Source organism: Schistocerca nitens, chromosome 4 (assembly GCF_023898315.1).
Source record: "Schistocerca nitens isolate TAMUIC-IGC-003100 chromosome 4, iqSchNite1.1, whole genome shotgun sequence".
NCBI lineage: Eukaryota > Metazoa > Arthropoda > Insecta > Orthoptera > Acrididae > Schistocerca > Schistocerca nitens.
Window position 1 is genome coordinate 153,490,440 of NC_064617.1, and position 288,358 is coordinate 153,778,797.

Consider the following 288,358-nt stretch of genomic DNA (forward strand, 5'->3'; position numbering starts at 1 on the left):
CTACTGCTTCACTTCCACGTCCTTCGATTATTTAACTGCAGCCTTGTTTCTGAAGAAGTTGTGAATAATGTTTTGCTCCCCGTGTTCATTCTTGCTACCTTCAAATTGTCAAAGTAGTGTTATTAATCGCGACCTCCTGATCACTCCACTTGCGAAACACGACATACAAGCCTACAAGCCGAAGCGATTGTAATACCTTAGAGTGCACAGCAGATTCAGTTCCATGTTGTGCTCGACCGTCGCCAGTCGTTTCTCATTCCGTCCTCTGCAGATGGGAGAGACCCGACTTGCTGGCTTCCGCGTGCCTCGCTTTGAGAAGAGCCGTCCAATTACATGGGAGAGCGCCACCACGGAAACGAGCTGCTAGGCCCAGCCTATCGTGAGGACCTCCACTACGGACTCGGGGCTCTAAGAGCTAAGCAGTTTGGATTGCCAGCCGTCTCTGCTCTGCTGCTGCTGCCTAATAAGAGCTCATTAAGTTTTCAGTTATCCAATTCCTACAGTGATGCTTCATCCTAGAGACAGGTAACTTACAAGATACACTACTGGCCATTAAAATTGATACACCACGAAGATGACGTGCTACAGACGCGAAATTTAACCGACAGGAAGAAGATGCTGTGATATGCAAATGATTAGCTTTTCAGAGCATTCACACAAGGTTGGCGCCGGTGGCCACACCTACAACGTGCTGACATCAGGAAAGTTACCAACCCATTTCTCATACACAAACAGTAGTTGACCGGCATTGCCTGGTGAAACGTTGTTGTGATGCCTCGTGTAAGGAGGAGAAATACGTACGATCACGTTTCCGACTTTGATAAAGGTCGGATTGTAGCCTATCGCGATTGCGGTTTATCGTATCGCGACATTGCTGCTCGCGTTGGTCGAAATCCAATGACTGTTAGCAGAATATGCAATCGGTGGGTTCAGGAGGGTAATACGGAACGCCATGCTGGATCCCAAGGGCCTCGTATCACTGGCAGTCGAGATGACAGGCATCCTCATGGCTGTAATGGATCGTGCAGGCACATCTCGATCCCTCAGTCAACAGATTGGGAAGTCTGCAAGACAACAACCATCTGCACGAACTGTTCGACGACGTTTGCAGCAGCATGGACTACCAGCTCGGAGACCATAGCTGCGGTTACCCTTGACGCTGCATCACAGACAGGAGCGCTTGCGATGGTGTACTCAACGACGAACCTGGGTGCACGAATGGCAAAACGTCATTTTTTCAGATGAATCCAGGTTCTGTATAGAGCATCATGATGGTCGCCTCCCTGTTTGGCGACATCGCAGTGAACGCACATTGGAAGCGTGTATTCGTCATCGCCATACTGGCGTATCTTCCATCGTGATGGTATGGGGTGCCATTGGTTACACGGCCCGGTCACCTCTTGTTCGCTCTAACGGCACTTTGAACAGTTTTTGGATGAATCCAGGTTCTGTTTACGACATCATGATCGTCGCATCCGTATTTGACGACATCGCGGTGAACGCACATTGGAAGCGTGTATTCGTCATTGCAATACTGGCGTATCACCCGGCGTGATGGTATGGGGTGCCATTGGTTACACGTCTCGGTCACCTCTTGTTCGCATTGACGGCACTTTGAACATTTCAGATAATGTTCGACTGCTGCCCTGGCTAGCACATTCACCAGACCTCTCACCAATTGAAAACATCTGGTCAATGGTGGCCGAGCAACTGGCTCGTCACAATACGCCAGTCTCTCCTCTCGATGAACTGTGGTATCTTGTTGAAGCTGCATGGGAAGCTATACCTGTACACGCCATCCAAGCTCTGTTTGACTCAATGCCCAGGCGTATCAAGGCCGTTATTACGGCCAGAGGTGGTTGTTCTGGGTACTGATTTCTCAGGATCTATGCAGCCAAATTGCGTGAAAATGTAATCACGTGTCAGTTCTAGTATAATATATTTGTCCATACCCGGTTATCATCTGCATTTCTTCTTAGTGTAGCAATTTTAATGGCCAGTAGTGTAGATAAATTTCACCGAGGAAGATAGTAATATGGTTTGTTGTTACAGTATACATATACATGATTGCTCTGTAGTTCACGCTAACCTGTTTGGCAGAGTTTCATAGAAAACTTTAAGGTTCTCTACCGCTCCACTCCCGAATAACGCGAGGGAAAAACGAGCACCTAAATCTTCTCGTGGGAGCGCTGCTTCTCTTACCATGATGATAATTTCTCATTGTGTAGACGGAACTAAACAAATATTTTGCCACTCAGAGAAGAAGGCTGGCGATTGTAATTCTGAGAAAATAACCTTTTGTTTTAGTGATTGCCATCAAATTCGTTTATTATATCCGTAACGCTCACGAAAATACAAAACGAGCTTCCCTTTTTTGAACTTTTTCGCTGTCGACCGTCAGTCTTATCTGATGAGATTCCACGCTGTCCAGCAATATTCCAGAAAGGGACGGGCGAGCGTACTCTCTTTAGCAGATTTGGTGCATTTTCTAATACTGCCAATAAAACTCAGTGTTTGGTGCGTTACCCTATCAACATTTTCGTTGCGATAGTTCTATTTGAAGTTGTTCGTAACCGTAATCGCTAGGTACTTAGTTTGATGGAGAAATTTTAAATTTGTATGATTTACCGTGTAACACAAATTTAACACAATTTTTTGCACTCGTGTCGAAGATCTCACACTTTTTGTTGTTCAAGGTCAACTGTTACTTTTACTACTACATGGATATATTTTTCAAATCGTTCCACAATGCATTTTGATCTTCTGATGACTTTAACAGACAGTAAACGACAGGATAATCTACAAACATTCTACGAGAACTGCTCAGATAGTCTTCTACATCATTTATGTAGATTAAGAACAACAAAGTGCCTGTAAGGCCTCTTTGGGAAGCCCGAGATATATCTTCGATTTCGTTAGCCGACTTCATATCAGTTTTGTTAGGTACGCATGCATTATCGCGGAATAGGTTGGTTCAAATGGCTCTGAGCACTATGGGACTTAACTTCTGAGGTCATCAGTCTCCTAGAACTTAGAACTACTTAAACCTAACTAACCTAAGGACATCACACACATACGTGCCCGAGGCAGGATTCGAACCTGCGACCGTAGCAGTCGCGCGGTTCCAGACTGAAGCGCCTAGAACCGCTCGGCCACAACGGCCGCCCCGAAGGGAGGACTCGAACCTCCGCCGGGACCAGCCGCACAGTCCATGATTGCAGCGCCTAGGACCGCTCGGCTAATCCCGCGCGGCTTGCATTTTCTCCTCGGTGTTATCTATCAGTTTCTCTTTATAATGCCAGCCTTTCGTTGCTCCATTATGATTCTCGTTTGAACTAGGCGTCTTTATAGTTATGATCTTAAGCAATCCTCAGCGGTACGTTAATTTCTACTTTGAACAGCGCCAAACTGCAGCCGCGTTTACCTTGGAGAGCTTTATAATACGCAAATAAACTTTATGGTGGCCACATGGCTTGCCGTAGATGGTGTTTACATTTTAGTATCAAACCTATGAGCCCACGAACTACGGATACGGAATTTAGTCTCGAACTGAAATCGATTGTTCAAGCGATCATCCAGCGCGGCGGAGGAATATTTTCGGATTGCAGGTACATCGTGACTAAGGTGCACGAGGACTACCGGAGTGCAGGCACGTCATGACTTAGTGGACAGGTAGTTTTCAGGAATACTGGACACAAATTTCACAGATTTTTGTATGGGCACAAATTTCGCTCGTTGCAGTCCTCACGTATCCTTCCAGAACATTACATTCTTTTGAACCTTTGCTCTATGATCTTACTCCTGTTCGTCTTTGACATACCGTACGATATAAATATTGTAAGTATAAAGTCAGTTAGGCTGTAAATACTTCTCACGGTATTTGAAAGAACACTAAGCAACGTGTTTTTTATATTAGAAATGTAGCACGTTACCTTCATAAAGCCGCCATGTCACGGACTGCGCGACCCCTCCCGCCGGGCATGGGTGTGTACGTTGTTCTTAGCACAAGGTAGTTTAAGTATTGTGTAAGTCTAGGGACCGATGACCTCAGCAGTTTTGTCCCTTAGGAATTCACACAAATTTGAACTTTTTTTGTTAACTTTATAAAACCTCCTCAATCCTGAGCTTAGACTTTATGAATGAAAATTTTATATTTCTGGTCAATCTATGGTTCTGCGACAGCATAAGACTCAAATATTAAATTTAAAAAAATTGTTCATTCATCAAAAGTATAGGAAATATTCAAAGTGAATACTATTTACTTTAGAAATTAAATATGTGGAACACTCAGAAATCTCAGCGTCAAAAACCCAAAAATTATCAAAATGATGCCATTGTAATGTAAAAGTGTAAGTCGTTGCCGAATGTAGATACTGTGCTACATCGACAGAAATATTTGACTTTATCGTTGCAATGAAACAAACAATCACTTATTCCATAGACTGGAGTACATTAACATATTATAGCGTATACTAAACAACCTGCAGTCCCAAATTACTAAAACCAAGTAGAAATTAATTTTATTTCTCACTTCGATAAAAAGCTTCCTTTAAGCAGACATTTCCACCTAATGGGAACTTGCATAAACCAGAATAAATGATGCATGGAAAGCATATGGTGTAAAGCATGTGCCATAATCGGATACACGGAGTTTAGTTTATTCCCTGCGATAGAACAAATTAAAAGTGGGATGGAGCATACAAGCTATTAAGGACAGAGGAGAAAAATGTTATGGTGAATTAACGTGCATTTGATAAATGAACTGCATTTGACAGTATGCAATATGTGGCGACCAATTGTAACGATTTTATTTTATTCCGCTATGTTTTGGAAATATTCCACAGAAAAATTCACAAAATTACGACGTTAAACCGCAACATATGGAACGTATCAAGAATATGACAAGCTATGTTGCATTAGAATGTGGCCATGGTTAGCTTCTACGCTCTTAACCAGTGGAATGTAATTTTCAAAGTCCGACTTAAGCAGAGGAAAATTCACGACAAGCGTACCATCATAGTTCCGGCGTACCAAAGGGGTTAAAATAGTTTACAAAATTTCGGTATTCGCAGCTACGGATAAAAAACCTTGGGATGCGAATGCTGTCAGAGATAAGTGATTTGCAGATGCTGTGCGGATAGAATTTCTCCTACGTGTGCGAACCTAAATTCGTAGGGCGTTGTGAGTGTGACGGACGGAATGGTGCTGCCAGTGTGCGACAAACTGTGTCCCGGTGCCTCCCTCCTCCTATCTCTGCGAGACTACCTGGCGGTCATTCCGCCGGAAATGGGACCCGCCCCCGCGGGACCATTATCAGCGACACAGCAAAAAGTAAACAAAAAAGGATCCCCGTGTGGCATGTTCGCCCGTGCCGGCGCTGATTGTGCTACCGTGTCGCTGGAGGCATCCCTCACGTCGTGTAGGAACCCCAGAGTTCTGCGAACCACTGTGACACAAAGGCCACAGCGCGTTGTGAACTTAAAGCACAATTGTTACTGTAGCGGGGCACGTAGATGCGTGGATCTCTGCAGGCAGTTGGTGATCAGGCTATGATTTCAAGAATGATCTCAATTCTGAAAGGAAGATACTCCACAAGTTTCGTCAGCTGTAATAGTCAAGAGGGGCAACAGATCAAATCCCGAAAATTATGAAGGGTTTTCGGAGCTCGGCGTATGAGAAGTGTGCTGGAATAATAACTGAAAGACTGAAGGCCGGAAACGGAATGCGTTCTATGAGACTGATAAAATGGGCTCAGACTACAACAAATTGTAGAGAAACGCAAGGAATACAATAATGAAGCACACATCATGTTAACAAGTTTTATAAAGGCCTTGTACAAAGTAAATAGACAATTATTAGGGGTGATATTAAGAAGAAGATGCATGTGTTTCTGTTGTAGCTTTCAGTCTGAAGACTCTATCCTGTGCAAGACTCTTCACCTACTAGTAACTACTGCACCCACATCCTTCTAAATCTGCTAACTATATTCTCATGGTTTCTCAGGACAATTTTTACCCCCACACTTCTATCCAGTTCTAAACTGGTGATTCCATGATGTCTCAGAAGGTGTTCTATCAACCGATCAATTCTTCTAGTCAGATTTCCCAAAAATTTCTTTTCTCCTCAATTCTGTTCAGTACCTTCCCATTAGTTACATGATCTACCCACCTAATCTTCAGCATTCTTCTGTAGCACCATATTTCAAAAGCTTCTGTAAACTCTTCTTGTCTAAACTGTTTACCATCGATGTTTCACTTCCATACATGACTACCCTCCATACAAATACTTTCAGAAAAAGCCGTCTGACACTTCAGAAACGCTTTTCATGGCATTCCCAGTCTACATTTTATATCCTCTCTGTTTCGGCCATCATCAGTTATTTTGATGCCCAAATAGCAAACTTCATCTACTGATTTAAGTCTCTCGTTTCCTAATCTAATTCTCCTGGCATCATCTGATTTAATTCGATTGTATTCCATTATCGTTGTTTTGCTTTTATTGATGTTTAAATTACGTCCTGTTTTCAAGGCACTGTCCATTCAGTTCATCTTTCGTTGTGTCTGACAGAATTACATCTTCGACGAAGCTCAAATTTTTATTTCATCTCCGTGGACATTAAGTCCTAGTCCAAATTTTTCTTGGGTTTGCTTTATTGCTTGCTGAGTGCACAGATGGAATAACATCAGGAATGGCCTACAAACCTGTCTCACTCCCTTTTCAACCACTGCTTCCCTTACATGGACCTCGATTCTTATAACCGCCGTCTGGTTTTTGTACGCGTTTTAAACGGCCAACAATGTCAAAAGCTCTTTCTCAGTCTACAAATGCTATAGACGTAGGATTATCTTTCCTTAACCTATCTTCTAGAAGAAATTGTAGGGTCAATATTGCCTCACATGCTCCCACATTTCTTGCGAATCCAAACTGATCTTCCTCGAGGTCTGTAAAGTATTCATGTTAGTATTTTGCAATCATGACTTGTTAAACTAATAGTTTGGTAATATTTGACCTGTGAGCGTCTGATTATTTATTTTTTTAACGGGAATTACGCGTATTACAAGCTTCTTGAGTCTGAGGGTATATTGCTTGCCCCATACATCTTGCATAGCAGATGGTAGAGTTTCGTCATGTCTGGCTCTCCCAAGCGTATCAGAATTTATGACGGACGTCTTGTATTCCCGGGGCCTTATTTCGACTTATGTCTTTCAGTACTCTGTCAAATTCGCCTTAAAGCATCGTATTTACCATCTCGTCTTCGTCCATGTCCTCTTTAATTTCTATAATCATTCTGTCATGTACATCTTCCTTGTATAGACCCTCGGTATACGCCTTCCACCTTCCAACTTTCCCTTCTTTGCTTAAAACTGTTTTCGATCTAAGCTCTTGATATTCACACAGCTATTTCTCTTTGCTCCAAAGGCCTCTTTAATTTCCCTGTAGGTGTTATCTATTGTCTTCCTAGCGATATGTGCTTCCAAATCCTTGTATTTGTCCTCCAGCCTTTCCTGCTTAGCCACTTTGCGCTTTCTTTCAATCTCGTTTTTTAGATGTTTGTATTCTCTTTTAGCTGCTTCATTTACTGCATTTTTTAAATTTCCTCCTTATATCAGTCAAACTAACTATCTTCCCTGTTATCCAAGGGTTTCTACTAGGCCTTGTCTTTCTACCTATTTGATTCCTTGCTGCCTTCGTTATTCTGTCTCTCAATGCGACCCACTGGTCTTCTATTGCATTGCTATCCCATGTTTTTGTGAATCGTTCCATAATACTTCCACTGGAACACTGAACAACCTCTGGTTCTTTCAACTTATCAAGGTCCTACCATTTTGCAGTTTCGTAAGTTTTAGTCTACAGCTCATAACCAATAAATTGTGGTCAGAGTCCACATCTTTCCCTGGAAACGTCTTGCAATATAAAATCTGGTTCCGAAATCTCTGTCTTACTGTTATATAATGAATTTGAAAGCTTCCGGTGTCTCCAGGTCTGTTCAACAAAAACATCTTATAGAGGCAATTCAGAAAATCTAGAATAGTACAAGGATCCAAATGCTTTGGGACACCGAAAGAAGAACATCGGATATTAGAATGTCGACAAGGTTGTACCCTTTCGCCACTGTTCTGCAATATGTACACTGACGAAGTGCTATAGCAATGGAAAACGAAAGCACGCAATTACACATACGATTTTTACCAATAATATTATATAATGATAATGCTGTTTGTAGATGACGAAGTTTTAGTATCTAACAGTGAAGATGAAATACAGAGAACTGCTTATGGACTGCACAGAATGTCTCAGTATCAATACAAAAAAACAAAAGTTATGAGTTTCTGTGAGAACAACATAATAAGGATGAAAATAGTAGTATAAAACGGGATCATAGAGCAAAAATATATATTTAAACTTTAAGGAGCTATGCTAACGTGCAGAGGAGATCTAGGTCAAAAAGAAGGAACTGAGTAGTTCAGGTACGTAAACAGCACCATTAAAAGATCTCTCGAAAATAAAGTAAGAACAGAAAATTGTCTTAAATTTTATAAAATTTTGACAGTTGTGTGGGAGTGAATCTTGGGCAACGGAGAAACGTTGATATAAGGTTACAGGTAAATAAAATGAAATTCCTCAGAAATACAAAAGGACACACAAATTTATATTATAAAAGAAATGTAGCAATTAGGAAGAGTCAAGTTTACCACTGCTCTGTAATATAATCTGCAAGGTAAAGGTACTGGAAAACCAGCAAAAAGTGGAAGAACCAACTGTGGCTACAACAGGCCACGCACGACCTAATACATGTCAGAAGAAGAAGAAGGTTGAAATGATGGACCAGTATATACGCAATAGGATGCCAGAAAGTTCCTCAAAGCAATAATGTGTGCTTTCAACCCTGTAAGCATGATTAATATCGTCTTTTTGTCAATAGAATGAGGAGACAAATGTAGTTACAGTAACTTCGACGAATGGGCCCAAGTCCTGATCTCCAGCCTAAACAACATCCTCCACAGACACTGCATTAAACTCCTCAATGGAAACGACGTGGCTGACTCTCTCGCTGAGAAAGCAGTGATCTAATGTGCAGAAGACTATACACGTATTTCTACAGAAGATTTACAGGAAGAGGTTAAGAATGTGTGGTGTCACATACCGGTACCGGTACGTTTCACACTTGGCAATGAAATCGCAAGTTTCCGTCTGACGCCAACAGCAGCCGCGCAGGATCTGACGGATCCAATGGTGTGTGCCCACCGAGCCATGCTACCCGCGGCTTTGGACTATGTGCGCTCTCTCCCGCCGCAGGATGGGATGGCTGGCAGCAGAAACTCAGCCCCACTTACCCTTGGAGGCGCTTCGCTACGGCACCATCATTAAAATTCTACTAGCTCGACTCTGTTTCTTGCCGTATTGTCTGTAATGAGCCTTCGTTCTCTAGGAGAAATAAAGGGTGTCCCAAAAAGAGTGGCCCGATTTTAAATAGAATTATTTATTAGGAAGAGGGTCTTAACATCAACAAATTGCATACTAAATTACTCAGAAAATATAGAAGTTTATAAAAATCCATCATAAATGTTCAATATATCCTCCATTGGCTGCACAGACGACATCTAGCCGATAGCTCAATTCATCCCAAACTGAGCGTGTCTTCTGTCACTGAAGCTACAGCAGCTGATATTCTGGTTTTTAGTTCATCAACGTCACGAGGTAAGAGAGGAATGTAAACACGTTGCTTAACATATCCCCACAGGAAGAAATCACATGGTGTTGAGTCAGGGGACCCAGAAAGCCAAGAAAGTAAAGCCTGGTCTCACAGTCCTGTACATCCTACCCAACGTTGAGGCACGTTGGCATTGAGGAAACTGTGCACGTTGTTGAGCCACAGCGGTGGTGCTCCATCTTGCTGATAGATGAAATTGTCAGAAGCAAGTTGTGGGGATAACCAGTTCCGTAGCATTGTAAGATATGATTGTCCTGTTACGGTTTCTCCCTCAAAAAAGTAGGGTCCATAAACGTTGCTTTGCAAAACAGCACAAAAACCATTCACTTTTGGTGAATCACGTTCGTGTTCAATTGTTTCATGAGGATTTTCGAGCCCCCATATACGCACATTATGAAGGTGTTAATATGGAAAGTTGCCTCATCGCTGAATATCAACCGTGACATAAAAGTGTCACCTTCCATGTCCTCTAGAATAGCATTGCTAAAGTCCACTCGCTTCAATTTGTCAGTATCTCGAAGAGCTTGTACCAGATGTAATCGGTATGTTTTGAGGGCTAAGCGATGCCGTAACACACGCCACGCTGTCATGCGCGGTAACAAAAGTTCCCGACTAGCACGACGCGTAGGCTTGCGAGAGCTCCGCTCAAATGTTCGTCGTATTTGTTCCACTGTTTGTTCAGGAACGCGTGGCCGGCCAGGACTTTTGCCTTTACAGAGGCACCCTGTTTCTTCAAACTGTTTATACCACCGTCGAATGTTTTTTGGCGATGATGCTTGAGCACAAAATCGATAATGAAACGACCGCTGAACTGCGATCACTGATTCAATTCTGTTGCGCGTACGCCATATTGCGTGAGACTGACTGCACACGCCAGGTCAGCCTTCGTAGCGACATATAAAGCATTTTTTCTGAAACTCTAGACCATGCCGATTACGTCTAGTGCTGTTTCAGTTACCTAGTGACATTTGTCTCAATATTATTACAAGTTAAAATCGGGTCATTCACTTTGGGACACCCTGTACAAGATAAGTAAATCTCCTATTTATTGTATTATCTTATTCATTAATCTGCTCCTATCCAACTTTCCTACGATGAGAGGTGATGCACCACTCTATAGAACAGAATGAATTAGACAAAGAAAAAGGAAAAAACGGTTAGCGCAATGAATTTTCTTTCGGCTGGACGACGTTTCTAACCCGCGTCTGGGCACCCAGATTTAGGTATTCTGTGACTTCCCTAAATGTATCCAGGCAAACGCTGGGATGGTTCCCTTTTAAAGGGCACAGCCGATGTTCCCTCCTTCTGTGGACAAAGAATAGCAAGCTTTTCAGAGAATCAAAGAAAAATACTATATGCAACTAACATTGGTATTGCCAAACGTGCCTTGGTTTCACAGACTCCAGTTTACACGGGAATTTGCAGTTACTACGGTGTGGTGACGTTCAACCAGTGCCGGTTTGCACAGCTCTTAGAATGCATAAGCATAACACTGTCTCCACTTTACGATTGAGGTGAAGTACAAGAAACAAAACACAATTATTTTGGATGTATCAACTAGTTGGGTCTCACGTCATAGTTGCTACGGAAATTGTAACAAATACCAATTACTAACGTCTGCGTCTACATAATTAGCAATCACAAACCTTCCTGTGTATAATGAACTCTAGTCCTTCCTAACTTAAGTGAAAAGAGAGATACGAATTAACTGACTTGAACTAAATAGCTTTGTGTGATCTTAGTACGGTATGTTATTTCAAGTTTCTTTGCCTTTGTTTTATATTATCATTATTGTCCGATTCTGAAATTTGGTTTATTATCTATACTAAAAATTAAACTCCATCCGAACAGGCCTTGGAAGGCCCAATGGTCCGACCGACCGCCATGCCGCCCTCAGCCCACAGGCGTCACTGGATGCGGATATGGAGGAACATGTGGTCAGCACACCGTTCTCCCTGCCGTATGTCAGTTACTTCTGGATCAAGTAGTGTGGTGTCACCGCTAGACACCACACTTGCTAGGTGGTAGCTTTAAATCGGCCGCGGTCCATTAGTACATGTCGGACCCGCGTGTCGCCACTGTCAGGATCGCAGACCGAGCGCCACCACAAGGCGGGTCTCGAGAGACGTACTAGCAGTCGCCCCAGTTGTACGACGACGTTGCTAGCGACTACACTGACGAAGCCTTTCTCTCATTTGCCGAGAGGCAGTTAGAATAGCCTTCAGCTAAGTTAATGGCTACGACCTAGCAAGGAGACCATTAACCATTTGTAACGTTGCATGTATCTCAAGATAGTCTCACTTGTCTCATCAAGATTGCTGTATACCAAAGGACGATATAAAAGTTAAGTGTTCTAGTAGCTACGTTCTTTTCTTTATCACATTCATCACGTATCCTGTTCCAGACTTCGCGCCAGTCGGCGTGTGAGTTGACGCGTGCCCTTTCGGCTACTTCACTGTGGACTGGCTGCCTTAACAGTCCACCACAAGTAGCTCCTTAGGTTGCCTCACAAGGGGTGAGTGCAGCCCGCTTCCCAACAGCAAGCGGCAGACCGGATGGTCCCCATCCAAGTGCTATCCCAGCCCGACAGCGCCTAACTTCGGTGTTCTGAAGGGAACCGCTGTTACCACTGCGGTAAGGCCTTTGGTTTATTATCTATGCTAGTTGTAAATAATTGTGATTTATTGAGTGGCTGTACTGAGTAAACTCGAAGTCCATTATATAGATAAAGGCCTTGCTGCACTCGCCACTTTGCCTTATTTGAAAAGAGACAAAGTCATTACTCGTCGGATCACACTAGAGCCTCCAGTTCCCTACAGTTCAGTTTCTGCGTTTGCTGGCCCATTGGAAACGTGACGCTTCGTGTACCTCTGTGAAAAATTTCCTGTCGCTAGGTACCCTGCTCCAAATGCCGATTCCATTGAGTTTCCTTCGTAAAGGGTTCACCAACAATTCCTGCCGGTTTTGAAACAGACAGCCTTTGATGAGGCGTGACTCGTCTATAGCCAGTGTCGGTTGGTATCTTTTTACGAATGTTGTTATTGCACCGTGTTACATGGCTGTGAGTAATACACTATTAATCCGCGTTGATATACCGACAAATCGGGCAACTTCACTCACGGTATGTTGTCATGGGCACTGAGCCGTAGTAGACATTGCTGTTTTGAAGAGCGCGCCGCAGCGCGTAGTGTAAAGCTGTCGCCTTCCGTTTCTGGCGGTGGCGCCGCTGTGGCAATCGCAGATTTGCTGTCTCCCTCTGGTATGAAAGGGGAAAGGTTGCCTGTTCACGTGCATTTAAGGGGCGCTATGAACTCTTCAGGGGATCCTCCTTAATGACCGTCCCTTTCCTGACAACCTCAGTAAGGCCAACCACTTTGCCTCTCATCTCTCCGATGTTTTTTTCCATCCCAGATGATCCCCACTTTGATTATTCCCTCTTCCCTGACGTCATGGGCCGTACGAATACCTCTGTTCCTCCCGTTGCTCCTAGCTTCCAGTACTTGGACCACACACCACCATCTGAACTTAACACTCCCATCACTACACAGGACATCAGCCTCACACTCCGCACTAAACGCAACACCGCTCCCGGCCACGACTGCGTTACCTACCGCCACCTCAAACACTGCCCTCCCTCCTTCCTTTCCCTCCTTGCCACCCTCTACAATGTCATCCACTGGCTTCTATCCCGACCTGTGGAAAACCTCCCGTATCCTGGTGTTCTCCAAACCCAACAAGCCTCCATCTGATGCCTCTTCCTAGCGTCCTATCTGTCTCACATCGGTGTTCAGCAAGCTCTTGGAATCCATCCTTTCCCGGCGCATCCATCACCACCTCCGCCAAAACCACCTCCTCCCAAACACCCAATGTGGCTTTCGACCTTCCTACTCTGCTGATGACCAACTCCTCCGCCTCACTCATCTCCTCTCCCTCCAGCTTAACTCCCGTCGCTCCGCCATTTTTGTCTCCCTTGACCTTGAAAAGACCTACGACCGTGTCTGGCATCCCGGTCTCCTGTTTAAACTCCAAACCTACGCCCTTCCTATCAACTACATCCATCTGGTGGCCTCCTTCCTCTCCCACCGCCCCTTCTATGTTACCATCCATAATGCCAATTCCCACACCTTCTACCCCTCCGCAGGTGTGCCCCAGGGCTCTGTCCTCTCCCCTTTCCTCTACCTCCTGTACACGGCAGATATGCCCCAACCCCCCCTCCAGTACACCTCTTGCAATATGCTGATGACACCGCATTCCTCGCCCTTGCTCCTACCCTCCAACGGTCCCAACGCCTTCTCCAGAATCACCTTGACCTTTTTGCTGCATGGTGTAACCAGTGGCTCCTGAAACTCAACCCTTCCAAGACCCAGGCAATCATCGTAGGTCGTACCACTCGCTCCTTCCGGCTCCTGGATTTCTCCCTTACTGTCTGCGCCCATCCTGTCCGCCTCACCCCCACCCTCACCTACCTTGGCCTCACCATTGACCGTCACCTCACCTGGATCCCTCATCTCCGCTCCATCCAATCCAAAGCCCACAACTGCCTCTGACTCCTCAAACTCCTCTCTGGCCGGACATGGGGGTTGCACCCCTGTACCATCCTCCACACCTACAAATCCTTAATCCGTCCCATCCTCCGTTATGCCAGTCCTGCCTGGATATCTGTCCCCCCCAAATTCTATAGGTCCCTCCAGATCCTTGAGCGTCATACACTCCGCCTCGCCTTCTGTATACGCCTCCCGTCCCCCATGCGGATCCTCTATGATCTCATTCCTTTCCCCCATCAGCTCCTATTCCTCGAACATATCCGCATCCTCTACACCTCCCGCCGTCTTGAACCCCCTCACCCCCTGGTTGCTCCTCTCCTCTCCCATCCCTGCCCCCTGCCACGTCTTCACCGTTGTGTCCCCCCTACCCTCCATCTCTACACCCTACATCTCCTTTCCCAAGGTGGCTTCCATCAACACCCCCTCCCGGATGATGCCCTCTCTCCCTCCATTTATCCCTCCTATCAACTCTGATCCCCACTCCCCCTCCTTTCCTCTGTCCTTTCCCTGGGCTCCCCCCCTTCCATCCTGTTTTCTCCCCACTAAACCTCTCCCTACCTCCCTTCTCCCCCCCCCCCGAGTCCTTTTGTATTCCCCTCCTCTGCCTACCCCACTACCTGTCGCGTCTGCCCAGCGCCCCCCACCCCTCTTATGGGTCCTCATCCTCCATCCGCTCCTTTCCTGGCTCCCCCCTTTTTTATTTTCCCATCATCTGTCCAGTTTCCCCCCACCTGCTCTCGGCTGTGGTATGTCACATTTGCCAACTTTTAGTGCAGTGTTCCAGTGACTGTTCAGTGTTGTTCGTCTTTCTCGTGTTGCGAACAGAAACCATGCTGTCGCTGGGTGTGAATTTTATGTCTTTTGCGAACAGAAATAGACTGTCGCCGTGTTTCTTTAATTGTCTGTCTATTGTTTTACCTGTCTGCTTTGTATGTATTTTCTTAGCGTCGTCATCCCTCTGTTCTTTGTTTTAAGTTCCACGCTTTCTTTTCGCCATGTTACTCTCTAAGTCTCCGATTTTATCGCCTGTTTTTATTTATTCTCTTCATCTTTCTAACAAAGTCTGTAGGCTGAAGAGCGGCATACTAAGCTGCTGCCGACCGTGGTGGCCGTGCGGTTCTAGGCGCTCCAGTCCGGAGCCGCGCTGTTGCTACAGTCGCAGGTTCGAATCCTGCCTCGGGCATGGGTGTATGTGATGTCCTTAGGTTAGTTAGGTTTAAGTAGTTCTAAGTTCTAGGGGACTGATGACCACAGCAGTTGAGTCCCATAGTGCTCAGAGCCATTTGAACCATTTTTTGAACTAAGCTGCTGCCCGCCCGCCCCCTTCGGGGGGATTGAAATTCAATAAAGGAAAAAAAAAACTCTTCAGGGGGTCAGTCAGTTTGAGTCAGTCAGTCGGAGGCAGTTGGTCAGCCAGGTCAGTCAGTCTGGGTCAGTCTGTCAGTCGGAGGCAGTGAGTCTGTGGCAGTCGCGGCGAGTCTGGTCAGTTGGTCAGGCGGAGTGAGTCTGGGTCAGTCACTCGCCACCGGTTGCTGGTCTGTCTCTCCTTCGCATTTGTGCGGCAGTCAGTGTCTGTCGTCCGGAGTGTTAGTATGTGTTATGCCGCCAGTCTGCTCGAGTTTGCTCAGGCAATGGGCATTGGCGGTTGGATCCATCGGCTGGTCGGTCGCGCACTGGGACACGAGATGACTCGTCCGCCTGGAGCGTCGGCGCATGTGAGGTCGCCACGTCAGTCCAGTGGGTCGCGCCGTATAGCGAGGGGTAGTGGCTTCGCGGCCGATACGAGAGCAACAGGAGTCAACCCACGGCATCGGTCTGGCCGGGGCGAGCTGCGACGCCGTGAGACGGCAGATCGGCGCGCCTTCCTGCGTCCGTTGAAGCGGCTGGCAGCGGACGGTTCGGGAGAGCGTTGGGGTTGCTTCGCCAGGTCTTCGCCAGACATTGCAGTTTTAAAAGTTAATAGGTGATATGTTGTTTCATTTACTTGTTAAATTCTACTTGTTTTCTTGGTCAGTCTCCCGTCTCCAGCTTGCTCGTCTGTCTGCCGTCCGCATGTGTTAGGCAGTTAGTGTCTGTTTGTCTGTCTGTCGGTCTGCCGTACGTTAATAGCTGCCTCTGTTATGTTTGTCGGATTCGGTGTTAACGAATTTATACACTCCTGGAAATTGAAATAAGAACACCGTGAATTCATTGTCCCAGGAAGGGGAAACTTTATTGACACATTCCTGGGGTCAGATACATCACATGATCACACTGACAGAACCACAGGCACATAGACACAGGCAACAGAGCATGCACAATGTCGGCACTAGTACAGTGTATATCCACCTTTCGCAGCAATGCAGGCTGCTATTCTCCCATGGAGACGATCGTAGAGATGCTGGATGTAGTCCTGTGGAACGGCTTGCCATGCCATTTCCACCTGGCGCCTCAGTTGGACCAGCGTTCGTGCTGGACGTGCAGACCGCGTGAGACGACGCTTCATCCAGTCCCAAACATGCTCAATGGGGGACAGATCCGGAGATCTTGCTGGCCAGGGTAGTTGACTTACACCTTCTAGAGCACGTTGGGTGGCACGGGATACATGCGGACGTGCATTGTCCTGTTGGAACAGCAAGTTCCCGTGCCGGTCTAGGAATGGTAGAACGATGGGTTCGATGACGGTTTGGATGTACCGTGCACTATTCAGTGTCCCCTCGACGATCACCAGTGGTGTACGGCCAGTGTAGGAGATCGCTCCCCACACCATGATGCCGGGTGTCGGCCCTGTGTGCCTCGGTCGTATGCAGTCCTGATTGTGGCGCTCACCTGCACGGCGCCAAACACGCATACGACCATCATTGGCACCAAGGCAGAAGCGACTCTCATCGCTGAAGACGACACGTCTCCATTCGTCCCTCCATTCACGCCTGTCGCGACACCACTGGAGGCGGGCTGCACGATGTTGGGGCGTGAGCGGAAGACGGCCTAACGGTGTGCGGGACCGTAGCCCAGCTTCATGGAGACGGTTGCGAATGGTCCTCGCCGATACCCCAGGAGCAACAGTGTCCCTAATTTGCTGGGAAGTGGCGGTGCGGTCCCCTACAGCACTGCGTAGGATCCTACGGTCTTGGCGTGCATCCGTGCGTCGCTGCGGTCCGGTCCCAGGTCAACGGGCACGTGCACCTTCCGCCGACCACTGGCGACAACATCGATGTACTGTGGAGACCTCACGCCCCACGTGTTGAGCAATTCGGCGGTACGTCCACCCGGCCTCCCGCATGCCCACTATACGCCCTCGCTCAAAGTCCGTCAACTGCACATACGGTTCACGTCCACGCTGTCGCGGCATGCTACCAGTGTTAAAGACTGCGATGGAGCTCCGTATGCCACGGCAAACTGGCTGACACTGACGGCGGCGGTGCACAAATGCTGCGCAGCTAGCGCCATTCGACGGCCAACACCGCGGTTCCTGGTGTGTCCGCTGTGCCGTGCGTGTGATCATTGCTTGTACAGCCCTCTCGCAGTGTCCGGAACAAGTATGGTGGGTCTGACACACCGGTGTCAATGTGTTCTTTTTTCCATTTCCTGGAGTGTAGAATTAAGGTAAACGCCGAATTCCTGAAATATGTTTTTATGTTGTCTATCATCTTGCGAGGCGATATATCCGTAATGTAGAGCATGTTGTACACTTTAGGTAATTCTGAATTTTATGGGTTTTATTTAAACAGTCACTTTTATAAAGTTGCCACTCTTCCACCGTAAGAGCCCTTTTAAAAACAAAGTGCACTTTTGGTGGCAGATAATCTTTTAGTGTGAGAGTTTGTACCATTTCCATCCCTCTTACGGGGTGCATAGTTAATGTGTTTGTGTGAGTTGTTAAAATTTTTAGTTTAAAGTAATCTGGTGTGTTGCATTTTTGCACCAGTGTAGTTTTTCAGAGGTCGTTGTGAGTGATCGTGACTACGGCCGTGGTGAAAGGGAGCGGAAGCTTCTCAACCCGAAGGCTCCTACTGTAAAAAAAAAGTTATTCTTCCTCTGAATAATTGTAACTTGATATTTAGAGGGTGCTTTCTTATTGTAATCTTAAATCTGTTTTTGAAAAGGCTTTTAGAAATAAAATTCACATTTGTTAAACGCAATTTTATTTTCCATCGGTTACTTCCTGGCAACTACTTCCACGCTCACCTAGTGTGATTAAATGTGTTAGTGCTCTTGGTGAATCGCTAGTAAATAAAGTAAATTCTTAAGAATAAAGTTATGAAAGTAAATTTCCACGGTTCAGGCACGTTCACATAAAATAGATCCTTTCTGCCATTGCTTCGTCGAACCATCTTACTGCGCTAATCCCATACATCCACTGGCAAAAACACACCACTTCACACTCACCACTTACGTCAGTTGGTTGGTTGGTTTGTGGGATTAAAGGGACCAGACTGCTACGGTCATCGGTCCCTTTACGTCAGTTCTGGGTGGTTACTGTATGACTTGGTAACCGTCCTACACTACAAGTGTTGAGAGGTAGCTCATAATAGAGATGCGCCAATAAGGAAAGAAGGAGAACCGAAGGCATTAGACGTATGTAGATTTCCAGCCAAGTAACTTCTTATAAATGATAATTTCATATAGTAATCCCTCCCAAAGTACGAGGGCGTTTTTTTTTTTAGCCGGCCCTCACGTCAGCGAAGAGATAAAATGCATGGTAGATGATCAAACACTTCCCATCAAGAACGCTGTAGAACGTCGTTGTTCTACTGCCATGTACGGCCAACGATTGTCATGAAGAAGAAATGCATGACAGTTACGTTATGTGGGCTCCTCACTCTTGACGTGATATTCTATTGTTGCAAGCATCTTTATATGGTTACTGTGCACTCAGAACTGTCCGACGTGAAACAATCGACGGGAATACTTTGCACACTTTATAACCTTCTACGAAAATCTTTCCATCAGATTTTCACTGTGGTTTAAATTTCGTGATCGATCGGAGGTTGAACGAAAACAAGCCCTCGTATGTACTGGTCCTGTAACAGAATTACAGGCACTTGCCTAATAGCTGCGCCTTGTAGTGGATTAGTGTGAAGACTGTCATGTCACAGACAAGAAAAAATTGGCGTAAATAATAAATGGTTGTTGTTAGCTCCATAAGAATATCTGTTACGTAAGATAGCAGAACTGAAAGTCACCTGTTTCTGCAGGTCAAAATAGCAAATCATATACTGTTTACACTTGCGGAAAACAATATAGGTCAACATGTTAACTTCCTCTGAGAACTGCTTATCATCGTAAGCTGTGTGTAGCTGCAATCATGAAACACACATGCGGAAGCATCAGAATTTGACCAGCTTCTGTCCATCCCGTGGCGCAACTTTTGCAGGTGGGAGTAGGGTAGGGTGGGGTTAAATGAATGATTTCAACTTTTTGGTCCCCGAAGGGGTACTAAATATCTTACTAGGCATGTTAAATTGTAATGTTGAACAGAACATAGTTATAAGTTTTGTATGTTGAAGATAAGTTGCTGCAACATTTATTCTCCTTCGTTGTAAATAGCAAAATTTAAAATGTTGAGACAACAGAAATATTAAAAATGTGTGGGGCTATTTGAATCGTAAATGGGTCAACGTGCATCATTGTAACACGCCATACAATTACATACGATATGGAGGATTACACGTTTTAGCTGTTCCACTTGCTCTTACATGCATTTCCACAGCGGAATTGGTCACGACCAGCAGTCCCCAAACAAATTTCGTGAAACCGTTAATTACATTCATCACACCTTATCCATTCCTCTTTCTTCACAGATGGCTAATGTAAAATCTGATAGAGCAGAGATCACAAGGTGTGTTTTATTTCTTCAGGCGAAGATGAATGCTCTTCTGGATTTTAATGTTTCTCTTGAACATCCAGCGCATTTCTGCACCGTTTGACCTTCTTTCTTTCGTAGTTTTCAAAATGCAGTTTTCTCGTCCCTCTTGTAGAATTGAGATGATCTGGTGAAGTCAGATGACAAGCTGAATTTTTCTCCTTTCTCGCACATGTGGTACCGGTGGTTTTCGATGGAACTGGAAAAACAGGAGCAAGTGGTGATTATGATGATGAAGATGATGCTGTGAGCTATTACTTGTCGAATTTCTTGGAGGATTAGAAGTTCCAGAGCCTAGGTTTAATTGTGATTCTGTGGTAAAAGAGCAGGACTCAGCATCCAGCAATGTGAACTAAGGAAGGAATCAGTGTGATGGTGTTTTTTTTTTTCCGGCTCGAAGAGGACGACGTCGAAAATCTGGCCAAACACAGATCTTGTAACGGAGACTGAGTGGTTGTTGTGTATAATTAGACTACATAAATAATTTAATAAAGAAGAAATAATATATATTCTGATTCAGATAGCCCCACCAAGGCAGATTCACATAGACCCATTTGCTTATTATTTGTTTAATGTCAGCGGTAGCTCAAATTTATAACAGCGGTCGCTAGTTATTCCGTTCACCGAACTGGTAGATGCTATACAACTGGAAAGTGGAAAGATTTATAACTAGCATTTATGTATTTCAACAACGGTCCTTATTTTAAACAGACTTAATACTGCTTGGCGGATTGTCATAAGCAGTACTGCCTTAGCTCTTCTATTTCCTTCTGGATGATTACTGTTTGGATTAATGTATTTGGAAAAAGCTTCTTATCGCTTGTACACGAGTTGTCTAGCAACGAATCTGTAACCAATGACGTCTGAGCTGAACACATGGGCTGAGCAGCAGAATATTTTCTTATTTCTGTCCAAATATCCTCACTATTTGGAAGCCAAGCCGCACCCCATCCTATAGTATCGGTATATTGCATTTATGTTTCACAGTAACATGTTTTACGAAAACTGAATACTGAATAGGGCACATATTTAGCATGCTTACTTCTGGTGTTTTATTTTCGTCCGACATCGAACAACTATTGTCACAATGTTGTCCTACAAAAGAAGGTATGCCACACGTAGCAGTTGTCAGTCACGACGCACAGAAGTCGATGAAATGTTGTCACGCTTCAGTATGTAGTTCCTCGTGTGTAAATACCGAGCGAGGTGGCGCAGTGGTTAGCACACTGGACTCGCATTTGGGAGGACGACGGTTCAATCCCGCGTCCGGCCATCCTGATTTAGGTTTTCCGTGATTTCCCTAGATCACTTCAGGCAAATGCCGGGATGGTTCCTTCGAAAGGGCACGGCCGATTTCCTTCCCCATCCATCCCTAATCCGAGCTTGTGCTCCGTCTCTAATGACCTCGTTGTCGACGGGACGTTAAACGCTAATCTCCTCCTCGTGTGTAAATGACCATGTAACTTATCTGATGCTACTCAAAACCTGTAACGGCGTACATAAATGATGTTGAAATGGTTAATTATTGCAATACTTCCTGAATATTTCTTTATTACAGTACAGTTTCATCTAAAACCCATAGGGAAAAACTCGACAGCTTTACAAACTATGTGTTGCCCTTCTGGTCCATAACAGTATGTGAGGTCTTTTGCATTCATGTCATAGCTCGAGTTCACACAGCTTGTTATGCATACTGAGAAAATATTTAACAAGTGAAGATCTGTGTGATGCTGAAAGGTATTAATTTTTGTTCTCACCTGTTAATTTAAATCGTGACAGAAATTATAAAGTTAAATGTACATATTTTAGTATCCAACTTAACAACTGAACTGTCGTAGGATTTGTTGTCAACTGAAAGTTACTTGTAATTCTAACTATCAATAGACACCATTCACAGAATTCTGACGTAGTCCTTAATGATTAGATACATTTCGATTATTTACCCTAGCTAAAGTAGCACCAGCCGTTTAACATTTTTTCACCATGAAATGGAAAAAAGAACACATTGACACCGGTGTGTCAGACCCACCATACTTGCTCCGGACACTGCGAGAGGGCTGTACAAGCAATGATCACACGCACGGCACAGCGGACACACCAGGACCCGCGGCGTTGGTCGTCGAATGGCGCTAGCTGCGCAGCATTTGTGCACCGCCGCCGTCAGTGTCAGCCAGTTTGCCGTGGCATACGGAGCTCCATCGCAGTCTTTAACACTGGTAGCATGCCGCGACAGCGTGGACGTGAACCGTATGTGCAGTTGACGGACTTTGAGCGAGGGCGTATACTGGGCATGCGGGAGGCCGGGTGGACGTGCCGCCGAATTGCTCAACACGTGGGGCGTGAGGTCTCCACAGTACATCGATGTTGTCGCCAGTGGTCGGCGGAAGGTGCACGTGCCCGTCGACCTGGGACCGGACCGCAGCGACGCACGGATGCACGCCAAGACCGTAGGATCCTACGCAGTGCCGTAGGGGACCGCACCGCCACTTCCCAGCAAATTAGGGACACTGTTGCTCCTGGGGTATCGGCGAGGACCATTCGCAACCGTCTCCATGAAGCTGGGCTACGGTCCCGCACACCGTTAGGCCGTCTTCCGCTCACGCCCCAACATCGTGCAGCCCGCCTCCAGTGGTGTCGCGACAGGCGTGAGTGGAGGGACGAATGGAGACGTGTCGTCTTCAGCGATGAGAGTCGCTTCTGCCTTGGTGCCAATGACGGTCGTATGCGTGTTTGGCGCCGTGCAGGTGAGCGCCACAATCAGGACTGCATACGACCGAGGCACACAGGGCCAACACCCGGCATCATGGTGTGGGGAGCGATCTCCTACACTGGCCGTACACCACTGGTGATCGTCGAGGGGACACTGAATAGTGCACTGTACATCCAAACCGTCATCGAACCCATCGTTCTACCATTCCTAGACCGGCAAGGGAACTTGCTGTTCCAACAGGACAATGCACGTCCGCATGTATCCCGTGCCACCCAACGTGCTCTAGAAGGTGTAAGTCAACTACCCTGGCCAGCAAGATCTCCGGATCTGTCCCCCATTGAGCATGTTTGGGACTGGATGAAGCGTCGTCTCACGCGGTCTGCACGTCCAGCACGAACGATGGTCCAACTGAGGCGCCAGGTGGAAATGACATGGCAAGCCGTTCCACAGGAATACATCCAGCATCTCTACGATCGTCTCCATGGGAGAATAGCAGCCTGCATTGCTGCGAAAGGTGGATATACACTGTACTAGTGCCGACATTGTGCATGCTCTGTTGCCTGTGTCTATGTGCCTGTGGTTCTGTCAGTGTGATCATGTGATGTATCTGACCCCAGGAATGTGTCAATAAAGTTTCCCCTTCCTGGGACAATGAATTCACGGTGTTCTTATTTCAATTTCCAGGAGTATATATATATATATATATATATATATATATATATATATATATATATATATATATATATATATATATAAAATCATGCTGTAACTAGTAATGCGGAAAGGGAACATGTGCTGAACTTTCAGAATTCGTGTTGTCGCATCAGAGAAGTCTAACTGGGTAAGCACACCGTGGAACTTCTCCACAGTCAATAAAGCACCTATAAGGACAGGTATAATTTGCCGCTTCGCAGAAGAAGGACAAATTTAGTGCTAATCTCAAGAAAGCAAAAGACTTTACGGATTTTTACGGACTACGGTGCTTGGTGCTCAAAATTTTACAAAAAAAAAACTTGCTACACAGAATCATTAATTCAGTTTCTGCAGAGATGCACCACAGGCAGCCCAGTGTGAGATAATTATCAATGGTCTGCGAGCTGATAGCTGTTATTTAAGTAATAAGCAGATGATTATAGAACTTCCAAAGGAACCTCCCCACAAAGCCAAGTTACCCTTAAAGATCTAAAGATGCATAATATTAAAATAAGTTTAATTTACATTCCAGAAGAAAAGATGCAATTTCTAAATGAAATTTTGACATATCTGAAAACTTATAGTGGTGAAACTGAAGAGTGTTTAACTTATTGTGAAGTAGTAATGCTTAAAATGTATTTAGTTTGAGGGCACATGTAAAATAAATATTTATCCTCCCCATATAAAATTTTAACATGCATTCCACATTGTTTACGGCAAAAAGGACATATCCAGTTGCAAAAAAAAAAAAAAGTTAAGTTACTGGTAACAAAGAGTTGTACAAAAATTACATAATCTAAATCTAAATTGTTTAAGTTGCTGGTAACAGAGAGTTGTAGAAAAATGGTATAATGTAAAGAAATGAATAACAACATATTTCTAGAAACAATATTGAATAATTTTGCATTAGAGTTTTTGTATAAAGCAGTTTTCTGTGCCCCAGTAAAATTCGTGAAAGTGGACTTGTTCCCTTTCCGAAATTAGCAGTGCCGGCCGGTGTGGCCGAGCGGTTCTAGGCGCTTCAGTCTGGAATCGCGGGACCACTACGGTCGCAGGTTCGAATCCTGCCTCGGGCGTGGATGTGTGTGGTGTCCTTAGGTTAGTTAGGTTTAAGTAGTTCTAAGTTCTAGGGGACTGATGACCTCAGATGTTAAGCCCCATAGTGCTCAGATCCATTTGAACCAAATTAGCAGTTCTATAGTAGCCCCCTCCCCCCCTCTCCCCACACCCGCCAACCATTCGACTGATTCCTTCTTCCCCTCTCCCCCTTTCCCTTTTTTTTTTTTTTTCTCCTGTTCATCACATCCAAAAGTTATTCAGTTATTTTGTCCGTATAACACCGTAGGCTGCAACAGTACACAGTTGTGTTGTTCTGGACTGTACATTCTTATCTCTTAATCTTTGAGCATATTGTAATATAAGGTTTATTAGTTCATAGCTTTACGACAAGAGCGAGTATACAAAGTAAAAGGCATATTACTATATACATAATTAGGTCTAGACTGGGACTTGACATATATTCCACAATGCCAGGTCTTATAAGCGATGACGTCTCGGTCGGCGAAAGATTCAAGCCCAGGTAGAGAGGCATTGCCACATCGAACAATAGCAAGGGTGAACCATCCACTTCCAGTATTCCCTGTGCCAGCATGACATCCACCGTGCCAAGCACCAGAGCCCTCTGCTATCTAAGCACAGTGCAGCAGGTACCCACCTTCAGACTGTATTCTTATTGTCTACTTGTGTCAGCTTATATGTACTTGCTGAAAATGTAACTCCAACTGGTGATGTAACTTTGTACAATAATTATTAATAAAGTGTGATCTGTAGCGTCAGCCATTAACCGGACAAGGGTACATCTCGTACCGGGTGCTCAAGGATGCAACAGATTGAAAAAATTTACAAACCATAGTGCCGCACTGCCCGCTTGGCGCCTAACATGCCTGTCTACAAACACATATTAAGCCTCGAAAATAAACTTGGCACAAATGGAACCGCACAAAGTGTTATATTGAATGGACCCATATTTTTCCGTGGATGTCGAGTTAATTTTAGTCTCTATGCTGGCACAGGGAATACTGGAAGTGGATGGTTCACCCTTGCTATTGTTCGATGTGAGAATGCCGCTCTACCTGGACTCGAATCTTTCGCCGACCGAGACGTCATCGCTTATAAGACCTGGCATTGTGGAATATATGTCAAGTCCCAGTCTAGACCTAGTTATGTATATAGTAATATGCCTTTTACTTTGTATACTCGCTCTTGTCGTAAAGTGAGTAATGATGAAAAAATACATGTATGGATGAAAGGACTTGGTGTATTTGCTGAAAATGTAACCCTAACTGGTATATATATATATATATATATATATATATATATATATATATATATATATATATATATAGAGTTTAAGAATATACAGTCCAGAGCAACACAACTGTGTACTGTTGCAGCCTACGGATATATATATAGGGTGGAGTAATGTTGGATAGTTGATGCCAGTAGGAATCAAAATTACTAATGTTGAGTAGGTAGACAACGCACCATTTTTAAACTACGGAAACTTGGCACCACGCTCTCCGATTAGCCGTGGGATTGCCCTGCTGCCTTCCGTTGGTTGAAGGGCAGCGCTATGGTTGTCGGTTCACACATACAAACGCCCCTCGCCTCGTCACTGCCCGAACGTGATACGCACACGTGTCGAATAGGTCTTGCTGTGCGTCTCCACCTCACGTTAGAGGCATTCACACGTAAGCTTCGCTTCGTTGTACACACGCATCACCTGCGATTTAGTCATATAGTAAGCATGGCATCACAGTAATCGTTTGAAGAACGAGATATGGTTTTTATTTATTTATTTATTTATTTATGCATTTATTTTACCTGGCAAGCCGACAGTAATGCGCATGAAGCTTGGCGATTGTATGAGGAACGGTAACCAGAAAGACGCCACCCACACACGCAAAATTTTACAGCAATTCACCGGCGACTTTGCGAAACAGGCTCTTAGCGGGATATCATGGTGATGCTGGAAGACCTCGAACACGACGGGATGCGGCATTTGAAGAGACTGCCCTCTAGCGCTTCGAGGAAGCACCTATGACAAGTACTCGAGCGGCTGGACACGACATGGGGGTCACTCATCGGTTAGTCTGGGAGGTTTTAAGGGACGACGGCCAGCAGTCTCTTAGTTTCCACCCGGTCCAAGACCTATGGCGGAATATGAACACAGGCTAGGGTTTTGCCGGTGGTTTCTGCGACGTGTTGCACGATATCCTGACTTGCCCGCCATTGTGGTGTTTACCGACGGGTGCGCCTTCCATCGGGATGGCCTTTACAACACTCGAAAAGTTCATTACTGCGCAAGAGGAAATCCTCACGTCATGTACGTCCACGTGTAACACCACAGCTCTTATGCTGTATGGATTTTTTTTTTTTTTGCCTTATTTAATGTTACATTGTTGATCGTCTGTAAATGTGTTTGAATCGATAACATAAAATTGTATATTCTTTTCTTTGTTAAAACTTTGATGTCGTAGTTTGTTTCAATGCAAAGTAGTGTATCTGTACTGTAAATACTTTGTCCCATTTGGAGGGAACAAAACTTACTGTATACAATTGTAATTCTGTGTAAACAATTTTTTGTAGAAGTGTCAATATGTGAAAATGTTCTGTTTTATTTAATGTGTTTGTTTGCTGTTATGTAAACTGCTGACCTTCACTTAGGGCTCTTAGTTATTCTGTATGTAAAAGGTGTAGTGGTTCCCCTCGGGAACGGAACTGTGTAGCGCGCGCAAATTGTGGTTGGCCTAGGTGGAAAAGGTGGAACTGATAGTCAGTCGGGGACGAGCAGTCAGTCAGAGATGAGCTACGAGTCCGTGCACTGCCGTGTAAAAGTTGCATAGTGCTGGTTTCGAGGAGGCTTTTCTGTTATTTCCCAATGCCTCGGATGGATGGATAAATAGCTGGGCTATTCTGGAATTTGTATCTATCTTCGCCACCAAGGAATGACAAGAGTCCAGCAATTCTGCCTGCAATTCCACCTACCAACATGCTGTGGCCACCACATTGCGCAATCATTGCAACATAACACTATAATGATGTACAGTGAAGGATCAGCGTAATGGATGTGTTATTGTGCTGAAATATAAGGTAATTCATATCTGAATTTATGTACCTACCTTGACTTTTCTCCTCATCATAACACCTATCAGGGTCCTTTCCGTTTGAACTAAAGTGATTACCGAGTGTCCTTACTGAAAGAACTTTTATGACCAATGTTATGCTAATTAATGCCTCTTGAACTTAGTAAAAAGAAAGTTAAAGTTAATGTGGCAAGAGAGTGAGTTAGAGTTAATGATGCTTGCTGAAATAATTTTCCTAGTAAAACTGATTATTAATGTGTTGTTGCCAAATTCAAATTAATATTTCTCAAGACTGAGGCTTATAAAGTTTTGCTTAGTAAATGAACACATTACTACCTGTTGTTAATCGCAGGAAGTGAGATAGTATCTTACATAAATGTTAATTTTATGTCTCATGGTAGTAAAAGTGGAAAATTGCATAGTAGGAAATTATATGTTCATGATTACTAAATGTTTGTCTCTCTTGTGTGCATATTAACAGTATAAAGACCACTCACTTTGAGTAAGCCCTGAAAGTAATAGTGTGTTTCGGTAGCTGTTATAATTTTGCAAATAGTTTGTGCTGTTTCAACTGTTAGTTTCACTCTTACCGTAAACATATGAGTGTGTCAGAGTTCATTGCACTCACTTGTGGTCAAGTATAGGTTGTGTTTACCCATTAGAGTTACTAATAACTACTTTCTTGAACGAGAATGTTAATCATTCTCTTGCCTAGTTAGGCTGGCGGCCGTTTTCTTTATCCGTTGATCAGTGCAGATAGGCAAAATTTTGTTTGGTACTGTTCAAATATTTGCGTAATTCTGATTTTTATTTCCGATAAGCCACTTCCGTTAGGTACAACACGGTCAACTTAACAAAATTCCTCCCAGAGGGTAACACTGCTATGCTGCTTTGTACCATAATTGCTTTTACAAAACAGTTTTATGTCACAATCTGTTTCTAGCATTGAGGTTATGGTGCAGTAGTAACAGCAGGACGATAGTGTTATACGTGGCTTTTCCGTGACAGTTCTGTTGGGACATCGTATGTACTAAGCCAAACTTGGTATTTGATTGAATAAGCTACGTAAATACGCTGTTGTAGTGTTATACACGGACAGCAGGAACGATTTTCGCTCAACAGTTGGGCAGGCATTGTGGGTGACCACATGATTGGGCCGGTCCGTCTACCTCCTCGATATACTGCGGCAAATTACCTTCACTTTTTGCAAGAAACTCTACCCAGCCTGCTGGAAGATGTTCGCCTGGACATACAGCTAAGCATGTGGTTGCAGATGATGGGGCGCCCGCACGTACCAGTCGTGCTGTGCGCGGATATTTAAATGAACTCTTCGACGGCCGGGTAATTGGCAGAGGTGCTCATAATACATAGCCCCCGCGATCACCAGACTGCATGCCACCCGAATTTTTCCTGTAGAGATTCTTCAAGGTTCTAGTTCACACTCACCAGGGCGCGAACCGCCTAGAAACGAAGAGGAATTAATGGATAGCAGTCAACATGCCGCCAATCACATCAGGGAAATGCCAGGAATCTTTGAAAGAGTTCGGAAAAACACCATTCGACGTCACCAAGCTTGTGTCGCGTCAGGGGGTCGCGAGTTCGAGCACCTGCTTTAAGTAAACAATGTCCTACTTTCAAAAAAGGCCCTTTTCAGGGCCGACCCAATTTGTCAAAGACTCTCTGTACGCGAACTAACAGCTGTTGACGGGTTCGTTCCCCGTACGTCTTACCATGTCCGCTCACCAAGCAAATATTCATAAAATTTAAAATTTTATGCTGTAGTTAATCAGACGCATGTTTAATCAACTACGTGTTTATATTACAAGTGCGCGGGGACTGTTCGTTTTTTATTTCTTGGAGCACTTTTTGCAGTTCTCCCAGTTTTATAATATCTACAGAGTCGTTGCATTTATTATATCAGGCTATAAATATGTAAACTACTTCATCCACTTCTTCTCGGATATTATATTTAGTTGTAAAGTCTCTCTTTCTTGTTTATTCAAGTGCTTCGTAATTTTGTATACTTTGTTTTACTTTGCATGAATATCATGTTCTACTTCACTCACGTATCGATCCCGGCATTCCCGTTTAATTTACGCATTTTTTCTTTACTTGAACATATTTACGTTTATAATCATGTCTGTAATTTATATAATACTGTTAATTATGCTGTTTGTTAAGATCAGTAGAACCGTTACAGGTTTGAAACCGACGGATACACCTTCAGACGCCTGTTCATGGTTCAAATGGTTCAAATGGCTCTGAGCACTATGGGACTCAACTGCTGAGGTCATTAGTCCCCTAGAACTTAGAACTAGTTAAACCTAACTAACCTAAGGACATCACAAACATCCATGCCCGAGGCAGGATTCGAACCTGCGACCGTAGCGGTCTTGCGGTTCCAGACTGCAGCGCCTTTAACCGCACGGCCACTTCGGCCGGCGGCTGTTCATATTTGAAATTACGTTTTGCTGTGTATGAGATGTGCGCTGTTTGTAGCTAAGGCTGCTTGGAGTGGTGGTGCTCTACACAGAAAACGACGTGAGAAAAAGGAGTATTTTATTGTAAATGGAGCTGTCAATGAATTATAATAACTTAAACAACTTCCTAAGATAAAAAACGAATTAGTATTGCGTTACTTACATCGAAAATCCTGCGTCATTTGATTGTACTGCTGATTTCGAAGAAGTCCAATTTTCGCCGATTTCCGAGCGAGTTTTAACAGTTTTTTGAGCTTTGAACACGAAGACAATGTAGATCATCACACACACCATTACCTGTTTCGGCCACACTTATGTTTATCCATGAAGATGGCGATATATAAACGCAACACTGTGTCAAAGACTGTGTCTGTTATAGAACTTACAGTACCCATATATCTGGGTACGTTGGGACAGAAAATTCAAAGGGCACATATGTTACAGCGAATGCGATATACATTGAACGAATATTAATTGTAAGTCATAAACACAAATAAATATAACAGGTTCACAGTAATACTGTTTTCTGAAAGATTGAAAATTTGAAATACCTGTAAAAGCAATGGAGGTACATATTACTACAGCTTGTTAACAAAATGCGTTATGATAATTCTTGTACATTCTGCTGGGTGTTCAAAAAGTCTCTCCGCAGTGCCTTATGATTGTTAGCCACCGAAATGAAATTCACTGCAATATCGTTGTGCGTTCATTGTTTCGTTGAAAAATATTGGACTCACAATCCGACGTCTAGAAATTGAAATCCAAACTCCTGTTTTCACAGAATGAAGTGGTTCCTCATGAATACACAAAGGATTTGCAGTACTCCACATACGAGAATTTTGCTAGTTCATGTACCCGGATGAATGAAACCACGCCTCATCAGTGAAAAACGTTTCATTAAGAACATCCCTTCAGTTTTGTTGAACGAAATTTTTGAACCATTGACAATAATGCAGTCTCTTGCTATGATCAGTATTTTTCAGTTCTTGCACGACTGTCACTTTGTATGGGAAAAGTTCTAATTTTTTCCTTACAGCTGTGTGGGCAGTTCCGAGGCGAGTTTTCTTACTGACTTGTTCGGACTCGTGGACATTTTATTGGAAATATCGAGTAGTTTATCCTCAGACAACACGCTAGAACGACCACTTCTCGGTGCATATGTCACTGAACCCGTACTTCAAAATTTGTTAGTCAAATCTCTTACATTATCGCGTTGTGGGAGTGTTGTCTCCGGGAAATCTGAATTACATTTTTGACGAACTGAAACTGAGTATTTACCGCCAGTTTTGAACACTTGCTCGACTAAAAACACACTTTACTCAATGGTTAGCATTTTAACAGTGACAAAAACGTAACAAACTAACAAAGGAACTAAACTTAGACGTTCACGTCAGCACGTAACGACACACACCAACGACACTACTGACGCTGGCTGGGATAAACGAAACAGTGGAATGTTGGGAGAGTCCACTTGAAGGGAAGTAAGCCAGGCAGGCGAACAATCATACGGCACGTGCGGCTAACAATCATACGACACTGTGGAGGGACTTCTCAGCACCCCGTATAGCAGCCTCGAAAAAAATGGTTCAAATGGCTCTGAGTACTATGGGACTTAACTTCTGAGGTCATCAGTCCCCTAGAACTTAGAACTACCTAAACCTAACTAACCTAAGGACATCACACACATCCATGCCCGAGGCAGGATTCGAATCTGCGACCGTAGCAGTCACGCGGTTCCAGACTGAAGCGACTAGAACCGCTCGGCTCCCACGGCCGGCGGTATCCTAGAGACGAGAAACAATTTTACATACATAGCTGTTACGACAGTAGGTATTGTATCAGCAAATGAGTTCACATGCACTAAATTTAACATCCAGGAATTAAACACGAAGTAGGAACAAATAAAACAGGTCAGACACTTGAGATATCTCGGTGGGATCATAAAACCAATTGGGTCAGAGAAGGAAACACAAATAGTTCGAATACAGAAACTCATGAGAGCGTACAGAAGACAGAATGGGATCTACAACAAAAACTGCATATCCACTCCCCAAAGATTACAAATAACAACACGGTGACCAAACCTGATGTTCAGCACGCGGGCGAAACGATAGTTCTCTATAGGAAAGGTGATCTGGAAAATATTCTGAAGATTGGACCAAGGATTACGAGCACAATCGTTGCCACAGAAACATCAGGGATGGATCCAGAATGAGGCGCTGCAGTCTGGAACCGCGAGACCGCTACGGTCGCAGGTTCGAATCCTGCCTCGGGCATGGATGTGTGTGATGTCCTTAGGTTAGTTAGGTTTAACTAGTTCTAAGTTCGAGGGGACTAATGACCTCAGAAGTTGAGTCCCATTGTGCTCAGAGCCATTTGAACCATTTGGATCCAGAATGAAATTTTGCAAAATAGCAACGAAGTTATGAAGCAGACATAAAAAAAGATGATTAAAATTTTATGGATATTTGCAAAGACTTCCAACGATGAGGCTTCCACGTCAAGCACTTTTCTTACTACAGCACACATTGCAGGACATATTCCTCAAACGCAGACGAAGAATTTATATTATATGAACATGGGTCTGGAAACGCTTTTCTCCAACTCATTAATCATGAGAAACGCACACGAACGGAACGCACCATCATACCACAGGCAACTCTTTCTCACACGAGATGTTCAGCGTGCATCCACCCGCCGCCGTAGTCACTCTCGGATGCGTTGGTGTATCCCTGGAGTGTTGTGTATGGTTTCGCAGCCTTCCATAATACGGTCAGGGTGCCTCTGAACACCTTCTACTGGGGTTCCATACACAAGAGCCTTCAAACGCAATACAAATAAAAGTCCAATGGATTCAGGTCTGGAGAGAGCGGACGCCAGACAAGTGGTCCGTTCTATCCTTCCATCTGTCACCGAATCTGTTATTTAGAAGCCGACCGACATTAACACTAAAATGAGGAGGTGCTAGAAGTACACGTTTTTTGCACAGCTAAAGGCACATTTACTATCAGATCAGATAGAAAACCCTCTATGAAATTGTGATAACTTTGTCCGTTGAGCCTTGGTGGAAGCAGGCGAGGCCCTGCCAAACAGTCACCAACAGTTCAAAATGGTTCAAATGGCTCTGAGCACTATGGGACTTAACATCTGTGGTCATCAGTCCCCTAGAACTTAGAACTACTTAAACCTAACTAACCTAAGGACATCACACACATCCATGCCCGAGGCAGGATTCGAACCTGCGACCGTAGCAGTCGCGCGGTTCCGGACTGAGCGCCTAGAACCGCTAGACCACAGCAGCCGGCTCACCAACAGTGCCAGCCCGAGCACTGACAGAACATTTTTGTTGATGACTTGCTTCAACAGTTACCTGAGGATTGACGTCTGCCTACACATGCTGATTGTGAAAAGTTACAATCTGATCTGGCTGAAACGACGCCTCACCTGTGAACAGCTTCGTTGCACTAAGATTAAGGTTGACTCTTTGTTGAATAAATTAATCGCAGAAGAGAACCCGCGGAAGAAAATCAGTTGATGACAGTCCCTGGACACGCTATAAATAGTGTGGATACAGCCGGTCCTCGTGTAACGTACTCGCCTGACTGTCATTTGATCAACATTCAGTTTTGCAACTAGATGTCTTGTATTGGGACTAGGGTCGTTGTCACCTGCATGAAGAACTGCCGCCGCCCTTTGCGGTGTCCTCGTCCTTCTAGGCCTCCCCCCGTTGCGAGTACCAGGCTTAAATGCCACCTGTTCCCTAAGTCTACGATCAATGGTTTCAAACGTTTTCCTGTCGTGGCAAGGCCGGGCGCGAGCGCCATTGCCGCCACCTAATCCAAACATCAAATGGGCATCTGCCGTCTCTGCATCTGTGTATGCAGCCATTACACGAGCCAAGTCTGTGATTAACTCTATGTAGTAACCCGTGTCCTTGCAACAGTCGTACTGATCGCTGCAACAGTTGGTGTTAGCTGTAAACAATCAATGACGAACGTCGCATGGCAACAGGGACATTAAAACAAAACACTGGCGCTACACTTTGTAATCAGAAGTTTTGATGTGAACAATTTATAAGGAAGGAGATAAATCGCAAGACTAACTCCAATAGCAGAGGCACATATGTTAGAGATACAACATGGTTTTAGAAATGGTATATCATGTTCTTGTGATACTTTCATTTTGGCACAAGTAAATGAAAAAAGAACAGAATTCAGATTGTCAACTTATTATGTTTTAATCGATTATGAAAAGGCGCTTGACAAATTTAAAACAAAAAAATTATGGGAATGATCAAAGGAAACGGGAGTTTCAGGACATCTGATTACGGCAACTCAGTCGTTTTAAAAAATAATCAATAACGATCCATATATTTTGGAATGGGATAGGATCTGCTGATGTCAATCAAGAAACTAGACAAGGGTACTTGTCTCCAACCCTCTTCAATGTTTACGTTGACGATATAACTAACAAATGACTGATTGTATTAAACCATACGCTGAGAAGTGATAATTTTAATTTCATGACGCTGCTGTTTTCTGACGATCAGCTTATGAAAGGAAAATCTGAAAAAAGCTTAAATTAGAGTACATAAGTTGAGTGAAATTGCTGCTAAATATGGAATGACATTATTAACAAGTAAAACAAAAATGCTTTTCAAGGATTGCTATCCATAAGAACCATTAGTTGTTGTAGACCGATAAATAATTGAACATCTAAGATAATTCGAATATTTGGGCTGCAATTTTAAATTTTTCAAGTCAGATAATATAGAGGTAAAATTGACCACATTCGGGCATTTCTGTGGAGCTATACGACGTACACCATAATGTACGGACAGAGACATTAGTTAAACTCTGCAAAGTAATAGCCTTGCGTCTGTTGCTGTATAGTAGCGAATGTTGGTCCGTAATACAAGAACAGTTATGAAAAAACCAATCGTCAGAAATGAAGTTCCACCGCGATGCAGTGGTATATTCATTACTGAACCATAAATAAATGGCGATATTGGACAAGAACTAAATCGACAAATCATTACAACTATAACTGAAGAAGTCAGACTAAACTGGGAAGACCACGTCCAATGTATCTACACTACTAAATGTTTGTCCCGTTTCGTGGTTCATTATGCTCAGAGCCACTTGCAGATAACCTACCTAACGCCTTCTGGGGGCTATAAAAATTCGATTTTCAGTGTTTCGTATGATTATTGACCGAATTTAAAAAAAACTATCGTAATATTCTCATGAAGAGATACAATGTTATGTTAAAGGTTTAACACAGTAAGACAAGTATTATAGAGCGTCGCGCAGATTACCACACTAAATTCATCCATTATTTGAGAATGAAAGTACTTAGCGACATCCAAGAAACTTAACACATAAGTTCAAATCTTTACGAAACTGTTTCTCGCTTATATCCCCTACAAAATGTTGAAGAAACTTAATAACCTACTACATATTCGCTGTTCGTCCGTAGGACATGACGTTTTAATTTGTTAGTTCTTTTCTATCTATTCGATTGGCAACACATTTTACAGACAATATCCACTTGTATCACAGAATGTACTAACAAAATTACACCACTGTAAGGCACATTTTTAGGGATTATGATGTCATAAATATGCAGATACGTGAAAAACTAGCTTGCTCTTAGAACGGAACTCGAGCTACCCAAATTATTCTCATCCAATGTTTAACACTGAGAGCACTTGGCGACTTTTAGAGAACTTTAAGTATAATTTCAAACCAATTCTAAATTTTGTATCGCTTACCTGCTTAACGTCAAATATTTAACACATTAACTCATTTGTAATCATACGTTTGAAGCTGTTTTATACAGGGTACCCTAGGAGGAAGGGTCAGTATTCAGGAACGTCACATGAACGCCCACTTGAAACATTTTCCGTGGTGGAACACCCTTGTACATTTGATTTTCGGCTACTGCCGCGCACGTATGTGTCTTGCCCCCCAAACTCCGACGTTAGTCTAGCCCAGCCGACCTCGTTACTTTCAACCTCTCTCCTAGGGATGTCTTTCTCCCATAAGAAAAGGAGTGGACCCAAAACTGAAGCATGTGGAACTTCTTTTGCGATTTCTCCCCAGTCACTAACATTTTCTACCATTCCAACAATGTCTGAATTATTTATCACAACGTTTTGCGTTCTGTTTCTTAAGTATGGTTCAAACCAGTTATGTATAAAGCTATCATTTCTGTAACTAACGATGTGCATTAAGTGTGTTCTATCTCGTAAACCTTTCAGAATAAGCCATACGTCTGTAAGATGTCTTCTGCTTCAAATTAGTGTTCCCGTCATATTTATGAATATCGACCGCTCCTCCTGGGATACCCTGTATAGGGAGTTCCATTCTTGAAAGAAACTGAGACGAGAGGTTTACAGGTGTCTAATTATGGGATAACTATTGCTGCAGCACTAAATTAAGGACGAAAGTAACTTTCGCTGATGTGTCACTGCCAAGTAATATAGGTCTATGAAACTTGATTCATACATAGTAGGACCTGCTACTGTTAGTACAAAAGATAACTGAAAGAAATACGTAATAAGACAAACAAAAATGACACTTTTATTCAAAGACGATACTTACACTCAGGTCAGTGCGAATTATAATGGTCCCCTGCACATTAAAGAAGCCCGGACATAGTTCTTAATAGGGTGTATGATCACCATATGCTCTGCAAAGTGGCCATAAGATTGATAAGGAGTTCTTGTGGTAGGGCGTTCCATTCCTCCGTCACCGCGCTTGACAGTTGCCGGATGGTCCCTGGACGTGCTGCAGTACGCCTCCCCAAAGCATCACAGACGTGCTCGACGAGGTTTAAACCGGAAAACCGTCCAGGCGAGTCCATTCGCAGAATACCGTCTCGTTCTATGCGTTCCCTCATTGTCATCCGTAAAACTGAAGTCAGGATCGAATTCAAACCTGAGAAGCGCTTGGGGAAGGAGTACAGTGTCAGAGTAAGGTTGACCGTCAAGTGTACAGTGTCCAAAGATACGGAGGTCAGTATGCCCATGGAACATTATGCTTCCCCCACACCATAACACCTGGACCACAAAACGACAGTGTTCCTGGATACCTTACGTGTTCCCACTTATCAGTATATGGGATGACATCCAGAATTATGAGTATGGTGGTTTTGGTGGTCCAGGTGTTATGGTGTGGGGAGGCATAATGCTGCATAGCCGTGCTGATCTACACTCACTGGTCAACCTTATTCTGACACTATGCACCTTCCTCATGCGTGTCTTTTCAACCATCCATCAGTTTTCAGCCGCACTGCTTGGAGGACGATACGCCCTACAGCTCAAACTCTTACTTGTATTCTGGGTCATCAGCAAGTCGCAGAGCATGCACTACCATTCCTTACATTAATTACTACGAGCCATGTTCCGTTCATTGTATTATATTTACATTATATTACATTGACTACTACACATCACAATAGTTACAGCGTTACACTATTATTTAATAACCTGAATTATTGGTTTCGCCTGCGAGAGCGCAGCATTGTAAATAACATCGTTGGCTTGTTAGCGTTCCGCGATTTTTTACACACTTGGGCATTCCGTGACTTCACTAATGTTTTTTCTTCTGATAGCAGACTTGAATAGGAAAGGACCTATTTTCAGAGGAGGTGTACTTCTATTGTAAAAAAGAAAACGACTGCCGCCATTGGTGCGAGATATAAGAAAATATTAATATTTGTCTGTATACGCTCTTGTAAGAAGATGAATGTATACTATAATGGTTGAGCACTGAGAAGAAAGTTTTATGAAATAATAATTGTTATCTTAAAAGGTAAACTTTTTCTCATTTTTGAAGCGGATATTATGCTCATCTTTCCTCTCCTAGTAATTACGATACAAAGAGCTAGCAAGAAGAAGAGCCGGCCGGAGTGGCCGAGCGGTTCTAGGCGCTGCAGTCTGAAACCGCGTGACCGCTACGGCCGCTGGTTCGAATCCTGCCACGGGCATGGGTGTGTGTGATGTCCTTAGGTTAGTTACATTTAAGTAGTTCTAAATTCTAGGGGACTGATGACCTCAGAAGTTAAGTCCCATAGTGCTTAGAACCATTTGAACCAAGAAGAAGACTTAGGACTTTGAATGCTAGGTAGTACTATTCGATCCCTGTTTAATATCACGGTCTTTTGGAATAAACAGATTCTCTTTTGTTAAAAACGAAAATATGTGGGACTTGCCCTACCGACACGACTATCCTAGTTGTTCAGAATCGTATCCGTCTGACTTGCTCTTCAATAACAACGTCAAGAATTTTTCAGAGCTACATTACGACGCAGATCTTGAAAAGCTGTTTCTTCCGCTGGCTGCTAAGAACTTCAACCTTGAGTGCGCTCGATTGCACTCCGGAGACGCTACACGTTACTGAAAAATTAATAATTTCCTCTTTTTCAGCCAAGAAGACTAATCAAGGTCAACAGCACTAAATATTTTATTTTTGATGAAAAGGCCAATTTAAATTTTCTCATTAAAAAGTAACGTCAAAGGACAGAATTATTTAAATAATTTAATACTGGCAAGGAAAGAGTACATGGTAAGAGGGGAACAGTAGTTACAATTAATTTTGTAGCGGAAAGTTTCGAATCTCCCTGTCAGTTTGTTCATTTTACCCTTGTCAGGAAAACATAATAATTTTACTAGTGGCCAATGGAGGGCCATTAGAGCGTAATTATTGTCTTTGAATTAAAGTGTCATTTGCGTTTGTCTCATTCGTAGTACTTCCAGTTATCTTGTGTGCTATACTGTAGCAGATCTTTCTATGTGTGGACCAAGTTTCATAGAGCTACGTTTTTTGGCAGTGACACCTTACATGGAAGTTACCTTTGCACCCATGTGGACCAGGGTATACAGGGTGATTCAAAAAGAATACCACAACTTTAAAAATGTGTATTTAATGAAAGAAACATAATATAACCTTCTTTTATACATCATTACAAAGAGTATTTAAAAAGGTTTTTTTTTTCACTCAAAAACGAGTTCAGAGATGTTCAATATGGCCCCCTCCAGACACTCGAGCAATATCAACCCGATACTCCAACTCGTTCCACACTCTCTGTAGCATATCAGGCGTAACAGTTTGGATAGCTGCTGTTATTTCTCGTTTCAAATCATCAATGGTGGCTGGGAGAGGTGGCCGAAACACCATATCCTTAACATACCCCCATAAGAAAAAATCGCAGGGGGTAAGATCAGGGCTTCTTGGAGGCCAGTGATGAAGTGCTCTGTCACGGGCTGCCTGGCGGCCGATCCATCGCCTCGGGTAGTTGACGTTCAGGTAGTTACAGACAGATAAGTGCCAATGTGGTGGCGCTCCATCCTGCTGAAATATGAATTGTTGTGCTTCTTGTTCGAGCTGAGGGAACAGCCAATTCTCTAACATCTCCAGATACTGTAGTCCAGTTACAGTAGCACCTTCGAAGAAAAAGGGACCAAAAACATTATTGGCTGAAATGGCACAGAAAACGTTCACCTTAGGCGAGTCACGTTCATACTGAGTTGTTTCCCGCGGATTCTCAGTGCCCCATATACAGACATTGTGACGGTTGACTTTCCCGTTAGTGTGGAAAGCTTTCTGTTGAGCGGTCGCCATCTTAGCATCAACTGACGCTGACGCCTAGTCAACAGCGCCTCAAGCGAACAAATGTACAACTAAATGAAACTTTATAGCTCCCTTAATTTGCCGACAGATAGTGCTTAGCTCTGCCTTTTGTCGTTGCAGAGTTTTAAATTCCTAAAGTTGTGGTATTATTTTTGAATCACCCTGTATAACAGGTGTACTGGTATGAAACGAGCGTTAAGATACAAATGTGTCGATAGGGAACATTTGTTGTGAACGAGCCTTAATTTTTTGTTTGTTTGGTTGGTAGACTTCTGTCAAAGATATTTAGTATACATCAAGTCATGGAACAAACAACATCATATGTTTTCATCGTGTTAACAATGTCGAATTTTGTACCAGAAAGTGATGATTTGCGGAAAGCATTAATTTTTTGTTTTCATTTGAAAAAAAGTGCTGCAGTGTCGCATCGAATGCTTGTCGAGGCATATGGTGATCATGCTCTATCAGAAGCAACATGCAAAAGGTGGTTTCAACGATTCAGAAATAATGATTTTGATGTAAGAAATGTAGAACGTGGAAGACCACCAAAAAAGTTCGAAGACGCCGATTTGCAAGCAATATTGGATGAAGCAAATGGCAACAATGCTAAATGTTGAACAACAAACAATTTCTGGCCGTTTGAAAGCTATGGGAAAGATCCAAAAGTGTGGAAAATGGTTGCCACATGAATTGAATGAAAGACATGAAAGACAGATGGAAAACCGAAAAACCATTTGTCAAATTTTGCTTCAAAGACATGAAAGAAAATCGATTTTGCATCGAATTGTTACTGGCGATGAAAAATGGATTTATTTTAAGAATCCTAAACGGGAAAAATCGTGGGTTAATCCGGGACAACCGTCGACATCGACTGCAAAACCAGATCGATTCGGCAAGAAGACAATGCTCTGTGTTTGGTGGGATCAGAAAGGTGTGGTGTATCATGAGCTTCTAAAACCCGGTGAAACTGTGAATACTAATCGCTACAAACAACAAATGATCAATTTGAACTATGCGTTGATCGAAAAAAAGACCAGAATGGGCCAGAAGTCATGGCAAAGTAATTTTTTTACACGACAATACACTTGCACACAAAGCAAAACTGTTTCTGGATACAATCAAAACACTTGGCTGGGAGCTGCTACCCCACCCGCCGTATTCACCAGACTTGGCCCCTTTCGACTACCATTTGTTTTGATCAACGGGACGCGCATTGGCTGAGGAACACTTAGATCCCTACGAAGAAGTCGAAAATTGGATGTCTAATTGGTTTGCTTCTAAAGGCGAACATTTCTATTGACGTGGTGTCCACACATTGCCAGAAAGGTGGTCAAAATGTATAGAAAGCAATGGACAGTACTTTGAGTAAAACGTTTTTGCTTTTCAATTCAAAATTAGCGTTTCATTTTCACAACAACAACAAAATTCATTTCATACCGGTACACCTGGTAGTCCAACAGGAAAGAAAAACTTGGACGACCATCAAAAGAGATGACCTGAACGTTTATGACGTGGACCAGCCCAAAAAGCCTAATTCTTGAGGACCTAATTTTTAAGGACGATGATCAAAACTCTCTCATTGCTCCCAGAATGAGTTTTTCACTCTGCAGCGGAGTGTGCGCTGATATGAAACTTCTTGGCAGATTAAAACTGTGTGACGGACCGAGACTCGAACTCGGGACCTTTGCCTTTCGCGGGCAAGTGCTCTACCAACTGAGCTACCCAAGCACGACTCACGCCCCATCCTCACAGCTTTACTTCTGCCAGTACCTCGTCTCCTACCTTCCAAGCTTTACAGAAGCTCTCCTGCGGATCTTGCAGAACTAGCACTCCTGAAAGAAAGGAGTCGTGCTTGGGTAGCTCAGTTGGTAGAGCATTTGCCCGCGAAAGGCAAAGGTCTCGAGTTCGAGTCTCGGTCCGGCACACAGTTTTAATCTGCCAGTAAGTTTCTCTCTCATTGCTGTTTCTCAATTTATTATATGAATTACCCGTGTTTTCCTGCATAATTTGGTATGTAACGCTGCACTGAGTAGCTACCTCGTTCATTTACGTTGAAATTGTTGGCGGACGAAGGACGAGCATCACCACCTCATCGCTGGTTAACTAAATTAGCACCACAGCGGCGCACTGGTGGCGTTATAAGCCGTCTGACAGGGGCAGGCCGGCCTTAGCAGCAGGTTGTGATTTAAGGCCGGGTCGCCGGTCAGCTCTGCAGCGGAGGGGCGGAGAATTAGGGCGAAGGGCAGCACGAAGGGCGCGGCACCTGCGGCGGACGTGCGGCCCGCCCACGCAACGCGAGTACAATAACTCCACACACACACACACACAGCACTGTACTGCGTGCGCGGAACGGCTATTGGCGTGCGTGCAGCGCCGGTGCGTTGGCACGGACAATGCTAATGCTGACACGTCAGGTCCAAACGGTGGAGCGGTAGATCTACACTGAAAACTGGTTAGTGACGATCTGCAATACATCTCAAAAGGAAAGGTAGAGACGTCTGGACTGGATAGAACACGGGTGTCCCAACTGTATTGACCACTATATCATTCCTCTCTCCTTTATTCTAGTTTGTCGATAAAGTTTCGCACGTTCATACGAACGGCTAGTTTTATATGCTGGCAGCAACGGCAAGCTCTTACGTAAGAAAAAATTAATGATTTGCTAAAGTTCGCTTCTTAATACAAATGAGCTCCCACCATATACCATAAACGTAGCTTGCAAGGAAATATATAAATATTGCCCAGTAACAATGCTACGGAGACAGACGATACAGCCACATACGTAGCAGTAAAAACAGCAGTATCCTTTTCTAACATAATTCTTTTGAATAACTTAAAAAATTGATCTCACATTTGAAATGAAAGCTATTATTTCAATATTGTTGAGCAAGGATGTTAACGCTGATACAGGCTGGAGCTGTGAAACTTATTCTTATTTAAATTCAAATTGTAATCAGACTGGCCTAAATTTAATGATTTTAAAATATTAAGCAAAACTGTTTAAAGTTAATTTCTCTGATTATATTGTCGGGTGAAGCCCTTAAATAATCAAAGTTTACACCTTTAACGTAATGGCTGCGTTCGCATCGTTACGACAGACGAAAGGCAGATGACCGAAAGAATCTCCATATCATATTTCTTATATTATTATGTTCTTAATTATTTCCACTTGGAGGGAGATGAAATGAAGGAACACATAATTACGTTTGATACATAAGTTGTGAAAAGACACAGACATCCAGCTCTACATCACGATACGTCCGTAGCTTTTCGCTTCCAGTACAAAAGGAAAGGCATTAACCATTTGCATTTAGCATGAGAGGCATAGTTCACTGTCACAGATTTTATAGAACACGGCCTCCCTGGGCTATTGCGTTACGTAGCTAACACATATTTACATTTGTTTTTCCATAAACAGTATTAACTAAACTTCAACGTTCTTTCACTTTTTGCAGTTTCATATTTATTTACAACTGTGGGTAATCGGTTTTTTTAATTAACACGCAATTTTTGTTTCTCTTTCGTTCTTAGACTTCGTTCATAGGACACTCTTTTAACAGAATCTCTCCAGGTGACAGTACACCGCCAGAAACAAATTTTTGTTCACTTCGTTCTTTACGAAGATAGGAACAGCAGTACGTGGTTCTTTTTTTTTTTAAACAGAACCCTATATTTTTCAGTTCGGTAACCCATTTCCTCTCCTGAACACCGTTCAGGAAAGCATCGCAGTGCGCCATTTACGTCAACATGATGCTATTAAAAGCTTCAGAGGAAAGACATGGAAGACCAGTTGAACTGAATGGACACTGTCTTGAAAGGAGGGTATAAGATGAACACCAACAAAACCAAAACAAAGATAATGGAATGTAGTCGAATTAAATCAGGTGATGCTGAGACAATTATATTAGGAAACGGGACACTAAACGTAGTAGATACATTTTGTTATTTGCGCAGCAAGAAAACTGATGATGGTCATTGTAGGGAGAGTGGAAAAGTGCAGACTGGCAAGGACGTGAAAAGCATTTCTTAGGAAAAGTATTTTACTAACACCGAATATTGATTTAACTTTGCAAAGTCTTTCTGAAAGTTTTTGTCTGGAGCACCGCCCTATGTGGAAGTAAGACAATATACAGTTTAGGAAGGAGGAGAATAGAGAAGCTTTTCAAATGTGATACTACAGAAAAATGCTGAAGATTAGGTGGGTAAGGGGTCGGTTGGCAGGACACATTACAAGATATCTAGGGATCAACAAATGGGACTTAACTTCTGAGGTCATCACTCTCCTAGGACTTAGAACTACTTAAACGAAACCTATGGACATCACACACATCCATGCCCGAGGCAGGATTCGAACCTGCGACCGTAGCGGTCGCGCGGTTCCAGACTGTAGCGCCTAGAACCGCTCGGTCACCGCGGACGGCAAGGGATCAACAGTTTAGTATTGCAGGGAAGTGCAGTGGGTAAAATTTGTAGAGGGAGACCAAGAGATGAATAGAGTCAGGAGATTCAGAAGAATGTAAGTTGTAGTTGTTATTACGAGATGGAGAGGCTTGCAGCCGAAAAAGTTGCACGAAGAGCTGCATAAAACCGGCCTTCGTACTGAAGACCACCATAACAGAACTACACAAAATTGGCTTTGAGACTCCTGCGTTAGTGCACAGTTTAAGTACCCCGGGTAACGTAACTCTACCACTTGCTGGAAACGACAGTAAACAAGTGGAAACACAAGAAAAATGAACGCCAGCGATTCAGTCAGCCGTTTTCACTTGAATGTCTGTGTGCGTACATTGTACACAAACTTGAATGTCTGTGTGTGTACATTGTACACAAACGAAGAGAAGGTAGACAGGCTACTGATCTATGAAGAATGTAGCTAGCACAACAGTAACTCCAATAATGTTTTTCACTTACAATACGGTTACGTGTAGTACAGTACTGTAGTAGATTTAAACGATATGTTGTGTACAGTAGCGTGTTACCAAAGCTTGAACTCAGTAAGAAAGTTCCGATTCCTGTAGCATGCAGTAGTTCCACAAATAGGGAAAGCTGTCAGTAAATAATGTGGAGAGTGCCTCTTCGGTCTAACAACAGCAACAATAACAACAACAACATACAAGCAACTGCAATGTAGTCAAGCAAAACGAAGTTATTTTTCCGTATCCGTTGCAGTTTCCTTTATACGATTTGAGGTAAGCAGTGTGTTTCACACTATGTCAGCCCGCCCGGTTGGCCGGGCGGTCTAACGCACGACTTTCCGGGTGGGAAGGAGCGCCTGGTCCCCGTCACGAATCCGCCCAGCGCATTTGTGTAGAAGTACGGTGAGCCGGCCAGTCTGTGGATGGTTTTTAGGCGGTTTTCCATCTGCCTCGGCGAATGCGGGCTGGTTCCCCTTATTCCGCCTCAGCTACACTATGTAGGCGATTGCTGCGCAAACAAGTTCTCCACGTACGTGTACACCACCATTACTCTACCAAGCAAACACAGGGGTTACACTCGTCTGGTGTGAGACGTTCCCGGTGGGTCCACCGGGGGTCGAACTGCACAATAACCCTGGGTTAGGTGTGGGGTGGCGGAGGGCTGAAGTGGACTGCGGTAGTCGTCGTGGGGTTGTGGACCACTGCGGCTGCGGCGGGGACGGAGCCTCTCCATCGTTTCTAGGTCCCCGGTTAACATAACATAACATACCATGTCGGAGTTACTTTGGGTTAAGTATACAAAGAAACAGTGGCCAGAAGTCGATATCCACTTAGTTGTGAGGAAAATATTGTCTTCCCAGCGCTGTATTTTTAAAATTATATTCATCTTTCATAATTTTTAATTTTTATTTTATTTACTTAATTATTTACTTTGGCTAGGCGGGCTGACATTCACTGGAAAAGCAGCAAATATCTGGTCGTAGCATAGTTTCGGGCTTAGACAGGATCTCTTATTTCTCATCTCGAGTTAATCCATGCATGTGCTTTTAATGTCTTCCACCGCTTTCCCCCTCCCCCCCCCCCCCCTCCGCCCCCTCCAACGACTGGTGTAAGTGCCTCGTTTCGTGAGGCCCTGTCAGATAATGTTGCTCCCATTTCTGTAAGTGAGAGGTAAATGTTACGCACACGGTGATTTGCGTTTCGGTAGGTTCTTCTCGTCGTTACTGTTGCCGTGAGTCCAGAGCATGGTTTATCTTCAGAGACAGTCTTCCTCTTCTAAACACATGAATCACTTTTCAGTTTCGCCCTAAAATCTGACACACTGTTCGTAAACATATGTCACTATTAACTCACGCCCACATTCAAGCGTTCTTAGGATTCCGTACCTCAGTCGGTAAAAACGGATCCCTCGCAGTATCATTTTGTTGCCCATTTGTCTGCCTGTCTGACTGTTAAGAATCATTTTTCTCAGGAACGGGTAGATGTGTCAAGTTGAAATTTATGTCACGTACTAACGTCTACGGGTCCCTGGGCGGTATAAAAAATGTTTCTCTACATGTGTACTGCCTTGGGCCAGCTGAATCTGATACGGTTCCATTTTTAAGCTCTTCCTCAGCACTCTACAAACAGCTGGCTGTGGAATTCCTTGACGTTGACTTTTGTGGACTTATGAGGAACGTTTCCTTGGTCCGTTCAAACTGTTCTTTTGATGCAGAATCAGATTTTCACTCTGCAGCGGAGTGTGCGGTGATATGAAACTTCCTGGCAGATTAAAGCTTTGTGTCGGACCGAGACTCGAACTCGGAACCTTTGACTTTCGCTGCCAAGAGCTGTACTGACTGAGCTACCCAAGCACGACTCACAACCCCTCCCCACAGCTTCAGTTCTGCTAGTACCTCGTTTCCTACCTTCCAAACTTCACAGAAGCTCTTCTGCAAACCTTGCAGACCTTCACCAAATGTTCTGCAAGGTTCGCAGAGGAAAAATGTTTGAAATGGCTTTGAGCACTATGGGACTTAACATCTGAGGTCATCAGTCCCCTAGAACTTAGAACTACTTAAACCTAACTAACCTAACGACATCACACACATCCATGCCAGAGGCAGGATTCGAACCTGCGACCGTAGCGGTTGCGCGGTTCCAGACTGAAGCGCCTAGAACCGCTCGGCCACTCCGGCCGGCTTCGCAGAAGAGCTTTGGAAGGTAGGAGACGAGGTACTGGCAGAATTGAAGCTGTCAGGAGGGGTCGTGAGTCGTGCCTGGATATCCCAGTCGGGCCGGCACGGTCAGTCAGCGTGTTCTTTCAGAGAGCTGGCTGTTCTCTGTAATAATAATAATAATAATAATAATAATAATAATAATAAATCTGAGTGAAGGGATCAACAATGAACATCAGCGGATGTCATGTGACCAAATACAATGAACAATAACGAACAAAATGCAAAAAAAGAATCGGTAGCGCACTTGCCAGCGAAAGGAAAGTCAAAAGTACCGAGTTCGAGTCTCGGTCTGGAACACAGTTTTAATCTACCGGTAAGTTTCAGTTCTTTAGATGTTGTTTGCTACCCTCCGATTTGTCTTTACCAAGAGTTTCTATTTTCTTAAACTTCTCTTCCCACTCCAAAGTGGACTGCCTGGTAGGTAGAGGCTTGTTAAATGATGTCCAGAATTTGCAACGCACTGCAGTGGTAGATTCGCTCTAGCAGAACTCCATCACGCAAAATGCATCTACGACCGCTCTAGCAGCCATGTTGATGAAAGCCACTGTAACAAAAGAAAGCTTGTTGAGTTTCTGTTCCCATACACTTACCCACACAGTACCTTACCTCAATACAATCACTTAAATGTGTATGGATCATGTTCAGTGACCCTGTATTTTGAAACTTGCAACCTCAGGCATCAAAACTTATAAGTGCTTCCCGTTGACTTACAATCATGAAATTTGGCAAGCAGCAAGGTTTCACAGCACGTAGCAGTAAAGCAAAAAAATCCCAAAATTGTCAATTTATAATTATATCCAACAAAAAGAAAATACTTTTTGTCAGTCGTATACCATCAGCCTGTCTGTTTGTTGAGACCTCATTTTCTCACAAAAGAGGTAGATGTATCAGGTTCAAACTAATGTCACATATTAACGTCTACGGACTCTTGTCGATGTAAAATATTTAAGCTCCTAAGTCAGTGTGATCAAAAGATATGGTCATTTATGTCACATGTATTTTGGTACTCGCATACACTCATCAAAACCTGTAGAGCTCTTTTCGTTGACCGCGCGCCATGGGTTTCGAATCCACGCCAGACGGCATGATCCTCCGTTACCACTAGAGGTCTTTGCAGCCGTAAGCCGTGGATGCGCGTGTTCCTGGCCCGCGTATAACGTGAGGGCGCCACGTTGGAGCACGTGGTCCCATCAGCCAACAGTGACGCACCCTATCCTGTATTTAAGCACCTGCCTCTCGCTCAGCGAGGAAGCTCCAAACCTTCGCCCTGCCTATCAATTACGTCAGTCTGATCGCCTCCTTCCTCTCTCATCGCCATTCCTATGTTACTGTCCACAACACCGATTCGTATACTTTCTACCCCTCTGCCGGCGAGCCCCAAGGTTCCATTCCCTCCCCTCTTCTCTACCTTCTCTATACGGCGGACATGAAGTCGCCCAGGCCCCAATCCATCTCCTCCAATATGCCAATGACACTGCCTTCCTTGCCCTCGCCCCCACCCTTCAATGCTGCCAACGCCTTCTGCAATCCCATCTTGACCTGTTCACCACTTGGTGCAATCAGTGGCTGCTCAAGATCAAGCCTTCCAAAACCCAGGAAATCATTGTAGGCGACATCACCCATTCCACCTCCTGGATTTTTACATCACCATCTACGGCCATCCCATTGCCTTCAACCCCACCCTCAAGTACACTGGCGTTAATCTCGACAGCTGTCTTTCCTGGACCCCCCCCCCATCTGCGGATAGTCCAAGCCAAGGCCTTCTCGAACTCTCAGCCCAACATGGGGTTTGGACTCCTCCACTATCCCCCATCCGCCCCATCCTTTGTCATGCCCATCCCACCTGGATATCCGCCCCTCCCTTCAAATCCTTGAATGCCATGTGCTCCACCTCGCCTATCACATCCATCTCCTATCCCCCACAAGGATCCTTGACGACTTGATTCCTTTCCCACACCTCCTCCTTTTCCTCATACGGATACGGATCCTTTACACCTCCCGCAAGCTTGATCCTCCCCACTCGCTTGTCTCTCCCATCCTCTCCCACCTCAACCCACTGCCACGCTTGCACTCTTGCATCCCACCTGATCTCCACACACTCTTGCCCAAGGTGGCTTCCGCCAACTCCCCCTTCCTGATGATGTCCTCGTTCCCTACATATACCCTACCTATCAGATCCAATCCTCCTCTTCCTTCCCACTTTTCCTCCAGGGCTCCTACATCACCTTCCTTTCTCCCTCCCCCCCCCTCCCTCCCTGGGCTCCCACACCCAACCCTACCCTCTCCCCTCACCATCCCTTTTTCCCACTGGCTTCCTCCACACCTCCTTCCCCCCTGCCTGTCCCCTCCCCCTGGTGGCATCCCCCCCCCTCCCCCCTTGGGTTCTGTGTTCTTAGCGCTGAAGATCGTCGCCAGTGTTTTGTGCAACAGTGTTTTTCGTCGTTACTGTGCATCAGCGTTCTCTTTGGTGTGCTCCTTCGTTCGGTGGACAACTGAATGCCTTCGTTTGTGTGCTCTGTCGACCATGCTTATGTGTCATGTGTCCTCCACCGAACGCTGTATTTATGTCTTCCTGTACGATTTCTGTTATACTATTGGCCGAAGAGCGGGGTCTGTAAACCGCTGTCCCCCCCCCCCCCCTTTGTATCAAAGGAATCTACAATACAGGAAAAAAAATCAGCGAGGCAATGTTCGCGTGAGTCTATCGACATCTCGCGTACAGACAGCGTGTTTACTTTACGTTGTTTCCGTGTACGAGTGGACGTTGTGGATTCGTTAGGTTGTCGCTTGTGACCTCGTTGCTTCTTGCGTGTTGTTGTTTGTAAGGTCTTGCTCAGTCGTCGGTCGCTGTTCGTGTCCATTCTTTCCCGTTCGTTTCTTTGTTCGCGAGCCGCTCCCGTTTGGTCCCGCCGCGCTTCGTTCTCGGCAGCTTCCGCCCCCCCCCCCCCCCCCGACCGTTCCGGTCGCGATTACAACAGCAAGGAGCAAGATTTCACAATATAAATTGAGGAACAAGTCCGAAAATTGTTAATTTCTAATGATATGACACGAAACAATATTTTATCATTTGTTATCCGACTGTCTGTTCCTCTCTTAAGATATCGATTTCTCATAAATTACAATACCAAACGCGAAATTTGTAAACTTAATGTTGTGGCGTAACAAGACAGCCACGCCACTCGGAAGTAGCCGAAAGGCACGCGTTAACTCACGCAGGCTAGTAGATAGGTCTGAAACAGGATACGTAATGAATGCTATAAAGAAAAATACGTAGCTCCTGGAATACTTAACTTTAATCCATCCTTGTGGTACATCGCTCTTGACGATACAAGTGAGACTCTTTAGATACAAGCTATGTAATGCTAATGGCGCCTTCCTAGGTCGTAGCCATTGACTTAGCTGAAGGCTATTCTATCTGCTCTGCAAATGAGCGAGGCTTCGTCAGTGTGCATCGCTAGCTACGTCGTCCGTACAACTGGGGCGAGTGCTAGTCCGTCTCTCGAGACCTGCCGTGTGGTGGCGCTCGGTCTGCGATCACTGACAGTGGCGACACGCGGGTCCGACATGTACTAATGGACCGCGGCCGATTTAAAGCTACCACCTAGCAAGTGTGGTGTCTGGCGGTGACACCACACTTAAAACTGGAAATTAAAACATTTTCGAAAGTCTTGGAATTCGCGGGATCGATGTCTTGCCAGCATGAATGTTGTCGATAAGAGTGAAAAATCGTCGTGGTTCTCGTTTCCTGGGGTAGATGAACTAACTGTATCCACAGATAAGACTGTACGGAGCCCCCAGAGCACGAATCCAACTCGCACTTCGCCAGTCATTTTTTGTAACAGGACACAGTCACCGCTGGAAGGCCACGTTACGAAAGGTCCGTCTGGGTACGTGATTTGTTCACAAAAGACCCTTTTTTAGATTTCCCCTTGTTTTTTACACCGTACCCATTGCCTTGTACTGGTCAACAGTAGCGCTGTCTCGTGTTCCAAATAGTCTACGTTTCCAGGGTTCCAGCTTTTACGCCATTGGAAATTTTTTGTTCGATTTGCGACTGATGCAGTAAAGAAAACCTTTTCGTATAGATCAGTTCTGATATTCGTTGAAGTAAAACTAAACTGCGTCCGAACAGGCATGGGAAGGCCCAACGCTACAGACCGGCTTCCGTGTCATCCTCAGCCTACAGGCGTCACTGGATGGGTATGGAGGGGCACGTGGTCAGCAAACCGCTCTCCCGGCCGTATGTCAGTGTACGATACCGGAGCTGCTACTTCTCACTCACGTAGCTCCTCAGTTTGCCTCACAAGCGCCGAGTGCACCTCACTTGCCGACAACGCTAGGCAGACCGGATGGTGACCCATCCAAGTGCTAGGGCAGCCCGACAGCGCTTAACTTCGGTGATCTGACGGGAACCGGTGTTACCTGCGGCAAGGCCGATGGCTTTCGTAGAAGTAGGTATATTTAATCGAGAAATGCTATTTTGTGTCTCTCATTGTATTGAAGAAACGGCAGCATGTTGTAAGATGTACAGTCCTTGAGGTTTATTTTCTGCCGCGCGAGGTAGCCGTGCGGTTTATGGCGCCTTGTCACGGTCCGAGCGGCTCCCGCAGTCGGAGGTTCGAGTCCTCCCTCGGGCATGGGTGTGTGTGTGTGTGTGTTGTCCTTAGATTAAGTAGTGCGTAAGCTTACGGACCGATGCCCTCAGCAATTTGATCCCATAAGAACTTACCACCAATTTCCAGTTTCCAAATTTATTTTCTGTCAATAATGATTAAACAGAGGAACTGTACGTCTTGCAACATTACAGACTCTAATGAGACTACATCTCCTGTTGGGTGGTGAGTTTGGAAATTTAATCCTCTTTCCTGTGCCTCGCGGCCATGCACTTAAGGCACGAGCGTGTTCAGTTTCCAAACAGTGGCCGTGTTCAGCTTGCCTGGAGGACAGTTTTATCTGTGGCAGACACCACCACCTTGGCAATCACGGTTCCTTGTCTCAAGTTGAAAGATTGTAACTGTAATTTGCTTTGCTGAATAGCGTAAGATTGTGACTTGAATTTGGTATGCTGAAATCGGGTGCTAATTAGACCATGAAAGCGGGTTACAAGCCGTTGAGCTGTCTGGGGAGAGGTTAACCGTGCGTTTACTGGGCCACTGTTTCACGACTGGGTAACTAGTCTAGGTTTACCACATTACCAATCAGACTATCATTGATTATAATCTTTTTACAGTCATACAACAACCGGTAATATATCTATATAAAAGGAGAATTTAAATAAAAAGAAGGAAATCAGTTTATATTTGCAAATTTATTTTAAAGATTGTTCATTGAAATTTCAGCATATTATACGTGAGTTATACTTGAGCTGGTGCCTTATTTACGATTGTGAAACTGTGAAATTGGAATATTACGGAACACATAAAATATGGAGTCAAGATTGGGAGACTGGATACAACACTGCATTCATAAAACAACACACAAAGAACATTGAAACACATGCAACAGAAAGTTAACCACAACCAATAGATTCAAATTTTCAGTTAAAGAAATTATTTTCGTAGCACAATCCTGTCCGTCTTGTAATTACCCTTCACGTGGTCAACTTGGTTTACAGAAAGCGTATAACTCCGCAATAATTTTGATAATAAAAATAAATTAGATCAAAAAGCAAATTACAAAACAAAAACCTCGAACTGGTTACTAACGTCTTACTATTAACCTGATGGGTCAAACAGTTATATAAGCACGTGGTACTGGTCTCACAAAGTACACGCCACGTGGGTTGAACATAAAGAAAAGTTGGTATATTCAAAATCTTTTCAAGACGATACGTTATAATCACACAAGCATTTGCATTTAAGATTGATCTTACTTAGAGTTACTGACCAACACGTGGTTCCACTTTACTCACAAAGTAGTAACAAAGCAACTACCGCAAATTAATCTGAACTGGACACGAGAATTACACTCCGCTGCAATTAAAGATAACCTTAGCTATTTTAAAGCTAACCCGAAATAAAATGATTAAATTCTCAGTTAAGCTGAACTTAACAAATCCATTGTCCTATGGACTTAACAGACACGCGCTTAGCCGGAGATCTTACCACTTCAGACGCTCGCTACCGCCAGACTGCTACTGCTGGACTGCCCTGCGCTACCACTGGACTCCAACTGCCGACTACCACTGAACTACCCAGCGTGCTCCTGAGAGTCGCTCACAAAGACCAACGGAAGGCGCCAGAGGGGCAGCTTCCTATACCAACATGACAGGGGACGGACCGGACCATACTAAGAATGGAAACCTCTCTGCTTTTAGGAACCGTAGCTACCTGTTCCGACGTTGGTCCTACTGTTCTCTAGCAGACAGCCTTGTCTGCTACCCTCAAGCATGCAGCTACAAACACATTTGATCATTCATCCTCTCACACAGAAGGGAAGGGGGATGACAGTATCTTATCATACACAGTATATAAAAGAAAGCGGATGTAGGTTCCGTATGAGACTGTGTGACATGAATTACATATAAGAATTACATATAAACTGTGCTTTAAAGTGTAGTAGTGTGAGAGATCGTTCTTGTTTACGTGTAAAAGTAACACGTTCCACTACTCAGTCTCCTCCCAGATAGTCAGAAACGCCACAGTAAATTTAGAAGAGGAATTTATTCCTTAAAAGACAACAAATTTGAGAAATTAAACATGAAAGGAATCCAACAGAGACCTTTCATAACCCCAACGCTCCGGGAAAAGACTGTGCAGGGAATTTTCTGGCCATGCTAGGACATTCCCAAGCAGGCTTCTCACACCCTACTTAAACCAAAAGTGTAAAGAAAAAGGCAAAAGGTCACCAGCTACTTGCTAAAACACAATAATTTCAAACATCTTTACAATCTACCAATTTCAAAGAGAGGAAAAAAAAACACACAATCTGTGACACCTATTTAAAAAGTCGTGTAGACCTAAATCGGTCAGCAAGTAAAACAATGGTTCCTGTGTCATTGATATGAAAACAATTTCTGGTTGTTACCCTTATGGAGTTCACCAGTATTTGCTCATTGCAAGAGCCAACTGATCACAGGCAAATTTATGACTGTTTATTAACAGGCAAAATTTATGAAAATAGCAAAGGTGCCACAGCAATTAAAAAAGAACATCAAATAACATCAGTATCATAAAGTAGAACATTACAATGCACAATTCGCAAAAGCAAAAAAATCGACAAAAAAAAAACATGTTTTACTAAGTGGTTATCGCAAAAAAATTCTATATCTTATAAAACTAATAATCTGTAGGATTAACGTAACTATGTGGCACTAATTTAATCACTCTACAATATTTCAGTTGGTTAGCAAACAATGAGCACTGTGTCATTATACTGAAACTACAATAATTGTGTGATTGTTACCCTTAAGGGGTTCCTCACAATAAATATGCCCCATGCAAAGGCTAATCGATCACAGTCCAATGAGAATGAATAGCTATCTGACTCATAAAGGAAGCAGTGCCACAGCAATGAATTTTCGAAACAAAATATCACAGATCCAATACCTAACACAAGAACAAACATTGATCAATAAAACAGTACAATAGTCAACATCTAAAACAAAACACCAATAAATAAAACACCTGCAAAATACAATAGTCAAAGTTTAAAAAAATATAGAACACCTGCAAAATACAAGAGTCAGAGTTTAATAAACACCAATAAATCGAGTCCCTGCAAAACACACGAGTCAAAGTTTCTGTGACAGAAACACACGTATATGCATTGAACTAAGAACCGTATAATCACTGTTCACTTATACACTCACTAGTTCCACTGTTCCGTGGCACAATATAAGGGGAGGGGGAGGGGGTTCGTCGCCGCAGCTGTCAGTAGGGATTTTTGTCCATCTGTTGCGTGCGATCCCGCCGTCTCTGCCCTCTCATGAAGTTTCTCTTGTGTCACGTACATCTCGATTTTGTTCCATGTTTGTATTGTCAAATTCGTGTGGTGTCCTCTATTGACATGCCAGGTTGATATTCTTGGGCAAGGATGACACTTAATGGCTCTTCTTTGTGTCACCCTTAGCGACCAGAGAACATCTAACCATGAATTACTGTCGCTTGACAGTAGGCATCCGTCAGGAAATGTCGATAGGCGTCGTTGACGTCTGCAAGTTTCTTTGGACAGTACCTGTCAAAAGGTTCCACGCCCCTTGTTTTGTTTCACCGCGGCCGTCTCGTCACGGTCGCGTGCGTGTGGTGCGTTGCCAGGAGATGGATTTCCGCGCGGTGGACCGCTCGCCCATCTCAGGTCATTCCCTTCAGCTAGGGTCGCGCGGGCGGCCGCCCATTAGCTGCAGGTATTAGGGAAAGTGTTTGCGGCGTAGGGTCTTTTGTTGTCGGCCGCGCTCCCGAAGTGGCCTGGCTGACAGCGTGTCCCGCTGGGAAACCCGCCAGTTTACAACTACCTGGCTGCTCCCGCTGTCTCTTAAGAGTTTTGCCGGTTCGCTTTCACGTTCTCATCTGCATTCACAGAAATTTTTCATCATCCTTATGTGATTACACAATGTCATACATAATATCACTTAGTATTGTCTTTCACAATTTTTAAGAACAAAGTTAGATGAATCGACAATATAAAATTAAAAGTTAAATGACTTGACAATATAAAAAATAAAAGTGAAATGACTTTACAATGTAAAAATAAAAATTAAATGAACTGACAATACAATATTTAAATCCACATCACTAATGTGGTTCACTTGTGTTTTAATAAATCAAATGCCACTTATTAATTCACTAAAATGAATAGGGTTATGCCTTGCGCAAGTATAGGTTAGGAGAGCATGGGGTTCACATGTTATTTACACACACACATGCACACCTGTTGTCTATTCTACAAACTAACTACCCATAAACATGCATTACTCAAAATTCTACTTCTATCCACTACTAATTAATCCCACAAGCCACTTCAATGCTACTTCAACAAAGTGTTTACACCACTACAGAAATGTTCTAATTCGCCCTCTTCTTGACGCTCGCGGCATACGTCTTGTCACATGATAAATGGAGAACTTTCCTTAAACATACACAGTAAAAAGAACAATGGTTATTTACACGCAAAAACATTTATACCAGTTCACACACCTGAAAAGAGACTCGCAATTATACATTTATCATACTCATATATTCACACATAACACAGTAAGAAAATTTCATCTAAAATTACGTTATTACAAGAATTAATCACACAGATGGCTCTGAGAAGGTAAAATATTTTAATTATACAGGTTATATTACCTTTTCTTACCCATTTTGCTTCGATTTCGTTCCTTCTTTACGTTACCTTTCGCCTTCAAATCAGTTATTTCGCCTGTGGTGGTTATTCTGGATTCATTTCTCATGAATGGCAAAATTGTGGTGACCTCTATTCTGTAAAACAGTTTCATCTTTACATATTTGAACTTACAACAGACACAAAAGATTCGAATCCTCTTGTAGTTTAAATGACAAATGTTTTGCTTCATCCTTATTACCTTAAACCAAGCTTTCCTTCGTTCCCATAATCAAAATTATTTAATCATCCTCTACCTTCAAGAGGGAAACTTCCTCAGTACAAACCATATAAGCTGCAGTGCATCCCGCACCAGCGAAAACAGTAAGCTGTAATGCTCACAGCATCAGCAAAACACATAAACGTCGCTTTTCTAGGACAAGTATTAACGCAGAATAATTTTTCAGGCTTTGGCTCAACATCAATCAAGACTACAAAAAGGATCCATGTTTCCGTTCCATTCTCCATATGCTGAAAAACTGCTCGTATTTGACTACCACAATAATATTTCAGAGCCACGTAAATTACACAAACCACAATTCTTCTTTCACCTTGAACGGAATCAATATACTTACGAAATCCACAGACAGCACTCTACGTACTCAGCTATAAAGAACAAAAAAGACATATATCATCAATATTAACATATCATCGCATATTGGGAAGCCAATGGTTAAACAATCGTATTATTGCATCCTGTTTTCAAGATTCCAAACTTCCTCATTCCTTTCTCAGAGTTCTCCTATCTTAAAATATTCATACAGCACGCATACTATAGTAAGAGATCCTCATTTATACCGACAGATATAGAATAGTAATAGATAGATAGTAGCACTGAAAACAGAAAATCGGAAACACGGCTACTAACAGCTGGGGACCTGGGTTTGCCAGACCCATAATATCCACAGATCGGATATTCCCCTGAGTTCTTGCAATTTCAGCAACGATCTTGCTTCTCTCAGGAGCGACTCTTTTCAATTGACACAAAAAAAAGCATTTCACTTGTTCACAAGGAAACCTTTTATCTTTACGTTTGAATCAAACTAAATCCTAATTGCACAAGGAAAGAAAACAAATTAACAACATCACTTCAATCAATCACATAAAAATATCTTTATCATTATTTTTACTAACATATTATTCAAAATTCATACGCCACAAATTTAAACTAATCAATTCATTCTCCTCTCTATAAATCCTATGTACTCATTTGCCATGTCGCTCATTTGTTCCGATTGGCGCCTTCTGGGCTGATCATTTGTCATTGCCGGTTTCGTTCATTCCCATTTGTTGGATTATGTCTGGGGTTGGCCGGCCGAATTGCGACATCATGTGGGGCTCCGCCTACAATTCTACTCCCACCGTGTTCATCGTAGTAACGATGCTGGTTGCCGTACCTGTTGCGTTCACGATCTTGTCCCCATCCTCTATCATTTCTGTTGCTCCATCTGTGTTCGCGACTGTTACCCCAGTTTCTATACGGCCTGTCTCGATTATTGTTTCGTTCGCGTCGCGACGACCAGTCACGCCGTTGATTAGTAATACGGCCACGACTGCGATCGCGCTGCTGAGCCCCGTAATAACTTTGTGCCTGATTAGGCGGGCATTCTGGTGTATTGTATTCCAACTCTTGGAGAAGCGTTTTAAACGTTTCCACGTCCTCTTTGCATCGTCCCGCAAGAATGACGTGCCGCAAGTGCATCGGCAATTTGGTGATGCATATCCTAATTAGTTCCGCAGGTCCGTATGGGTCGTATAAAAATTGATTTGCCTGCAGCATGTGGTCGAATAGGCGTGCAGGGCTGCCGAAACCAGACTGGTTCAAATTTGGCAGCATAATTATGCCATGTTTGACCCTATCTTGTGCCGCTTCCGACCAATAGGCGGAGAGAAAGGCTTGTCGAAACTCCCGAGTGGAGTTGCAGTGACGCGCTGCCGACCTCATACGACTCGCCGGTTCGCCTTCCAAATAGCCACACATATACTCTATTTTATGTGAACTTGCCCAGTCGGGAGGAAGACAGAACTCAAATTGCTCGAGCCATGCTCGTGGATGTATGCCTTTTTGAGAATTACGGAATATCTCAAATTTTCTTACCGTAAGGAAATGTTTGAAATCAAATCCCCGCATTTCCTCCTGGCGAGGCCCTTGAATGTTTCTATTTGTCTCATGTCTGCCCCTTAAATTACATTCTTCCCTGTCGTCAAAATCTCCCTCGTGGCCGGAGTCCCTCTCTGCACTGTTCGTACGGCTATTTTTATTGCTATTGGCGAGTTCGGAATCACACGCCATGCGGTTTTCCAGATGCGCCACGCGTTCTTGTAAATCGCCTGTTACAGCTTTGTGCTGTCTGTTCACTTCAAACTGTCCCTTCTGGAATTTAAGAAGCGAACGCACTTCTTCGGTCTCTGCGGCCGCTACCTGTGTGATATTGTTCTCGCTTTCCGTCAGCTTCATCGTGCCTACAATGTCCGCTAATGCCGCGATCTTCTCATCTATTTGTCTCTTGTCCTCCGCCCCAGTCTGTTTCAATTGTTCGACCTGCTGTTCCAACGCGTGGATCGCTAAACTGTTGTCCGCTATTGTGTTGCTAACGGCCGTGGGACAATGCGTTTCAGCCTCTTGGACCCTCGACAGTACCTGCTGACGATCTCTTTGGCATTGTTCTCTCAGCTCTTGGAAATTCCTAAGTAGCCGTTCTTCGCTTTCTTTAGATTCGGCCTCGCCACACCGCTTGCTCTGTTCTAGGGCTTGCAGACGGTCATCGATTTGTTCAAATGTACGGCCTAATTCTTTCATAATGTCACTTTTTATTTCACTTGCCAGATTGTTTATTCTTTGTGAGATATCATCGGACACTCTCTGCATCGACTTGTCAACTTTATTTGTCTGCTGGATTAATTTTTCGTCTATTTGTTCGCCTAGCTCGCGGATCGATTTTTCGGATTCTTTTTGTTCTCGGAACAATTTTTCTGATAATTCTTTTTGTTCTCGGAACGATTTTTTATTTTGTTGTAATAAGGCTTTCACGAGTTCTGCCAAATCAATTTGGTTAGTTGGAGGCACATTAATTTGTGGCTCTGATGTGAGGCCGTTCGTGCTGTTTTGCATTTCGTCTGAAGTATTCCCCATTGCATTTTCGGAACCGCCCGACGCGTTAATATTGGAAATCAAATTATCCCCTTGGTCCATGTTGCTTAAGTTGTCGGACCGCTTACTTTTAGCTTGGTTACGTGTCAGCATTAGTGCAATTCACACCCAGTACGCAACACACTAATCACAATAAATGTGTCCCCCAAAAATTACGACAGTCACACGAAAGATACCCAACCTAGTACGCACTTTTTCATACGCAAAACAAATTTTTATCTTTGTTCGAAACAGTGGAATTTACAAGCGAGAAAAAAAACACACACACACATATAAAACACACAAATATAGAAAACAAAACAAGACAGACAACGCAACGCCGATCAACAACGCCGTTAATCTTTTGAACGTCTGCTCGGAAACAACGCAAAAGTTGTTTGAGCGCTGTAGGGAAAAAAATTAAGATTATACAACGCTTGCAATCTAACGTCTCAGAGATTCCAGAGTCTAGCGGAATCATAGAACAGGGTCGCCATGTGAAAGATTGTAACTGTAATTTGCTTTGCTGAATTGGGTAAGATTGTGACTTGAATTTGGTATGCTGAAATCGGGTGCTAATTAGACCATGAAAGCGGGTTACAAGCCGTTGAGCTGTCTGGGGAGAGGTTAACCGTGCGTTTACTGGGCCACTGTTTCACGACTGGGTAACTAGTCTAGGTTTACCACATTACCAATCAGACTATCATTGATTATAATCTTTTTACAGTCATACAACAACCGGTAATATATCTATATAAAAGGAGAATTTAAATAAAAAGAAGGAAATCAGTTTATATTTGCAAATTTATTTTAAAGATTGTTCATTGAAATTTCAGCATATTATACGTGAGTTATACTTGAGCTGGTGCCTTATTTACGATTGTGAAACTGTGAAATTGGAATATTACGGAACACATAAAATATGGAGTCAAGATTGGGAGACTGGATACAACACTGCATTCATAAAACAACACACAAAGAACATTGAAACACATGCAACAGAAAGTTAACCACAACCAATAGATTCAAATTTTCAGTTAAAGAAATTATTTTCGTAGCACAATCCTGTCCGTCTTGTAATTACCCTTCACGTGGTCAACTTGGTTTACAGAAAGCGTATAACTCCGCAATAATTTTGATAATAAAAATAAATTAGATCAAAAAGCAAATTACAAAACAAAAACCTCGAACTGGTTACTAACGTCTTACTATTAACCTGATGGGTCAAACAGTTATATAAGCACGTGGTACTGGTCTCACAAAGTACACGCCACGTGGGTTGAACATAAAGAAAAGTTGGTATATTCAAAATCTTTTCAAGACGATACGTTATAATCACACAAGCATTTGCATTTAAGATTGATCTTACTTAGAGTTACTGACCAACACGTGGTTCCACTTTACTCACAAAGTAGTAACAAAGCAACTACCGCAAATTAATCTGAACTGGACACGAGAATTACACTCCGCTGCAATTAAAGATAACCTTAGCTATTTTAAAGCTAACCCGAAATAAAATGATTAAATTCTCAGTTAAGCTGAACTTAACAAATCCATTGTCCTATGGACTTAACAGACACGCGCTTAGCCGGAGATCTTACCACTTCAGACGCTCGCTACCGCCAGACTGCTACTGCTGGACTGCCCTGCGCTACCACTGGACTCCAACTGCCGACTACCACTGAACTACCCAGCGTGCTCCTGAGAGTCGCTCACAAAGACCAACGGAAGGCGCCAGAGGGGCAGCTTCCTATACCAACATGACAGGGGACGGACCGGACCATACTAAGAATGGAAACCTCTCTGCTTTTAGGAACCGTAGCTACCTGTTCCGACGTTGGTCCTACTGTTCTCTAGCAGACAGCCTTGTCTGCTACCCTCAAGCATGCAGCTACAAACACATTTGATCATTCATCCTCTCACACAGAAGGGAAGGGGGATGACAGTATCTTATCATACACAGTATATAAAAGAAAGCGGATGTAGGTTCCGTATGAGACTGTGTGACATGAATTACATATAAGAATTACATATAAACTGTGCTTTAAAGTGTAGTAGTGTGAGAGATCGTTCTTGTTTACGTGTAAAAGTAACACGTTCCACTACTCAGTCTCCTCCCAGATAGTCAGAAACGCCACAGTAAATTTAGAAGAGGAATTTATTCCTTAAAAGACAACAAATTTGAGAAATTAAACATGAAAGGAATCCAACAGAGACCTTTCAAAGTCTTCAGAACTAAGAGACGTCGTCGTACAGGGGATTCCACGCAACACAGTAGATATTCACTAGTATTTCGGACGTGAATTAAACCTTGAAGTGCCATTATGACCTTTTATTAGCACCGACACTGACTACACGTTTACGGTATTTATTGCTGTGAAATGGGGATATCAATCTTCAGAACGAATAAACCGTACGAACAGTTCTAATTTTCTGCTTATCGATACGGTTTATTTCCAGGCATCACTGACTACCGTAATCTATACTGTGTTTCTTCCGCGCTGAAGTTTATGTGTGACGTGCTTGCGGCCCTTAGTTGTTGTGGTCTTCAGTCCAAAGATTGGTTCGAACCTTAATCATATTGATAATATGACACTGGGTCATAGTATCATTAAATGTGTCATCAGTGCTGCTATTAACATTGATCAAATAACGTGAGATAGCGATTGGTGCATATAAAGATTAACCGCCTTTGCGTTGGTGCTCAGTTAGGAGATAACCGTTTCGAATCCCACTGATAGAAAAACAAAAAATGTTCAAATGTGTGTGAAGTCCTAAGGGTCCGAACTGCTGAAGTCAACGGTCCCTAGACTTACATATTAGTGAAACTAACTTATGCTAAGAACAACACACACACCCATGCCCGAGGGAGGACTCAAACCTCCGGCGGGAGGAGGATAGAAAAACAGTTTTAGCATCACTATTTCGCCAAGAAAGGGAAGACATGTGGTGACGTAAAATTCCTAACTTTGCACCAGAGTTCTGCATTAAATAGCGAACCTCTTCGTAGTGCACGGGGAAGTGAGGGGACATGTGACACTCTTGATACCTGTGTACCATATGTCGGATGGGGACATTAAGCTCGGTACCTCCATGGTACTTATCATCCTGACGCTAATAACAGAAAACACGACAACTCTCGCAGAAGCCATCTACTGCAAGTAAGAAAATATAACCAATTGTGCTACTAAATGTGCACGTCAGCGTCGCTTAGCCAATGACCTTACCTAGCTTTATCATAGAGGTCTGTTACTACCTTCAACTACAAGCAGTTAATCAGTTGACATAGTTTGTTATACCCCTGAGCAGAATATCTTAACCAAATCAACACATTCCGTAAAAGGAGCGGTTCTCGTAATAAAGCAATTATAAACAAACCTGGTATCCGTATTATTGTTTTTCCGAGACTTCCTTTGTTTTCCCCTCAGTCGATTGGTTACATATGTTCACGGTCTGTAACAGACCGTGCTGCGACACCATGCCCTTTTTAACTGTACTTTGCACATTCCTCAGCGTCACGAATATTATTGTATATTACGTGACTTTCAGCAACGAGTATTATTATACATTATGTGATCAAAAGTAACCACACAGCTGGCTGCAAAGAGTTACAAGTTTGTGGCGTCCTCCATCGGTAATACTGGAATTCAGTATGGTGTTGGCCCACCTTTAGCCTTGATGACAGCTTCCACTCTCGCAGGCACACGGTCAATCAGGTTCTGGAAGGTGTATTCGGGAATGGCAGCCCATTCTTCACGGAGTGCTACACTGAGGAGAGATATCGATATCGGTCGGTGAGGCCTGGCACAAAGTCGGTTTTTCAAAGCACACCAAAGGGGTTCTGTAGGAGTCAGGTCTGGACTCTGTGCAGGCCAGTCCATTACAAAGACGTTATTGTCGTGTAACCACTCCGCCACAGGCCGTGCATTATGAACAGGTGCTCGATCCTGTTGAAAGATGCAATCGCCATCCCCGAATTGCTCTTCAACAGTGGGAAGCAACAAGGTGCTTAAAACATCAATGTAGGCCTGTGCTGTGATAGTGCCACGCGAGACAACATGTGGTGCGAGTCCCCTCCATGACAAACACGACCACATCGTAACACCACAGCCTCCGAATTTTGCTGCTGACACTACACACGGTGGCAGATGACGTTCACCGGGCATTAGCTATACCCGCACCCTGCTATCGGATCGCCACATTGTGTACCGTGATGTGTGCATTATGAGCAACCTTTCGACCATAAAATCCAAGTTTTCTCACCTCTCACCTAAATGTCATAGTACTTGCAGTGGATCCTGATTCAGTTTGGAATTTCTGTGTGATGGTCTGGATAGATGTCTGCCTGTTCCATATTACGACCCTCTTCAACTGTCGGCGGTCTCTGTCAGTCAACAGACGAGGTCGGCCTGAACGCTTTTGTGCTGTACGCGTCTTTTGAAGTTTACACTTCACTCTCACCTCGGAAACAGTGGACCTATGGATATTTAGCAGTGTGGAAATCTCGCATACAGACGTATGACACAAGTGACACCCGATCACCTGACCACGTTCGAAGTCCGTAATTTCCGCTGAGATCCCCATTCTGCTCCCTCACGAAGTCTAATGACTACTGAGGTCGCTGATATGGAGTACCTGGTACAATGCACCTAATATGAAAAACGTATGTTCTGCGGGTGTCCGGATACTTTTGATCATATAGTATTTATAATGTGACTTCAAGCATTCTCAGGAAAGAAATCGCACGGGAAACTAATGGTAAATGCAAAAGCGCAGCCAGCTCTCGCTGCGGATGAGTTCCCACCAAACGTTCGTATAAAAAATTTGTGTTCAGAGATTATTGTTTGTGTACTTGGGTAATGCTCGGATTTATTTCAGAGTATACAAACTGTACACATAAGTGTATGGCGTGACACTAACAGTTCATAATATGCACTTCCTCTTTTTGTTGGAGAAAGCAACCATTGTCACGATTAATCATTTCTTTATGGTACTCAAGAGACAATTTTCCCTTGGGCTTGCAAAGATTAACTTTTCCCACCACATAAATAATAGTCAGATGCGTATTTACTTAGATTCGCTGGAAAAATCGCTCTAGGCAATCGGCAAATAGTTGTTAGATTTGGAAACGACAGCTGGCTTTCAAACTCATTAGGATGTACTTACGAAAATAATCTATCTTGTGTAAAATGTGAAAACGTATTAACAGCCGCATCACTTCGTGCACTGTCGGCTAGACACGAATAATGCTCCATAAAGTGATTTGCGTGGGCCGTTGGTCGTAAGGTTCTCGCCTCGCCGTCAGCACTGTGGTTGTGTTTTGTAGCACGATTCTACGAGAAATACACACTAATTAATTATTAAGAATGTCACTTATTCTTCATTGTGCATGGAATGTATTACTGTATCATATATGCGATATCTTGCGTGTCAACTGTAGATTGTTGATCGTTGTGAGCACATAGCTTTGTGTATGTGGTTTGTTATTCTCACCAACATTCACGTTGTGAATAAAATAACTGGCATCTCAGTCTAAGCATGAATCTCCAACTCGCGTATGGTACCAACACATTGCAAATAGCAATACCTGATAAAAAACCGAAGCCTCGCCTATCGTTGCACTAGGACAAACTACTTGGAGTGAAGACAATCGAATAGCACAACTTACATAACACTGCGATCTTTTGCGGCAGTTTAAAGTTGAAATGCGACCCCCACACAGATTGTAATCTTAGTATAAATGAGGTTAGTACCGTGGACGCGATCGTAACATTTGTAACTGGACGGTTTTGTCTTGTAATTTAAACCGTCGTACTACAAATGGACGAAGAAAATAGCTAACACGTGGTAGACGTTACCTATTGCAACACAGTTAATTTTATAAACGTTGGCTTCCGCGGCCATTGTCACAGTCAGTACAATTTTTTTTGCGCTTGTGACCACATTGTCAATATGTAAAACTACCGACGTTTCGTTCACAGTTGCAAGTGACCTTTTTCAGCGTGTTTTTGTTTACTGAAACATTCTGAAGAAGGTCACATGCAACAGTGACCGAAACGTCGGTAGTTTTATATATTGACAATGTGGTCACACAAACCCAGAAAAATTTTATTGACAGATAATTTTGTTTCGCGACGTATGGTTGTGCGTGCAGATTGTACGGGCTCCACAACCCATAAAAAGATAAACGTAGTTTTGCCTCGTACAGGTCGAGGTAGGCTAGATATCGAGAGTCGAACGCCACGAGTGCCAGAGAGATACAGCAGCTGTTAGTAAGTGGCAGGGGTAGAAGCCGCTAGGAAATCTCTAAGCGAGCAGAACGTGGTGTGATGGAGGATGACCGCCCGTAATGCGTATTGTCGACTGCGAGTGTCTCCAAAGCCGCCGGCTAACCCTCAACAATTTACCAATCGTGACAGAAGAGTTCGTGTTATATTAAGTATCTACATCGTACCGTGATTATTCGTTTCGAGTCAACCGCGCCGGCCACCTACAATGGGACTGCAGTGAGGACTGTGGTGTGATTGTGCTCATTATTGCTATAGCTTGTGAAGATATGAAAGAGTGATCCGTGATAAGTATAACCATCATTAAATAGGGGAGTAACTGCCTCAAATTTGTGTAAAATCAAGAATATAACACTTAACTGCAGCGGAACCCTGTAGTGATTAGGACCTTATTGAACGTGTTAATTCATAATTCAGCAGCCGAAACACTGATACGAAACAACTCGCACAGCAGTATTAGCCGACCGGCTCCTTATTTTCAGGACACGGTCAGTATAACTCATTTATTAGGCTGTTACTTGGTGAGTGATAGCACTGAAACCAATCGGGAGTGTTTCAAGATGTAGTACAGGTACATCTACATCTACATCTACATTTATACTCCGCAAGCCACCCAACGGTGTGTGGCGGAGGGCACTTTACGTGCCACTGTCATTACCTCCCTTTCCTGTTCCAGTCGCGTATGGTTCGCGGGAAGAACGACTGTCTGAAAGCCTCCGCGCGCGCTCTAATCTCTCTAATTTTACATTCGTGATCTCCTCGGGAGGTATAAGTAGGGGGAAGCAATATATTCGATACCTCATCCAGAAACGCACCCTCTCGAAACCCGGCGAGCAAGCTACACCGCGATGCAGAGCGCCTCTCTCGCAGAGTCTGCCACTTGAGTTTATTAAACATCTCCGTAACGCTATCACGGTTACCAAATAACCCTGTGACGAAACGCGCCGCTCTTCTTTGGATCTTCTCTATCTCCTCCGTCAACCCGATCTGGTACGGATCCCACACTGATGAGCAATACTCAAGTATAGGTCGAACGAGTGTTTTGTAAGCCACCTCCTTTGTTGATGGACAACATTTTCTAAGCACTCTCCCAATGAATCTCAACCTGGTACCCGCCTTACCAACAATTAATTTTATATGATCATTCCACTTCAAATCGTTCCGCACGCATACTCCCAGATATTTTACAGAAGTAACTGCTACGAGTGTTTGTTCCGCTATCATATAATCATACAAAAACGGATCCTTCTTTCTATGTATTCGCAATACATTACATTTGTCTATGTTAAGGGACAGTTGCCACTCCCTGCACCAAGTGCCTATCCGCTGCAGATTTTCCTGCATTTCGCTACAATTTTCTAATGCTGCAACTTCTCTGTATACTACAGCATCATCCGCGAAAAGCCGCATGGAACTTCCGACACTATCTACTAGGTCATTTATATATATTGTGAAAAGCAATGGTCCCATAACACTCCCCTGTGGTACGCCAGAGGTTACTTTAACGTCTGTAGACGTCTCTCCATTGATAACAACATGCTGTGTTCTGTTTGCTAAAAACTCTTCAATCCAGCCACACAGCTGGTCTGATATTCCGTAGGCTCTTACTTTGTTTATCAGGCGACAGTGCGGAACTGTATCGAACGCCTTCCGCAAGTCAAGAAACATAGCATCTACCTGGGAGCATGTATCTAATATTTTCTGGGTCTCATGAACAAATAAAGCGAGTTGGGTCTCACACGATCGCTGTTTCCGGAATCCATGTTGATTCCTACATAGTAGATTCTGGGTTTCCAAAAACGACATGATACTCGAGCAAAAAACATGTTCTAAAATTCTACAACAGATCGACGTCAGAGATATAGGTCTATAGTTTTGCGCATCTGCTCGACGACCCTTCTTGAAGACTGGGACTACCTGTGCTCTTTTCCAATCATTTGGAACCCTCCGTTCCTCTAGAGACTTGCGGTACACGGCTGTTAGAAGGGGGGCAAGTTCTTTCGCGTACTCTGTGTAGAATCGAATTGGTATCCCGTCAGGTCCAGTGGACTTTCCTCTGTTGAGTGAGTTGCTTTTCTATTCCTTGGACACTTATTTCGATGTCAGCCATTTTTTCGTTTGTGCGAGGATTTAGAGAAGGAACTGCAGTGCGGTCTTCCTCTGTGAAACAGCTTTGGAAAAAGGTGTTTAGTTTTTCAGCTTTACGCGTGTCATACTCTGTTTCAATGCCATCATCATCCCGGAGTGTCTGGATACGCTGTTTCGAGCCACTTACTGATTTAACGTCACAAGAACCAGTGCCAAGTGGCAGAGTTCTATGACTCACTAATGCTGAAACTGATCCCAGGGTATCAAGAGTGACTCACTTTCAACGACGAATGTTTTGAGAATTAACTCAGAATTGCTCTGTTTGTCCTGTCAAGTTTTTTTATAGATATCTGTGAGAGTTAGTCACAATGTTTGAATTATCCATTCAAAAACTCCAAGCTGCGATCGCGAAACCTGGTGACGAAGTTAGTCCTTCTCAGTATGTTCACCTGTCAATCACACACGATTTTCCTACGACGGATGTCGTGTCTCTAGAATACAACATTTTGGCTCTTAAGGAAACTTACCACATCACAGTAGCCGCACATTGGTTTGGTTATCCAAGGAAAGAGATAGATGAGACTGGATGTCATGTCAGGGGGATACAGGGATGGGCGCTGGAGTGAGGCAAAGTGTTATAGCCCGAAGAACCAACATGTATGTCTGTATCCTCTGCAGAATGAGCTGGCGCATTGACGAGCACCAAAGACACCCCCGTGGGCAGCTTTTCACGACGGTCTTGACATCCTGTGGTAACCTGAGTAGAACATTGTAGTTGTATGTTCTGAGCAAGTCTGCCCCTTACGAGTATAATCTATTGGCAACATACCACGAGAGTCCCAAAAAACAGTCACCATCACCTTGCTCAATGATGGTTGTGTCTTCGCCTTTTATGGGTGAATCTGCACATCCCCACTCCGTCTTTCACTGTCTCAGGTTCCTAGTATTGTGTATAACAGTCGTACATAATGATCAGGTGGCTGAATTCATCTTTACTGGCCTGACACTGTTGCAGCATTTTCACTGCTGCCTCAGTCAAGAAGGTTTTAGGATTGGTTGTCAGCAACTGTGGCTCCTAGCGGGCAGCGATCTTTGTCATGTTACAAATATAGCTCATGATGGTGAAAATGAATAGAATATATAGAATGCCTGTTTAAGATGGATCAGATGCCAAGTGAAATTAACGCTGAAGAGACATGTGCCGGAAGATGGGACGGTGTACAACTCCATGGAAGCAGAAATAGAAAAGGCGCTGAGGAAGACAATGAATCGAAAGGCATGTTAACTTGCCAGCAGAAAGAGTTTGCGAAAGAGAGGTAGGAATGACATAGTCTACCTCCGTGACGAGACAGACGACGAAGGGGAATGGTCTTGGAACGGTAATGACACAAAATGAGAAAAGAGAAATATCAAAATATGTGAAGGGCGCAGGACAATCAGTCCAATTTCTCACGTAGCTAAAGTACTGCACAGAGTGCTCAATAAAATGTTATATGGCAAGTTGGATGGTTGGATTGGGGAGGAATAGTTCGGCCTGTAAAGAATAATAAGGGAAAGACGTATTGAGGAATGTAAAGAATTTTTTTGCTGATTTTCATTGATTTGTAAAAAGTTGTTGGGTATTTTGAAGAGGAAAGAAATACACTGGATGGAGAAACGTCTGGCACAGAATCTATATTCACAACAGCAGGTAAGAATAAGGACTGGAGATGAAATGTTGGAAGGAAGTTGCATGGGAAGAGGGATCAGACAAAGTTGTTGCTTGTCCCCATTGTTGTTGAACTTATAACTGGAAGAGATCACTGTGAAAGGCTTAGATGGGAAAAGAGGAGTATGTGTGGACGGCAAGAGAAAAGAATGTATAAGATTTCCTGGTATTAGTGGCAGAAAGTGAACGAAATGTAAATAAAATGCTGAAAGATCTGAATGAAGCTTGTGAGGATAATGGGATAAGAATGAATACCGCAAAATCAAAGAAAGGAGACTAGCACGTGTTAAGATAGGGCAAAGTAAGAGCATTTAAATCTCTTGGAAGTATGATTCCTTAAAAGATGAGGTCAACATGAGGGGATAACTCGAACTACAACAGCGAAGGAGGCCTTCAGTAGAAACAGGAGATGATTATGCAAAGTAGATAAAGGTCTGAAAAAAGTCTTGGCAGATGTTTTGTCTGGAATTTGGCACTCTATGGGCAGAAACGTGGACGTTGAGACAGAGGACAGAAAGCTAAAAAAGCTAGAGATGTCGATGTGGAAGAGAATGGAAAGGATAAGCTGTAAGGTAAAAATGAGTAACAAAAGTATGTTGGAAAGTTTTGGTGAGAGGAGAAGACCGATTCAGGTTATACGAAACAGAAAGAAGAACTGGATGGGACATTTTTTGAGACGGGAGTGTTTGCCAACGGACGCTTTGAAGGACTAGTTTGTGGGAGGAGATTAGAGCTAGGAGGAGATAAAGATGATAGACGACATAAAGGGAAATGAAAACTACGTGGACCTGAAAAGGATGGCTGTAGACAGAGTAGCATGAAGAGTTACAATGTGAGAACCTGCCTTTGGGCAAAACACTGATGATGATGATGATGATGGTGGTGGTGGTGGTGGTGACACTATATCCTTCCGGTTTTTCCACTGTTTTCTCCATTCCAATAAGCCTGTATTCGAGCAGCAAAGCCTGTTCTCTTGTGATTCCCAGTTCTTCAAAGAGAGGTGGTCTGTCACGTCCAGCCCTTCTGCTTAGGTCTGTTATGAGATATCGATATATCGACAGTTTTATAATATGTCGATACGTATAGGTGACATAATCTCCCGAAATATCGATATATGGATATCAAAATGGTAATACCGAATGCCTATATTCAGACGTGTTTCACCACTCTGGAAGCGTCCGCTCTCCTGTGTCAGGTGATGGTGTATTGCTGCTGTACACTTTCACCAGCTCGGTGATAAGGATACAGCAGTACTGGGGCTGTGGAGTGAAAGGCACCAGAAGCCCTGAGGAGTCAAAATCTTTTCCTAGATAACACAACTAAATCAGAAAAAAATTACCTATAGCCAAATTTGTACAGAAGACATATGCCTGGTGTTAAGATACAACAATAATATAAATAGGAACAATATGCTCAAGGGCAAAAGTTCACCTAACAAAATAGTAAAAAACCAAAATAATGGGATCTGTGTTATATCACTAATTTCAACAGGAAATCTGACCCTCAAGCTCTATGAAATTAAATAAGTGAATTGCGATACATAATCATTCAACATTAAGGAATGCAAAGCCAGTGCACTTCGACCGTAAGAAACCTATAGACACGAAGAGTCGCCAGGGTGTCCTCTGTGCAGTCGACTCAACTTTCCCTGCCTTGCCTTGTAAACTCGATAACGAAGAGGCTGCTCCGTTGTTCGCTCACCCTCCCGCACGAAACTCCGCCACAGGGAAGCGTTTACCCCTTGCCGCTGCCCGTGGCGCAGGCGTATCTCCTCTCGCGGAGCAGACTTCCAGCCCGTTCTGCTTAGGTCTGTTGACAAGATATCGATATATCTAGTTTGAAAATATGTCGATATTTATAGTCGATGTATTGTCTCCGAAATATCGATATATGGATATCAAAACGGCAATATCGAATGCTTATATTTTATTTTATATTATACTTTTTTCACAATTTTCGGCACATATTAAGTGGTTCTTTTGAAATTGTAGTAGAACGTAATTTTACTTTCACTGTGTAGGACTCTTTCTACTTTTTGAGCTTTCAATACTTCCAGTCTTTCTCTTTGTTTTGAGAGGCACCCACTTGCCTTTCTCATACTGTGGCATCAAGCAGTCAGGCCTGCAAGATGGGTGGTTTGCCAAGCGAGTGGATTCTTCCTTAATTTATTGAGCAACATGAATTCTCGTATCTTACTATTTAATTACAAATTATCCTCCTGCATGAATAATACGCAACGGAAACACGCATCTGACTATCAGTGATTTATAGAACTCTGACTGCACACTACGCATTGGCAATACCACACTTACTTTTTGTCTTTGATTTAACGGCTTTTATATAAATTCGGGACATTATGATAACATACAATTTAATGAAAAAGGCCACCAATCTCTTTCTATTCACTATTTGATTTATTCCTAAACACACAAATTCTACAACCTAGAACAAAATCACAAGAGAAATTCCGCCCAGTGGGCATGGCTTTACGTTAGTGAATCTCTATACTATGGTCTCGTAATCTATTTGCCCCAACAGTGCACTCCCTGGATCGGATGGTGGATCTTTTATTATACCTCACACTTCGTCTCTCACATTCATCCTCACGAAACTTTCCTCCAGATCGAGCGATACAGAAGGAACAAGCATAACCCACAAATCTTTCGAAACTACCTTGCTACTCCCATGCAAAACACACATACCCAAATTACAAGACATACACATCACAACAATATGAAATATTACACAACGAACGGTTACAACTTCATCACTTTCCGCTTTCCCACTTCAATCAATATCTATCCCAGTTTCACACGACACTGCCCCACTTTGTAATTTTACTTTCCTACTGTGAACTCTGGAGATAAACGCACGTCTTCCTGTGCAATGCAAGCCAAGTGGCGTTGCTGGAAAAACGGCCGACTCACCTTGATTCTCTCTCAGAGTTTAAATTTAGTGTCACACGGAATGATATTTCTTAAATACTTCAACTTATGATACACACGCTATTTCTTAAATATTTCAGCTTATTGTACACACGCTATTAATTCTTAAATATTTCAGCTTATTGTACACACGCTAGTATCTCAACTTATAACTATATGTGGTCTCATTGTGACCATTGGTTTACTACAATTCCCTTAAAATTACCTGCCTCACTTTGTAATTTTCCCCACAAAAGTTCCTAGGAAAGAGAAATGATTAGTTCTAACTACTCTTAAATATTCCACATCCATACCATGCCTCCACACTTTCATTACGGAGCACAACAAAAAACAGGTCTTTACAGCAGAAGGTTCAGCGCCAGAGTGCCGAAACATGGCCGTATTCCGGTTCTCTCGCACCTCTGTCGAAGTGGGAGAAGCACCTTGCTACCTTATTGGTCAGCCACATTTCAGACGCTCCAAAGCTCTGGTAACTTCCATCTCTTTGATCTCACCAAAGGTAGCCAAAGGATCGACTCAAAGATGATCATATATTCCGATTCACTATCTGTGGTTAGCAGACGACCATACATTCATTCAGTTCACAGATCTCACCAAACTGGATGTAGGGATTTATTTTGAGGTAGTGCACATGTGATCAATTAAATAAATAAATTGTCATTCTTTCCCACACTGGTATCCGGCTTCGCTGTATTAATTGAAATTGAGTTACTTTTACACACAAAATGTGTTGTTCTGACAAGAATTTCGTACCTATTTTCAATGTTGGGCGGTACTGTACCCTTTCAGTTTGTATGAAACAACTCGAGATGGGAACATATTAGATATCTTGGCGACAAACAAACCTGATCTTTCTGAGGAAGTTAATCTAGAAGAGAGTATTAGCGACCATAATGTCGTTGTGGCTTCTATGTCAGTGGAAGTTGCAAAAGTAAATAATTAAAAATTAAAAATAAAAAAATTGAACAACGTAGGGTTTTCTTGTTTGGGAAAGCAAATAAAACTGTCATTAATGAATATATTCATAGTCAGCTCCAAGCACTCACCGTGGGACGCAAAGGTATTGAGCATCTTTCGTCGGAATTTAAAGGTATTGTCCACCATGTGCTAGAGAAGTATGTGCCTAGCAAAAATATAGGGGAGGGAAAGGATCCACCTTGATGCAACAAACATATTAGGAAGCTGCTGAGGAAGCAGAAAATTTTGCACAGTCGTTTTAAACGTAGTCACTGCCCCACTAACAAACAGCAATTATGCGAAATGAAAGCAGCTGTCAGGACAATGAGAGATTCTTTTAACGAATTTGAAAGCAATATTTTATCTGCAGATTCTAAAAATAACCCCAAAAAATTTTGGTCGTACGTAAAATCTATGAACGCTACAAATAATTAAATACCTTCTCTTGCTGACAGTATGGGTAATGTAACTGATGATAGTAAACAGAAGGCCGAAATTATAAACCTAGCTTTCAAAAACTCGTTTACGGTAGAGGACTGCAGGAGCATTCCCCCTTTCAATTATCGAACAAACGCAAAGATGGCTGACATAGTGTTTAGTGTATGTGGGATTGTAAAACAGTTAAGATCCTTAGACGCCAGGAAGGCATCTGGCCCACACGGTATCCCAGTAAGATTATATGTTGACTATGCTACAAATATAGTACCATTCTTATCCGTCATCTATCAGAGATCATTGGAACAGCGGAAAGTTCCATGGGACTGGAAGAACGCCCAGGTCATAGCAATCTATAAAAAGGGTAGAAAATCGGATGCACAAAATTACCGGCCAATTTCACTGACATCGATTTGTTGTAGAATCATGGAACATATTCTGTGTTCAGTCATAATGAACTTTCTAGACACTGAGAAGCTCATTTTTATTTTTTATTAGCTATTCAAACAACAAAAAATGTGAATTACTTTTAGCTGATCGCAGCCGTATTTTTCCGGCAAGACCTAGTGAAATCCCTTCTGACTAATATGGTGCCAAAATAGACACACGCGTGAGCCTCGTAAAGAAATGATTATTTAGTAATGCAAAGGGAATAATTGGAAGTTAGAGGGTGCAATGACTGTGAAACCATGTAATAGACGACCTTCCGTGCAGTTCACACGTTTATACAGTTTGTGTAATGTGTAACATTTCGGAACCAAACTTAAATGTAAACACTCTGATCTCTGAAAACAAAGTAGCTTTTCTCTCAGCGCTTGATACCATTTGGTTTGCAGCGGGTGTTAGCTGCGCTGTTGCGTTTACCATCAGTCTGTTTTCGAGTACTTAACCAAAAAACGCTGAAAAATCACATAATATGTAATAATGTTCCTAGCATTAATTAGGCCTAGAAATCATTGTGTGGCCTGTTTGCAGACTGTAAGCTTGAGTAGGCATATAGCTACGAAAAACAAAAGGAAGTGAAAGTTTGTTTTTAAAATTCTTTTCATTTGATTTGTGATTTTGTACTGGCTTAGTTGGTTGGTTGTAACTTTGCTCTTGTGTGACTTCGTGCATTCAACTGCGAGTGAAACCAAATACATTTTCCTGCAAGAATACAATATGAATTTGTTACTGTTTTATAATCTTTCTAAAAAAAATGTGCAAACTGATTAAATCCTGAACTTTCCTATTAATCTCAATTAAACAAAGTGGTCCCTGTGTGTTAATGATCTGCCTAATAATGCTGTTCATGAAATGGTCCCTATGCGTCGATAATTTACCTAGCAAACTGGTCCTGAGATGAAAATATCTTACCTCGTAATGCAATTGCTTGAAAATGCGGTGGCTGGCCGCTGTGACCGAGCGGTTCTAGGCGCTTCAGTCCGGAATCGCGCTGCTGCTACGGTCGCAGGACCGAATCCTGCCTCGGGCAGCCGGCCGAAGTGGCCGTGCGAATAAAGGCGCTGCAGTCTGGAACCGCAAGACCGCTACGGTCGCAGGTTCGAATCCTGCCTCGGGAATGGGTGTTTGTGATGTCCTTAGGTTAGGTAGGTTTAACTAGTTCTAAGTTCTAGGGGACTAATGACCTCAGCAGTTGAGTCCCATAGTGCTCAGAGCCATTTTTGCCTCGGGCATGGATGTGTGTGATGTCCTTAGGTTAGTTCGGTTTAAGTAGTTCTAAGTCTAGTGGACTGATGACCTCGGATGTTAAGTCCCATAGTGCTCAGAGCTATTTGAACCATTTGAAATGCGGTGCTTGCTACTCTCTGTCCGCTAGCTGCAATTTGTAACTACAGTAACTGAGAGCTTAATTCAATGCTCCAGACAGCAAGTAAACTGTTTTATAATCATTGAGTGAGATACTCCTCTAAATAAAACTGAGGATGTGGACAACGATCTTAGGTGAAATATTTCTATAACAAACTTTTTTTAATTATGTGATGTATTATTACTCGTACGCAGTTCATGTCACAACCCTCATTAACATTGACAAAGGCAATATCGATAACAAACTCTTACTCTTACAAATGTTAGATAAATAATTCATAGATTAGAGTGAAAATTACTCAATCCTTAATGAAGAATCCAAAGTTCCCTGATATGGATTACTCATTCAACAATAAATCCTTTGTACACGACTGCAGTGCCAGTAAATCAAAATATTGCCTTTATTCCTCTTCATACTCCTTTCATTCTAAATCACTAACCAGTCCTCAGCTCGGCGTCTGTTTCACAACTCCACTAGTTATAGAACTTCCGCGATCATCACTGCCAAGCAGTGATGCCAAAACAAACACATCGTCCAGCAACAGAGCTACTCTGACTAAAGACTGCGCGCGAATAATAAGCAATTCAAAATTGTCGCTTAGTATTTGAGACATCGAAAGTGTGTATAAATTCCCAACAGACCTCTTTCAGAAGGTTTTCAAAAAATGGCAGTTTGACATCAGTTAGTTAGTTGCTGAACCAGAAAACCTTTACGTTTATAGAATACGGGTAAGTACACTGAACCTCCTTGTTCAACAGCGAAATTCAAACTGAGATTACAAGAAATAAATCAATCTACAAGATAAAATAATGGTACGAAAAAGTCGAACTAACCTGTTACTGAGTGAGAGTGAGTTATTTGTTCCTAAGAGGTCGACTATGTTTTCGCAACTATTTACACTTCGAGAGGGCTCCTGAACCAACTGCTCGAAGTAATATTCGGCTTCCGCTTAATAGGTCGAGTGTCCACTAAACGCAGGAGACGGCTACGAAGGGCTTCATTATCAAAGAGTGCAGGTCGAACATAGGTAGAATATCTGTCAGGACTATCGATGGTAATATCATGTAAGGTCCAATGGGACGTGCGACTCAAACCCGTTCACAAAGGACTAAGTTCCATTTTCAATCGGAATTCCAAGCAATCGCGAGAGATTTACCGTGCTTAACCACGACATCGAAAAAACAAGCTCATCCAGCATGAGTATAACAGATTACATCTGCAGTGCGTTGTTTAAGGCAGTAGCAAATATTGATTTCATCAACAGTTACCCACCAGCGTGACGTGAAACAGTAGACTGCGACCGAGAACGAGAATCAGAGAAAAATTGAATAAACACTCAGAGCATCTGGGGCCTACACAGCATGTTCCCAGTTCGATTTCTCGCGGCAAATCGCCTGACTGGCCGCCGCAAGGCAAAGTGTTTCATACAAGGTACACTATGTGATCAGAAGTATCCGGATATCTGGCTGAAAATGACTTACAAGTTCGTGGTGCCCTCCATCGGCACAGCTGGAATTCAATATGGTGTTGGCCCACCCTTAGCCTTGATGAGAGCTTACACTCTAGCAGGCATACGTTCAGTCAGGTGCTGGAAGGTTTCTTGGGGAATGGCAGCCCATTCTTCACGGAGTGCTGCACTGAGGAGAGGTATCGATGTCGGTCGGTGAGGCCTAGCACGAAGTCGGCGTTCCAAAATATCCCAAAGGTGTTCTCTATGATTCAGGTCAGGACTATGTACAGCCCAGTCTATTAAAGAGATGTTATTGTCGTGTAACCACTCCGCCATAACCAGTGCATTTTGAAAATGTGCTCTATCGTGTTGAAAGATGCAATCGCCATCCCTTAAATTGCTCTTCGACAGTGGGAAGCAACAAGGTGCTTAAAACATCAATGTAGGCCTGTGCTGTGATAGCGCTGCGCAAAACAAGAAGGGGTGCAAGCCCCCTCCACGGAAAACACGACCACACCATAACACCACCACCTCCGAATTTTACTGCCGGCACTATATACGCTGGCAGATGACGTTCACCGGGTATTCACCATACCCACACCCCGCCATCGGATCACCACAGTGTGTACCGTGATTCGTCACTCCACACAACGTTTTTCCGCTGTCCAATTGTCCGATGTTTACCCATTTTACACAGAGCGACGTGTCGTTTGTCATTGACCGGCGTGATGTGTGGCTTATGAGCAAGTTTTCTCACCTCCCGCCTAACTGTCACAGTACCTGCAGTAGATCCTGATGCAGTTTGGAATTCCCATGTGATGGTCTGGATAGATGTCTGCCTATTACACAGTACGACCCTCTTCAACCGTCGGCGGTCTCTGTCAGTCAACAGACGAATCCAGCCTGTACGCTTTTGTGCTGTGCGTGTCCCCTCACGTTTCCATCTCACTATCACATCGGAAACAGTGGACCTAGTGATGTTTAGGAGTGTGGAAATCTCGCGTACAGACGTATGACACAAGTGACACCCAATCACCTGACCACGTTGGAAGTCCGTGACTTCCGCTGAGATCCCCATTCTGCTCTCACGATGTCTAATGACTACCGAGGCGCTGATGTGGAGTACCTGGCAGCAGGTGGCAGCACAATGCACCTAATATGAAAAAAGTATGTTAGGGGTGTCCGGACACTTTTGATCATATAGTCTGTCACGCATATGCCTTGGCCAAAGAGCTATCGAGAGCAGTACACCGTTCGATAACAGCCTATGTACGTGCGAGCCTCTTTGGATCTACATCAACATGGATACTCTACAAATCACGTTTAAGCGCCTGGCAGAGGGTTCATCGAACCACGTTCATTATTCTCTACTATTCCAGTCTCGTATAGCGCGCGGGAAGAATGAACACCTATATCTTTCCGTACGAGCTCTGATTTCCCATATTTTATCTTGGTGATCGTTCTTCCCTATGTACGTTGGTGTCAACAAAATATTTTCACATTCGGAGGAGAAAGTTGGTGATTGGAATTTCGTGAGAAGATTCCGTCGCAACGAAAAACGCCTTTCTTTTAATGATGTCCAGCCCAAATCCTGTATCATTTCTGTAACGCTCTCTTCCATATTTCGCGATAATACAAAACGTGCTGCCTTTCTATTAACTTTTTCGATCTACTCCGTCAGACCTATCTGGTAAGGATCCCATACCGCGCAGCAGTATTCTAAAAGAGGACGGACAAGCGTAGTGCAGGCTGTCTCCTTAGTAGGACTGTTACATTTTCTAAGTGTCCTGCCAACGAAACGCAGTCTTTGATTAGCCTTCCCCACAACATTTTCTGTGTGTTCCTTCCAATTTAAGTTGTTCGTAACTGTAATCCCTAGGTATTTAGTTGAATTTACGGCTTTTAGATTAGACTGATTTATCGTGGAACCGAAGTTTAACGCGTTCTTTTTAGCGCTCATGTGGATGACATCACACTTTCCGTTATTTAAGGCCAACTGCCAATTTTCGCACCATTTCGATATTTCTTCTAAATCGTTTTGCAGTTTGTTTTGATCTTCTGATGACTTTATTAGTCGATAAACGACAGCGTCATCTGCAAACAACCGAAGACTGCTGCTCAGACTGTCTCCCAAATCGTTTATATAGATAAGGAACAGCAAAGGGCTTATAACACTACCTTGGAGAACGCCAGAAATCACTTCTGTTTTACTCGATGACTTTCCGTCAGCTACTACGTACTGTGACATCTCTGACAGGAAATCACAGGTCCAGTCACATAACTGAGACGACATTCCATAAGCACGTAATTTGACTACGAGCCGCTTGTGTGGTACAGTGACAAAAGCCTTCCGGAAATCCAGAAATACGGAATCGATCTGAAATCCCTTGTCAATAGCACTCAACATTTCATGTCAATAAAGAGCTAGTTGTCTTTCACAACAACGATGTTTTCTAACCCCATGTTGACTGTGTGTCAATAGACCGTTTACTTTTAGGTAATTCATTATGTTCGAACAGAATATATGTTCTAAAATCCTGCTGCATATCGACGCTAACGATATGGGCCTGTAAGTTAGTGGATTACTCCTACTACCTTTCTTGAATATTGGTGTGACCTGTGCAACTTTCCAGTCTTTGGGTACGGATCTTTCGTCGAGCGAACGGTTACGTATGGAGCTAATGCATCAGCATACTCCGAAAGGAACCTAATTGGTATACAGTCTGGTCCAGAAGACTTGGTTTTATTAAGTGATGTAAGTTGCTTCACTACTCCGATGATATTTACTTCTACGTTAGTCATCTTGGCAGCTGTTCTCGATTCGAATTCTGGAATATATACTTCGTCTTCTTTTGTGAAGGCATTTCGGAAGGCTGTGTTTAGTAATTCTGCTTTGGCAGCACTGTCTTAGATAGTATCTCCATTGCTATCGTGCAAAGAAGGCATTGATTGTTTCTTGACGCTAACATACTTCACATACGACCAGCATCTCTTTGGATTTTCTACCAGGTTTTGAGACAAAGTTTCGTTGTGGAAACTGTTACAGGCGTCTCGCATTGAAGTCCGCGCTAAATTTCGAGCTTCTGTAAAAGATCGCCAATCCTGAGGTATTTTGCGTCTATTTAAATTTGGCATGTTTGTTTAGTTGTTTCTGCAACAATGTTCTAACCCGTTTTGTGTACCAAGGAGGATCAGCTCCGTCGTTTGTTATTTGGTATAAATCTCTCAATTGCTGCCGATACTATTTCTTTGAGTTTAAGCCACATCTGGTCTACACTTATTAATTGGGAATGAGTGGAGATTGTCTGTCAGAAAGGCCTCAAGTAAATTTTTATCTGCTTTTTTGAATAGGTATATTTTTCGCTTACTTTTCGAGGATTTGGGTATTACAATATTCAATATTGCTACGACAACCCTGTGCTCACTGATCCCTGATTCGGTTTTGATGCTCATTATTAACTCAGGATTATTTGTTGCTAACAAGGGAACCTCCCCATCGCACCCCCCTCAGATTTAGTTATAAATTCACACAGTGGATAGGCTTGAAAAACTGAACACAGATCAATCGAGAAAACAGGAAGAAGTTGTGGGGAACTATGAAAAAATAAGCAAAATATACAAACTGAGTATTCCATGAGCAACATAAGCAACATTATAGACAACTTGAACTAAGGGGCGCCGTGGTCCCGTGGTTAGAGTGAGAATCTGCGAAGTCAGAGGTCATTGGTTCGAGTCTTCCCTCGAGTGAAAATTTTACTTTCTTTATTTTCGCAAAGTTGCGATCTGTCCGTTCATTCATTGACGTCTCTGTTCACTTTAATAAGTTTAGTGTCTGTGTTTTGCGACCGCACCGCAAAACCGTGCAATTAGTAGACGAAAGTACGTGCCTCTCCAATGGGAACCGAAAACATTTGATCGCAAGGTCATAGGTCAACCGATTCCTCCACAGGAAAACACGCCTGATATATTCTATACGACACTGGTGACAGCATGTGCGTCACATGACAGGAATATGTTGTCGACCCACCTAACTTGCACACTTGGCGAATGGGTAAAAAGATTCTTCTACCTTGCCCGATTTAGGTTTTCTTGTGGATGTGATAAACACTCCCAAAAAAGTGATGAAAACGTAAGAGGTTGTCACATAAACTGCAACAAATAAATGCAACAGTTCCACAGTCGCACAGTTTTCCCTGTGCTCTGTCAAAACACGTTTTTTACGTTTTCAAATGTTTCCGTGTGTAGACCGTCAAATCCTGCATATGTCCAAGCAAATCTGAACATGTCCTGGAATTTTGGAGAGCGAAGTTGATTATGTGTGAGTACCTGAACTTTGATAATTGTCTGAAAATAAAAAATTAAACTCTTCACTCGAGAGAAGGCTTGAACCAAGGACCTCTCGATCCGCCGTTGTTCACGCTAACCACGGGACCACGGCGCTCGTAAGCTTACGCTCTCCTTAACATTGCATATCTTGCACATCGACTACTCAGTTTGTATATTTTGCTTATTTTTTTCATAGTTCCACACAACTTCTTCCTGTTTTCTCGATTGATCTGTGTTCAGTTTTTCAAGGCCTATCCCTGGGCCAGCTTACAACTAAATCTGAAGGGGGTGCGATGGGGAGGTTCCCTTGTAAGAGGTCAAGTGTATTTTCACAACCGACGACAGCATCGCGTTAGTGTATCAATGAAACGAGTCGAGGCGAGAAGCAGACGCGTTTCGAGGTCCACCTATAAGGCCTTACCCGTCGTGTGCTCAATTTTGTTTACGTTTGCACTTTGCGGTTTGGATAGTCTTTCTAGACTGTAAAGGCTGCGTTGAGGCCACCGGCAGCCGTGATGGTCAGCTTACGATAACACCGGAGTGCTGGCGCGGAAATCCTTGGCGTGGTCGCCGCTGGCGGAGCACTGTGTGAATGGCGAGCGTGCCTGTCGGCGGACGTGCAGGCAGCCCGCTCGCTCCCACTACGAGACGTGCCGCGCCTCCGCTGCCCTGCCCTATCCCTACTGTCTCCGCCGGCAGGAGGCACGCACCTGCAAACGGCACAGCGAACCGTGGTTCGCTCACGACAACACTGTATGACACACTTAACGATTTTTTTATTTAGTCATCAGTCTTCTGACTGGTTTGATGCGGCCCGCCACGGATTCGTCTGCTGTGCCGACCTCTTCATCTCGGAGTAGCTACCTGCAACCTACGTCCTCAACTGTTTGCTGGAAGTATTCCAATCTCTGTGTTCCTCTGCAGTTTATACCCTATAACGCCTCTTCTTCTTGATGATTTGGTTTGATTTGTACTTGGCCTCGGCTAAAACTCGGCGACAGTCGGTAGAGTGTTGAGATCGTTATCGAGTTGCGAAGACGACGTTACACAAAATAACAGTGCTGAACCGAAATGTCGACGTGCGTGAGATATTTACTTCACCAAGAATCGTAATTAATCGTTCGTAATCGATGTTTAACTGATTAATGATGAAATATTAATGATAAAACCAATACAGTCACATCCACTACAAATTCCCTACAAGCTGGTCGTAATTTCAAGTATCTAAGAAATCGTAACAGTGGGCTTGTTATTTGAGTCAAAGATTCTACACAAGCGCCGAGCGCTACAGTGAAATATTATCGCTGCGCGTAATTATTACTCGGGAGTTTCATGTCAATAATTTGATAGAATTTTAAATCACAAATGCACGACTTGGCACAAGAGGATGTTTTATTGCACAATATCTGCCACTTCGTAACCGAGCCTTGAGAAGAAAACTTTCCCAGGTGTTCGGGGGATTTAAATTATATGCTTCGGACCTATCACTGAAGTTCCATAAACCACTGGCTATTATGAATGAAAATTGTCTATCAGTGTTCGTTGCCTAAATCTCTGTCTAAATAATGTTTAGTTCAATTATCTAGTTAAAAGTTCACTTTATTCTAGTAGGTAAAAGTCCTCCGTTCGAATTCTAATGCCGTGATATTTGAAGTCAGAAGATCGTATTACTGCGTCATAATAGATCGCAATTATTCAATCTCAAAAACAATCTAAGCGCACCTACATGTACGAGTATTCAAATATATGACTTGCTTCGGCTAATTCTCGTAACGCAGTGACAATGCAATGAATTATACTTAGTCATTACTCACGTTTCCCAAAGAGTACTCACACGGAGTATTCTTTGGGATCGTTGGTTCTACTTTGCGAATGTTAATTGATGCAAATTTTGCGATTTATTATGATTATGATTTAAACTTTACTGAAATTTAATCTTTCTTTCGTAGATTGCTAGATTGTCAAGTCTTAAATTCTTGATTTAATTACGTGTTATAGTCCTAATAATAGTGATAAATGCAACTTCGTTCGCTTATTCACATTTCTGGGAATTTGGGACTTCGGGGGAAATCTTTGGGATATTGGGTGCTAATTTTTGATTTTTATTTCTCGTCCGAGGAAGTGGCATTACAACCCTCTAATACAGTGGCTCCCAGCCTTTCTTGGACCATTACCTCCGAATGCAATTAGACATTAGCTAGTGCCACCGCCCTCCGCACCCCCTTCAATCTGTTGCCCCTCCATCATCCCCCACATTATCACCAAATTCACCACCTAACTAAACTGTAGAATAGAAGATTTCCCTTGGAACAGTTTTATTTTTAAAATGATCAAAGGTGAGTGATATATAGTTTGTTTGTGTTTGTGTTTGTGTGTGTGTGTGTGTGTGTGTGTGTTTTGGAACGAATGACGAAGTAATTCCTGGTGCATCGCAAGTGCTACCCAAAACTCCTTCTCAGATAATAAAGCTAACAATCGACAGTGAGGGTACACAATTGTTACAAAAAATACTTTCTCTGCATTACTCGTCTCCATTGTGGCACTTGCTTGACCCGCGCGCTGCAACCCCATTTAAAATGTGTGCTCTGTACTTATTGTTCGTAAATCACTTGATTGCCGCAGTCCTTACTTCGGACCTGGTTGAAATTGGAAGTCTTCAGGCTGTTCATGCTATGAAGGGCATATTTCATCTTGAGATACAGAGTCCTAAAGTTAAATGAGCGCTGAAAAACCTGCAGTTGAGATACCAGAAATATTCAAGCATATGGTTTCTTGCTAGAGATGAACCTTTCTTTCTGTTTGTTTCGACCATTAATTTCAGAAGCATTATTGACAGAAAAGTCGAGGTAATGGACTTGTACCACTACTGAAATAAGCCCTTCATATATGACCACAGCCACTAACAGTAATAATAATAATGAAATAATAATAACAATAATACTCTGTACAGCACTATAGTGGGCCCTATGTAGTTAGTTACTATTGTGTCGTGCTGTTAATTAATTCATATTTCTGTTTCGAAGCGAGTAATGAAGCAGTTTCTGGAATACTGCTGGTACTATCCACTACTTGGAGAAGACATTTTCTTGAGATATTTAGCATTTGTTACGTGTATGTCTCACGTTTATCATCAGCGATGTACGGGATAAAGCAAACATGTGTTTCTAGTGCCTGGACTATGTGAGCAAAATGTAACCCACACCGCCTTAATTCTACTAATTGAGGAAAAGTAATTATTGATAACTTATGTAATAAATATAAGAAATAAAATTGTGATAATACTAATGACATTTCAAAATATTTTAGCTTCGTGACTGAAATCGAAACAAATTGTTTAATTTTTACCTCTTAAAAATTTTCATTTTATCCTTCAGGGGGTAATTCCTCCCCAGTTGAAAATCACTGGCCTAGTACCACAGAAGCTATTCCCTGATGTCTCAACAGATGTCGCACAATCCTGTCCCTTCTTCTTGTCAGGGTTTTCTATACAATCTTTCCCTCGTCGATTTTCCACATTCCACAACATCTCCTGATTCCTTTCCTAACCAGTCCACTTAATTTTCATCATTCTTCTGCAGCACCACATCTCAGATACTACTGTTCCGGTTTTCTCACACTCCATGTGTCACTGCCATATAATGCTGTGCTCCAAATTTACGTCCTCAGAAATCTCTTCCCCAAATTAAGGTCTGTGTTTTATGCTAGTAGACTTCTCTTGGCCAGGGTTGCCATTTTTGCCACTACTAATATGTAAAGGCAACAAGAGAGGCAGTTCTTACGTTGTTGTTGTTGTTGTTGTGGTCTTCAGTCCTGAGACTGGTTTGATGCAGCTCTCCATGCTACTCTATCCTGTGCAAGCTTCTTCATCTCCCAGTACCTACTGCAACCTACATCATTCTGAATCTGCTTAGTGTATTGATTTCTTGGTCTCCCTCTACGATTTTTACCCTCCACGCTGCCCTCTAATGCTAAATTTGTGATCCCTTGATGCCTCAAAACATGTCCTACCAACCGATCCCTTCTTCTAGTCAAGTTGTGCCACAAACTTCTCTTCTCCCCAATCCTATTCAATACCTCTTCATTAGTTACGTGATCTACCCACCTTATCTTCAGCATTCTTCTGTAGCACCACATTTCGAAAGCTTCTATTCTCTTCTTGTCCAAACTGGTTATCGTAGCGGTTGATAATGGCATCAAGGCTAAAGAAAAATCAAGACATGTTCATGGCATTGTTCGACCTCGAAAGAGCGTTCGACGGTGTCAAATGATGTAAGATGTTCGAACTTCTGAGAAAAATGGGGGTAAGCTATAGTGAAAGACGAGTAATACACAAGATGAAGAAGAGCCAAGAGGGAGCAGTAGAAGTGGAAGACCAAGAAAGAAGTGCACGTATTAAAATGGGTGTAAGACAGGGATGTAATATTTCGCCCCTAATGTTCAATACATGCATCGAACAACCAATGACGGAAATTAAAGAAAGTTTCAGGAGGGATTAAAATTCAAGGTGAAAGGATATTTATGATAAGATTTGCTGTTGACATTTCTATCCTCGATGAAAGTAAAGGAGAACTACGGGGCGAGATGAATGGAATGAACAGTTTAAAGAGTACAGAATATGGAATGAGAGTAAATCGAAGAAGGACGAATGTAATAAAAAGTAGCAGAGATGACAACAGCGAGCAACTTGACATCAGAATTGGTGACCGCGAAGCAGATCAAGTTAAGGAATTCTACTACCTAGGCAGCAGTGTTGTATTTGTAAAACTGCAATCTTTGTGTCAACTTCACATATGGCAAATACTTTTTGGTGTGTGTGTGTGTATGTGGTGCTTTGCACAATATGGTGATGTGCAAATCATGTAAGTGCTGCATATATTTTGGAATATTTGAAAAATACAATCCTGCAACTTCGCAACAAAACTGCGTGGAATTTTCGATGGCATCAGCATCCCAAGAACATTTCGCCACAGTGAAAGAATAAAAATCGAAAACTGACGATTATGTAAAGTGCATCTTGTAAATCTTGTGAACACCCGTCTGATGATGAACTTGTCAGTTCGGTTACGGTGCTATTTACTTAAATAAATAGCAGTATTAAAAGTGGCTGGTTGCTGTCTTCTTCTTTGTAAGAATCAACCTACATTAATTGTACACAGACACGGTCTCACCATGTCACTTTTAGAAAAAATAGCACAAAAGCTTTCGGCCACAGCCTTCGTCAGTAAAAGACACACAGAAACACAGCCGTCAGGGGTGGCCGTGCGGTTCTAGGCGCTACAGTCTGGAACCGAGCGACCGCTACGGTCGCAGGTTCGAATCCTGCCTCGGGCATGGATGTGTGTGATGTCCTTAGGTTAGCTAGGTTTAAGTAGTTCTACGTTCTAGGGGACTGATGACCTCAGAAGTTAAGTCGCATAGTGCTCAGAGCCATTTGAACCATTTTGAACAGACACACACACACACACACACACACACACACACACACACACACACACACACACACACGAGACCGCCAACTCCAGCATCTTTGGCTGGAATGCCGATCTTCAGGATCGTCGGCCAATAATAATAAAAATATAAAATTTAAGAAAATGAATATTTGCGAAACAATCCTGCAACCCTCACGCAATTATAGTGAGGGCTTTGTGGCCTATGGTACAACTTACTGCATGTCAAAGACCAATCAGCACCATGTTCCAGGCTCCACTTTCAGTACGCCGAAGAGTTTTGGGCCAGTAGAACTGCTGTGTACGAAGCAAGAGTTACACAACAAATACAGCGAAGTTCGCAACCACACAGGCGCAACCAGTTGACTGCTGTCTCTAATTGCGCGGAACAGCCTCCAGACGACGCTCGCAAACACGGACCTATTTCCGCTTCAGCGCCATTTCCTCCAGTGCACCGTGTATGTCCGCCGATAGAGTGCGATTCAGCCGTTAGATAGTTCACTTCAGGACTTGCAGTTAACTCAGTACAGTACTCTGAAAACTACCCTCCGAATCAGTAGTCACTATTTACAAAGAACTACAATCAGTAGCAGAGTGCCTGTGAACATAACCGTCAGTCATATTTATATCTTAGACGGCGAAGAGACATCAAAGTTATTTAGATATCATTATTTTAGGTTAGGACATCAAGTGCCATTCATCGAACTGAACCAAAGTTAAGTACCATTTGGTAACACACTGTTAATAAAGGGTATTTAGTAATTTATTATTTCTTATCATGTTGCCACAGATTTGTTACAGTACCGCCGTATCAGACAAGTGTTTATTTGCAAGGGTGCAAACTCAGCCACCATTAAGGAGCCGTAACGGGACAAGTTTTCTGCCCCCGTCTATGTCTGGGCTGAATTAGTAGTAGTATTTGGTTACTACATCCACAACAAGAACACTACCAGGAAAACTCCCTTAGACCGAATCCCTCAAAGACGGAAGTCGTCCCCTTCCATCTTCTCTGAAAACAAGCAAATCGAAAGCTGAATGTAGCCTAGAATGGCATCAATCTGGTACACACAGATAAACTGACAGACCTCTGAATCACACTGGACCACTCATTGACGTACAAACATTGTTGTGTGAAGAACTGTCATAAACTCGCTGCAAAAAGTATCTTAAAAACTGGCTAGTGCCAAATGAGGAGCTACCTCAAAGATGCTGAGAACCACAGGCCAGCCAGTGTGCTTCTCCGCGGTAGAATATGTTTGCTGGGTGTGGCCCAAATTCAGCTTAAATAAAATAGGTCGACTAGTAACTGATTAATGAAACCTGCAGCGTTTGATAAACCATAGTGTTAAAGGTGTAAAGTCAAGCGCCGGCACATTAGTCGGGAACGAGAGAGCAGAGAGGGCTCTGACGTCAGCCAGTTTCACGCCGACCGACCCCTCTCCAGGACGACAACGCGACAGCAGTGGCCTCTATGCGAAGAGGACATAAGCGCCACGCCTGACTGGCCGCGGCCCAGTTCTACAGAAGCTTCAGCCGGCCGGGGTGGCTGAGCGGTTCTAGGCGCTACAGTCTGTAACCGCGCCACCGCTACGGTCGCAGGTTCGAATCCTGCCTTGGGCATGGATGTGTGTCATGTCCTTAGGTTAGTTAGGTTTAAGTAGTTCTACGTTCTAGGGGACTGATGATCTCAGAAGTTAAGTCCCATAGAGCTCAGAGGCATTTGAACCATCTACAGAAGCTTCAAGACTAGCGACTTAAATAGAGGCGTCAAAGCTTATTACTGCATTTGTATAGCGGCGACTTAGAATTGTTATACTGAAGAAGGTTGTATATTTGGTACGTCGCCCTTTGCTTGCGACACATCTACGTAATTCTCAAAGTGAAGTGCTGTCATTTACTTTTCGTAATAAAACTCATTAACAGAATTTGTTTGAATTGTCTAGCGATCCGAGAAAGCAGGTGTCCTAGACACTCCACATCCGACGACTAGGCAGGATTCAACACTACAAGCCGACCAGAGTTACAGACTCCAACTCCCGAGGAGTTGGTCACGAACGTATTGAGAAGTTCAAGCATACTTATGATGACGGCACACCCTATTTGAAACTTTCTGTGCACGTGGAAGCCTTGAAGTCCGCGAGAGTTTCCTGTACAAAGAACTCAACGAGCCTTCAAATGACCACCCTACATTACAGGTGACGCTAAACGGTGAAAACTGGACCGCATCAGAACGGTCATAGCACCAATGGTTCAAATGGCTTTGAGCACTATGGGACTTAACATCTGAGGTAATTAGTCCCCTAGACTTAGAACTACTTAAACCTAACTAACCTGAGGACCTCACACACATCCATGCTCGAGGCAGAATTCAGACCTGCGACCGTAGCTGCAGCGGGGTTCCGGACTGAAGCGCCTAGAACCGCTCGGCCACAGAGGCCGACCACAGCACCAATGAATGTAAAATTGATCAAATGGAGCCTTACAGTTGGACATGACGACAGAGCTGATTGTGGCGAATATAAAGTCATCTAACATCTCTTCACCTCTCCTCACTGTCCCAGTAATGCAGCCATTATAGATTATGGCAGGGAAGAAAGGAAGCATTGTACGTATTCCAATTTTATACCTGAAATGTATTCGCAGTTGCGAATGTGGACAACCATCAGCTGTGGAATGGAATGATGACAATGAAAATTGGTGCCGGATGGGGACTTGAACCAGATTTCCCGCTTAACGCGAGCGGCCGCCATAACTTTTGGCTATCCGAGTTCGACTCACGGTCAGATCCAAACATCCATATTTCATCAACCATGTGTCTACAGCCTGTACTCATACATCCATTATGTATATTCCCGTACAGGAGAGACATTTTACGTGAAAGTAGCTTGGGCGGTGTAGGGGGATAAATTAGGTATTGCAATGCCTGTGTTATTCCGAATTACGATGCAATGTTCCCTCGGGACATGCACTGTACCATACGTAGCCCAGTTCTGGAGAGAAAAATTTTGATATTCGGACATGGAAAAGTAAGGTACTAGCAGAAGAGTCGCAAGCTGCGCTCAGTTGGGCAGGCGAAAACACTCGCACCACTTCTTGCCTCACCCATGCTGTCGTGTGTAGAGCTGATTGTGTCTTGGATGGCTAGAACATATAATGGAGTTACGGGGAAATATCGTCAATTTCTTATATACAGGGTAGCTACGTTGTAGAGAGAGTGACAATTTATCGGGGCCAGGGCCTGATGAAATCCAAAGTCCGGTTTTACAGAGGATATTTTTCGTTATTGGCCCCTTGCTTATCTTGCATTTATCGTGAATCGTCCAAGCGATAGGCAGAAAGCACAGGTTGTAACGCCGGAAATGCATATCCTCCTATTTCCATCTATTGTACTATAAATTTTTTCCTTATTTTGTTACCTGAAGATATGACATTTCTGTGTCTTTATATATTGTAATTGTTTTATGTCGATGTATAATTGTTTTTTTTCTTTTTGTAAACACTATTTGTATTTTTACGCTGGGTCTTGCCTAGGGAAAACTAAGCTATCGAACGATTACTTGGATAGGTCGTGTGGAGAACCAAAGTGTTCAGGATTTTGGCAGTGTTGGCTCTGCCACGTGAAGCGTGGAGCAGGTGTGTTGAGTGACGCTCCCGCGATTTGCCGCGCTTTCGGGGTTTGGCAGCATGTAATTGCGCTCGACTTGCTATGATACTTTCTGGCACGGTGTCGCGGACGGGAAACATTACCTGGCACACATCAAGAGCCCGTTTCGCCTTCTGCAACAGCGACGGCCGACAATAAGTGATTGTCGCCACCTCCTCGATTGACGACTTCAAACCTTCAATCAACCAACAAGGAAGACTGAAAGCACGTAAAATTTTAGAACTATATGGCAGACCTCAGCTTTTCAAACTGTTATATTTGCATCACTGAAATACAGCATCTTAGCTTGAACCTTTGTTGCTCATTGGCCCAATTGCATTACCAAGCAGGGTCCCTTAAAAAAAAATGGTTCAAAAGGCTCTGAGCACTATGGGACTTAACATCTGAGATCATCAGTCCCCTATAACTTAGAACTACTTAAACCTAACTAACCTAAGGACATCACACACATCCATGCCCGAGGCAGGATTCGAACGTGCGACCGTAGCGGTCGCGCGGTTCCAGACTGAAGCGCCTAGAACCGCTCGGCCACCAAAGGCCGGCAGGGTCCCTTCCTTTTCCGAAATGAACACGTGTGTCGTCGATATTCAAACGCCAGCGTTAAAGTAATATCATTCCATTTCACTGCTTTAATTTCAAAGTTCAGTTAAAGTATACATAGCTGGCTAGAATATTTAGATTACAGAAGCACTAATTAAGAGTGCGAGTTTTGTTACCGTATTTTAGCTTACCTGTGACTGCAGCTCAGCTTGGTACGTACTATATTTTGCTGTTGTTAATTGTTCAAAACCATTTAATTCAAGTTAAAAGTTAAATCTCTTATTTATAAATTGCATAGATTGAAGTTGCCTTTGAGATGATTGTTGAGGTAGCCAAAGATTAACCTTATTTTATTTTATTTCGTAGTGCTTCAGAAACAAAGTCCACTATTAATTTCAGTCACTAAATTAACTTTCAATTTTCCGGTTTTATTAATTCTTTTGCTAAATTAAGTCAGAGTGTAGCGAAATTTATTACTTCTGACAAACATTCAATTTTCACACAACTCGTGTCAACCTTCAGTTGCCACTCTTTAGTGCTAATTATATGTGCATTAACCTTTCTTTTTCAGTATCCCCACGTCCAGCCTCCCACAGTGATGCCCATTGGCAACAGGCTCAAGGTGCGTAACCGAAGCCAGCAGCGCCACGAGCTGCCAGCGAAGGGTCACCAACTCAGCTCGCATCTGAAGAGAGAAATCGCAGAACCACAGTCCCTATGTATACTAAAGTCGAAGTAACTATAGATTGTGATTTAAAATGTGGAAATTAGGTATGAAATGCTGTGCTCTGAAGTGCTGCTACCTGGGCTGGAGCTGCTGACCAACTAAGACGAACTCACAAAATTTCTCGACCTAAAAAAGGCGTTTGATAATGTGAAATGGTGCAAGATTTTCGAAATTCTGAGAAAAATAGGAATAAGCCTGGGAAAAGGCGGGTAACATACAGCACAAAAACTAAGAGGGAACAGAAACATTGGAAATGCTCGGTTTAAAAAAGGTGTAAGACATTGATGCACCCTTTCGCTTTTGCTGCTCAGTCTGTACATTGGAGAAGCAATGACGGAAGCTTCAAGAGTCGGATAAAAATATGAGCTGAAAGGATATCAATGATAAGATTCGTTGAAAACACTGCTATCCTCAGTGAAAATGAAGATGTGATGAATGGAATGAAAAGTCTAATGATTATAGAATATGAATTGTGATTAAAATGAAGAAAGATGAAAATAATAAGAAGTAGCATAAGTTAGAGTAACCAGAAAATATCAGACTTAGTGGTCACGGAGTAGACGAAGTTAAGGAATTATGTTAACATGGAAGGAAGATAACGTATAACAGACGAAGCAAGAAGGACATAAAATGGGATTTATTGTATGAGCACAACATACATTTACAGTAGGAATGGACGTTGATACACGAGCATATTTCACATCAGTGAAGTAGCAGGGTATCGCAGGCAAAGAGGTCATCCTGGCCAACAGACGTCTGCTAGTATCAAATACAGTCTTTAATATAAGTCATGGTAATGTACATTTGGAGCACAGCGAAGTATGGTAGTGAACCATGGACAGTGGGAGAACCGGAACGGAAGAGAATCGAAGCATTTGAGATGTGGTGCTAGAAAAGAACGTGGAAACTAAGTCGACTGGTAAGGTAAGGTGCGAGAAGGTAAGGTGGAGATTCTCCGCAGAATAGGGGAAGAAAGGAACATATGGAATTTACTTACAAGAAGATGGAACAGGATGTTCGTACTTGCGTTACGATATCAGTGAATCACGTCCATGGTACTAGAAGTAGTTGTTTAGGGTAAAAGTGTTGAGAAAGACAGAGATTGGAATACATGCAGTAAATAATTGAGGACGTAGAGTGCAAGTGCTACTGTGAAATCAAGAGGTTGGCACAGGAGAGAAAAAATATTCATTAAAATTTTTTAGTGCGATGTAACTTGATTATGAAATAAAGTATACATTTCAAACGAAAAGTAGCTGTTCCCTACGCAGGAAAATGACGTCCCTCAGAAGATACTTCTTCTCCCATCAGCATTCAAACCTGCTGCCACCGTGTTGGGCGTCGTTGCGTTAACGTGACCTAGGGACCTCCGGCAGTTAGCCGGGTGCACTGACAGTAAGGGAGAATAAAATCTGTGGATCTAAAATAGGGCAAAATTGCCTGCTCGCTGCATTCAGAGGCCGGTACCGTTGCCCACGTACTCTGGTAATTTAGTCACGCGGTGCAGTTACGCTCTGCAATGGAGCGGGTCGCATTTGCAGAGCGAGTCAGAAACCAGATGCTTCGTATGCGGACCAACTTGAATCGGCCACGGTTGACAGGAGGGATGCCGACGCCTCGCATACTGAGCGACTCCATTTTATAGGGTCGTCGACTGCGGCTCGCCTTATCCAGATGTGTCGCTTCAAGCGGCTGGGTGAAATGAGACGCCAGGGGAAATGAAACGGGAACTCCAAAGCTTGTAACTAACATGGGCGTGTGTTAAGTGTGAGTTAGTGTGTGTGTGTGTGTGTGTGTGTGTGTGTGTGTGTGTGTGTGTGTGTGTGTGTGTGTGTGTGTGTGCGTGTGTGTGTGTGCGTGGGTGGAAGCGTGTGATTTATATTTTCGTTCATATTCTCAATCAAAGATCTCGAGAAAATTATGAACCCTATACTGAGGCAGTGTTTTGTTTAATTTCTCTTCCAGACAGTGCCACAGGTTACCCCAAATCGCAACACAACGCACACAAGCCACGTACGTTACTTCGACAAATACTTTACTACTGATCGTCAATTGGTGTCCGTAACAGATAGGACTGATGGAGCAAATGCAGAATATGGAAAGTAGATCAGCACGTTTCACGACAGGTTCATTTAGAAATCGCTAAAGCTTCACGGAGAAGCTCAGCCGACTCCAGTGACATAAGCTGCAAGAGAGGCGTTCTGCATCACGGTGTGGACTACTACTGAAACTCCCAGAGCGTACGTTCCCAGAAGGATCAACCAGTATACTGCTTCCTCCTAGATATACACTACTGGGAATTAAATTTGCTACACCAAGAAGAAATACAGATGAGAAATGGGTATTCATTGGACAAATATATTATACTAGAACTGACATGTGATTACATTTTCACGCAATTTGGATGCATAGATCCTGAGAAGTCAGTACCCAGAACAACCCCCTCTGGCCGTAATAACGGCCTTGATGCGCCTAGGCATTGAGTCAAACAGATCTTGGATGGCGTGTACCGGTACAGCTGCCCATCCAGCTTCAACACGATACCACAGTTCATCAAGAGTAGCGACTGTGCTTATTGTGGCGAGCCAGTTGCTCGACCACCATTGACCGTTTTCAATTGGTGAGAGATCTGGAGAATGTGCTGGCCAGGGCAGCAATCGAACATTTTCTATATCCAGAAAGACCCGTACAGGACCTGCAACATGCGGTCGTGCATTATCCTTCTGAAATGTAGGGTTTCGCAGGGATGGAATGAAGGGTAGAGCCACGGTCGTAACACATCTGAAATGTAACGTCCACTGTTCAAAGTGCCGTCAGTGCGAACAAGAGGTGACCGAGACGTGTAACCAATGGCACCCCATACCATCACGCCGGGTGATACGCCAGTATGGCGATGACGAATACACGCTTCCAATGTGCGTTCACAGCGATGTCGCCAAACACGGATGCGACCATCATGATGCTGTAAACAGAACCTAAATTCATCCGAAAAATGACGTTTTGCCATTCGTGCACCCAGGTTCGTCGTTGAGTACACCATCGCAGGCGCTCCTGTTTGTGATGCAGCATCAAGGGTACCTACAGCCATGGTCTCCGAGCTAATAGTCCATGTTGCTGCAAACGTCGTCGAACTGTTAGTGCAGATGGTTGTTGTCTTGCAAACGTCCCCATCTGTTGACTCGTGGATCGACACGTGGGTGCACGATCCGTTGCAGCCATGCGGATAAGATGCCTGTCATCTCGACTGCTAGTGATACGAGGCCGTTGGGATCCAGCACGGCGTTCCGTATAACCCTCCTGAACCCACCGATTCCATATTGTGCTATCAGTCATTGGATCTTGACCAACGCGAGCAGCAATGCCGCGATACGATAAACAGGAATAGCGATAGGCTACAAAGCGACCTTTATCAAAGTCGGAAACGTGATGGTACGCATTTCTCCGCCTTACACGAGGCAGCACAACAACGTTTCACCAGGCAACGCCGGTCAACTGCTGATTGTGTGTGAGAAATCGGTTGGAAACTTTCCTCATATCTGCACGTTGTAGATGTCGCCACTGGCGCCAACCTTGTGTGAATGCTCTGAAAAGCTAATCATTTGCACATCACAGCATATTCTTCCTGTCTGTTAAATTTCGCGTCTGTAGTACGTCATCTTCGTGGTGTAGCAATTTTAATGGCCAGTAGTGTATCTCGCGAAAAGACGAGGAAGATAAATTTAGAGATATTCGAGCCAAGACTGAGGCTTATCAGCAATCCTCCTTCCCCAAACCATATACGACTGGAACATGAAAAAATGGGGGTGGGCTGTGACACTGTTGTTATTCATCCGATAACAATAAAAACAATTATAGTCTGAATGAAGTCATATTTACAAGTTGGTGAAGCCCTTGTTAGTTCATACTAAATACGAGGGCGGTTCAGAAAGTAACCTCCGATTGGTCACAGTGCGGGTTGTGGGGGGAGTAGCGACGCCATCTGTGCGTTCACGCACTCAACAGGTCAGTCGGCATCAAGCTGTGGTCGAGTGAACGTCGTACCTGCGCTAGTTTAGTTTTTGTGGCAGTTTGAAATGTGTGCTGCAATAGAAAACCCCGCCAAATGTGAAGTGCGTGCTGTCATAAGGTTTTTTACAGCCAAAGGATATTCTGCAGCAGCTATTCATCTTGAGCTTTGTGCCGTGTACGGACCAAGAGTTATGAGTGAAGGAGTTGTCCGTGAATGGGTACGTTTATTTAAAAGTGGACGAGAAAACGTTCATGATGAAGAGAGGAGTGGTAGACCATCATTGGTGACTGACGAACTCGTTCAGACAGTTGATGCAAAAGTTCGTGAAAATCGACGTTTCTCAATGTCGGAGTTGTCTACTGGTTTTCCACAGATTTCTAAGACTCTCTTGTACGAGATAGTGACAGCAAGATTGGGTTACCGTAAGTTCTGTGCACGATGGGTGCCCAAAATTCTTACCGACCACCACAAAACTCAAAGAATGGCCTCTGCATTAGACTTTCTGTCACGTTATGAGGACGAAGGAGAACCATTGTTAAACAGAATCGTGACCGGTGTCGAAACCTGGATTAAGTACGTGAACCCTGAGACAAAAGAACAATCAAAGATGTGGGCACATTCAAATTCGCCTACCAAACCAAGAAAAGCCTCGCAAGATTTTTCTGCCAGAAAACTGATGGCAACGGTGTTTTGGGATGCCAAAGGGGTGTTGTTGGTTGAATTCGTGGAACGTGGTACGACCATTAATCAAGACGTGTACTGTGAAACAATAAAAAAGTTACGACGGGCTATACAGAACAAACGCCGTGGTATGCTGACTTCCGGTATCGTTTTTTGCACGATAACGCCCGTCCTCACTCTGCTCGCAGAACAACGGCCCTTCTTGAGTCCTTCAAGTGGGACGTTATCAACCATCCACCTTACAGCCCAGACCTGGCGCCAAGTGATTATCACCTCTTCATGCATTTGAAGAAATGGCTCGGGTCACAGCGGTTTGATGACGACGAAGAGCTCAAAGATGCGGTCACAGGCTGGCTCCAGGCACAAGCGGGTGATTTTTATGCAGAAGGAATTTCAAAGCTTGTGAAGAGATACGATAAGTGCCTCAATCGCTATGGAGACTATGTAGAAAAATAGTGCAAAGATGTAGTTGTAAGATGTATATATTAAAATATTTTTATTTAACTTGGTGTATTTTTTTAAATCAACCGGAGGTTACTTTCTGAACGGCCCTCGTATGTCTCGTGAATATCTACAACTAAACGTTTAAATGCGTCTGTTGCCTAAAAATCCCTACTGAACCACTATTACTCTGAAAAACCACTCTCAGAGCATCAAACCCTGAAATCAATCTCCACATCTACATCTACGTGATTATTCTGCTATTCACAATGAAGTGCCTGGCGGAGGGTTTAATGAACCACCTTCAAGCTGTCTCTCTACCGTTCCACTCTCGAAAGGCGCGCGGAAAAAACGAGCACTTAAATTTTTCTGTGCGAGCCCTGATTTCTCTTATTTTATCGTGATGATCATTTCTCACTATGTAGGTGGGTGCCAACAAAATGTTTTCGTAATCGAAGGAGAAAACTGGTAGTTGAAATTTCAAGAGAAGATCCCGTCGCAACGGAAAACGCCTTTGTTTTAATGAATGCCACTCCAATTCACGTGTTATGTCTCTGGCACTATCTCCTCTATTTCACGATAATACAAAACGAGCTGCCCTTCTTTGTACTCTTCCGATGTCATCCGTCAGTCCCACTTGATGCGGATCCCACGGCGCACAGCGATACTCCAGAATAGGGTGGACAAGCATGGCGTAAGCAGTCTCTTTAGTAGACCTGTTGCACCTTCTAAGTGTTCTGCCAATGAATCGCAGTCTTTGGTTTGCTCTATCCACAACATTATCTATGTGCTAGTTCAGACTAAGGTTATTTATAATTGTAATCCCTAAGTATTTAGTTGAGTTTCCAGCCTTCAGATTTGTGTGACTTATCTAGTAATCGAAATTTAGTGGATTTCTTTTAGTACTCGTGTGAATAACTTCACACTTTTCTTTATTCAGGGTCAATTGCCACTTTTTGCACCATACAGATATCTTATCCAAATCATTTTGCAATTCGTTTTGGTCATCTGATGACTTTACAAGATGGTAAATCACAGCATCATCTGCAAACAATCTAAGACGGCTACTGAGATTGTCTGCTATGTGGTTAATATAGACCAGGAACAATAGAGGGCCTACAACACTCCTTGGGGAACGCCGGATATTACTTCTGTTTTACTTGATGACTTACCGTCTGTTATTAGGAACTGTGACCTTTTTGACAGGAAATCACGATTCCTGTCTCACAACTAAGGCGATATTCCATAGGCACGCAGTTTGGATAGAAGACGCTTGTGAGGAACGGTGTCGAAAGCATTCTGGAAAACTAAAAATATGGAATCAATTTGACATCCCCAGTCCATAGCACTCATTATTTCATGAGTATAAAGAGTTAGTTGTATTTCGCTAGAGCGATGTTTTGTGAATCCCTGCTGACTGTGTGTCAATAAATTATTTTCTTCGAGGCACTTCACGATATTCGAATACAGTATATGTTCCAAAACACTACTGCAAATCGACGTTAGTGATATGGGCCTGTAATTCGACGGATTAGTCCTACTTTCCTTTTTGGGTATTGCTGTGACTTGAGCAATTTTGCAGTCTTTACGTACGGAACTTTCTGTGAGCGAGGGTTATATATAATTGCTAAATATGGAGCTATTGTATAAGCATTCTCTGAAAGGAACCTGACTGGTATACAATCTGGACCGGAGGCCTTGCCTTTATTAAGTGATTTAACTTGGTTTGCGACACCGATGATACCTACTTTTCTGTTTCTCATCTTGGCTGTTGTTGTTGACTGGAATTCAGGAAGATTTACTTTGTCTTCTTTGGTGAAGGAGTTTCGGAAAACCGTGTTTAATAACTCTGCTTTAGTGACACTGAGATCAGTGACTTTGCCGTTGTTATCGCGCAGTGAGGATATTAATTGCGTCTTGCCACTGGTGTGCTTTATGTATGAGCAGAATCTCTTTGGGTTTTCTGCCAGTTTCGAGAGAGATGTTCGTTGTGGAAATTATTTAAAGCATCTCGCATTGAAGTACGCGCTTTATTTCGAACTTTAGCGAAATTTTGCCAGTCTTGGGGATTTTGCGTTCTTTTAAATTTGGCATGCTTTTTTCGCTGCTTCTGCAACAGCGATCTGACCCATTTTGTGTACCATGGGGGATCAGTACCATCACTTAGTAATTTATGTGGTGTATATCTCTCAATTGCTGTCGATACGATCTCTTTGAAATCATTGAAATCATTTCACAACTTTTCTACGCTTACATGGTCAATAGGAGGGAGTGAAGATTGTCTATTAAAAGGGCGTTAAGAGCATTTTTATCAGCTTTTTTTTTAATGGTAAAATTTGCTTTTCTTTTTGATGGTTGTAGGTGTCACGGTATTCAGCCTAGCAGCAACTGCCTTGTGGTCGCTAATCCCTGTATTCGTCACGATACTCACTATTTGTTCAGAATTATTTGTTGCTAAGAGGTCAAGTGTGCTTTCGCAACCATTTACGCTTCGAATGGGCACCTGAACAAACTGTTCAAAATAATTTTCTCAGAAAGCATTCAGTACCATTTCAGATGACGTTTTATGCCTGCCGCCGGCTTTAAACGTAAATTGTATCCAGCATATCGAGGGTAGATTGAAGTCGCCACCGACTGTAACTATATGAGTGGGGTACCTATTTGAAATGAGACTCAAGTTTTCTTTGAATTGTTCAGCAACTATATTTTCTTGAACACTATTGAGGTAAATACATTGTTTGTTCTCTATCAAAATCTTTCATTTGCTAAGTATGCCTATCAGTAGTTAGTGCCTTCAGTAGTTAGAATCTTTTATTTAGCTGGCAGTATTGGCGCTCGCTGTTTTGCGGTAGATCGAGTAACGAAGATTTTTGTGAGGTAAGTGATTCATGAAGGGTATAGGTTATTGTTAGTCAGAGCCAATCTTTTGCAGGGATTATTGAAAGTCAGATTGCGTTGCGCTAAAAATATTGTGTGTCAGTTTAGTGATGATCAGAAGAAGTAAAAGAGAGGCCCGAGAAAATGTATGATGGTACTCCGAGCTGCACAAGCGAAATTAATGATTTCACAGCGATTTTCCCATTTTTAGAGAGTTGTTTCCGCTGTTCGTTGTATGAAGGATTCCATTCGGTCAGGGCAAAAAGCGGTTACCCAACTTCTTCGCATTGAAGGGGAGCATGCATAAAAAAAAAATCTGCCACAAGGTGAAAGAGGTGTACGGATAGCAGCGTCTCGCACGGTGCATAATATTCCGGTGCTGTCTGCAATATGAGGCGGGATGTGTGGCCCAGAAGACCCTCGAGCTCCTTCAAAAATTTCGATGGGAAGTCCTGGAACATCCTTCTTACAGCTCCGATATCGCCCCATGCGATTCTCATATCTTCAGCCTCTCAAAAGAATCTCTAAAAGGTCAGAGGTTCACCAGTGACAAGGAAATGCAGCACACCGTGAAAAACGGATCCTTTAGTAACCCAAGAATTTCTTCACTGATGCCATCCGCTGGCTTCCCTAAATACCAGGATGGGTTTATCGATGTCAATGGCCGTAATGACGGCGCCCTGAAAAGCAATGTAAAAACTCTCAAAGCTTTTTAAAAGAAACAAACATTACTAACTTTCCACATCTTTATTCCTCGATTCTACAAATTTATTTTTCAACATAGTCTCTATGACGACCAACACAATTTCTCTCAACGAGAGACCAGTTTGTTGCTACTCTCACTGTAGAATGTTTGACTTTGTTGACGGAGTCACAACTTCACCTCTGCTTGCACCGCCTCAGCACTGTCGAAGTGAGGTCCTCGGAGCTGTGCTTTAAATTCAGGAACGAAAATTGAATGGGGCCAAGTCGAGATTGTATAAAGAATTATTTGACAGTGAACCGAAAGGTCGAGTTGCTGCAAAAGTCGCAGCGCTCAAGGGTCTGGCATTGCCATACTGCAGGACAGGGTACTTCATGTGTGAACGAGCTCTTCGTATTCGAAACGTGATTACTGCACGCTCTTTCTCAAGCACCGACACTGTTACATTACAAACAGCCATGCTGCTCTCTGCAATTCGGAACCCTCTTGCGGCAGATGGCTGCAGATATGTAGACATGAATAATAAACACGTAGAATGTTAATTTATGTTTTATTTAAAAAGCTGTAAGACTTTTCACATGATTCTGAGGAATTACTTTTCAGCACGCTTCGTATGTATAGTTGTACTGGTTTAAGTGCACAATTTTTTTATTTTTTATTTTTATTTATTTATTTATTTTTTTTTTTTTTTTGACTCGTCGATCTTCTGACTGGTTTGATGCGGCCCGCCACGAATTCCTCTCCTGGGCCAACCTCTTCATCATTCCCTGATGGCTTAACAGATCTCCTATCACCCTATCCCTTATCCCTGTCAGTATTTTTCACATATTCCTTTCCTATCCAATTCTGCGCAGAACCTCCGCATATCTTTATTTATCAGTCCACCTAATTTTCAACACTCGTCTGTAGCTCCACATCTCAAACGCTTCGATTCTCTTCTGTTCCGATTTTCCCACAGTCCATGTTTCACTACCATACAATGCTGTGCTCCAGACGTACATTCCCAGAAATTTCTTCCTCATATTAAGGCGTATGTTTGACACTAGTAGACTTCTTTTGGCCAGGAATGACCTTTTTCCAGTGCTAGTCTGCTTGTGATATCCTCCTTGCTCCGCCCGTCATTGGTTATTTTGCTGCCTAGGTAGCAGAATTCATTAACTTCATCTACTTCGTGACCATCAATCCTGATGTTAAGTTCCTCGCTGTTCCCATTTCTGCTACTTCTCGTTACGTTTGTCTTTCTTCTATTTACCCTCAAATCATATTTGTACTCATTAGATTGTCCAATCCATTAAACAGATCATGTAATTCTTCTTCACTGTCACTCAGGATAGCAAAGCCGTCAGCGAATCGTATCACTGATATCCATTCACCTTGAATTTTGATCCCACTCATGAACCATTCTTTTGAACAGTAGGGGCGAAAGACTACATCCCTGTTTTACACCCTTTCGAATCCTAGCACTTCATTCTTGGTTGTCCTTTCTTAATATTTCATCTTGGCTTTTGTACATATTGTGTATTACCCGTCTTTCCTTATAGCTTAGCCGGCTGAAGTGGCCGTGCGGTTAAAGGCGCTGCAGCCTGGAACCGCAAGACCGCTACGGTCGCAGGTTCGAATCCTGCCTCGGGCATGGATGTTTGTGATGTCCTTAGGTTAGTTAGGTTTAACTAGTTCTAAGTTCTAGGGGACTGATGACCTCAGATGTCAAGTCCCATAGTGCTCAGAGCCATTTGAACCATTTGAACCTTATAGCTTAACCATACTTTTCTTAGAATTTCGAACTACTTGCACCTTTTTACGTTATCGAACGCTTTTTCCAGGTCGACAAATCCTATGAACATATCTTGATTTTTCTTTAGTCTTGCCTCCATTATTAACCCCAACGTCAGAAATCCCTCTCTGGTGCCTTTACCTTTCCTAAAGCCAAAACTCTTCAATTTTCTTTTCCATTCTTCTGTATATTGTTCTTGTAAGCAACGTGGATGCATGAGCTGTTACGCTGATTGCGCGATAATGTGAGGATGATATTTTTCCGAAACGCAGATGGCAAATCGCCAGACTAATACATTCTACACACCAACGTGAATAGTCGTTTTGTTGCCACTTTCCCGAATGATTTTAGAAATTCTGACGGAATGTTATCTATCCCTTCCGCCTTACTTGATCTTAAATCCTCCAAAGCTCTTTTAAATTCTGATACTAATGCCGGATCCCCTGTCTCTTCTAAATCGACTCCTGTTTCTTCTTCGATCTCATCAGACAAATCATCCCCCTCATAGAGGCTTTCAATGTATTCGTTCCACCTACATGCTGTCTCCTCTTCATTTTATAGTGGAATTCCCGTTGCTCTCTTAATGTCACAACCCTTGCTTTTAATTTCACCGAAGGCTGTTTTGACTTTCCTATATGGTGAGTCAATCATTTCTTTTTCGATTTCTTCACATTTTTCCTGCAGCCATTTCGTGTTAGCTCCCCTGCACTTCCTACTTATTTCATTCCTCAGCGACTTGTATTTCTGTATTTCTCAATTTCTCTGAACAACTTTGTATTTCATTCTTTCGCCGATCAATTGAAGTATTTCTTTCGTTACCCATGGTTTTTTTCGCATTTACCTTCTTCCTACCTACTCTTTTCTTTCCAACTTCGTGATTGCTCCTTTTAGAGAAGTCCATGCCTCCTCAACTGTACTTCCTACTGGATGTTGCTTATTGCTGTATCTATAGCCTTAGAGGACTTCAAGCGTATCTCGTCATTCCTTAGTACTTCCGTATCCCACTTCTTTGCGTTTTGATTCTTCCTGACTAATCTCTTCAACTTCTGCGGATTCTTCATCATTACTAATTGTGATCTGGGTTTGTCTTACAACCCAGTATCTGATTTCGGAACCTCTGTCTGACCACGATGTAATCGAATTGAAATCTTCCTGTATCGCACGGCCTTTTCAAAGTCTACCTCCTCCTCTTGTGATTCTTGAGCAGAGTATTCGCTATTATTGGCTGAAATCTATTAAAGAACTCAATTAATCCTTCTCTTCTCTCTCATTCCTTGTCCTAAGTACATATTCTCCTGTAATCTTTTCTTCTACTCCTTTCCTACAACTGCATCCCAATCCCTCGTGACTATTAGATTTTCATGCCCCTTTACATACTGTATTACCCTTGCAATATCCTCCTATACTTTCTCTATCTCTTCAACTTCAACTAGCGACGTCGGCATGTATACCTGAACTAACGTTATCGGTGTTGCTTTGCTGTCCATTTTGATAAGTACAACCCTGTCACTGAACTGTTCGCAGTAACACGTTCTCTGTTCTACCTTCCTATTCATGAAGAATTCTACTGCCGTTATACCATTTTCTGCTGCTGTTGATATAACGTTATACTCATCTGACCAGATATTCTTGTCTTTTTTTCATTTGAGTTCACTTATCCCTGCTATATCTAGATTGAGCCTTTGCATTTCCATTTTCAGATTTTCTAGCATTCCTACCACGTTTAAGCTTCCGACATTCCACGCCCCGACTTGTAGAACGTTATTCTCTCGTTGGTTATTCAATTTTTTTCTCGTGATCACCTCCCCCTTGTGAGTCCGAATGGGGGTCTATCCGGAATCTTTTTCAGATGGAGAGATCATCATGACACTTCTTCAATTACAGGCCAAATGTCGTGTGGACACACGTTATGTGTCCTTAATGCAGTGGTTTCCATTGCCTTCTGCATCCTGAAGTGGTTGATCGTTGCTGATTTTTCTGCCTTTAGCGACAGTTGCCCATCCCAAGGACAAGAGAGTGCCCTGAACCTCTGTCTGCACTTCCGCTCTCTTTGACAAGGACGTTAGCAAAATGGGGGTGACTTCTTATGCCGGAAATGGCAGTGCTGATTCTTAATCAAAATGTAAGCTGTGGCGGGTTTCATACCGGGGACCGGAGACATTTTGATTACTTGTCAAGGACGCTACCCCTAGACACTATAATTAATGTACGGTTATTGAAGTTTCGTTACATGAATCTGCAGCCTCCTTTTCATCCAGGCACATTTTATATGTAAGCGGAGTAGGGACGATATAGGGGGCAAAATGGGAAATACGCTGACGTAAGGGACTTTGACAGAGGGCTCTTCTGATTTTTACCTCTGGGGAAGAGCATCTAACTAACGGGCAAGCTGTAAGGTCGTTCGCATGCTGAGAACGTCTTTGGAAAGAAGTTGAAGCACGGCGAAACTAGGAGTAGGTGATACGCGTCCTGACAGAATGTTAATGTAGAAGGTTTCCCAGCTATGTTAAGCTGGATAGGCTGCGATCTGTAACATATCTGATGGCAGAATACGGTGTTGGTGTAAGCGCAAGTCGCGCGAAGCGTCCTGATGAAATGGTATGCGTGAGTTGAAACAGGCTGTCTGTAAATAAATACACGTTACGGGAGGTTTTGTTCGTTACCTAATCCCGTACTTTAAGGATCAAGAAGAGGTGTAGCACTGTTTACAGAAAAAATACGATGATGACAGTTTGCTAACCGACAGCCAGAGTTCAGCCTTTTGGAGTTGTGTTAACTCATAATCACCCTGGTTACACTGTGCAATATCTCTCTCTGTCACCGCATCTCATTACTTGGAACGTGTAAGTTCAGCGACAACAGAAAACATAAAAAGTTACCAACCAAGGCGGGCGGGTGGGGGAGGGGGGGCGGGGGCAATTCAATCGATGGAGAAACGCACGTGAATGAAGCAACCAAAGAGTGCACAACATTGGTTTCCATCGCCAACTCCAACAACGTTCAGCAACTCGTCAAAATTCCCATTGGCGGGCGGCAGGCAGAGCCGGATAATCTATTCCTGTCCGTCAGAATTTTATATTTTGGAATTACCATGCAGCGGCAGACTCGGTGGCGGTCGATATATCGACCTGGTTCGAGGCAGGTACGGTCCAGCCCAGTGGAAAGCGAATGTGTGGCCGCAGTCGATCCCTTTCAAAATTTCAAGAAGTGACGGCTGGGGTTGGTATACGCAGCCCTCTGTCACTGGAGGGGGAGGGATTGGACCGCGCTCTGCTTCGCGAGCTGCAAGGCTCCCTTAAAGTACAGGGTGCTTATAATTAAACTTTCGTTATTTGAGACAGTGCAGAAGGAAAACTATTTACCGTACGGGTACCCAACTACACAGAAAAGATTTTCAGATTGTGCGCTGCAGGATTTTCATTGTTAGCATCGATAGTGGCATGACCTGCCGTTAGGTGCCGGTACTGGTACGGCGACGTTAGGTTAAAACAAAAGCATCAGTGTGCATTACAGTTAGACAGTCAGCATGAATCTGGACTAGCGAACAAGAGATTTAATCGTAGAGCTGTTTTATCAAAGCAACAGCACAATACTGCTGTCCCTCACGAGTGTGACGCACTGAAGGAATGCGGAGAGTTCCTCTTTCCGCACTGGGGTTAAAGAACACAATTCGGAAGTTGGAATTAACTGGCGATTTGACGGCCACCTGCGCCACAAATTATTGAAGAATTTACTGTTGCCATGGGTGAGAACGCTGGATGCAATGTGAGATCTTCGACCCGTGGACGAGCTGTATCACGGCGGCTGAACGTTCCATGGTACACCGTTCGAAAAGTGCTGTTCACGAGACATACTGCAAACTGTGGATGAAGGGCAACAGGCAGATACCATATTTCTAGATTTAGGAAAAGCATGTACGTAGATACATGTTTGTAGCTGTAGATGTAGACTGTGATATGGTAACAGTACAAACTTCACAGTACTCACCAACTTTTGCCAAGTGACTCAAATATTCGAGCAGACTTTACTCTTTTTTGGAGAGATGGAGAACACTTTAGGCTCACTGGGGCAGTGAAATCCCGCAACTGTCGCATTTGGGGAGCTTCACCGCCAACGCACGTTCATGAAGCTGCCCAGCATAGTGAACGCGTCAAGGCCTGGTGTGGCTTCACGCTGAAACGTCCCCTTAGAAAAAATAATGAATGACTGTGCTGATAAACCTCTTACGTTATTTGCTTTTCAAACAGCTGAGCAGAACTGAACGTACTAAGACATTTCTCACTTTACTTATTCTGATCATCACTAAACTGACACACAATACTTTTAGCGCAACGCAATCTGACTTTTAATAATCCCTACAAAAGAATGGCCCTGACTAACAATAACCTATACCTTTCATGAATCACTTACAAAAATCTTCGTTACTCAAACTACTGCAATACAGCGAGCGCCAATACTGCCAGCTAAATATAAGATTCTAAGTACTGAAGTTACTAACTACTGATAGGCATAGTTAGCAAATGAAAGATTTTGATAAAGAACAAACAATGTATTTACCTTAATAGTGTTCAAAAGTCATAACATATATATCAGTTCATGACATCCAGTCTTACAAATGTATTGTCACTGATGGACAGACGTCCAGATCATCCACTCTCAAATATTCGCCATTTCTCTCCCCACATCCACCATTGCTGGCGGCTCACCTCCAACTGCGCAACGCTACGCGCTGTTAACAGCCAACTGCCCAACACTACAATAGCGAATATTACAACAATGCTAACCAGCCACAGACTGCACACAGCACAGCCAGTGATTTTCATACAGAGCGCTACGTGGCGTTACCAATATAAAAACCTAAACAGCCTACTTACAACGCCACAGTTCATGATTGGTCCAGTTTCCTTTGCGAAACTCTGACCCCAACGACTAAGGACATGCAACGTGAATGGCACACGTTTCTGTGATCTGCTTCACCAATATGGGATCTCTGGAGAGAGGAGCTTTTGATTCAGTGGCGTTGATGTTCGATGGAGCTCCATCTCACATTCCTCGTAACGTCCCTCGGTTACTCCGTAACACGTTTGAAGAAAATCGAATCAGTGGCTGATCAATCCGAACTGCGTGGCCACCAGAGTCATCGGATTTGAGCTCACGTGATTTCTGGCAGTGGGGTTACCTGAAGGTCAGGAGGCTGAAGATGAATGTAGCAAGGGAGGCAGCCAAAATTGCAACTGAGATGTTTCGGGCAGCAGTGGAGTAATCTCTAGTACGGTACCAAGCGTTGGTGGATGCAGATGGTCGTCACACTGAGCAACGTTTACAGCCTGGCACGTGAACATGGCATAAATTAACAAATGTTACCCTCTCAAGTGGAAATTAAAATGTTCTTCTTTCAAAGGCTTATTCGTTATTTCTCGTCCACATTCCCTTACAAATGTTTCGATAAAGTTTTATTGTTCTACGATCAGTCGGTGTTCATGAGGGCCCTCTGAAATACCTAATGTGTAATTATCACCATCCAGTATTTATGTGACTCCAGGCATCTACAAGACACGTGTGCATTGAGTGACATTCGCAGTGAGTCACCCTTAGTGACACGAGGTTATGTTATACACCATTCCCTGTGTGGTCGAGTTGTTGTACGTCTTAATGCTACCCTTCTTCGACGCCTTACGACCTCTCCTTGGCACAATTTTCTTTTCCGTTTGTACGTAAGATCAAAAGGTCTCCATAGGTATTCACGTCACTGTCCTGTACAGGTGCAGCGCTTTAATACACGATGGTAGAACTGTGTCTTCAAACCTCTTGACCACTACTAGTGATTTTAACCAATTAGCCTGGTGGAAATGTCATTTCTGTATAAGTTTACAGAGGACGTGATTTTCACTCAGAAGAATAAATGTGCTGTATTTCAGTTACAACATCCCACGAACAAAACTACTCTCCTGACAAGAGATTCAGGTATACTTGATTCTATGAATTCTCATCTATTACTTCCTCATGCCGAATGTTCAGTTACAATATCCCACGAACAAAACTACTCTCCTGACAAGAGATTCACGTATACTCGTTTCTCTGAATTCTCATCTATTACTTCCTCCTGCTGAATCTTGATCTGCTTTGTTCTTGAGGTCGCTTTATACAATCACATTTCACTTGTCATAAATTTCACTTATTATGCCATGTATTACGAACTGTATATAGATCAACTTAATTCATAACATGCTTATCTGTTACCATCTTTCAGGTTTCCTCATTTTCCTTTTTTTATCTGCCAGAGTGACACTTCCAGACACTGCCCTGTTCCAAATGTGATTTCATTAGATTCGTTGACAGTATTTGGCCAATGCACAAGAGGAAAATTCATTATGAAGTATTCTTATTGCTGTCTATTTTTTGTGCAGTACATTACCCGCCAATGTGCTGCTGAATTTCTACATGGATAAAAACTACTTAGTTCGTATCCCTATAACTGGGACCGCCAGAACTACCGTACGGAGCCTTCTTACGTGGAATGACCACATAAAACATTTAGTACGAAAAGCAGATGCGAGATCTAGATCCATAGGAAGAGTGTTAAGAAACTGAAGCTCATCCACGAGATAAGTGGTTTATAAAGCGCTTATTCGATCTGTTACTGAGTACCGCTCAGCTATCTAGGACTCTTATCAGGTTGGATTAATGAAATCAATGTCCACTTGCTTAGCTTGGTGGTAACGTGCTCGCCTCCCATGCAATCATGCCCGGGTTCGATTCCCGACCGGGTTGGAGATTTACTCCTTTCGCGGACTGGGTGTTGTGCTGTCCTCATAATCATCACCGGCGCGCAAGTCGCCCAATGTGGCGTCGAATGAAATAAGACTTGCACTTGGCGGCCGAACTTCCCCGAATCGGGGCCTCCGGGCCAACGATGCCATAAGCTCATTTCACTTCAATGGTATCGATAGGGAAGACCCAACGAAGAGCGATGAGTTTCGTCACGGGATCATTGAGTTGGCACTGGAGTGTTACAGAGATGCTCAACAAACTCCAGCGATAAATACTGAGATGCGTCGTACATCACAGTGAAGTTTCCACTTGAAATTTCCAGTGAGTAGGGTGCGTTCCGGGAAAAGGCGGGCAATGTATTATTTCGTCCCTTACGTGAAAACTCTACCATCTGTTGATCAAGATGTATGAGACAGGCGAAATACCCTCAGACTTCAAGAAGAATATAATAATTCCAATCAAAAAGATAGCAGGTGTTGACATATGTGAAAATTACCGAATTATCAGTTTAATAAGTCACGGCTGCAAAATGCTAACACGAATTCTTTACAGACGAATGGAAAAACTGGTAGAAGCCGACCTCGGGGAAGATCGGTTTGGATTCCGTAGAAACGTTCGAACACTTGAGGCAATACTGATCCTACGACTTATCTTAGAAAATAGATTAAGGAAAGGCAAACCTACGTTTCTAGCATTTGTAGACTTGGAGAAAGCTTTTAACAACGTAGACTGGAATACTCTCTTTCAAATTCTAAAGGTGGCAGGGGTAAAATACAGAGAGCGAAAGGCTATTTACAATTTGTACAGAAACCAGATGGCAGTTATAAGAGTCGAGTGGAATGAAAGGGAAGCAGTGGTTGGGAAAGGAGTGAGACAGGGTTGTAGCCTATCCCCGATGTTATTCAATCTGTATACTGAGCAAGCAGTAAAGGAAATAAAAGAAAAATTCGGAGTAGGACTTAAAATCCATGGAGAAGAAATAAAAACTTTGAGGTTCACCGATGACATTGTAATTCTGTCGGAGACAGCAAAGGACCTGGAAGAGCAGTTCAACGGAATGGACAGTGTCTTGAGGATATAAGATGAACATCAACAAAAGCAAAACGAGGATAATGAAGTGTAGTCGAATTAAATCGGGTGATGCTGAAGGAATTAGATTACGAAATGAGACGCTTAAAGTAGTAAACGAGTTCTGCTATTTGGGGAGCAAAATAACTGGTGATGGTCGAAGTAGATAGGATATAAAATGTACACTGGCAATGGCAAGGAAAGCGTTCCTGAAGACGAGAAATTTGTTAACATCGAGTATAGGTTTAAATGTCAGGAAGTCGTTTCTGAAAGTATTTGTATGTAGCCATGTATGGAAGTGAAACGTGGACGATAAATAGTTTAGACAAGAAGAGAATAGAAGCTTTCGAAATGTGGTGCTACAGAAGAATGCTGAAGATAAGATGGGTAGATCACATGACTAATGAGGAGGTATTGAATAGAATTGGAGAGAAGAGAAATTTGTGGCACAACTTGACTAGAAGAAGGGATCGGTTGGTAGGACATGTTTTGAGGTATCAAGGGATCACAAATGTAGCATTGGAGGGCAGCGTGGAGGGTAAAAATCGTAGAGGGAGACCAAGAGATGAATACACTAAGCAGATTCAGAAGGATGTAGGTTGCAGTAGGTACTGGGAGATGAAGAAGCTTGCACAGGATAGAGTAGCATGGAGAGCTGCATCAAACCAGTCTCCGGACTGAAGACCACAACAACAACAACAACAACGTGTCTCCCGAAGAGACCGCAATGAGAAAATTCGAGAAATTAGAGCTAATGCAGAGGTTTACCGATAATCATTCTTCGCAGTCGCCATCCGCGAATCGAACAGGAAAGGAGGGAGGGATTAGTTATTGAAACCAGGAGTACCCACTGCTACACACCGTCAGACGGCTTGGGGAATGTAGATGTGTAAGGGAATCAAATAAAAACGAGAGAGATGGGAAAAAAGTAAACTTTATTATTTCAAAAGTGGTCACCCTAACTGTTAACACATTTATCCAACTGTGAGACAAGACGGTTAACGCCTTCATGGAAAAATGTTTGTGGTCGTCAACGGAACCATGATTGTACAGAGTCGTTAACGTTTTCGTCGAAAGCAACTCTACGCCACGGACTTCTTTCTTCAGGGCTCCAAAAATATGGAAATCGCGTGGAGAGCGATAGGGACTGTGTGGAGGATATGTAAGAGTTTTCAGCGAAATTTCGTAGCTTACTCCAAACAACATTGGCAAAGTACGGGCGGGCCTTGGAACATCTTCCATGGAACTGGCTACAACAGCAAACATTTTTCCATGGCCGTCTTGACTCACAATGGGTTAAGTGTAGTGCTTATTTTTGAAATAATAAACTGCTTCTTTACTTCTTTTCCCATCTGTTTCGTTTTCATTTGACTTAGGTACAGCTTATAGTCTCACACAAGGAGCACATCTTTGCCACGTTGATTCAGTTCAGACTCTTCAGCTTGAGAAACGAGTAATTCAAGAAAGAACTTTCGCGCCGCTGCGTAACGTCTTCTTTTCCAATGGTACAAGATACTGACACTAGCCAAGAATACTCCTCCCTGAAAGCATTCAATCATTGTTAGTTTCTGTGTGCAGAAGAACGGGGTTCTTAAGACATTGGTCCGTAGCGCACGTATCCTGTCAGAGCAAGAGAGTCTACCAACGGAAACAGAGCATCTTAAAACAGTGTTCTGCAAAAATGGATACGGCGTTTGGCAAAGCCGCATCGTGATGTGCGCCACCGACACCAACGAGACATCTACATCTACATCTACATCCATACTCCGCAAGCCACCTGACGGTGTGTGGCGGAGGGTACCTTGAGTAGCTCTATCGGTTCTGCCTTCTATTCCAGTCTCGTATTGTTCGTGGAAAGAAGGATTGTCGGTATGTCTCTGTGTGGGCTCTAATCTCTCTGATTTTATCCTCATGGTCTCTTCGCCAGATATACGTAGGAGGGAGCAAAATACTGCTTGACTCCCCCGTGAAGGTATGTTCTCGAAACTTCAAAAAAAGCCCGTACCGAGCTACTGAGCGTCTCTCCTGCAGAGTCTTCCACTGGAGTTTATCATCTCCGTAACGCTTTCGCGATTACTGAATGATCCTGTAACGAAGCGCGCTGCTCTCCGTTGGATCTTCTCTATCTCTTCTATCAACCCTATCTGATACGGATCCCACACTGCTGAGCAGTATTCAAGCAGTGGGCGAACAAGCGTACTGTAACCTACTTCCTTTGTTTTCGGGTTGCATTTCCTTAGGATTCTTCCAATGAATCTCAGTGTGGCATCTGCTTTACCGACGATCAACTTTATATGATCATTCCATTTTAAATCACTCCTTATGCGTACTCCCAAATAATTTATGGAACTAACTGCTTCCAGTTGCTGACCTGCTACATTGTAGCTAAATGATAAGGGATCTTTCTTTCTATGTATTCGCAGCACATTACACTTGTCTACATTGAGATTCAATTGCCATTCCCTACACCATGCGTCAATTCGCTGCAGATCCTCCTGCATTTCAGTACAATTTTCCAGTGTTACAACCACTCGATATACCACAGCATCATTCGCAAAAAGCCTCAGTGAACTTCCAATGTCATCCACAAGGTCATTTACGTATATTGTGAATAGCAACGGTCCTACGACACTCCCCTACGGCACACCTGAAATCACTCTTACTTCAGAAGACTTCTCTCCATTGAGAATGACATGCTGCGTTCTGTTATCTAGGAACTCTTCAATCCAATCATACAATTGGTCTGATAGTCCATATGCTCTTACTTTGTTCATTAAACGACTGTGGGGAACTGTATCGAACGCCTTGCGGAAGTCAAGAAACACGGCATCTACCTGGGAACTCGCGTCTATGGCCCTCTGAGTCTCGTGGACAAACAGCGCGAGCTGGATTTCACACGATCGTCTTTTTCGAAACCCCTGCTGATTCCTACAGAGTAGATTTCTAGTCTCCAGAAAAGTCATTATACTCGAACATAATACGTGTTCCAAAATTCTACAACTGATAGACGTTAGAGATATAGGTCTATAGTTCTGCACATCTGTTCGACGTCCCTTCTTGAAAACGGGGATGACCTGCGCCCTTTTCCAATCCTTTGGAACGCTACGCTCTTTTGGAGACCTACGGTACACCGCTGCAAGAAGGGGGGCAAGTTCCTTCGCGTACTCTGTGTAAAATCGAACTGGTATCCCATCAGGTCCAGCGGGCTTTCCTCTTTTGAGCTATTTTAATTGTTTCTCTATCCCTCTGTCGTCTATTTCGATATCTACCATTTTGTCATCTGTGTGACAATCTAGAGAAGGAACTACAGTGCAGTCTTCCTCTGTGAAACAGCTTTGGAAAAAGACATTTAGTATTTCGGCCTTTAGTCTGTCATCCTCTGCTTCAGTACCATTTTGGTCACAGAGTGTCTGGACATTTTCTTTTGATCCACCTACCGCTTTGACATAAGACCAAAATTTCTTAGGATTTTCTGCCAGAGATCGACATCAGAACCTCCAATAGACAACCCCTGGGGGAGGCGTGTTGACTGGTCCATCGTGTCCACACATTGTTCATGTAGACAGATCTACACTATGTGATCAAAACTACCCGGACAAACGCAAAAACATACGTTTTTCATAATAGGTGCATTGTGCTGCCACCTACTGCCAGGTACTCCATATCAGCGACCTCAGTAGTCATTAGACATCGTGAGAGAGCACAATGGGGCGCTCCGCGGAACTCACGGACTTCGAACGCGGTCAGGTGATTGGGTGTCACTTGTGTCATACGTCTGTACGCGAGATTTCCACACTCGTAAACATCACTAGGTCCACTGTTTCCGACGTGACAGTGAAGTGGAAACGTGATGGGACACGTACAGCGCAAAAGCGTACAGGCCGACCTCGTCTGCTTGTCATACATTGCCGTTAGGAGGCCAGCCTATCATTACATCTGTCGCAACCGGTTAGAGCCCTCCACCTCTTCGATTACAGAGTCTAAGGCAGGTACAAGTAGTTTTGCCACAACTATGTATTTTTCACACGAACAACAAATATTCTTAAGTAGTCCGCTTGCTTAGCCGGATGGTAATGTGCTTGCCTCCCACGCAGCGGGCCCGGGTTCGATTGCCAGCCGGGTTGGAGATTTTTTCCGCTTGTGGATTCGGTGTTGTCATCATCATTCATCCTCATCACCGGCACGCGAGTCACCCAATGTGGCGTCGACTGCAAGAAGGCTGGTAATCGTCGGCCGGACATCCCCGGTTGAGGCCTCCCGGCCAGTAATGCCATACAATCATTTCTTTCTTTTTTTTCATTCTGAAGTAGACCTCAGGGTAATGGCCAAAATGAAGGTTCAAATGGCTCTGAGCACTATCGGACTTGACACTTTGTTAACTAAACACTCACATTCTTATGACACAAGTAAGTTCTCCAGACTGGAACTGCATCAGACTTCGATGCCGCTCCAGACAACAGTGCGCACTTAACGCGGCTCACGTGATCAGCTTTTGTCTCCGCAGCTGCAGGTAGACGGGTGCCCCTGGAAGGTGCATGGCCTTACACTGCAGCGGGCTAACTGTCCGGTTTTTCTGCCGAGATTACGGGCCTCCGGCAGCCTTCGCGGTGCCTGCCGCATTGTCGTCACGTAGCCAGGCAGTGGCTGGGCGGCCCACAGTTAACATGCGGCCACTCCGCCCTAACTGGAGTCAATTGGGTGGCCGTCTGGCGACGAGACGCGAAGCGGAGCGGGCCCACAAAAACAGCCGCAGCGCCGCACTGGCTCCCACGGGTATGCAGCGCCCTCTGCGCAGGTGGCACCCACGGCACTCTGCTGTGCGACGAGCGCTACCACCTGCCTCTCATCGTGACGAGAAGATGTGACAGTTCTTGCTGTTACCAAGTCAGGGCCGGCCACTGTGGCCTAGCGGATCTAGGCGCTTCAGTCTGGAATCACGCGACAGCTACGGTCGCAGGTTCGAATCCTGCCTCGGGCACAGATGTGTGTGATGTCCTTAGGTTAGTTAGGTTTATGTAGTTGTAAGTTCTAGGGGACTGATGACCTCAGAAGTTAAGTCCCATAGTTCTCAGAGCCCTTTGAATTTGACCTTCATGAACCATGGACCTTGCCGTTGGTGGGGAGTCTTGCGTGCCTCAGCGATACAGATGGCCGTACCGTAGGTGCAACCACAACGGAGGGGTATCTGTTGAGAGGCCAGACAAACATGTGGTTCCTGAAGAGGGGCAGCAGCCTTTTCAGTAGTTGCAGGGGCAACAGTCTGGATGATTGACTGATCTGGCCTTGTAACATTAACCAAAACGGCCTTGCTGCGCTGGTACTGCGAACGGCTGAAAGCAAGGGGAAACTACAGCCGTAATTTTTCCCGAGGACATGCAACTTTACTGTATGATTAAATGATGATGGCGTCCTCTTGGGTAAAATATTCCGGAGGTAAAATAGTCCCCCATTCGGATCTCCGGGCGGGGACTACTCAGGAGGATGTCGTTATCAGGAGAAAGAAAACTGGCATTCTACGGATCGGAGCGTGGAATGTCAGATCCCTTAATCGGGCAGGTAGGTTAGAAAATTTAAAAAGGGAAATGGATAGGTTAAAGTTAGATATAGTGAGAATTAGTGAAGTTCGGTGGCAGGAGGAACAAGACTTTTGGTCAGGTGATTACAGGGTTATAAATACAAAATCAAATAGGGGTAATGCAGGAGTTGGTTTAATAATGAATAAAAAAATAGGAGTGCGGGTTAGCTACTACAAACAGCATAGTTAACGCATTATTGTGGCCAAGATAGACACAAAGCCCATGCCTACTACAGTAGTACAAGTTTATATGCCAACTAGCTCTGCAGATGATGAAGAAATTGATGAAATGTATGACGAGATAAAAGAAATTATTCAGGTAGTGAAGGGAGACGAAAATTTAATAGTCATGGGTGACTGGAATTCGTCAGTAGGAAAAGGGAGAGAATGAAACATAGTAGCTGAATATGGATTGGGGGGAAGGAATGAGAGAGGAAGCCGCCTTGTAGAATTTTGCACAGAGCATAACTTAATCATAGCTAACACTTGGTTCAAAAATCATAAAAGAACGTTGTATACCTGGAAGAATCCTGGAGATACTAATAGGTATCAGATAGATTATATAATGGTAAGACAGAGATTTAGGAACCAGGTTTTAAATTGTAAGACATTTCCAGGGGCAGATGTGGATTCTGACCACAATCTATTGGTTATGAATTGCAAATTGAAACTGAAGAAACTGCAAAAAGGTGGGAATTTAAGGAGATGGGACCTGGATAAACTGAAAGAACCAGAGGTTGTAGAGAGTTTCAGGGAGAGCATAAGGGAACAATGGACAGGAATGGGGGAAAGAAATACAGTAGAAGAAGAATGGGTAGCTCTGAGGGATGAAGTAGTGAAGGCAGCAGAGGATCAAGTAGGTAAAAAGACGAGGGCTAATAGAAATCCTTGGGTAACAGAAGAAATATTGAATTTAATTGATGAAAGGAGAAAATATAAAAATGCAGTAAATGAAGCAGGCAAAAGGGAATACAAACGTCTCAAAAATGAGATCGACAGAAAGTGCAAAATGGCTAAGCAGGGATGGCTAGAGGACAAATGTAAGGATTTAGAGGCTTGTCTCACTAGGGGTAAGATAGATACTGCCTACAGGAAAATTAAAGAGACCTTTGGAGAGAAGAAAACCACTTGTATGAATATCAAGAGCTCAGATGGCAACCCAGTTCTAAGCAAAGAAGGGAAGGCAGAAAGGTGTAAGGAGTATATAGAGGGTTTATACAAGGGCGATGTACTTGAGGACAATATTATGGAAATGGAAGAGGATGTAGATGAAGATGGGAGATAAGATACTGCGTGAAGAGTTTGACAGAGCACTGAAAGACCTGAGTCGAAACAAGGCCCCGGGAGTAGACAACATTCCATTAGAACTACTGATGGCCTTGGGAGAGCCAGTCATGACAAAACTATACCATCTGGTGAGCAAGATGTATGAGACAGGCGAAATACCCACAGACTTCAAGAAGAATGTAATAATTCCAATCCCAAAGAAAGCAGGTGTTGACAGATGTGAAAATTACCGAACTATCAGTTTAATAAGTCACAGCTGCAAAATACTAACGCGAATTCTTTACAGACGAATGGAAAAACTGGTAGAAGCGGACCTCGGGGAAGATCAGTTTGGATTCCGTAGAAATGTTGGAACACGTGAGGCAATACTAACCTTACGACTTATCTTAGAAGAAAGATTAAGAAAAGGCAAACCTACGTTTCTAGCATTTGTAGACTTAGAGAAAGCTTTTGACAACGTTAACTGGAATACTCTCTTTCAAATTCTGAAGGGGGCAGGGGTAAAATACAGGGAGCGAAAGGCTATTTACAATTTGTACAGAAACCAGATGGCAGTTACAAGAGTCGAGGTGCATGAGAGGAAAGCAGTGGTTGGGAAAGGAGTGAGACAGGGTTGTAGCCTCTCCCCGATGTTATTCAATCAGTATATTGAGCAAGCAGTAAAGGAAACTAAAGAAAAATTCGGAGTAGGTGTTAAAATTCATGGAGAAGAATTAAAAACTTTGAGGTTCGCCGATGACATTGTAATTCTGTCAGAGACAGCAGAGGACTTGGAAGAGCAGTTGAACGGAATGGACAGTGTCTTGAAAGGAGGATATAAGATGAACATCAACAAAAGCAAAACGAGGATAATGGAATGTAGTCAAATTAAATCGGGTGATGCTGAGGGGATTAGATTAGGAAATGAGACACTTAAAGTAGTAAAGGAGTTTTGCTATTTAGGGAGTAAAATAACTGATGATGGTCGAAGTAGAGAGGATATAAAATGTAGACTGGCAATGGCAAGGAAAGCGTTTCTGAAGAAGAGAAATTTGTTAACATCGAGTATAGATTTAAGTGTCAGGAAGTCGTTTCTGAAAGTATTTGTATGGAGTGTAGCCATGTATGGAAGTGAAACATGGACGATAACCAGTTTGGACAAGAAGAGAATAGAAGCTTTCGAAATGTGGTGCTACAGAAGAATGCTGAAGATGAGGTGGGTAGATCACGTAACTAATGAGGAGGTATTGAATAGGATTGGGGAGAAGAGAAGTTTGTGGCACAACTTGACTAGAAGAAGGGATCGGTTGGTACGACATGTTTTGAGGCATCAAGGGATCACAAATTTAGCATTGGAGGGCAGCGTGGAGGGTAAAAATCGTAGAGGGAGACCAAGAGATGAATACACTAAGCAGATTCAGAAGGATGTACGTTGCAGTAGGTACTGGGAGATGAAGAAGCTTGCACAGGAAAGAGTAGCATGGAGAGCTGCATCAAACCAGTCTCAGGACTGAAGACCACAACAACAACAACGTGGCTACATGAGGAAGATATTTCGTAGTGGAGATGAATTGTTGCACGACAAATGCTACGCGGTCGTAGCAGAAGGTATCATCAGTGGTTCGGAACACGTACCTTTCACATTTTCAACACCAAACAAATGAAAACAAGGATAGTGGAACACAGTCGAATTAATTCGGGTGATGCTGAGGAAATTAGATTAGGAAAGTAGACACTTAAGGCAGTACATGAGTTTTGCTACTTGGGCAGCAAAGTAACTGTTTTCGGTCGAAGTAGAGAGGAATAAAATATTGACACGCAATGGCAAGAAAAGCGCTTCTGAAGCACAGAAATTTGTTGTGAAAGTGAAACATGTACGAGAAACTGTTTAGACCAAAAGAGAATAGATGGCACCGAAACGTGGTGCTGCATAATAATGTTGAAGATTATATGGGCAGGTCACGTAGCTAATGAGAGGGTACTGAATACAACTGGGGAGAAGAGGAATTTGTGGCACACCTTGACTAGAAGAAGGGATCGGTTGGTAGGACACGTTCTGAGGCATCAAGGGATCACCAGCTTAGTATTGGAGGAACGCGTGGCGGGTGAAAGTCGTAGAGGGAGACCAAGAGATGAATACACAAAGCAGATTCAGAAGGATGTAAGCTGCAGTAGTTACTCGGAGATAAAGAGACTTGCGCAGGTTAGAGTAGCATGGTGAGCTGCACCAAACCAGTTCTGGACTGAAGATCACAACAACATTTACAGGAATCACTTTTTTGCAGTCGCTTGGCACTTGACCCTGGTCGAGAGATTCGCGATAAATGCACAGTAAGTAAGGGTCCAATGAAATATAGTGCACTTTTTTGTAAACCCGAATTGGGATTCCATCCGCACCTGGTGACTTATTTGTTTTCAAATCTTTCATTTTTCTCCCTACGCCAGGGATGCTTATTACTATGTCATCCATCAGGACTCGGTGCGATGCTCAAGTGCCGGTATGTTCGTACGATTTTTCTCGTGAACGATTTCTTAAACAAAAATATAAAACTTTGGTCTTCCTTTCGTTATCTTCTGATGCCAGAGTAGACCCGTCAACGAGTGACTGAATGGAAGTGTTAGACCTGATTAGCAATTTTACATAGGACCAGAATTTTTTCGGCTTCTCCGCCAGATCTTTAGCCAACGTATGAAGGTGGTTTCAGCAACGTAGATATCGGCACATTGACTTCGAACTTTTTAGACGCCTGCAAAGTGGAGAGCAGCTACGGAATCCCTTGTATTCTCTTACGGTCGCTCTGGAACATCGGTTTAATTCCTTCTCGGGGCAGTACCTTGCCTACACGGTTGCCAAATCCTCTCGCAGAAGAAAAGCGACCAAAAAGAAGATTCTTCTTTTCCTTGGTTAGTCGCCCTGGAGAGGACCGCTGCAAAGTCGGTAGGTACGTCAGCATTTTAATCACTTTTGAGTACTTCATAAAGACGCGGCCTAAAACACAAAATGGATTAATTCAGGTATGTTTGAGGGTTTTCGGGCGTAATAAAAAATCATCTCCTGCGTTGAGACTGATGGTGTTGCGGAAACTACACAGTATTGAACCAAGGCAGCTGCCTCGCTAAACACAACTAGTGCTAAAAAGACCAAGAACATACAAGAAGACCCCATGTCAGTGTGTGAAATAACGCTCAGACGAATGTGTCGCCCTGTTAAGACAGATTCAATGACCATTGACGTACAACGAGACAGGATCAGCCAGAAAAACCTATTGTTGCTGAACCCTGCCGAGATGGGGGACACAGAATGAACTTCAGAGAGCCCGAGATCCTCACGTCCGCCCCCATCTACTGGGATTCCCTCATTAAAGCTTACAATAAGTGATTCAAACGACTTGATTAAGAGAATCACAGGATTACAGCTCACTAAAGCATGGGAATTAGCACTGGCAGTACTAATGCACGTCGGCCCAAGACAAACGAAATCAACGAGATCACACCGATGGGGAATCGAAACCAGGGCAGCTACGGCGAACTCCAGTGCCTTGCCCGTCGCACAAGCGGTGGTTCGCAACAGGCGGGCGGACTGCAATGCGCCGTGCTTGCAAAGTCCGCGGTTCGTTTCTCCGGCAGGGGGCTGTGGACGTCATCGTCGCCTTCGATGACACGAGAGCCCTGCCACCTGGTGCGTGTGCTTCTCTAACGAACCAACGTATAAACAGACGAGCCAGCAAACCTCCCCACAGTTAGCAGAACCCTACAGAAAACCAAATTATAGGATAACATAAACTAGGACGACTAATAAAGAGTTTGGAAACATAACTCCCGAGATTAAACTACACCGACAGTCGGGAGGTCATGTGCAGCAGAAGTGGGGGTTCTAGGAGTAGTACAGTCCCCCACAGTCCCACTGTGCAGCTGCCTCGTAGAAAATTTTGTGCAGTTTCTACAACACCAGCTGACACAAAGCCAGAGAACCTTTCAAGAAATAACGATTTGTCCCAAACAGGCAGACTACACCATATAGAATTGATCTAGCACAGAAAAGAAAGAACTTCCAATGCTTTCTTTTTCTTAATATCACGTCCAGTCTTCGTAACACTTCATCTGTAATTGTATTAGGTAGCACATTAATACTCCTTCTTCGTGCAAAATGTATACTAATATACTTGCTTAAAATATTCAGTTTACTTTCCTATTAAAAGTAACAATATTAAATTGCTTTTTTCCCTTTTTTCTGTTGAAATACAACAGCTTAACCATTTCCTGTTATCTTCCAGTAATTCTTCATATTCCTTTTCCAGTTCACTTATTAAGTATAATTGTTCCACAGCTCTTACTTGTAATGTTCTGTACGCACATGAGCTTCAGTAAGATGTGAATGGCTGTTATCATTACGTTTTCACGGAAACTGAAAAGTTGTTCTTTGCACTATATTTAAAAAGTCCGCTTTCAAAATCCTAGGAGATACACTATGTGATCAAAAGAATCCGGACACCTGACTGAAAATTACTTACAAGTTCGTGGCGCCTTCCAGCCGTAATGCTGGAATTCAGTATGGTGTTGCCCCACCCTTAACCGTGATCACAGCTTCCACTCTCACAGGCATACTTTTAATCAGGCGCTGGAAGGTTTCTTGGGGAATGGCAACCCATTATTCACTGAGTGCTGCACTGAGGAGAGGTATCGATGTCGGTTGGTGAGGCCTGACACAAAGTTCGGTTTTCCAAAACGTCCCAAATGTGTTCTATAGGATTCAGGTCAGGAGTCTGTGCAGGCCAGACCATCGCACGGATGTTATTGTCGTGTAACCACTCCGCCACAGACTGTGCATTGTGAACAGGTGCTCGATCGTGTTGATGGATGCAATCAATATCCTCAAATTGCTCTTCAACAGTGGGAAGCAAGAGTGTGCTTAAAACATTAGTGTAGGCCTGTACTGTGATAGTACCACCCAAAACAACAAGGGATGCAAGCCCCCTCCATGAAAAACACGACCGCACCATAACACCACCGCCTCCGAATTTTACTGTTGGCACTACAGAAGCTGGCAGATGACGTTCACTGGGCATTCGCCATATCCACACCCTGCCATCGGATCGCCACAGTGTGTACTCCACACAACGTTTTTCCACTGTTCAGTCGTCCAATGTTTACGCTCCTTACACCAAACGACGCGTCGTTTGGCTTTTACCGGCGTGATGTGTGGCTTATGACCAGCCGTTCGACCATGAAATCCAAGTTTTCTTACCTGCCATCTAACTGTCATAGTAATTGCAGTGGATCCTGATGCAGTTTGGATAGACGTGTGCCTATTACACATTACGACCCTCTCCAACTGTCGGCGGTCTCTGTCAGTCAACAGACGAGGTCGGCCTGTACGCTTTTGTGCTGTACGTGTCCCTTCACGTTTCCACTTCACTATCACATCGGCAACAGTGACCTAGACATGATTAGGAGTGTGGAAATCTCGCATACAGACGTATGACACAAGTGACACCTAATCATCTGACCACGTTCCAAGTCCGTGAGTTCCGTGGAGCGCCCCATTGTGCTCTCTCGCGATGTCTAATGACTACTGAGGTCGCTGATATGGAGTACCTGGCAGTAGGTGGCAGCACAACGCACCTACTATGAAAAAAGTATGTTTTTGCGGGTGTCCAGATACTTTTGATCACATAGTGTACGCTGAGTCTCGGTTTTGCTTGTGTTGATGTTTCATCGCGACAGATAGTGGTTCAAACAGCTAGAGTATGTTTCAGTATTTCTCACCCATGTATTACCCTGTAAAGCAACGAAAAACGAATACCATGGTGCACACGCCGCGCAAAGATGTCCATGTCGACATAATTTCCAGTATGTTCAATGTAAGTTTGAAAAGGCACAACATTCCTACAGAAAATATTCAGTTTTTGGGCCTGAGCAGCGATTCTCGCGCTAAAATGAAACCGGTTGTCAGATAGTTCTCCTTGGAGTGGGCCAAGCACGTGGCATTCGTTGGGGGAGAGATCTGTTTGCAACAACCTGCTTTCCTCCACTGTCTGCATCACAAAACATTTCCCGACAACCGGTTGCTGTCCCGAGTGTGGATGACGTTGGATAAAACTTTAATCACTGTAGTTTTGAAAATAATGTAAATCCGTAACGAAAGTGGTTATCAGTTAGTTATTGTGACTCAGTGGATTATTTGCCACATACTTATTAATTTCTTATCCGTAAATTGAGAGGATGAATTTGATTTTATATCGAAACTTTACTGTTTATTTTTCCTGTAGAACCTACAACTTAATCTGCATCAAGTAACGGAGCTACATCATGTAGCGGGGCCCAACTTACGTCAGGCTACACCTTCAACGGCTCAGAGAGACGGAAAGCGCACACTAGAACAGACACGTGTTGTGGATGGTTCTGCATCTCCCAACTAGTGTGTCATAATAACAGTGGTACACGATTATTTCTGGGAAAGGTAAAAGTCTGTCTCTGAGAATTACCTTTGCTTTGTGTTGTGATAATCCGATTATTCATTGATGTTTCCGTGTTATTAAAATTCAACACAGACATCCAATGAAAGTCTCAAAAAATCTGTATCCATTTGATGTATGGAGCATTTATGAACTGCACTGAAAACGTGAAAGTTACGTGTTTCGAACCATTGATGAAACCTTCTGCTACGACCACGTAGAATCTCTCTTGCAACAATCCATCTCGACTACGAGATATCTTCCTCATGTAACCACATTGTTATCATGACACGAACGAGTCGTCGTCAGTGTTGACTGGTGGCCAATGCTAAATAGAAACATATAAATCACAGCAGGTTTGTCAGCAACGGCAATAAGATGCTGGCTGTATGGTCTGTATCTGCAACGACTAAAATAATTAGAAGTCGTTGGTAAAAAATAATATATATTGTACTTAACTGGTTGTACCAGATTCTTCTTGGCTGCGTACGTATAATTATAAACAGATAGCTATTGAGGCCTGACTTAGGCCATACGTTACTAAGCGCCTTGTTAGAGGTTGCTTCGTATCAGCTGAAGGCCGTGCTACTTTACTACTTGACGTTCAGGGCAAGAGTGGACGAGAGCTCGCCAGAAACCTGATACAAGCCGTGGAGCGGCGCTAGCGGCGCTGGTCGCGACTCATGGGTCCAGCGATAGTAATACGGACCTCGGTCGATAACTGCAACCCCTAACAAGTGTGGTATCGAACGTTGATACCACACACAACAAAGTCACAAAATGGAATCTCAATACAGCATGCTTACGTCGTTCTGTGAAATTACTTAACATGTAGTGTGAACGTATGTTTCTCTAATCGAGTTGCATAGAATGGTAGATTCCGCACTACTGGGAAGGCTGAGTTTTATATCATTTACTGCCAAATCTCATAAAAGGATACTGAATTAGATCTTCAGCATGGCCCAAGTTAGCTGCTCTGGCCGTCAGCATCATGTGTCATAATGCAGATGTGCTCTGCTATTGTCGTACCCTGTGTAGCAAAAGTGTCACCTGTGTCCACGACTCGCCATTAACAACGCACACGTCGAAAGATCGCCAGCGAATTCTTGGTTGTGAGGTACAATATTTGCGTAAAGCCAGGTACTTCCTTCAAATATACACTCCTGGAAATGGAAAAAAGAACACATTGACACCGGTGTGTCAGACCCACCATACTTGCTCCGGACACTGCGAGAGGGCTGTACAAGCAATGATCACACGCACGGCACAGCGGACACACCAGGAACCGCGGTGTTGGCCGTCGAATGGCGCTAGCTGCGCAGCATTTGTGCACCGCCGCCGTCAGTGTCAGCCAGTTTGCCGTGGCATACGGAGCTCCATCGCAGTCTTTAACACTGGTAGCATGCCACGACAGCGTGGACGTGAACCGTATGTGCAGTTGACGGACTTTGAGCGAGGGCGTATAGTGGCCATGCGGGAGGCCAGGTGGACGTACCGACGAATTGCTCAACACGTGGGGCGTGAGGTCTCCACAGTACATCGATGTTGTCGCCAGTGGTCGGCGGAAGGTGCACGTGCCCGTCGACCTGGGACCGAACCGCAGCGACGCACGGATGCACGCCAAGACCGTAGGATCCTACGCAGTGCCGTAGGGGACCGCACCGCCACTTCCCAGCAAATTAGGGACACTGTTGCTCCTGGGGTATCGGCGAGGACCATTCGCAACCGTCTCCATGAAACTGGGCTACGGTCCCGCACACCGTTAGGCCGTCTTCCGCTCACGCCCCAACATCGTGCAGCCCGCCTCCAGTGGTGTCGCGACAGGCGTGAATGGAGGGACGAATGGAGACGTGTCGTCTTCAGCGATGAGAGTCGCTTCTGCCTTGGTGCCAATGATGGTCGTATGCGTGTTTGGCGCCGTGCAGGTGAGCGCCACAATCAGGACTGCATACGACCGAGGCACACAGGGCCAACACCCTGCATCATGGTGTGGGGAGCGATCTCCTACACTGGCCGTACACCACTGGTGATCGTCGAGGGGACACTGAATAGTGCACGGTACATCCAAACCGTCATCGAACCCATCGTTCTACCATTCCTAGACCGGCAAGGGAACTTGCTGTTCCAACAGGACAATGCACGTCCGCATGTATCCCGTGCCACCCAACGTGCTCTAGAAGGTGTAAGTCAACTACCCTGGCCAGCAAGATCTCCGGATCTGTCCCCCATTGAGCATGTTTGGGACTGGATGAAGTGTCGTCTCACGCGGTCTGCACGTCCAGCACGAACGCTGGTCCAACTGAGGCGCCAGGTGGAAATGGCATGGCAAGCCGTTCCACAGGACTACATCCAGCATCTCTACGATCGTCTCCATGGGAGAATAGCAGCCTGCATTGCTGCGAAAGGTGGATATACACTGTACTAGTGCCGACATTGTGCATGCTCTGTTGCCTGTGTCTATGTGCCTGTGGTTCTGTCAGTGTGATCATGTGATGTATCTGACCCCAGGAATGTGTCAATAAAGTTTCCCCTTCCTGGGACAATGAATTCACGGTGTTCTTATTTCAATTTCCAGGAGTGTATTTCGTTGAGCACAATTTTGTTACGGCGACGCTCAAACGCATTAAAATCGTCGTACTTCTGTCTCCTGCATTTCTAGTGCAAAATTCAGACGGCAGGACCAATCTGAAACCCGTGTGAACTCTTATTTATCCTTGAATAAGTTCTGTAATTATTCTTGGCTGTCTTAGCTTTTCCCCAGAATATTCCATCTTTTATGGTAAAACTTAACACTAAATTTGTTTCATCACATGCATGTCACAAAACTTCATTTGTAACATTCCTTTCTACAATTTTCCTCAGAAATATTTACGACTTATTTTAAGTTTCTTCGAATCTAATTTTCCACATCTTACTATCATGTTGTGCTGTAAATATACAGTTTCACGAAAATCCATCCTCAATTGTACGACGACGTTTGGCACTAGTACATATCATTTCATGGACATCGCATTATACGAGTGTGCAGATCTTCTCTTCATTCATCATTATTTCACACATATAAAACAAACTTATGTTGCTTATTTTTCGTCTCAGTTGAACATTTTTTATGGCATGACTTGTTTCGAATTCATTCAGTCACTTTCAGACGTAGGAAACAAAGCTAAAACCCAAGTATATCCTGAAATTTCCAGTATGCTGGAGTAGCTGTAGGTCAGAAACTTCTGTTGACCAGTACAACGAAAAACCAGTCCAAAGTTGCATATTTCACTTTTTTTAATTCACTCATTGACTAGTTTCGGGCCGAGACCAATTTTCAAATCATCGTAACTTAGACAAAACGGTATTTTCGAAAATGTAAAAATGATGTCAAAATGTGCAAACGAAAAGTTACAGCGCATACACGTTACTATAACAGTCTGCACAGTTCTGACATGGTGTTTACATTTACGGAAATTTTTGACCACGTTACGATGATTTGAAAATGGGCCTCGTCCCGAAACTAGTGACTGAGTGGATTAAAAAATGTGGAATTTGCAACTCTGGACTGGTTTTTTGCTGTACTGGGTATATCCTCTTTGTTGTTTTAACATAAGAGGAAAATTATTGTACATGACTGTTGTAGTTAGCTATGTAATTGCATAATCAACCTGTCGTGTCTAAATGGCCCAAATAGGGAATTGGTGGGAGGAGTGGAAAAAGTAGAGGGAGGAGGAGAGAAAAACTGATGCGAGATGATTAGGATAGGGGAGAGAAGGGAGGAAGAGGGAGTGTGAGGGATGTCATAAGCATAACGGATTTGCAGTCGGTAAAACATTATAGTTAGTAGGAGATGTAGGCTTACCTAAGACTATAAAAAGGAAAAATTACCTAAAATGAAATCAATGCTAACATATTAAGAGTGTATAATGAAAGAAGTATAAAACTGTAAAAGATATAAAATAGAAAAATTATAAAAGTGAAATAATGTGCAGCGACTAAAGTTAAATTAAACATTAAAAACATAAAACATTGGAAATATAAAAATATAAAGGGTAAAAAAATTAAATTATACTGCAGAAGTATGTGAAGCAACTAAAGTTCCAGGAAACAGGTTGAAGCTTTTATAGTTAAAAAATTAGTGTCAACACTGCTGCTGAATCCGCTAGCGGCAGATATTTCAGCCATAGTGAATTTGCCCATTTTCTGAAATCTTGTTTCAAGAAAATCTGTTCATTCTCTCGAATTCCATATGGAGTAACATTTTAACTCTTGTATGTTCGTCACATAATTTTTTATCCATTAAGCTTGTTACGAAACTTATAAATCAATTTTCTTGTTAGATGCCTTCCCATTTAATAGTTTTCTTTGCATTGTCAACCGAGCTGCTCTTGAAACTTACAACTGGCGCACTATACATCAAAAATATTATATTTGCAACCTAATGCGTATCAGCCGTGGAGTGGCACGTCACTTCTACTGGAGATTCTGAGGGAAATGGGAGCGAAGGGGAGGGAAATGTAATTTCCTCTTCTGTCAACAGCGCCCACGTCCCTCCTTCCATCCGGAGGTAATGCGTGACAGCAAAAATGTGGGAACCAACCACCGGCGTATTGAGGAGCGACGCCCACCTGTCACTCTTCATCTTCATTCATTGCTACCACAGTGGTGTCAGGAACAACGGAAATTTGTATCATTTCAGCCTTTGTACATCGTTTCTTGAGACAATTGAGTGACGTTTCTGTAGGTGAGGATAGGGAGATATTAAAGGGACTACGTTGTGATAAGTTCGTTGTTTGATCAGGATGTCCGCACTCACACAGTAGACAGTTTGAAACGGCGTCCACCCTGTAATCGAAAAAAAGTGCAAAATAAAGGAAATGAATGTTCGCGTCGCTTGACTCGGTGAAAACGTGGATTTTTACACATCTCCGAACACAGCTCATCCAAAAATGTGGTAGAAGTTTTTTTTTCCCTTATTAAGTTTCGATTCCCCCCCCTTCGGGGAATGGTGGAAAATTGTGGAAATTAAAACATAAAACAAAGGGTTGGCGATTCTAATAAAATACATAGGGAGCCGACAGGTAAAATAGTAGACAGACAATTTAAAAAACACGACGACAGTCTGGTTTCTGTTCGCAAGAGATATAAAAAATCACACCCAGTGACAGTATGACGTCCATTCGCAGCACTTCGGAAAAGACACACAACACTTAACAATCACTGGAAACACTGCACTAAAAAATTGGCACGAAGATGACACACAGCAGCCAAGGGCAGATGGGGGGGGGGGGGGGGGGCACTGGACAGATGAGGGGACAAAAGGTAGTAGAAGTGTTACGAAGTGGATTTTATAAAACATTTAGTTTTCTCCTGCAGCACATGCTATAATTACTGTGCGTCCAATATAAGTGCTAGAGATCTCGAAGTCGTTCTGTGGACGCCGGAATAAAGAATGAAAGCCTGACCGTTTCACTTGATTTAGTCTGGTGTCTTGTACGCTGCACACAGACCCTAGAACTGATCCTTCCAACTAACTTTCAGCGATTTAGTTACACACTCTATCTAATCAAAAGTATCCAGAGACTCCTATGTAATTCGGAATTGGCCACTAGATGACACGAGAGGCGGACCCGACAGTATAAAAGAAGGCGGGGAGTGCTATGTTGTCAGTAGGGAAGCAGTAACAACAGAATGGTTTAGGTTAGGAGAGCTCAGTGACTCCGAACATGGACTAGTCACTGAGTGTCACCTGAGTAACAAATCCGTCAGACATTTTAACCCCTCTAATGCTGCTCTAGTTGACTTGTGGGGGTGCGAGTGAGAGTGGAAACGTAAAGGAAGAACCACAGGTAAACCACGACTAGGTAGGCTCATGTACTGATTGCCGTGGACCGTCGAGTGTTGAGGATGGTGGCTGTAAAAAAAATCACATGAGACGAGCAGAAGGATTCACTCCAACGTACTACCAGCATCCCAACTAGCACAATGACCGTTGATAGGGAGCCAAAAGGTATTGGGTACAATTGTCGAGTAGTTGCTCATAAGCCACAGGCACGCCTAAGGTGGTGAAGGAGCGATACCCCTGGACGGTGAATAACTCTAAACAAGTAATTTATAATAATGGTCCGTGCTATACCCTGTGGCAATTCGATAGATGGGTTTGTGTTTGGCGAACGGCTGGAGAACTTTACTCGCCATCATGTGTAGTGGCAACAGGGAGGTACGGAGGAAGTGGTGTAACTGTATTGGTGTGTTTTTCGCCATTTTGATGTGGTCCCCTGATAGCGCTTGCCCCAAAGCTAAATGCGGAAGAATATTGATATATTTTGCAGCAGTGTGTACTGCATCCATAGAAGAACGTTTCGTATCAAATGGTTCAAATGGCTCAAATGGCTCTAGGCACTATGGGACTTAACATGTCCCCTAGACGTAGAACTAGTTAAACCTAACTAACCTAAGGACATGACACACGTCCATGCCCGAGGCTGGATTCGAACCTGCGATCGTAGCAGCAGCGTGGTTCTGGACTGAAGCGCCTAGAACCGCTCTGTCACAGCGGCCGGCAACGTTTCGGAGACGATAATAGTTTCTACCAACGTGACAATGCACCCTGCCTTGAAGCATCATCCATGAGGCAATGGTTTGTGTACAATAACATTCCTGAAATGCACTGGCCTGTTCAGAACCCAATGGACCACTTTTGAGATGACTTAGAACGTCAACTTGGCCCCAGACTCCAGCATCACTACATCATCTGGTTTTGGCTCTTGAAGGAAAATGGTCTGCTACGTTTCCACAGACATTTAGACTCTTCACTGAAAGTGTTCCTACCGGAGGTCAAGCCGTCATAAAGAGAGTGGTTACATCCCATATTAACGTCCACTAATAGGGCTGTGGATATTTTTTCTCAGTTGTAGTAATCCGTTTTTTTCTTGTTCCACACATATAGACAGTGTTCCAAACCATTAGGCTGAAAACTATACAAACTGTAGATTACCACAGGCTCAGAAGTTTGAGATAAGGAACTGAGGGCTGGAAATTCGTATTTAAAGCTTTCATCGAAATCGTACATCTCACTGCAATAACTTGAGCTCGGAGCAACTGTTAGCATGTTAAAGCCCATAGTGTTCGACTCTGCAGTAGAGCGTTGAATTACATATTTACAGAACTGATCTCTGTGTTTAAAATCTTGTGGCTCCACAGCCTGCACTCCCTTTTCTTTATGAGGGTGTAACTATAGCTCCTCTGTTACTCCTCGCACTGTATTCTTCGAAGTGTGCACTTCACAGGTAGTTTGACACGTGTTTAGCAATGAATCTTTCCTCACAGCATGCAACGCTGTCTCCTCAAGATACACTACGCGAATAATTCTTTGTGGAGAATCACTTACGCTTAAACGACCTAGTTTCTCGGAAGTTTCTTTCCTCGGTAATAATTTTTCCCGAGTGAAATGCTGTAAATTATCTACATACTTCCGTTTAGTTTTCTGGGTAGTGTGCACACATACAGCTTGGCCCCTTATTTACAGACAGCATAGCATGGCAGGGAAGGTGACAAGGTGGTCATGGGAGTTCCGCTGAAAACGGCCACCGTTCGGCAGGACAGGTGCAGGTCGACAGCTCAAGCATATGAAAAAACATATATCTCACATAAGCTATAATCTATATCTACTGATTGTTAATCTACTGTAGCATTACACGGGTAATCGTCCGTGTAGCCCTCGAAATCTTTAAGAAATAATCTTGTGGGGATGTCCATTACGGTCGGATATACCTCTTGTCACGTGAGAGTAGCAGAGTCAAAACAGGTAGTAACCCATGACGTCATCTCAAGTCGAGATTTTGTTATTGTGAAATCTTTGCTGAGTGACTGATGCAGTATACATGTAAATCATTTCTAAATTTTATTAGTTATTTATGGAGTAAAGTATGTAATGAAGTAAATATATTTTAGAATCAATAGGTAATGAGTCTTTATGAGATGGATATAAATGTGTTTTGACATAGCAGATCACAATGCTGCGTTATGCGTGATATTTGCTCCCTTTGAGAAGGATGATACCTTCTGAGTTCAAATGGTTCAAATGGCTCTGAGCACTATGGGACTTAAGTTTAGAGGTTATTAGTCCTCTAGAACTCAGAACTACTTAAACCTAACTAACCTAAGGACATCACACACATCGATACCCGAGGCAGGATTGGAACCTGCGACCGTAGCGGTCGAGCGGTTCCAGACTAAAGCGCCTAGAACCGCTCGGCCACCCCGGACGGCCTTCTGAGTTGATCGAGTGCGCGGACAAGTCGTAATCCAGTGCGGTCCTCTGTAATTTTTATGAATAGACATAGAACTGATAATTCACAACCCGGAGTTGGTTTAGAAAATATTCTAGGGAACCACGGCCAAACTTTGTTACAAAAAAATCGCACGCAGACTTTGAAATATCGGCGCTAAGTTTGAGATACGCGGTAGGCTATCGCGCGTTATAGTCTCGTGAACGATTAAGTGGCACTGACCGTGATTTATAATAATTGTCATAGAATTATCGGAAGGGATAGTAAGTGTTCTTGATGCTTAAAGCAAGTGTAAGTTGATTTACTGTTTGAATACGACAGATGTTAATCACGGAATAGTCAGCCAGTTGATACGTTGCTTAGCAACCCATAATCAGATTGTGATAGAATTACCAGAACGATCATTTCAATCATTAGTGACCACTACACACACACACCAGAGAACTAGCTACTCTCGTTGTGAATGACATATGGAACGGATGAGTTTTGTTACAGCTCCTTGGGATCAATAAACTTCATCCGAAGTTGAAACTTTACAAACTGTGTCGTGTTCCTTCAGTTTGGTATAACGGTAGACATTATAGTCTACACTACTATTTACCTTTTTTTTCAAAAAGAGAGCACTTACCTTTTTCGTTTAGAGGAATGTTTCTGTTTCAGTCATCAATCTTCTCAAAATGGAGATAAGGGTGACACACACATAGCACTTCAGTCATCAATCTTCTCAAAATGGAGATAAGGGGGACACACACATAGCACTACGTCATCGTGATCAACCACACACATGTGTCCCCTTTTTCCCTCCCTTTTTATGTTGAAAACCCTGAGATATAGCCGCGGTACGACGAACGAAGAAGGAAGAGAGAGAAGAAAAGGAAGAGAGGACCAAACAGGGGAGGTCGCACTGCCAACGATTGTATTAACAGATCACGTTAGTACCAGTAAACCCATGATTCCTGAAGAATTGGACGCTCATCTATGAAACAGCTTCAAACGGGTGATTCCTTTACAAATGAATTAATGTGTTAAATACTAGTGTATGACTTTAAACCTGTAAGCGACAAAAAGTTCGGGAGAAGTTTGACGTTATCCGAAAGTTTGTTGGAAGTTGCTACTAAGAGTTCTCATTAAGAAACACAAGATGAATATAATACGGGTAATTTGCCTCCATTTTAAGCAAAAGCTGGTTTATGACATTTTATCTCCTGAATTACGTGTCGTAAAATGATATAATTTTTCAGGCACATTCAGTGGAATATATTGATACTGTCTACAAACTGTGTTGCGAATAGAATTCGCAGTAAAGAAGTAATAAATTGAAACGTCGTTGCTGGTACTGAAGTTTGACTACCAGAACAGAGAAAACGTTGTAAGCGATAAACTATTTTCCTCTCGTCATTTCGTGTGGGATGTCAGCGAGAAAATGTTTCTTAAGGATTTAAAATTGTGTGTGAACGTAGGAAGTAACCATGTGTTCTTACTGTCAAATACTGGATGAATAAGTTCCGGGTATTTGGTCACCGTCAGCTATGCTGCCTCAGGAGAAACACCTCTTCCTTACTGCAATATTTATCTTATTATGTTAAACTTTTAACATAGAATTATCTCTCTTAATGAGCAGATTGTGACAGCATTTTAAACTTTTTAATTCGGACAATAATTATGTGAAACTTTGATTGGAAGGTACAAGTAATTTTGTAGATCATGTCTGTTACCCTTCTTTTAGACAGGTGCGGGCTGTGCTACTTTTCCAGTCACTTGGACAGTTTCTTGCTCATGGATCTACGGTGTACAACAATAAAATGAAATCTAACTCAACAGCCAGTTCTGTATAGCTCACCTTTTTCTCAAAGCCATTGACACTAATATGTACGAGTATATTACTCATCTTTCCAGTCGTACAAGAAATCAACTGGAGAGGTATATCAGTATTTTCCCTCGTAATGGACCACTTGAAAAAAGAGTCCAGTATTTCTACTTTTGCTTTAGTCCTCCCAGATTCAGTTACTGTGTCACACATGAGTGTCAGGACATTAATTTCGATGCCGCTAAAACCCTTTAAACATGACGTCTTTTTCTTTGGGTACTGTGAGAGATATTGCTGTAAGATTCTGCTATGGTAGTCACTGAAGGCTTTTCGCATTGCTCTCTTGAGAGCCGAACGATTTTCATTTAGCATTTCTTTATCTATGACCCTATATTTAGTTGAGCACCTACTGTTCAGAAATCGCTGTTTCTTTAGAAGTTTCTTTACAGTGATTGTGTACCATTGAGTATTCCTCTCATCATAAACTGTTCTATTAGATAGCGTACATATGTCTCTAGTGTTCAGTCTACTACTCTTTTAGACTTGTGCCAAAGTTCTTCAGGAAGTTACTATCCAGATATAATTGTTTTGAGTTCCTCTCTGAGATATGAAACGACTGGCTCTTTACATAACTTACTAAATATTTGATTCTTCCTGTTTTAGCTACCTTTCGTACTTTAGCAGTTATTGTTACTATTACTGCCTCATCGTCACTGATCCCAATATCACTACTGACATCCTACACTATTGGCCATTAAAATTGCTACACCAAGAAGAAATGCAGATGATAAACGGGTATTCATTGGACAAATATATTATACTAGGACTGAAATATTACATTTTCACGCAAATTTGGGTGCATAGATTCTGAGAAATCAGTACTCAGAACAACCACCTGTGGCCGTAATAACGGCCTTGATACGCCTGGGCATTGAGTCAAACAGAGCTTGAATGGCGTGTACAGATACAGCTGCCCGTGCAGCTTCAACACGATACCACAGTTCATCAACAGTAGTGACTGGCATATTGTGACGAGCCAGTTGCTCGCCCACCATTGACCAGACGTTTTCAGTTGGTGAGAGATCTGGAGAATGTGCTGGCCAGGGCAGCAGTCGAACATTTTCTGTATCCAGAAAGGCCCGTACAAGACCTGCAACATGCGGTCGTGCACTACTCTGCTGAAATGTAGGCTTTCGCAGGGATCGAATGAAGGGTAGAGGCCGGCCGGTGTGGCCGTGCGGTTCTAGGCGCTTGCGTCTGGAACCGCGTGACCGCTACGGTCGCAGGTTCGAATCCTGCCTCGGGCATGGATGTGTGTGATGTCCATAGGTTAGTTAGGTTTAATTAGTTCTAAGTTCTAGGGGACTGATGACCACAGATGTTAGGTCCCATAGTGCTCACAGCCATTTGAATCTCTTTTTTTTTTTTTTTTTCAAGGGTACAGCCACGCGTCGTAACACATCTGAAATGATGTAACGTCCACTGTTAAAAGTGCCGTCAATGCGAACAAGAGGTGACCGAGACGTGTAACCAATGGCACCACATACCAACACGTCGAGTGATATGCCAGTATAGCGATGACGAATACACGCTTCCAATGTGCGTTCAGCGCGATGTCGCCAGACACGGGTGCGACCATCGTGATGCTGTAATCAGAACCTGGATTCATCCGAAAAAGTGACGTTTTGCCATTCGTGCACCCAGGTTCGTCGTTGAGTACACCATCGCAGGCGCTCCTGTCTGTGATGCAGCGTCAAGGGTAACCGCAGTCATGGTCTCCGAGCTGATAGTCCATGCTGCTGCAAACGTCGTCGAACTGTTCGTGCAGAGGGTTGTTGTCTTGCAAACGTCCCCATCTGTTGACTCAGGGGTCGAGACGTGACTGCACGATCCGTTACAGCCATGCGGATAAGATGCCTGTCATCTCGACTGCTAGTGATACGAGGCCGTTGGGATCCAGCACGGCGTTCCGTATTACCCTCCTGAACCCACCGATTCCATATTCTGCTAACAGTCATTGGATCTCAACCAACACGAGCAGCGATACGATAAACCGCAATCGTGATAAGCTACAATCCGACCTTTATCAAAGTCGGAAACGTGATGGTACGCATTTCTCCTCCTTACACGCGGTATCACAACAACGTTTCACCAGGAAACGCCCGTCAACTTGTGTTTGTGTATGAGAAATCGGTTGGAAACTTTCCTCATGTCAGCACGTTGTAGGTGTCGCCACCGGCGCCAACGTTGTGTGAATGCTCTGAAAAGCTAATCATTTGCATATCAGAGCTTCTTATTCCTATCGGTTCAATTTCACGTCTGTAGCACGTCATCTTCGTGGTGTAGCAATTTTAATGACCAGTAGTGTTTCTTTTGCCTTTAGTCTAAAATAATAAAATAATAAGTGTGGTCCGTTCGAATAATTTTTCAGATGAGGCAGTTATTATCGTTTCACATTATGCCTTGTCAGGGCCAGCACTTACAAAACTGTAATTTTCCAAATTGATTTTTGGATGACTAACGTTTTCTCCAATGTTGACACTATGATTGGGGAACATTCATACTAGAGAACTGATGTTTCTCCAAAGTTTTCTGCTACATCTGTAGTCGCTGATATAAAGGTACAATTATAAGTTTATGCCCACCCTTGCCCAATCAATCTTGCATGCATCTTCAGTTTCTATATAGGCCAATTTGAGATTCTTGTGACAGACTTACCAACTCCGTTTCTAATTAGTCTGTCCTATCGACATACATTTACATTTACCAAGAAAACCTTACTGCGGTCAATTTCTGTATCTAGTATTGTACGAGCTAATTACTTTTTAGGAGTGCTTCCATCGCTGGGATTCTGTTGCGAATGCTTCGGCTGTTGTTCACTAAGACTTTAAGCATTTCGTCTGTGAGGATAATTTGTTTGAATCTTGCCGTAATATTTCGAGATCACTTGGAGCTATCATTATCGGGGATGGATGGAGAGTGGCATAAGCTAAAATTAACAAAAAAGTAGCGAGTAGTCCACACCTACACACACACACACATACACACACACACACACACACACACACACACAGCCAGCCACCTGATGTGTGATACACCGCTGAGTCAGTTTGGAAGGGGGTGGGGGCTACAATTCTCAGCTCGATGGTGCAATTGCAGGGAGTCTCAAGTCTCAGCCTAGGTTCTCATAGCAACGTCGCCCTCTAGCTCTAGCTTTCTACTCCACTTAGAGCCAGAAAGGCCCGATAAGTCGAAGAGTTCTGGGGAGAATGCTGCAGATTATGAACTTCATTGAAACACGGCGCCGGCCGGAGTGGCCGTGCGGTTCTAGGCGCTACAGTCTGGAGCCGAGCCACCGCTACGGTCGCAGTTTCGAATCCTGCCTCGGGCATGGATGAGTGTGATGTCGTTAGGTTAGGTTTAATTAGATCTAAGTTCTAGGCGACTGATGACCTCAGAAGTTAGTGCTCAGAGCCATTTGAACCAGTTTTTGAAACACGGCGAGCAGTTCTGGTCTTCTCAAGCTTTTCCGCCTGTTGGAATGATTCATGTCTGATCACAGATCCCAGATGACAGGTATTATTCGTTCCAATATACGCCACAATCTACAGCTAGTTACACCTTGTTCTCTCAGCGACCTTCAGAAAGCGTCTTCAACACTTTGAATAAGGTCTCCAGCTACACGTTGCTGCCGTTTCCTTAAGAAGCATACTTATTCGCCACACTTGTGAACTCCGGCCGATTAATAGGCCCTTTTCCATTTGCCTACTCTTGACACGCCACAGTGCACGTTTGTGAAGAGGTGAAGTGTGTTACCTTGACTGAGGTTCAATTTTCGTGGAAGGCAGCACGTCCGCAGCTCGTGGTCGTGCGGTAGCGTTCTCGCTTCCCGCGCCCGGGTTCCCGGGTTCGATTCCCGGCGGGGTCAGGGATTTTCTCTGCCTCGTGATGACTGGGTGTTGTGTGATGTCCTTAGGTTAGTTAGGTTTAAGTAGTTCTAAGTTCTAGGGGACTGATGACCATAGCTGTTAAGTCCCATAGTGCTCAGAGCCATTTGAACCATTTTTTGAAGGCAGCACGTCGAAATGGTAGGTTAGGGGGATGGATTTAATATCTCCTTTGTCCCTGCCTCCCAGTTACAGGGCCACTGTCACGCGACTTACAGTCAAGTGGTCGAGGAACGTTGGATCTACTTCCAGTAGAGGAGGAAATGGAGGAGTCAATGCTTGAGTTGCTTTGGTAACTTTGATACACGTCTCTCTGCATTTCACCGAACGCACACGTTCCGAGCTGCTTTCCATACCTTGACAGAAGTCAGTGCGACTTCTACCAGATCTCTCCGTACCCGAGAACAGCATTCGCAGTGGGGCAGCATTCTTACTGGTGCGAGCAGGGCCGGTTTAAAGCCCAAGCGACACTAGTCGCTTGCGTGGAAGTATGTTCTCAAACTGGTACTGGGTGTGACGCTTATCTGAGCACTAAATAAGCAATTTGAAAATAACATCACTGATACTGTCTTAATTTTACGAACTGTTACGCTACAAGTATTGAAAGTTCCCTTTTATATCTCAACCTACTACGCCCAAGAAACAGGTTTGCATAGATGTCGAAAGAAAAACTTTGGATAAAATTTACAGATTCCTCGAAGATACTTTAAATACCAAACTTCTTTGAGTTTTTACTCACTAACAAATTCGTTCAACAATGTCGAAAACAGTGTTTATGTGCAACAAATATTGACAATATTAGCCGCTGAAGCGGGAAACTAAATGGAACTAGATATGACGGCTGTAACACGCACAGAACAAAAAATACGTCACGGAGGTCGAATTCGTAAGAGCTGAGTTCATGTCTCCATCGTAAAATTTCAAGCACTGAGTTATAAGAAGGTCACTCAGGAGAAAAGTCGGAATATTGCACTCATCTCATAAGTGTGTGCACTGCAATAAAGAGGAATTTCTAGAACAACAAAAAATATTAACCCAACGTAAGCATTCATCAGTAATGTGTGGTGACTAAAAGTTCCTTTTACAAGTATATGTCCAAAGCAAGAAAGTTAGCTACTTTTACTAGTAAAACAACTGGTAGCATGCAATATTTACTACTGTAGTCTTCCAATTTATAGGTCGCTCAACTTCACAGCCAAGTAATACTGTATGAGAAAGCAAAGTGATTTGACTAATTAGTGAATATTTATGTCAGAGGGAAGAGAATACACATTTCTCATTTAAGGGTGTATCTGATTAGAACAAAGACCTGCAAAGTGTTCTTCTTTCAATTCTCATGCTTACTTCTAACGTTCGCATTCTAATGTGCAATGTGTGAATTAGAGAAACTACCAAGCGAAAGGCAGTAAACGTGTCAAGTTACACTGTTAATGTCCAAAACACGACGTATCTGTGACGTAGAAGATTCCCCGATATGTAAACTCATTCAAGTAAGAGCAAACAATATAAGAAATAACTACTTCTATGAGAACTATAAAATGTTATTTTCTTAAAAAAAGTATGGTCATACGTTAACTTTTACATCAAATAGACATATTTTTATCTTTCTCGTTTGTTTCCCATTATTTGATTTAAACCTGTCTATTGGCTTTAATTGTTTCTCTAGCGTGAATGAACAGGGTTACTCTTGAATACTATGTACAAAAAAATTTGAAAATCAGATGTAGGTGTCGTCTAAATTATGAGATACTACTGGATTATTTTTACTCCCTTTAGAATAAAACAGTTTTATTATTATGTATGTAATGGCATATGAAGTTTGTTAAGAAACTGATGACGATGTATTAGTCAAGAGACAGTACATTCCATGAGTTAAGTTCTGAGTATTTGTTTTGCATTTTTTATGATTAACACGTTTTGTTATTAGAGCGGGTACAACCATATTGAATACCACTAATCCGACAATGCTATCTTTTGTCTAGCGTAATCTGAATTAACTCTAAAAACACCGGAAATCGATAATTATTATTTTTATGCGGAGGAACGCATAACCACTGCAAGCAGGCGAAATGTTTGTAAGTCAGTTGAATCAAATACGTTGTATTATGCACAGAGGGGACAAATTTTAGTGCTGCGTAATAAAATGATTTGCATACAGTAGCATACCGAAATGAATTAGATGACGCCACATAACTAAAATATGGACACAGAAATGTATGCTGGGTTGTTGCAGTTCTGATTTACAATAGGTGCTACTAAACTGTACTGCAGTTCCCAGAATGAAATTTTCACTCTGCAGCGGAGTGTGGGCTGATATGATACTTACTGGCAGATCGAAACTGTGTGCCGGACCGAGACTCGAACTCGGGACCTTTACCTTTTGTGGGCAAATGCTCTACCGACTTTCTTTTTTTTGTTGTTGATCTCAGTTTGTTCGTTATTGTCCCTTGCGGAGGTCCTATAACATCCGTTGAAGTTCATTGTTGATGCATGCACTCAGTTTTTTATTACAGAGGGCAGCTAACCCTCTGACCGAACAAGCTGAGCTACCGTGGCGGCGCCGACTGAGCTACCAAAGCTCGCCTCTCGATCCGTCCTCACAGCTTCCGTTCTGCCAGTACCTCGTCTCCTACCTTGCCCGCGAAAGGCAAAGGTCCCGAGTTCGAGTCTCGGTCCGGCACACTGTTTCAACCTGCCAGAAAGTTTCATATTTGCTGCAGTTGTTTAATCCAGGAGGGCAGAATAACAGAGCGCTACATTTGATTGAATATTGCACTAAAAATAGGAGAAGTAGCTATATCAAGTAAGTGTTGGTGTTGTTTTCATTCTAACTTCACCATGGGCAGCAGCAGATTTTAGAGCGTACTATATGTATATTTTTTATCGTTCTCTGCAGAATGGCTTTATTACAACGCTAGAAATGGAAATTTGTTAATGTAGCTTCAGATTAATAGTGAAAGGAAAGTTTCAGGTTTGAATAGGAGATACTAAAATAAGGCGGAGTCAATAGTAATGAAGGCTATCAAATTTTGATTCCAAAGGCTACAGTTCAGCTGATTTAGTACGGGACATCCTAAATAAATAACATGTATCGCGCTGCCGACGAAACCATATCCATGTAATGTTAAGAACAACCACGCATCAAACATAAGGCGTTGTCTCTCTAGTGCACCGTGTTCAGTAAGAAAGCTTCCTGAAAAGGTGGTGCAGAGAGCTGGGCAGAAACTTGAACCCGCAATTTTGGAGAGATAATAACAGTAAAATGGATGGCCGACGTAGCCAAAAGTCGTCATCAAAACACGTGTGTTCGATGAAATGGGCATCACTTCCAACAGAAGTGTCATTATACAAAGCTTTCTTCCAACTAAACAAATCACTTGAAGTAATTCCTTATTTACAGAGAAACTGCGTCCTGCCACCCAGTGATTGCCTGAACACACCGATAGTGCACTATTCGTCTTCTACCTATTCATAAAACCCTTTGTATGTATCTATGTACGTTCCACATCTCCTCCTAAACCACTAGATATATATCGGCTTAGTACAGATGTAACTTACAAACTGGAAACGAGCACTACCTAATTCTCATATGAATGCGAGTGGATGTGAAAATGTGGTGACTCAGACGCCTAAATCGGGGACGTTTGGAGTAATTTCAACCAAATTTTGTTTATGTGTGAATCATTATTTGCGTTATTCATATAAAAACAATGTAAGGTAGTACATCCCTATCTCCCATAGGGCTGGGCGTTGGGGTGACCAATGTTAATTCTGATCCTTAGTTTTTGGGGTCGCTATGCAAATTATTGGCAGCCTCGACCACGTTCAACAACTAGGTTTGGTTTGGAATACTTAAAAAGTATGAATCACAAACTGTCTCTTATGTGTATTGTTTAGCGCTCAAACAGTTTGTAGAATGTAGTTTCTATGTTGAAACAAATGTCGCCTGCAAAGCTTTCGACTTTTCATTCAAAACCAGACTCTTGCAACAGATATATATATATATATATATATATATATATATATATATATATATATATATATATATATATATATATATATAGAAAGAAAGAAATGTGAGTATATATCAGAAAATGAGAAGAAATACATAGCGTATTACAAATGTAAGAAGTGTCTGTTCCATTTTCGCACGTATAATGTTGAACTATTGTCCACAACATTAGCACGCTTCTTACCCACGTAAAATTACACGTATTGTTATGATACGGATGAAATTACAGACGAAAATTCGCTATAGATACTGATGAAATCTATGTAAAAATACGTATGTGTGAAGTCTGTTAAATATAATGTGTCTGAAATGTATACGTATACAGGGTGGTCCACTTGGAAGTGTCAGCGCTAATATCTCTAGAACAACAATAGATATTGGAAACCGACTTTCACGGGTTTGAATGTACTGCAGGGGTCCATTAAAGTAAATATTATGAGAATTCTGAAACATAAGCAAATATTATTTTCAACACAAACGTATGGTTCTTTTTATAGATACATCCTATTATTTCTTAAGCAAAAAAGAAATCACATAAATGATGCCACTAGTTGCATCGCAGTACGTCAATTACATACCAAAAAATTGCAAAGTGACGTTGGTGCTTGAAATAAACGAAACGCGCTGCTATTGCACATCCCGAGATGCAAGCGTGAACCGCACGTTGCGTGTTATCCCGATGTGATTGAGGTACTACGATGCAACAAACACTGTACTTATTGCTATTTACATTGTTATTAAGCGAATTGGAAACAATACAGACGTCCAGTCATACACAAAAATAAGGAAAACATGCATACTTATTTTATTGATCTTTACTACTTTACTAGAATGAACATAACGGTAACGAAAAACCAAATGTTATCGGCAGGGTAAACATAACAAATTGCTAACCAAGGATCTAACAGAGGGGTAAATGGTCGTGAGTCTGGAGGTCTATATTGCTTCCAGTCCACTTGTAATACGTGTAAATAGAAATAAGTACAGCGCTTGTTGCATCGAAGTACGTCAATAACATCGCTATTACGAGCAACGAAGGGTTCACACTTGCCTCTCGGGATGTGCAGTAGAGGTGCGTTTCGTTTATTTCAAGCATCAAGTTGTCTTTGCAATTTGTCGGTGTGTAACTGACGAATTGCGATGCAGCCGAAGCCATTCTTTTTGTGATTTTTCGTGTAACTGATTGCATAGGAAACAATTGAGGTGTCCATTTAAAAGAAACGTAGGTTTGTGTTGAAAATAATATTTTATAGCCTTTTAGAAACTCTTAGTATTTACTTTCATGAGCCTCTGCCTTACACTCATATCTGTGGAAGTCGTTTTTCAGTACCTATTGTTGTTCCACAGATATTTGCCTGAAACGTTTAAGTTGACCACCCTGAACAGGTGAAGCCGGAGGCAAAAAGCTAGTTGTCATTAAATTCACGGAACTTCAAAAAGACAGCCTGTCTTGTTCATAATCTATGTCAGGGCCCTTAATGCTGACAGCAGTCAGTCACCACATGAAATATCTGCTAACCTAACACCTCTCCCTCTGCCGTCGATCCATCACAAAGCTCGGCATTTCCTGCGTAACTGACAGGACGGCGTTTTTCCGCGGAACGCACGAATGTCAACCTTGACATTCGAAAAATTTATGGAGGGCCACCGCACTCAGTAGCTTTGCATGTATTCAACCAGAATCAGTTTTCTACCCGCAGAAGTAGTCGAATTTGTATGGATGTCTTCCGCCTTCTAACTGGTTTCGCTAGAACAAACTTACTTCCCCCGTAAACAGAAAACGCACGCTGGAGCGACTGTGACGGAGTTCTGGGTTCATAAATAACGTAAAAGCCATTTGCGCAGCTCAGAGTGTCGATGGTGACACAGAGGGCAGGACGCGAATGGCGGTGATTGATGGATGAGGCGAGCTGTCTCCTGCAAGAGCAAGGAGCCTGCAACACAGGCATTTGTACTGGCTGACACCTGTTGGCTGTTACATGACGAAACACGGACAGCAACGGGACCAAAACATTTACCTGGAAGAGTGTGAGCGGAATATCGCCAGAGAGGTAATAAAAGTTAATTTATCTAGCGTGCTATAATGACGTTTATAAGCGTAAGAAGCAGATTAATATGACTGTGGACTATAATTATCCTATCACAAAAGTAAAATTCGTCGTTCATCGGCTTGTAGCAAGTCATGGGACTGACTATTTCTCCAAAAAGCGTACCAATGTAGCACGCCGGAGGTAACATTCGCAGTCCAGTGGCTCTCATCAAACGTACGGGTAAGGAATCCCAGACACAGGGCCCCTGCAGTTCCGACGTTTAATTGACATCCTGCAACAACAAAACTCCACTGTGCTGATCAACATGGCTGGGATTCCATTGGAATCCAGACATATCCGTCAACAGTTTTTGGACTTCATTCAGTTACGTACGCGTCAACCCAGACCGACCGGATCAACTGAGTGTAAGAACTATTTATGATCGTATGACGGTTACAACTACATACAATTCCACTGAGATGAAGAACGCACATGCTGAATGTATTACACTAAAGCGCTACATTCATCGACTCTTTTTACCAACATGCATGCTCTCTCTCTTTCTGGTATCTTCTCGTCAATGATAAGATCTCGACGAATAATAAACTTCATAAAATTTACCTCAGTATGATTGCTACATATGAAATTTGTGGAGGAATAGACTATCTGATCAACAGAAACACCCGAGGAAGTTAGAGAGCCTCTATACGGTTTTAGACAGGGTTGTTTCTCAGCAGCCGTATAGTAGTTTCAACATGGAATTATACAGCCAACCGGTTGCAAATAACTGCTTGGTTCACTGACCTAGGTTTTGACACCTACTAAGGATGTCATCATCAGACTGAAATTTTGAGAAACCGTAAAATTACATTGTGGAAAAGCAATTATCAGAATGTAGAGCAGCTCTGCTCAAGTCAAAAATAAAACAAAACACGTTCCAGGCTTGGCCACGTATTCCTCGCTAGCACAGGCACACGACGAAAACCTGGAACGTTTCATTTTATTTTCGACTTGAGTATAGCTGCTCTAAACTGAAACCATTGCTATTTCGCAGTACCAAACAGTTATTTGTAACCGGTTGGCTGTTTAAGAGCCTATTTACATGGAGAGAGTGCCCAATGCTCTTTAGACCACGGGTAACATGCTCAGGCGGTCACCATTTTTTTTTTAATTCGTTCGAGAAATGCTGTCGTCTGTTGCCTACCACAAGACATGGATTTGACACATTATAGCTGAAATTCTAGATTGTTGTTTTAATGTGGAGTAAATTATAGTTTGGCGTGATGCAATGTGTTAGCCATTTATTACAACGTTCCGGAAAAAAAATTAAAATTCATTTGTATTATTTCAAACGCTCTGAAGCGATTTCAGACTTTTCTGTTTGGATGTTCATTGTTGTGGATGATCATTTTTTAAGTAAGTAGCCTCTAGGCTTTATATAGTTTTCTTTATTTCCCACATTAATATATTTTATATGACATCTTATACTGGAAAAATGCAGAAGGCATACATCTGTAATGATCTTCAGACACGCTGAAGAATGGAAGAATGGTAAAATAATTTCATGTTAGCTGATTTTCGGCAACGAAACTTCAGTTGTTACGGACGCTCGCATTTTTCATGCATTTAGTAACTAAGCATAAAAAGATTATGGTTCAGGATTTCTTAACTGACATTTTCAAATCGATAAATGCAGTTCAAACAAAAGCAGAAAAAAATTTTGTGACGGTAAGATCTGAACTGCCGACAGCACGATTTATTATCTTGAATGCTACTTACTTTTCTTTTTGGTTTATTTGCCACCACAGATTACAGTATAATACCACGTATTAGAAAACTTTCAGTAATGCAAAATATACATATAAATTGTATCGTGGCTAAAATATAACTGATTACAGTATTAATATTCAATCATTCATACGTTACTCATATTGTTTCTATGAATAATCATAATCGTCTCATGGCACGTAAAGGGTTTGGACTCCTCCTTCCGTTGACCGTCGCCCAGGTGAAGACTGAATACGGTGAAGAAGAATTTCGCTCGAAGAACAATTGTTAGCTTGTGTATAAGTTGTCCTTCCGAGCTACAACTGTTAAAATGTTTCCTTCGGGCTGGATTCGAACTGTCGGCCTATGGATTTCTGCTTACAGAACCTCTACAGTCCATCTAAATTCTTCAAGTCTTTAATCCTAGTTTTAATTTCTATCCGAATACTTTGTCATTTTCGTTTGTAATTACTTGCAGTGTCACCTGACCAGAGGGCGACGGGTGACGTTTCAGGGTTCTGCTTAGGCCTTCACGGCTACCGTAGCGGCCACGGGGCCCACGAAGTCGCCACCGAATTTCAGCCTCACCAGCTATCCCCTACTTGTTGCCACCACCCCTCCACGCTCAACAGCAATTAATTGAGCAGCTACATGTTTCTTATCCTACATCCTACTTTTGGAAATTGATATTTAGCATATTTCCAAATCGTAGTTTGTGATAATTTAATGAGAGTGTGCGAAAATACTCTTTTTCGATATACGTTTGGAACTCTAGTAGGCTGTCATCTCCTTTCTTGCTAATTATGTAATTGACATAATTCCCGAAAATCCACATTATGGCGTTGTTTTTCATGTACGGATAAGAGCTACATGCGACATTACAACAGATAGATAGATAACAAAGTCCAGAAACTTTTCAAGTCGATTTTTGTCAGCCAGTCAAGTGCGATCTCACCTAAGGCCTATCCCTCTCTCTCTCTGTATATGGACTCCCTAGTGGTAGTGCGATGGAGATATGGACGTATCTCACGCGAAAATCAATACTCATTGACCGGACAGCCAGCAGAGCAATATAACAATTCGAGTACTGTTTCGACCAAATAATCTTTGCAGTCTAAAAAAAAAAAAAAAAAACCCTGCTATATGGATAACTGACTGGGAACACAGCAACTTACATGACAGAAAACAGACACGCGTCTTATTTAACCCTATATTAATTTTGGAACACTGCAGAGGATGCAAAGCAAACGAAGATATTTTAGAATAAGTTAAGACAGCTTACACTACATATAACATGAACGCCTGATAATTATAACGCAGATCGTATTATGAAGTAAACATGTAGCACATAGAACAGTCGATACTAGAAACTCTATAGAGAAACACAGCCAGAGGGAAGAAATGCTTAGAGGGGCTTTTAACCGTATTGTCCCAAGCTAAGACGATTGCTCAACAAGAGTAGCGCGTTGTGAGAAGAGAGTACATGTTCTGGGCTTCCTATAGACACAGTTCTGATGTGCAACAGATAACAGCAGTATCACAGTGTGGGAGTGAAATGGCGTGGCAACTGTAAATATACTCCAAAGTTGCAGTGTGCGGGCAGAAGTACTGTTGTGAGCAAAACATACATATACGTTGTACACAATTCATAACCCGCCCGGTTAGCAGTGTGGTCTAACGCACGGCTTTCCGGATTGGGAAAGAGCGCCTGGTCCCCGGCACGAATCCCCCCGGCGGACTTGTGTCGAGGTCCGGTGAGCCGGCCAGTCTGTGGATGGTTTTTAGGCGGTTTTCCATCTGCCTCGGCGAACGCGAGCTGGTTCCCCTTATTCCGCCTGAGCTATGTCGGCGATTGCTGCGCAAACAAGTTCTCCATGTACGCGTACACCACCATTACTCTACCATGCAAACATAGGGGTTACACTCGTCTGGTGTGACACGTACCCCCCTGTGGGGGGTTGCGGGGCCACCGAGGGCCGAACCGCACAGTAACCCTGAAAGAGTGGTTCGGTGTGGGGCGGCGGAGGGGTGAAGTGGACTGCGGTAGTCGTCGTGGGGTTGTGGACCACTGCGGCTGCGGCGGGGACGACTCCTCTCCGTCGTTTCTACAATACAATACACAATTCATACATAAAAAAATCATAATTCTTTCATGTAAGCGCTGTAAAACATGTGTATCTGTTTCCTGTGGAATGTATTATGCAAACAAGGGTGATAATTTACTCGTTCCAAAAATGTCCCATTCTATCATCTCAAGTAATCTGCATTCTACTATGAGTTTTGTAGAGTTACCATCATTTTCAAACATGTGAAGATGTTTATTTTTATTCTAGGGTAAGTCTTCTTCTTCTTCCTCTTATTCCGCATTCAAGGCTTAGACAGTATCCCTGTTACGATTTCACATAGTTAATTCCATGTCTTTCTCGGCTTCTCGGCTGTCCTTCGTTCTCTTTTGCCTGAGGGCTCATACTTGTTTACAGCGATTGGAATTCTGTCTTCATCCATCCGCTTGGGGTATTATCTTCGTTCTTCCCTGTATTCTTCAATCTTCTCATTTAAATTATAAATTTACAAATCTGCCCGGGTGTCATTTTTTGTGTAGTCCCTCCTCGAGCAACCTTTGACAGTTCTTAAAAATCTCATTTCTTCTGGCTGTAGGCGATCTCTTCTTCTCTCAATCCAGTATTCGCTGCCTTAAAGTAGCACAGGCACAGTACCGTTTCAATCCTAAGGCTTTCCTATTTTTTTTAACGTTTCATTTATATTTCCACATATACATTAAGGTTTGTTGCTTTTCTTTTGTAAAATTTCTGTCTGTGTCTAGACTTATGTCACTGCCTAAATAACTGCGATAACAACCTTAGTGGGATATGAATTTCTTGCAAACTCATGTAACTAGTACACAGAGTCGTATACGTCTTCCTGTGTCTTTTGTAACATAATTACATCATCTGCATGCAGTGTCATATCCTGCCCACTCGTCTAATACAGGGTGCCTCGGAAGCTGTTTTCTCGGATAGGTAGGCAACAATTCAAAAAAAACTTACTAATCGAGTTTATTACAGTAAATTGAATTGACAATTCTTAACTTTGCGTATTTATAAATATGGGTCACAAGTAGATGGTGATATGCAAATAATCAATGTCCTTCGATGTATACAGTTTCCATGCAAGCACATAATATAGTTCACAAGTCACTGCTAAAGTACATCACAGCTCGCCTTCTAGTGCGGCCGCGGCTAGGTGGAGCAGCGCTTATGCTCTCTTCGTATAGGGGCCGAGCCTGTCGTGGTGTCGTCCTAATCAGCGTCCTATTGACTGACGTCGTCTCACAGCCTTCTATGCTGTAACGTTCCAGGCCGACGGGCCAGCGCGTTATGTAACGCCGGAACAATACTCCTCCCCCCCCCCCCTCCCCCAAAGCGACGAACCGTCGTCGTGTAGGCAGCGCGACAACGACGGGGGAGGCTGGAGGATGGACGCTGCGCTGGACTGGAAGCTGTGGTTGGAGGGGACTTCAAGCTTCCGGTCGTACCCCGCCATCCGGCCTTCGCTCTGGCGGAAAACGACCCGACCAGAAGGGTACGCATCCACCTCCGGAGACCAGTTACCAAATGTAGAAGGCGTAGGCTGCTGTGGTGTGGGCGGGTCGAGCTCCATCGGTAGGACGAGAGGAGGCGGAGGAGACGGCGAAGGCTATGTCTCCATTGGGTCGTCCTGCGGTGTCGTGATGACACCCTCTGGCGATTGCTGTGGCCGCACTGTCCTCAGGATCTGTGAACATGGGGGAAGAGATACAGAAGGATCAGCCTGAACATGGCAGTGGCGGATTTGATTGTGATGTCAGCGCTGCAAGCTGTCTGGACCTGAAAGGACATACATACAAGCGCCAAGTCGACGGACGCTCTCGCCTAGCAACCACCGACTACGGCCGCTAAAAACCCTGTAAAAGTGATATATTTCTACAGGTACATACAGCAGCACATGTGGATACTGTCGGCAAAAAATGTTAAGAACAAAATTAGTAGGAAAGAAGTAATAAATTTAAACGTCACGCACAGTGCTACAGCTTTCTTACGAACCTCAGTGTTTATGATGTCATATCTCGTGCTATGTGTGGTACCACGACATAATTTTGTAAGTGCGGTTAGCAGCGTATGTGGATACTGTCTTTGAAATTTATTGTGAATAAAATTGGTAGCACAGAAGTGATAAATTTAAAGTCATGCATGATGGTGCAGTTTTTCATGCATCTCATTATTTACATCATATAATGATATATATTTAGGTTGTTTGTAACCCATAGCGACAAATAAAAAACAGTCGACAACTACTTTAGACAACACAAATGTAATATAAAGCTGAACATGTGTCTGAAGATGAACCTGTTGGTTCGAAACTGGCAACGGCTCTATTTCTTTAAATAGCATTATTAACAGTTGTAACGTCCCCTTAGAAAAATTAATGAATTACTGTGCTGATAAACCTCTTACATTATTTGATTTTCAAACAGCTGAGCAGACCTGAACGTACTCAGACATTTCGCTCTTTACCTATTGACTGATCTGGCCTTGTAACATTAACCAAAACGGCCTTGCTGTGCTGGTACTGCGAACGGCTGTAAGCAAGGGGAAACTACAGCCATAATTTTTCCCGAGGGAATGCAGCTTTACTGTATGATTAAATGATGATGGCGTCCTCTTGGGTAAAATATTCCGGAGGTAAAATAGTCCCCCATTCGGATCTCCGGGCGGGGACTACTCAAGAGGACGTCATTATCAGGAGAAAGAAAACTGGCGTTCTACGGATCGGAGCGTGGAATGTCAGATCCCTTAATCGGGCAGGTAGGTTAGAAAATTTAAAAAGGGAAATGGATAGGTTAAAGTTAGATATAGTGGGAATTAGTGAAGTTCGGTGGCAGGAGGAACAAGACTTTTGGTCAGGTGATTACAGGGTTATAAATACAAAATCAAATAGGGGTAATGCAGGAGTAGGTTTAATAATGAATAAAAAAATACGAGTGCGGGTTAGCTACTACAAACAGCATAGTGAACGCATTATTGTGGCCAAGATAGACACAAAGCCCAGGCCTACTGCAGTAGTACAAGTTTATATGCCAACTAGTTCTGCAGATGATGAAGAAATAGATGAAATGTATGACGAGATAAAAGAAATTATTCAGGTAGTGAAGGGAGACGAAAATTTAATAGTCATGGGTGACTGGAATTCGTCAGTAGGAAAAGGGAGTGAAGGAAACATAGTAGGTGAATATGGATTGGGGGGAAGAAATGAAAGAGGAAGCCGCCTTGTAGAATTTTGCACAGAGCATGACTTAATCATAGCTAACACTTGGTCCAAGAATCATAAAAGAAGGTTGTATACCTGGAAGAATCCAGGAGATACTAAAAGGTATCAGATAGATTATATAATGGTAAGACAGAGATTTAGGAACCAGGTTTTAAATTGTAAGTCATTTCCAGGGGCAGATGTGGATTCTGACCACAATCTATTGGTTATGAACTGCAGATTGAAACTGAAGAAACTGAAAAAAGGTGGGAATTTAAGGAGATGGAACCTGGATAAACTGAAAGAACCAGAGGTTGTACAGAGTTTCAGGGAGAACATAAGGGAACAATTGACAGGAATGGCGGAAAGAAATACAGTAGAAGAAGAATGGGTAGCTCTATGGGATGAAGTAGTGAAGGCAGCAGACGATCAAGTAGGTAAAAAGACAAGGGCTAATAGAAATCCTTGGGTAACAGAAGAAATATTGAATTTAATTGATGAAAGGAGAAAATACAAAAATGCAGTAAATGAAGCAGGCAAAAAGGAATACAAACGTCTCAAAAATGAGATCGACAGGAAGTGCAAAATGGCTAAGCAGGGATGGCTAGAGGACAAATGTAAGGATGTAGAGGCTTGTCTCACTAGGGGTAAGATAGATACTGCCTACAGGAAAATTAAAGAGACCTTTGGAGAGAAGAGAACCACATTTATGAATATCAAGAGCTCAGATGGAAACCCAGTTCTAAGCAAAGAAGGGAAAGCAGAAACGTGGAAGGAGTATATAGAGGGTTTATACAAGGGCGATGTTCTTGAGGACAATATTATGGAAATGGAAGAGGATGTAGATGAAGACGAAATGGGAGATAATATACTGCGTGAAGAGTTTGACAGAGCACTGAAAGACCTGAGTCGAAACAAGGCCCCGGAAGTAGACAACACTCCATTAGAACTACTGATGGCCTTGGGAGAGCCACTCATGACAAAACTCTACCATCTGGTGAGCAAGATGTATGAGACAGGCGAAATACCCTCAGACTTCAAGAAGAATATAATAATTGCAATCCCAAAGAAAGGAGATGTTGAAAGATGTGAAAATTACCGAACTATCAGTTTAATAAGTCACAGCTGCAAAATACTAACGCGAATTCTTTACAGACGAATGGATAAACTGGTAGAAGCGGACCTCGGGGAAGATCAGTTTGGATTCCGTAGAAATGTTGGAACACGTGAGGCAATACTAACCTTACGACTTATCTTAGAAGAAAGATTAAGAAAAGGCAAACCTACGTTTCTAGCATTTGTAGACTTAGAGAAAGCTTTTGACAATGTTGACTGGAATACTCTCTTTCAAATTCTGAAGGTGGCAGGGGTAAAATACAGGGAGCGAAAGGCTATTTATAATTTGTACAGAAACCAGATGGCAGTTATAAGAGTCGAGGGGCATGAAAGGGAAGCAGTGGTTGGGAAAGGAGTGAGACAGGGTTATAGCCTCTCCCCGACGTTATTCAATCTGTATATTGAGCAAGCAGTAAAGGAAACAAAAGAAAAATTCGGAGTAGGTATTAAAATTCATGGAAAAGAAGTAAAAACTTTGAGGTTCGCTGATGACATTGTAATTCTGTCAGAGACAGCAAAGGACTTGGAAGAGCAGTTGAACGGAATGGACAGTGTCTTGAAAGGAGGATATAAGATGAACATCAACAAAAGCAAAACGAGGATAATGGAATGTAGTCAAATTAAATCGGGTGATGCTGAGGGAAATAGATTAGGAAATGAGACACTTAAAGTAGTATGGAGTTTTGGTATTTAGGGAGTAAAATAACTGATGATGGTCGAAGTAGAGAGGATATAAAAAGTAGACTGGCAATGGCAAGGTAATCGTTTCTGAAGAAGAGAAATTTGTTAACGTCGAGTATAGATTTAAGTGTCAGGAAGTCGTTTCTGAAAGTATTTGTATGGAGTGTAGCCATGTATGGAAGTGAAACATGGACGATAACTAGTTTGGACAAGAAGAGAATAGAAGCTTTCGAAATGTGGTGCTACAGAAGAATGCTGAAGATAAGGTGGGTAGATCACGTAACTAATGATGAGGTATTGAATAGGATTGGGGAGAAGAGAAGTTTGTGGCACAACTTGACTAGAAGAAGGGATCGGTTGGTAGGACATGTTTTGAGGCATCATGGGATCACAAATTTAGCATTGGAGGGCAGCGTGGAGGGTAAAAATCGTAGAGGGAGACCAGGAGATGAATACACGAAGCAGATTCAGAAGGATGTAGGTTGCAGTAGGTACTGGGAGATGAAGAAGCTTGCACAGGATAGAGCAGCATGGAGAGCTGCATCAAACCAGTTTCAGGACTGAAGACCACAACAACAACAACAACCTATTCTGATCAACACTAAACTGACACATAATATTTTTAGCGCAACGCAATTCGACTTTCAATAATCCCTACAAAAAAATGGCCCTGACTAACATTAAACTATACCTTTCACAAATCACTTACCTGACAAAAGTCTTCGTTACAAAGCTACTGCGATACAGCGAGCGCCAATAGTGCAGCTAAATAAAAGATTCTAACTACTGAAGTCACTAACTACTGATAGGCGTAGTTAGCAAATGAAAGATTTTGATAGAGAACAAACAATGTATTTACCTTAATAGTGTTCAACAGTTCATGACATCCAGTCTTACAAATTTACTGTCTCTGATGGACACACCTCATTATCCGCTCTCAAAATTCCGCCATCTCACTCCCCACATCCACCACTGCTGGCGGCCCACCTCCAACTGCGCAACGCTACGTGCTGTTAACAGCCAACTGCCCAACACTACAATAGCGACTATTGCAACAATGCCGACCAGCCTCAGACTGCACACAGCACAGCCAGTGATTTTCATACAGAGCGCTACGTGGCGTTACCAACATAAAAACCTAAACAGTGACTATTTTCTTATTTGCAATAATCAGCCAGTATTTTATACACATCTATGGTCTCACAAACTTCAGTTTTCGACAAAATAGCAGGAAGAAAGGCTTTTTTGGAAGTGTCATTGATAGTGAGGCACTACGTTTTATCTGTGGTAACACAAGTACATAAATACAGCATTAGCTTTTGAATTAGTAGCACTATAGTCAACGGAAACCAGTTCTGATTTCTTTTAAATTTTGGAAATTCAAAGGGAAGCAAAGATTGGAATAAACACCACTCGCCATAGACTATCGCGTGTTTGACAGAATTTCTTCATTGTTCCTCTCCTGTGCAAGATAACAGAGTACCGAGAACATAATAGCACTGAAAACATATTTTGTAAAAGAAAGGTGGTATTTAGAACGTTTTTCCATTACCACTCTTCATATTACCACCTGTATGGGACTTAATATGGAAACGCGCGCAGTGGCCGCGCGGTTTGAGGCGCCATGTCACGGACTGCGCGGCCCCTCCCGCCGGAGGTTTGAGTCCTTCCTCGGTCATGGATGTGTGTGTTGTTCTCAGCATAAGTTAGTTTAAGTAGCGTGTAAGTCAAGGGACCGATGACCTGAGCGGTTTGGTCCCTAACGAATTCACACACATTCGAACATTTTGAACTGAATATGAACGTGTAACTTCAGGTGGATATGGCATAACTGAAGATTCTTGTGTGACTTCTTTCGCTTGTGAACGGAAAGTTGAGCCAGAGCTACATCGTTCCCACCCGGCAAATTTGCGACGGTGGTTGTTTTGGTCCAACGCGTTCCGGAGCTACAATTCCGTTATCAAGCATACTGATTTTTTTTTTTTTTTACTTTGCATCTGCTTCACTTCATCACCTTCTTTTTGACACCTGTGCGAGAATTAATATGAACGAGATACTTCAGTTGGATGCGACATAGCTGAAGATACTTGTGTGACTCCTTTCGTTTGCGAACAGGAAGTTCAACCAGAGTTGGATCGTACCCACCTGGCCAATTGGCGACCATGGTTGTGTATCGGCCAGCCTGAGTCTGGTTTTAGACAGTTTCCCACGCTTGTTGAGGCATATGCACTCTAAGACATAAAAAAAAAACACACCGGCGCATCATGAAGAAGTTATTCGAAGTGTACATAAATAAATAGATATGATGTATATGTTCAGACGAACAAATGATCACCGTTTATTCAAGTGAATCAAATTCAAAAATTGAGTAGGTCAATAATACTTTGGTCCTCCTCTGGCCATTGTGCAAGCAGTTATTCGGTTTCGTTTTCACTGATAGAGTTGTTGGATATCGTTGTGTACCAAATTGTGTCCAATTTGCACCTTAGATCGTCAAAATCCCGAGGTTGTTGGGGGTCCTGCCCATATTGCTCCAGACATTCTCATATGAGAAGAGATCTGGCGACCTTGCTGGACAAGGTAGGGTTTCGCAAGAAGACAAGCAGTAGAAAATCTCCCCGTGTGCGGGCGGACATTATCGTGCTGAAATATGTCCAGGATGGCTTGTAAAGGGCGTGTAGAATATCGTAGACGTACCGGGGTGCTGTGAGGCTTCCGCGGATGACAACCAAAGGGGTCCTAGTATGAAGGGAAATGGGACCTCAGATCATCACTCGCCCTTGTGGGGCCACATGGCGGAAGACAGTCAGGTTGGAATCGCACTGCTGTTAGTATTGTCTTCGTCTGGAATCTCGTTGACTGGAGTAGAATTTGTCTTCAGTGATGAGCCCTGAATCGAGCCCTGATGACCAACGAAGACATGTATGGAAACACCCCAGACAGTAGTGGGATACCAACCTGTCGCCCATCATACAGGCTGACAACCAGGACTGATAGCCTGAGGTGACGTTTCTTTACATAGCAGGACCCCTTGGTTGTCATCCGCAGCAGCCTTACAAAACAGCGATACGTCGACAATATTCTGCGCCCTGTTTTGTTGCTGTTCATGGCAAGCCTTCCTGGGCTTATATTTGAGGAAGATAATGTCCATCCCCACACGGCGAGAGTTTCTATGATAGTGTTCGTGCTTGCCAAACCCTGTCTTTTCCAGTAAGGTCACCGGATCATTCCGAAATTGAGAACCTTTGGAGCATTATGGGCAGGTGCCTCAAGCCAGCTCGGGATTTCCACGATCAAACGCGTCAATTGGACAGAATTTGGTACGATGTCCCTCTGGACATCCAACAACCCTCTCAGTCAATGCCAAGCCGAACAATTGCTTGCATAAGGCCCCCAGGTGGATCAGTTGCACAGTCGTCGATGCACTTTTTCATGAATAAATCATGCAATTTTTTCTGAAATTGTGGTCATTTGTTTGTCTGTACATGTGCATGTGCATTATCTTCCGTCGCATTAGGATAATTCCTTCTTGATTTGTCTTTTTTTGAGTGTACTGGGCAGGACCCCAAATGTGGCCTCAGAAAACAAGATACACGAACGGTTAAAATACGGTCACACACAAGACGAAGCCAGTTAGAGGGGGCAAACTACTTCCGTTCTTCATCTTACTAACGACCGTGGCGATGGAAGGGCATGTGGCCGCAAATTTCAACTAAAATAGATTTGGCGCACCTTGAAAACAGTGGGCCCCGTATTAGATAGGATTGACACTAAGAAGAAGAAGAAGAAGAAGTCTTTTGACTGGCAGATTCCCTTTCTCGCCGAATGAGGCCATTATCAACAGTAGATACAGTCTTGCACAATATTATCGTGATGTCTCGTGAGAGTTTACGACTGTAATAACGTAATGTCTACTGGATGTGATCAATTTTGTGTCACAAATAGGCTTACTTTGTCTGACGATCGATGTTCATATTTCAAAATTATCGGTTTCTGACAATGTCGACCATCTAAAGATTATGAGAAATGAGGTTTTGTTCAGAAGACTTGGGAAAGTGAGAGAAACTTTAATGGTTATCGGAAAAGGGAAACACAATTGACTTGGACACTGGATGAGAAGAAATTGTTTAATGATGGATAGCATGGAAGGAACGGTGAATAGAAGAAGAAGAAGGAGGAGAAGAAGAAGAAGAAGAGGATGCAGAAGATACGAGTTGGTGGATAGTACAAGAATAGGAAACAGTTATGATAAAAGACTGGAAATTAGCACAGATCACACCAATAATCAAGAAGGGAAATAGGAGTGACCCACTGAATTACAGACCCATATCACTGACCTCAATTTGTAGCCTGATTTTGGAGCATATACTGTACTCGAACATTATGAATCACCTTGAAGAAAATGAATTAGTGATACATAGCCAACACGGATGTAGAAGATATCGTACTTGTGCAACACAGCTAGCTCTTTATTCCCATGAAGTAACGAGTACTGTCGACAAGGGATCTCAGATCGATTCCATATTCCTAGATTTCCAGAAGGCTTTTGATACTGTTTCTCACAAGCGACTATAAATCAAATTGCGTGCATATGGAGTATCGTCTCTATTGTGTGACTGGCTTCGTCATTTCCTCTCAGAGAGGTCACAGTTCGTAGTGATAGACGATAAATCATCGAGTAGAACAGACGTGATATTTGACGTTCCGCAAGTTAGTGTCATAGGCACTCTGCTGTTCCTGATTTACATAAATGATCTACGTGTAACCTGAGCAACCCCCTTAGATTGTTTGCAGATGACGCTGTAATTTACCGTCTAGTAAACTCATCAGACGATCAATTCCAATTACAAAATTACCGAGAGAGAATTTCTGTATGGTGCGAAAAGTGGCAATTGGCACTAAACAAAGAAGGGTGCAAGGTCATTCACATGGGTACTAAAAGAAATCCGATAAATTTTGGGTATACGATATATCGCACAAATCTAAGGGCTGTCAATTCGACTAAATACCTAGGAATTACAATTACGAGTAACTTAAATTGGAAAGACCACATGGATAATGCTGTGGGGAAGGCGAAAAACAGACTGCGCTTTGTTGGCAGAACACTTAGAAGATGCGACAAACCTACTAAAGAGACAGCCTATTTTACACTTGTCCGGCCTCTGTTGGAATATTGCTGCGCGGTATGGGATCCATACCAGATAGGATTGAAGGAGGACATCGAAAAAGTGCAAAGAAGGGCAGCTCGTTCCTTGTTATCGCGCAATAGGGACGAGAGTTGGGGTGTCAGTCACTGAAACAATGGCGGTTTTCTTTGCGCCGAGATCTATTTACGAAATTTCAATATCCCACTTTCTCTTCCGAAGGCGTAAGTATTTTGTTGACACCCACCTACGTAGGGAGAAATGATCATCATAATAAAATAAAAGAAATCAGAGCTCGAACGGAAAGATTTAGGTGTTCCTTTTTAGCAGCGCGGTATTAGCCGAGCGGTCTGGGGCGCTGCAGTCATGGACAGTGCGGCTGGTCCCGGCGGAGGTTCGAGTCCTCCCTCGGGCAGGGGTGTGTGTGTTTGTCCTTAGGATAACTTAGATTAAGTAGTGTGTAAGCTTAGGGACTAATGACCTTAGCAGTTAAGTCCCATAAGATTTCACACACTTTTGAACTTTTTTTTTTTGTTCCTTTTTCCCACGCGCCATTCGAGAGTGGAACGGTAGAGAAGTAGTATGAAAATGGTTCGATGAACCCACTGCGAAGCACATAAATGTGAATTGCAGAGTAACAATGTTGATGTAGATGTAGGAAATGACAGGACTGCTTGGCAAGCGACATGTGAAGACCTGCCCTAGGTAGAATACTGATGATAATGATACAGATTATGTCTTGTAGCTACCGAGTAACTAGTATTAAAGCCTAGTATTAAAGCAACAGCCAGTTTCCTTGTCAGCATTCGAGAGTGGAACTGATAGTCCCGTTAAGAATGGTTACTGTGAAAGTACGAAATATGATTTGAAGGTGAAGGATATTGCCCGGCACCGGTCATTTTGAAATAAAACCAGCGATCGGTAGACAGAAAAAAAAACTATTTTTTTTTATACAGGGTGTTACAAAAAGGTGCGGCCAAACTTTCAGGAAACATTCCTCACACACAAAGAAAGAAAATATGTTATGTGGACATGTGTCCGGAAACGCTTACTTTCCATGTTAGAGCTTATTTTATTACTTCTCTTCAAATCACATTAATCATGGAATGGAAACACACAGCAACAGAACGTACCAGCGTGACTTCAAACACTTTGTTACAGGAAATGTTCAAAATGTCCTCCGTTAGCGAGGATACATGCATCCTCCCTCCGTCGCATGGAATCCCTGATGCGGTGATGCAGCCCTGGAGAATGGCGTATTGTATCACAGCCGTCCACAATACGAGCACGAAGAGTCTCTACATTTGGTACCGCGGTTGCGTAGACAAGAGCTTTCAAATGCCCCCATAAATGAAAGTCAAGAGGGTTGAGGTCAGGAGAGCGTGGAGGCCATGGAATTGGCCCACCTCTACCAATCCATCGGTCACCGAATCTGTTGTTGAGAAGCGTACGAACACTTGGACTGAAATGTGCAGGAGCTCCATCGTGCATGAACCACATGTTGTGTCATACTTGTAAGGGCTTGTGTTCTAGCAGCTCAGGTAGAGTATCCCGTATGAAATCATGGCGGTGAATCGAGGAAGTACAGTACATACTGACGAATCTAAAATGAGCTCTAACATGGAAATTAAGCGTTTCCGGACACATGTCCACATAACATCTTTTCTTTATTTCTGTGTGAGGAATGTTTCCTGAAAGTTTGGCCGTACCTTTTTGTAACAGCCTGTATAGTTATTGCGGGTAACTCAACGTGTCAAGTCTCGCTTCCCGAGCACGGGGTCCCGGGTTCGATTCCCGGCGGGGTCAGGGATTTTCTCTCCCTCGTGATGACTGGGTGTTGTGTGATGTCCTTAGGTTAGTTAGGTTTAAGTAGTTCTAAGTTCTAGGGGACTGATGACCATAGCTGTTAAGTCCCATAGTGCTCAGAGCCATTTGAACCATTTCAACGTGTCAAGTGTGATCAGTTTTGATAATTTTGTGCCTGGTGTTGTCATTTTTTTGTACAGGCTGCTCTTACTTTTCCAACACGTCTCGCGTTATCGAGAAACCTCTGCAAGAAACTGTGGATCATTGTGGTGTGGCTGCACCGCGTGGACCAGAGATGCGGGCGGCGGGCGATGAATGCTGCAGAAGTCTGCGCGCCGATTTCGGCGGCGGCGTGTCAGGCAGGCTCAGCCGCGGAATGGAGGGCGGCTGTCGGCTGTCGCAGCCGCCCTAAATACGTAAACGGGAGGCGGCGGCGCGGCGGGGGCGGCCTGGGGGCGGAGCGGCGGGGGCACATCGAACTGGCGCGGCCCGGCTGCCTGCTCTGCTCTGCCCCGCTCCCAGCGGCGCAGCTGATTAATGGAAGGCTCCAAGCTGCGCGCCACATGTGCGTGCGCGCCGGGGTCACCTCCACGAGGGGTCGTAGCCGGCACGGGGTACTCTCCAACTCTCCGACGTCAGCTGTGACAGGGGCAATAAGCGGAACAGCTACTCAGCGGCAGAGCGAGGAACGGCGTTGAGAAATTTACGGCATCGCTTGGGTCGCAGTGTTATCAAAGCGCCTCAATCTATTCTACATCAAATGCAATGATGATTGAAAACAATATTACCGCCAGCTTAACAGCTTGTGAGTCCTGTTGTGTCGGCTACTGTGGAAAAAAAAATAAAGAGAAAGAAAGAAAGAAACAGAATTTCTCGTTAAAAGGTGGCTTGATGAGCTTCTTGAGCCTCTTACTACTCGCACAATGCAGGATAAGTATCGTCTTCCTATTAGTACTGACGCTCTCGAAGTCTACGACCGAACTGGGGCCGATCAGCGAAGTGCGGCTGATTAAGTCAGCGTTGACAGGGGGCGTTGAACTTGTAAGTAGGCTGTTTAGGTTTTTATGTTGGCAACGCCATGTAGCGTTCTGTATGAAAATCACTGACTGTGCTGTGTGCAGTCTGTGGCTGGTTGGACTCATTGTTGGAATATTCGCTTGTGTAGTGATGGGCAGTTGGGTAGGAACAGCGCCGCGTGGAATTAGCCGAGCGGTCTAGGGCGCTGCACTCATGGACTGTGCTGCTGGTCCCGGCGGAGGTTCGAGTCCTCGCTCGGGCATGGGTGTGTGTGTTTGTCCTTAGGATAATGTAGGTTAAGTAGTGTGTAAGCTTAGGGACTGATGACCTTAGCAGTTAAGTCCCATAAGATTTCACACACATTTGAACATTTTTGATAGGAACAGCGCGTAGCGTTGTGCGGTTGGAGGTGCGCCGCTAGCAGTGGTGGATGTGGAGAGAGAGATGCCAGAGTTTTGAGAGGTTGCTAGAAGCTGACGATGTGTACGTGTGTCCGGCAGAAAAAGGAAATTTGTAAAGATGGATGTCATGAATTTTTATATATATATATATATATATATATATATATATATATATATATATATATATATGATGATTCTTGAACACTATTAAGGTAAATACATTGTCTGTTCTCTATCAAAATCTTTCATTTGCTAACTATGCCTGTCAGTAGTTAGTGCCTTCAGTAGTTAGAATCTTTTATTTAGCTGGCAATATTGGTGCTCGCTCTATTGCAGTAGTTGGAGCAACGAAGATTTTTGTAAGTGATTCGTGAAAGGTATAGGTTATTGTTAGTCAAGGCCATTCTTTTGTAGGGATTATTGAAAGTCAGTTTAGTAAAGATCAGAATCTTCTACAACCATACTCCGCAAACCCATTTACTGTGTGCGGAGGAGGGTACCACGGTCAGGTGCCATTGTCACTTGCCCCTTTTTCTGTTTCAGTCGTGTATAGTTCGCGGGAAGAACGACTGCAGCTAAGCCTCCGTGTGTTCTCTAATCTCTCTAATTTTATCTTCATGACATTTTCGCGAGATATACGTAGGAAGAGGGGCACACTGCTTGGTCCTTCGAGGAATGCGAGCTCTCGAAGCTTTAACAGTAGACCACGGCGTGATGCACAACGCCTCTCTTGCAGCGTCTGCTACTACAGTTGGCTGAGCTTGTCCGTGACCTTTCGCGGTTAGCAAATGAACCTGTAACAACATGTGCTGCTCTCCTTTGTATCTTCTCTACATGTCGGCCCTATATAGCACAGGTCCAAGCAGTATCCAAGTGTGGGTCGAATAAGTGTTTTTAAGCTACTTCTTTTATTGATGGACTACACTTGCTGAGGAATCTCACTCTGGGGATTAATTTTACGTTCAAATCGCATCGTGTGCCTATTTATTGATATTTTATAGAAATGATTGTTCTGCAATTTTGTGATCATACAATAAAAGGTCCTTCTGTTTATGTAACAGCAAAACGTTATAGTACATTTGTTGGTATTGAGGGTAAAGTGCCACTCCCTGCACCAGGTCTTCCTCCTTTTCGGTACAATTTTCTAGCGGCGCGACTTCCCTGTATAAAACTATGTGACTACTAGATCACTTATAGACACTGTGAAACGAAATGTTCCTATAAGCTAACGGCCTTTTCGGTGTGGTAACAGGATTCCCATCAGATCACCGAAGTTAAGCGATGTCGGGCTTGGCTAGTACTTGGATGGGTAACCGCCCAGTCCGCCGAACGCTGTAGGCAAGCGAGATGCACTCATCCCTTGTGAGGCAAACTGAGGAACTATTCGATTGGGAAGTAGCGGCTGCGGTCACAGAAAACTGATAACAGTCGGGAGAACGGTGTGGTGACCACGTGCCCCTCCATGTCTGCATCCAGTGACGGATGTGGTTGAGGGTGACACGGCGGTCGGTCGGTACCGTTGGACCTTCAGGGTCTGTTCGGAATTTAGTAATAGCGCTGAGCCTTGGCAGGACTGGTGCTAGGGCTATCTTTGGTTAGGCACTATCGATTCCCTCTGGAAAAGTTTGTCTTTGGAGCCCGGGCCGGCTCAGGATATAGCGGGCAGTACGGAGTGGAAAGGGGGAACGAAGTTGGGCACGGCACGCGGAAGTGCGCGTATTAGCGAGACGTTGGAGGGACGACAGCGAGCAGGGTGTGCCTGAGTACGGGCGGCAGATAGCGCTCGATCGTACTGGGGTCAGTAACAGCGGGCCGGCGCTGTGGCTTCTAGGCAACCTCGTGAAGCTATGCATGTGCTCGCTTCCATGAAGGACGAAGTAACGTCTGGTGTCTTCGCCACATCGATCCAGGAGCTGGCATCAAGTTAAGTAATTCAAGTCCTACCAACGTTTAGTGAAATATAATGATGATTGCTCTTGAGGCAGCAAAGCGTTGCGAGGACTGCGATGTGATATTTCATGCCTCTTATTAAGTGTGTGCTTCGCTCCTTAATAGTATTGTTCTTACTTCAGCTGGCAAGTGTCTAAAACATTGATACGTGTGCGAAGCCTTACCGAACGATCTATATTCCGTGTCTAAAGATTGCCGTGTGGTACCTTACAGGCCCACATAAGGTGCTCCATGTGATACTTGGGTTTTAATGAGCCAGTTCCGTTTGCATCATTCGTGTACGTGGTTCTGCTTAACCCTTTGTTGCCGGACGGTACTTAAAAGTACCAGTAAGTTTTGACTCTCATTATTTTCTCGTGGTGCAGTTTCGTGATCTGAGAGCGTGTCGGTACGTAACAGTAACTCTGCTCTACTGTTTCACAGATTTATTGTGCAATACATAGACCTCTCTGGCGGTCAGAGCTTGAAATTGTTTTCCGCGCGCTGCTGTGAAAACAGAAGATTGTATGTGCTTGTTTCCATGGTGTTGCCTGAATTTGTGCGCAATTTATTGAAACTTCCGTTGAGTTTTCCGTTGTACGTACTTACCGTCTTTGTTTTTTTATAATAGTTTGAAGCATTACGTTACAAGTGAATGAGATAAAGTGGAAAATATAAGGCGGACTTATTAGTACCGTCAGGTTGTGCGAACACTTTATTGTAGCAACAATGCGTCACCTCTCACTAGTTGTTCTGTCCACTTTTTCTCACACAGAAATCCGTAAATACATTTGCCTGTGGAACAATTAGAACAAACAGGAAAGGTTTGCCAGGGAATTTACGTAAAGGAAAATGTCTAAATCAAATCACAGAGAGTCATCTTTAGACCTAACAGTATTTCAATAGAAGGAAAATACAGTAGTGTATTTTGCGTCAAACTTTACAGTAGTGTATTTTGCGTCAAACTTTACAGTAGTGTATTTTGCGTCAAACTTCCATGGCACTGAACATAGCGTAGTGACAAGAAAACAGAAAGATGGAACTAGTATGACTATACCATGTCCAGTTATTGTATGTGATTACAATAAAAACATGGGTGGTGTGGATCATGCAGACAGATTACGTTCAACTTGTGGTCTTGACAGGCGATCAAAGAAATGGTGGCACCGTCTCTTCTGGGGAGCAATAGAAATTTCTTTTGTCAATGCTTACGTCATTTTCAGTGATCTACATGGGGCATTGCCACTGCTGGAATTCAGGCGTGATGCGCCACTAGGGCTAATGAATGAACAGCAAGTGCCAAATCTCAAAAAGAGAAACTCTGGTAAAGATGAAATAACTCTCCCAAAGAGAAGGAAGGATAACTTTTCTGTTCCGAAGGATGTACGTCTTGGCAACCGAGGACACCATTTTGTAGTGTTCAGTTGTAAAAGAGGACGATGCGAAATGTGTGCGAAAAATAAAATTCAGTCGAGACCACATTCGCAATGTAGTACATGTAAAGTGTATTTGTGCTGCAATATGAAAAAGAACTGTTTCCTACAATTTCATGAGGTATCACTAAATATGTGATATGTGTATACTGTCAAAAATGTATAGCTAAGTTACTATGTATTGTGAAGCTGCACTAGAATAAATATATGCGAAATTAAAAAAAAATCAGAAATATCATATTTCTGTTAATTAATTTTCTAATGTAAAAATATTTAATATTTATGCGGAATAAGGAACAAGTTATAAAAATTGGAGCATTTTTCTGCGCATGTTGTGATTCTGTCCATGGAGTCTGACGGTACTTCTGAGAACCAGGAGAGAAAAAAGTTGTGAAAAATAAAATAAAATTTTACAAAAAATCCTAGCGTCATTTGAGGCCACAATAGCATAAATTCTGCAAAGAAAATGTTAAAAAGTAATTTTTTTTCTTATGTCAGGAAACAAAGGGTTAAAGGATGAAATCAGTTTTATTATTGTAAATTTTATCGAAATAGTTTCCTGTATAAGTTTGAGTATTAAGGTGAAGGAAGGGTTGTTTGGTTCCCTGTTGTCGCTTCTGATTTATGTTTCAGAGATCGGAAGCAGTGGACCACCGAAGTGCAGAGCCTCCCCTTTTAAATTACTAGCGAGTGTACGGACGGTGGACTTCGCCTGAGCTCGCGTGTGCTGTTTGGTTCCGATTTTGGTGTTCTGAACGGGGTGGAAGAACAAACGGAGTCCACATCTTAATTCGAAGATAAGTACTCAGTCGCCTCCACCGTTCGTGGCCAACTCGCGGCCTCACAATCTCGTGCCTCAGTTATTGTACAAGCTGCAGTTTTCTAAAACTTGTGGTGGCTCTGCAAGGTTGCCCGGATTAATGTTTTAAATATTTGGCCTAAGAATTTTGCGGGATTTCTAGAAGAATGTGTCTTAATTGAAACTGTTTTCTAAACCTGCGGTGCAATTCAGCCTTAGTAGCGTATGTCAATTTTGATGGGGAAATAACTGCGTTATTATTGATCAAACTGCCTATAACCTTGTAAAGTTGTTTGGTAATACCTCGCCCGGGAGAGGCGGTTTTTCTCTGTGTCGAAATAATAATTGATTTCCTGGTTATTTGATGTAAAGTTTATTTTAAATGATTATCTTGGCCCGAGTGGCGGTTTTTTAAATGTTTGCAAAGAGATTAATTCGCTTGTGGTTTCATATAGCTAGCAATTTGTAAAATTGGCGTGAGTCGCGGGTTTTTAAATGTTTTTAAAGAGATTAATTCATTTGTGGTTTTATATAACAAGCAGTTTGTAAAGTTTGCCTGAATGGCGTTTCTTAAAGAAATTATCTGATTTATGATTGTAATTCTCTTAATGATTTATCTAGGATGCAAATAAATGTGTTGAAATGAAATGGTCACTGTATGGGTCAAGTCCTTCCGCTCCCTTCATATTAAAGGTTAATGAAATTGCAGTTCAAACTAGAAATAACGTACCAAGTGCTATAACACTCACAAGGGGAACGCTAGAAGTTATTTTTCAGTCTGATGACTTCTCTCCATTGAGACTGACATGCTGTGTTATGTTTGCTGAAAACTGTTCAGTCCAGCCACACAGGTGGTCTTATATTCTGTTCGTGCCTATTTCGTTCGTTAGGCAGCAGTGCGGAACTGTATCGAATGACTTTCGGAAGCCAAGGATCACGGCATGTAGCTGCGCGCCCGTATCTACTGCTTTCTGGGTCTCGGGAACAAACGGAGCGAGCTGGGTTTCACGCGATAGATGTTTTCTGAACCCATGTTGGATCCTTCAGAGGAGATTTTCGGTCTCCGAAAATGTCATAATACACGAGCATAAAACCTGTTCTAAAAGTCTGCAACAGACCGACGTCAGAGATATAGACTTACAGTTTTGTGTGCCTGCGTTTTTTTTGTTTTTTTTTTTGTTTTTTTTTTTTTTGCCAATCATCAGGAACGCTTCGCTGATGAAGAGAGGCACTGTATACTACTGCTAGAAGAGGAGCAAGTTCTTTCGCATACTCTATGTAGAATCGCATTGATATCTTGTCACATCCAGTGGTCTCTCCTCTGTTGAGCGGTTTCAGTTGCTTTTCTATCCGTTCGTTACTTATTGCGATATTTGTCATTTTGTCGTTCGTGTGATGGTGTAAAGGAAGAACTACATGTGAACTTCCTCTGTTTTGCAAAAATATAGGGGTAATGCAGGAGTAGGTTTAATAATGAATAAAAAAATAGGAGTGCGGGTTAGTTACTACAAACAGCATAGTTAACGCATTAGTGTGGCCAAGATAGACACAAAGCCCATGCCTACTACAGTAGTACAAGTTTATATGCCAACTAGCTCTGCAGATTATGAAGAAATAGATGAAATGTATGACGAGATAAAAGAAATTATTCTGGTAGTGAAGGGAGACGAAAATTTAATAGTCATCGGTGACTGGAATTCGTCAGTAGGAAAAGGGAGAGAAGGAAACATAGTAGGAGAATATGGATTGGGGGGAAGAAATGAAAGAGGAAGCCGCCTTGTAGAATTTTGCACAGAGCATGACTTAATCATAGCTAACACTTGGTTCAATAATCATAAAAGAAGGTTGTATACCTGGAAGAATCCTGGAGATACTAAAAGGTATCAGATAGATTATATAATGGTAAGACAGAGATTTAGGAACCAGGGTTTAAATTGTAAGACATTTCCAGGGGCAGATGTGGATTCTGACCACAATCTATTGGTTATGAACTGCAGATTGAAACTGAAGAAACTGCAAAAAAGTGGGAATTTAAGGAGTTGGGACCTGGATAAACAAAGAACCAGAGGTTGTAGAGAGTTTCAAGGAGAGCATAAGGGAACAATTGACAGGAATGGGGGAAAGAAATACAGTAGAAGAAGAATGGGTAGCACTGAGAGATGAAGTAGTGAAGGCAGCAGACGATCAAGTAGGTAAAAAGACGAGGGCTAATAGAAATCCTTGGGTAACAGAAGAAATATTGAATTTAATTGATGAAAGGAGAAAATATAAAAATGCAGTAAATGAAGCAGGCAAAAAGGAATACAAACGTCTCAAAAATGAGATCGACAGGAAGTGCAAAATGGCTAAGCAGGGATGGCTAGAGGACAAATGTAAGGATGTAGAGGCTTGTCTCACTAGGGGTAAGATAGATACTGCCCACAGGAAAATTAAAGAGACCTTTGGAGAGAAGAGAACCATTTGTATGAATATCAAGAACTCAGATGGAAACCCAGTTCTAAGCAAAGAAGGGAAGGCAGAAAGGTGGAAGGAGTATATAGAGGGTTTATACAAGGGCGATGTGCTTCAGGACAATATTATGGAAATGGAAGAGGATGTAGATGAAGACGAAATGGGAGATAAGATACTGCGTGAAGAGTTTGACAGAGCACTGAAAGACCTGAGTCGAAACAAGGCCCCGGGAGTAGACAACATTCCATTAGAACTACTGATGGCCTTGGGAGAGCCACTCATGACAAAACTCTACCATCTGGTGAGCAAGATGTATGAGACAGGTGAAATACCCTCAGACTTCAAGAAGAACATAATAATTCCAATCCCAAAGAAAGCAGGTGTTGACAGATGTGAAAATTACCGAACTATCAGTTTAATAAGTCACAGTTGCAAAATACTAACGCGAATTCTTTACAGACGAATGGAAAAACTGGTAGAAGCGGACCTCGGGGAAGATTAGTTTGGATTCCGCAGAAATGTTGGAACACGTGAGGCAATACTAACCTTACGACTTATCTCAGAAGAAAGGTTAAGGAAAGGCAAACCTACGTTTCTAGCATTTGTAGACTTAGAGAAAGCTTTTGACAATGTTAACTGGAATACTCTCTTTCAAATTCTGAAGGTGGTAGGGGTAAAATACAGGGAGCGAAAGGCTATTTACAATTTGTACAGAAACCAGACGGCAGTTATAAGAGTCGAGGGGCATGAAAGGGAAGCAGTGGTTGGGAAAGGAGTGAGACAGGGTTATAGCCTCTCCTCGATGTTATTCAATCTGTATATTGAGCAAGCAGTAAAGGAAGCAAAAGAAGAATTCGGAGTAGGTATTAAAATTCATGGAGAAGAAGTAAAAACTTTGAGGTTCGCCGATGACATTGTAATTCTGTCAGAGACAGCAAAGGACTTGGAAGAGCAGTTGAACGGAATGGACAGTGTCTTGAGGATATAAGATGAACATCAACAAAAGCAAAACGAGGATAATGGAATGTAGTCAAATTAAATCGGGTGATGCTGAGGGAATTAGATTAGGAAATGAGACACTTAAAGTAGTAAAGGAGTTTTGCTATTTAGGGAGTAAAATAACTGATGATGGTCGAAGTAGAGAGGATATAAAAAGTAGACTGGCAATGGCAAGGAAATCGTTTCTGAAGAAGAGAAATTTGTTAACGTCGAGTATAGACTTAAGTGTCAGGAAGTCGTTTCTGAAAGTATTTGTATGGAGTGTAGCCATGTATGGAAGTGAAACACGGACGGTAACTAGTTTGGGCAAGAAGAGAATAGAAGCTTTAGAAATGTGGTGCTACAGAAGAATGCTGAAGATTAGATGGGTAGATCACATAATTAATGAGGAGGTGTTGAATAGGATTGGGGAGAAGAGAAGTTTGTGTCACAACTTGACTAGAAGAAGGGATAGGTTGGGAGGACATGTTTTGAGGTATCAAGGGATCACAAATGTAGCATTGGAGGGCAGCGTGGAGGGTAAAAATCGTAGAGGGAGACCAAGAGATGAATACACTAAGCAGATTCAGAAGGATATAGGTTGCAGTAGGTACTGGGAGATGAAGAAGCTTGCACAGGATAGAGTAGCATGGAGAGCTGCATCAAACCAGTCTCAAGACTGAAGACCACAACAACATATTTAGTATTTCGGAGAGTTCTGAGTCATTCTCTGTTTTGGTTACTTTAAGGTCACGGAGTGTCTCAACAGATGGCTTCGATCTGTTTACTGATTTCGGATAAGACCAGTAATTCTTACGATTATCTGTAAAATTTGTGGCTAGAGTATTGCTTTAGATTCGTTGAAGTCTTTATCATAATATCAGCGTGAGTTCACTACAGCGCTCTTCAAAAGAATTGCATCACGTTTCTAGCCCTGTGACGCGGACGGTTTCCCCACTGGAAGATATCACTGCCGTCGGGGCTGCCGTCAAGCTTGAACTGAAGCAGGTGGTCAGCGTTGAAGTTCACGTAGTCGTCAGCTGTCAAGGATCCTTCAATTAATACCACACGTCCGCCAGAAGCCTACGTGAATGTTTTATAACACTACTGCCATCGGTCTGTGTCCTTGGTGCCGCTCGCCTGGAAGGTGGTGCACACGAACACGACCACCGCCCCGACGTAACAAAACGTGATAAATCAGATTAGGCGATGCGTTTCTACATCTAGATCAGGGCTTCACAACATACGTGCTCGCGGAGAAAGCTGTGAGCAGCAAGGCGCGAGCACGGAGCAGCGCGAGCACGCTACCCCCACTATCGGACCAGAGCGGAGAGTGGGGAGAGTCACGTGGGGTACACAACAGCTGCCGCCAGTCGATGTAAATCCGCGGCCACCTGCAGGGATATCACTCACGAATTATTACTGCGACAAATGAAACAAGTAAAGGAGAATGTACACGTGCCTCATAATTTTATTAGCTTAGTGTATGTCTCTACCATCTGTAGACACTGAAACTAAAGAATTCCACGACAATCCTATATTTTCATCACTTTCTTCAACGCTACTTAAAATATCACTTCCGGTTGTAGTGTTCTTCATGGCTACTACATCGAGGAGCTCCTCCCTCACCTGAAGATCTCTATTAACACCTCTAATAAATATGGCAAGCTGCGCTGTTCCAGTGATATCAACACTTTCGTCTAGAGCTAGAGAATACGCCATAAAATCTTTACAGATATTTGCAAACTGGCTCTGGACGTCGTCTGCCATGTCCTGTATGCGACGCATAATGGTCATGTCAGATAATGGCACAATCCGAAACTGTTCAGCTTGAGATAGACACAACTACAAAACCATCTTTTATTAAATCGCCATCAGTGAAGGGGTGCAGGGATTTTGCTAAAAATAAAGCAATTTTTTAACTCACTCTGAGAGCTGCCTCAGTTGATTTTTCTTCGTCGTCCAGATCTTCTTCGGATAGCTTCCTTTTAAGTTTAATAACTTCCTGTGCACGATCTGGTCAATCACATTTTCCACGTCCGTAATCTTTCGCGTGGTACGACATATAATGTCGCTGCAAATTAAATTTCGTAAAAGAATTCAGCGTTTTGTGACATACTAATCATTTTGCAACACCATCTTTTTCAGTAAACACATACAATTCCTCCCAATTGGGGTTGAACTGCGAAAGCATGGTTGGGGTTACACAACGGCGACTTCACATGATTCTTAACCAGCGAAGTGACTGTTACGAGCTGATCGTAGTACTTTAAACGTTACACAGTCGGCGCGAATTCAATAGGCATGCTGCGGCCCTATTCAAACGTGCGCGCGCATTTCCCCTCCCTCCCCTCCCTCCCCACTCCGCGACCTTGCAGCTGCTTGCGAGCACGTGCCTGAGCAGACGCGAGTACTCGTGCTCAAAACCGGCCAGTTGTTAAGCCCTGATCTAGATCTACATAGATACTCCGCTAGCCACCAAGCGGTGTGTGGCGGAGGGCACAATTCGCGCCAAAGTCATATTCCCCCCCCCCTTCCATCTGTTCCACTCGCGGATCGCACGAGAAAAAAACGACTGTCTGAACGCCTCGGTACGAGCTCTAATTTCCCTGATCTTTGAATGGTGATCATTGCGCCGTTTGAAAGTTGGTGGTAATCCTCGGTGAAGGTCGGATTTCGGAGTTTAGTGAGCAGCCCCTTCCGTTTAGAGCGTCGTCTATCTGCAAGTGTGTCCCAGTTCAAACTTTGAGATTTGTAACGCTCTCGCGATGGCTACATGTACCAGTCACGAATCTTGCCGCTCTTCTTTGGACCTTTTCAATCTCTTGAATGAGACCCAACTGGTAAGGGTCCCATACAGACGAACAATACTATAAGTGTACGAACTAAGGACTGCATCGCTTCAGGATTCTACCAATAAACCGCAATCTAGAGTTCGCCTTGCCCGTTACTTGTGTATCCTGATCATTCCATTTGAGATCATTTCGAATAGTCACACCAAGATACTTGACCGATGTTACCGCTTCCAAAGACTGGTCATTTATTTTGTACTCGTACATCAATGGGGATTTTCGCCTTGTTATACTAATATTGATAGCTGCCAGTCATTACACCATGCATTTATTTTCTGCAAATCCTCATTGATTTGTTCACAACTTTCGTGTGATACTACTTTCCTGTAGAATACAGCATCATCGGCAAACAGTGTAATGCCGCTGTCAATACCATCAACCAGGTCGTTTACGTAAATCGTAAAAAGCTGCCCTGGAGCACACCTGAAGTTACGCTTGTTGCTGTTAATCCCTATCCGTTCTCGATAATCCCATACCCATCGCAATCGTAACTGACGTTGTCATTTGATCAGCATGAGAGAACACGTAGCTGTCGTCTTCTGCAGAGTACCACGTAAAACAATGTACGGTCAACCGTGCGCTCTGTTTACATCAGAATTGTCTGACCTGTCGTTAGATCGGCCAGAGATCGTCGCCTGTTCTTCTTTATAGAGAGGGCGAGCCTCAAAGCTGTGAATTGTGTGGTGGGGCTTGAACGTCCAACACCTTGCCGCCTACTCGTTGTTTCGCCGTCCTTTACTTCCGTCGACGCCCGCGGCAGCAACACATGAGCAACCTACAATCTTCGTTCCAAGGCAGTTCCCAGGCCACAAGAGTCTGTCCTTGTCAAAGTCGTTTATGGACTGTAGGCAATGGAAACTCGTAACGCCATTTTGTTAAATTTTCCAGGAGAAGCAAAAATGGTTTCTTAAAAATAGTATAAAATGGTACAGATAAAGTTGTTTCATGTGTAACTATGTGGTAAAAGCCATGGTTATTGACAAATTAGAGAAATCCATCCATTTTCGTATCCATCTTTGATAATGAAATTACTGGTTACTGTAATTTCGATGTTTTCACAGACATTTGGATCCACGAGGCTTTCATTGTCTACCATCGTCTTATCAGCTGATTTCCCTATTTGGCTCCCTGTCGTTGCTGGAATGATAACACATTCACTCTGCTCCACGTACGTGTTTTTCTTACTGCATGACGATCCCGCAACGCCACCAGGTGGCGGTGAATGTCATGGTGAGCAGTGGTCATAATGTTTTGGCTCATCAGGGTAATTTTTAAATTTGCACTTGATTGTGGCATTTGCAACCAATAAAAGGAACAGGTATTATCTTGAATTTAATTTTATACTTTTCAGTCACTCTTAGAAAACAGATTTCATTGACACTATCAGAACGTATTCTGAAGCAATCAGCACCCTATATCGCTCGCTAATATTAAAACTAAAACAGTAAAATTTCCATAGTCCTAATAGCAAACTTAGGGTCATGCGCGCTGATTATTACTGTTCACAGGGGTGTGTCAATGCTTCTCATTACCAGGCGGTGATCTCAGTCAGCGTCGCAATCTGTGTGCTATGTCACGCCTGAGTGGCACCCAAGAACGTGACAGCAACAGGGTTAGCAGTAAACAATGTCTTTCCTGCCGTCTTAGTCTAAAGCCTTGAGTGACGTCCAAGAAGATTATGAAGTGCAGACCTAGAAGTAAAGTGTCCTACACTATATGAGCATCTCTCCAGTAGTGTCCTGCAAAATTTGGTCTGGGTGCAACTGTAAAGAGTGTGCACAGAATAACGTGGCCAATAGATGCCCAATTGGCAGGGCACACGTGGGGGGGGGGGGCAGTAGTAGTGGGGATTGGGGGCAGGCACTGCAGGGGAAATGCCCCGCGATGGACAGTAGGTACCGTTCCAAACTGAAGCCTATGCTCACATTTTTCGCAAATATTTAGTGGAGCCCCTCCACGTCCACATTTGCGTGGTGATCTTTCAAAACGACATACTGTCACCTACGATTTGGCAAAATCTAGAAATAATGCCGATGAAAATCCAACGAAAGCAGTGATTTATTTTCACCTGGATTTTTAACCATTTGTAGCTTCCAGAGAAGCGTCATAATTGGCGAATTGTGAGTAAAATCTATATATGTCTTGTTAACATTTCAAAATTTCCTTCTTTTGCCGAAACACAGCGGAGTTCGCACAATGTCAGTAACATGCTGTGCAGACAATTGCGAGAGAATTTTAAGACTGTGACTTATAAGTTGAGGAACTGAAAGTAAGGTCAATAGCTTAAGAAAAGCGCATCCTTGAAACAAAAATAAATATGTCATGTCTTCACTTGCGGTGTTCCAAAACCCATAGCATTTCTCATTTCGGCAGCTATCGATCGCCCTTAAAAATTACATTCTTTCATCGAAAACATCTTTAGTTAGTGGAATACCATGGTAGATAATGAAGTTCTGCATAATAACCATAAGGCAAAATGCTCTGCTCTTCGCATGCTATCATTTACCAAAATCTCGTTCCGATATCTCAAACTGCTTATGAAATGTGAAGAACGTTGACTTTAACTCCAGCGAGCGCTATCGTAGATGAGTGTTCTACATCAGATCAATTTTCTCGAGACTGGTGATGGACAGAGACCTCCGCCTAAAGAAAAATTTAGTATGTTAGCAAAATTTCATATGCAGCTACAGATTATGTAACATGCACCAAACCCAAAATCATCGCAATCCCTATTTTTCATGCAAACTTTTTCCAGTGGAGTGTCTTACTTAAATTCAAATATCACAATAACTTTGACCACTAACGAAATGATGGGCACGTTATCATGAAGCTGAGATATAAAGCTATAAGTAACAAAAAAACTAATTTTTTTACAGAATATCTTCTGTTAAATCGTTCGAGAAAGATTGCAGGGGGTGTGCCTCGATTGTGTCACCGTAGCGCGTAACCGATCGGTCGAAAGAGGGCAAACAATGTCGGTCCCTCGAACAAACGAGTGAACTCGCCCAGTGCTTTGGAAAAAAAATTGGTCTCTGCACATCGGCTACCGTAACCTGCACGGACTACCTGATTGTCTCGCCAATCCAAATCACATTCATTCTAGTAACAATCCCCTAGGATGTAGCTAAGCCAATTCTCCGTAATATCCCTTCCTATTAGAGTGTTAGTCCCATTACATATGCTCGAGAGATTTCTGTGAAATTTGCAAGCAGCTTGATGAAATATTGGCGAAAGTAAAGCTGTGACGGCGGGTGAGCCTTTGTTGGATAGACCTGTCATTGGAGCACTTGCACTAAAAAGGCGAAGGCTCAGGTTCGAGTCGCCGTCGTGCACAGCGTTTTATCTGACAGGAAAGTTTCAAATCAGAACACACTCCACTGTTGACTGAAAATTCATTCTATAAACAATTCCCCGAGACTGTGCGTAAGCAGTTCCTCCGCAACAGCCTTTCTTCCAAGAATGCTGAGACCTGTAGCAGCGGTGGCGGCGGCCGAGGGCAGACGCGTTTGTATGTCCCCACAGGGAGCGCGCTGACAGAATTACAGTTAGGCTTAATTTGACTGTGAGCACTGAGTAACGATAGAATCTGTGTGTTTTATCCACACCAGTAGCGACGTGTATGTAAAAGTAATTTTTTTCTCTACAAAATATACTCTACGTTCAAGTATATGCCTGTTATGTGACTACAGATGTATTTTTCTCTTTTCATGCAACGGATGTTCATGGGGAGAAGGCGTGACACATCTGAAAATGGGCCTGTTGTCGAATATCCGGTCACAAGTTGTAGCGCGCCGAAGGGCGCCGTCCCTCAAGGCAAAGCTCGCGTTTTGTCCCTGCCTTTTCCTTGAGATTAGTTATCGTAATTCATAACTTTATGCTAATCGAATCCAGTTTAGACGAGTCTAATTTTACTAGATAGGTCTATTCATTTTCATGTAAAAAGCTTGTATCAATAAATGTTTCTTGCAGATCGAAAGCTAAAGAAGTAATCTTCCTGGATTTTAATACATTAACTTTGCATGGGGGCTTAATTATTGAAATTAAAATAATTTTAATTTTTTAATTTTCGTAGCTGTCTGTCCGGTTACGAAGTCTCGTAAACGGTTGGCCCTGACTAGTATTATTACGCAATCTGACTGCATAGAACAACAACAAAGAATGAAATGGAAATTTTCATTAACACAATTAATTAATTAAGTCCCCAGCAACTATAAAACCTACGAAACCAAAGCACAAGTGTAACTGTTCTGTGTGTGGAAGTATGACTCAACGTACGCATCTGGCACGGTTCTTCTTCAACAACACAAGAAATTTTAAATATCATTTATACTGAATTAATTAAAGAAAATAGAAATACCATAATTACTCAAGAAAACCAGAATTACACTCTAATACAAGAACACAAGCCAGATGCTTTGTTGACTGAACCTGTAATGACGCATTATTCAGGACATTGAAATAATGAGAAAGAAAAGAAAAGTAGTTTGTTACCTTAATTTATATTGATGAAAAGCACTCTAGACATTACAATCTCTCCACACCGACTCGCTACTATCACATCTCAACAAGAACTTTTCAGTATCACATCTCAGCAAGCACTGCCTACTAGCTCATCTCAACAAACACTCCTCACTACGACATCTCAGCACTGACTACCACGAGTTCTCCCAAAGCACTGCCCACTACGACATCTTAATAATCACTGCCAGTGGAGGCGGCGGAACAATACTCTCTAGCGCGATCTAAGGCGCTGTGGCTCAGTGTAGCCACCTTTCATATGCCCTTCCTCCACGGGCTAGAATTTGATGGTATTTTTGCCAGCATTGGTGGTGAAAATACCACCAAATTCGTCAAAAAAATACAGACAAAAATAAAAGATAATATTAATGCGTAAATATCGTATAACTAGATAAAATTTTGGCTTTGCACTGACCTTTCAATAACCTAATATATAGAATACAGTAAGCAATACAAATTCTTTCATACATGTGACTTTACATAATAGTTTACACAAGTATTATGTGGTTAAACAGTTCAATCAATAGCGTCATCAATGACGAATATGTGCAGGTAAGAGTCTCATAACTTTTCACAAACAGTAATACACAAAAATCAGTTTATACAAATATTCACATAAACGCTTTCCATAGCCCAAGAAACAAGTAGTTCACAGTTCCAGCAGTAGCACACAGCAATGGTCAACAGGTGCAAATACCAACAAGTGACATTTTTTCAGTAGAAACAGTCCATCAGTGGCACCCAGTAATGTTGAATAGGTGCAGACACCAACAAGTAACACCATTTCAGTATAAGCAGTTCCATTAGTGGCACCAGCAATGTTGAGCTGGTGCACACAGCAACAGGTGACATCTTTTCAGTAGAAGCAGTCCATCAGTGGCACCCAGCAATGTTGAGCAGGTGCCGACACCAACAAGTGACATCATATCGGTAGAAGCAGTCCATCAGTGGCACCCAGCAATGTTGAGCAGGTGCAGACACCAACAGGTGACATCTTTTCAGTAGAAGCAGTCCATCACTGGCACCCAGCAATGTTGAGCAGGTGCAGACACCAACAAGTAACACCATTTCAGTAGAAGCAGTCCATCAGTGGCACCCAGCAATGTTGAGCAGGTGCAGACATCAACAGGTGACATCTTTTCAGTAGAAGCAGTCCATCACTGGCACCCAGCAATGTTGAGCAGGTGCCGACACCAACAAGTAACACCATTTCAGTAGAAGCAGTCCATCAGTGGCACCCAGCAATGTTGAGCAGGTGCAGACATCAACAGGTGACATCTTTTCAGTAGAAGCAGTCCATCACTGGCACCCAGCAATGTTGAGCAGGTGCAGACATCAACAAGTAACACCATTTCAGTATAAGCAGTTCCATTAGTGGCACCAGCAATGTTGAATAGGTGCAGAGTGCAGTCCATAAAATTCACTTTCACTAATCACACTGTTCATCAGCAGAAATTAAACATGTTCTAGTGGCACCAATCATGTAGAAAAACTGCAAATAACAGTCCATAATATTCCCTATCACTAATCACACAGTTCATCAGCAGAAATTAAACATGTCCTAGTGGCACCAATCATGTAGAAAAAGTGCAAATAACAGTCCAAAATATTCCCTATCACTAATTAGACAGTTCATCATACAAATAATAATAAACACACAAATGATATCAGATAGTTAACACACAAATGATATCAGATAGTTGTCATATTAACTATCACAATACACAAATAGCAGTAAACCTATAATATTTATGGGTGTCAGTGCAAGCCACAACAAACAAGTAAAATAATATTTAGGAGATAGGTTGGGATCACTTCTCTGAGATTATAAAAGGAAAACACACAAAACACACTCACTCATCTTTCATCCACATCTAGTGCTACTGTGTAGTTGAATAGTGTTAACTGTGTAAATGCAATTCTGTCAAAATTTTATGTTCATCATGTGTATCAAGTAGTAGTGGCAGCAATGTATAACCGTCAATAATAGTTAGTCAACGTCATAGTCATCATGTCAAGACCAATGTTTGCCAAGCCAGATCAAAATGTACGGTTGCTGAACAACTGTCAGTGAGCCAAGATATGCAATTACTTCCTCTCTCCAAAAAAAAAGTATATACTGCTTAGTGATTTAACAAAGTGTGTGTGTAGACAATCTTCCTGCTACTTTAGTGTTCTAGTCTGCCATCTTTATCCTCCTTGTTCCATATAGACCAACGAAAAAAAAAAAATATGCTCCTGACTTATTTCACCTCTTATCCACCAAAACTCCAACAATCATCAGCATCACATAATCTCAATACTTCAATAATACCTCTTCAATACGTCGATCATCAATATCATTTACCTTACCTCTTGTCCACGAAAACTCCAATAATCATCAACTTCACATAATCTCAATACCTCAATCATACCTCTTCAATACGTCGATATATATAAACCTCAGCACCAATATCATTTCACTTCCATAACAACTCTTTCCTCTAGTCAGTCTCCTCGAACAAGTACAGATAAAATCCTAGTGCGAACTTCAGTTCATCATCCCATACAATCCGAAGACACAGTGTCCACACACAACCTCTGTATAATCCATCTGACCCAAATCTTCTACTCATTATAAATTATAAGATACATTTTGGTTCCTTGTCCATCATTAAATAAAAGAAATGCATACTTGACCTCTAACAGCCTTTAGTTTGAATAACTTTCAGTAAGTAAGTACGATTCCGAAGTGTTAATGATCGTAATTTTTCAGTGTGTACACCACTTCAAAAATTATGGCAAACAGAAGCTAACATGTGGAGTATTTCTTGTGTCAAGTGTCACTTCCTATTTCAATTACTCACGAAAAATGCAGTGTAATAACTGTCAATGGTCTAAACCTAGTTTTGGTATGTCATGTCGTTAGCTTCCTTCCTATTAGCATAAATTTATACAGCTTCCATAAAACCTCCAGCTCATGTGACTTCTATGAAGTTTCTTGTACTAATGTCGTACGTAGAATTATAGCAGTTCATTTTCTTATCTTAAAAATATCAGGCACTGAGCGTAAGCAAAACAAGCAATAGCGAGTAAATATACCAGTAGAGAACAGAATGTCAACAAGTGGATGCAGCACAATCCCTATAACGAGTCTCCGTCAAGCGAACAATCTATAATTAATACCATAGTGTGGCCTAAACTCCATGTACGTACACCTCATACCAGCATTTCTATATATAGCAAATTAAAGAATAGTTATGACAACAAACAGAAATGTGTAAATATGCAATCCATACGCAAAGCAGCAAATATGTATCTTACATAATAAACAGGTCATTATCATCATATCAGCATAAGCAAATAAATGTTCATACGTAATCTTAATAAGTAAACATGAAGGCGCAAGCAGATAAATCACAAAGTGTAACCTACATACCTAACTACAGTCAGCACAATTAATCAGGTGACAATTATAATTTAAATACATAAGCACAGCAGGCACATAATAAAAAAAAATATGACATCAGTGAAAAGGCAGTGCAGCCAAGCGATGCATAATATACATAAGTAACAACACTGTTCATTAATCAATAATTGTCAAAATCAGCAAATGTACACAAGCACGTCGCTTCACAAGTAAATTCATAGAACATGAAATTTAGCACAAAGTATGAGTCACGTAATCGCAAGCAGCAAATTACGTCTAAAGTACGTACCTAAGTGGAAATATGTTACCTGAAAAATAAACTCAATTAATCGTTACCTTTTTGGTTTTTTACTTCTTTTTTTTTTTTTTTTTTTTTTTTTTGAAATTACATTCTTCCTGAAATTTTCTCCATAGCAAGTCCTTTTAACGTCGAACACACACAGAATTTACCTGAAGGTCTTAAATACTTTATACAACCGTATCCTGAAAAATACTGAACGTTAATAACATAATTTACCAAATCACTATAGTTTTATACTGAATTTAATCCGAGAAATTAGACTGTGTATTTGTTTACGTCTGTCAGTGCATTCGCACTGAGCGCTCGATCAGCTGTAGACGCGTGACGTAGGAAGTAATTGTTTGCGGTCGACGACTGCCTTGTGCTGCGCGCAGACTGACTGTTGCTTTGAGTATGTGCCGCCGCCAAAACACAGCGCGGTATCCTTGTACTCTCTTCGTGTTTACATGTAGCTGTTAGTTTCTCTAAAGTATGTCATTCCGCAAAAATTTTAACGTTTGATATATGATGTATTCCCTTAGAGCGCCGAGATTTAAGAGTTTCTACTTCAACAGTGTTATCATGAATAATTTTGCGAATTCTGTATGGACCGTTATAAAGCAAAAAAAATTTGCGACATAAGCCTTTTCCTTTATGACACAAACGATGAGACTTAATTAACACCTTCTGACCAACTGACAAGATTTTTAAACGACCAGGACGTTTAGCTGATTTCTCTCTTCTTGCAGCCGCAGACGCAATATTTCGTAGAGCCAGGTTGACAACTTCAGAATGCCGCAGTTTCCGTGAAGGGGGAAAAGGAACGATTTCAGAAATGCGATTTGTTGGTACTTTATTTTTTAATATCAATAGAGGCGGTAAAGAAGTTGAGTCATTAGGAAGTTCATTCAGAATGTTTTGAAAAATATGAAGATACTGATCCCAAGTTCTGTGATTCTGATGACAATAAAGACGGCACAATTTATTGATTTCCTTCATCCATCTCTCTGAAGCGTTAGATTGAGGGTGAAAAAGTAAAATAAAAATTGGTTTAATCTTACGACGCCGTAGAGTACGAAGCCAAATTTTAGAGCGAAACTGTGATCCATTATCTGATATAACCTTATCATCATGACCCACTTCTTTAAGAAAAAGTTTGATGAAAGCGTTAGATACTGAACGAGCTGTTGCTTCGCGTAAAGGTGTAAAACACACATATTTTGATGTCAATTCCACCGCTACGAAAATGTACGCAAAACCATTAGTAGAACGAACCACTGGACCGAACATATCGACTGCAGCCATGTCCTTTAATTTCGCTGGAATGATAGGAAACAACGGTGCTCTGTGAGAAACAGTTGGCGGCTTAGCCTTTTGACATAATTTGCATTTGGCAAGAACAGATCGAATACGTTTTTCCATATTACTGAAGTAGCAATTTTCTCGTAATTTATGAAAGCATTTTCTGGGACCAAAATGTGCATAACTGAAATGTCTAAACGAGGTGTGGCCAAATCATCCAATCTAACAAAGCGTCTAACAAAATTACAGACACCAAGGAAACGACGAACAACACGTTTTGTGGTAGGAACAGCGTAATTACGAATAGCGTCTAACTTCTCTGGATCAGGGAGAATACCTTCTGTAGAAATAATATGACCGAGAAATTTCACCTGAGAACGACCAAATTCAGATTTTTCTAAGTTCACAGTAATGCCAACTCTTGCAAAAATACGTAATAATGAATCCAAAATTTTGTTGTGTTCACTCCAAGAACGTTTAGCAATTAGAATATCGTCAACATATGAAGTAATATTGTCACGAAGATAATCAGGTAACATTTCATTTAAGCTACGAATGAATGCTGCAGAAAATATAGTAAGTCCAAACGGTAATTTCCAAAGTCACCTTTGGGTAAAACAGTCAAATCCGGTTAATCTTTACCTACTGTCTAGATAGATGGATAGTAGAAGAATTGTTTTTTATAGATGCAAAGAATAGTGAAAGAGTAGGCAGCGGTGCAGAAAACTAAAAGGGAAATAGCACCACTACAGCTCGGGGCCCTGTGAACGCTACGGCACATATTCACTTAGTGTAGTGAATCCCCTGAGGACTTTAATAGCTGCACATAAATTTCATTTTGTGACTCAGTGGCCAATTTGGTGGAAGTGCGTACATAAATTGATCTAACCATGCACATGGATGTATGTCATTCTTAGAATTGCGGAAGATCTTAAATTTCCGAACAGTCAAAAAGTGTTTATAGTCAAAGTTTTCGCCTCGTGGCGACAAAGACCTACCGCGTCTGTCCCAGTTTGAATGTCGATTATTGTCAAGTTCGCGCGCCTGGCGCTCTCTTGTTGCATCCCGTAAATGAAACAAATTATTTTCTTCAAACCCCTCCGCTAACTGTGATTCCTAATTTCTTTTGCTGTCTTTTCCTACGATTTCGCTTTCAATATGTTTGCCTTGCTTTAGTAATGCCTCAAATTCCCTTTTAACGCGTTCATTAATTTTTCCTTGATTTTCAACATGTTTATTTATGTTCTGATACTCTTCAGTTTCTGGAAATGGTAATGGAGCTGTATCATCCAAATCTCTGTCCCCATTTAAGCTAAGACTTGTCAATTTATCTGAAATCTCAACTCTTTCCGATAAGTTTACGTCTTCCGTAAGTGTCGCAACTCGGGTTTCGGTATTGTCACATTTAGTAGTTGACTGTTCACACTGTTGCGTTAAGTCATTTAGTACTGATTCCTAGATTCTTTCAAATACTTCTTCATTATCGTGTGCACGTTGTAAATATAACTCTGAAAATTTTTGTACTATGACGCGATCTCTTTCTTCCTGTTCTCTATCTTGTTCCCTTTGTCTAATCTCTACTGCAATTAATCTATTATTGTGAGAATTCAAAATCGGTTGTACTTCTTCTCTGATTTCTTTCTTTAACTCATCTTTCATATTTTTGAAACATGTCCCTATTCGTGAATCTAACCGTGTTTCCAAAGTTCCCATCTCTGTTTTAATTGTTCCAATCTCTGTTTTAAATTCAGATCCTAACCGAGTTTCCATTGTTCCCATTTGTGAGTCTAACCGTGTTGCCAAAGTTCCCATCTCTGTTTTAATTGTTCCTATTTGTGAGTCTAACCGTGTTTTTAATTCAGATCGTATCTGTGATCCCAAATTTAATATTGCACTCATCAACTGCTCCGTACTAACTTGTTCGAAATTCTTTTCGCCCCTAACATTTCCCACAAAACCAGCCTCCTTCGTCATAGCTGTAAGGCCATCTGCGTTCGATACTATTACAGGATCTTCTGTCGTTAATCTCGTATTCTGAGAATTTTCTGATTGAGAAAAATTTTGAAATGGTTCCGGACTATTTTCCCGGCTTATTAAAATTGTTTTCCACTTCATTATCCATCATACTGTTTTCCCCTGTTGGCGAGTTCGCCATGTTAACAATTTCGTCATTCTCACTATTCATCATTTTTGCCTTTTTCATCGATCGCGTAATCATTTACAAAATATACAAAACTCGTCACTGTACGAAATTTATACACAATGACTCTTTATCTGCAACAATACCATTACATGAAATGTTTCCCTCAAACACGATTAATCGAACAATTGAAATAATTGTCCCACATTGTCAAACGCGTATACAAGACAACAAATAAAATTCTGAGAAAAAAATACCATTAGAAGAATGACAATTACCAAATCTACACATGCAAAATACACTACAATTACTAAACTACAAATTACTACAACAATACTACTGTCTACTATTTTTACAGTCAAAAGATTCCAAGGGACGATCCGAAGCAGTGGTCGCCACGTGCATGGGGGCTTAATTATTGAAATTAAAATAATTTTAATTTTTTAATTTTCGTAGCTGTCTGTCCGGTTACGAAGTCTCGTAAACGGTTGGCCCTGACTAGTATTATTACGCAATCTGACTGCATAGAACAACAACAAAGAATGAAATGGAAATTTTCATTAACACAATTAATTAATTAAGTCCCCAGCAACTATAAAACCTACGAAACCAAAGCACAAGTGTAACTGTTCTGTGTGTGGAAGTATGACTCAACGTACGCATCTGGCACGGTTCTTCTTGAACAACACAAGAAATTTTAAATATCATTTATACTGAATTAATTAAAGAAAATAGAAATACCATAATTACTCAAGAAAACCAGAATTACACTCTAATACAAGAACACAAGCCAGATGCTTTGTTGACTGAACCTGTAATGACGCATTATTCAGGACATTGAAATAATGAGAAAGAAAAGAAAAGTAGTTTGTTACCTTAATTTATATTGATGAAAAGCACTCTAGACATTACAATCTCTCCACACCGACTCGCTACTATCACATCTCAACAAGAACTTTTCAGTATCACATCTCAGCAAGCACTGCCTACTAGCTCGTCTCAACAAACACTCCTCACTACGACATCTCAGCACTGACTACCACGAGTTCTCCCAAAGCACTGCCCACTACGACATCTCAATAATCACTGCCAGTGGAGGCGGCGCAACAATACTCTCTAGCGCGATCTCTGGCGCTGTGGCTCAGTGTAGCCACCTTTCAACTTTTATGTGTGAGACACATTAATTTGGTCAAAAGAATATATTTCAACTTTAATTACACTCCCATGAGCTTAGAATAGTTAATAGGACGTACGATAAGTCGTAAAAGATAATGATAAAAGTCATGAAAAGAAAAAGAAAGAATCTGATGAAAAGCAAAGTCTCAAGCAAAAGTCCGTAAAATTATAATGAACAACGCGACAGCAGCCCTCGCAACAACTACACTACCCACAATGAAAATTAGTGAGAACAACAAATACCTTAAAAAAGGACGGGATTGAGAAACGATTCGGGACCAAACAGTCATCCGTTTACCAAATACTTGACGAGGACGGAGGCATGATGATAAACGACCGGGGAACCGAGCCAATGGACACTTTCACTCCTCACTTATCCGAAAAAATGTAAGGTCGTTTGAAGATTTTGGAAAATTAACAAGACACTCCACTGGTGCTATAATAAATACAAGCAAGGCTATAAAGTAGCAACGTTAAATAGTAATAGGACAGAATCGGTCGTAAATATCAATGGTCTCGATGTTTATTTCTACTCGATACACATAAAGACACTGCCTTCCTTTGGGAGGTGATTACTAAGAAAACTGGATATATTGCTGGACATCCTATAAATGTTAAAACATAGGAAGCGAAAGTGACGCGGAAGTTATGTACAAATAGAGCATGCAGTATACAGACATTATTAGCCACGGGTAGAGGAATCCATTGCTATTAATAAACGTTTATACTCCCACTGTAAATAATACGAAACGATACAGAGGCGTACTGTTTCGACACGAAATTGCCAATCTTTTAATGAGATCTACAAACAAGATAACTCTAAGAAGATATTTTTTAAATATGTGACAAGAGGACCAAGACCCCGACTTTAAGTTATATGAAAAACTTGACGTTTTAATAGATGGGCTAAAATTAACGAGTACTTTTTTCTGTCTTCATCCTCAAGTCTCTGTTTTGCTTACACTAGCAGTATATGTAAAATCAGATTCAACAGGTTTTTTGTGAATGAAGATATTAAACAAAACGTTACCATTTGTGACATTTGGTTGCTTAGCTTCAGTGATCATTGCGCGTGCCATATTTAGCTACGTCACGTCCACATTTCTATGCCTGTTCGCTTTTAAACGACACAAGGGCTCGTTTTAAAATTAGGGAGCCGAAATATTATATCTCATCGGTTTGAGAACCCAGTACCAAATCCGACTAACGAATCATGAAAGTTGAATGTGTTTACAAAAGCAGCCAAACTGTCTTCGTAAAATTTATACAATGTTCGGGTTCTATGCCAAAAAATACGTACGGTTTCCTCAAACCATTTTTTCCCGTTAGTGGTAGGTGACGCTATAATCAACAAGTTTCAAGTGTACTTGTTTTTGTAATTAGGAGCCGAAGAATTTGATACTACATTTCACTTACGATGTAAGTGCAAACCTCTTTGTTCCAACGGTTGATGCTGACGTTCAAACGTTACTAAAGTATTGCAAATGTGATAGTGCTGTACAAATAATATACAGTAGATATACATTGACATTTCTGCAGATAAGCTACTTGTATGGTACAGTAGTTTTCCAAATCACTTGAATGCTTGATTTCGGTGGCCGCCCTCGAACCCCACCATCAGGTGACTGATTTCGGTGTACGTTTCCATCCAACCGTAGTAACTCTCGGTAGACTTCTGTGCGGCTACCATGAAATAATGTAATTAATGAATGTGATAATTAATGTTGTGAAACTGCTGCAATAAATACAGAATGACTAACATCCTATTACAATAAGACCCTTTCTTCAGTAACCTTAGATGAGGTTCAACAGGTTATGAAACATCTACATCTACAAGGATACTCTGCAAATCACGTTTAAGTGCCTGGCAGAGGGTTCATCGAACCACCTTCACAATTCTCTATTATTCCAATTTCATATAGCGCGCGGAAAGAATGAACACCTATATCTTTCCGTACGAGCTCTGATTTCCCTTATTTTATCGTGGTGATCGTTCCTCACTATGTAGGTCGGTCTCAACAAAACATTTTTGCATTCGGAGGAGAAAGTTAGGGATTGGAATTTCGTGAGAAGATTCTGTTGCAACGAAAAACGCCTTTCCTTTAACTATTTCCAGCCGAAATCCTGTATCATTTCTGTGACACTCTCTCTCATATTTCGCGATAATACAAAACGTGCTGCCTTTCACTGAACTTTTTCGATGTACTCCGTCAGTCCTATCTGGTAAGGATCCCACACCGCGCAGCAGTATTCTACAAGAGGACGGACACGCATAGTGTAGGCAGTCTCCTTAGTAAGTCTGTTGTTACATTTGAGAGGTGGCATGAGCCCCCTCTCATATTTCTATCTTACGATTCTCCTCTCTAGTTGCATGCGGTGGAGGGTTGCTTTTCCTTAACACGCGTACTTCCCACGCAGCGTCTCTCGTCACCCGGGTGGGCCGGTGACAGGCGGGCTCTGTGGAACTGGAGAGAGTTAAGCCGACGTGTGTGAGGCAGTCGAGTGAATGCTTTTCAGACGCCGACATTGTCAAGAGACACGCCCGCTGGGGTGTGAAGTAGCGGCTGGGCTAGAGGTTCCGTTACTTCAGAGAAACTTTGCGAAAACACTTTCTGGCGGGCTACCAGCGAGGCGTGGGAATGACTTGTGTACCCACGCAGTTGTGGCGGGAAAATTCCCGCACTTTCTGCAAAATCAGCACAGAAATTGGCGCCAAGAATCTCCATTGGTGGAATGGTAGTGCTCCGGCAATGGAGTGGAATTTCCGCCGGTTTTCGAGTTGCTGATTGGAACGTAACCACGGCCACTGTCGTGGGGGCGGGAATGTTCGGTGTTCGGCCTGTACGGGTGCTCTGGGTAGTCGGCAGTCGCCTTTCGGTCGAGGACGTCGGAGCAACCAGCCCTCGCCTGCGGTACGCCAGATCGTGTTCTGGGAGATAAGAAGACTGTTGGTAATGTACGTCCGCAGCACCGGCAGATAGGGATTTTCCTAGGTGATAATCAGAGCTCAGCAGAGCGCGCCTGTTCATCCTTTTCTAACTTTGTTCAGTTTCGAGTAGCAGCAATTACTATTGGGTTAGCTGTGTGTCTCTCTTGAGATTTGAGTGGGAAGGAATTGGCTCCACATACCACTTCGTCTTAAACCTCACGATCTAAGTTAGGGACAACTTCACCTTTACTGTGTTTGCATGAATCTCCAATTTTAGCCAATTTGATGTTTTATATTTCCTGTGTCTCTTTTACTATTCTGCGTTTAATCTTAATAAATCATATTGTTATTTTGGACAGAACTTTCTTTCTGTTAATCAATAGAGCAACCCTATCATTCCTCACTATGCTAATGAAACCTTTGTTTATTTAACTTATTTATCAAATTAAATTATTGCAGGTGCCAAACTCTCTTCTACTCCACTAGCAGGGTTGAGTAGAGTCAGTTCGCGTATTTGTTTTATCCTTGTGCAACAGCAAAAGTCGGAGTTAGAATAGGGGGGGGGGCTTAGAGCATGATTTACACATGTGGATTCTAGTAGAATTTAGTGATCAATACACTGCTAGCCCCGGCACCTCGCATAATATGGCGACCCTTGGCCTCGGATCTTTCCTGTGAATCTCTGATAAACAAACAGGATTCTTAGTAGGAACAGTCAATTTTTTTTCTCTCTATTTTTTTTAATGATTAATACCCAAGTTTTTTTTGGTAGTTCCGCGTTTAGTTTTAAGTAGCGGCGCATGACTACAGTTTTTGTTTTCAGTGTATATATTTTTTTGTTCATTGTTTTTTTTTGTGTTTCGCTGATGTGGTGTCTGTACCGCATCGCACTTTGTCGGATTTGTGTGCGGTTTCTGTACCACATCAAATTGTGTTTGTGATTACAGCGTTGGAACAGCGTTGTTGAAATTTTATGTTTATGTGTAAAAAATATATGGAGTAGATTAATTTTATTGTGCATTTTAGATGAATTTGTTTTTATGAATGATAACGAGAAGTAAGGCACGACTATTATCGGGCGAAGCTAAAACAAAAGAGGATAGCATAATGGATAAGGGGCAGTTTACTGACGGGAATAGGTTCGGAGATGAGATGGGCACATTTTTAGCAGGACAGGACGCCAGGGGCATTGATGAGGAAGGTGATTTGGACGCGATCTCAGAGCAGCGTTGCGGCCGTGATTATGATAGTGAAGTAGAGGATGAAACAGAGACAGGCACACAGGTCGAGACGGTAGCAGAAGTTTATAGTCAAACGAACGAGTGCAGACAGAGGCCAGCTCGGTCACGTCAGAGCTCTAGCGCCCAGGTGTCCAGAGTTACATCGCCCATGTTTGAAGAGGATCAAGAAGATGACGTAAACCCAATACTGAGCTTCCTACGATCAATGAAAGAAGAAGCTGACGAACAGCGTAAGAAGGAGAAGGAAGAAGAGGAGAAACAACGTAAGAAGGAGAAGGAAGAAGCTGACGAACAGCGTAAGAGGGACACTGAGGCAATAATCTCGCATATAGGGGCAATTCGTGGGGAATTATTAACAATAAAGAAAGAATGTGGAGAAGCAAAACAAATGTCAATGGTAGCACAAAAAGTAGCAGGCCTAGCCAAAACTGCAGCAACAGGGGCAATGAAAATCGCAAGAGTAACTCTTAAACTCGCAGGGCGCTTGCGACGTGCGACACAAGTCCACTCGAAATCCCTAGCGGCCTTAAAGACTCAAGGTAATATTGCGGTTACGAACATCACGAAACGAATGAAAGAAGTAGAGAGTCGGATAGCAAAACTAGAGCGAAATGGGCACACGAGCACTGCGCGTTCGGATACCAATGATGGAGCACACAGGATTGTGTCTCCGAGGAAAAGCCCGCCGTGCTCTAGCCCAGTGACAGCGTGCGGAACAAACAATGCACACGCAGAAACAGCGAGTAATAGCTCCAATAATTGCAGCCCACTTAGAAGAGTGAATGCTGAATGCCACTTCCACTGTGATACAGACGTAGCACATCACAGTTATCAGCAAGATAGATCAGGACACTCCGCAGACGTGCAAGTATCGGAAACGTCTGACAACACCAGTGCGAGGATCGGACAGAATTTTGATCACAATCACTTCCTGTCGATACTCAAATTCCAGAAGTTCAAAGATAATGGAGGGTCGATGCATCCGAAGAGCTGGGTGATGCAATTTACTAATTCATTACCGTCGTCATGGCCAACCCAGGCCAAATTAGAATTCATGTGTGGACACATCGAAGGCCAAGCCGCGGAAAAGATGCGGGGCGTGGCAGCGACGTGTCGGACTTATCAGGAATTTGTTGGTGCATTCCTGCGGACCTACTGGTCAAAGGAAACGCAAGACAGGATTAAAGAGGAAATAATATTTTGTCCTGAACTGGAAGTGTCCGGGCATAAGAGCGCAACCAAATTTTTTGATGACTTACTCAAGAAGAATCAGTTTTTAGATAGTCCATACAGCAACGGAGAAATTATTAAATTTTGCTTTTCGAAATTGCCAGTTAGGTATCAACAGACACTTGTCGGGAAGTGTGGATCTGACATAGATGCATTCAAGAGTCTACTGCGCGAACTCGAAGTAGTCTTCGATAAACAAGACGCAAAGGACAGGAAGAAGGCGCAAAATAACAAATACCACGGGCCAGCAAGGGAAGACGACAACAGATCGCATAATCGCACTGGTCAGTTAGGAAACCAGGGTTACCGAGATCAAGGTTACGCTATTCAAGGTTATGGAAACCAGAGACACGGAAACCAGAACGTCAGGGAACAGGGTCAATCCAGACAAGCAATCTGGGACAGGAGGAATGACGAACGGCAAAGCGACCGTAATTGGAGGGAGCGAAATCAAGGACAACAGGAGAACCAGGAGATTGAAATTAGACCTCCAAATCCTAATGCACGTCAGAGGAGGGGGAGTCTAAGAAGGGATTGACGCTAGTCCATAGGACTCCACCACTTCTCTCACATAAAGGAGTTCGTAGAATAGTAGTAGTGTAAGAAATGTACATAGTAGAATAGGCAAAGATATGAACCTTTTTTCGGGGAACAATAATCGTTACATTAATAGATTAAGATTGCTAAAGTATTAACACGCTGCGTTGTCTTGCATAAGAATTTACTGCTGCTATCCTCTTTTTGTTTATGTTCGCGATCTCCAATGTCGATGGAGTAGGAGACACTACCTTTTCATGAGCAATGTTTTTGTCCTTTCCTATCTGGTGTCCATGTTGAGGGATAAGGATGAGTGACGAGACGTCGCACAAACGGGCGCATACAAGAACGTGCTCTTAGAAGCGTTCTGAGAGGTCGTGATACGCTCCATAGCGGCCACAACCAGTTCGTGAGACGTTCATACCAATGCTTGCAGGCACGCGTCAGTGCACTGCACGATTGTGGTATATTGCGCGATTTCGAGGGTGAATATGGGCAGTATAGTTTTTGCAGAGCTGCGCCGGTATCGTTGTCTTGCAAGTCGGGGTGAACCTGTGAGCATTTGACTCTAATGGTGCCCTAGACGAGAGAAATGAGGGCATAAAAGCCTACCATGCTAATGTGCTGGTTGGGGATTTAGCGTGCTGCTCGTTTTTGTCACAGATGAATCACCAAGGAATTGTACTTGGATATTCGTGACATACTGTGTAGCTGGCGTGTGTTGGGTGTCTGAATCCTCAACAGGAACCAGTCCTGGCTTGGTCATATTACATTGCTTCTGGAAAGGTGTACTTCGATCGCGAAAACCGCTTCACATAGAGAAGGAAGTTGCAACTATAAATTTATTGTCGTGTATAGCCATGGCTAACCCAGTCTCTGGAGTTTCAGTGAGGCGTAATGAAAACTCGGAGGTCATGTCGTACGGCGCGCACATCACTGTCGTCAATAGCGGCGAGCAGCAAGACATCTCAGCGTAACAGGAACTATGTAAGGGTATTGTATAAGGTAAATAAATAAATAAATAAATAAATAAATAAATAAATAAATAAAATAAAATAAATAAATAAATAAATAAAAGGGAAAGTACGATACTAGGATAAGTTAAACTGTAGGATTTAACAATAACTAGATTAATATTGTGGGGGTTTTCTACCACAAGTGTGGCGCGCGCCTGTTGAGTTGCTATTTTTCAGGTCACCAAACCACAGACCCGAGATGGAGGGACGACGGGCGAGCGAAAGTAGCGTAGTTGCATGTTCTTTATAGCACAGTAAAACTTAGACCTGCATAACAACATAATTTAATTAAAAGACGTAGAATGTAGATCGTTGGGATATGGTAGTTAATTCTTGAAGCATGTCTACTGTCGATCTATATAATTAATAGTAATATTAGTGCGGGCCCGCACATTTAGTTGTTCATCCATTACAAAGCATCAGTTATCACACACCATGTACTTACTGAGATCGGTCTCGACACGTATATCAAAATAAATTATTTCCATGTCTAGATTAGATGTTATAATGATTGCCATAGATTAATAACTATAAAAGTAAAATAAGAGTGTCTGAAATGACAGACCATCAATGTTTCATTAGGTAAATTTATTATAACATAGAAGGTCATGGGAAAAAGTTAGGCATAAGACTTTTGTAAGAATTGTACAGATGACGAGGAACGTGGCAATGCAGAGGCCAGCCAGCGCAAAAACAAGAGGTCTTCGGCTACCTGCTAGAGGGCGAGCGTCCCGTCCTACACGCTGACAGTCACCCGGCTGCCTACCTGAGGGATTACACGGGACCCTTGCCCCGCCACAAGCGAAAGTGGGGCTGGACGTTGACCCTGACACGCGACAGCCTGCTAGCTCTCCGGACGCGGCAGCCGCTTGGAGGGATTCCCTGCGGCAGACCACGTTGTCGTGAGTACACGAAGAAGATCACATATCGTGTCAGAACCTGCGCCTCATGTGCCTCAGGACAGAAAGGGACGCTCTATACTCACCTGTTTGGGTTTTTACAACTCACTAGCATTGGCCGATCTGCATACACAAAGCAGTATCGTGCCACACTAACAAATGTATGGTCTCATGTCTTACTTCTCCTCTCTATTAGAGAGCAGTTTTTAACAATAGTCGCTCCTAGTTCGATCCTGTATGGATGACCTCACACACTTGTGGAGTCACTCCACGTGCCATCATCCCTCGTCGAACTGCAATATTGGGAAACATAAAGTTCTGTCCAGCGAGAGAAGAGACCTAGACTAGTGATGTATCCCAACGAGTAGACCTCAGAGACAATTAATCGACGTGAGGAGAGCCTATCACTGTGTCTTCCTACCATACGGCCGTGATCATATGCGTGGGTCTGACTACAATCTCAACAGCGTACTGCAGACACTCCAGAACTCCCTATTGCTGTTGCCACAACGTAGCAACTACAACCGACGTTTAGCCTTATGTGATGTCAGTACAGTGGAATCAGTGAAGTGCCACGGATATTTCTAACAATGTGATTTAGTGCCTCATTCTCAGCACAGTCGTGAACTTTGTGCAATGTGCACGCACAATTTGATGCCCCATGAACCTTGTTTTTTTTGTTTTTCTTAAATTTCTTTCTCTTATGTTGTTTCTGTAATGTATGTTATACCTTGTATGCGTTTGTGTTTTACACTGTAATTCTTATTACAGATTACTGTATTGTTCTCCACATCATGTTTTTTTTGTATTTTGTGTTTATTGTTGTGTGTATGCTAACAGTGTGCCTGAAGTCCCCATAAACTGAAGCAGATACCACCACTGTCATTGTGAATGGACCATCAGTTCAGGGAACATTTTGTAAAGGTTATTCTTGCTGCAGGGAGACAGAATGAATCGGAGGTTGTAACTAGATTCTGAAAACTCACAAAGAGATTGTTAACTTAAATATTATCATGTGTGAGTGAGGTCAGGTTAGTTTAATGATTAAAATTGTTGTAACATCTTGGGCATTTAATTGCGGAGCACTCCAACTCTGATTGTAAAGAATAAACTGCTCCATATTTGGCTCAGATGCCCGGGCCATGTTTAGAGCGTGAATGTCTGCGTGAATCGGTGTTTGGAAGGGGCTCCCTGGGTATGGATGTGTGATGTGAGTGTTAGTGTTCCATATTAAGAAGGTGAAGTTGGCTACATCATAAATAATCCTCCCTCTATGAGTTGCATTTTTCAGTTGCAATGATCTTTTTTATAGAGTGCGGTATGTGGAGTCACTTTGTAAGATTGTTCTTGGGCGATTGACTCACTACCTTGCTCCTAAGTGAGCCAACCGCTCACCAATTACAATCTAAAATGGCGTAGGGGCAATGAGAGGTGGCATGAGCCCCCTCTCATATTTCTATCTTACGATTCTCCTCTCTAGTTGCATGCGGTGGAGGGTTGCTTTTCCTTAACACGCGTACTTCCCACGCAGCGTCTCTCGTCACCCGGGTGGGCCGGTGACAGGCGGGCTCTGTGGAACTGGAGAGAGTTAAGCCGACGTGTGTGAGGCAGTCGAGTGAATGCTTTTCAGACGCCGACATTGTCAAGAGACACGCCCGCTGGGGTGTGAAGTAGCGGCTGGGCTAGAGGTTCCGTTACTTCAGAGAAACTTTGCGAAAACACTTTCTGGCGGGCTACCAGCGAGGCGTGGGAATGACTTGTGTACCCACGCAGTTGTGGCGGGAAAATTCCCGCACTTTCTGCAAAATCAGCACAGAAATTGGCGCCAAGAATCTCCATTGGTGGAATGGTAGTGCTCCGGCAATGGAGTGGAATTTCCGCCGGTTTTCGAGTTGCTGATTGGAACGTAACCACGGCCACTGTCGTGGGGGCGGGAATGTTCGGTGTTCGGCCTGTACGGGTGCTCTGGGTAGTCGGCAGTCGCCTTTCGGTCGAGGACGTCGGAGCAACCAGCCCTCGCCTGCGGTATGCCAGATCGTGTTCTGGGAGATAAGAAGACTGTTGGTAATGTACGTCCGCAGCACCGGCAGATAGGGATTTTCCTAGGTGATAATCAGAGCTCAGCAGAGCGCGCCTGTTCATCCTTTTCTAACTTTGTTCAGTTTCGAGTAGCAGCAATTACTATTGGGTTAGCTGTGTGTCTCTCTTGAGATTTGAGTGGGAAGGAATTGGCTCCACATACCACTTCGTCTTAAACCTCACGATCTAAGTTAGGGACAACTTCACCTTTACTGTGTTTGCATGAATCTCCAATTTTAGCCAATTTGATGTTTTATATTTCCTGTGTCTCTTTTACTATTCTGCGTTTAATCTTAATAAATCATATTGTTATTTTGGACAGAACTTTCTTTCTGTTAATCAATAGAGCAACCCTATCATTCCTCACTATGCTAATGAAACCTTTGTTTATTTAACTTATTTATCAAATTAAATTATTGCAGGTGCCAAACTCTCTTCTACTCCACTAGCAGGGTTGAGTAGAGTCAGTTCGCGTATTTGTTTTATCCTTGTGCAACAGCAAAAGTCGGAGTTAGAATAGGGGGGGGGGCTTAGAGCATGATTTACACATGTGGATTCTAGTAGAATTTAGTGATCAATACACTGCTAGCCCCGGCACCTCGCACATTTTCTAAGTGTCCTACCAATAAAACTCTGTCTTTGGTTAGCCTTCCCCACAACATTTTCTGTCTGTTCCTTCCAATTTAAGTTGTTCCAAATTGTAATACCTAAGTATTTAGTTGAATTTACGGCTTTTAGATTGGACTCATTTATCGTGTAACCGAAGTTTAACAAGTTCGTTTTTGCACTCATGTGGATGACCTCACACTTTTCGTTATTCAGGGTCAACTGCCACTTTTCGCACCATTCATATATTTTTCCTAAATCGTTTTGCAGTTTGTTTTGATGTTCTGATGACTTTATTAGTCGATAAACGACAGCGTCATCTGCAAACAACCGAAGACGGCTGCTCAAATTGTCTCCCAAAACGTTTATATAGTTAAGGAACAGCAAAGGGCCTATAACACTACCTTGGGGAACGCCAGAAATCAGTCCTGTTTCACTCGATGACTTTCCGTCAGTTACTACGAACTATGACCTCTCTGATAGGAAATGACAAATCCAGTCACATAACTGAGACGATATTCCATAACCACGCAATTTCACTACGAGCGGCTTGTGTGGTACAATGCCAAAAGCCTTCCGGAAAGCCAGAAATACGGAATCGATCTGAAATCCCTTGTCAATAGCAAAAGTATGAAAAATCGTAAGAGTTGTGGCCCAAATGGAATAAATGCTCAATTAGTTAAGTAAGGAGAGACGCTGTGCGAATTAGGCCGTTCCATTTAATGAATGAAACTGGTGAAGTCATAAAATCCCTAATGATTGGAAAATAGCCGAAGTAATTTCTGTTTTCATAAAGGACCAAAGAAACCGTGAAGCGATAATATTTTAAGCATCAATAAAATTTTAGAAAAACGACTAGAAGTCAGTTTAGATACACATGTTGACTTCGATAAAGCCTTTGACTCGGTCATTAGAAACAGACTACGGACAATAATGGACAAGCAAGGATAATCAAGCTATGCCATTCCATGGTGGAGGATTAATACAGCAATCTTATTATCAGTTGAACGTAAAAACAGTCGTTGGTTGCAGATTTGTAATTTATTTATTACGCGGTTCGCCTGGATAGGACTTCATCATATAATGTCACGTCCAAAGGAATAGCAGAATGGAAGACTTTTAAAAACGAGGACAAAAGCAGTCATAGTAGTAGAGAATTCGACCACGGGTACGTAAATATACGCGGCCCCCATGTAAAGTTCCGTCGCAGCTCTTTCCGCTCTGGTAGATGACAGCTTGCGTGGGACCGCATATGCATATTTATGTAGGCATGGTCGCATTCTCTACTGCTATAGGCCTACAGCTTTTGTCCCCGTTTTTAAGAGTCTTCCGTCCCGGTGTTCCTTTCGACGTGACATATGCCATTGGCATTAATTTTAATGTGGCATATGCCCCCTGCATTAATTTTGACCGAGTGAGGTGGCACACTAGACTAGAATTCGGGAGGACGACGGTTCAAACCCGCGTCCGGCCATCCTGACTTAGGTTTTCCGTGCTTTCCCTAAATTTCTTCAGGCAAATGGTTCCTTTGAAAGGGTGCGGCCGGCATCCTTCCCTTTCCTTCGCTAATCCGATGAGACCGATGACCTCGCTCTTTGGTCCCCTCACTGACCATTAATTTCAACATTACCTGATGATGCCATACCCGAGCGAAACACGTAAGATATGAACTATAGATTTGCAACATACGACTGTTTTTGCAATCAGGTGAAGAAAAACATATAATTATGACATCAAAGTAATAATAAATACAGACACTTCAAAAAAAGATAAGACGATAATAAATCAAGGTGTTAGACGGAGATGTAGCAAGCCATCGACTCTTTTTAACGTTTCTGTTTGAAGACGTCATAAGAAACTGGAAGAAGGAAGTCCGTGAAGGCATACAGCTGAAATCTAAATGTTATGCTGCATGCACATGATGTAACTGATTTCAAAAGACAGAGGAAGACTTACAACACTCTGTGTATAAGTAACACGAGTTTTCAAGAAAATCATGTTCCACTAAGGGAAATGCGCAGTTCGATCTAAGGTTAAGCAAGAGTTTAGTTTCGATTATTTAGGCAGTGACATAAGTCTAGACACAGGCAAAAATATAGAAAAGAAAAGCAACAAATCTCTACGTATGTGTGGAAATAGAAACGAAACGTTAAAATGAAAAACGAAGTTAGAAAATCGAAATGATAGTATGGCATTGTTGGCTGGGAGGCCCCATTCGGTGAAGTTCGGCCGCCGTAGTGCAAGTTCTTTTTGGGGGGCGCCACATCGGCGACTTGCGAGTCAATGATGATGAAAATGATGATGAAGAACACACAACACCCAGTCATAAAACAGTGACGCCACCTCATTCCTTTTACAACTCACTGGTAAAAGTTTCACTGCGAATACCTCCTAATATCGTGGAACTGTTTGACAATAACGATAATCTGTGTCGATGGGGATAATATCTAGTCGCAAACAATACCGAACTTGATTCTGACATGTGGATGATATTCTCCATAAGTTAATGTCGTCTGTCAGTTCTTCAATAAAAAAAAATAATGTTGTGGATCTAAAGGTAGATTACGAATTAACAGCGATGTGACTGTATACAGGGTGTATCTAAAAATAACGCATCATACGAAAAATATGTTCTATGTCAAAAGTTAATAGAGATGCCTGTGTGTGTTACAGCTGGCGACCTCTTACCCAACCCTCTTGCGTGGGTGGGATCAATTTTGTATTCACAAATGGGATCCTGCATTTTCATTGGATTTTTAGATTCTAATCCAGAAAAATACATACGGTTTACTCACACCATTTTTTTGCATTCGTGGTAGATGGCGCTGTAATCAATAAATATCAAGTATCCTGGTTTTACGATTAAGAACCGATGCATTTCATACCAATTTCAGTTACAACTAAAATGTAAACGTTTGTCTTCTAACGCTTGATATTTATGTTGGTGAAAATTTGATTGCACTTTACGATATAGTTAGCTGTTTCAATGTCCGGTTAGAACGTACGTTTAGCGTTATCCAGGAACAACGACGTGGATGTAATATATTTCTTTTCCTTTCGGGATGTTTGATATCGATGAGTCCCCTTGCCTCCTCGGGGTGCTTGATTTAGGTAAATCCTCTTGCTCTATTTTGGCGAGTTCCCTTGCCTCTTACCATTGGGATGCTTGATTTCGATGAGTTCTCTTGCCTCTGACGATTATTGTAATAAATAATAAATGCTGAAATTGATGACCTTCCTTCCGATACGTATATTTAATTCATGCGCGGTATGCATGTACACAACTTAAAAACATATCTGGGGGAAAGTTTGCGCAAGCATTTTTGATGTGTTCTCATATTCTGTCAAGTAGTTTGTACTTCTGCAAACACTATATCCTTCAGATAACCCTACAAAAAGAATCTGGCGACGTAAGTTTGGGTGATCTGGCAGGCCACGTTACCGCATCATTTCCACAGAACCAGATATTGGAATCGCGTTTCAGTGCCCCTTTGACTCTTGCGGAGTAATGTGCCGGACAACCGTCGTGTTGCAATCACACGTTTTGTCGTACTACGAGAGTAACATCTCCAAACAGGATGGGTAGCTCCTCTTACGATAAATTATTATATGTTCGCCGGTTCAGTGTGTCTTCCACAAGCAGACCAATTAGTTTATCGTTTAAGATATCGCAACAAACGTTAACTGACCATGGACGCTGATGAGCAACCTCACGTATTCAGTGTGTGTGTGTGTGTGTGTGTGTGTGTGTGTGTGTATGTTCCACATTATAATAATGCATGCTATTTCTATTATCTTCGCGTGATTTGTAAATGTTGATTCGTCGGAGAACATTACCTGACAAAAAAAACTGTGGGTCTCTATGTATTTGCATGAGCGCTCAATTGCAAAACTGCATCCGATTCTGAAAAACATTCCTATGAAGTTCCTGATGCAGGGAGATGTGGCTGGGATGGTATTTTTGACGGTGTGGGATCGTCTAAACATTTGTGTGAGCAGTTCCAGACTTCTGAAATATGTCATGGGTACTTGCATGTGGATTATGTGCCACTGCAGTTAGTACTGCAATTTCATTATCGACGTTCCCCATTACAGTTACTCTGCGAATTCGTTATAAGGCGTCAGACTTCATTTGGTAGTAAAATTGTCATACAACATGTCGTATAACTGACGTTTTTGGTCTGTCAGTAAAACGTTTAGCATAAAGAGTAACAGCAATGTCAAACTTTCTTGCAGCATCACTATAAACCAAAAGTATTTCGATCTTTTCTGCAACAGACACAACGTCCATTATGCCTGCTCTTCCAGAACTCCAGAGAGGAGTCGTGCAGACACGACTGGTGTTCGGGCTTATAAAAGACACCGGTGCTGCAGTGCGGCGTGCCGTGTAGTGGGGCGCTGAGCCAGGGGGTGAGTGTGTGTGTGTGTTTACACGATGTGTGTGTATCCATGGCAGGTACACCTGTCACTATCACTTCCTGGACGTTTTATCTTATTACAAAGGTAAGGGCATCAGGTAGGCATTTCCGACGTTGCGATAAATAGTGGAAGCAAATACAACACATTCATTGTATTTGTCGACCAAGAAAAACCGTTGGACAAGTGAAAATGTTGCAAGATGTTGACAATTCTGACAAAAAGTAGGAGTACATATAACGAAAGACGGATAATGCGTACAAAAACCAAGAGAGAACAAGAAGAGTGGAAGACTAAGAATGAACTGCTCGGATTAAAAAGGGTGTAAGACAGGGCGATAGTCATTCGCTCCTCCTGTTCTTTCTACATATCGAAGAAGCTATGACTAAAATAAGAGTGAAATTAAAATTCAGGGTGAAAGGATATCAACGATAAGATTCGCTGGTGACGTTGCTATCCTCAGTGAAAACCTTGAGGACGTGTTGAATGAAAGAAACAGTGTAATAAGTATATAACATGGACGAAAAGTAAAGGAGTAGCTCAAATGAGCTTAGCAGTAAAGTTAACAACAAAATTCAGAGCCACGAAGTTCAGAAATTCTGATACCTTGAAATCAAAATAACACATGTCGGCCAAAGTAAGGAGCACAAAACACCAGACTAGCGCAGGGAAAGAGGGTATTCCTGGCTAAGTCTACTAGTTTCAAACATACGCCTGAATCTGAGGAAGAAATTTATGAGAATGTACGTTTGTAGCACAGCTTTGTGTGGTTGTGAATGATGGACTGTGCGAAAACGGAAAAAAAGAAACAAAGAATGGAAGTGTTTGAGTTGTGGTGCAACAGAATAATGTTTAAAGTTAAGTGGACTGCTAAAGTAAGGAATGATGCGTTCTCCGCAGAATCCGTGAAGAACGGGACAAATGGAAAACACTGAGAAGACAAAGGGATAGGATGATTTGATATTTGTTATCATATCAGAGAATGACACTAGAAGTTACTGGCCGGCCAGAGTGGCCGAGCGGTTATAGGCGCTACAGTCTGGAACCTCGCGACCGCTACGGTCGCAGGTTCGAATCCTGCCTCGGGCATGGATGTATGTGATGTCCTTAGGTTAGTTAGGTTTAAGTAATTCTAAGTTCTAGGGGCCTGATGACCTCAGATGTTAAGTCCCATAGTGCTCAGAGCCATTTGAACCATTTTTTTAGAAGTTACTGTAAGTGATAAAAGCTGTAGGTGAAAACAGACATTGGAATACACCCACGAAATAATTAAGTATGTAAGGTGCAGGTGCTACTCTCAGTTGGTGGGTGGCAGCGAGCCGGTGGGAGAACTGATAACTTCAAAATGTTTACTGGAAAGTAAGGGAAGTAATTTTGTGAGGACGATTTTGTTGACGGCTGCATTTACCGGCGTGAGCGTCCTCCGGCGAGCGCGGTAAGAGGCGAGGTGATTCGATATCGCGGTCGTCGCGCTCAGCCTCCATTAAGGGGGAGACAAACTTCGCCAAACAGAATTACCTACAGCGGGCGTCAGCGCCCACTGCCCTAATACACTTGCCGCAGGTCGTCGCCCTGGTAGAGACGTGACGCGGCGTTCACACCGCTAGGAAGAATCTCAGTGCCCGCTACGAGCCTATAACTTTACAGCACGCAGTAGAAGCGTGTCGAACGCCCGCCAGCAACTACGGTAGTTGCCCTGTTTGAGAGGAAGCGATCCCGTCGTCACGGTGAATACACTCTGCTCGTCGTTTAAACTACTACACCAGGAAGGTTACCAAGTAGCGAAATTATCCTTGTTGTGCTGAACTGTGGTTCTCTGCATTTTTTTGTATTGTTTTCCCAACTGTAGCATTCAGATATTCGCCCGCTGCTTCACTCGTGTAGACTGCAAAGTCTGCACAGCCGTTTTTGTTTTCCTTTAATATAATTTTTGTGATTTTCACACACTGCAACACCTTCTAAACTTTTCACACTAATTAAGGCCAGAGAAGCATTGTCTTTTCCGAATGTACATATGACCAAAAACCGAGTCTAGTAGCTGGAAACTAAGTTTTCTTAAACTGCCTATGCTTTCCTGTGGTGACATTTCCATAGACACTTTCATCTCCTAAAACATTTTTTCCGTATATGTAACTGAAAAGTACAAAACCAACTTTCATAGTTTCAGCCCTGATTTTTTTTAATGTAACGAAATATCCTCTCTATCACTCCATTAGGGGTCTCAATTACAAAAACCCTGAAACACGTGATTTCTTATTTCCATCTGAGAAGTCAAATACCAAATATAGCTTTAAAACGCTTTACTAGTTCTTTGATAATGATTTATTTTCAAACAAACACTCACCCACTATTTTACCCCCTTAGTGTTTGAATTTCCATTTTATTTCTGAGTGAAAAACCATATACCTCTTTTCGTACCTCTAGTCTCAAAATTGCCTTAATAGTGACATGTTTTCGAAAAGTCTTTCATCCCTACTTCACCCCCTTAGGAGTGCAGTTTGGAACAGTCTCTTTTTAAACGACGCCTACAGTATAGGGTCCACACTGTCTCCAAATTAAAAGTCTCCATCCGCAGTGCTTTAGGGCTGGACTGTGATGAATCAGTCAGTCAATACATTGCCTTTTATAATAGATGGTGTCGCTCATTTCGCTGATTGACGAGTTGACAACAGAAATGACACAAACAACTATATAAGAATTAGCCTCTTTGACAAGGGCAATAAAATCTATAGTGCTGTCTTAAAAAAATCAGACTACATACTATCTGATGCAATATTGTTAGAGAGTCCAACAGGTTTCAGAAAAGAGCAAACCTGCACCGATCTTATTTTTATTCTAAAACGGCTGGTAGACAAAAGGAAAGGATTTATCTTAGAGACGCACATATTTAGGTTTGTAATTGATGAAAAACCTTTTTACAATATGAAGATATTCCTATTGTGCCATATAATGGAAAATTTGGATCCCCAAAGCATCTAATTAACACTGTAAAAGCTATTAACAATTATAATTGACAAAATTATAAATAACAACAACATGTGGAGTTGGACAAGGATGTGCACTGCTTTAAATTTCTTTAAACACCTATGTAGATGATCTAGTCAGGACTTCGAAGAGTAATATCACCTGCGGCATATAGATCAAAAGGGAAACATATTTTAACACTCCATGATATGCAGACGATCAAATAATAATGCAAGCAAATTAAGATATCACCAAAGAGCCGTTTATCATCTTAATTTTTTGGCTTCTAAATGTAACATTAACACCTCCCCTAACGCAACAAAAGGTATGGCATTCAGGGGAATATCCTCTATGAGATCTAAAATTGTAATAAATAATGGATTACTACAACAGGTGATACATTTTCAGTATCTCAACTGTGACATGGGACGAAATTTCGACAGTGAAATTGATAACAAGATCCCCAAATTTGAGGTTATCTGTGGAACAATAAAAATGGGCCATTCTCATGAAAAAAATAATAAATTGTATTGAAAATGTTTATTTTTAGAAAATGGTGGAGTAATACTTATATTATGAAACTGCACAATTTTCCCAGTTCATTAAACCATACTGCGGCAGAAAAAATTGCAAAGATTTTCCATGTCCACAGACATGACAGAGTAGTTCCACAGACATGTCAGTTTGCTGTATGAGCATGAATATAAATTAAATAGTTGCTTTCACTTTCTTTGGTAACTAAAAAAAGTGCTTGAATTTCAGTTACAGACTTGATAGGCTACATATAATCATAACTGAGTTTTGATTTAAACAATATTAGACTCATAGATTGTTTTCCATTCAATTTATACCCAACTTAATTTGTTATACATTACATGAGACATGTTAACATCTGTTTAAATAAATTTTTCCAGTTAACTTTACCTTTATTGTAAAATATTTTTTCCAATAAATTTTTAGGGCCACATAGTAAACTTTACAGGCGTTACAAACATTAAAATTAACTGGAGGAAGAAACACTAATCCAAATTGTACTTGCCAGTATTTACTAGGAAATATTGTTATTCACAACAGATAGTTACTATATCTTCTCTGTCCACACTACGGGGGTGACACATTCTGGCACAATGTGGTTGTTCTTTAACCTTCAAAGGTACTTAACACTATATCCTTTTTTACTTAATTTGAAATCAGTCAGAGCTGCATAATGTGTAATGTTATTCTACCAGCCAGCTTAACAATTACAAAATTGTTGACCTTAAATTGAGATTCCTGGTAACATGTGTCATCCAGAAAAATGTCCTCAACTGTGTCAGAATAAACGTCACTGTAGCCCTGTTCATTTCTTGTTTGAGGATCTGAGATTTGTTTCAGTTTCTTCCTTTGCCATACATAGTCTACTGTTGTTATCCCATTCTAGAAATTCTATGACATGATTATGTCCATTGCTCTATGTGAAGTGGCTAAAGGCAACTTATCATTTTTCATTATCTTTTGTGAAGTAAGACTACCTATACCTTCTGTTAACTTATGTTCTTTGGTTAGTTTCTTCTCATTTTTAAAGGCATGGTTTTCTTACAAATTTTCTGAACTTGATTCTTTGTAGCTTCACCTAATAATAACGCTCTTGTAACTTGTGATGAGCACTCTTTCCCTTGTACAGTTTTCTTCACAGCTTTCTGTGGAGTATATTCTGTCTTCTTGGGATGCCTTTGATACTTGTTCTTGTACCTCCTTACTTTCCACTTATATTTATTTTTCTCTTTCTCTATTTTAGTTACTTTACTTTTCAGACCATATACGTTTCTTGCCCTTATTTTCTTACCCACATCTCTTTTTACAAACAATCCTTCTTTACTTAGTCCAGGAAGAGCTTGTTGACTTACTTTTTCACTTGGTCTAGGAAGATCATATTCATATGGTTCTGGACCATGAAATGGGGTTTGTATATTCTTGAACATCTCCAGATCTTTTTATATTCTCCTCTGGTCCTGCCTCTCCAAACTCTTCTGATCATTCTTTTCTCCCTCTCTGTCATATCGGATTTTCTTCTTTAGAGCGTTTTCCTTGCTCTTTCTTTTTTCTTCTGTTCCTCATGATTTTGTGGCTTATTTTTAATTCTTTCCCATGTTACGATACTGAGGTGCTTACATTCTCTTCTTTTATCAGTATTACTCATACTTATTCTTGAAAGTAGCTTGATTCTATATTAAACATTTGAGCTAAAATATTCAGTAACTCTCATATCCCTTGAAAGCAATGAAAGTTCGTGAACTGTAACTATAATTATCTTTTTACCACCATTACTAACATCAAATGTGACAATCACAGCAGCATACACTTTCTTGTTTTGACAGATACCTATCTAAAATTAGCATGTGCATAGGTACCACTTAAAAATTTCCTACGTAACCAATTTATTATAAGGAAGTTAAATTAAGCCCAGCAAGAAAAGTAGTTCATATTATGAATTATTACAATTAGGCCTATTTAGTTACAGTATAGGATAATGTATTAAACTTAGAAATTATGAATTCTAAAATAAGAAAATGCAAAGTTTTATAGCCTGACTTAAATGTTTGTCACATCCATAAACCTGAATGTCATGTTTGTGGAAACACCATGTACATGAATGTGATTTTTATGGACATGGCTGATTTTAAAAAGTGTTGAATTTAAATAGTTACATTAAATTTATAGATACTATACCATATAATAAATTGAAACTAATCAACACATTCCATGCATACATAATTTCAGGTTATTTTACACCTAAATGTAAAATAGTAATGGGCATAGATGTGACAGAGTGAAGATAATCATACTGAAAAATTTACTTTAACAACAGCCTTTTGTCTCACAAGTAAGCGAGCAACCATATACAGTAATTTTCTGTGAGAGATGATTGCTTTCTAGTCTTCATCAATATTATGAAAATACTACTGTTTCCTTCTGTTGTGATTTATAGCAGTTAACATCTCCTTGTGTACATGATTTAAAATTTGGAGACTTGAGTTTAGAATATTGTAAAATATAGTCCATTTTGCAATTTCTTTTAAGTTAAAGACTGTACATGTGTACTGTGTGTATTTTTAGTAAATGATATTTTAATACTTTAACGTTTAAGAAATTGATTTTAAACCCATTACAACTATGCAATCTGGAGCTGGGGACAATCCACAGACACGGCATGTTACATACTGTGGTCAATTTTTAAAATTAAATTAAAATCAGATCACGAATTTTTGTCAATATGACACCTTGAAATATATATTTTAATAACTTTTATATGAATTTAATAGTCTGTAAAGATTTCTATGTCACATATTGTGCTGGGACAAGAAAGACCCCTTTTCGTCAGTATTACCGAAATATGCTAGAAAGAAAAGCCAAGAAAGAGAGATAGGTGAAGTTTTACAGAATCGTGGCACCTCCTACGCTCTATGGATCTGAGTCCCACACTAAGGAATGTGAGCAGGATCCAGACTGACAGCTCTCCACGAATGGTGTAACAGAGAAGATCGCTTCAGAAATGATCACATTGAACATTAATTACAAGTTGATGCAGTCCAGAATGAAATAAAATATGTAATTTGAGTGCATGAAAACAGAGATCCCTGCCGCCGTTGGATAAGCAGCTGCAGCAGCAAGTCGTATACTCATAGCTCACTCATTTCTTACATAGTTTAATTCTTAATTTCTTTGCGTGTTTTTGGTACTTGCATTGTTTGATACATAAATTTCGGGCGTATTATAGTATTTGAGAGTTGTAGCATCGCGTTTTAGTACCTGAATAGTGTAAATTCGCGTAGTCGTTTGTCTTTTGTTTTTGTTTTGAACGGCCAGTGTCGGTTGGTCACAGTCAGTGTGCTCCCTGCCGCCGTTGGATAAGCAGCTGCAGCAGCAAGTCGTATACTCATAGCTCACTCATTTCTTACATTGTTTAATTCTTAATTTCTTTGCGTGTTTTTGGTACTTGCATTGTTTGATACATAAATTTCGGGCGTATTATAGTATTTGAGAGTTGTAGCATCGCGTTTTAGTGCCTGAATAGTGTAAATTCGCGTAGTCGTTTGTCTTTTGTTTTTGTTTTGAACGGCCAGTGTCGGTTGGTCAGTCAGTGTGCTCCCTGCCGCCGTTGGATAAGCAGCTGCAGCAGCAAGTCGTATACTCCTAGCTCACTCATTTCTTACATAGTTTAATTCTTAATTTCTTTGAGTGTTTTTGGTACTTGCATTGTTTGATACATAAATTTCGGGCGTATTATAGTATTTGCGAGTTGTAGCATTGCGTTTTAGTACCTGAATAGTGTAAAATCGCGTAGTCTCCTTCCCCTGCCGAGCAGTGTGTCAGCAGTGCGTTAGTAGCAGCATTACTGCATTTACTAGGCAATCTTGTATTTTAATAACCGTTTAAATTTTGTCGATTTGTTTGCGCTCTCTGTAGATTAGTTCAGACGTTCTTTGCAAAACAGTTTTTAGCATGGATAGGGACTGCAACTGCTGTGTTCGGATTCAGGCTGAGTTGGCATCCCTTCGCTCCCAGCTTCAGGCAGTGTTGGCTTCGGTCACACAGCTTGAGGCTGTTGCCAATGGGCATCACTGTGGGGGTCCGGATGGGGGTTTGTCGGGGACGGCCAGCTCGTCCCACGCATCCCCCGATCGGACTAAGACTGTGGTTGCCCGGGATACTGCCCGCATTGAGGCTGATCCCTCACCTGTGGTAGAGTGGGAGGTAGTCTCAAGGTGTGGCAGGGGGCGAAAGACATTCCGGAGGGCTGAACGGAAGGCCTCTCTAGTTTGTCTGACGAACCGGTTTCAGGTTCTGTCTCAGGCTGATACTGATCTTCGGCCTGACATGGCTGCTTGTCCTGTTCCAGAGGTTGCCCCTCAGTCTGCAAGATCCGGGCGGTCGCAGAGGGTGGGCTTACTGGTAGTTGGGAGCTCCAACGTCAGGCGCGTAATGGGGCCCCTTAGAGAAATGGCAGCAAGAGAGGGGAAGAAAACCAATGTGCACTCCGTGTGCATACCGGGGGGAGTCATTCCAGATGTGGAAAGGGTCCTTCCGGATGCCATGAAGGGTACAGGGTGCACCCATCTGCAGGTGGTCGCTCATGTCGGCACCAATGATGTGTGTCGCTATGGATCGGAGGAAATCCTCTCTGGCTTCCGACGGCTATCTGATTTGGTGAAGACGGCCAGTCTCGCTATCGGGATGAAAGCAGAGCTCACCATCTGCAGTATCGTCGACAGGACTGACTGCGGACCTTTGGTACAGAGCCGAGTGGAGGGTCTGAATCAGAGGCTGAGACGGTTCTGCGACCATGTGGGCTGCAGATTCCTCGACTTGCGCCATAGGGTGGTGGGGTTTCGGGTTCCGCTGGATAGGTCAGGAGTCCACTACACGCAGCAAGCGGCTACACGGGTAGCAGGGGTTGTGTGGCGTGGACTGGGCGGTTTTTTAGGTTAGATGGCCTCGGGCAAGTACAGAAAGGGCAACAGCCTCAAAGGGTGCGGAGCAAAGTCAGGACATGCGGGGACCAAGCAGCAATCGGTATTGTAATTGTAAACTGTCGAAGCTGCGTTAGTAAAGTACCGGAACTTCAAGCGCTGATAGAAAGCACCGAAGCTGAAATCGTTATAGGTACAGAGAGCTGGCTTAAGCCAGAGATAAATTCTGCCGTAATTTTTACAGAGGTACAGACGGTGTTTAGGAAGGATAGATTGCATGCAACCGGTGGTGGAGTGTTTGTCGCTGTTAGTAGTAGTTTATCCTGTAGTGAAGTAGAAGTGGATAGTTCCTGTGAATTATTATGGGTGGGGGTTACACTCAACAACCGAGCTGGGTTAATAATTGGCTCCTTTTACCGACCTCCCGACTCAGCACCGTTAGTGGCAGAACAACTGAGAGAAAATTTGGAATACATTTCGCATAAATTTCCTCAGCATGTTATAGTCTTAGGTGGAGATTTCAATTTACCAGATATAGACTGGGACACTCAGATGTTTAGGACGGGTGGTAGGGACAGAGCATCGAGTGACATTATACTGAGTGCACTATCCGAAAATTACCTCGAGCAATTAAACAGGGAACCGACTCGTGGAGATAACATCTTGGACCTACTGATAACAAACAGACCCGAACTTTTCGACTCTGTAAGTGCAGAACAGGGAATCAGTGATCATAAGGCCGTTGTAGCATCCCTGAATATGGAAGTTAATAGGAATATAAAAAAAGGGAGGAAGGTTTATCTGTTTAGCAAGAGTAATAGAAGGCAGATTTCAGACCACCTAACAGATCAAAACGAAAATTTCTGTTCCGACACTGACAATGTTGAGTGTTTATGGAAAAAGTTCAAGGCAATCGTAAAATGCGTTTTAGACAGGTACGTGCCGAGTAAAACTGTGAGGGACGGGAGAAACCCACCGTGGTACAACAACAAAGTTAGGAAACTACTGCGAAAGCAAAGAGAGCTTCACTCCAAGTTTAAACGCAGCCAAAACCTCTCAGACAAACAGAAGCTAAGCGATGTCAAAGTTAGCGTAAGGAGGGCTATGCGAGAAGCGTTCAGTGAATTCGAAAGTAAAATTCTATGTACAGACTTGACAGAAAATCCTAGGAAGTTCTGGTCTTACGTTAAATCAGTAAGTGGCTCGAAACAGCATATCCAGACACTCCGGGATGATGATGGCATTGAAACAGAGGATGACACGCGTAAAGCTGAAATACTAAACACCTTTTTCCAAAGCTGTTTCACAGAGGAAGACCGCACTGCAGTTCCTTCTCTAAATCCTCGCACAAACGAAAAAATGGCTGACATCGAAATAAGTGTCCAAGGAATAGAAAAGCAACTGGAATCACTCAACAGAGGAAAGTCCACTGGACCTGACGGGATACCAATTCGATTCTACACAGAGTACGCGAAAGAACTTGCCCCCCTTCTAACAGCCGTGTACCGCAAGTCTCTTGAGGAACGGAGGGTTCCAAATGATTGGAAAAGAGCACAGGTAGTCCCAGTCTTCAAGAAGGGTCGTCGAGCAGATGCGCAAAACTATAGACCTATATCTCTGACGTCGATCTGTTGTAGAATTTTAGAACATGTTTTTTGCTCGAGTATCATGTCGTTTTTGGAAACCCAGAATCTACTATGTAGGAATCAACATGGATTCCGGAAACAGCGATCGTGTGAGACCCAACTCGCGTTATTTGTTCATGAGACCCAGAAAATATTAGATACAGGCTCCCAGGTAGATGTTATTTTTCTTGACTTCCGGAAGGCGTTCGATACAGTTCCGCACTGTCGCCTGATAAACAAAGTAAGAGCCTACGGAATATCAGACCAGCTGTGTGGCTGGATTGAAGATTTTTTAGCAAACAGAACACAGCATGTTGTTATCAATGGAGAGACGTCTACAGACGTTAAGGTAACCTCTGGCGTGTCACAGGGGAGTGTTATGGGACCATTGCTTTTCACAATATATATAAATGACCTAGTAGATAGTGTCGGAAGTTCCATGCGGCTTTTCGCGGATGATGCTGTAGTATACAGAGAAGTTGCAGCATTAGAAAATTGTAGCGAAATGCAGGAAGATCTGCAGCGGATAGGCACTTGGTGCAGGGAGTGGCAACTGTCCCTTAACATAGACAAATGTAATGTATTGCGAATACATAGAAAGAAGGATCCTTTATTGTATGATTATATGATAGCGGAACAAACACTGGTAGCAGTTACTTCTGTAAAATATCTGGGAGTATGCGTGCGGAACGATTTGAAGTGGAATGATCATATAAAATTAATTGTTGGTAAGGCGGGTACCAGGTTGAGATTCATTGGGAGAGTGCTTAGAAAATGTAGTCCAGCAACAAAGGAGGTGGCTTACAAAACACTCGTTCGACCTATACTTGAGTATTGCTCATCAGTGTGGGATCCGTACCAGATCGGGTTGACGGAGGAGATAGAGAAGATCCAAAGAAGAGCGGCGCGTTTCGTCACAGGGTTATCTGGTAACCGTGATAGCGTTACGGAGATGTTTAATAAACTCAAGTGGCAGACTCTGCAAGAGAGGCGCTCTGCATCGCGGTGTAGCTTGCTCGCCAGGTTTCGAGAGGGTGCGTTTCTGGATGAGGTATCGAGTATATTGCTTCCCCCTACTTATACCTCCCGAGGAGATCACGAATGTAAAATTAGAGAGATTAGAGCGCGCACGGAGGCTTTCAGACAGTCGTTCTTCCCGCGAACCATACGCGACTGGAACAGGAAATGGAGGTAATGACAGTGGCACGTAAAGTGCCCTCCGCCACACACCGTTGGGTGGCTTGCGGAGTATGAATGTAGATGTAGATGTAGAACAAATTCTTGACCTCAAACGTAGAGCGACAAGACAGAGGGGAAGACCACGGAGGGGACCGCTAGTTCTTTGTTGGCTTAATGCACGAACCTGGAGAAATGCCTGATACACACTGCGAAGTCTTACGGTACGTTTATTCACTACCGGCTTCGATCATGGACCACTTTCGCAGAGGAAAAATGTCTATTGTGACAACTTCACATGGCACACATGCCAAGCTGCCCACTGTGAAGATGGTCCATGATCGAAACCGGTAGGGAAGAAATGTATTGTAAGACAGCACAATGTGTATCACCCGTTTCTCTAAGAATATCGATGCTGGTGATAGTTGCCCGAAAAACATTTTTAATTCATGAAGGGAGGAGAAGATCCTTATAGTGTACATTCAATATAACATGAAGAATAGCACAGCGATAGGAAAGACCGGTCGCTTAAATCTGATACCGGTATTTTAGTTCTGAATAACTGGTAGTTTTCGGTATTTGTTTGGTGTCGGTTGTAGTAGTTTTTTTTGTTTCGTATTAATAACTGGGGAAAACACTGAAATATCAGTCACCCATAACACCAGTGCTAAAATTTTTGGTGTTGAAATGAAGCTTAAGGAAATATAACTCATCCAAGAAGGCGCTTCTTCGACCGATTCTTGAGTATTGTTCACTTATCTGGGATCCCTACCAGATAAGACTGATAGAGGAGATAGAGAAGATCTAACGAAGAGCGGTGCGTATCGTCACGGAACAGTTCAGTCGGCACGAGCGCGTTAGGAAGATGGTCAACAAACTCCCTTGGCAGACGTTACAAGAGAGGCGTTATGCACCACAGAGGGATTTACTATTGAAATTTCGAGAGAGCACTTTCCGGGAAAAGTCGGACAACATATTACTTCCCCCCCCCACACACACACACATACGTCTCGTGTAACGATCGTGACGAGAAAATTCGAGATATTAGAGCCATTACAGAGGCTTATCAACAATCGTTCTTCCCACACGCTATTAGCGAGTGGAACAGGGTTGGAGGACTCTGTCAGTGCTACGGAAGTATCCTCCGCCAAGCACCATTAGGTGGCTTGCGGAGTGTGATGTATATATCGATTAAACCTTCTTTTACAGAGCGAGTAATTTTTATTCACCAGCTTCCCATTGCTTTGAACTAACGCGTTATTATAGAAAATTTCAAGAATTAATACATGTTATTTAATTGCTGTTAGCCACAGAACTCCAGACTGGGCGTCAGTGAAGTTGAGTACTCAATTGGTTTCTGTAATAAAGTGTATTTTAACCTCGTTTGCATTTTATGTCGTACTGAGAGGAAACCGGCCACCCACCCATCATACCAGCCTCTCCTCTTCCAGCCAGGCGCCACAAAACATTAGAAGAGGGCACAGCCACTACATGTGTTACAGAATGGGACCATCCCTAGACCGGAAGCATTTTAAGAAGTGCAGCATCAATAAAGTACAATGCTACATTTGCTTTAAAAGATTAAATGCGGGTGGAGCGACAACAAATTTTTTTTATCATATAAGGAGGAAACTTAAAACATGCCTTTTTATTCACAATTTACAACAATAATAAAATGCAGCTGAACTGCTGCCTGTGTTTATTTAATATACCGTTATCTGCTTGCAGCCCTTAAAAACGGACAAATTAACGCGAAAGAAAAGATTTCTTCATCGTCTGGCATTGACTATTCGTAATGCTGAAACAGTGGTATGATCCTCGACTACAGCATGACTTTTGAGCAGAGTTTCAAAATATTAGAATCGGTAGAAGAATACTGGGGATTTTTCGTTGTATTCAATGAAATGAAATGATCGTATGGCATTGTTGGCCGGGAGGCCCCATGCGGGGAAGTTCGGCCGCCGTATTGCAGGTCCTTAAATTTTAGTTGACGCCACTTCGGCGACTTGCGAGTCAATGATAATGAAATGATGATGAAAGACACACAACACCCAGTCATCACGAGGTAGAGAAAATCGCTGACCCCGCCGGGAATCGAACCCGGGACCCCGTGCGCGGGAAGCGAGAACGCTAAGACCACGGGCTGCGGACTGTATTCAATTACTTTCAAAGAAAGAAGTGAATAGTGGAGAATGTTTCCTTTTCTTTGCCTATTTAATTGGACATTTTGATTCTATGTATCTTAAAACTGAGATAATCAAAAAAATTCTCAATCTGTTCAATTTCTTCATTCATTACAGGAAGAAAATCTCTCTCTCTTCTCAGCGATCACAGGCCCTGTAGACCACGCGCTGCATCAACGGTCTGCTTCCACCGCCTTCTGTCTCTCGCAGCCTCTCTCCACCCTGCGGAAATTCCTAATGCTGCGATGTCCGTCTCTATGTCACATTTCCACCTTGTATGGGGTCGGCCCAACGGGATTGTTGCCTGGAGAGTTCCTTCAAATGCTTTCTTGGTGATTTTGTTGTTTACCATTCTAGCCACGTGTCCAGCCCATTGCAGTCTCCTACTTTTTAATTTCTGGATGATAGTGGGTTTCTTCATTATCTGATAAATTTCATTGTTCTTTCAAATTCTCCACACACCATTCTCCAGCACAGGTCCCCAGATTTTTCCCATTACTTTTCTTTCGAAAACATTCAGTTCTTCTCTTTCGTTCTTTGGTAGCGTCTAGCTTACTGAACCGTACAGAACTATGGGGCAGATGATAGTGTTGTATGTCTTCATCTTTGTGGTGATTGACAAAGCTTTACTTTTGAGTGGGTTGCTTAGTGAGTACAGACACCTTGACCCTGAGGCTATTCTTTCATTTATATCCATTGTTATGATATTTTTACTCTTCAAACGTGATCCGAGGTATTTAAACTGAAAAACTTTCTGAATTTAGAATGCTGGCCAATTTCAAAGTAAGTATTTGGGTTTATGACTCGGCCTGTTTCCATATATTCGGTTTCCTCTCTTGGTTAATCAAAAGCCCCATTTTGCTGGCACTGTGCCCGAGAGATCTATACACGTCTTTCAGTTCTTCTTCAGTTTCACTCAGCAACACTATATCATCTGCAAAAGCCAGGAGTTTTACTTCACTGTGTTCGAATCGGAGACCATTGTATGGATTTAAATTACTCTCCCGAACCACTTTCTCTAACGCAAGGTTGAAGAGGACACATGAAAGGGCCGGCCGAAGTGGCCGTGCGGTTAAAGGCGCTGCAGTCTGGAACCGCGAGACCGCTACGGTCGCAGGTTCGAATCCTGCCTCGGGCATGGATGTTTGTGATGTCCTTAGGTTAGTTAGGTTTAACTAGTTCTAAGTTCTAGGGGACTAATGACCTCAGCAGTTGAGTCCCATAGTGCTCAGAGCCATTTGAACCATTTTGACACATGAAAGAGCGTCTCCCTGTCACAAGCCTGTTTTAATTGGAAAGGTGGGGAATATGGATAATCTGAGCTTCACTGCTGCCTGGGAGCCATCCATGCACATTTGTATCATCCTAATGATTTTACTGGGTATACTAAATTCTCGTAATGTGTTGTAGAGGATACTTCTGTGGATGCTGTCGTAGGCTCGCTGGAAATCAATGAAGAGACGGTGGATGCTTTTGCTTAATTCCCAGAATTTCTGTCGTGTAGTAAACAAGTTAACAGGAAATAATAGGAATAAAAAATCGAAAATATGTTATTTCACAAACCGTTTATTTTGAGCGTTTTAACAGTCAGGTGAAACTGGATTTAAAACAAACAGATACAACCGAAAACCGGTTGTTTCAGCGATAGCCGCCATCCTTAATATATACCACACAAATCTGTCACCTCTGGCAGCAACAACGGTTCCAGTCCGGTCGGGCATCGAGTCCAACTGAGCTTGGATAATAGAAACACCTACATCATTCCATGCTGCATTAACTGTATGCCACAGTTAGTCAGTAGTGGCTGGTGAGTGGATGCGCGACAGTCTCCCAGCAAACCATGGTAAGATGTTGTCAGTGACTGAAACATCTGTAGAATTTATTGACCAGGGTAACAGTCGAACACACTCTGTGGCGAGGTAGGTCCGGACACTACGGGATACATTCGGTTTTGCGTTACCTTGTTGGAAGATAACGTCACAGTGACTTTGTGGGTTGGGCACAGCCACCGTTCTTAACATGTTAGAAATGTAGCGCCTGCGGCCCAAATTACCAGCTATGCGAACCAAAGATGATGGTGAGGTGCACATAATGGCACCTCATATAATAAGGTGCTGGGCCTGTATGACGACAACAGACAATTGGCAGTACGGAGGCTTCGTACATTCCACTCCCGCTGCAATATGTCCCAACTTATTATGAAAAGAATGTGATGTGTTTGATGAATAAAGGGGGTTGGGGGGGGGGGGGAGAGGAAATGTTGTACTTTAATTTCCCTAAACTAGTTGAAAAATATAAAGATCGTTACGTTTCACACGATGTCCATAGAAGTTCGATATATATACAACACTGTTAAGAGAATTATGTCCATTACATGTAATGGTATTTGTAATATTAGTCGAACATCTCACGATGAATACTGTTTGCTTAAAAATGTGGCTAGCTTCGTAATAGTGTGACAACGAGTTTTCTCTTAAACAACAGATTAAACAGGAGAACATTAGATATCTAATTTTCAGGGAATATGTGGTTTCCGCATGTACGGCTGCTGATAACCTAGTAGCTAAAATTCGTAAATGAAAATGAGATACTTCGTGGTATTAACATACGCGGCCGGCTGTGTCCTGCTGTAGCTGAAATAATTTAAAATTCTGTCTACATATGCTTACACATTTCACTTCTCTTGACTAGTGAAGCCAGTTTCTAGTAAATATGTGGGCGCCGTGCTCACCTTTAGGTGAATTCAGAGAATGTTGCAGCAGTGGCGGTCAACATTTAACGTAAATCTGCTACCCTGAAAATGGTAATTATTCGGAGGAAAGGTGCTTTACACACATATGAAAATTAAACAAAATCCATTATTTTATGGTAATGAACAATCATTGTATTCTGAGATGACAAACAGAAATCGTCACATCACAGACGTTTCCATCCATTTAACAAAATGTGAGCGTACAAGTTTGAGTCTTATTCTGCCAAGGACTCCTATAGAAAAATAGTTTTACTCGTATCACAGTCTTTACACAGCTAGAGTTAAGGGGAGAAGGAAAGCAAGTGGGGTTCAAAAATTGGATTTTTAGATTTTGGAATATTTGAAATGCCTGGTCTTTCCTGCGTGAAACAGTTTTTGTTTTATATAAATACGACAATTTTTTCGTGAGATTTTCCTGACGCTGTGTGCAACCTGGCATTTAAATGCCACGACTTCCTTTTTGCGCCATGCAGAGATAATGCACAGCACTCTTTCACTCCTTGTATATTACTTCATTTTTTCATGGGAAAACCGAAAATTTAAATGAATGTGTGAAATCTGTCATGTGGAACCGGTTACCGAAACCTGTATTTGTTCAGCTTACAACCCTCAAATTTGGTGTTTATGATGCTATTTTTATGGTTCAATGATGGTGTACTTAGAAAACTGGATATTTTGAAATTATTGGGCATAAAATCTAGTGGAAATATTGCAAAATCCTTGATGCAAATAGATAAAGAGAGAATCCGCAAAGCAGATATTGCTAATTTAAAATGTAGGAAAGAAGCCAGACAGAAAAGGAGAGAGACCAAGAGAAGAAAAGATCAGTATGATTCAGATGATGCTCATTATGGTGCAGGAAAATATTAGTGGCAAGTAATTCTCATCAATAATTACATTAGAATTGCAATATTATCCTTTAAATGGATTTTTCTCAAAACTACATTTTTTTTACTTTCAGGTACCATTGCTTGATAAACTAGTGGGGTTAGAAACATGAAATTTGATCAATTTTTACTGCAGATGGTAATAAGTTATTACAAGTAAATTGAGAACCACCAAAGAATCAGAAACTGTTTTATAATAATTAATGTACAAAAAAAAGTTAAATTTTACTAGTAAAAGAATAAAGTTTTTTTCTTCAAAACTATATGAGGTATTATGTTCCTTTTACTTGTAAATTTAGGCATACATGTTTTATAAATTCAGTAAATATTTCATTGTATTATCACTTATAGTTCCTTCGGAAAGTGTACCTATTCAAAGGGTAAAATAGCATTGGCAGAATAGGAATAAAAATTGTCTTTCGTCTCCAATTAATACTGAGCGTTGTATTTTCTTTGATTTTGTGGCATCGAAGACGCGATTATTATCTTAGTTTATTGCATATTCTGCTTTTGTCACTTCGCGTCTTTTCACAGGCAAGAAAATATTAATGTACAACTTTTCCTCTTTCCAGGCGACAATACACCACCTTCTGCATGGATACACCATCTTTGGTTTTGGCGACTCGAAGAGAGTGGCATCCTAACCTGCTTCGCTGTTTTCTAAAAGTCCGTTGCCAAACAGAGACTTTGTGCACTGTGTTTAAGCTGTCTTAAAGCTGTTACCTCTTTGGATTGTGGCATTACCGAAGCGATCCCTATAACAGCGTCCTTGCCTCCTTCTGACACGCAGGGCTATGCAGCCCTTCAGTACCTCAACGGCGCCTGAAGGGCCGGTGAAGCCCTTAAGCAGGAGGAGCCGCAGTTCACCCTTCAGCCGCCTGCAGCCCGGGCGACGCCCACGCACGCTGGCGAGAGATTTCCGTTGTCGCGGCGCGTGCGGTTACGCAGAGCGTGCAGAAAAAGCGCGCAAAAAAATCCGCACTACCACATGTGGTACACGTGGCCGCTGATTCGTAACCGTTGTCGCGGTTCTCAAAAATAAACGTGGCACCACGCAGTGCGAATAACGGTCTCCGCAATCGAAGCACAATTTTCCTCATCATTTTCATCGCTTCGCGTTTGGCTGGCCCTGCCTCGCTTTTCGGTCTATATTAAATACAATACTGGCCATAAAATTGCTACACCAAGAAGAAATGTAGATGATAAACGGGTATTCATTGGACGAATATACTATACCAGAACTGAGATGTGATTACATTTTCACGCAATTTGGGTGCATAGATACTGAGAAATCAGTACCCAGAACAACCACATCTGGCCGTAATAACGGCCTTGATACGCCTGGGCATTGAGTCAAACAGAGCTTGAATGGCGTGTACGAGTACATCTGCCTGTGCAGCTTCAACACGGTACCACAGTTCATCAAGAGTAGTGACTGGCGTATTGTGGCGAGCCAGTTGCTCGGCCACCATTCACCAGACGTTTTCAGTTGTAGAGAGATCTGGAGAATGTGCTGGCCAGGGCAGCAGTCGAACATTTTCTGTACCCAGAAAGGCCCGTACAGGACCTGCAACATGCGGTCGTGCATTATCCTGCTGAAATGTAGGGTTTCGCATGGATCGAATGAAGGGTAGGGCCACGGGTCGTAACATCTGAAATGTAACGCCCACTGTTTAAAGTGCCGTCAATGCGAACAAGAGGTGACCGAGACGTGTAACCAATGGCATCGCATACCATCACGCCGGATGATACGCCAATATGGCGATGACGAATACACGCTTCCAATGTGCGTTCACCGCGATGTCGCCAAACACGGATGCGACTATCATTATGCCATAAACAGAACCTGGATTCATCCGAAAAAATTACTTTTTGCCATTCGTGCACCCAAGTTCGTCGTTGAGTACACCATCGTAGGCGCTCCTGTCTGTGATGCAGCGTCAAGGGTAACCGCAGCCATGGTCTCCAAGCTGATAGTCCATGCTGCTGCAAACGTAGCCGAACTATTCGTGCAGATGGTTGTTGTCTTGCAAACGCCCCCATCTGTTGACTCAGGGATCGAGACGTGGCTGCACGATACGTTACAGCTATGCGGATAAGATGCCTGTCATCTCGACTGCTAGTGATTCGAGGCCGTTGAGATCCAGCACGGCGTTAGATATTACCCTCCAGAAGCCACCGATTCCATATTCTGCTAACAATCATTGGATCTCGACGAACGCGAGCAGCAATGTTGCAATACGTTAAACAGCAATCGCTATAGGCCAGAATCCGACCTTTATCAAAGTCGGAAACGTGATGGTAAGCAATTCTCCTCCTTACACGAGGCATCACAGCAACGTTTCACCAGGCAACGGCGGTCAACTGCTGTTTGTGTATGAGAGATCGGTTGGAAACGTTCCTCATGTGGGCACGTTGCCACCGGCGCCAACCTTGTGTAAATGCTCTGAAAAGCTAGTCATTTGCGTATCACAGCATCTGGTTAAATTTCGCGTCTCTAGCACGTCATCTGAGTGGTGTAGCAATTTTAATGGCCAGTAGTGTATCAGTTTTGTACATAAGTTCGTAGCGTTTCTCCAAAAGTTTAATAAACGCAGCAGACACAAGTAACAGAGACTTTAGTTATCAACCGTATCTTCCCCTTCACTATTTACAACAGTCTGCCAACGCTGGAGTAACTTTTCGGTTACGCCACTGTTGAAGTCACGTGGTTTTGTGGCGAAGAACTCATAGAGCCATGTTCGGAGCGCGTTTTCATCCGGAAAGGAAGTTACTCTAAGGTTGTTCGATAGAGAACTGAAAAGCTGAAAATCTAGTGAGCAAGATCAGGTGAATAAGGTCGGTGCGGAATGACTTCCCAGCTCAGCTCTTGTATAGCGTTTTTTCTCAGTGTACCAGAATGCGGGTGGGAGTTATCACGGAGTAGCATCACTTCACACAGTCTTCCTGGTCGTTGTTCTGGGACTGCGTCTGTTTTACGTCTCAGATGTTGGCAATAAATGCCACCAGTGAAGGTTACACCTCGGAGAAGCTATTCGTATTACACCAGAAGCGTAACATTATCTTTTGTAAATGCGCACACGTATTTGTACGGGGAGTTACTGCTTTGTTTCGGCTCAACCATTCCTTTCTTTTCCTTATGTTAGCTTAGACACCATTTGTCGTCACTATTAACGATACAGGATATGAATGGTCTTTGCTGTTCACGAGCCAATTGATGACGAGCTAGCAGAGATGCACATATGGCCACACGCTGGTTTTTGTGATTTTGGCTTAGAGCATGCGCTACCCTGTAGCGTTCCTTAGGCGATTTTTACGGACAGTGCTTGTGCAATGCATATGAAAAACGTGAATAAAATAAAACAAATAAGACTTAAAAGGCATTTGTGAAGAACTGTGCAATTAATATTTACAAAAATCTGTAAAGTAAATACTCTGATCAGAAAAAGACCTTATCGCTGATAATTAATATCGCAGTAAAAAATATATTGAAATAAAATATTTATATCTTTGTGTATATACAGGGTGTTACAAAAAGGTACGACCAAACTTTCAGGAAACTTTCCTCACACACAAATAAAGAAAAGATGTTAAGTGGACATGTGTCCGGAAACGCTTAATTTCCATGTTAGAGCTCATTTTAGTTTCGTCAGTATGTTCTTCCACCTACGCTCAATGGAGCACGTTATCATGATTTCATACGGGATACTCTACCTGTGCTGCTGGAACATGTGCCTTTACAAGTACGACACAACATGTGGTTCATGCACGATGGAGCTCCTGAACATTTCAGTCGAAGTGTTCGTACGCTTCTCAACAACAGATTCGGTGACCGATGGATTGGTAGAGGCGGAACAATTCCATGGCCTCCACGCTCTCCTGACCTCAACCCTCTTGACTTTCATTTATGGGGGCATTTGAAAGCTCTTGTCTACGCAACCCCGGTACCAAATGCAGAGACTCTTCGTGCTCGTATTGTGGACGGCTGTGATACAATACGCCATTCTCCAGGGCTGCATCAGCGCTTCAGGGATTCCATGCGACGGAGGGTGGATGCATATATCCTCGCTAACGGAGGACATTTTGAACATTTCCTGTAGCAAAGTGTTTGAAGTCACGCTGGTAGATTCTGTTGCTGTGTGTTTCCATTCCATGATTAATGTGATTTGAAGAGAAGTAATAAAATGAGCTCTAACATGGAAATTAAGCGTTTACTGACACATTTCCACATAATATATTTTCTTTCTTTGTGTGTGAGGAATGTTTCCTGAAAGTTTGGCCGTACCTTTTTGTAACACCCTGTATAAGATGGGCAAAACAAATCGTTCTTCTTCTGCTTCCTTTGTTATATGGAGATTGTGTGTACCGCTTAACGCTTGCAGATGTTATTGTTTTCTCGTCTAGACGATGTTAAGGTGTGTATGTAAATTATTGCTTAAAATACATGTATAAAAATAGCTCATGTTATTAGTTCAAGATAATGCAAGCACCTCATCTTAATTTTTCACTTGAAGAGAGAGCTTAATTAGTATTCTTCAGCTACTACGACGCCCAAGAGCCGTTATCACAAACTGGCAACAATTGGCCGCCATTAAGCGGCAGATTTAAATGTTATGTTGTTTTGCAGGTTTCATTCATAGCAGAGGCTACTAGGTCATTTCAAATCCTTATTTAATTTGAGTTTGAGTATTTCAGTAATTCAAATTTCCGAGAGATCAGATATTTTCGGCGATACCATTTGGGGCAGATATGTGAATTCTGGCCTGGACTTTACTTCTTGAAATTGTAAACTTATAGGGAGGCTCGCCGAATCAAAAGCACAAGACAGTATGGCGAAATCATTCGTTAAATGCCTTTGTTTATAAGAATAATGTGTTATAATAATTTTCACACAGCCAATTTACAGGTCTGTTTTCAAATATAACTTTGTATATTGCAAGTTGTTTTATATGTAGTAAAAAGCAAAAACGTATTACTTCGCATAGATAAGAGTACTTGGTTGGTTTTCACAAGACTCCTTTTTGATTAATGTCAGCCCTGTTGACTGCGACTACCCACTGCCTTCGTCTTTCTTCATTGCGTGGAAATGCTAACATGCGAAATCCACCTTCGCCTCTATTGGAACAACCAAATGCAGCACAACCTGGCATCGTTTACGAACGTCTGCAGAACGAATTACAGATGTCAAAAACAATACTGTACAATTACTAACGTGTTTACTTCAAACATGTAGGCCTACCGACTTCATCACAAAACGCTTCATTATTTCAACTCGTATTTAAGATCGCAAACGCTAATTACGTACTAAAAACGATATACAACTAAATCGAACATGCATGCACAACGCATAACAAGTCTCTGAATAATTCAAATATCACTTAATCGTTTCCAAAAGTCCTCCGAACTTCAACTCAAAAGCACGGCGAACATAGGAAGCGCGAGAGACGTTTGGCGCCATTTTTCTGCCAAAGCTAATCAACCAATCACGTGCAACTTCCCCTATGGCCACTCTCTCTGTATACAGGCTCTCTAATAAACCCATACCAAGAGGAATACCAACATGCGCGACAAAAACGCTACGCTCATATGTACCAACACAATATTTATTTAGCCATCGCATGCATGGCATTTGTTTCTCGTACATTATCCCCTTCATTAGGCAACTCTGCCTTCTGTCGTTTTAGACCACGAAGTGTGGGGAATCTACGCCCCAGGGAAAGGGATGGTTTCATTGACGCCCCTTACGCCAACCCCTGAGGCTTTTTCGTGTCGATTCTGAACGCCGGTGTGCAACACACGTTTTCTTCGGGGACCCATACGAAGGCCACGTGAATTCAGCAGCGTCAAAGGCTTTCTTTAATGCGAGGGTAGTCATCTGCAGACCGTGGATACTCTCGTAAGATGTTCTTATGCTTTAGCCAATTTCGTTTGTTGCTTCTGAGGGAAAGATATAGAGCCAGCCTAGTGTCGGCCTATGCGGCTGTGTGAAATTGTCCGAAAAGTAATGTTAAATTCCTTACCCAACCGACAGTCATGTTTTCGGTCCACATTTTCGTTACAGCTCATGCTAAACTTTTCAAAGTGCCGTAATTGAATTCTTGGTTGCGGAAAAAGAAATAGTCGTGAACATTTATAACGTTCGTGTGCATCGTATGGTAACGATGCAAGTTGACAGGAGTACCACCGTCAGGTGGCTTGCGGAGTATGGATGTAGATAGTTAAGCGCCAGGAGGTGCAGAAGCTGAGCCACTAAATACCCCATAATTGGCACCCTGGACCTTCATCCGTTTGCACCACTGACGGATTCTCTACGTGGAACACACTTTGGAGAAGATGGGAGCGTAATTCACCTGGTGAAAACATAGCTACGGGCACGGGACCTTTCACCATCTGGGAAGACGTGCTCCTACACAACGCTGCGGTAAAGTCGTTGACTGTGATGAAGATTATGTAGAAAAACAGGACACGTAAAAGAAACATGGACTTATATTGTCACAATATTTTAACTCTTAAGAATCAATATGTTCTGAGGAAGTTATTATTTACTGAACAACCTTCGTATAAACAATCTATCAGAAAGTGTAATACTTCACTAGAAGGTGTCAGTGGTTTCCATAGTCAAAAAGTCATGTATGCAAGTGGCGTTTGAAAACACAGCGATGGCTGATAATTGAATATCTTTATTGTGCAATCAGTTTAACGTGCGAATTAAGCTATCTAGTGACTGGTAAACTTGTCGCGGCGTCCCCGAAACTCTTCTGTTCCTAACGTTTCGTCCATAACTGCGGGGTACATCTTCAGAAGCGTTGCTCTTCCGTTGAGTCGGCAAAACACAACCTTATACCCCGAAAGGTTTATCAGCAGCCATTTCATCCGGTCATGAAAGCCTCCTTTGAATTGTCTATTGACTTCCATCTCATTCGTTCAGCTTGTAGTTTTGTTCGTATCTGATCATTTGAAGGATGGGAATTTAAAAGCTGATTCAACTTTCGCTTTTTAAACTTGATTATCGAAATAGTGGTAAACTACACAAACATATGCTACAGAGATTTTTGTGGCCTGATGATATACCTGAAGATCTGAAAAATTAGTAGCATAAAGAGACTCTCGTAGCAATTCTTCTTATTCGTACTACAGTAGACTTCCTGTGCTTACTCGGTATTTTAAATGCTTGAGAATTACCTACCGAAACCAATTATCCGTTTCTAAGAAATTCTAATGAGGCCAGTACTGTGAATTCTTAAGCTTACTTCAGTAAGCAAGAGAGGTGCTCTACATCGCGGTGTAGCTTGCTCGCCAGGTTTCGAGAGGGTGCGTTTCTGGATGAGGTATCGAATATATTGCTTCTCCCTACTTATACCTCCCGAGGAGATCACGAATGTAAAATTAGAGAGATTAGAGCGCGCGCGGAGGCTTTCAGACAGTCGTTCTTCCCGCGAACCATACGCGACTGGAACAGGAAAGGGAGGTAATGACAGTGGCACGTAAAGTGCCCTCCGCCACACACCGTTGGGTAGCTTGCGGAGTATAAATGTAGATGCAGATATAGATGTAGATGTAGTATTCGTCGCTTCCAAACTGTGCAGAGTGTGGCTCAGCAGCTGAGTAAGTCTTCCGCTGCAAATGAGTAGTTGCACGATATTTTCCATCACTTCCTGCAACTCTGACAATGCTTCGTGTTGAGGAATAAATTCGAGTTTCAACGTGCTTCGAGTTCTGTGTGTAACGTTCAAGCCACCATACGTCTCTGCGGATTAAACATGATCTGTTGGAATAATTTTTATTAACTTCATCCAGTTTTTTACGAAGGCTCATAGGTACCGTTGATAAATAAGATTTCCAAATTAAGAAGATGCTCTCCTGCTGGGGAAAAGGTTTAGTCACAACCTAGACGTCGTTTTCATTTCTTTCGCTCTGCAGTGAAGTGTGCGGTATTTCTTTAGACTTCCTGATAATTTTAATATGTACACATGGCAGGGACACGAACCCAGATACTTGCCTTTCACACAGTTTCACTTTGTCATGAAGATGGCAAGACATCGCTCACGGCACCCGCAGAAACAACTGTGGCACATACACACTTCACAATACTTTTCATGTCAGTTCCAGCTTCAGGCACGTACTGTACGTGGAATGTTTTAAGCTGGCCGCTGTAGCCGAGCGGTTCTAGGCGCTTCAGTCTGGAACCGCGCGACCTCTTCGGTCGCAGATTCGAATCCTGCCTCGGGCGTGGATGTGTGTGATGTCCTTAGGTTAGTTAGGTTTAAGTAGTTCTAAGTTCTAGTGGACTGATGACCTCAGATGTTAAGTCCCACAGTGCTCAGAGCCATTTGAACCATGTTTGAATGTTTTTGCCATCGACAATACTAAACAAAATTTCGGTAATCACGTATTCAGGCAGTCTTTCCGATGAAACAGAACATGTGTTAAAAAAATAAATAAAGAAGAGTATAACCATCGCCCTAGGCAACAGTAATATTAATCTAAAATTACGGTGTAATAGCCCACCAAATACAGTCAAATTTATTGGTGCTGTAGTTTGCACAATTACACATAAAACTATGAGAAGAAATGTGTTGGCGTGATTGGCAGACTTTTTGACAATAGCTCTAGAAAGCATATGTACGTGGCTAGTTACATTAGTACCGGGTCTTAACTCGAAGAACAAAACACATCGCGAATGAAAACAAGAAATTCAAAACTTTCGACTTTGCTTAGCGGTACGTCCGCGGTGCGGTCAGAGTGGCCGTTTATAGGACGATGCTAATGAAGTGCGCCTCAAGAAACAGACGTGGCTTGGGAGTGCCCAATGCATGTCCGAAAGAACAGATACCATCTTCATATACATAAAGCTTCCCGGCCAATGATCTTCTTCAGTGCGGATGCCCTCACATTGCTCAAACTCTTACGGAAATCGGTAGATTGACTGCCGCGAGTAATGAGTATAGTGGGAAGGGGCACTACAAATGTGGTGTGTGGACAATAAGTTGGAAATGTGGGTCTCACAGGGCGTGTACCAGAAATAAGTCCCTGCAGTAGCACTGTCCTCTGTGTCCTCGGTGGCTCAGACGAATAGAGCGTCTGCAATGTAAATAGGAGATCTCGGGTTCGAGTCCCGGTCGGGGCACACATTTTCAACTATCCCCATTCAATCAACGCCTGTAAGCAGCTCAAGGTCCGGATTTAGTTGGAAATTCAATTATAGAACCTGTCGAACAGGAATGAACAGTCCAATGAGCAGCAACTGTAGACTGAGAATAAGTCAAAGAAAGACGAAAGTAATGAGAAGTAACAGAATTGAAATTAATGTAACATTTGGTGACCATCAAGTAGATGAAGTCGGAATTCCGTCACCTTGGAAGCAAAGTAACGCACCACGGACATAAGATGCAGATTAACACAAGTAAAGAGGTCATTCCTGGCCAAAAGAAGTCTTCTAGTATGAATCATAGGCATCAGTTAGAGGAGGAAGTTTTTGAGAATATGCGTTTGGAGCACAGCCATGTACGATAGTGAATCATGGACTGTAGGAATACCTTAAGAAACAAAAAATCGAAAGTTTGAGATGTGGTTCTATGAAACGATGACGAATATTAAGTGAACTGATAAGGTGTAGAATGAGGAGGTTCTCCACACAAGAAAAAGGGAAAGGATGATAGAACATGTGTTAAGACATAAAGGAAAAACTTCCTTGGTAGCAGAGGAAGCTGTAAAGGGTGAACACTGTCAGCAAAGACAGTTAAGAATTTTACAAATAGAAAGATGGCCCATTTTAAGCTGTATCTTAATGTTCTTCATTTGATAATGTCCTTTAATATATCACCTACAACGTATCATGTCTTCATGTGTAAATAATTTAGAGCCTGTAGAACCACACATAAACAAAACTGTAATAATTAAAGGCGTAAAGTAAAAGTGTTACTTCGTGATGCAGAGATTGGTACACGAGAGGAGTTCGTGGCGAATAGCACCAGATCAGAGCCAAACAAATTGTGTGCTGCGAGTCTTGGTACTATACAGAATATATACTCCAAATTAAGTACAGAAGAAATGAATGACGCATCTACTTTTCTTATTTTAATAATAATACGCAAATTTACCTCATAATAAACGCTCTCTTATTCCAAGGTCGTGGAAGAGTGTGTATTTAAGTTGCGTTTTTCACTAATTGCTCATTAAAGTTTAAGTTTTATGTATCCGTTTTGGACTCTGTTACACAGTATTGAAAAACTAGATGAATGTCAGTTAAATTATTATTGTAATTCGTGATGTTTGCTTCAGTATACTGGGTGTTGCAAAAAGGTACGGCCAAACTTTCAGGAAACATTCCTCACACACAAATAAAGAAAAGATGTTATGTGGATATGTGTCCAGAAACGCTTATTTTCCATGTTAGAGCTCATTTTAGCTTCGTCAGTATGTACTGTACTTCCTCGATTCACCGCCAGATGGCCCAATTGAAGGAAGGTAATGTTGACTTCGGTGCTTGTGATGACATGCGACTCATTGCTCTAAAGTACTAGCATCAAGCACGTCAGTACGTAGCATCAACAGGTTAGTGTTCATCACGAACGTGGCTTTGCAGTCAGTGCAATGTTTACAAATGCGGGGTTGGCAGATGCCCATTTGATGTATGCATTAGCGAGGGGCAATAGCCGTGGCGCGGTACGTTTGTATCGAGACAGATTTCCAGAACGAAGGTGTCCCGATAGGAAGACGTTCGAAGCAATTGATCGGCGTCTTAGGGAGCACGGAACATTCCAGCCTATGACTCGCAACTGGGGTGGACCTAGAACGACGAGGACACCTGCAATGGACGAGACAATTCTTCGTGCAGTTGACGATAACCCTAATGTCAACGTCAGAGAAGTTGCTGCTGTACAAGGTAACGTTGACCACGTCACTGTATGGAGAGTGCTACGGGAGAACCAGTTGTTTCCGTACCGTGTACAGCGTGTGCAGGCACTATCAGCAGCTGATTGGCCTCCACGGGTACACTTCTGCGAATGGTTCATCCAACAATGTGTCAATCCTCATTTCAGGGCAAATGTTCTCTTTACGGTTGAGGCTTCATTCCAACGTGATCAAATTGTAAATTTTCACAATCAGCATCTGTGGGCTGACGGGAATCCGCACGCAATTGTGCAATCACGTCATCAACACAGATTTTCTGTGAACGTTTGGGCAGGCATTGTTGGTGATGTCTTGATTGGGCCCCATGTTCTTCCACCTACGCTCAATGGAGCACGTTATCATGATTTCATACGGGATACTCTACCTGTGCTGCTAGAACATGTGCCTTTACAAGTACCACACAACATGTGGTTCATGCACGATGGAGCTCCTGAACATTTCAGTCGAAGTGTTCGTACGCTACTCAACAACAGATTCGGTGACCGATGGATTGGTAGAGGCGGACCAATTCCATGGCCACCACGCTCTCCTGACCTCAACCCTCTTGACTTTCATTTATGGGGGCATTTGAAAGCTCTTGCCTACGCAACCCCGGTACCAAATGTTGAGACTCTTCGTGCTCGTATTGCGGACGGCTGTGATACAATACGCCATCCTCCTGGGCTGCATCAGCGCATCAGGGATTCCATGCGACGGAGGGTGGATGCATGTATCATCGCTAACGGAGGACATTTAGAACATCTCCTGCAACAAAGTGTTTGAAGTCAAGCTGGTACGTTCTGTTGCTGTGTGTTTCCATTCCATGATTAATGTGATTTGAAGAGAAGTAATAAAATGCTCTAACATGGAAAGTAAGCGTTTCCGAACACATGTCCACATAACATATTTTCTTTTTTTTTTGTGTGTGAGGCATGTTTCCTGAAAGTTTGGCCGTACCTTTTTGTAACAACCTGTATGTCTAAATACACTTTAAGTAACAATCTCCCCTGATCAGGCTACCTTACATTCTGAGAGTGGGTGCACTCAGCGACTGTTAGTGACTTATAAATTATAGAATGCAGCTATCAGTCGTCCTTTTTTTTTTTTTTTTTTTTTTTTTTTTACTACTCGAGTCCAGATTTCGGTTAGTAGCTAGCCATTCTCAAGGCCCTATCTTCTATTCTCAGTCTACATCTACATCTACATCTACATGGATACTCTGCAAATCACATTTAAGCGCCTGGCAGAGGGTTCATCGAACCACCTTCACAATCTCTATTATTCCAATCTCGTATAGCGCGTGGAAAGAATGAACACCTTCATCTTTCCGTACGAGCTCTGATTTCCCTTATTTTACCTTAGTGATCGTTTCCCCCTATGTAATTCGGTGTCAACAAAATATTTTCGCATTCGGAGGAGAAAGTTGGTGATTAGAATTTCGTGAGAAGATTCCGTCGCAACGAAAAACGCCTTTCTTTTAATGATGTCCATCCCAAATCCTATATCATTTCTGTGATACTCTCTCCCACATTTCGCGATAATACAAAACGTGCTGCCTTTCTTTGAACTTTTTCGATGTATTCCGTCAGTCCTATCTGGTAAGGATCCCACACCGTGCAGCAGTTTTCTAAAAGAGGACGGACAAGCGTTGTGTAGGCAGTCTCTTTAGTAGGTCTGTTACATTTTCTAAGTGTCCTGCCAATAAAACGCAGTCTTTGGTTAGCCTTCCCCATAACATTTTCTGTCTGTTCCTTCCAATTTAAATTTTTCGTAATTGAAATACCTAGGTAATTAGTTGAATTTACGGCTTTTAGATTAGACTGATTTGTCGTGTAACCGAAGTTTAACGCGTTCCTTTTAGCACTCATGTGGACGACCTCACACTCTTCGTTATTTAAGCTCAACTGCCACTTTCCGCACCATTCCGATATTTCTTCTAAATCGTTTTGCAATTTGTTTTGATCGTCAGATGACTTTATTAGTCGATAAACGACAGCGCCATCTGCAAACAACCGAAGACGGCTGCTCAAATTGTCTCCCAAATCGTTTATATAGATAAGGAACAGCAAAGGGCCTATAACACTACCTTGTGGAACGCCAGAAATCACTTCTGTTTTGCATGTAGGTCCCTGTTGTTCAGGCGTCAGTCACATTTCTTTTATAAATCTCCCCGCACTTTGTTCTACATGTTAGTACATGTTAGTACCATAAGCTATTTAGGCATCAACGGTGGCAAATGAGGAAGAGTCTGCAGTGAGCGTTTTGCTGATATTAGTTGAAGACCGCCAAGAGCTGCCTGTAGGTGCAAGCCGTAATCTAATAATGAATGATAAGTGTGGAACTGAATACAGCACAATTATTGGCGTATTTTGAAACGGAAAACCCGAATAAATTACGAGTATTAGTGTTCGTAGCATTTAAATTCCAAACGGAAGAGGGCGTAATAAAATCTGACAGCTACAACTTCAAATAAAACACCAGGATAAGTAGATCTTTCATTTATATTTGATAATATTTTTGAAATGATGTATAACGCACAAAGAATAACTGAACAGGTGAAATAATCCACTGTCGTAATGTAAAATGTGAAGCCAAGTGATATTGCACTACTGGCCATTAAAATTGCTACACCACGAAGATGACGTGCTAATGAAGCGAAATTTAACAGACAGGAAGAAGATGTTGTGATAAGCAAATGAATAGGTTTTCAGAGCATTCAGACAAGGTTGGCGCCGGTGGCGACACCTATAACGTGCTGACATGAGGAAAGCTTCCAACCGATTTCTAATACACAAACAGCAGTTGACCGGCGTTGCCTGGTGAAACGTTGTTGTGATGCCTCGTGTAAGGAGAAGAAATGCGTACCATCACGTTTCAGACTTTGATAAAGGTCGGATTGTAGCCTATAGCGATTGCTGTTTATCGTATCGCGACATTGCTGCTCGCGTTGGTCGAAGTCCAACGACTGTTAGCAGAATATGGAATCGGTGGGTTCAGGAGGGTAATACGGAACGCCGTACTGGATCCCAACGGCCTCGTATCACTAGGAGTCGAGATGACAGGCATCTTATCCGCATGGCTGTAACGGATCATGGAGCCACGTGTCGATCCCTGAGTCAACAGATGGGGACGTTTGCAAGACAACAACAATCTGCACGAACAGTTCGACGACGTTTGCAGCAGCATGGACTATCAGCTCGGAGACTATGGCTGAGGTTACCCCTGACGTTGCATCATAGACAGGAGCGCCTGCGATGGTGTACTCAACGACGAACCTGGGTGCACGAATGGCAAAACGTCATTTTTTCGGATGAATCCAGGTTCTGTATACAGCATCATGATGGTCGCATCCGTGTTTGGCGACATCGCGGTGAACGCAAATTGGAAGCGTTTATTCGTCATCGCCATACTGGCGTATCACCCGGCGTGATGGAATGGGGTGTCATTGGTTACTCGTCTCGGTCACCTCTTGTTCGAATTGACAGCACTTTGAACAGTGGACGTTACATTTCAGATGTGTTACGACCCGTGGCTCTACCCTTCATTCGATCTCTGCGAAACCCTACATTCAAGCTGCAGTGTATTGGGCTTCACGTGGGATATGAAAATCGCTCTGTTTCGCATCCTTAGCGCTTATCATTATATGTTACATACTTTTCTATATTATTGTAGTTAATTTACCATATAACCATGTATTATTGTATTATAACTGCTTCTCTTGCATTGTAATATAATTTTTCTTGTAAAATGGTGATGTCTTGGATACGATAAATAAAATAAAGCAGGATGATGCACGACCGCATGTTGCAGGTCCTGTACGGGCCTTTCTCGATACAGAAAATGTTCGACTGCTGCCCTGGCCAGCACATTCTCCAAATCTCTCACTGTGGTGTCACCGCCAGACACCACACTTGCTAGGTGGTAGCCTTTAAATCGGCCGCGGTCCGTCAGTATACGTCGGACCCGCGTGTCGCCACTGTCAGTGATTGCAGACCGAGCGCCACCACACGGCAGGTCTAGAGAGACTTACTAGCACTCGCCCCTGTTGTACAGCCGATGTTCATAGGAATGGTTCACTGACAATCACGCTCTCATTTGCCGAGACGATAGTTAGCATAGCCTTCAGCTACGTCATTTGCTACGACCTAGCAAGGCGCCATTACCAGTTATATTGAGCTTATTATAAAACCTGTACCGTCAAGAGCGATGTACACCAATTATGGATTAAAGTTAAGTATTACATCATCTACGTACTTTATTTGCAATTCTCAAGACATTGTCCTGTTCCAGACCTCACGCCAGTCTGCGTGTAATTAAACGCGTGCATTTCGGCCTCCTCTAGCAACACGGTGTTGGCTCTTCTGCCAACACTTCACTCACCAATTGAAAACGTCTGGTCAATGGTGGCCGAGCAACTGGCTCGTCAGAATACGCCAGTCACTACACTTGATGAACTGTGGCATCGTGTTGAAGCTGCATGGGCAGCTGTACCTGTACACACCATCCAAGCTCTGACTCAATGCCCAGGCGTATCAAGGCCGTTATTATGGCCATAGGTGGTTGTTCTGGGTACTGATTTCTCATAATCTATGCACCCAAATTGCGTGAAAATGTAATCACATGTCAGTTCTAGTATAATATATTTGTACAATGAATACCCGTTTACCATCTGCATTTGTTCTTTGTGTAGCAATTTCAACGGCCAGTAGTGTACTTCAAATAAAATACCAGGATAAGTAGATCTTTCATTTACATTTGAAAATTTGTTAGCAGAGCAGTTCCCACGCGCAAATAATAACAGAATAGGCGAAATAATCCACTATAGTAACTTACAATGTGGAGACAAGCGGTATTAATTAGACTGTCTGTCTGTCTCTCCTTTCGCTTTTTTTACGCTGTTTAGCGGCTTGAGGAGCAAGTCTAAATTAACCAGAAATGAAGACAGCAAGTAAGACATGTGTGTGTGTGTGTGTGTGTGTGTGTGTGTGTAGGTGCGTGTGTGTGTTGTGAATGAGAGAGAGAGAGAGCAAGAGCGAGAGTGACTGCGTGCATGTGCGTGTATGTGACAAGGACATGTCTGTGTAAATACGGCAGTGTGCTGACCCCGCCAGGGTGTCCCTGCGCTTTACCTCGTCATGGTCCCCCAACCCCCCGTCCACCCCTCCTCCCCCCCTACCCTGAAAAAACTCCACCACCCATATTGCTGGTTCTTGCCAAATGCAAGTGAAGGCCGAGGTCAGCCGGCTGTCGGCCACCATGTCAGAGGGACAGGACGTATCCGTTCCCTGGGTCGCTAACCACCTGCTGCTTCGATTGCGGCTACTGATAGAAACATATTCTCAGCTCCAAATTAAAATCAGTCCTGGTTGGGAAATTATTCCATATCAATGATGCGTTTCACTCTTTTTGGGAATTATCAGTTTGATACTCCAAGAGGGTGAAACGTGTCATTGGTATTAAATAATTTCGGAACCAACACTGTTTTTATGCTGGCATAATTCGGAACTGTTTCCTGTAGCGACAGTGGAAAGGAATAGTTTTTATATTCACCAAATAAATTGCAAACAGTGGGAAATTGCTGTTGTTGTGGTCTTCAGTTCGCAGCTCTCCTTGCCACGATTTGTGACGTGGGATACTCCGTGTACCACTGACGCTTCCCCTCTTTCCTCTTCCAGTCGTGGTTGGCGCGCAAGAAGAAAGATGGTTGGTAAGCCTCTGACTGAAGCAGAATCTCTCTAATTTTATCTTCACAGCCTTCCCACAAGATACACCGAGGAGGAAGCAAAAAATGGTTCAAATGGCTCTGAGCACTATGGGACTATCAGTCCCCTAGAACTTGGAACTACTGAAACCTAACTAACCTAAGGACATCACGCCCGAGGCAGAATTCGAACCTGCAACTGTAGCGGTCGCGCGGTTCCAGACTGTAGAGCCTATAACCGCTCGGCCACCCTGGCCGGCGAGGAGGAAGCAATATGTTGGGCAATCCTTCTATGAATCTACGTTCTCGCAACTTTTATAGTAACCACATAGTCGTGTACAGCGTTGCTCTTGTATGAACTACGGATGGATGAACATCTCTGTCACATCTTCGTCCTTACTTAACTTACACAGGTATGTCCCGTGTCTCTCCCTCCCTCTCTCTCTCTCTCTCTCTCTCTCTCTCTCTCTCTCTCTCACACACACACACACACACACACACCGACTTGCTCCCCAATCCTCTAAACATCATGAGAAAATTTCAGTGGTTCAAGAGAAAAACGCCTTTTGAATGCTGCACATTAAGCTTTCTTATTCGTCTTGTGCACTCAGACACGTTTGGCCTTAATTACAAAGCATCTTCAGTGGATATCAGATCAGCGTTTAATTTATTATTTCTCACCGAAACAGCTTTCTCTCTGGTGACAAACTGGTTGAAAGTTTGCACTTCTCTTTTTTTTCACAGTTTTTAATGCATAGCAATTTAACTGCCATTTAAAGTGCAATGGATATTAATTCAGCATTTTCCATTGGTTCTATCCTAAGGAGAAAACGACGCAACGAAAATTTAAAGACCGATCAGGATTACATTTTACTAAACATTTCGCCGGCCGGCGTGGCCGAGCGGTTCTAGGCGCTACAGTTTGGAACCGCGCGACCGCTGCGGTCGCAAGTTCGAAACCTGCCTCGGGCATGGATGTGTGTGATGTCCTTAGGTTAGTTAGGTTTAAGTAGTTCTAAGTTCTAGGGGACTGATGACCTTAGAAGTTAAGTCCCATATTGCTCAGAGCCATTTGAACTGAACATTTCAAGTAATTTTCTCTCACAGGCCCAAGCTGTAAGAGATTGAAGGGGGAAGGAAGGTATGCAAAATATGGACATTGTGGCGAAGTTTAACCAACTAAGTCGCTATGTTTCTGCATGAGCAAACGGTAATAGTATACTAATGATCATTTCTCAGCAAAGATTGGCTAGATTAAGGACCGCAAAGTGGAAGTGCAAGTGTTCACACAGTGATTCAAACTCACCGAGTAGTCGAAAGCAAAGTTCTTCACTTTCCATTAATAAATGAATCGTCGAAGCCAGCTGATGACTCACAGCAAGAAGAATAATTTAAGTCAATACGGAGTGAATCGCGAGCGGTTATGGATATGTTATGGAACGATAACGCAGGTCGGTAAAGGAGGTGGAAACTTTCTTTCTTGTAAGGATGCAAAGAAATTCAGGTGCCCTACAAAGGAGACTGCATACGAAACGCTTTGTGCATCCCGTCTTAGAATATTGCTCAAGTGGGTGAGACCCACACCAGATAGGACTAAATGGTTCAAATGGCTCTGAGCACTATGGGACTTAACTTCTGAGGTCATCAGTCCCCTAGAACTTAGAACTAGTTAAACCTAACTAACATAAGGACATCACACACATCCATGCCCGAGGCAGGATTTGAACCTGCGACCGTAGCGATCGCTGCAGCTCCAGACTCTAGCGCCTAGAACCGCTCGGCCACTCCGGCCGGCCAGATAGGACTAACAGGGGATGAATACACAGAAGGGTGGCACGAGTGGTCACAGGTTTGTCTGATCCACGAGAATCATGGAGATGCTGAAAAAACTGAATTTGTAAACGCTTTCCTGTGAAAACTTATTTAGACGTTTCAAGAATCATTTGCGTGATGAATCTAGGGATATACTGCAACGAGTATCGGTCCCGTAGGGACCGCGAGGACAAGACTACGCTGATTACATTATGCAAAAAGCCGTTTAAGCATTCATTCTCCCCAAACTCCATACGCGAGTGGAACCGGAACAAGCCCTGATAACTGTAGCAGTGGCGAGGGGCGAGGTATTTGTAACTGATAAGCGCTTTTAATAATTGTTAAAAATAACAGTATTATTATTATTGACATTTTTACATTGGGTTACTGTCTACAATAATCCTTTATTGCGTCGCATCTTTCCCTAGTATTACAACGAAAAATGTCGTTTGCCGTCTAAAAGGCCAAACAGCGTGAAGATTAGACCTACTGAGCGATAACAGATACCGGTACTTGGAAAATATCTGTTTTTGTATCTGCACGAACAAGGATATTATACGAGGTGTGGCTAGAAAAAAACCGGACTAGTACTGGTGAAACAATAAAACGAATGCAATAAGGCTGAAAGTCGCGTGGCCTGTCACGTGACTCTCGCTCCACCTACTGCTCGAGTTTCATCTGCCTCCTGCACTCAGTCTGCCCGTGGCGTCTGTTTTAAGTAGTTGACGTTTTGTATGTGCGTCGGAAAATGTTGAGTGTACAGAAAGAACAGCGTGTTAACATCAAATTTTGTTTCAAACTAGGAAAATCTGCAAGTGAAACGTTTGTAATGTTACAGCAAGTGTACGGCGATGATTGTTTATCGCGAACACAAGTGTTTGAGTGGTTTAAACGATTTAAAGATGGCCGCGAAGACACCAGTGATGACACTCGCACTGGCAGACCATTGTCAGCAAAAACTGATGCAAACATTGAAAAAATCGGTAAACTTTTTCGACAAGATCGCCGTTTAACAATCAGAGCAGTGTCTGAGTTAACAGGAGTTGACAAGGAAAGTGTTAGGCAGATTCTTCATGAAAGTTTCAACATGAACAAAGTGTGTTCAAAAAAGAAAAAGCGACGGAAGTAATGTATGGACTTACCGAAAATGATCTGCAGCATTGCTATGAACAGTGGAAAATTCGTATGGAGCGGTGTAGAGACCGAGGAGGGGAATACATTGAAGGAGATAACATGAAATTGTAAATAATTGTAAATCAATGTTTTTTCCAGCATCAGTCCGGTTTTTTTCTAGCCGCACCTCGTATAAAGTTCCGGTACTCATAGTTTTTTTTATATTTGAGGTCAATTCTGCGATCCTTCTTGTCGAGAACTTCAGACGTGAACTATCGTTTCTCAATGGGTAATAGAGCAAGGTTAGCAAATGTGAATTTCGAAAATAAGATTCGTTACGCTTCCGAACATTTAATATCGAGGCTTTGCTGAAACAAAAATACTCGTACTTTGTACTGCCAATTTTAATGAGTGTCCAAACAGATGTAATATGCTCCTTGATATTATCGTGCCGTTTCCGTAAGTTGTTACAACTGACCATGTCAATCGCCGCATTATTTCTTCACAACACATCGGCAGAACACAAAACACACGGCCTACAGGTCAATATTTGTCTCTTTACACTCACATAACCATTTGTGAGTGGAGTACCAAGATTCCTCAAAATGTCCGACATAATATTTACTTACTGGATTTAAATGTGCAAGATTTGGTACAGGCTGTCCCTGTTTGACTACGTCACTCTTCCCCTCAAAACTACGTCTTCCAAATGTATGTTTCCACAGACTTTCCAGCACACATTTACAATTTGATATTTTTGTGTATTTTAAGGACCCAGTTACTTCGTCCATATTGCTTCAGCAATCCAGGTTCACTCTTACGCTGAAACTAATTTAAAATCATAAAAAAATGTAGCTGTTAACTAAAACCATAATGAATAAATAATAATATGCACTAAAACACTATGAAACACTAAAATACGTATGCTGATTTACAGGATGATCAAAAAGTCAGTATAAATTTGAAAACTTAATAAACCACGGAATAATGGAGATAGAGAGGTAAAAATTGACACACATGCTTGGAATGACATGGGGTTTTATTAGAACCAAAACAAAAACAAAGTTCACAAAATGTCCGACAGATGGCGCTGGACACAAAACTGCTGCCGTGAGGGGTGAGAGGTACGTCGATATGTTACAGAATCGCATCATCTCCAGCCTGACTGATAAACACCTGCTGGAACGTACGATGTTTATGCAGGATGGCGCTCCACCCCATATTGCTAGATGCGTGAAAGATCTCTTGCGCGCGTCGTTTGGTGACGATCGTGTGCTCAGCTGCCACTTTCGTCATGCTTGGTCTCACAGGTCCCCAGACCTCTGTCCGTGCGATTATTGGCTTTGGGGTTACCTGAAGTCGCAAGTGTATCGTGATCGACCGACATCTCTAGGGATGCTGAAAGACAGCATCCGACGCCAGTGCCTCACCATAACTCCGGACATGCTTTACAGTACTGTTCACAACATTATTCCTCGACTACAGCTATTGTTGAGGAATGATGGTGGACATATTGAGCATTTCCTGTAAAGAACATCATCTTTGCTTTGTCTTACTTTGTTATGCTAATTATTGCTATTCTGATCAGATGAAGCGCCATGTGTCGGACATTTTTTGAACGTTTGTATTTTTTTGGTTCTAATAAAACCCCATGTCGTTCCAAGCATGTGTGTCAATTTGTACCTCTCTATCTACATTATTCCGTGATTTATTCAGTTTTCAAATTTATACTGACTTTTTGATCAACCGGTATATCTGAACACTTCCAGCATTACAACGCGTGAAATAATGTCTCACGTTGGCTTGAGAAGCGTAGGCGCTACGCAGTTATCAACTCCTTTTGACAACTGTCCAGAACTGCTGCCAGTCTCTATCGCAAGGGAAAGAGGGGATTGTCCTTGCAATGGGATGCGCGCACCGTTAATCACTGTCGCTGGGATATTATAGGAGGGTAGCGTCATACTGACAGACGTTAAGTCTTAAATCCCCCCCCCCCCCCCCCCGGTTAACAGCGCGTTTTACAAGTGTGAAGTACTATGCCCGCACCTGAAATTGCAGAAAAAATTTATACCGAAAATGTTTAAATGTAAAAAAAAAAAAAATGCATCTTACAGGTATCTGTAACTGTAATCGGCGATAGCGCCGATAACTGGGAAGTACCATCTGCCATGCACTTCACAGTGCTTTGCAGAGTATAACTGAAGACGTAAGTGTAGATTACCACGATACATTTCAGGTAGTAGCGTCTGCTTCACTTATTCCCAGCGTACGTCCGCAGAATGTGCGCTGGGTCAGCTTCCGGTAGGCTGAAACAGTTGCCGCTCTGCAGTCGGTCGGCAGACTGAGCCATCTGTCAGCATAATGGACAGAGATGCGTCCTGCGCAGCACATTAATTCACCGTCGCCTCTTTGTGTCCGTGGCTCGTGTCCGCTGTAATGCGAGCAACGTTCTTCCGTTGTTTCCGCTGCGAAACACGTCACCACGCCGCGCTGATGTTCTGCTCTGCCGGCACGTGGAGGGGACATGTTTCCGTCCGTCCGCAATGGACTCTAACTGCTTTCATACCACATCACAACTGCAGTTCCTTTTCTGAGGGTAGACTGCGAGATTGGGGACTTGAAGGAGACAGGGAGGGAACGCCTTAGCCTGGTACATTCAGCGTTTAACGTCCCGTCGCCGTAGAGGTCATTAGCGGTGGGGCACACGCTCCAGTTGACGAACGACAGGGAAGCAAACAGGTTACACCCTTTTCAAAGCGTTTTAAGGAAAGCATGCTGGACCTTTGTGTGAATGGCTGGACGGGAATTTGTACCGGCGGCCTCCACAAGGTAAGCCCACAAAAGTGGCTCTGAGCACTATGGGACTTAACATCTGACCTCATCAGTCCCCTAGAACTTAGAACTACTTAAACCTAACTTACCTAAGGACATCAGACACATCCATGCCCGAGACAGGATTCGAACCTGTGACCGTAGCAGTCACGCGGTTCCTGACTGAAGCGCCTAGAACCGCTCGACCACCGCAGCCGGCGGTAAGCCCACTCGTGGGCAAATGTTAAGAACGAAACACCTTGCTCATGGCGTGTAACATAACTCGATACATAGAAAGAAATGCTATATACTGTATTAGAGAAGGTAACTGAAAGAAATACGCAATGAGACGAACATAAATGACGCTTTTATTCAAAGACAATAATTACATCGAAGACACTGCGTTTTATGATGGTCCACTTGGCATTAAAAAAGCCGGGACATTGTTCTTAATAGGGTGTGTGATCACCACCGACGGGAATGCATGCATTGCAACGTGCTCCAGCGCTGCCCTCAAGGTCGGTAAGGATTTTTTGTGGTAGGGCGTTCCGTTCCGCCACGATTGCCTTTCACAAGTGCTGCGTGGTCGTGGTGGAATCGCCCTAGAGCAGCAACCCCTTACCAACCTCACTGCAGAGATGGCATTGCAGTCAGTATAACCACACACTCTATTAAGAACCACGTCTCGTCCGTTGTAATGCACAAGTGGCCTTCACAAATCGGGCTGACTTCGCTGTAATTATTGTCTTTTAAGAAAAGTGTAATTTCTGTTCGTCTCACTGCCTGTTTCTGTCAGCTGTGTTCTGCACTATACTACAGCCGTTCTCTCCTTGTATGATCCATGTTTGATCGAACTATGTCACTCTGTCACTTGGCAGTGACACATTATGCGAAAGCAACTTTCATCTTTAAATTTTGCTCACCAGCGTATACTGTTAAACCATTCCGACACCTCGGTCGGTGTTAATATTTACGTGTGGTCTTCCCAGGTATCTTGTCCACCCAAAATATCTCTGGAACAATAACAGCTATTGGGAAACGACTTTCACCGGTATCAATGTAGGGCTGGGGCCCATGAATGTACATATTTGGAAACATTCTAAAACGAAAGCATATGTGTCTTTAAACACAAACTTCTGTTTTTTTTTTTAAATGGACCTCCTATATTTTTTCTTCAGCAATCCATAGCATGACAAAGCACATACACAATGGCGTTGATTGCATCGCAATATTCCCATTACATCCCGAGATATTGAGACGCGAAGTTGACGCTTGAAACTCCCGAGATGCGCTGCTAGCGCACGTCCTGAGGCTCAGGCGTGAACCCCATGCTGCCCGTAATCGCGATGTGATTGACATGTGTAATCACACCTCCATACTTATCAAGAGGTCCGAAACAACGGTAAAACTTTTAGTCCACTTGCTCGTTTCACTAAAACCATCAACATGGATTTTACTATTACGAGTGAATGATTAACTGTCACTTGCGCTGGATCTACAGTAAAGTAAAGTTTTAACGTTGAACGGCATTACCTTTTTAGTAACGGATTAACGATAAGCGAAGTTAACTTTGTGACTAACAATGCGGTACACAGATATGTTACAGAAGCGCATCACCCCTAGCCTATGGGGTAAATACCTGCTGGAATGTACGACGTTAATGCAGGATGGCAGCAGATCGTATTATTCGTTTCGGACCTCTTGATAAGTATGGAAGTGTGATTACGCATGTCAATCACATCGCGATTACGGGCAGCATGGGGTTCACGCCTGAGCCTCAGGACGTGCGCTAGCAGCGCATGTCGGGTGTTTCAAGCGTCAACTTCGCGTCTTAATATCTCGGGATGTAATGGGAATATTGCGATGCAATCAACGCCATTGTGTATGTGCTTTGTCATGCTATGGATTTCTGAAGAAAAAATATAGGAGGTCCATTTAAAAAAAACATAAGTTTGTGTTAAAAAACACATATGCTTTCGTTTTAGAATGTTTCCAAATATGTACATTCATGGGCCCCAGCCCTACATTGATACCAGTGAAAGTCGTTTTCCAATAGCTGTTATTGTTCCAGAGATATTTTGGGTGGACTAGATAGCTGGGACACCCTGTATATGTTGTTGTTGTTGTGGTCTTCAGTCCTGAGACTGGTTTGATGCAGCTCTCCATGCTACTCTATCCTGTGCAAGCTTCTTCATCTCCCAGTACCTACTGCAACCTACATCCTTCTGAATATGCTTAGTGTATTGATCTCTTGGTCTCCCTCTACGATTTTTACCCTCCACGCTGCCCTCCAATGCTAAATTTGTGATCCCTTGATGCCTCAAAACATGTCCTACCAACCGATCCCTTCTTCTAGTCAAGTTGTGCCACAAACTTCTCTTCTCCCCAATCCTATTCAATACCTCCTCATTAGTTACGTGATCTACCCACCTTATCTTCAGCATTCTTCTGTAGCACCACATTTCGAAAGCTTCTATTCTCTTCTTGTCCAAACTGGTTATCGTCCATGTTTCACTTCCATACATGGCTACACTCCATACAAATACTTTCAGAAACGACTTCCTGACACTTAAATCTATACTCGATGTTAACAAATTTCTCTTCTTCAGAAACGATTTCCTTGCCATTGCCAGTCTACATTTTATATCCTCTCTACTTCGACCATCATCAGTTATTTTACTCCCTAAATAGCAAAACTCCTTTACTACTTTAAGTGTCTCACTTCCTAATCTAATCCCCTCAGCGTCACGCGATTTAATTAGACTACATTCCATTATCCTCGTTTTGCTTTTGTTGATGTTCATCTTATATCCTCCTTTCAAGACACTGTCCATTCCGTTCAACTCCTCTTCCAAGTCCTTTGCTGTCTCTGACAGAATTACAATGTCATCGGCGAACCTCAAAGTTTTTACTTCTTCTCCATGAATTTTAATACCTACTCCGAATTTTTCTTTTGTTTCCTTTACTGCTTGCTCAATATACAGATTGAATAACATCGGGGAGAGGCTACAACCCTGTCTCACTCCTTTCCCAACCACAGCTTCCCTTTCATGCCCCTCGACTCTTATAACTGCCATCTGGTTTCTGTACAAATTGTAAATAGCCTTTCGCTCCCTGTATTTTACCCCTGCCACCTTCAGAATTTGAAAGAGAGTATTCCAGTTAACGTTGTCAAAAGCTTTCTCTAAGTCTACAAATGCTAGAAACGTAGGTTTGCCTTTTCTTAATCTTTCTTCTAAGATAAGTCGTAAGGTTAGTATTGCCTCACGTGTATATATACAGGGTGAATCACCTAACGTTACCGCTGGATATATTTCGTAAACCACATCAAATACTGACGAAACGATTCCACAGACCGAACGTGAGGAGAGGGGCTAGTATAATTGGTAAATACAAACCATACAAAAATGCACGGAAGTATGTTTTTTAACACAAACCTACGTTGTTTTAAATGGAACCCCGTTAGTTTTGTTAGCACATCTGAACATATAAACAAATACGTAATCAGTGCCGTTTGTTGCATTGTAAAATGTTAATTACATCCGGAGATATTGTAATCTAAAGTTGACGCTTGAGTTCCACTCCTCCGCTGTTCGATCTTGTGTATCGGAGAGCACCGAATTACGCAGGGATCCAAAGGGAACAGTTATGGACCTTAGGTACAGAAGAGACTGGAACAGCACATTACATGCTAACACCTTTTTATTGGTCTTTTTCACTGACGCACATGTACATTACCATGAGGGGTCAGGTACACGTACACATGTGGTTTCCGTTTTCAATTACGGAGTGGAATAGATTGTGTCCCGACATGTCAGGCCAATAGATGTTCAATGTGGTGGCCATCATTTGCTGCACACAATTGCAATCTCTGGCGTAATGAATGTCGTACGCGCCGCAGTACATCTGGTGTAATGTCGCCGCAGGCTGCCACAATACGTTGTTTCATATCCTCTGGGGTTGTAGGCACATCACGGTACACATTCTCCTTTAACGTACCCCACAGAAAGAAGTCCAGAGGTGGAAGATCAGGAGAATGGGCTGGCCAATTTATGCGTCCTCCACGTCCTATGAAACGCTCGTCGAACATCCTGTCAAGGGTCAGCCTAGTGTTAATCGCGGAATGTGCAGGTGCACCATCATGCTGATACCACATACGTCGACGCGTTTCCAGTGGGACATTTTCGAGCAACGTTGGCAGATCATTCTGTAGAAACGCGATGTATGTTGCAGTGCTCTCCGATACACACGATCGAACAGCGGAGGAGTGGAACTCAAGCGTCAACTTTAGGTTACAATATCTCCGGATGTAATTAACATTTTACAATGCAACAAACGGCACTGATTACGTATTTCTTTATATGTTCAGATGTGCTAACAAAAATAACGTGGTTCCATTTAAAAAAACGTAGGTTTGTGTTAAAAAACATACTTCCGTGCATTTTTGTATGGTTTGTATTAAACAATTACACTAGCCCCTCTCCTCACGTTCGGTCTGTGCAATCGGTTCGTCAGTATTTGATGTGGTTTACGAAATATATCCAGCGGTAACGTTAGGTGACTCAACCTATATATATATATATATATATATATATATATATATATATATACGAGGGCTGTCCAGAAAGTAAGTTACGATTGATCGCGAAATGAAACTCACAGTGAAAATCAGAAATGTTTCATTTGTAACAGTTAGCTACACCTTTCAGCTACTTCTCTACGTAGTCGCCGTTCTGACTCAGACATTCGTCGTAGCGTTGTACCAACTTTCCAATACCCTCATCATAGAAGGCAGCCGCCAGTGCTTTCCGCCAATTCTCTACGCTGGCCTAAAGCTCGTTGTCTTCATAGCCAGCGGTTCGTTTGAGCAGAGATGAAACTCAGTGGGAGACAATTACGGGCTGTATTGTGGGTAACCAAACATTTCCAATTGAAACGATGCAGGAACATCTTCATTGCCCCTGCAGAATGAGGCTGAGAATTGCCTTGAAGAAGAAACCACACGACGGTTATGTAATGTTGGTTGCATAGCTTCAGGGGAAAATTCTCACTAGGCCCTCATACTTGGCGGGAGACACTATTTTCTATAACATCTTTACGCGCTCACTAAGAGCTCAGGAATGAAAAGAGCGACATAATTCTACCTAGAGTCATACTAGAGACATTGCCCAACACATCTTTGCAAAGCTTTATCGGATTTTCATAGTCGTTTCCATTTCGCGACCGATCGTAACTTACTTTCTGGACAGCCCTCGTATATATATATATATATATATATATATATATATATATATATATATATATATATATATACGAGCAGATGGGTAATAATCAAAGAAAAAATACATTCAATAAAATTTGTCTGGGTTTGTGATCGCATTCTCAATACACATAAAACAACTAACGTTTCGGTTCCTGTTGCAAGTACCTTCTTCACGGTGTACTGAAGAAGGTACCCTGCAACAGGGCCCGAAACGTCGGTAGTTTTATAAATATTGACAATGCTGTCAAAAACCCAGAAAAATTTTATTGGATGTGACAATGGCCGCGGAAGCCTACGTTTATAAAGAAAAAAGACAGATGTAGGCCTGTTGGTAACATGAATATTCCGCGACCGCGGTAGTTCGGTTGACTGGCTATGGAAATATTTTACGGATTTGCTCAAGTTTGGTGTGTTACAATCAGGTCGGTAGCGAACAGACTTTATAACAATAATGGTTATCTGAGCATGCCATTAACACTGCTCCATATTACTAAATAACAAGATGAAAGGAAAAAAAATTCTCTCTCATAACAAGCATGACCGTTATCAGAATACCAGAAGGAGCTCTAGTGACATAGGTCCTAGAGCGATGGCTGACAGAAGTCATGAATGCTATTTCCGCAGCATTTTTAAAAACTTTTTATGTTTTTCGTCATTCTTCTGACTGGCTTCATGCAGGCTCTTCCGAATCTCTCGCCTGTGTCACGCCTTCATGTCGGAGTAGCACTAACACCCTCAATTGTTTGCTATATATATATATATATATATATATATATATATATATATATATATATATATATATATATATATATATATATATATTCCGATCTCTCTCTTCCGTACAATTTTTTCTTGGTTGCTTGAACACTATGCAATTCAATCTCTGATGCCTTAGAAAGTGTCTTATCATCCGGCTCCTGCATCTAGTTATTGTTTCCCGCATATCCTCCTGAGACCTGGCATCTCTTTATTTGAAACACATTTGTTAAACAGAAGACAGTGGAAGGGAATTCACAAAAATTTTAAATTTTTTAAAAGAAATTCATGGTCTTCAGGAGTGTCCATTAGAATGTACATTGGGTCTTGGTGGCATACAGTAAGCATTTGAAGGAAAGTGAAAAATGCAAAAGAAAAAAAAACACTTTATTTGTGGTTTGATTAACAAAATAGACTCTTATTTGATATATAACACTTGTATCATACACTAATCACAGATCTTTTGAAAAAGACTTAAATTGTGACTATCTTGTTTCCGATGATAGAGAAACATTTGTTCTGTGACATTAGACGCAGGAAATTTGACAGCCCTGGTACTTTATCTTGCTCTTCTCTGTGCAGCTAACGTTCTTACATTTTGTGCTATTGGCTCTGAGCACTATACGACTCAACTTCTGAGGTCATCAGTCGCCTAGAACTTAGAACTAATTAAACCTAACTAACCTAATGACATCACACACATCCATGCCCGAGGCAGGATTCGAACCTGCAACCGTAGCCATTTCGTGCTATTTTTCGAATCATTTACTTTTGGCAAATGGGCTACAATAGGTGAGCGTAATTGCGAGGGCAAGCCCAGCGTTCATTAGAGTGGACATTACTATTCTTCAGTTAAAACTTCCGGGTTGAGAGGCCGTGGTCGAAACATAAAATTTCCACCTGACGTTTCGTCTTCATCTGCGGGAGACATCTTCTGAGGTCGTCCGGCTACTGCCACTGAGACTCCAGGTACTCTCGCAATATTATTATGTTGTAACCACAATTTAAAAAACATGCAGTACTATCAAAACTTACAGAAATTGGCTACAGTAGGTACATATTTTCATGAAACACGTTGCTAAAAATACACAGTAATGGAGGACTACTCTCCTTCCATGATAGCACGTCGTAAAAAAAGCTGGTACATGGCTACATGGCACCACGTGATTGTAGTGACCGTTTCTCCGGCGACAAGCCTGCACCATGCTCTCCGTTCAAATGGACAACAGGCATCACAACGGAAAATGTAGAATCTTTGACAACAGGAGAGAAACCTCGATGCCAATTGCAAAGAACATCAGGTCTCAGGAGGATATGCCTTTTAAGCGTTGATGCCGTGTTGAACCTCTCCATTTCTTATCAGTCCACTTAATTTTCTATCTGCCCATCTAGAATGCGCAACACAACTAAAGCATTACGTTTCGAAACGGCATAATTGTCTCCCGCTGCGTCGCATAAGTTTTAAATTTTGCCCCTGGTGATCGCAGATCAGCGTTTCATAATCAGGACATTAGAGGCAAAAGTGAAAAGCTGTTATGGATCAGTTTTCAGCATCTTGCGCGACAGTTCGAACATCGCGAAGATCATGAACACATCAAAGAGCCTGCCGAAATGAGGCAGCAGCGGAAATGTTACAACTGTGTCAGGCCAATCCAGATGACTTCTACAATAGCCTTATCCCCATAGATGAGCGGGGATGAATCATTATGTCCCCGAGACAGAGCAGTGGAAACGTGCAAATTCATCATCGCCGGAGAAAGCGGAGATTCAACCATCATAGGCCACTGTGACGATGAGATTGCGTTTTGGGACTTTCATTGTGGGGTGTAAATAGATTACCTTCGTAAGGAGCAAACTATAACGGGGTGTTCCGTGTTAAATTTCAAACGTCTCTTGAGTATCTCATGAAGTAAGGGCATGCGACACTGTTCAAGGTGATCCGTCTGTCGTACGGGGACGTGAAGCTCGGCGGCCCCATTTTTGCTCTTAGAGGAGAATGGGCTATGTGGTCATAGCGGATTTTACCCTCTCTCTTTTCTCATCATGAACATGAAAATAACACTACCCTACGCATATACAGGGTGGTCCATTGATAGTGACCGGGCCAAATATCTCACGAAATAAGCATCAACGAAAAAACCACAAAGAACGAAACTCATCTAGCTTGAAGGGGAAACCAGATGGCGCTATGGTTGGCCCGCTAGATGGCGCTACCATAGGTCAAACGGATGTCAACTGCCTTTTTTTAACAATAGGGATCCCTATTTTTTACTGCATATTCGTATAGTACGTAAAGAAATATGAATGTTTTAGTTGGACGACTTTTTTCGAATTGTGATATATGGCGCTGTAATAATCCCAAACGTATAAGTACGTGGTATCACGTAACATTCCGCCAGTGCGGACGGTATTTGCTTCGTGATACATTACCCGCGTTAAAATGGACCGTTTACCAATTGCGGAAAAGGTCGATATCGTGTTGATGTATGGCTATTGTGATCAAAATGCCCAACGGGCGTGTGCTATGTATCCTGCTCGGTATCCTGGATGACAACATCCAAGTGTCCGGACCGTTCGCCGGATAGTTACGTTATTTAAGGAAACAGGAAGTGTTCAGCCACATGTGAAACGTCAACCACGACCTGCAACAAATGATGATGCCCAACTAGGTGTTCTAACTGCTGTCGCGGCTAATCCGCACATCAGTTGCAGACAAATTGCGCGAGAATCGGGATTCTCAAAAACGTCGCTGTTGAGAATGCTACATCAATATCGATTGCACCCGTACCATATTTCTATGCACCAGGAATTGCATGGTGACGACTTTGAACGTCGTGTACAGTTCTGCCACTGGGCACAAGAGAAATTACGGGACGATGATAGATTCTTTGCACGCGTTCTATTTAGCGACGAAGCGTCATTCACCAACAGCGGTAACGTAAACCGGCATAATATGCACTACTGGGCAACTGAAAATCCACGATGGCTGCCACAAGTAGATCAGCGACCTTGGCGGGTTAATGTATGGTGCGGCATTATGGGAGGAAGGATAATTGGCTCCCATTTTATCGATGGCAATCTAAATGGTACAAGAGCTTCTGTAAAGTTTGGAAGACAGGAAATGAGGTACTGGCAGAAGTAAAGCTGTGAGGACAGGGCGTGAGTAGTGCTTGGGTAGCTCATTTGGTAGAGCACTTGCCCGCGAAAGGCAAGGGTCCCGAGTTCGAATCTCGGTCCGGCAACCAGTTTTAATCTGCCAGGAAATTTCGGTTTTCTAAATGTTTGCAAGTCGTGTAACTGAGGTGGGATTGGGTATCAGCCTGGTATTCATCTAGTGGGATGTGAGAAACCGCCTAAAAACCACACCCAGGCTGGCAAGCGCACTGACCCTTGTCGTTAATACTCCAGGCGGATTCGATCTGAGGCCAGCTCTTTAATACGTACCGCTATCCAGATGGCTTTTCACGAGAGCTGCTAATGCAGAGTATTTGTCTCCCCAACGTACTATCTACGAATTCACGACAGCAGTGGGGAATAAAAAAAATCAGGCTAGTATTACTCATACACATTCAACGACGTCTATACAAACTATTCTGCCACACATGACTTCATTCATTACACGTTGGGATCTGAAGTTCTGCTTAGCACAATGCATGAAAAGATTTTACATTTCTATCATGTTTACCCACTCAGCCGTGATCTTATGGCCATCTCCAGTGATCCAAAACTACAGAACATTCACAGCAGAATAGTCAGCATAGCCCTGCTTACCAGAACAGTGTAGGGCCATGGCGTAGAGGAGCGCCATAACATGTGTTTATCGAATCTAAGCAAGTCCATAAATACTGTCACCATTCTAAAACAAAAGCTTTGTTCATCAATCAAAGGCACTTCCTACGTAATTGTACATGTCTTACTTTGCAACATCATATAAACTATTAATTGAGCTAATTGTATCACTAAGATTCGACTGACACCAGCGACATGATCATCGTTTGACCAACTGTTGCCGATCGAAGGACTCAGACGTGCTGGACGTCTGTTGGATCCACACAGCCAGGCCACAACTGTGATGCCCGTGCAGTGCAGCCTCAAGCTGTATAACCGAAGCCATCACAGCCTGGAGCTAAGGGCGAAGTGTCACCAAGGTCACATTCTGCCTCAAACAACGCTACTGCTGTTTGTAAACCTTTCCTCGCCTGTGTCGCCAGACACGTAAATTTTCATAGCACACGTAATTAAAATATTTTTCTCAGCACCTACTCTAACAGTTATGCGCACTCAGACGAATTATTGCTCGAATTTTTATATGTGTATTTCTTATCTAAATAGTGTCTTTACTGGTGGACCACTTCGTAACTCTCCCATTTCAGCGACAGGGACAAGTCCATGCCTATATGGCAAGAGGTGTGTCTCCTCACAAACTACGTCCTCCTCTTTAGTTTCGTGGGAAGTATCCATACACCTAGTATAGTCCCTTCAGCCCCACAAACCGACCAACCAACCTATCCACACACCCACTCCGTGATACATGTTCGCCCACTTCAGCGTCCCCTCTCCTCACACTGCTGTTCATCCTCCCACCTTCTAGAACAAAATGTGAAACATTTAAATAAAATGAAGCTCACAGTTTTAATCATGGCTGAAAGCAACAGCCCTAAATAAATTTTCAGAATATAAAGCAAACAGCCAAAAAAGTTTAATGTAAAAACCTACAGGTTTCAATACCACTAAAAGTACCTTCTCCAGAAGGACATGGCGTTAAAATTGTGAACATACATAATCAGCTGAATGCAGCTGTTACAACTGAGTAAAAATGATGCAACTATTAGGTTTTACTTGGAAAATGTCTGACTTCTAAATTCCGATTACATATTCTGATCCAGAATCGCCTTTGCTAGCCAACTTTTGAACACAAACATATCTGTGCAAATTACTTTTTGTGTGTGTGATACCGATTAATCTCACCAGCATCTGACTACCTGTAAATGAGATTGAATATAAATAGTTCAAATGGCTCTGAGCACTATGGGACTTAACTTCTCAGGTCATCAGTCCCCTAGAACTTAGAACTACTTAAACCTAACTAACCTAAGGACTCACACACATCCATGCCCGAGGCAGGATTCGAATCTGCGACCATAGCGGTCAGATTGAATATAAAGAATGATTATCAATAATACTACTCAGAATGACTTTGTCGTGTAGCATTCACACACAATGGCTATCTGTGGCGTATCCAAAATATGTGCTCTTAGAAAAATGTGTCTGCTGAAGTAATATGAAAATTTTGTCAGTGAAAACAGTTTATAATTCCGCCATAGAAAGTTCGTTTAGGTCCGACAGCTATGTCTTACCTTTGCAACGAATAACTCGGCTCTAGTCTGTCCATGTACAGCAAGAATATGAAGGGCTGAACGACATGTATCCGAAATCAATCACTACGCTGCAAACTGCCTTAGTTTGCTTTATTTTGTTTTTAACCAGATTTCGTAAATTAAACTTTCGTTTTCTTCTTCAAACAATGCAGTTTAGTGTCCACACATTAGTGCAAGAAGTGACAGTGCAATTTTTATCAGATTTACTTTCCATTCAACAGTGAGAATTAGCTTCAGCGAAATATTTGTAAATGAATAAAGGGGTATTTTGAAACTTTGAAATTTTGAATTTTAATGACACAGAAGTGATTCATACTTACATGAACTGTAACTTTTCCTCAGCTTCGTCATACACAACAAAATTACTTTTACACACAATTCTTAATTTACGTGAAATTTACTCTTTGCTCTTCTAATGAAATACTTTTAACTAACAGTAGAGGGACACATAATTCAACCTGGATACCAAAATGTTGATCCGTAACTCACGAGGTGTGGTCCCTAAGACGTTGAGAGAATTTCCGAGCTCGCTCTCCAAGGTAAATTCTACGAAATACTTCTATGCTCCACCTACCCCCTTAATTGCCGGTTGCATTACGTGCTCCTTTATTTGTTGCTAACACGTGTTGGGGTCTCCTAGGTCGTGCCACGTTTACCTACTTTCTTAACGTAGCACAAAATATGCTCACTGGACTATATCAGTTTTAATTATCCTACGTTGTTAGTCGGCGAACAGAGGGAAATGTCAGTGATATGGGTCAGGAAACAGACGAAAAAGACGAAGATTTTGCAATATCCAGTGATGACATTTCTGCTGGCTAACAAGTGTATCATTCAGAGAAATAACTTCAGGACAATGGTGTAGAGCGCCTTCCTATTCTTCCAATAAAATACTTAAAGTAGTACTTAAAATCAGTTGTGTTCTGAGTGTGGTAAAGGAAACCGTGGGTTCCAGCAGTGAAGGTCAGTTATGCAGACTTCCTTTTTGTCCTACTGAGTGCAATAGAATCAACAAGGATATTTAAACAACACTGAAATAATTCTAAAAATAAATGTTACGTAACTTGAATGAAAATTTTCAAATGATTTATACTCTAAACCTCATAAAACTTAGGCCACTGGGACCACACCTCACAGTAAACGTTAAGAAAAAAAAAACATAATGAAATCCTTACACTAAAATAATCACTAGACTAATCCTTGCAGAAAATAAACTCAATGCAAATTATACTTTTCCAAATGAGCTGACTATCTATACAATCTTCTTTAAATCATCTTTCATCCATAATCCTCACATATCAGAGAGCATCTCTAATGAAATGCATTCTCTGCGCTGCGCGTCCACAATCCAAGCTCTTGACTCCGCGACGACTCAACACTGTGTCTCCCTCTCCTTCTCTCTCACCCTCCATCCCCGTCTCTCTCTCTCTCTCTCTCTCTCTCTCTCTCTCTCTCTCTCTGCAAATGAGTTGCTCACCTGCACCTGAGGTCTACTCAGTAACGCAACCTCTCAACCTCTGCTAGCCAACGTATCACTCAGGCACGCAAAGATGCTTGTAGTGGCGAACATACCAAACAAACTGCTATTCCTCATGATACACATTTCAAACAGCAGGCATATCGACCTCTCACTCGCTTGAATTCTGCTACTCAGCCATCTTCAAAATTTATTTATTTATTGCTTATTTAGTCTGACCACTTTAGGGAGTTAAAGGCCAGGAACAACACATGCAAATACGAGGTGTGGCTAGAAAAAAACCGGACTAGTACTGGTGAAACAATAAAACGAATGCAATAAGGCTGAAAGTCGCGTGGCCTGTCACGTGACTCTCGCTCCGCCTACTGCTCGAGTTTCATCTGCCTCCTGCACTCAGTCTGCCCGTGGCGTCTGTTTTAAGTAGTTGACGTTTTGTCTGTGCGTCGGAAAATGTTGAGTGTACAGAAAGAACAGCGTGTTAACATCAAATTTTGTTTCAAACTAGGAAAATCTGCAAGTGAAACGTTTGTAATGTTACAACAAGTGTACGGCGATGATTGTTTATCGCGAACACAAGTGTTTGAGTGGTTTAAACGATTTAAAGATGGCCGCGAAGACACCAGTGATGACACTCGCACTGGCAGACCATTGTCAGCAAAAACTGATGCAAACATTGAAAAAATCGGTAAACTTGTTCGACAAGATCGCCGTTTAACAATCAGAGCAGTGTCTGAGTTAACAGGAGTTGACAAGGAAAGTGTTAGGCAGATTCTTCATGAAAGTTTCAACATGAACAAAGTGTGTTCAAAAATGGTTCCAAAGTGTCTCACAATTGAACAGAAGGAACGCCGAAGAATGATTTGTTCTGACATCCTGGAAAACATTGAAAGTGATCCCACCTTCTTACAAAATGTTATTACTTGCGATGAATCGTGGTTTTTTACTTACGATCCCGAAACTAAACGCCAATCGATGCATTGGAAAACTCCTGGTTCTCCACGACAAAAAAAAGCACGAATGTCAAAATCGAAATTCAAGGCAATGATGATCGTTTTTTTTTGACATCAAAGGGATTGTGCACATTGATTGGGTACCAGAGGGACAAACAGTGAATCAGCATTACTACATTAGCGTCCTGGCTACCCTACGTGAGCGAGTACGGAGAAAACGGAACGATTTGTGGAGAAAAAAGTCATGGATCCTTCACCAAGACAATGCCCCAGCTCTCAGTGCGTTGTCAGTGAAGACGTTTCTGGCAAAACACAACATTCCCATCTTAGATCATCCAACCTACTCACCTGATTTGGCCCCCTGTGACTTTTTTCTTTTCCCTAAAGTCAAGTCAGCTTTGAAAGGAACTAGATTTGAGACTGTTGAAGCAGTAAAAGAAAAAGCGACGGAAGTAATGTATGGACTTACCGAAAATGATCTGCAGCATTGCTATGAACAGTGTGTAAGTAGGCTGTTTAGGTTTTTTTATTGGTAACGCCACCTCTATATGAAAATCACTGGCTGTGCTGTGTGCAGTCTGTGGCTGCTTTGCATTGTTGTAATACTCGCCATTGTAGTGTTAGGCAGCTGGCTGCGAACAGCGCGTAGCGTTGCGCAGTTGGAGGTGAGCCGCCAGCAGTGGTGGATGTGTGGAGAGAGATGGCGGAGTTTTGAAATTTGTCATGAACTGCTATATTTATATATGATGATATCAAGGTAAATACATTGTTTGTTCTCTATTAATATTTTTCATTTGCTAACTATCCCTATCAGTAGTTAGTGCCTTCCATAGTCTGAATCTTTTATTTAGGTGGCAGTAGTGGCGCACGCTGTATTGCAGTAGTGGGAGTAACCAAGATTTTTGTGAGGTAAGTGATTTGTGAAAAGTACAGGTTAATGTTAGTCAGGGCCATTCTCTTGTAGAGATTATTTAAAGTCAGATTGCGTTGCGCTAAAAAAATACTGTGTGTCAGTTTAAGCACAGTCCTGTAAAATTTTTCAAAGGGGACGTTTCATATGTCGACCCTTAGCCTAGGATACCTCACTGGAATCTTCTGATATTTTCTTGTAGTTTGTGTAATTAGTGTAGATTTTGTTTATTGCTAGCGCGTAATTGTAGAGAAAATCTCCTTTGTAGTTGCAGTCTTTCATTGTTGTACAGTAAAACAGTTGTGGCATGCATGTAGATTTGCACCAAGTATTTCGCAGCTGCAATTAACTAGATATTATTTTCAGTGTTAGGTTAATGTGTTCTCTTATTTTTGCTCTTCAAATTGTGTTTTTCTGTGTTGTCGTGTGAGATACTGTGACAATAATGGCGTGTGAAAAACGTAATACTAGGCTCCAAACTAAATTGAGAAATGACAGTGAAGACGAAAGCAGTGTGTTAGCGCCGCAGAGTAATGAATTAACTAATGTTCAAAGTATTAATTTGGTAATTGTGCATAGGGAAATGGAGCGGGCGGCAAACAATGGTGTAGACAGTGAAACAATTAGAGAACAGGGAAGCATTATCGATCGATCGGGTTACAGCTCGCCTCAGGAATCCGAAATGACAGGAAACAATCTCGCAAATATTGTAGACTCAGGTTTTGGGTCCTCACCGTTTTCTCAAATGAGTCAAGACACATTTTCTGCTTGTCAAAATGTGAATGTTGCCGGTGCAACTTCACTGCCGAATAGCACTGAGGAACATGTTTCAGACACCAGTGCATTGTTATTACAATTAATGCAACAAATGGGACAAAAGCTTCAAAAGTTAGACATAATGGAACAAAATCTTCAAAAGTTAGACACAGTGGAACAAAATCTTAAAAAGTTAGACACAATGGAACAACACCAGAGACAAACACAGCAACAGTTAGACACAATGGAACAAAATCTTCAAAATTTAGACACAGTGGAACAAAATCTTAAAAAGTTAGACTCATTGGAACAAACTCTTGAACAAACACGTGAAGATTTAACTAATGAGTTACATCACATTGAATCGAAATGTCAAAAAGTCTGTAACGACGTAAAAACACAAATTTGTGAGCATTTCCAACCTATTTTTTCGCGTCATGAAAATGCACTACAGAATCACGAAGCAGCCATAAAAGAACTGCAAACTACTGTTCATGAAAATCATGAGACCTTACAAGCTAAATTTGACTCAGTTGCATCTACCGATTTGGTTACGCAACTTGCAAAAACTCAGGAAAACTTGAAGGACACAGTAGATTCGATTTCAACACAAATGGACAATCTGAAACTTGGTTCAGAAAAACACACTGAGGAAATGTGTTCACTATCGGAGAAAGTAGCCGAACTTTCGGATCAGTTCACTAACTTATCTACGAAGGTAGATGATAATCTGAACGACACAAAACCGGTAGTCTTTAATGACACAGAAGAGAGCGAACAAATTAGGAAACTGAAACAAAATCTGAATCAAATTAATACGCAACACCAAAGAGAAATCCGCGAAGTACAAGATCAGCTGACACAGGTAATACAAGAATTACGTATTTCAGAGGACACTCGCGCCCCAATACGGGAAGAGGGACATAGAAATACGGATCAACCACAAAATAATAACACAGGACACTTCGGAAATTATGAAAGAAATTGGCAAGGCACACCGAATTTTGAGATGGAACCGCCGACACGACGTAACAATGACCGATATGCTACTCGCCGACACGATGATTTTGACTATAAGCTGTTCATTACTACACGTAAATTCAAAACGTTTAAGAATTCTGCCAACGACATTCATCCACAAGCGTGGCTCCATCAATTCTCTCATTGTTTTCCTCCCAACTGGTCATTGGAGCACAGGTTAGAATTTATGTGTGGCTACTTAGAGAATGAACCAGCTGTAAGAATGCGATCGGTCATTCACGATTGCCACAGTGAAGGAGAATTTTACCATGCCTTCCTCTCAGCATATTGGTCTCAAGCTATACAAGACCGAGTAAAACATAGCATCATAATGATGAAACATTTCGAACAATCTGAATTTTCCAGTCTTGTGAAATATTTTGAAGACATGTTACACAAGAATCAGTATCTTTCAAACCCATACAGCCCCTCAGAACTCATCCGCATTTGCTTAATCAAACTGCCTGAACATTTACGACATATTATTTTGGCAGGACGTTGCAAAGACGACATTGAAGCATTTCAAGGACTCTTACAAGAACTGGAAATTGACACTGACAATCGCGGAACGCACGAGCACAACAATTACAGATCACATCCGTCGCAATTCCGCGATGAAAGAAATAATAACTGGACGCGACAAGGCTATTCTCACAACACAAATCGTGACCGAAACAGACACCACCCGTATGACAACCGTTGGCAGAGTAGTAATAATTACAGGGAAAGATCACCTCTCTGCGGTAATGACTATCACAGAGACAATCAGAGGAACAGACAATATGGAAACCAAAACAGTTATTATTATGGGAGACAGAATAACTTTAGACGCAACGGTCCACCGTGCAGTGATAATTCAGGGAGAAATTCTCCACCACTTAACCGAGAAGAAAGAAACTACAGGAACTACCGACATGACGACAGACGATATGATCGTAACGACAGACCTGAATTGCATCAGAACTGGCGGGATTCAAACAGGGCAGGGCCTTCTCGTCAGAGTGAATTTGTAGAAGTTAGGTCTCCTAATCCCAATAACGGCGCGCGCCAACAAAGAGACAGACAATGACTCGCGCCGCAGGCACCCACGTGCGCCGGCTGGCTCAGAGAAAAATAACATAGAAGCTAACCTTGAGAAAAATTCCAGTATTCTTTACCGACGTATACTGCATGATAATTGCGTTCAAGTTGAAACTCTGCGTACTAGGAAGAGTAAAGGTTTACACCACATTTCACATGTAAAACCGTTTATAGAAAGATAATCTGCTTTTTAACTTAGTCTTTGCCATAAAATTTTTCACTTTACATTACTAGTATGCTTGTCAGATTTAGAATCTGTTAACATGCAACAATGTTTGAAGTTAAATATCCAGTCAAGAACCAAGAGAACTTATTTAAACAGAAATTGCGAATGCATTGTTATTGTGAACAGACGACACAGTGGTTAGTTTATGTGACAGCTACACGATGTTATCATGACACTACTAATGAGTGACAATTTACAATGTTGCTTTTGCAGTGTATCTGTTTTACATCTGCACAATTTTTCTGAATTCTTCTGGAAAGTGAAACATGTTTTAGTATTTAACTTTTGTGGTATAGCAACAATGAGACAGCCTTTTTCATGGCACAACAATACGTTACAGTACAGTACTTTCTTCATCACAACAATAAGCATAATAAATACGATATCTATACACAAAGCATTTCACTTTTGTTTATCATGAGGTAAGTACATTGACTTCTGCAGAACTTAGCTTTCGGAGGACGATAACTACGACACTTCCTCACAGATTATGTTGCGACGAGACGCACAGTTTAGCGCTACAGTACATGCATTTGAGTGATTAATTTTGTACTTAAAACATTTATTTTTAAAGATATTTGAAGTACTATGATACAAAGGTATTCCGTGATACATTTCATTCCATTGCTGTAATCTGTAACACCTGAGGGTATTATTCATTAATCCTCAGGGGGGTACACGCCTACTTTGTGTACCATGTGTTTGGCACGCACAAGGAGCCCTAGCTAATATGGTATTTGCTTATACAACTTTACACTTCGGTACCATATTTCTCTAACACACAAATTACACAGCTATCTGATCATTTAACTGAGAGATAAACATTTTTTTTACTACATCAGTGACAGATGTTTACGTAATTACACAGTTGGATACCTTCACACTTATGAAATTGTATTTTGTCTGTACTTTGTGAAATGTTCATATTTTTTTCAGAACCATTGTGATACTATGAGAGCTTTGAATGATATATTTGGTATGGGATCATGATTTTTGAAGTGTGTTTGAGGCAGATGACACTTTTGACATGAGCAGAGAATTTTTTTAGGTTTTGAAATTATTGGAGGAAGCTACGACGATTTTGAGAGTTGACTGAGGTATTATGATGTTATTTTTACGACGACGATGTGTATTATGCTGTTGAGGTATGTTTATGATGAACAATTTGATGCTATATGGGGAATTTGATTATGCTATGTATTTATTACGATGAAATAGTGAAGTGTCGTCGCAAGATTGACGTGTCGACGAATATGTATATGTGTAATAAGGTAAGGAGTAATGAAAAGTGATTAGGGACTCTGACTTGTGGAAAAGGTTGTTGGAAACCAAGAATCGTACTTCAAGGTTATGAAATGTGTGTAAATGTGTGACTGTATCACAATGCTGACGAATATTTTTTTTGACACTTATATTTATAGGATTTTGTTTCTACAGATTTGCAACACTAATTCTTGACCTGTGAAATATTTTTATATAAGACTGCCACTGTAGCGGAAACTGCTGTCGTAAATATTTCCGTAAGAAAGTTAAGTGACCACCTGCACGTAATACGTCGTGGGCACCCAGATGGGCGACAGCCGCCCGAGAAAAAAAAGCCATTAGCGTGTGCCTTCCAGCGGCACAGGTAGAAAAAAAAAGAGAGGCCATTATCCTCGCTATTGACGTTCCTTTGTAGAGAGCATCGCAAAAACGACACGGTCGAACTTGGAAACATTCTTACATCTGCACACCTGATTAGGACAAGTGTCTATCTACGAGAATTGAGAGAATTTCTACTCACTTATGAAATGCCTCATGACTACTGAATGATTATTTTATGCTTTACTTTGTACATAGTTGCTTATTTCATTTGATATCTGGTTTCCAGCTGTCTTGCAGCATTGGTTTCATAAAATAAAATTAAATGCATTTGCTAATGTGAACACTTTCTGTCAACAGATCTATTAAATAATTACTTTATGATCCACATTCTTCGAAAAAGGAGCTCTTGGAATGGAAAGAACAATAAGAAGGGACTAGTAACAGGTACTGCATACATAATTTTCTTTTCAACTACTTGGTAATTTTTTTGGTAGAGTAAGTTATCGTGATGCATCACTCTAGTGTTAAGATGTGACATAGGTATTAGACATGGCCATTTTTAGTATAATATTTTTTCTGCTTGAGCTATGTCATGTTTAGGTATCTCATTTTCTGCTGCTGTTTGCCAGGCATAGTGTTGTTGAATTTGAATTTGTGTTACTCTGCTGAGCCAGATTTATTTTTCTTGTTTGCTGCGCATTGCCTCATATTAGTTGTAATGTGAATTGCTTCGTAATTTAGATTTACTGTAGCTTGCTTTGCCAGCTTGAAATTTTTGTCATTGATGTTTGTGTTACTTGATTTGTGCTGCTGCATTGCCTCGTTCCTTAGTTTAGTATCTGAGCTCAGTAGATTTAAGTTAGCTTAAGAGGGGGTAGACTATATAAGAAACTAACTATGATGAATTGGAAGCAATGCATTAACAAGGTATATGAAAACGATTTGGGCCTAAATGAGTATTGTACAATGAACCATATTTATTTTGAAAGAAATATGGTTAGAATACAGAAAAGAGGTACAGATAGGACTTTTTGGGAATAATGATGAACGAAGGGAGATCTCCAAGAACAAAAAAGGTTTTGTTCGCAAAATACTGCAGTACCAAAAGTTACACTGAAAACGAACCCTGTCCTTTCCATTCTGTTATTCCGCTATGTGTTTGTGTACTCTTGTACATCTGTGTTCTTCCTGTCTTTATGTGTTTACCTGATGAGAGTTGTAGAATTTTTTCTGATAATATGTTATTTACCTTGTAAAGATGCTTAGACATTATTTATTCTGTTTTGTTTTAATGCTTATGTGTGAAGTTGATGTTCCAAAAATTATTCTGATCTTTTATGTATGTACTTATTTCATTATTTTTGTAACACTGATGTATATGTTTATTTCTATTCTTTTGTAAAGCCCCTATTACTACGAATGTTATCTGTACTATTATGTTTTTAATTATGTTTTCTGTATCTTTGTAATTGTATTCTCATGTTGAAACACGTATGTTGTGCGGCAGCGATGCTGAGACATTGTAGAATCTCTGACCAGAGCAGTTGCGCTCGACTCGCAGTAGCAGTCAGTCAGTCAGTCTGCAGTAGTCAGTCCTCAGTAGTGCTTGGAGTCGGTTGCTAGCAGTAGCGGAGAGCAGTCGGCGGGCGTCGGCATCGCAATGGTCGAGATTCAGGACGAGGTATAATTTATTTAAATAAATAATCATGCAGCTTTGCGCTCATCAGATAATGTAACGAACAGTCATTGTAATTTAACTTTCAAAAATCGCCCCCAATAATAATTTTGATTTAAAAGTAATTTTAGAGACAATCATTCAAATTTCCTTCCATTTCCTTTTAACAAAGATTTTCAAAAGGTACTTCCAATGCTTTTCGTGCAAGCGGCAGAGAACAATAAGAGCAGAATTTTGACATGCAGTTTCACTAAGGTAAGAAATTTATTCTCGTTTCGCACAGGGCAAACACCGACTTTTCGGTTGAATTGAGTTTAGGTTATCATTACAGTTTCATTATCATGGGATTAGCGTTCATTATTTAATGGGAACTTGTACTTGAGTCAGATAGCGAGCTTTCATTTAATTGTCTTTGCCATTAATATTCTTGTGGGGAGTTTATACTTAGCTGTGGCACCATTTCTAATAAATATTGTTTTTAAAATTTCTGTGGGAAGGTCACACTTAGCTGTGGCTCCATTACTAATAAATATAGATATTTTAGAATTTGTTGTGGGGAGGTTACACTTGGCGACACCCGGTCCAGGATCGTATTTCGTAGAGAATCTTTTGAAAAACAGTCAGATATCTGCTCTTATTGCTTAGATATAATTAGAAATTGGCGCAACGCTTTTACTAATCTGTGACTTTCTTTCTACAGGTCAACGGCAATTCGTTGCTCTGTTGTATTTGAGTGTTGCTTTTTGCATTGTGTTTATTTGTTTTGTGATTAATTGTGACTATTGTGAAAATGCCGCGAAAGACAGTGAATAGTGTATCGCGAGGCATTATGAACGAAATTTCCGACTTAAACAACGTGACCAATAGTACTAGTGACACGCAGTGTAATGATGACAATGCTGTGTTCACTAACAGTCAGTGCGTTCCAACCACTAATGATGACTTTTGCCTTAATGATGAACAAGCGAACTCAATTGTCTCCACTGTTAATTTGACGACAATTGATGACGCGGGGGGCTCTATTGTAATGAGCGCTGCCCAGCTTAACACACCCGGTTTGGAAAATTCAAATAACGTACAGACAAATTTCTCTAATGAAAATGAGCAAGATACACAAAGTACGACGGATTTATTTAATTCCGAAATAATGTCTGACAGTGTACATCCGACTGACAAACCTTTTTGTAAATCTCAGAATAACCAAATGGTTACAGAAAGCGAGACAATTCCAGATCGACCATTAAACAGCACAGAGAATAGAAATGCTAATTTTGTGTCGGATCCAATTAGGGCATTATTGTTGCAAATTCTTGAAGAGAACAAACAACAGAGTGAAGATAACAAACAATTTAAAGACAGTTTCAGACAACAGAGCGAAGATTTCAGACAACTTAGTGAACAGGTCAAACAACAGAATGAAAAACAAGACAAACTTAATGAAAAATTAGATAACAATTCCAGACAGTTAAGTGAACAGATTAGAGCCGTTGCCGCGCAGTGCCATGACACTAAGGTACAGTTACGCGAGGAAATTGAGGCTTGTTCGCGAAAAAGTAGCGAAGAAATTAAGTCTGTTGCTCAGGAATTAAGGGAATTGCAAACAGCTGCAACAGAAACACTCAGAGACGAAATTAGCGGAGTCGCTAAACAATGCTCTGAAAAAGCTACACAATTACGCGACGAATTTAAAGCAATGACAGCAGAACTTTCGCGCAGAATGGATGAAAAGATTGACGCAAAATTCGAACAACAGAACACACAAATTAACGAACGTCTTAGTCTTCACATAGAAAACAGTAATACGCGTTTTCGTAAATTTATTGATGATCAGAATAAAGTAAAACGCCAGGTAATGGAAACAATCACCGAACAGAGGCAAGAAGACAAACGTAAGATATTTGCGAAAGCCAAAACATACGTAGACAACAATATTGCTACAGTGTCCGACAAAATTAATACCATCGAACAGTCAAACACAGAATTACGTGACGAAATTTCTGATCTGAAATCGAAAACAGACACATACATAACAGATTTTCAAACAGTGACTGACAGACTCGAACAATTAGAACTAACACAGGATTCCGATGTTACAAAACTGAACGAAACTACACGTAAATTGCAAAAACAGATTAAGGCCACTGACACTAAAACCGATGATCAGGTTAAAATACTGACTGAAAAATGTGATGAATTGGCCAGTCGTATTGACATCATTGAAAATACTAATGACAGTAAATCAGACGATGCTACACCGGTTTCATTTAATCAAACACCGGAATTTCAAAATTTACAGCAGACGATTAATGAGATCGATTCATCTAACAACACTTTACGTAGAAAATTGTCTAGTTTACAACAGGAAGTAACAGAAATGAAAAGTATTTCAGTTAATAACACATCACAGCAGACACCACTTTTCGAACATTTGCCAGACTCACGCAACGCGTATAATTTGTGTAATCAACAGAGAGTACGGGACTTAGATTCAGAAATGACACAGAGAAACAGATTCTCACACAAACCTGAACGTATTCTTAAAATCAGTGACGAGAACGTAGATTATGAGCAATTTGCATTTGTAAGAAAATCTAAGGAATTTAATAATGACAGAGCACAGGTACACGATTTGAACTGGTTACGTCGATTTATTTTTGTACTTTCACCATTATTACCTGTAATGCAGAAACGAGCTTTGAACCTGTTACGACAATTTGCTATTGTACTTTCATCAGTATTGCCTATAATGCAGAAAGTGGAATTAGCATGGATACTACAATTTTCTTCTGAATTTATACCGCCATTGCCTGTGACGCAAAAGTTAAATTTTATTTGCAGTGCGTAATAGACCTCAGGGGATTCATTACGCTTTAATGAATATGTGCCGTAGCGAGCATAGGGCCCCGAGCTGTAGTAGTGCTGTTTCATCTTTAGTTTTCTGCACTGCTGCCTTCTCTTCTACTATCCTTTATATCTATCAAAACAGCTCTTTAACTATTGCTCTTCCTAGAATTAAGAAAAATGAGTAATGAGAACCCGATAAGACAAAATTTTTACCGAATGTGACAATTTTCATTAGGCACTCCCGTAATGACAACTACCGCCGTAATTTTAATAACAGAAAAAATCGTAATCATCAGTATGTGTAAAATTAACAGCAAACGCATTTTTTTGGTAACAATAGACGTTTTTCACCACAACGGCATGAAAGTCAGCCGCTTAGCATTCCTGACCAACAATGTAATGTACAAGCTTTAATGTTTCGCCGCGTGTACGTATAGTCCCAGCTACAACAAATTGTAACTCACGGCAGCAAAGAAACAACTACGTATAGAAACACACTATTTCAATTCGTATCGCAATGCGCCGTATAGAAGTGACTATAATGATAGACGTAAAATTAACGAGCACAATTTTTCAGCGTACATTTCATTACAGTCGATCTTTTCAGCAGCAAGAATGTTAGCAACAACATATAATCATGAATGAAACAGACAATAGGTGTCATCTATAGGGTAACACGTCAGTAAGAAATAACAGAGCAGTTCAAATAGTCGAAATGCCACAGCATCCTCTCGTAAATAATAACACGTACGACAGAATTTGACCAGATACAGTACAGGTTGCATATTCCAGTAACGTAAGTAATAATTTTGACACGTAGAATCTTATTCACGAGAATGTTTTTGAAACATGCTTTGTTGAATGCTCCACTTTTATCGCACCCAGACCTTACTAGAAATTTTTCTATTGCCACCGACAGTTCCAACACAGCTTTAGGCGTACATATTTTTCAGGAAATTGAAGAAGATGGTACAACAGTAATTAAAAACATCGCATTTGCAAGTCGCATTCTGTCGCCTGCTGAACGAAATTATTCCGTCACAGAATTGGAAACGTTATGTGTTGTATGGGCTTTTACGAGATTTCGGCACTTTCTTTATGGAAGACACACCACAGTTTACACAGATCACAGAGCTATTCAATTTTTACTTTCAGCTAAATTCACTCATGACAGACTGAGCAGATGGAAACTTTATTTACAGGAATTTAATTTTACAATAGTTCACATTCCCGGCACACAAAATGTTATAGCAGACGCACTGTCGCGTTCTCTCAGCAACAATCAGGAAGACGTAGCAACCAATTTCTGCAAAGCAAATTTCAGCGTCATGTACATTCAACAAGTCGCATTTGAAAATTTTATTTCATCGTCATTACAGGACATAGCACGAGAGCAAAGTAAAGACAATGTATGGAAAGAAATTAAACACCTTTGGCAAGATAAGAATAATGTTACGATTAGAAACCACTACACTATACGCAATGACATTCTGTTTCGCCGCTCTCATCCAGACAGTAACAATTGGTTATTATGCATTCCTGACGAACTGGTTAACAAATTAATCTGGTACACTCATTTAAGCTACGCACATTATGGAGCAAGAAAATGTTTTCTGATACTGAGACAGAACTGTTATTTTGCCAGCATGGAAAAACGTATACGACGAGTTTTAGCGTCATGTAAAATTTGCCAGAAAGCTAAGTCTGACACCACTTCACACATTCCTCCATTATATCCCATTGTACCTGTTAAATTAAGACATATGGCCGCAGTAGACATTTTTGGTCCAATTCCGAGAACTAACAGAGGTTTTTGCTACATCTTTGTCGCTGTTGAACTCACTTCAAAATTTGTTACTTTCACTCCGTTACGTAAAGCTACTGCCAAAACTGTTTCGAAAGCATTTGTAAAGCATTTCTTATTTCATGTAGGACATGTGATGAAAGTAATTTCAGATAATGGATCACAATTTCGTTCTGCTATATGGACACGCATGTTACGAGCTAGAAACATTTCTCCGATCTATATATCCAAGTACCACGCTTCTTCGAACCCTTGTGAACGATTAATGAAAGAAATTGGTAAACTGTGTAGAATATACTGCCACAAAAGACATGTTAATTGGGACACACACATACACTCATTTCAAGATGTAATTAATTCAATACCAAATGAATCCACTATGCTACCTCCGTCTGTTATACTGAAAAACGTTGAACCACCAAACAAAATCAAAGAATTAGTAACATTTCCTACATCTCGTCGATTACGACACCACGAAATAATTGACATTGCGCTGAACAACATCAAACGTGCCGCAGAGCGCCGGAGAAGACAGCAAAAACAGGTTTGTAGACGCCGAGACTTTCACGTTGGACAGAAGATATTAGTACGTACACACTATTTATCCAGCAAATTAAAAGGTAAGTGCAGTAAATTTGAACTTCTATACGCAGGTCCATATCGGATTCGCAGCATTCCTCACCCTAATGTTGTACACGTCGAAACTTTGAGAACCAGGAAAAGTAAGGGGAACCATCATGTGTCAAACATTAAACCCTTTATCGAATGAAACCACTTTACGATGTAACATGCTATGAGGCCGTTTACACATTTTATGACCACTTATGCAATTATATTCACATGACTAATTACTGATGATTATCGTATTTTTTCTTGGCAAGTGCCCGGCAAGGTAAGGTTAGCAGGTCGCTTTTCTTGTCGTTACACATCAGACCGTGCATATTTTCCAGATGAACTTACACATTTTGTGACCACTTATGCAATTACATTTATGTGACTACCTACTGATCATTATCGTATTTTTTCTTGGCAAGTGCCCGGCAAGGTAAGGTTAGCAGGTCGCTTTTCTTGTCGTTACACATCAGACTGTGCACATTTTTCATTTTTTTTTGCGTATGATTGTTTTCCTGTTTTGTTTGTATGCATTGTGAACTAGTCAAGGTGTAACACACACCATTTGACTTTGACATTTTTTGCCCTATGATATCTCAACATCGTGACTGTTTTACATTTTTCTTTTTTTTTTTTTTTGCTGCTGCATTGTGATATTCTCTGTACACTTTTTGCCTTTGAACACCGTCTATGTTTTGACATATTACGTTTTTCTGTCATGTTATGCTGTATGTTTAATTGTGTCACCATTAACCAGTCATTATTTAATGGGTATAGGATTTAAATGCAAGACATTAATCTTTGTTCATCAGTTTCAGAAAGAAATGATGCGTAATGGAAATAAATTGAACAGATGAGAATTTGACCTACGGAATAAACGAAAGAAGATGCAATAAGCTAATGAGGACGAGTAAATGGATCAGAATTAACAAGCATTAACCAGAATATATTATACACATCGCAGAATAGCAGTCTTAACTAATTTTTTCTTTCAGAATACAAAGCGATTGATGCAAGCTGTCAGACAGAACTACACATTTTAGTTTTAAGTGATGAAATATGCTAGGGATTAGGAATAGTTGTGTGATGAATAATGAAATGATTTTTGCAGATGATAATGAATGCTGATAATGAACAATGATGAAGAATATGGTACTATGAATAATGAAGTTTTTGTTTACGGGTAATGATAATGATGGAGTTATGATGATATGAATAATGAAGTTTTTCTTTACAGATGAGGATAATGTTGAAGTTATGTATTTATGCTATGTAGTTATTTAAGTATTTGTTGCAGTTTGCTTTGACAGCAGGTGTTATATTGCATAGTAGGATGACTGAAGATTTTGGAAAGGACAGCTATGGAACACATTTTTTATACACATTTCACTACCTGTTAATTCGAAGTTCACTACTTTTCAGCATAGTCTGCGTTTCTTCTTTCAGCTCAATAATCCATTTTGTATTTTTCTTTCAGGAGAAGCTTTTTATGATACTTACTAAACTTGTTACTTATTATACCTGTTCTAGTACTTGCATTTTTTTTCTTACCCACTTGTGTCTATCATTTATAAATGTGATAACCTTGCTACAGCTGACTCATGACGAATGACGTTACACAATCTTTTCATTTATAGGAACAACCTAGAAGCAATTTTTTCTCTTATTTCTTCTTGCTTTCCCTTATAATTACCCAAAGCAATGCATTGCTAGCAGAAAAAACAAAATGTATTAACAGTCCCAGATAATGTCACTAGTTTATGATAATTCTGAATAACACTGATCAGCTCTGAATAGTATGTCACTTGAATAATGACTTCTTAATGATACCAAAACATAATTGCCACTATCTATTGTAATGAGAGTACTTATTATGCCCATGCTTATTAATGCTACTAATGTTTTGTACTATTCAGTACTTGCTGGCCACTGAGTGCCCATAATTAATGTAACTTATAATGCCCATGCTTATTAATGCTAATAATGTTTTATACTATTCAATACTTGCTGGCCACTGAGTGCCCATAATTAATGTAATTACTTATTATGCCCATGATTATTAAGGCTATGACTGTAATTAACTGATTTTTCTAATAATGATTTCTTAATGATATGAATAATACTGAATGATGAATAATGTTTTATACTATTCAATACTTGCTGGCCACTGAGTGCCCATAATTAATGTAACTTATAATGCCCATGCTTATTAATGCTATGACTGTAGTTAACTGATTTTTCTAATAATGATTTCTTAATGATATGAAGAATACTGAATGATGAATAATGTTTTATACTATTCAATACTTGCTGGCCACTGAGTGCCAATAATTAATGTAACTTAACGTTTTGTTAGTGTTTTCAATGATGACTTCCCATATTAATACTGAATGATGATAAATATTTTGTACTAATCGAAAGTTGCTAGGCCACTGAGTGTTAATAGTTACTTGTAAATATGTCATTTGAATGAGGAAAAATGTTTTGTAATACTCAATACTTGATGGCGATTGATTACCACTCTTGTCTTTAAATTAATTAATGAACATTTTTCTGTAATACTACATTCATGGTACAGAAATGTTCAATGACTAGAGTATGGATACCGCAAACTACTTATGTAATCACTAATCAAGGCTTGTCTGTTAGTTAATGTCCTTTAACTTCTGAGCTAACTACCCTGAATTATTGTAATATCCATTTGTCCTATACATCCTCCTAATCATGGAGCACTATATTTGGTTTTTGCACTAATTCTACGTTGGTGTGCCGCCTCTTAAAAGTGTGGTGTTGACACGACATGCTGTCCACCACTGTAGGCGAAGAAACTACTTATGTAATCACTAATCAAGACTTTGTTATGGAGCACTGTGTGCCGCCTCTTAAGAGCGTGGTGTTGACACGACATGCTGTCCACCACTGTAACCGATGAAGACGTTATTATGGTCCCACTGTTTGGTGTACCTGATGTACTGCCAAATAATAGCATGGAATAATACTACGACGTTTCACTGTCTTGATACGCTGATAAATACTTCTGGGAACGGAACTGCAGATTGTATCACTTAGTTGTGATCCTGTGGAAAGATATGGACTTTCAGTGCAGCTATGTGCAAACTAAAGTGCTATAACCATGATGCAATCCTTTCCTTTCCTATCCTAATAGTGAAAACATTTTTAGCTAACATCATTTATGTTCATGGCCTATACATTTTTTTTTCGATTTATTGAACTCCAGTGCGAGTACACTTGTGTCACTTGTCGACATGATTTTTGCCATTTGTTGTCAAAATACTAAAGACATTTTCGATTTGTTTTGAAGTGCAGTATGTGTGCACTCTTGTCATCTCTATTGTATATACTTTTTGTGATTTGATGATTATTTACCCTTGTGTTTATTTGTTATGAAAATGTTCAAAAGCTTTTCAGTGCATGTGCACTTATGTGAATATGTTTTCAACTGAACTCCAGTGCCTCTGCACTCTTCCCAATTTACGATATGATTTGTGTTCATTCTGTATACCTTTTATGATTTATGTCACTTGTTACTCATTGTATATACATTTCGTTTTTTACTGATATGTTCTCCACTGCAGTGCATGTGCACTCATGACACTTGTCAACATGATTTTTTTTTGCCTGTTATGAAACTGCTAAAGAATTTTTCAGTGTGTGTGCATTTTATTATCTGTCAAATAATTTGTATATACATTTTTCCTGATTTGTTTTGTACTTATATTTTGTCTTGTCTGTAATGTTTTGTAATTGGTGCATGCGCACAACATTTAATTCATGTATTACATCCAAATATTTTGTAAATGTTAATTAATTAAAGGAAAAATTTGTTACGATGGCAAGTCCAAATGACTCACCATCGCTGCCAAATTTTTGCCCCCCCAGTGGAGGGTTATGAAACACGTATGTTGTGCGGCAGCGATGCTGAGACATTGTAGAATCTCTGACCAGAGCAGTTGCGCTCGACTCGCAGTAGCAGTCAGTCAGTCAGTCTGCAGTAGTCAGTCCTCAGTAGTGCTTGGAGTCGGTTGCTAGCAGTAGCGGAGAGCAGTCGGCGGGCGTCGGCATCGCAATGGTCGAGATTCAGGACGAGGTATAATTTATTTAAATAAATAATCATGCAGCTTTGCGCTCATCAGATAATGTAACGAACAGTCATTGTAATTTAACTTTCAAAAATCGCCCCCAATAATAATTTTGATTTAAAAGTAATTTTAGAGACAATCATTCAAATTTCCTTCCATTTCCTTTTAACAAAGATTTTCAAAAGGTACTTCCAATGCTTTTCGTGCAAGCGGCAGAGAACAATAAGAGCAGAATTTTGACATGCAGTTTCACTAAGGTAAGAAATTTATTCTCGTTTCGCACAGGGCAAACACCGACTTTTCGGTTGAATTGAGTTTAGGTTATCATTACAGTTTCATTATCATGGGATTAGCGTTCATTATTTAATGGGAACTTGTACTTGAGTCAGATAGCGAGCTTTCATTTAATTGTCTTTGCCATTAATATTCTTGTGGGGAGTTTATACTTAGCTGTGGCACCATTTCTAATAAATATTGTTTTTAAAATTTCTGTGGGAAGGTCACACTTAGCTGTGGCTCCATTACTAATAAATATAGATATTTTAGAATTTGTTGTGGGGAGGTTACAATGTTATAAAATTGTAATTGACACCAGTTTATCAAATTAAGTAACTTGTAAGTTACATTTCACTGCACACATTTCTGTTGGTCATAGTATATGGACAATATGTGAGAAGTAGGGACTGTTAGTGTTTGCACGTGTGTTAATAATTCAGCAAGGGACTGGATAACAGCATTGCTGGTTCTAAGGACAATTCCAAAAATTTCGTGAGTGGACAAGTGGTGGTTTATGGACTTGCTATATTCTCCGCAAGACTCTTCGATGGTGATTGTGCACCTGCACAGTCGCAACAGATGGCTGCTGGGCGTCTCTACATGGCCTACATTGGGGCTGCATCTTTGATGGCCCACCAGTACATTATCTCTACAAGGACTACAGTGGGTCTGCGTCTTTGCTGACTCACCAGTACCTTTATTTCTACAAGGACTGCAGTGGGTCTGCACCTCTGGTGGCCCACCAATACCGTAATCTCTACCAGGACTACAGTGGGTCTGCTCTGTGATGACCTACCCACCAATATTCTTCAAAACTTCGATTGACTCCGCTGTGGGTTTGCTCTGTTGTGGCCCATTACCTGTCAGCATGTCAAGAGTCAGCACTGTCTTTCCATTGGAAGGACAACACTACTTTTTCAAGACTGCATGGAAATCCACTCCTTCTGTGTGCAATTTCTTTTACTAATGAGACTTTGTGAAAAAAAACTGTAATTACTATTATGATGAATGATCAGGACTATCTTTATGGACTGTGAGAAAATTTTAGCTTTTGACCAACATTGTATCAATAAGTGTGTGCATTTGATTTCTTTGTTATTGTAATTACGATTATGAAAAATTTTAACAAATATGTATTGGCCAGTGCCCAAAAAAAATTTGTAAAATTTTTTGTGGGTAGCTTGGGGGCTATGTAAGTAGGCTGTTTAGGTTTTTTTTATTGGTAACGCCACCTCTATATGAAAATCACTGGCTGTGCTGTGTGCAGTCAGTGGCTGTTTTGCATTGTTGTAATACTCGCCATTGTAGTGTTAGGCAGCTGGCTGCGAACAGCGCGTAGCGTTGCACAGTTGGAGGTGAGCCGCCAGCAGTGGTGGATGTGGGGAGAGAGATGGTGGAGTTTTGAAATTTGTCATGAACTGCTATATTTATATATGATGATATCAAGGTAAATACATTGTTTGTTCTCTGTTAATATCTTTCATTTGCTAACTATCCCTATCAGTAGTTAGTGCCTTCCATAGTTTGAATCTTTTATTTAGCTGGCAGTAGTGGCGCACGCTGTATTGCAGTAGTGGGAGTAACAAAGATTTTTGTGAGGTAAGTGATTTAGTGATTTGTGAAAGGTATAGTTTAATGTTAGTCAGGGCCATTCTTTTGTAGGGAATTCTGAAAGTCAGATTGCGTTGCGCTAACAAAATATTGTGTGTCAGTTTAAGCACAGTCCTGTAAAATTGTTCAAAGGGGAAGTTTCAAGTGGAAAATTCGTATGGAGCGGTGTAGAGACCGAGGAGGAGAGTACATTGAAGGAGATAATATGAAATTGTAAATAATTGTAAATAAATGTTTTTTCCAGCATCAGTCCGGTTTTTTTCTAGCCGCACCTCGTACGAAGGGTGTTCAAAAAGTTTTGCACAGTCGTTTGTAATTTTTTTATTTTTTGCAGGAGGAGAATGAAATTTTTTGCGAACATACTTGGAGGATTTAGCTATACACCGAGCCTACTGAATGCAGCATCCATCAGCTGTGACGCATGTGTCCCAACGTTCTTTCCATGATGTAAATGCACTTTGGTAAAATTCTGGGGATTGACTTTTACTCCATCGCTTGACACAAGAAATAACGTCTTTCTCTCTATCAAATATTTTACCGCGCAGGTGGGCCTTCAGACGACCAAAGAGGTAAAAATCAGACGGAGCCAAATCCGGAGTGTAGGGAGGATGAGGAACAATTTTCCGACCCGTTTTCCTGATTTTCTCCTGCGTCATAAGGGCTGCGTGGGTCTGGCATTGTCATGGTGCAGTCCGATCAACTGACCCTGAAGCTCTGGTCTGTGGGTCTTGATGGTACGTCGCAGCTTATCCAAACAGTAACGGTCCCGGTTAATTGTGGGGCCAGGTTCCAATAAATCAATGAAAATGACGCTACACTGATCCCAGAAAAAGGAGGCCATCACCTTTCGGCCTGCTGTTCGTTAAGTCTTGGTTTCTTCTTCCGAGGAGAACCCGGATAACGCCAATCAATGGACTGGGGTTTGCTGTCAGGTTCGGACAAAAACAACCACGTCTCATCCTGGCTAATGGCACCGTCAAAACACTGTTTCCACTCTTCAGTAAAGGTCTTCATGAAACCCTCGCACACATTCTTCCTCATCGTTTTCATTTCTCTTGTCAATAATCTAGGCACCCAACGTGCACAGATTTTTCTCTACCCCAGTGACTGTACCAGTGGTACCACACTACCCAATGACAAACGAGTCATTTCAACAAACTGTCGTGTCGTCACACATCTGTCATTTTGAATGACTTGATCAGTGGTCCCCTTCTTCACATCACTCACTGCCGTCGATGGTCTACCGCGTCGTGGATTGTCGAGTAGAGAGAAATCACCTTCTTTAAACCTCTGCAGCCACCACTGAGTACTGCTGTGATCTACTGTATCCTCCCCATAAACAGGGAGCAACTTCCTGTGAATCGATGTGACAGAGTCATCGCCAGTCCTGAAGAGGAACTCCACCACCGACCGTTGTCGCAACCTGACATCAACTTCACGGTCCATTGTGGCTCACCTGTAAACAAAAGAAAATACTTTTATTTACCAACTTATAGCTAAATGTTCGAAATATGTTAACAAAAAATTTCATTCTCCTCCTGCAAAAAATAAAAATATTAGAGACGACAGTGCAAAACCTTTTGAACGCCATTTGTAATATTACACGATAATAATAATAATAATAATAATTTACATTATTAATAAAAATAATAATTGACACTAATAATAATATAACAATAACAACAATAGTAATGGTAAGACTAATAATGATGATAGAATAGTGGAGAAATTAGGATTGACATTAATTAGTTATTACATAAAACTTGTTGAGTCACAATTTCTTCCCATCCTTAATTCGAGTGATTCTTTTCTTCAAGGAAACCTCACGTCGGCTAGAATTGGCGACGACTGCTTGGGTGCGACACATTTCTGATGTACGCTCCTGCCTATGAACAATATTAAGGCTGCGTGCCGATAAGCGTAGACATTGCCGTATCATTCGCTGTATCATCTTCTCAATCGTTACACTACTTTCTATTTATCTTCAAATCTTGCATTCCTTTTCCAATAAAGTAAATTCCTCTCTGTGAGATTACACGACACTGATATGTGTGCTAAGTAATTTTTTGTATCAGGAACCCGACTTTGGAACAATCTTCCACACAGAGAAATTAAAATCCTTTCAAACTTCAAAATATAGCTAATGGCCCACCTTCTATCACAATAGCCATCTCTCCTTGCAGCTCGATTTCGTCACCCTCCTTCCCCCTCTACTTTTCCCTCCCCTTGTCCACAGGGTTCTCTATTGAACTTCATTTCTTCCATGCCAACCATTGTCACTTTCATCTCGATCCTCTCCTCTTTCGTTATCCCTTCCACTTCTTTTAATACCAAACAAGGTTTCAGAAGTGCTGAACTAATCACAATCATTCTCAATGAGACGGCTGAAGTGATCGAGTGGTTCTAGGTGCTACAGTCTGAAACCGCGCGACCGCTACGGTCGCAGTTTCGAATCCTGCCTCGGACATGGATGTGTGTGATGTCCTTAGGTTAGTTAGGTTTAAGCTGTTCTAAGTCTAGGAGACTGATGTCCTCAGAAGTTAAGTCCCATAGTGCTCAGAGCCATTTGAGAGCCATTCTCAATGCCTCCATTATCTTATATATTTATTCGAATGACACTTTTACACAGCACGTTAGATCAGTCCATATTGATTATTGTTCTGGTGATTAGTTTGTGGTAATTGGGTTCACCTCTTACTTTTCAAGGTAAGATGTATAGGAAACGGCCGCACCTCGCTTGGTGAACAGACACCTACCAGGCAACCGCTCAATATGAAACAGACACTTCTGGATTTAACTTCCTTCCCAGGTTGGGTAAGGTTGCCTCTTCCACCAGCGTCGCCGTACCAAGAGTCCATCTCTTCCGCTGTTGCTACTGTTCAGGTCTTCCTCGTACCATGACGAGGGACACTCATAAGGTACTATCACCCGTGCCGTGTGAACCAAAGTTATTTTTGACGAGATATTATTCCTCTACCTTCTCCTCCTTTGGGCTTGGGTTTGGGTCCAGCTATGTCGGACTTATTATTTTAGATAGACAGATAGATATTCAGCGATCAGTGGCCCTGCAGACCACGCGCTGCTTCCACAAACTGCCTCCATTCCTTCCTGTTTCGTGCCCGGTTCCTCCAGGTGTCTTCAATTCCCAAGGCTGCTACGTCCTTCGCCAGGTCGTCCATCCATCGCTGCCTTGGTCGTCCAATGGGGCGTTTGGTGTTTGGTTTCCCCGCTAGTGCCACCTTCGCCTGTCTTCAATCTGGCATACGGGCTACATGGCCCACCCATTGCATTCTTTTGCTCTTTATCTTCTGTAGGATAGTTGGCTGTCGCATCAGAAGGTAAATTTCCTCGTTTTTCCTCCTCCTCCATTCTCAGTTATCTAAAACTGGTCCCCTTATCTTCCTCATTACTCTTCTTTCAAATATTAATAGTTTTTCCCTTTCTCGCTTAGTCATGCTCCATGTTTCCGAACCGTACATTACTGCTGGGCATATGACTGTGTCGTAGATTTTCATCTTAGTGTTGACTGATATCGATTTAGAGCCAAGCGTCTCTATGATGGAATGCAAGCACTTCATTCCCACTGCTATTCTTTCCTTGATGTCCATTTTTATGTTGTTGTCCGTGGTACCCCAAGATCCCAAGTATTTGAACTGGTCTACTCTCTTGAACCTCTTGCCATCTATCTCAAGAAATTCTATCTGCTCTTGTCTTCTTCCAAATTGCATGAAATCTGTTTTGTTTTGATTCACTTTGAGCCCCACCTTCTGTGCATAGTTTTCCATTTTCTGGAACATTTCTTTCAACTCGTGCTTTGATTCACTTAACAGTACTATGTCATCTGCATATGCGGGACAACTGAAGTTACCGTCCATCTCTACTCCAGCCCACTCCTGTTGCCTACACGCTTTTGTTACTTTCTCTAACATGACACTGAACAGAAAACATGAGAAAGCATCCCCTTGTCTGAGGCCTGTCTCAGTCTCGAATGTTTCTGATGTGGCTCCACGGAAACGTATTGCTGCCTTTGACCCTTCCATACAAGCTTGCACCATTCTCACTAGCTTCTGAGGGATTCTGAAGTCCCGCGTTGCATTGTATAAGCTTCTCCTGTGGATGCAGATTTAAAATCGACGAACAGGCTGTAGATATCTTTATCATATTCCCAATGTTTTTCAAACAATTGTCTTGGTGTGAAAATGTGACCTATTGTCGATCGGTTTGGTCGAAAGCCAGCTTGGTACTCCTGTATGTTGTTCTCTATTAAGGGTTGCAATTTTCTGAGGATAATGATGGACAGCACCTTATACGTTACATTCAACAAGCTGATTCCTCTGTAGTTACCACATTCCATTTTGCTTCCCTTCTTGTATATTGGGCATATGACAGCCAATTTCCATTCTTATGGCAGTGCCTCCTTCTCCTATATCAACTAGATCAGTTTATACTCGTATATCTCTAAGTGTAAGCTCGCACCCCCTCCTTCATTAATTCTGATGTTATTCCGTCCTCCCCTGGGGCTTTGTTGTTTCTGAGTCCTTTCATTGCGATTTTCACATCTTATTCACTAACTTCCCATTCTCCCTCATCTTCAGTGACAGTCTGACTAGAAAAAATTGCATTGTTGGCTCTAAGCACTATGGGACTTAACAGCTATGGTCATCAGTCCCCTAGAACTTAGAACTACTTAAACCTAACTAACCTAAGGACAGCACACAACACCCAGCCATCACGAGGCAGAGAAAATCCCTGACCCCGCCGGGAATCGAACCCGGGAACCCGGGCGTGGGAAGCGAGAACGCTACCGCACGACCACGAGATGCGGGCTTGCATTGTTGGCCAGGAGGCTCCATTCGGAGGAGTTCGGCCGCCGTATGGCAACTCCTTTTTAGTTGACGCCACTTCGGCGACTTGCAAGTCAATGATGATGAAAATTATGCACACACAACACCCAGTACCCTGCCGGGAATCGAACCCGGGCCCCTTGCGTGATTGGCGGTAACGCTGCCGCTACGCTACGGAGGCGGACGCAGGATTCGAACACGGTACCTCCAGCGCGGTAGCTGTGAACCTTTACCACTGCGCTTTTTATTTTTTTATTTTATAATAATAATAATAATTATTATTATTATTACTATTGTTATTAGCGCGAGTTATTACCTTTGTTAATATTAATAGCAGTCAAACCAAATGTTGGATTTATATGCAGATTGCGTGTATAAAATGCAAATTTTCTATTTCGTATTCTCCAACCTACCGGGTGATCAAAAAATCAGTATACACCACGGAATAATGTAGATAGAGAGGTAAAAATTGACACACATGCTTGAAATGACATGGGGTTTTATTAGAACCAAAAATAAAACCCACATTGCTAGACGCGTGAAAGATCTCTTGCGCGCGTCGTTTGGTGATGATCGTGTGCTCAGCCGCCACTTTCGTCATGCTTGTCCTACCAGGTCCCCAGACCTCAATCCGTGCGATTATTGGTTTTGGGGTTACCTAAAGTCGCAAGTGTATCGTGATCGACCGACATCTCTAGGGATGCTCAAAGACAGCATCTGACGCCAATGCCTCACCATAACTTCGGACATGCTTTACAGTGCTGTTCACGACATTATTCCTCGACTACAGTTATTGTTGAGGAATGATGGTGGACATATTGAGCATTTCCTGTAAAGAACATCATCTTTGCTTTGTCTTACTTTGTTATGCTAATTATTGCTATTGTGATCAGATGAAGCGCCCCCTGTCGGAAATTTTTTGAACGTTTGTATTTTTTTGGTACTAATAAAACCCCATGTCATTCCAAGCATGTGTGTCAATTTGTACCTCTCTATCTACATTATTCCGTGATTTAATCAGTTTTCAAATTTATACTGACTTTTTGATCAGCCGGTATTTATTCGAATGACACTTTTATAGAACACGTTACATCAGTCCATATTGATTATTGTTCTGGTGATTGATTTGTGCTAATTGGGTTCACCTGTAACTTTTGAAGGTAGAATGTATAGGAAACGGCCGCACCTCACTTGCTGAACAGACGCTTACCAGGCAGCCGCTCAATACGAAACAGACTCTTCTGGATTTAACTTCCTTCCCAGGGTGGGTAAGGTTGCCTCTTCCGCCAGCTTCACCGTACCAGGAGTCCATCTCTTCCGCTGTTGTTACTGTTGAGATCTTCCTCGTACCCGACGAGGGACCCTCATAAGGTACTATCACACACGCCGTGTGAACCAAATTTTTTTTTAACGAGGTATTATTCCTCCCCCTTCTCCTCTTTTGGGCTGGATTTCGGTCGAGCTGTGTCGGACTTATTATTTTTTTTATTATTATTGTTGTTACTATTGTTATTATTGCAAGTTATTACCTTTGTTAATAATAATAGGAATCAAAGCAAAAGTTGGATTTATATGCAGATTGCGTGTATAAAATGCAAATTTTCTACTTGATATTTTCCAACCTATTACACAGCATATTATTCTTCACCTTAATATAAGTTATAACATAACTCTGTGTTCTGATGTGAGTGTTTGAATGTGACTGTCAGGTCTCAACCTAGAAGATACCTACTTTTAATTCACTCTTTAACGCACGGCAAAAGCTCTTCCTGCCTAGACTAACGGCCGCGCATTTAGAACAGGTTGCACCGTGCAGCTTCCCTGTGACGGCCTCTTAACCAGCGCCGGCGCGAAGCACCGAGGTCGTGGTCTTGAATGCTAATCAGTGGCCGTAGCTAGGGCCGTAAATTTACGCGAGTCCCACTTCTGCAAAATAACAAAGGAACCCGCTGCACGGACTCGGAATGGACTTGTTTCTCCTCTCAACCTCGCGGAATGGCCATTAAGAGCGCGGGGCGCACTTTGAAGACAAGGCCCGCTAATTCGCATTCCTCGGAAGTAGTACGCTAGCGTTGACGGCTAACGGGACACTTTCAAACAGACGTCTTAAAAGCGTGAAAATAGTACCGCAGGCCTATTTTAAGGACAATGAATTCAAGACGTGCCTTCAACGAAACGGGACGTTCATTGTCGGCACGAACAATGGAACTAAATTAAAAGGCAGCGTCCGCGGAATTATCGAAAATAATACGGGGCTAAAGACTTACATATTTTATGAGAATTTTTAAAACAGAATGAAACTGATTTTTCATCAAAGCAATTTGGATAGCAAATTGCAAAAAAAAGTAACACCTCATCGACACCACACACTATGTCGTTAAGATAGCGGCCTCAGATTACTGTATGGATGTAGAACAGCAATCGAACATCGAAAGAAAATAAATAATGAAGTCTTCGCGTAAAACGTAACTTCCCAGTACATTTTTCACTGTAGTAATGTGATGCTGATAATAGAAAAAATACTACATTCATAATCGGCCCTTCCATAATCTGCGTCTGATTTATACGAGATGTGGCCCTTTATTTGTGCTTTTGTTAGTTTTCGATTTTTCGCTTTTGTTGCCGATATAAACGGCCAGCGTAAGCAATTTCTCTGCCTCATCACTCGCTGGGCAAACTGATACATTGTTATTTCTTACTATGTTGGAAGAACTTCCATTCTTGACGGGAGCGCTGTGATATTACATCCTATTTTAATGCATAGTTTCTGACGTGGCCGTTCAATCAAGACAAAGTAATATTTTCTGCTGTCTACTATCGAAGCCAACTTGAGTGTTTATGTGCGTGTCAACGTCGGTCTTTAGTCTGATGTTCCATTCCAGCTGTAATCAAAGTAAAATGTCACGAGTTTCTTCTGATGTGATATGGATTCCTAAAGCCCATCGACAAATAGAAAGCGACTGAACATAGCTCGTGCTTGGTAAGATTTTATGATTTTTAATTCATTTCAAGTGCAATAACAGTAGATCAACTTGCTGTAGTACTCTTCTGCACGATGAAAATGCGTGGAATTTTTCTTGGTTCTAAGACTAACTAGTAACCATTAATGAAAAGCGCTCCAGCTGCTGGGACTTTATTGAGTTCACTGTCTGTTTCGGTCTCCATGTTACTTCATTTTCAAGTGTTTCTGAAAAACTGTGCTGAAGAGAAGCAACGTTATTTGACGAACCGTTCTTACTACCAGAGGTCGAAGACATACAGCAGTCTAGCATTTTAAAGCATGATGGTGCACCTTCACATTGGAGTTCGAACGTGCGGGATGTGCTAAAGCGTCGTGATGTTCCCTGGGCACGGCCCCTATGCTCAGTCGCTTTTACGCCGTTGGTCTTCTTTTTGTGGAGTTATGTCAAGGATCGCAGTGAATCACCTAAACGTTGAACCGCAAATATTTCAGGAATGGAAAGCGCCATTGATATGCAGATTCCACAGATTGCAATGATAGGCAGGGGCCCATACACGAGCGTTATCAGTTTCGAATGCGTATTTATTTACAAAAGATACAAATATTTCAGTGGAACAATGCCTATTGACAGTACCACAACCAGAGTAGAGTAAATCAGAATGTCAGTGGTGTTTGTTGCAGGAGTCTAGCGCAAGTAGTTTACGAGATATCGTAGTTTGAACATTGTAGACACCGACATTTTTTTGTTCCATGTGGTGGCATAGATGAATGTGAATTAGACATGGGTGCGTACTTGCAGCCCTGCACAGATGTCTCCGGGGGTGTCGTGTTGTTAAATGGGACATTGCCTAGAACAAACTGTAGACAAACAAAAAATGCTTCCTCTACACCGCTTCTCTCTCTATTGACCCTTGCTTCTCCCACACCCTGCATCCCCATTTAAAATCAAGCCAAAATGTGTGCGCTGTACTTAGTCTGTACCGGTATATCACTTGACTGCTGGACTCCTTACTCCTGAACTGGCGGAAATTGAAAGTATATACAAGTATCCAGACTGAAGCGACGGATGTAAGTTTGTACCAAGGGGGATTAGAACACAGGTACAAATTGGTACAAATTTTCATTCATCGCTTCTGTTTGCATATATCCATAATAGATGCTTGAGACTTGAAAACATCTGAGAAACCATATAATTTCATTTGAGAAATTTGAAGACTTCACACTGTCAATGCTTTGTGTTTAACCAGGTGCCACTAATAATAATAATAATAATAATAATAATAATAATATAGTTACTGTCGAGTTGAATTGTCGGTTACTTCATTTACTGTTGTAAAATGGGTAATGAAGTAATTTTAGGTCTGTTTCGGGAATTTGCATGTGGCATTTAAGCATATATAATGCATATGTATCAATTTCACTAACACAGATGCATAGTAAAAAGTATGGTATAGCGTAACAGGTGGACTGTGTGAAGAAGATAGTGTTCATACATTCGTTTCACAAACATTAACCTCCACCACATTGCGTCACGCGTTAATGCTAGTAAATGAAAATGAAATTAATTATTCCAGAATGAGATTTTCACTCTGCAGCGGAGTGTGCGCTGATTTGAAACTTCCTGGCAGATTAAAACTGTGTGCCGGACCGAGACTCGAACTCGTGACCTTCGCCTTTCGCGGGCAAGTGCTCTACCAACTGAGCTACCCAAGCACGACTCACGCCCCGTCCTCACAGCTGTACTTCTGCCAGTATCTCGTCTCCTACCTTCCAAACTTTACAGACTCTAGTGCGAACCATGTAGGAGTAGCACTCTTGAAAGAAAGGATATTGCGGAGACATGGCTTAGTCACAGCGTAGGAGATGTTTGAGATTTTCACTCTGCAGCGGAGTGTGCGCTGATATGAGTCTCGGTCCGGCAAACAGTTTTAATCTGCTAGGAAGTTTCAAAATTAATTATTGATAACTTATGGGTATGTCTTCAGTATTACAGTGTTATGAAATAGTAAGAATAATAATGATCTTTAAAAAAGAGTTTATTTTCGTGACCCAAACACAACTCAACACATTTCTTTTTACCACTCAGATAAATTAATTTTACCCTTCAGGGTTTTTTTATCACCCAGCACGTGAACTACTGTTGTAAACAGTGTGTTTCAGCTTCCCCCACCGAAAAGAATCAACTGAGTGCAGATGTGGGAAACGGACAGACCATGCTACAGGTACTATTCGTCCAGTCAGTCCATCGATCTGGCAAAAATTCCTAAAGACAAACAGCCGTAATTCGTGCACTATGGACTGAACAACCATCATGTTGCTAGCACAAGTTCACCTTAGTTTGAGCGGAATATCCTCTAACGTCTGCAGAAGATGGTCCGTTGGGAGGTGCGAATTTAGTGTTCTTTCTACGAACAGTGGACCTGCGAGGTGATGGTGCGCTATTCCGCAACACACGTTTAAATTCCATGGATGCTGACGCTCAATCTGACGAAGCCAACGGGGACTGTCAACAGATCATTAGTGCATGTTTATGAAATTTAGTTGGCCATGATTAGTTAATGTTTCTCAGTAGGTGTCCATAAACAATATACGTGACACGTCCAGAGTATTATGTCTTAACGCCCAAGTACAAGAGTTCACACGATTCACAAAATCGTTTGCCTGCTGCACTTGACGGAGAGAGATGTGATAGGGCTGAAACTTACGATGATGAAGGATCTAATTCATAAGCTCGCTGTTGTGTAGGCGATAGGCAACTGAGGCGGCCGCCTTTTCGAAACAGAGAGATGGACTCGTCCAGCGCCGTAAACGCCTGTTAAAAAAATTCCGGAACATTCGTAATTACGCGCCAATAGTGTGTTGGAGCGAAATGCGCTTGGCATACATGCACACTCCTTTTTTTAACGTGTAACTGCCGGATGTTTCAGTGTTGAATGTCTGTTAGTTATTGCTCACTGCTGTATTGAGTAGAATGTTGTGTTGCACAGTTCGCGAATTTAGAGATGGGAGAGTTAGAGGAGCAAAGCGTCTGCTTTAAATCTTTCGTGAAATTCAAGGAAACAGTTACAGAGACGCACCGAATGATGCAGGAAGCTTACGGTGATGAGTGTTTAAACCGTACTCGGTATTACGAATGGTTCACACGGTTTAAAAGTGGTCGGACAGGAGTAAAAGATGACTCTCCATCAGGACACACTTCGAAGTTTAACGATGAAGCTCATGTCAGGAACGTCAACGTGCATGCCAGTCTAAGACTGACTGTCAGATACGAGGTGTGGCTAGAAAAAAACCGGACTAGAACTGGTGAAACAATAAAACGAATGCAATAAGGCTGAAAGTCGCGTGGCCTGTCACGTGACTCTCGCTCCGCCTACTGCTCGAGTTTCATCTGCCTCCTGTACTCAGTCTGCCCGTGGCGTCTGTTTTAAGTAGTTGACGTTTTGTCTGTGCGTCGGAAAATGTTGAGTGTACAGAAAGAACAGCGTGTTAACATCAAATTTTGTTTCAAACTAGGAAAATCTGCAAGTGAAACGTTTGTAATGTTACAACAAGTGTACGGCGATGATTGTTTATCGCGAACACAAGTGTTTGAGTGGTTTAAACGATTTAAAGATGGCCGCGAAGGCACCAGTGATGACACTCGCACTGGCAGACCATTGTCAGCAAAAACTGATGCAAACATTGAAAAAATCGGTAAACTTGTTCGACAAGATCGCCGTTTAACAATCAGAGCAGTGTCTGAGTTAACAGGAGTTGACAAGGAAAGTGTCGAACAAGTTTACCGATTTTTTCAATGTTTGCATCAGTTTTTGCTGACAATGGTCTGCCAGTACGAGTGTCATCACTGGTGTCTTCGCGGCCATCTTTAAATCGTTTAAACCACTCAAACACTTGTGTTCGCGATAAACAATCATCGCCGTACACTTGTTGTAACATTACAAACGTTTCACTTGCAGATTTTCCTAGTTTGAAACCAAATTTGATGTTAACACGCTGTTCTTTCTGTACACTCAACATTTTCCGACGCACAGACAAAACGTCAACTACTTAAAACAGACGCCACCGGCAGACTGAGTGCAGGAGGCAGATGAAACTCGAACAGTAGGCGGAGCGAGAGTCACGTGACAGACCACGCGATTTTCAGCCTTATTGCATTCGTTTTATTGTTTCACCAGTACTAGTCCGGTTTTTTTTCTAGCCACACCTCGTACACTACTGGCCATTAAAATTGCTACACCAAGAAGAAATGCAGATGATAAACGGGTATTCATTGGACAAATATATTATACTAGAACTGACATGTGATTACATTTTCACGCAATTTGGGTGCATAGATACTGAGAAATAAGAACGCACAGCAACCACGTATGGGCGTAATAACGGCCTTGATACGCCTGAGCATTGAGTCAAATAGAGCTTGGATGACCTGTACAGGTACAGCTGCCCATGCAACTACAACACGATACCACAGTTCATCAAGAGTAGTGACTGGCGTATTGTGACGAGCCAGTTGCTCGGCCACCATTGACCAGACGTTTCCAATTGGTGAGAGATCTGGAGAATGTGCTGGCCAGGGCAGCAGTGGAACTTTTCTGTATCCAGAAAGGCCCGTACAGGACTGTTCGTGCAGATGGTTGTTGTCTTGCAAACGTCCCCATCTGTTGACTCAGGGATCGAGACGTTGTTGCACGATCCGTTACAGCCATGCGGATAAGATGCCTGTCGTCTCGACTGATAGTGATACGAGGCCGTTGGGATCCAGCACGGCGTTCCGTATTAGCCTCCTGAACCCACCGATTCCATATTCTGCTAATAGTCATTGGGTCTCGACCAACGCGAGCAGCAATGTCGCGATACGGTAAACCGCAATCGCGATAGGCTACAATCCGACCTTTATCAAAGTTGGAAACGTGATGGTACGCATTTCTCCTCCTTACTCGAGGCATCACAACGACGTATGACCAGGCAACGGTTTGTATATGAGAAATCGGTTGGAAACTTTCCTCATGTCAGGACGCTGTAGGTGTCGCCACCGGCGCCAACCTTGTGTGAATGCTTTGTAAAGCTAATCATTTGCATATCACACATCTTCTTCCTGTCGGTTAAATTTCGCGTCTGTAGCATGTCATCTTCGTGGTGTAGCAATTTTAATGGCCAGTAGTGTAGTTGCAGATGAGAGGTGGGTCTACAGTTACGATGTTGGGACCAAGTTTCAATCTTCACAGTGGTCTGGAAATGTGGTGTCACCGCTAGACACCACACTTGCTAGGTGGTAACTTAAATCGGCCGCGGTCCTGTAGTACATGTCGGACCCGCGTGTCGCCACTGTGTATTCGCAAACGTAGCGCCACCACAGGGCAGGTCACAAGACACGGACTTGACCTCGCCCCAGTTGTACGGACGACATAGCTTGCGACAAGACGTATCACGTCTTCCTCTCATTTGCCGAGAGACAGATTAAATAGCCTTCAGCTAGTCCATCGCTACTACCTAGCCAGGCGCCATGTGTATCATTGCTAATTGCTTACTACTATGCAAGAGATGTATTTCAACAAGAACAAGACTACATTAAAGTTAAGTATATTAAAATCTCTCTTCTTTTCTTTATAGTTTTCATCCAGTCTCCTGTTTCAGAATTTACGCCCGTCTGCGTTAGTTTCGCGTGCACCTAGCCACTCATTGTGTCGAGACCTTAGGGAATCGACACAACAATATTTTGGCGACGAGGATGGGATGCCGCGCTCACGTTGCAGTCTTTGTGTTATACTTGCTCTAATTTGTTTGTGTCATGGCTTCGCCGCATTCTCCAGATGTACTGTCCGAATTTTTTCGCTTGCAGAATCAGCAGACGCAGGCGTTATTGGAAGCCCTTGGACAACTCGTCCAGGGTCAACGTGCGCTGCAAACCGATGCGGCGGCAGCCGCTTCTTCGCTACCGCAGCCACACAACGCTGTCGCACCGCCATTTAGGCCCTTCGAGGCCACAACCGAGAGCTGGACTGAGTGGGCCGATCAGTTCAACTTCCACCTCACTGCTTATGGAATTCAAGGTAAAGAGCGGCAGCCGTTTTTGCTTTCTTGTGTCGGTGTGTCTACCTATCGTGTGATAGTGAAATTGTTTCCCCGACGCGACGTAGCAACTCTGACCTACGAGGAAATTTTGTCGGCTTTAGATGCCTATTTCAAAGAAACAGTTAATGTTGTTGCAAAACGGTATACGTTTTTTCGTACAAAACGTACGGCCGGTCAGACTAATAGGGAGTGGGTCGCAACGTTGCAAGGACTTACTAGAGACTGCGCGTTTGCCTGTGAATGTGGCCTCCCATATTCAGATACTATGGTGCGTGATGCAATTGCACAGAACGTTTCTGATGTTCGCATAAGGGAACAGATTTTGAAACTAATTAATCCCTCCCTGCAACAAGTGATAGACATATTGGACAGGCAAGACACACTTGACTTTGCTCAGGCATCATTTGAAACTTCGCCAGCAGTGTGTCACGTTAACCGGCCCGCTCGGCCCGCTGCACGGGACGCTAAGCGGCCCTCGCGCCCGACTTCGCTGCGGCCGCCTAGCTTGCAACCACGTGCGCCGCGTAAGCAAGCAAATGCAGTGAAATCTTGCCCGCGGTGTGCAACTAGACATTCGCGTGAAAATTGCCCGTCACGCCAAGCTATTTGCTTTTACTGTCAAAAGAAAGGACATGTACAAAGTGTTTGCCAGAAAAAGTTAAGATCAGACAATCACACAAATTCCAGGCCCTTTGCTTCGCGCCGGAATCGAACCCAGGACAATCAGGCTCGTGGACCTTCGCCCATGGACATTCATGTCGTTCATTCCCACCCGTCCAGTGACACTTTAGCTAACAGTGACTGTGTTCGTCCCACCCACAGTGTGCGTCGACGTCGCCGGAATTCCCGTAAAGTTGCAAGTGCTTCTGGACCTGTATCAGTTCAAATTGCACGAGACAGTCGCTCTTGTCGTCAACACGACAATAAACTTTTTGTGGACTTAGACTTTGCAGGAAAAGTGATACCATTCCAGCTCGATACCGGAGCTGCAGTTTCATTGCTCAATCACGACACGTACAAACAGCTGGGCGCACCGCCATTGCGTGCCGCAAATGTTAAGTTAACTAGTTACTCAGGACAACAGATCCCTGTGTTAGGCCAGTGCAGCCTTCTTGCCGCATACAAGGGACAGACAAAACTTGTGTCATTTTATGTTCTTCGTTCCTCTAGTGCAGTGAACTTGTTTGGTTTAGATTTGTTTCAATTGTTTAATATGTCTATTGTAAATCAGGTCCTATCCGTGAATCAGACTGTGCCTTCCGCCAGTGTTTCTAGTCTTTGTGAAGAATTTGCAGACATTTTTGCACCGGGCCTTGGTTGCGCTAAGAACTATGAAGCGCATTTGGAACTGAAAGACAACGCGCAACCGAAATTTTTCAGAGCGCGCAATGTTCCCCACGCATTGCGTGATGAGGTCGCAAGAACATTGGCCGAGTTAGACTCTCAAGGTGTAATTGAACGTGTGCAGGCTTCTCTCTGGGCCTCACCCTTAGTCATTTTGCCAAAACCTTCCGGAAAACTGAGACTTTGCGTGGACTTCAAGGCAACTGTGAATCCGCAACTTGTGACTGCTACTTTTCCTTTGCCCCGCCCGGAAGATCTTTTTGACAAACTATGCCCGGGAAAATATTTTTCAAAATTGGACCTCGCAGATGCGTACTTGCAGATACCTGTGGACGAAGAATCCCAGCGCGTCTTAGTGGTTAACACGCATCTTGGCTTGTATCGCTTCAAAAGACTGCCATTCGGGTGTGCATCCGCCCCTGCTTTATTTCAGCAATATTTACAAACTATTTGTGCGTCGGTCCCTACTGCTGCGAACTATCTGGACGATATTGTGATCTCAGGAAAGACAGAAGCCGAACATTTGCAGAATCTCCGGACCTTATTTCAGGTCTTGCGTCAGAATGGTCTTCGCTTGAGGAAGGACAAATGTGTGTTTTTTGCTCGTGACTTACCGTACCTGGGCCATGTCCTTAACGCCCAAGGTATACATCCGAGTCCAGAGCACCTTCGTGCCATTCAGGACTTGCCGTCACCGCAGAACTTAAAACAGCTACAGAGTGTGCTGGGTAAGGTAAATTATTATCATAGGTTTGTGCGCAATGCTTCTTCCATTTCAGCTCCGCTTCGTCGCTTACGCCGTAAAGGTGTTCCGTTCGTCTGGACGACGGAATGCGAACGCGCCTTTCGCCAGTTGAAATCGGCGTTACTTTCAAATACTTGCCTTACGCCATTCGATCCCCGAAAACCCCTTTTGTTGATGGTAGATGCATCGGATTTCGGGATCGGTGCTGTGCTTGCGCACCAAGATGGCTCGCATGATCGCCCTATTGCCTTTGCGTCCAAATTGCTCTCATCTGCGCAAAGAAATTATTCACAAATAGAGAAAGAAGCTTTGGCTCTTGTGTTTGGTGTAACAAAGTTTCACGATTTCTTGTATGGTCGTCACTTTACCATCATCACGGACCACAAACCGTTGACATCGCTTTTCCATCCGAACAAGCCTGTACCTCCACGTACAGCGCAGAAATTCATTCGCTGGTCACTTTTTCTCTCGCAGTACCGCTACGATATCTTGTATCGGTCCCCTGCTAAGCACGGCAACGCTGATGCGTTGTCCCGTTTGCCTGTTGCTGAGGATAAAGCATTCGATTCTTCCGAACTTGCTTGCATGTTCATTGATTCGGCAGCCGATGACGTGGTCGCATCGTTTCCGATTGATTTTCGTCGTGTAGCTACAGCCACAGCTGCTGACCCTGTCCTTGCTACTGTTTTGCGTTTTGTTGCTACGCAATGGCCCTTGTCAAAGTCACGGATCGAGGATCCTTTGGTTCGCCGATTTTTTGCTCACAAGGAGAGACTTTTTGTCCGACGTGGTGTTTTGTTGTTGCGTTCCGATAATGATCAATCCCGAGTCGTGGTCCCACGTTCGTTACAGTCCTCTGTCTTAAAGCTTCTTCACCAAGGACATTGGGGTATAGTGCGAACGAAACAACTTGCTCGACAGCACTGTACTTGGTTCGGAATCGATGCTGCGATTACGAATATGTGCTCCTCTTGCGTGGCGTGTGCCGAACAACAATCCGCACCGCCGCGGAAATTCTTTGCATGGCCGAAAGCCACTTCCCCTTGGCAACGCTTGCGCATCGATTTTGCTGGTCCGTTCTGGAATGCTCGATGGTTGGTTGTGGTCGATGCTTTCAGTAATTTTCCTTTTGTTGTCCGGATGTCTTCCACGACGTCTTCTGCCACCGTCCAAGCCTTGTCTGCTATCTTTTGCATTGAAGGTCTTCCGCAGACTATTGTTTCCGACAATGGCCCACAATTCTTGTCCGCAGAATTTCAGTCATTCTGCAAGGCCAATGGTATTCAACATCTGACGTCCGCGCCGTTTTCGCCTCAGTCAAACGGTGCCGCTGAACGATTGGTCCGGACTTTCAAGTCGCAGATGTTGAAGTTGAAAGAGTCGCATTCTCGGGAGGACGCTTTGTTGCTCTTTTTGTCTTCTTATCGCTCTCAGCCCCGCGATGGTCGCTCGCCGGCTGAATTGCTCCATGGTCGTCCTCATCGAACTCTGATGTCTTTGCTGCATCCGCCACATCCGGTTCCTGTGCAGCGGCAGACTCCTGCTTTTGCTCCTGGCGACGTTGTCTATTATCGCAACTATCGCGGTTCACAGCGTTGGCTCGCAGGGCGCATTCTTCGCTGCCTCGGCCGCGCGATGTATTTGGTTTTGGGGGCCTCTGGTGAGGTGCGTCGGCATCTCCATCAGCTGCGCCTCTGTCGTCGCCTGGGTTCTGCCGCTCCCCGTCTGCTTTCAGCGACGGAGCCGTCAGGTCAGCGCCCTGGGGACCCATCTACTGGCTCGCCTCATCCCCAGGTGTTACCGACGATGCCTTCCATTTTGCCTCATGGCGTCGCGCCGCC